Genomic DNA, 249,783 nt, shown 5'->3' with positions numbered 1-249,783 from the left:
CAGTTATCTTACCCTAATTTACTTTTCTTCACCAGCCACCTTTGCTCCTCTACCAAATTACAGTACACGCCCTATCCAGGAGTTCCCCTGACAGAAGTTCATTGTACTTCTTACCCTTTATCCTTACTGATTCTCCATCTGCCTTCACAGGTAGACTTCAATGATTCATGGACTGGGAGAGTCTGAACCATATTCCTCTTGCTCCTCCTTGCCTCTTCAGTAGCTAGTATTGCTTCTCATGGAAGGAAACTGGAATATGTCACCCCAAAATATGCCTCTTTGACATAATAACTGCTTTTGAGCTGAACGAAATTAAGATGCAGCAAACAGAGGAAATGCTCCCCTTGTCTTCCTGCTTTTCTGCCTGAAGACAGGATGCAAATTCTCCTTTCTTGGAGAACATTCTAGACTCTAACAGTCCAGAGATGGCAGGAGAGGATCCTATAAGCAAATGTTTCTCCAAATATTCATTTTCTTCCCATCTGTTAGCCTCCCCACAGTTTTCTACCTTTGGAAGCCTAAAACTGCTTTCTTTTCATTTGTCCTGTCATTTTTCTATAAATTTATTGTCCTGGGTTAAAGATGTTATATAAGCCAGAGTTCTAAGCCACTGCTCAGAGTTAGTTACTTTTCATTGAGTTTCTCCTCTGTAAGGTATGCTCCGCACATTAATAAATTTGTTTGCTTTCCTCTTGTTAATCTGGCTTTTATGACAGGGGTCCCACACGGTGAATCCTTAATAAATATGTATTGAATTAACAAGATGTTGCCTTTCTCTATGTTGGATATAGAAAACATGGATGCTGGAAATAGTTAAGAATAGTCAAGACAATAGTTAAGAATAATAAAAGTTAAGAATGCTAGGCACCAGTGGCTCACACCTGTAATCCTAGCTACTCAGGAGGTAGAGATCAGGAGGATCTTTTGAAGCCAGCATGGGCAAATAATTCATGAGACCATATTTTAAAAACCCATCACAAAAAAGGGCTGGTGGAGTGACTCAAGATATAGGCCCTGAGTTCAAACCCTAGTACTGCTCAAAAAAATAGTTACAAATAATAATAATGGGACCAGAGAAACTTGCATACCTCTGAATTGCATTCCTCTGAATATTTCTGCGAATCTGATATCTTCACTACAAGTTTCTTTATTGCTGACAATGATACTTGTTTTTACATAACAATGGACTAAATAGTAGTGTTTACTTTGTTTACTTAATGTCATTCTCTTTCATAAAAACAGGTGTAGTAGATTAAGTTGATTGGGAAATTCCATGCTGTTTTCCCAATGGAGAGGTGGAGTGTAAGTCCTTTCTCTTTGAATCTAGGTTTGTTTCAACAACAATCTGTGGGAATTACATTCTGGGTTCTTTGGGGCTACAGTCACAAGCCTTATAGCTTCTGCCTTGTTTCCTAGAATGCTTGTTTCCAGAGCTTTTGGAATGCTGAGCTTCCATCTAAGAAGTTGGACTTCCCTAAGACCGCCGTGATGAAGAGGCACATGGGAAGTTCTGGTTGAGTGGAGCCCTGCCAAGATACCAGTCATACATTCTATGGTCTAAGTGTTTACATTCCCCTCAGATTCACATGCAGAACCTTAATCACCAATGTGATGGTACTAGGTAGGAGGTAGGTCTTTGGGGAGGTGATTCCATCATGAAGGTGGTGGCTTCTGCCATGTAAGGACATAGCAAGAAGTCACCATCTATGAACCAGGAAATAGGTACTTACCAGGCCTGATCTTGGACTTCCAGCCTCTAGAACTGTGAGAAACAAGTATCTGTTGTTTATAAGTCTCCTAAATCTGTGGAATATTGTTAGAGGAGCCTAAAGGGACCAAGATATTGGTAAAGCCTTCAGGCCAGGCCATTCACCTTTACAAGCTAAATTCCTCTGAGGGACCCCACTTTTCTTTTTTTTTTTTTGGCAGTATTGGGGCTTGAACTCAGGGCCTTTTCCTTGAGCCACTCTGCCAGCCCTTTTTGTGATGGGTATTTTCAAGATAGGGTCTAGTGAACTATTTGCCCCTGCTGGCTTTGAACCGTGATCCTCCTGATCTCTGTCTCCTGAGTAGCTAGGATTACAGGCATGAACCACTGGTGCCCAGCTTGAGTGATCCCACTTAATGCCAACACGGGACTGAAAAATCACTCACCCCATGGTCCTAACTGTGCAGAGTGGAGTATGAGAAGCCTATGAGCACAGCTATGTCAAATAATCTGCAGGCTGAGATTGGCACAGCCCCTCCAACTGCAGAAGGGGGTGAGGGCAAAATGCAGCACAGCTGCTTTTCCTAAGATGTCCAGAGAGTAGCCATCACAGGATCCTCCTCTTCCCAATAACTACAATGTCATGATGCCCCTCACAGAACTGCTGCTCTAGTTCCTGGTTTGCCACTGTAAATAATAAACTCGCTGGAGGTGGTGGAGGCTGTTGTGTGTTTCCACCAGAGCACCTAGCTCACCTGACCCCAGCTTTCTGCATGTTTGTCTTCTGTCTTTTGTCCTTTCTCAATCTCCCGCTGCTCTCAGTTAGGTTTGTAGGATGAGCTCACGCAGGCTGCGAGACCTAACCTGCAAAATTAGGAGATATAATGGTCACTATTTCAAGTCACTAAATTTTGAGGCAGATTGTTGCAAATAACTTCATATTTCTTTATCTGTCCACTAACACTTGCATTGAGAGTTTTAATTTTGACAATTTTGGTTGATCATTTTCTGGGTGCCAAGTAAATTTCAGTTTTTCTCCTGTCTGTATCTAAACCATACAATTGAATGAGAGATGGCTGGGACACTAAGGAACAGACTTACTTCTGGAACATATTTAATCCTTGATAAAGCTTTTTATTTTAAAATGGTAATTAGTACATTGGCAATACAGTCTATTTTAAAAAGCACTTTTGGGATTTAGGGAGGTAAATCAAATCAGTTTAAAAAAATATATATCAATGTATGCCAAATTTTAATTTATGTTAGTAACTATGTTCCTCTGGGAAACAGTCAATATGGTAAGAGGCAAAATTATGCAAAGGTGAAATTCTTTAGTCTTAATTTAAAGGCAACTTTAATTAAAAAGTACTTGATAAAGGAAAGGAAACTAACTTTTATGGACTCCTATTATGTGTTTTGGATACTTTATACAAGCTCATGACAATACTATAACTATTTTTTATTTTATTAATTTCATTTTACTTTTGAATTAGCTATAAATGATTTTTTTTTGGTGGTGGTGGTAGTGATGGTGGTACTGGGGTTTGAACTCAGGATCTTATGCTTGCTAAGCAGGTGCTCTACCACTTGAGCCATGCCACCACTCTCTATAACTTAATTTTTAAATGGGAAGTCATACAATTTGCTTTAGATCACTTAACTGGTAAGTGGTAGGCTGTATTCTACCCAAATCTGACTCATCCAAATCCTGTGATTTGTTGTCCTGTAGAGGTATTCATGGGAAAGAGTCCAGGTCTCCACACATCTTTGAGGAACTAGAAAGTCATTATGGCAGTCACATAGAGCTAGTTTGTTTATGTACTGTTCTGTGGAATATATCCCATTAGTGAGTTTCATTGATTGTCTGCTCTTCTTTTCCTATCATTTCCTCAGTGAGAATCTGGGGGAGCTGGGGATAGAGTAAGTAATACCCAACACATCCTAGATGTACTTCAGAGCTTCTACAACTTGAAATGTACATTTGCTTTTGAAAAGCAAATACTTGCCATCGTTAATGATCACCCAATTTATCTCCTACAAAATCCATACTCTATTTTCTTAGGGGAAACCTACCTATAGTGGATTGAGAAAATTGGGGTTTTTGATGTTTTGTTTTTATTCACTTTTTCTTTCTAGTTGAAACTCTAAGTTCCCATTTTGCATTAGTCCATCTGAAATCTTTGAATACTCTATTTAATAATAAGTACAACTATAATTTAAAAATTAAAGTTTGACTGTGCCAGAATTTTCCATATTCCCCCACTCTTTGGACAGGGAGAGTAGCTGGGCACACCCCTTCCCTCCCTCCCGACACACAGGGCAGGTCAAACACTGTTTAGTGGAGTGGCCCTACTGTGCTTCCTACATTCTTTTCTGGAGTCTTTACCCTATGGTGGGTGATGCCATAGGTCATCATTTGGTGACACCATTCATATGGTGCTGAATGACTTGGATTAAAATCTTGGCTGGCTCTTCCCAGCTGAGTTAAACTTCCAAGTTTGTTCTTTTTTTTTTTTGTGGTACTGGGGCTTTAACTCAGGGCCTTCACCTTGAGCCACTCCACCAGCCCTTTTTTGTGAAGGGATTTTCGAGATAGGGTCTCGGGGAACTATGTGCCTGAGCTGGCTTTGAATCACGATCCTCCTGATCTCTGCCTCCTGAGTAGCTATGATCACAGGCATAAGCCACAAGTGCCCGGTTTCCCCGTTTGTTCTTCAGTGCCCTCATTTAACTTGAACTCCCAATTGGTTGTGAGGATTAAATGTAATGTACTCAGAACCATGTTTGATGACAGTACAGAGAAAGTGTTCCATAGATACTAGCTGCTATCTGCCTTAGAGATTTGACTAAAAGGCACTGGACAGGACAGAAAGAGTGAAAGAATTTGATGCCACTGATTAACCATTGCACCAATTACAAGTGGCAATACCTAGATCGAGGCCTGGAGCCTGCACAAAGATATTCTTAAGGTTTATGCCAACAGCCAGGAGGCAATAATCTCTGATAACAATTGAGTCATAACTTGTCTTGGGCAGCTAGGATAGAATTCCTGAGATTAAGTAACTTCAAAAAAAAAAAAAAGGAACAGAGATTTATTTCTTACAGTTCTGGAGGCTGAGAAATCCAAGGTCAAGCCATGTTGGGGAAGATCTTGCTGAATCAACCATAACAAAAGTTGAAAGGAGAGAAAGAGGAGGAGGAGGAGCGGGGTGGGAGAGAGGTGCCAAACTCATCCTTTTATCAAGAACCAATTTCCCTGATAAACCACTCCCTTGATAGCAGCCTTGATCCATTCTAAAACTCCTCTTAAAGGTCTCACCTCTCAACCCTGTTGCATGGAGCAGTAAATTTAGAGCTCATGGGGCTTGGGGGACACATTTAAACCATAGATGGCGTCACTGCACGATTTTATCAATCCGGAGAATTAATAACATAGATGAAAATTTTTTTGACCAAGTTTGTTTAGTGATTTTCCTTTCTTTCAAGTTCTAATTACATTGGCAAGGCAGGGAACCCAAAGGGACCCCAATTGTGGACCATTTCTGTTAACTCATTCATTCAACAAACATTAATTTTGCATCTACCTTGTGCCAGGCACTGCAAAGATGCGCATGACCCCGCAGTCTAGTTGGGGAAACAAACAAAAGCATTCATTCTTTAATTCAATAATAATTTAGTGAGTATTTGCCATGCTAGAAGTTCTAAGTTTGGAGCTGGGTATAGTGAACAGAGTAGTCACTGTTCTCATGGAGCTGACATTTTAGGGAAGAGCAGAATAATTCATGAAATTAATATGACACACAACATTCAGCAGATGGTGGTTAAGTACAAAGGAGAAACACAATCCAACGGAGGAACTAAGGAGTGTTGCTGTGGGTGGGTGAGTAATTTAATGTGCAAGACCGGGAAGGCCTTACCCGGAGGAAACTTCAATCTTGAGACAGGTGCAAATCACAGCTCTGCCAAGCCTCTTTATGGGTCCAGCCTAGTCCTTTATCCCCCTTGAAGGCAGCCACTAAACTCCACACTGTTTGAGTGTAAGCTCTCAGAGGGCACAGACTTTATTATCTCTTGTTCATTGCACAGAAGATTACCTATACATACTGACTCAAAAAAATAGCAATAGTAGAGTCAGTTAAGCAGCAAACAATTGTTGAGCACCAGTTCAGCTCCAATCCCCATCTTCAGTATTTACTGAGCACCTCGTATGTGACAGAAGTCTGGTTCTGCCATCGAGGATTATGGATTTCCCATTTCCGTGGGCAATCACATCACACCACACAAATCCCGACGCTCCCAGGGCATACATTAGGGCTCCCGTACGTAGGTCAGGGAGGACTGGGACTTTCCTGGTTGCACTGTAAAGCCATAGTGCAAGTTCACACCCCACTGTTGGTGGGACTGGCTTCACCAGGAGGCTCAGCCCTCAAAGCCTAGAATGTTTGGCCAGCAGGTCACCGAGCTCACTCCCCTTCCCCACTCCCCTCGTGCGACCACGCCTGGACCAAAGCCGAGCCCTGGCTTTAGTAGGCGACCCGGTCCGGGGTGTCACACAAAGTAGGTTCCGTTCCTTCGTCTGGGCATCCAGGACTGTCCGGGCCGTTGCCGCCACCGCCCAGCCCCGCCGCCACCGCCCAGCCCCGCCACCGCCCAGCCCCGCCTCCGGCGCGCCTCTCCCGCAGCCTACGGTCCGTCCGCGGCTCCAGAGGGTGGAACCGAACAAAGGTCCCAGCGATCCCTCCCTCTTCGCTCCCGGCTGCCCAAGCGCCAGCCCAGGCCCAGCGTGCGCGGGGTTCCTCCGACCCGGCGGGCGCCGGCGGGAGCGCGCGGCTTTGGGGACCGAGCGGCGCGCGCGGGTAAGTGCGCGGCAGGCGCCAGCAGCTGGCTCCGCTTCCGCACCCCTCCTCCGCCCGCGGGCCCCCGGCCCAGGGGAGCCCAGTCTCCGGGGACGCCGTCCCCTCTCCTTCTCCAGCCCGACTGCCTCCAGTGCCCCGCAGCTGGAGCAGCTGCAGCGTCGCGTCCATTGTCCCCGATTCCCGGGCCGGGCTCCATCCCATCACCCCGTCTTGTCCCCTACTCGCACCCTCTTCCCCCCTGCCGGCTGCCACTTCCTTCCGTGGATGTTGCAAGCGCAACTGGTACCTCTGTCTCCCCACCCCTGCACCACCTCGTCCCCGCTCCTTCGTTCTTTGTCTTCCGCTTTCTTCCCAGGGTGTCGCGAAAGCTGTCCCCGCACGGGGAGCCGATATGGGTGTGGGGGAAAGAGGCCAGCAGCAGGGTAGCATTCAGCCTCTGTGGCAGGGGACGAGTCCCCATCGCCTTGGGCGGGGACGTAGGGAGGAGGCTCCGTATTCCCTGCCTAGGCTGAACAGCTGTCCTGGGGCTTCCTATGGCTCTAACTGGGGGACCCCGATCGTTTCGGGAGCCGCTTTCCCTATGCACCTGAGGGCACCCTGTGAGACCAGAGGGGCAGCTCCTAGAAAGGCGGTCGCTGCGGACTGGGAAAACCAACCAACCAGGCAGCCCGCCTTTCTGAGCCGGGATGGGTGTCTTGGGAGAGCTGCCTCCAGAGGTCGGCGGGCAGACAGACAGAGGCCCAGTTAGACTGGAATGAAAGAAGGGCTGTGAGGTTGGAGAAGCAGCTGAACAAACGCAGAGTAAAATTAGTCGTCTTCAAAATCTTTCCTTCATAACCCACAGGAAATTGTTATGAAGGAAAACTGCCAGAAGGTGAGTGTAGACAATTAGATCTGAGAGAGATGGCTCAGGAGAGGTCTCTGGTCCCTAGGCTCCTGTGCTTGAAGGGGACATTTTTCACAAGTGCACCCCACCTCTCTTCTTTTAGAACTCCCCAGGTGCTCAGAGGGTTCCCCTGTATTCTTAATCAGGCTCCATCTTCTGTTATCCACAAAAGACTGCTGCCTGGCTCTGCCTCATCTTTCAACTTAATGCCTGCCTTGTGACCATCCTTTTTCTTTATTTCACATACTGATTTTTTTTTTTAAGGAAGAGATGATAGAAGATCTTTAATTTGTCTTCTCATTAAAAATAAGCTCAGGTACTGGACTGTACACAAAGAAGAGATAAAGGATGACACCTGTGTTGAATTTAAAAGGCTAAGTTGCACTTTGTCACTTAGAAAACTAAAAATAATTCAGAACGTGCTGACGTTGTTAAGAAAGAGACAATACATGGGTATAACAAATGCTTCATTTCACCAGATAGTGGGGAAATGAAGTTTTCCATGGCAGTGAGTTTTTATTTCCACTCTAATTGAAATTTTACCCTTTCAGCTTTTCTTTGGAGGTACTGGTGCTTGAACTGAGGGCTCCAGCTTGTTAGACAGATGGTCTTACCACTTGAACCACTCCATCACCACTAAAATTTTCTTTTCTTTTTCTTTTTTTGATGGCACTGGGATTTGAACTCAGGGCCTCATTGCTGCCTATGCAGGGTCTTGACCACTCCATCAGCCCTGAAGTTTGAACCTTTCAAATCCACTTTCTTACTTAACAAACTGAATCATAGGTAGCCCAATTTTTTTTTCTTTAAATAAAAAAAATGGAATAGGGACCAGCAGAGCAGGTTAGTCCAGGGCATTGGCTCTGGATTAGCTGGACCTGGGGCAGAACCTTGCCTCAGCACAATTTCTCTGGGTGACATTCAGGACCCTCCAGTCAAAGACCACCAGGAGTGGACAAATAGGGTTTGTTGCAGTGGGGGAGAACTTTGGCTTGCAGGCTTGCAGGGGGCTTTGGAGGGAGGCTTTAAGGAAACAGGGCTTTGTTCTGGGGTAGATGCTGTCAGGAAGTAGAGGGAATTCTATGGTTTTGTATATTCACAAATCTTGTCTAAAAGGAGAGCAGGTCAGAGTGAGGCTGGGTGGTCAAGAAGCAGCAGTTGGGAGACGCGAAGCTGGGAAAAGGGAGGCAGAGGAGGCGGAGGCAGAGCCCGAGCCAGGCGCCGAGAGCCAGCGGCGGACCGGCGGCGTGAGCCCTCCTGCAACCCGCGCCGGGGCCCAGAGGCAGTGGCTCCTCGCCCGCACCCCGGCCTGGCCTGGTAGTCAGGGGCCCGAGAGCAGATCCCGAGGCCGCCTCCGACGAGGGCTAGCCCTTTGGAAGGCGCCTTCAGCAGCAGGACCAGGCAGGCCACCATGACCGAGAACTCCATGTCCACTCCTGCGGCCAAGCCCAAGCGGGCCAAGGCCTCCAAGAAGTCCACAGACCACCCCAAGTATTCAGACATGATCGTGGCGGCCATCCAGGCGGAGAAGAACCGCGCGGGCTCCTCGCGCCAGTCCATCCAGAAGTACATCAAAAGCCACTACAAGGTGGGTGAGAACGCCGACTCCCAGATCAAGTTGTCCATCAAGCGCCTGGTGACCACCGGTGTCCTCAAGCAAACCAAAGGGGTGGGGGTCTCGGGCTCCTTCCGGCTGGCCAAGAGCGACGAACCCAAGAGGTCAGTGGCCTTCAAGAAGACCAAGAAGGAAGTCAAGAAGGTGGCCACTCCAAAGAAGGCAGCCAAACCCAAGAAGGCTGCCTCCAAAGCTCCAAGCAAGAAACCCAAAGCCACCCCAGTCAAGAAGGCTAAGAAGAAGACGGCTGCCACGCCCAAGAAAGCCAAAAAACCCAAGGTTGTTAAAGCCAAGCCCGTCAAGGCATCTAAACCCAAGAAGGCCAAACCAGTGAAGCCCAAAGCCAAGTCCAGTGCCAAAAGGGCGGGCAAGAAGAAGTGACAATGAAACCTTTCCCCCCTCTTCTATTTTCTGTAAATACTTTTCTCCTTTCTTCTCTCTTGATCCTCATCTGCAGCCCTTTGCCCATCCTGGTCTGACTTTATAAGGGACAGATTTGGATTCCTCGGAAATCATGGAATAATTCCTTTTTCCCTAACCAGTTGTGCAAGGACAGCAGCCACCAATCTCATCTGCACAAGGATGAGGATGCACTTGGACTTCGTCTTCTTGATTTGCCATTCATCTTAGGGATTGGGATCTGGGTGGGCTCTGTTTTGTTGGGTGGCTTGTTTGTTGTGAAGGTAGATGGGGAGGAAATTGGGCAAGGCTGTACTTTCTGCTGACTGAGGGGCCCAGGAGCTAAGGATGGGAGGATCTTTAGGGCTTTCTTTAAGTTGGGCACCCGTGGAATTTCAGAGCCCTTCTTGGTGGGTGAGCAGTGGGGATCTAGGCCTTCCTTCTCACTCTGTTGTTTGCCCTTTGGCCCACTGTTGTTTTAGGGAGGGTTGGGGTTCTGAGTGACAGCTGGATGGAGAAGCTGTAGCTTCTCCCAGTCAGTGGGAACTAGCCATTGGGGGGTGAGGAGGATCTTTGTGGTTTGGGCAGTCTCTTTATTAAATGGGAGTGGAAATTTTAGGGGAAGGGTGAGGAGTCAGCGAAGTGCCTCAGTGTACCCTTTTAAACTTGGGTTTTTCCACACAATTGACAGATTGCCTCCAGGAGGACTTTTTCTTTCTCCTTGTTTTTTTTGTGCCTCCTGTTTTAAGATGCGGCTTTGCTTGGTTTGATCTGGTGCAGCTTCAGTCCCACACCAGCCTCTTAAAAGCCTCTCACCTCTTTACTTGTGAGTCTTTCTAGGGGGTGTTGCAGTAAGACTCGCTGCAGTTGCTCTGGGTTTGCTAAGTAGCGTAGAGAGCTAGGTCTGATGCATGTGTGTGTATATGTATATATGCCTATCTAGGGCTAGTCCTTATGCCTCGCCAGGAGCTGGGAGAAAAAAAAATGTACAGTTGTCTTTCTCTTATTTTTAATAGGAAAATCGCGCACTTGCGCCCCCTCCCCCTTTTAAACAAGTGTTATTTGTGCCGGGAAAATTTTGCTGTCTTTGTAATTTTAAAACTTTAAAATAAAATTGAAAATGGAAAAAAAAAAAAAAAAAAGAAGCAGCAGTTGGTTACTACCCAAGGCTGGGAGGGAGGTGGCATTTGTCATTTCTGTGGTTGGGACAGCATTCATGTTTGGTTTGTGGTCAGACATGATTACACAGTGGTCTTGTTTTGTCTTGGTTCATAATCAGAGTGGCCTTGCCTCATGTTGATACCCTGTGACAGTGTTCACATTCAGCAAGAGAATACCAGGCCAACTCCTAGCAACCCCAGGGTCTGCCTAATAATGCCAGGCTGATACCTGCTTCTCTATTTCTTTTGATCTTGGGCTTATGATCTCTGAACTTGTTTTCACATCTGCAAAGTGTGGAGAATGTCTACTTCACAAGTTGTGAAGATTAAGTGAGGAAAGGTGTACAAAACATTAGGCTCGATGCCTGGCACATAGGAGAATCTCAACATTCAGTTTTCCCGCTCTTTATCTTGCATATTTATGTGAGAACTGTACTAGCAGACCAAAGCTGCTCTGAAGAAAACCCTATCCTAGCACTGGGGAGGCTGAGGCAGGAGGATCTCAACTTCAAGGGCAGCCGGGACTGTTTAGCCTGTCTCATAAAAAAAACCACCCTGACTCAAAAAAGAAGAGGAAGAGAAAGAAAAGAAGAAAAATCATGAATGGATGGCTGACTTAACAGGGCGAGAGGTCATTGCAGCTTCTCATGCAACCATTACCTTGTAAGGTTCCTTGTTCCCACAAGCCAATGACCCCAAGCTACTGCATGCTTTGTCATCTTTTTTTTTTTTTTTTTTTTGCTGCACTGGGGCTTGAACTCAGGGCTTTCACCTTGAGCCACTCCACCAGCCCTTTTTTGTGATGGTTTTTTTCAAAATAGTCTCACAAACTATTTCCCTGAGCTGGCTTTGAACCTCGATCCTCCTGATCTCTGCCTCCTGAGTAGCTGAGTAGCTAGGATTACAAGAATGAGCCACCCTTGAGCCACATGCTTTTTCATCTTTGAGTGTCATCTTGCTTTCTTGGGTTCTTATCCGGGAGTCTGACTCAATCCTTATCAGATTCACTTTGGCTCTCTGAGTTCTAATCTGCTTTGAGCTGGGAGGCCAGACAGGGCAGGCGAATAACACTGTGAGAGCCCAGGATCTGCATAAGGATTGTGAAGTGCAAGTTATTTTTAGCCATGAGCTACTGCTCAAGCTGTCTCCCCGAGACTAGCTTCATGTACTCCCAAGTTGAAGTGCTGTGGAAACTTGGTCATAAGTCCGAATTCTGCTTAGCCTGAGGTATTGCTGTGCTTGTCTGTGTCGGGCAGTCCCTCTATCCATTTGGCCCTGCACCTGTTATTTGATTTTTTTTGGCTACACTAGTTTCTTTAGATGTTGAGATAAGGACGACTGCAGTGTATTGCCTCCTAGTGACACTGCATAAACTCTGTGTATTAAATTTGTAGCCTACATTTTGGCTGATTTCTCTAATATATCAAACGTTCCTAGGTCAAATGTGGTGCTGTGCACCTGTAATCTGAGCAATTAGAAAGCTGAGGCGGGAGGATTGTGTGTTTGACATGGAGAGACCCTGTCTCAAAAACGAAATGAAAGTTCCCAGGGAAAAAAAGCAACAATAGAAAGTAGGCCAAGAACACCAACAGTTAAAATTATAAAAATGCTTAGCTGGGTGTGGGAGCTGGGACAAGACCATCTGTAGTTTGAGGCCATCCTGGGCTACATAGCAAGTTCCAGCACAGTCTGGGCCACATAGCAAGACCCTGTCTCCAGGGGAAAAAGGGGGGTCTGGGGAAGGAGATGCTTTTTTTTTAATTTTTATTGTTTTATTATTCATATGTGCATACAAGGCTTGGGTCATTTCTCCCCCCTTCTCCCACCCCTTCCCTTACCACCCACTCCGCCCCCTCCCTCTACCCCCCACCCCCTCGCTACCCCGCAGAAACTATTTTGCCCTTATCTCTAATTTTGTTGAAGAGAGAGTATAAGCAATAATAGGAAGGACCAAGGGTTTTTGCTGGTTGAGATAAGGATAGCTATACAGGGAGTTGACTCACATTGATTTCCTGTGCATGTGTGTTACCTTCTAGGTTAATTCTTTTTGATCTACCCTTTTCTCTAGTTCCTGGTCCCCTTCTCCTATTGGCCTCAGTTGCTTTTAAGGTATCTGCTTTAGTTTCTCTGCGTTAAGGGCAACAAATGCTATCTAGTTTTTTAGGTGTCTTACCTATCCTCACCCCTCCCTTGTGTGCTCTCGCTTTTATCATGTGCTCAAAGTCCAATCCCTAGAAGGAGATGCTTTAAACCAAATAACATATGCTTGCTTTCATTTGTATTAAAATAACAAAACTTAAATTTACACAGTAATCCCATTTCAAACCTAAAGACTGGCAAATATCCTAACATTTGACAGCATACCATTGCTAAGGCTGATAATTTCACACGTTATTCGTAAGACTGCAGATAGGTACAACCCTTGAAATTACCTATATATCTACCTGTTCATCTAGCAAGCCCTCTTCTTGGACACCCGCCCATATATAAAGACATACATATAGTAGTATGTAGTGATATTTTTAAAATAACAAAAATTTGAAAATAATTCAAGTGATAAACTATACAGGTCAGGTTAAATAAACAGAACTCCATCCATCCCTGGGAAGGAGTACCATGCATCTGTAAAGAAGAATGTACTAGCATATTGTTACATGACAAAAAGCAAGATGCAAAACAGCATAAAGCCTCTTTTTAATTTGTATTTGTGTAATTGATTAATTAAACGAGAGTAATGAAGGAAGGGATGAAGAGGAAAAGGATAGATAGGATAAAGGCATGGGTACGAATGGGACTTTTCGATGTACATCCTTTCACAAAGTTTAAACTTTTGCACCATGTAAATATATTATGTATTTAAACATAATGGCAAAAAGAGACCTCTAACTTTAACTTCACCAGGAGAATATTTTCAGAGTCCAAAGATTGGATAGACCTGATTCTAATAAAACCTACAAAGCAATAGCTACCTCCAGTACCTCTCCCTAAAACAACTTATCCTGTCAAGAAGGCAAATTGGCCAGCTTGATGTTAGATGAAACAAAAAAAAAAAACCCATTAAATATTAATTTAGGGATTCTCTTTTTTCACTGTTTGATCCCTCTGGGGGGAACTGCCACATTACTGAGTCTTTGTCCTCCACAACAGATGGGTTTTGCTTCGTTTTTTTAACAGCAAGCCTGACTTCACTTCTACTGTTGCGGGAATCTCAAGCTGAGATATGGAACACTGAGGCAGTTTAGCAGGAAGCAATGTTTAATTGTGCCTACACAGACCCAGCAGACTCGTGTCCAACAGCTGAGCCCTGAGAACAAAGAGGTCTCACCTTATATACCCTTGCAAGCAGGTAACAGAAGCAAAAAGCAAAGCTCAACTTACATATGGCTGCATGTGACTTTATTGGCTATTTCATTTCCCCAGTGCTATGTGACCTTCATGTTTCAATTCTTGAAGTTATCTCTCTGCTTTGCCATCCCCTCCCCATCTCATCATCAGAACACAGCCTGTCTGTTTCTTTTCTGGCCCTTCTCCCTGCTTGCACTACAGAAACCCATCTGGTCTGAAGGTTAGTTAGTAAACTCCTTTCAGCTTGTCCCAGAGAAGAAACTAAAAACTATAAGAAAAGTGATCCCAACCCCAGGGGTAAGCTGAGGTGGGCCATGCAGTGACTCTTCCCTTGGATTAGCAGGAGAATTCTAGCAGGTCACTGGAGAGATCCTGTTTTGGTAAAAGTTCTTTCCTGTTTTAGACAAAATAAGTCCTGCACCTTATCCTTGAGACAATCGCAGCAGTTACAGTCCTATAGTCTCCCCATAGGACTTCTTCCCCAGTCCACCCTGGTGACTGGCTATCCCATCTCATCACCCACCTTGCCCCTGAGATACCTGAAGGACTTCCTAGAGGATCTCTTGTCTTTCATCAGCTCCCCCTCATACTGCCAGAATTCTGGTGAAAACACTAAGCCAGTATCTTTCCTATCCTTAGACTACAGACAGTTCAGAGCATCACCATTTCTTGTCCGTTTTTAATCAGTTTTCCTCCTATCCCTTCCCCATTTTGCTTCTAGAAGATTTTTTAAAGTGACCCATTCTGACTACATTGCTTTCTAGTAATAGCTTCCAATGGCTCCTGCTTCCCTGGCTCCCTTCAGGGGAGGTGCAGACCTTCAGGCCCTGGTCCAGTGGTCTTCCCAGCCTTGTCCTTGACCCTTCTCCACTCCCCAAAAGCTTTACAAGCTATTCCAGGTCTGTCAGGGAAGTGGTGGATGAGCATTGCAGCATGGCCCAGTTCCCCCTGGGTCATCACAAGCTTGCTGATAGCTCATCTTACTATCTTCCCCATCCCTCCACCACCTCCGGCAGACTACGTGCTCTGCTGCAGTGTTCTCTTGCCTTCTTCTACTCAGCCTACAAGGTGCAGCTTGGGTGCCATTGGCCTCACCATGACCACTGTGACTGTTTGCTTCTCTTCAGTTGAATTGATTCGTCCTTTTCTCAGTTCACTCCTACGGCAATCTTCCCAAAGTTAGCATCATTATCAGCTATTTATTTCTGTTTCTGGCCACCAAACTAGTGGCTCATTAAGGAGTTTATTATTATTAGTTATTAAACTAATAATAGTTTAATAATAAACTATTATTAGTTTATTATTTTGGATATAGAGTTTTGCTATTGCCCAGGCTGGTCTCCTTTTTCTTCTTCTTCTTCCTCTTCTTCTTTTTCTTCTTCCTCTTCTCCTTCTCCTCCCTCTTTCCTCCATCCTCTTCCCTCTTTCCTTCTTTCTCCTCCTCTTCCTTTTTCTCCTTCTCCTGCTCCTCCTCCTCCTGCTCCTCCTCCTCCTCCTCCTTCTTCTTCTTTTCTCTCTGTTTTTTGTAGTGAAAGTGATAGTACAGTTTATTAGGAAAGGAATATATTTTCAATAGAGTGAAAGTAGGTCATCTTTAGAGGGAAAATGAGAACGATATTGCCTTGAACTTTTGATCTTCCTATCTCAGCCTCCTAAGAGCAAGGATTATAGGCAAGAGCTATCACATCAGGCTGAGATTATTATTATTTTTTAAATCTCTGTGTCCTAAGCTTAAACACAGTGCCTGGGTATAATGTGTACTTAAGAGTAACTAATGAACCCCAGTTCCATTTGGTAAATGAACAAATGAGCAGCATTTCAATAACTGCAAAGTCCTTAGGCTTAGTATTTGCCATTTACTATTTCAGAAAGGAACTTTTTTGCCAGGTGCCAGTGGCTCACACCTGTAATCCTGGCTACTCAGGAGGCAGAGATCAGGAGGATCACGGTTCAAAGCCAACCTGGGCAAATAGTTCCTCCAGACCCTATCTTGAAAAACCATTCACAAAAATAAGGCTGGTGGAGTAGCTCAAGGTGAAAGCTCCAAGTTCAAGCCCCAATATTGCAAAAAAAAAAAAAAAAAAGAAAAGAAAAGAAAGGAACTTTCTTGACTGTTTTAGAATCCTTCCTTAAAGGTTAGTTTTTACTGTGAGTATATAAGAACATAGTCAGGTAGCTACTGCTTCATAATAATCTAAGAAAAGGTATTTCAGAGAAGAGCTAGGTAAAGCAAATGTTTTCTCATGCCCTAGAGAAGATTCATGCTGAAGAAAGTGAGTAGAACAAGTTAAGGTCCAATGTTACTCCCAGCTGGTAAGTTTCGTGAGAGCTGTGTGACTAGGTGACCATTCCAAGAGCAAGGTATGTACGAATGCAGAAAAACCCCAGCTCTTGTCCATTAGACATTTTAACTTCACCATGAATAGTTTTTTAAAATATTTAAATTTTTTTGTGTGATAATTTTTATAATTAGATGTGTGGGTGTGCGTATATATGTGTGTATTTCGTTATGTTTAATTTGTGAATTATAGTTGTTTTTAACTTTTGCCCATGTTTTTTTAAAAAGCAAGCATTTTTGTTCTTTGTCATAAATATTATTCTCCCTTTCCCCCCTCTTTTTGGCTCTTCCAGGGTGTGAATTCAAGGCCTCCTGCTTACTAGGCAGGTGCTCTACCACTTGAGCCATGATGTCCCCAGCCTGCCATTTCTAAAGGCAGTTCTCTTCCTACAATTATACAAGTATTTCTCTGTATTTTTTTCTTTTCTTTTTTTTTCCTTTTTCTTTTATCATTCATATGTGCATACAAGGCTTGATTCATTTCTCCCCCCTGCCCCCACCCCCTCACTTACCACCCACTCCGCCACCACCCCCCGCCCCCCGCCAATACTCAGCAAAAACTATTTTGCCCTTATTTCTGATTTTGTTGTAGAGAGAGTATAAGCAATAACAGGAAGGGACAAGGGTTTTTGCTGGTTGAGATAAGGATAGCTATACAGGGCATTGACTCACATTGATTTCCTGTGCGTGGGTGTTACCTTCTAGGTTAATTCTTTTTGATCTAACTTTTTCTCTAGTTCCTGGTCCCCTTTTCCTATTGGCCTCAGTTGCTTTAAGGTATCTGCTTTAGTTTCTCTGCGTTAAGGGCAACAAATGCTAGCTAATTTTTTAGGTGTCTTACCTATCCTCACCCCTCCCTTGTGTGCTCTCGCTTTTATCATGTGCTCATAGTCCAATCCCCTTGTTGTGTTTGCCCTTGATCTAATGTCCACATATGAGGGAGAACATACGATTTTTGGTCTTTTGGGCCAGGCTAACCTCACTCAGAATGATGTTCTCCAATTTCATCCATTTACCAGCGATTGATAACATTTCGTTCTTCCTCATGGCTGCATAAAATTCCATTGTGTATAGATACCACATTTTCTTAATCCATTCGTCAGTGGTGGGGCATCTTGGCTGTTTCCGTAACTTGGCTATTGTGAATAGTGCCGCAATAAACATGGGTGTGCAGGTGCCTCTGGAGTAACCTGTGTCACAGTCTTTTGGGTATATCCCCAAGAGTGGTATTGCTGGATCAAATGGTAGATCGATGTCTAGCTTTTTAAGTAGCCTCCAAATTTTTTTCCAGAGTGGTTGTACTAGTTTACATTCCCACCAGCAGTGTAAGAGGGTTCCTTTTTCCCCGCATCCTAGCCAACACCTGTTCTTGGTGGTGTTGCTAATGATGGCTATTCTAACAGGGGTGAGGTGGAATCTTAGTGTGGTTTTAATTTGCATTTCCTTTATTGCTAGAGATGATGAGCATTTTTTCATGTGTTTTTTGGCCATTTGAATTTCTTCTTTAGAGAAAGTTCTGTTTAGTTCACTTGCCTATTTCTTTATTGGTTCATTAGTTTTGGGAGAATTTAGTTTTTTAAGTTCCCTATGTATTCTGGTTATCAGTTCTTTGTCTGATGTATAGTTGGCAAATATTTTCTCCCACTCTGTGGGTGTTCTCTTCAGTTTAGAGACCATTTCTTTTGATGAACAGAAGCTTTTTAGTTTTATGAGGTCCCATTTATCTATGCTATCTCTTAGTTGCTGTGCTGCTGGGGTTTCATTGAGAAAGTTCTTACCTATACCTACTAACTCCAGAATATTTCCTACTCTTTCCTGTATCAACTTTAGAGTTTGGGGTCTGATATTAAGATCCTTGATCCATTTTGAGTTAATCTTGGTATATGGTGATATACATGGATCTAGTTTCAGTTTTTTGCAGACCGCTAACCAGTTTTCCCAGCAGTTTTTGTTGAAGAGGCTGCTTTTTCTCCATCGTATATTTTTAGCTCATTTGTCAAACATAAGTTGCTTATAGTTGTGTGGCTTCGTATCTGGGTCCTCTGTTCTGTTCCACTGGTCTTCATGTCTGTTTTTGTGCCAGTACCATGCTGTTTTTATTGTTATTGCTTTGTAATATAGTTTGAAGTCAGGTATTGTGATACCTCCTGCATTGTTCTTTTGACTGAGTATTGACTTGGCTATTCGTGGCCTCTTGTGTTTCCATATAAATTTCACAGTAGATTTTTCAATCTCTTTAATGAATGTCATTGGAATTTTGATGGGAATTGCATTAAACATGTAGATTACTTTTGGGAGTATTGACATTTTTACTATGTTGATTCTACCAATCCATGAGCATGGGAGATCTCTCCACTTTCTATGGTCTTCCTCAATCTCTTTCTTCAGAAGTGTATAGTTTTCCTTGTAGAGGTCTTTCACATCTTTTGTTAGGTTTACACCTAGGTATTTGATTTTTTTTTGAGGCTATTGTAAATGGAATTGTTTTCATACATTCTTTTTCCATTTGCTCATTGTTAGTGTATAGAAATGCTAATGATTTTTCTATGTTGATTTTATATCCTGCTACCTTGCTGTAGCTATTGATGATGGCTAGAAGCTTCTGAGTAGAGTTTTTTGGGTCTTTAAGGTATAGGATCATGTTGTCTGCAAATAGGGACATTTTGACAGTTTCTTTACCTATTTGTATTCCTTTTATTCCTTCTTGCCTAATTGCTCTGGCTAGGAATTCCAGTACTATGTTGAATAGGAGTGGAGATAGTGGGCATCCTTGTCTGGTTCCTGATTTTAGAGGGAATGGTTTCAGTTTTTGAATGCTGGCTGTAGGTTTGTCATATATAGCTTTTATAATGTTGAGGAACTTTCCTTCTATTCCTAGTTTTCTTAGAGCTTTTATCATGAAATGATGTTGGTTCTTATCAAAGGCTTTTTCTACATCTATTGAGATGATCAAGTGGTTTTTGTCTTTGCTTCTGTTAATGTGGTTTATTATGTTTATTGATTTTCGTATGTTGAACCACCCCTGCATCCCTGGGATGAAGCCTACTTGGTCATGGTGAATAATCTTTTTGATGTGTTGTTGAATTCGGTTTGCCATTATTTTGTTGAGGATTTTTGCATCAGTGTTCATTAAGGAGATTGGCCTATAGTTCTCCTTTTTGGAGGTGTCTTTGCCTGGTTTTGGGATAAGTGTAATACTGGCTTCATAAAATGTGTGTGGCAGTTTTCCTTCCCTTTCTATTTTGTGGAACAGTTTAAGGAGGGTTGGTATTAGTTCTTCTTTAAAGGTCTGATAGAATTCAGCAGAGAATCCATCAGGTCCTGGACTTTTCTTTTTGGGGAGACTCTTGATTGCTGCTTCAATTTCATTTTGTGTTATAGGTCTATTCAGGTGATTAATTTCCTCTTGGTTCAGTTTTGGATGATCATATGTATCTAGAAATTTGTCCATTTCTTTTAGATTTTCAAATTTATTTGAATATAAGTTCTTGAAGTAGTCTCTGATGATTTCCTGGACTTCCATGGTGTTTGTTGTTATCTCCCCTTTTACATTCCTGATTCTACTAATTTGGGTTTTTTCTCTCCTCATTTTAGTCAGGTTTGCCAGGGGTCTATTGACCTTGTTTATTTTTTCAAAGAACCAACTTTTTGTTTCATTAATTCTTTGTATGGTTTTTTTGGTTTCTATTTTGTTGATTTCAGCTCTTATTTTTATTATTTCTCTCCTTCTGTTTTTTTTGGATTTGCTTGTTCTTGTTTTTCTAGGAGTTTGAGATGTATCATTAGGTCATTGATTTGGGATCTTTCAATCTTTTTAATATGTGCACTCATGGCTATAAACTTTCCTCTCAGGACTGCCTTAGCTGTGTCCCATAGGTTCCAGTAGGTTGTGTTTTCATTTTCATTGACTTCCAGGAACTTTTAAATTTCCTCTTTTATTTCATCGATGATCCATTCTTCATTAAGTAATGAGTTATTTAGTTTCCAGCTGTTTGCATGTTTTTTTTCTTTACTTCTGTTGTTGAGTTCTACTTTTACTTCATTGTGATCAGATAGTATGCATGGTATTATTTCTATTTTCTTATATTTGCTGAGGCTTGCTTTGTGCCCTAGGATATGATCTATTTTGGAGAAGGTTCCATGGGCTGCTGAGAAGAATGTATATTGTGTAGAGGTTGGATGAAATGTTCTGTAGACATCTACTAGGTCCATTTGATCTATTGCATATTTTAGATCTTGGATTTCTTTATTGAGTTTTTGTTTGGATGACCTATCTATTGATGATAATGGAGTGTTAAAGTCTCCCACAACCACTGTGTTGGCGTTTATATATGCTTTTAGGTCTTTCAGGGTATGTTTGATGAAATTGGGTGCGTTGACATTGGGTGCATACAGATTGATGATTATTATTTCCTTTTGGTCTATTTCCCCTTTTATTAGTATGGAATGTCCTTCTTTATCTCATTTGATCAATGTAAGTTTGAAGTCTACTTTGTCAGAGATAAGTATTGCTACTCCTGCCTGTTTTTTGGGGGCCATTGGCTTGGTAAATCTTCTTCCAGCCTTTCATCCTAAGCCTATGCTTATTTCTGCCGGTGAGATGGGTCTCCTGTAAGCAACAAATTGTTGGATCTTCCTTTTTAATCCATTTCGTCAAGCTGTGCCTTTTGATGGGTGAATTAGGTCCGTTAACATTAAGCGTTAGTACTGATAGGTATGTGGTGATTCCTGTCATTTAGTTGTCTTAGTTGTTTGAAGGTTTGATTGTGTGTACCTAAGTTGAGGTTACTCTTTACTTTCTTGCTTTTTCTTTTCCTGTGATTTGGTGCTGCCTACCTTTTCATGGTTAAGTTGAGTGTCACTTTCTGTGTGCAGAATCCCTTGCAGAATCTTTTGTAATGGTGGCTTTGTGGTCACATATTGTTTTAGTTTCTGCTTATCATGGAAGACTTTTATTGCTCCATCTATTTTGAATGATAGCTTTGCTGGGTAGAGTATCCTGGGGTTGAAGTTATGTTCATTCAGTGCCCGGAAGATCTCACCCCACGCTCTTCTTGCTTTTAATGTTTCTGTTGAGAAGTCTGCTGTGATTTTGATGGGTTTACCTTTGTATGTTACTTGTTTTTTCTCTCTTACAGCCTTCAATATTCTTTCCTTAGTTTCTGAACTTGTTGTTTTAATGATGATATGTCGTGGAGTAGTCCTATTTTGATCTGGTCTGTTTGGTGTCCTGGAGGTCTCTTGCATCTGTGTGGGAATATCTTTCTCTAGATTTGGGAAATTTTCCATTATTATTTTGTTGAATATATTACGCATTCCCTTCGCTTGCACCTCTTCTCCTTCTTCGATGCCCATGATTCTCAAGTTTGGTCTTTTGATGGAGTCAGTGAGTTCTTGCATTTTCTTTTCACAGGTCTTGAGTTGTTTAATTAATAGTTCTTCGGTTTTTTCCTTTAATTACCATTTCATCTTCAAGTTCTGAGATTCTGTCTTCTGTTTGTTCTATTCTGCTGGATTGGCCTTCCGTTTTGTTTTGCAGTTCTGTTTCATTCTTTTTTCTGAGGTTTTCCATATCCTGGGTGGTTTCCTATTTAATGTTGTCTATTTTTGTCCTGAGTTCATTTATCCGTTTATTCATTGTGTTCTCTCTTTCACTTTGGTGTTTATACAGTGCTTCTATGGTTTCCTTTATTTCTTCTTTTGCTTTTTCAAATTCTCTATTTTTATTGTCTTGGAATTTCTTGAGTGTCTCCTGTACATTTTGGTTGACCCTATCCAGTATCATCTCTATAAAATTCTCATTGAGTACTTGTAGTATGTCTTCTTTTAAATTATTCTTGTGGGCTTCATTGGGTCCTTTGGCATAGTTTATCTTCATTTTGTTGGAGTCTGGATCTGAGTATCTGTTCTCTTCATTCCCCTCTGGTTCTTGTACTAATTTTTTGCTGTGGGGAAACTGGTTTCCCTGTTTTTTCTGTCTTCCCGTCATTGTCCTTGGTGTTGTTACTGTCCCTGTACTGTGTGCAATTAAGTATTTTCTAGCTTGTAATAATAACAATGGTAATATTTAGAATGGAAGGGTGAGCTGAGATGGAAAGCAAGAAGTTAAAGAAATGGAGAAAACAAATATACAGACAAGAGGGAGAAAGCAGAACAAGGTATCAGACAAGAGAGTTTCAAAGGTATAAACAGGGAGTGTTAGTGTACTAATCGACAGTAAGCTGAACAGACATTAGAGAGACAGAGAGAGGATTGAAAATCAAAGATAAAAAAATAAAAAATAAGTAAATGAAAGAAATATCTATATATAAAAATGAATTAAAATAAAATGGAAAATAAAAAAAAAAAAACCCAAAAAACTTCCAAGTTTATATGCAATGCAGTTTCAGTCTTAATAATTTGGGTGTCCATCTCAATTTCAATCTCCAGTCCTGGAGTTGGTGCCTCAGATGTTGTTCTGTAGTTGTCTCATCAAAGGGGAGGCATAAAGTAGAACAAAACTACACACTCACACACACACACACACACACACACACACACGCACACACACACACACACACATACAAAAAGCCCCAACAAGTGTCCCAAGTTCAAATGCAATACAGTTTCAGTAAGTTTTTCGGCTTGCAGGTGTAATTCGGTTGTTCTCTCATCAAAGGTAGGGAGAAAAAGAAAAAAAAGCGTCTGGAGACAGTTCTGAGAGTGGTGTCTGCAACTGTGGCTTGCCTGCCTGCTGCTCTCAGCCTGTAGCTGGTGGCATTATTTATGCAGATCTCTGGGGTGAGCTTAGCACTCACCTGGTCCCACAGGCTTTGTTTGTTCAGATTTCTCCTGTGCAGGAGCCTCTGCTACAAGCTTTCCCCTTTCCAAGCACTGGGAAAGGTGACACTGACCCCACGTTGTCAGGCCTGCGTGTTTATTTACAGTTCATGTGGGAGGTGGGTCTTCCCCCCTCTCCTGTGCAGTTTTCCTCCCACTGCCACTTTTACAAGCTTTCCTGCTCCTGCTTACTGGGCAGTGCTGCTGCTCCTGCCAGCCGACATGTTTGTTTACAGTTCATGTGGGAAGTGGGTCTTCCCTCCTCCCCTGTGGAGTTTTCCTCCCTCTGCCACTCTCACAAGCTTCCCCGCTCCTGGTTGCTGGGCATGTGCCCCCGCTCCCGTAGAGGCTCTCCGGCCTGCCCGGCTTGTTTATTTACAGTCCCGGGAAGGGTTCCCTTCCCCCAATCTTCAGCACTCAGGGCACCCCACCCTCTTTCCAGCATGTCTTAATTGTTCTTATTGCTTATTACTCAGTTTCTCTTTTTTCCCTGGGTGGAGGTCAGTCTGTCCAGGGGGCTATGCTGCTCTGGCCCAGGCTTGTCTGTGGGAGAACTGTGGTACCGCGAAGCTCACCTGGTCCACGTCTTCCCAGTGGGTGCCGGCCACTGGCGGCCCAGGGGCCCTCCTCGTTTCTCCGTTTAACGTGAAGTGGAGATTCTCTGTGCCGGCTGGAGATGTGGAGGGGTCAAAGTTATGCCTTTTCTCGGTGATTATGCCTGCAAAGTGTGTCTCCAGTGTCTCTCCAAGATTTCACTATAGGAGGGTCGCTTTCTGCTTCCTCCCTCTAGCCGCCATCTTGGAATCCCTCTCTGTATTTTTTTCTACTTTATGCTTTCATTTTCCTTAAAGAAACCTCTAATCCTCTGAGAACTTGCTCTTACATGTGGCATGAGAGAGGAGTCACTTTACTTCTTCCAGATGGTTAGCCCATTTTTTTTAACACCATTTATTAAATAGTCTATGCTTCTGCTGAATCTAGTACTTCTCTTTTATATCTTCCAGTGTGTTTCTTCTTTTTCCCCACTGCTGAAGTGTTTCTCTGCCTTTATTTCTGAGCTAAAAAGTAATAGTTAATTACTTTTCATTTCTAAACAGGAAAGATCACAGAGTGTAGAGGAAAGGCGCCTTTGACGTTTGGAAGAAGTACAGTTGAGTGACTAGGTATTGGCTGAGGAATTTGTTCCAGGACCTCTTCCCCTGACTCCTCATTCCAATATCCAGGATGCTCAAGTCTTGTGTACAATGTTATATTTGCATATAGACTACACACATCCTCTAGCATGCTTTAAATCCTCTGTAGTTTATTGACAATACCTAATACAATGGAAATGGTATGTAAATGTTTGTTACTCTGTATTGTATAAGGAATAATGACAGGGAAAAAGCTTTTATGTTCATTACAAATGCAATTTTAAAAAAGCTTCTCCAACCTGCAGTTGGTTGAATTTGTAGAAATCATTATAACAAATATTCCTAGTCCTCCACCTTCCAGACTGTTGGTAGGATTGTATTTCCCAACCCCTATGGTTGGCTGAAGACATGTGACTAGGTCTAACAAGTTGTAAATGAACATAGTCTCAGTCCAGGCATTTAATTGCTGGTGTGAGGCCTTCCAGAACTCTCTTTTCTGTTGGATAATGACTGACAATAAGAGTGTCTTTCCTTTGGTCTGGATCCCTAATTAACTACAATACACAAAGCTCTCCTGTCCTGTGTTGACAAGTAGTATGAGAAATAAACACACTTTATTGTGTTTAAGATTTGGGGTTTGTTGTTTCTGAAGCATAACCTGGCTATCCTAACTGTTACAAATATTTGCTTTCAACAATTTGATGTCTTTGTAATCACCTGAACTCAGATTAGAGGATTTTGTAGAGAGTAAATAGGCTTTCACATGAACTGCTGAGACGAGAGAGAAATACAACTTTAGAAAAAATGCGTAAAATAACAACTTCTTATTTGATTTTAGTGTAATTATATTTTATTTTTTTCAGGTAATCTGGAGCCCTCAAAATGTTTGCAAAAGCAACAAGGAATTTTCTGAAAGAAGTTGATGCTGGTGGTAACCTGATTTCAGTATCAAACTTGAATGACTCAGATAAGTTACAACTTCTAAGTCTGGTGACCAAGAAGAAGAGATACTGGTGCTGGCAGAGGCCCAAGTACCAGTTTTTGTCTGTCACCCTGGGAGATGTACTTGTAGAAGACCAATCAGTGAGCCCAGGTATGTACTTTTGGGTATGTTTTGTAATTAGTCTCAGAATAGTGGGTTGTTTTGTCTGGAATTGAAGTGGTACCTTATAGTGAATTCTTCATTTTCTTTTGCCTAATGTCTTAAAAACATTCTTTCTTAAAATGGAAAAATTCTGCAGCCTGACAAAAAAAAGTTACAGTTTAACATTTTAAAAATAATTTTTCAGTTTTGTTCTAGAAGTAAGTCATACCCATGGTAGATATTCTGGCCAGTCAGCACAAGTGGGATGGGTACTCTACCCAACATTTATGCCTGTTGTTAAGCAATTCATTACTGTGTTTATAAAATATAAAATGGGATGGAGAAAATTTAGAAATCAACAAAAATTGTACCATAATGTATCATATGTTAATTTCTATCTATACTTACATTGCAGTTTTATTTATCTGCAGTTATTTTGGGGGGGGGCGAGAGTAGTGCTGGGGTTTGAACTCAGGGCCTCACATTTGATGAGCAGGTGCTCTACCACTTGAACCACTCCACCAACCCTTTTTGATGATGAATATTTTCAATATAGGATTTCTTGAACTATTTGCTCGGATTGGCTTTGAACTGAGATCTTCCTTTTTTTTTTTTTTTTTAAATGTAGAGAGGGTTTAATTTATTAGAAAAAACATTCCACTATTTCCATAAGCTATAATATTTTTGAGGGAAAAAAAAGCCAATTGATAAATTATTAATCTTAAAACTTGGTTTTCTCACTTGTTAAATGAGTTCAATGATAACTACTTCAGCAGACTGTGAAAGATTAAGCAATGCTTGATACACAATAGTCATTCTCTGTCCTCTAGCAAAGTTGAGCACATCTTCATAGAGGCCACTGTATTTGTTCTTCCATAAATGGCTATATTTCTCTATTTTTCTCCTAGTTTCTTTGGGTTGTCTTCTTGTTCATTTACAATTGTTTTTATGCTTAGTTTCTGTTATACATCTTGAAAATTTTTCCATCTATTGTCTTTTAACTTTGCATCTTGTCACACAAAATGAGTATGTATGTTTTAAATTACTGGATTTTTAAAATTATTGTTTTATTATTCATTTGTGCATAAAAGGCTTGGGTCATTTCTCCCCCCTGCCCCCACCCCCTCCCTTACCACCCACTCTGCCCCCTCCCCCTCCTCCCCACCCCCTCAATACCCAGCAGAAACTATTTTGCCCTTATCTCTAATTTTGTTGAAGAGAGAGTATAAGCCATAATAGGAAGGAACAAGGGTTTTTGCTAGTTGAAATAAGGATAGCTATACAGGGAGTTGACTCACATTAATTTCCTGTGCATGTGTGTTACCTTCTAGGTTAATTCTTTTTGATCTAACCTTTTCTCTAGTTCCTGGTCCCCTTTTCCTATTGGACTCAGTTGCTTTTAAGGTATCTGCTTTAGTTTCTCTGCGTTAAGGGCAACAAATGCTAGCTAATTTTTTAGGTGTCTTACCTATCCTCACCCCTTCCTTGTGTGCTCTTGCCTGCTTTTATCATGTGATCAAAGTCCAATCCCCTTGTTGTGTTTGTCCGTGATCTAATGTCCGCATATGAGGGAGAACATATGATTTTTGGTCTTTTGGGCCAGGCTAACCTCACTCAGAATGATGTTCTCCAATTCCATCCATTTACCAGCAAATGATAACATTTCTGAACTGAGATCTTCCTGATCTCTGTCTTCTGAGTAGCAAGGATTGTAAGTGTGATCTACCAGCACCCAGCTCTGCATCTAATTTTTTTTAAAACAGAGTTAGAAACATACCATATACATTGTTTATATGCTCCTTTTTATTATCTTATTTAGCCATATATGATTTTTTATGTAAGTTTTTAAAAGTGTTTTAATACTACTTTTAACAAGTAATATTCTTTTGTGTGTATGTACCTTAGTTTGCTAAACCATTCCAACTTAGTGCTTAATGAATAAAACTGCAATGAACATTTTTGTTTGTAATATTTTTAAGCTATAGCAAGGATTCTTAGGAATAGAATTACTGGACCAGTGGTTGGAAACTTTTTGAAGACTTGGTACTCATTGCTGTCTTACTTTTTAAAACAAAGTAATATGTAGAAATACTTAATTTCTGACTTTCTCAGCTCCAAACAGCTCTAATTTTGTGATTGCATTTCTATTAAAGGAGAAAAAGATAGAGGGGATTGTTTGAGTTTATAAATAGTTTCCCAACTTTCTTTCAGACAAGCCTTCAGCCAGGGCTTCCTTATGGTTATTTTTTGCCATTCACAACAACACTGTTGTGTGTTGCCCAAAGGTGTGAAGGTAGCAGGGGTAATGGTTGGATTGTTGGTGATCCTGTGATGGCCTGTTGGTTCCCTCATTTCTTCCCTTCCATCAGCAGCAGGTGATGACTTGATGTACCAAGTGTGCACAAATGACATCTTTTCTGGAGTTGTGCTGAAGGTGTACACAGTCTTGACTGCCCTTTTCTGCTGTGTGACTAGTTTTGGAGAGTTTCCAAAAGCGATAGCAAGCCTAAGATCAGAACTGTGTCCTGAAGATAGAATTTCTGTCTGTTTAGTGCTTTGTAGAATCTGGGACTGTCCTGTTTATCAGAAAAGAATGTTGCTCTGGCTTAAACCTAGTGGATAGATTGAGCCTTGTCTGCCAGGTCCTATATTTCACCCTTTTTATACATCAGCTGGCAACATACTCCCTCAGGTAGGTATCATTGATTATCTCCAAATTATATTTGAAAATCTGAGGTTTGGGAGATGGATGTTACCCAAGCTGTCCCAGGATTGGGGTTGTGACTCAGAGATAGAGCACTTGCCTAGCATTCATGAGACTCTGGTTTCAATCCCCAGCACCAACTCCCACCCCCCCAAAAAAAACAAAAACCACCTCACCCCTCTAGGCCAATTACAGTGGAAGTATAATTTTCAACTCTTAATATCTATTCCATTTTGTTTCCTGAAGCAGTTCCCAAAGTGTTTTTATCCCACAAGATGTTACTTAGGAAAAGTTTTTGAAGCTTTCTTATTTTTGGTGATAGTGGGGGAATTGGTTCTCCCTTTTGTAAATTACAATAATGAGGTGGTCGCTTATTGGCCCTGGTGGAGGGGTGGGCTTTCTCCATTGGACTGAAAGAAATACAGGTGCTGAGGGTGGCCTGTGAATGAAGAAGATTTTCAGACTCCAGGTGGTTTTGAGTTCCTTGTGGAGGGCAGCCAGGAGCCCAGGTGAGCCTCAGGTCAGAGAGATGGAAAAGTGTGATGTTCCTAGCAGGCTTTTATGTATCCGTACTGGGTGGTGATGATTGAGACTTTTTATGGTTGTATTGGTTTGGTTAAAAACGGGAACAGTGGGCTGATGGTTCAGCTCAGTGATACAGCATGTAATTAGCATGCGGGGGCCCTGGGCTCAATGAACAGCACCAAAACCAGATAAACATACAAAAAAAACCTTGTAGGAACCTGGAGACAAAAGGCTGGCAGTTCAAGTGTGACATCATCAGATATTCATCTTGAGGGTTCAGATATAAAGGGCTGACCTTGAAGGCACTCTCATGGCAAACACCTGGATATGACTAGAAGGTGACAATTTCCAGGTGACTTGATGGAAGCTGGAATGCCAGATGGGGATGGCGTACTCCTTGGTGTCTGGGAAGCCAGGAAGGAGGCAGGGAGTGTGTATGGAGGAAGAGAAGGAAAGGATGCTCTAGGATGGTAACTGAGGGGGCCAGCTTGTCTGCTGACTTTATCAGGAAAGCAGATAAAGAACTGCATAATAAGGAATTGAATGACTAGCTAGAGGCCAGGTAGAAAAATAAAAATAGGAGGAGAAAATTATTGGGGTGGAGATAACCAGGGCCAGGGGACTGTTCTCCAAGACTGGTGGGTAGGAAGGAAAGATGCCCAGGGACAGTGCAGGTGGCTGGCTGGCCAGATGCTAAGGCACTCCTTTGGGTGTGCCACTGGAGGGACGTGAGTCTTCATACTTGCAAAGCACACATTCTTTTTTTGTTTTTGTTTTTGTTTTTTATACTGGGGTTTGAATTCAGGGTCTCACACTTGCTAGGCAGGCACTCTAGCACTTGAGCCACTCCATCAGCCCTGTTTTGTGTTGAGCATTTTCCAGATAGGGTCTCCAGAACTATTTGCCTGGGCTGGCTTGGAGCCAGGATCGTCCTAATCTCTGCCTGGTTGAGTAGCTAGGGTTACAGGCGCGAGCTGTGGCGCCCCGCCAAAGCACACATTTAAAAGTCTATTTCTTCAAAGGATCGTGGTTAAAGGAATGTTCACTTTGAAATGATTTTCTAAACTATACAGTCGCTTTTTACGCTCTGTTCTCTGTATTGGAATTGGAAAACGACAAAGCAAAAAAGCCCGTGAGGACCCTGGCCAGTTCCGGGTGCCAGTCGGTTTCCTTTCACCATCACGCACAGCCAGCGTGTTTCCCACGGTCTGCGCAGGGCTGGGAAGCGAGGCTGCCTGAGGCACACGGCTTTAAGTCTTCAGATTCCTCTGCTCCGTTCTTTCCAGTGGTCGTGGAGTCGGACTTCGTGAAATACGAGGGCAAGTTTGCAAACCACGTGAGTGGAGCCATTGAGACGGTCCTGGGCAAGGTCAAGCTGAACATTGGAGGCAAAGGCGTGATGGAGAGCCAGTCTTCCTTTGGAACCCTGAGGAAGCAGGAGGTGGACCTGCAGCAGCTCATCAGGGACTCCATAGAGAGGTAACGGAGAAGTCTGTGTGGCATTTTGGGTTTTGATGCGTCTCACGGGTCAAGGTCATTTGGTCGGATCTTTGTAATGCCCGTTGTGCGGAAATTTCATGGGAGCACATTCTTTATTCTAGAATTTCTTGACTGTCCTTAGCCTGCATTTTAAAAGGATGTTTTCTCAGGTATTTTCTTCAATCTTAAAATTTATGAAATGCTAATAGTGAAAGGGCTGTGCCCAGCATTTTTTTTTGAGCTGATCTCACTCTGTAGCCTAGACTACCCTTAAATTCATGATCTCTTTCCTTGGCCTTCCAATTGCTGGGATTACAGACTTGTGCTACCTTATCCTGTTCAGCGATTCAGCAATACAGCATATATACATATGCACATATATTATTTTTCCCCCAGTGCTGGGGATCTAACCCATGCTTCACACATGCTAGGCATGTGCTTTTCCACTGACTGACAACTCCCAACCCCTCCATTTTAAAATATTAACATCAGAAGCAGAGAACTCATAGCCCCTCTGGCTCATTATACATTTCCAGTGAGGAAGAGAATATGTGGGGTAACTTCAGAGGAGGAGCTGGTTTTCAACTTTGATATCTTGAAGAAAATCCCACATTTATTCATTTGACTTTCAGGCACTACCTTTCACCCTAGGATGGCTTATTTCATTATTTCAACCTTACAATAATTTGCCATTCAACAAATAAATTTCTTGAATGCAGACTTCGTGCTGTTCTTCATGCTGACAACTCTACATAAAATGGAATATCGTAATTTGTGCCCTCCATTCTAGTGGGTGAGGCACAGAATATATAACTAAATACAGCATGCAGTAAGTTGATGGTATGGGTGACATGGAGAAAAATATAGCAGAGAGAGAGGTAGGATATCCTAGGAAAGGGAAGCTATGATTTTACACAGCATTGCCAGGGAAGGCATTTGGAGAAGTTGGTGTTAGAACAAAGCCCTGAGGGGGGGGAGAGAACAAGCATTAGAAGTTGAACATCCTGGGCTCTGGCTAGAACGGCTGGCGCCAGGTGAGCCTGGAAAGGGCAGGGGAGGCCTGTGGGGAGTCCATTGGCTCGAAGGCCATTGGAAAGACTTTAACTTTCACTTGGAGTGAGAAGGGAAGCCCCTGGAGGATTCTGAGCAGGAGAGTTTTATGATCTGGCTAATTTTTTAGAAGGATCATTCTGGCAACTGTTGTGAAGAGACTGGATGGACAGAAGCCAGGAATCCAACTGAGAAGTTACTGCAATAGTCCAACTGAGATGACATTTCAGTTTATACAGTACCATATGTGCATTTTCATGTGTAATTTTCTTGTAAGACAGAAAATTCCAATGCAAATGAGGTAAGGGAGAAGTCACTTGGGTGACTTATCTCTTCTATATGAGATATAAAATATGTGCTCATTAAACAAAATTTTGTTTAAAATTAATAAATGAAATATACCATAGAGCAGACACAAGTATTTGGTGAGGAGATTTTTGTGTAGACTGGATAAACTATGTGCCTCCCCTGTTGAATGGAGTTGAAAAATCAAGGCCAATGTGCCATCTCTTGGCTCTTGCTAGGACTCCACCCGAGTTCCCTGATGGTCAGAGAACTTTCAGCTGTCATTGGTGACACCATCACCTCTATCTCTAATAGTCATGACGCTTAGTTTCCTTTCTCTATTGCTTTTCTTTGCTAGAGAACACGGCAAGTATTCTTGACCACATACCTGGAAGTATTTGTTTAGCTGAAATTAAGATATAACTGGGCACTCTACATTTTCTTGGGCTAAATGTGAAGACAGATTTTACTGGAGAAGGAGCACAGAGAAGCTGGGGGAGTACAGGACCTCTTCTTCACTCCGGCAGTCCTTATACAGCCTGCTTTTAGCTATATTTTGCAATCTTGCTATTTCTATTTCAAGAACCACAGTTGGGCAATGCTCAAAATCACATTTCCTGATATAGGTCTTCAAAATGCTCTCCGTTGATTCAGGTGTAGAAGCTATTGCCAGCAGGAAGCATATGGGGCGGGTGTGTCGTCTGTGAGTACAGTGGGAGAAAACATTTTGGAGAGAAAGAAGCTATGGCCAACAGTTGTAAGTGGGGGTCAGGCAGGGGTAGGAAAGGAGTGCCCATGGAGCACCTACCTACTATGCACCAAGCAATTTATATTCACTGTCTTATTTCATTTGCACGTGTGTCTCCTTTTACACGTGTGGGAGCTGAGGCCCAGGAAGGCGCCAGGTGAAATAACTTATTCTCAATCACAGGGCTCAATTTGGGTGCAGGAGCTGGGATTCGACCCAGGATTTTCTGGCTCCAATCCTCCTGTTCTTTCCTCTAAATCATACTTGAAGTGACTGTGAAGAAAAGAAGTTGGTGAAGATAAAAGTAGTTAAAATGATAGCACAGAATGCAAAGGCAGAGGGGTGAATCTGAGTCCCTGTGAGGATGCTTGGTGGGTGAAGGGTGGAGGCCCATGGGAATATGTAGGCTTGTGGGGAAGACTCCAGTAATCCTATAAAACGCGGAGGTGATGGGGGAAGGGATAGCCTGTGGAGCAGGAGCAGCAAGAGTAGGAGCTCAGTGATAGAGGCATGTTTGAGGCCCGAGTTCGAGTCCCAGCACTGCCTAAAGAAGAAGAAGAAGAAAAACAAGTAACGTCTTGAAACCTGACAGGTGCCTTATCACAGAGTCATCTCTTCCTTGTTATGTTGCTAAGAGCTAAAGGGAGCTCCAGGGAAAGGGAAAGAAGGTGCCACTCTCCTGATCTTGGGATGGACATCAATAAAGCTACCATTCTTATTACTTCACGCTGGAGTAATAAATTCTTATCCTGTGATCTGCTTGTCTTTGGACTCTTATAACATCATCCAGATTGATAAGGTACTGTTGATATGGATATGGCCTTGGGAGTGGTGATTAGTGATGGTTAAGTACTGGATGTTCTCTGGGGCTTATATGCAGTCAGTCATTTTTATTTCAGGTTATTTAGATAAGTTGTCATCTGTATACAAGCTATTTAAGCTCTCAAAAACCAGTGTTAGTGCTGGGGGTGGAGCTCAGTAGTAGAGTGCTTGTTTTAGCATTGCATGAGGCCCCAGGTTTGATCCCCAGCACTGTAAAAAAGAAAAAAATAATGTATTAATTTTATTGTCTGTGAAATGTGTGCATGTCTCAAACAAATAAATTTCATTCTATCCTTGGAAAAACATGCATGTGTGTATGTAACATTCTTCAGCGTTGTTGGGCATGAAGGCATTCCATGGAATAACTTTCTGGATAGCCTTTGAATTGTTCTCTAGGTTTATCTTAAACACTCTTGATGGCAACCATCTAAGAGATACTATGTATGTCCCCCTCCCTTTTTTAAAATGGAGAATAACAAATTTACTGAGAATTCTCATAACTCCGATTCTTGGTTTAGTCTTCATAGCCAGTATTATTTTGTAAGAAACTCCTTAGTTTTCCTGCCTTGTCTTCCATTGTCAGCTGCCTTTTGTCACTGTCATACCTCACCCCACCTCTGATACCTGTTTCTTCCTTCTAATCTCCAAGGGTCTGGGATTTTTATTCCTGGTAAATAATTTATGAAGACTTGGCAAGTCATGTCAGCCTTTGGCCTCAGTTTCCCCAGTTCTAGGGAAGATAGTTGGACTGGATGGTCTTTGGCAGTTTCCTCCTGGCTAAAAGTGAGTGGATCCTGGAGTCCACATACCAGCTCCTTCCCCTTGAGTTCTGGATCTTGGTTCCAGCTATTTTCCAGCGATGGTGCCATTTCGGATTTTACTGGCTACTTGGGGATTGAAGTGGTTGTTACTACAAAGGCACATCCAACTTGTATTATTTATCATATTGTAAAGCATATTTTGGTAAAGCAGATTACAGTTTGCCATGTGTATACATGGTAATTCATCATGAAGGCCATGATGTAGTGATGATAAATCTTCATGAATATTTAAATATTTTAACATTACAAACAAAATCATTTATTTAAATGCTCCCAAATTTTATGCATTTAAAAATGCTATTTTTTATTATGGCTATGGTTATACTTTGTAAGGTGTTGCAGTAGCTCTCATAAGTACTGTTTCAGTATGTCAGTAACTTATTTTATTTGGCTGTTTTCCAAGGGGATGTGTGTGAGGGCTCATGTCTGTTTTGAAAAACAATATGCATCAAAGTTTGATCTGTTCTTAATCAATTTCCCTGTGGCCAGCAGAGGGTTTGAAAACCATCCCGTTTGTCTATGTGCTTTCCTCAGTACTGGCATCATTATTTTTAATCATTTGTGCTCCTTCCTATTATTCTCTTTTTTGCTTGGTTTCTCCTTCAGGGGCAGCCTTAAGTACTGAGAATAATCCAGAATCCTGAGGTCTGGGGATAGGTGAGGTTGGTACTGCCCCTTCATGCTCTTCTCTTGGTGTTAGGGAGTGGAGTGAGGGTATTTTTAAGCTGATTGCAGGGTAGTGAACATCAGTCTTTTTTTTTTTTTTCTTTTTTTTTAGACAAAGTCTTACCATGTACTCTGACTGGTCTTGAACTCTAGATTCTTCTGCCTCCATCTCCTAAGTGCCAGGATTATAGGTGTACACCACCATGCCCAGGTCAGGTTCATTTTTGAATTAAAAAATTGATTGTGGAAACAAAGATTTAAGACTAATATAAGAAATTCTAATATAATACCACTCCACGTACCCAGCTTAACAAAAAATCATTTTCTTGGTAGAATTTTTATTTATTATTTTGGAGGAATAAGGGTCTGAACTCCGGGCCTCATGCTTGGTAGACAGGCACTCTGCCACTTGAGCCACTCCACCAGAAAAGATCCTTTTTTGGAAACCAATACCTAAAAGCCATCTTCTGCCATCATTGCCCAGGATTTCATCAGCAAAACGGACTTCAAGTTTCTGTGAGAATTGGATGAGAGAATATAACAGAGCCTGTGGAGTAGTGTCTGGCACACAGCAAGGTCTCAGTCATTGTGACTGCTCTCATTTCCAGCCTGGTTAACAAACCTGGGGAAGGTCAGTGCTCCTGAAGGGAAGGCGTGATTAACAAACTGAGACTGCAGGAACTGAGAGCTAATAAGTGAGGTGGTGCGGGGTCCTCACAGTTCGTGATGTGGCATCTCCGATGCACCCCTCTGCAGCTCTTGTTTCCTTTCCATGTGGATGACAGGCAACTGGTGGCCTCCATTCTGACTTTATGTCAAATAACTGATGATTTTCAGTCAAAATGGAGAGGCTCTGGCCTTATAGCATGAACCTGTTTTCTTCCAAGATAAGGGCCATGTAGCTATGCCATGGAACAGTCTGGAAAGCATCTGGGCTGTTCTTTGGGCATGTTTTTGGTATACTAGGAGATGCTTATTTGATTCTTAAGTCAAGGTGCAGGGGGGCTGGGGCAGTATCAGTGAAACCTTAATGGGTCTTGTCTTGGTCTCTATCAGGAAACGAGGCTCTGAACTTCTCAAGGTGTCACCAAATCTTTTTGTACTTATTTAAATTTATTAATATTATTTTTATTATTGGTGCTTATGAATGGTAGGCAAGCATTCTACCACTCAGCCACATTTGCAGCCTAGCTGAAATCTACTATTTTTTCCAGTAGTACTGGGATTTGAACTCAGAACTTCATGCTTGCAAGGCAGTGCTCTACCGCTTGAGCCATCGTCCTCCAGCACTTTTTTCTCTGGTTGTTTTGCACATAAGGCTTTTTGCCCAGGCTGGCCTGAGCTATAATCTTGCTATGTTATGGCTTTCCCACCATAACTGGAATGACAGGTGTGTGCCACCAGGCCCAGGTATTGGTTGAGATGGGGTTTGCAAGCTTTTTGCCCAGGTTGACCTTGACCCATTTCAGTCTCCCAAGTAGCTAGAACTGCAGGTGTGAGCCACTGGTGCCCAGCTCCAAATCTACTCTTTTTTTAAAAGATGTGTTTCCTGAGACCTCTGGGCCAGAGCTTCTGTGTGCTGTCAGAAAACCAGTCAGGTTATTGCCATTTTTCCTAAATTGTTTTGTCTCTTGCTCTGGGTATTAGTTGTTGGGTCTGTGAGCCCCTGTAAGCTTGTCTGACCTTGTTTGACCTCTGCTGTTTCCTTCTGCAGAATAAACATAGTGGATTTGTAATCCTATGCTGGAGGGAAGGGCATGCTAGGGAGGCTTTCAAAACTTGTCCTTATGTCTTTTTACAGAAATCATATTGACCAACAAGCTTTATTTATTTATTTATTTATTTATTTATTTATTTATTGAGATGTGGTCTTACTGTGTAGCCCAGGCCAGCCTGGAACTCAAGGTCCTCCTGCCTCAGCCTCCTGAATGCTGGGATTATAGATGCGTACCACCATGCCTGGCAGCGCTTTGATTTTAATTATGACTTTAGGTCTTTTTGGATGGGCCTAAAGTTCTAAAATGACACTATTTTCTTTTAAGACTGATAGACATTATCATTCATTATCAATCCAAGATGGCACCCATTGCAAGAGGCACTTATTTTATGTGCCATAAAGAACACTGCATAGGAAACCATGCCACCGTCAATTTTAAACCATCCTGATTTCAGAGCAAAGAGAGAGAAGAGCTTTTCTCACTACAGCAGTCCTCTCTTAACTGGGGTGTAGGGAGGAGATGTGTTCCAGGACCCAGAGTGGAGGCTTGAAGCTGAGTATAAACTATAACAAAGTTTAATTTATGAACTATCACAGTAAGGGATTTTTAATAATTAATAAAATAAGACGATTATAACAGTACACTATGTGTGAATGTGGTCTCTCTCTCTCTCTCTCTCTCTCTCTCTCTCTCTCTCACAGAATCTTCTAGTGCACTGTGCTCCTCCTTCTTATGATGACGTCAGATACAATGCCTATGTGATGAGTGGAAGGAAGTGAGGTGAACACTCAGAACTTATATATACTGTGGCCGTAACTTCTGCAGTTTGAGATTTGACAACAAAATTAGCATGGGTTTTTTTTTCCTTCTTCACAGATTGTGAATTTGTCTTACTGTAGGTCTTAGCAACCTTGGCGTATACTCTCTTTCTTTCCTTATTAAGTCAAGAACTTTAAAGGAGGCACATTAGGGGTTATTTTTGGCATACCCAAATTACCCATCATTCCTCCTTTGGGGGCCATTATTAAGTAAAAGAAGGGTTAGGTAAACCAGTATTTGATTGATAACTGAGTCCTATGTGACTCATGGCGGGGTAGAATATGCATGGTGGATAAAATACACAATAATGGTTCATATCCCAGTTTTGTCAGCATGAGAGTTCATCACCCTATTCAAAGCAGTGTGCAAATTAAAACTCAGGAGTTGTTTATTTCTGGAATTTTCTATTTTCTGACTGCAGTTGATTTCAGGTAACTGAAATGTGAAAAGCAGAGCAGCAGGTAAAGGAGACTACTGTATGTTGGAAATGGAGACCCCAGTGTATAGTAGTTGAGGTCTCTAGGATTTCCTGCCCCTGGCTGCAGTTAGAGTATCTCAGTGCTATGGTTTGGATCTGAAGTGTTCCCCCAAAGGCCATGTATTAAAGGTTTGGTCACCAGCGTGGTACTATTTTGAGGTAGCGGAACCTTTGGGAGGTGATACCTAGTAGAAGGAAGGCAGCTTGTGGGGGGGCATGTCCTTGGAGGGGATATTGGGACCCTGTCCCTTCCTGTCTGTCTTTCCCTTCCTGGCCTCTGTGAAGTGAGCAGCCTCCCTGCCACATACTCCTGCCGTGATGTACTATGTCGCCACAGGCCCAAAGAACCAGGGCCAACTGACCATAGGCTGGAACCTCTGTAACTGTGAGCCAAAATAAACCTTGTTTTAAATTGACTTATTTCAGGTGGTGTTTGTCTCAGTGATGGAAATGTGCCTAAAGCAGCAGGCAAGTTTCGTAAGGGTTGAAATGGAGACTGTTGGTTGGTACTGAGGAGCCATGGCCAGTCTTTGCAAGGCTCTCACAGGGGAATTGAGCAGAAAGCTTATTCATTAACAAACAAGCATACATTAAGTTCCTTCTGTATACAGGACCTGGGGAGACTAGGAGGGAGAGGGATGTTAGGTGCAGCTTCAGGATGGTGGTGCTGAGCTGCGTTCTCACTATGCCCCTTGCTAGTTGTGTCCTTTGGGTCATTGACTTGGGAGTTCTCGGTGCTTCTCATCCCTCTGTGAAATAAAGGTGACGATAACTTCATGGACAAATTACGGTTTCTAGATGCAAAGGACATTTTTTGGCTCACATAAGGAAGCATCCTGAGGTAGGGGGGTCCTGGTTAACCAAATGGTTAGTGCAGTGGCTGCATTGACCCTGTGGCAGTCCCAACAGCCCTACTTCTCTTGGTCTGCAATTGGCAGCCACATTGCAGACAACAAGATCAAGAGGCAGACAAGTGGCCTGTTCCTTGCAACTCTTTTTAAGAGGGAAAAAAATCCTCCAGGAACCCCCCAAAAGACTATTCCTCAGATCTCAATGGCGAGAATCACTCCCCAATCCCTGATAAGAAAAATGGAGTGACCAGAATTGGCCTAGAGATGAATGAAGACTCAGCAGGACCCCCTCCCATCCAGAGCATGGCCCAGCAGTGCCCACGCTCCTGGCCTAGAAGGTGTGCAAGCCTGCTGGGCACTGGGCTCACAAGGCAGTGCCTGTGCCCATGCAGACAGCCAGGTCGAGTGCTGCTTCCTTCCTCTTGGTGTGGAGGAGCTCACAGGTTTTAAAGAGCAAAAGCAGCATCCCCTTAGGGGAAAATGGGCAGATGAAAGAGGCAGCATGTGCATTCCAAGATTTTAGGAGGCAATTGTTGACATTAAACCCTGGTCACGGTGGGTGCAGCAAGCCTGCAGGAGGCTGGTTATCAAGAGAGAAGCAGACTTGCCCACTTCATGAAATGTCAGGAGGGCAACGCCAGGGGTTTAGAGGTAATGTCTGTGAACTTAATTTTCCTTATCTACAGTGGTCTGTGAACACATATTTTGTTATTTTATAACTGTAGCTACAGCCAATAAATCAAAACCCTTTGGGAGAAATACCACAAGCACTGAAGCTTTAATTACCAATAGATATTATAAGGAGAGCAATGACAGAGGTGACTCCATTTTGGATGAGAGAGGCAATTTAGAAACAGATACAAAAAAATAACAAGCCTCTAAGCAAAATAAAATACAGCTGCAAGATGTGGGCCCCAAGGCCAGGGCGAGCTAACCAGACCTTCTTGAAATGCTCAGTTTGATAAGGGGAGGGACGGACAGGTTGCCAAGGTCAGCGAGAAGCTGACTCGTATCCAGCCAATCACAAATGTAGTTTTAAGGTAGACGTTGTCAATCCATCTCAGCTGTCGTGCCCCCAGGCCAGACTCAGTCTTAGAATCGTTTTCCCAGTGGCTGGGCAGTCTCACTGCTGGGTTGATCAGAAGTGGTACTTACAAGGAAACTTGTTCTCTGTCCAGCTAGTTCCTGAGTCTCTGTGAGTTGTGTAAGTTCTCTGCAACAGACACTACAAAAGTGCATTCCTCCTGTGTACTGATCAACTCTAGATTTTAGAGAGTCTGGTCAGAACTCCATGGACAGCTGTCTCTAGGACAAGTTATTGTCAGGGTTATTAGGTGGAGCAGTATGACAACAGGACTGTCTTGATTGTCTTCATCAGGCCCTGTGTCTGTAAGATACAGGACTCAGTTGTTCGTGGAGGCTGGTGGGTGAGAGTTGGGGGTGGGGTCTGCACAGAAAGCATGCCCTCCCGCACCTGCAGAAGGCGTCCAGGGAAGGGTCTATTCTTTGGGAAAGAAGGCTGTTTCTCTCCTTTTCTATTGGTGGAGTTCTAAAAGTCTTTAGCCCTGGCCCTCCTTTTTGCTCTGCTGCTCTGGCCCAGGGCACCGTCCCAGCAGCCACCTGTAGAAAGGCACATAGCTAAACCGGAGTTGAAAGAGAAGAAGGTAGAGCTCCTAATTCAACCAGAGGGTGCCCTCGCCCACCTTGCAAAAGATCAACTTGGGTTTCTCAGCTGCGTGACTTTGGCTAATGTCTTCAACCTTTCTGAGTCTGTTGTCCTCATTTTGGAAACCTCTAAACCAAGATTTTAAGTGTTTTTGTTTCTTGAACTCTGTTAGCAGTGCATGCAAGATACATAAGATTATAAAGTATACAATTTCATGGAAACATGGCTAGCTTGCCCTCCTGTTGGGCCTAGGGGAACCCTGTTGCATGGTGATTCCTGCTCTGGGGAAGATCGGGCCAGGAACCAGCTTCCTTGAGCTGTTCTAGGCTGTATCCAAGAGTGCCCTGTCTCCAGGGTAGCACCTGTATCTCTCTTGAGGCTGCTTGGGGCCTGACAGCGTTGAGGATGGGAGGGGAATTCTTCCAGAGATTGTTTTGCATAGTCAAATGAACAATCCATTTTCCCTGAAAATTATTTCTCCCCTGGCTCCGTGGGATCTCCTAACTGAAGATGATTACATTTGTCCGGCATTTAGCTTCCAAAAGGTGGCAGCACTGTCCTGGGAGACAATCCCAGCAATGTGGGTGCTCTATAGGGGAGATACCTGCCTGTCCTGGCCCTGTCCTGCTTTTGTAGCGCAGTCAAGGACTTCCAGGGTAGCTGCATGAGCTGGGGTGGTGTCCTTCGGTGATCTGCTTCTGTTCTCTGTCCCACAGTGTGTCTGCCCATCAGGGGCCTCACAGGTGCTTTTCTAGGCCTCCTGCAAGCCTTGAGGACTGTCCTGTCATCAGATGTAGAAGGAGGCTCCAATCCAGCCAGAGGTGCTGCCTTCTTGGGTTGGAGGTTCTGGAGAGACATAGGAATTTTAAGCAATGGAGATGGTCTAGGTTGGTTTTCATTTTCCACCAATTTGACACTGGCTTAAAGCACCATCAGCGTTTTAGTGGATTCTGTTAGGCCATGCTTCAGGGCAGTGATTTCCAATCTGACAGTCACATGGCTCCCAGTAGCCCCCCTCTTCCTAGTTCCTCTTCCCTAGTTGTGGGGTTATAGTGGCCATGTTGCTTCTAATGTGTGTTCGAGTGGTATAAGCCAATATCAACTGTATTTTACCGAATGGATTTCCAGTGATGTGCAGGAAGATGCAATTTTGTACAATAGCTGGAAGAGCGCACTAGAAATGGCGGGTTCAAGCGCACATTCTAATTGATGCACACGCTGGCTGTTAGCTTTAAGGACTCCGCCTGTCGGACCAGAGCATTGTCTCTTGGGCATTTATGTCTACATACCATTATTGTTTTCATCTTTGCAGTTTTTCTTACTGAGACGTGACATTTGTATATCTACCCGGGGTTATAATTATAATAATCCAATAAATAAATATACCACATAAGAACCAAATCAAGGGAACAAGCATTTCCATTTCTTCATTGTGTGTTAGGAATTTCATACTCTTGTCATCATTTTGAAATATATTATAGACTGTTTTAGCCAATAGTTATTCTACTGTGCTAAAGAACCATAAGTAATTCTTCCATGCTATAGTCTGGTGCCCCATATTGATCTTCATTCCATCTTCCCTCCCCTTTAGCCTTTGCAGTCTCTAGTCACCATTATTCCATTTTGTTCTTCTAGTGAGATTGATTTAATATTTTCCACAAATGAAAGAGAACATGAACCATTTGTCTCTCTGTGTCTGGCTTATTTCATTTAAAATAATGACCACCAGTTCCATCTAGATTGCTACAAATGACAAGACTTCATTTTTTATGACTGAATAATACTCTATTGTGTATACATACCACATGTTGTTTATCCATTCATCCAATAAAGGGCATCTGGGTTGATTTCATATTTTAGCTATTTCAAATAGTGCTGAAATAAACATGGGAGTGCAAGTATCTTCTTGGTATAATTGTTGTTGGAGTCTTTAGGGACAGTTAGTATAGGATCATATCATCTACAAATCTACAATAGGGATACTTTGGCTTCTTTACTCTTTGTATCCCTTTTATTTCTTTCTTTTGCCTTTTTGCTGTGGCTAATTGTAGCACTACATTGAATGAGTGGAGAGAGTGGACAGATTTGTTTTGAAGTCCTTTTTTTTTTTTTTTTTTGTGGTACTGGGATTTGACTTCAGGGCCTTCACCTTGAGCCACTCCACCAGCCCTTTTTTTGTGAAGGGTTTTTCGAGATAGGGTCTTGTGAACTATTTGTGCTGGCTAGCCTTGAACTACAATCCTCCTGATCTCTGCCTCCTGAGTTGCTAGGATTGCAGGTGTGAGCCACTGGTGCCTGGCTTCCTATTTTTTTTTTTGGTGGAGATGCCGGGGATCGAACCTGGGGCTTCATACATGCTTCCTATTTTCTTAAGGTCCTCTCCCCTTTTTTTTGAGTTCAAACACCTCAGCAGCTCTGGGGTTTGAACTCAGGGCTTCATGCTTCTCATGCTTGCTAGGCAGGCATTTTTACTGCTTGAGCCATTCCACTAGTCCTCAGAGCTTTTATCATGAGGGATTGTCAAAAGGTTTTTTCTGCATTTATTGAGAAGATCATATAGTTTTTGTTCTTGGTTCTGTTCATGTGCTGTATTACATTTATTGATTTCTAGAGTGAAACCAACTTGATCATGGTGTATGATCATTTAATGTGTTGTTGAGTTTGATTTACAAGTATTTTATAGAGAATGTGTCTGTGTTCATCAAAGAAATTGTATTCTTACCTGGTTTTGGTGTCAGGGTAATACTGGCTTCATAGATGAGTTTGGTAGTGTTCCTTCCCCTTTTCTTTCATGGAATAGTGTGGGGAGTTGGTGTTAGCTCTTCTTTAAAGGTCTGCAGCAATTCAACAGGGCTTATCTTTGTTGGGAGACTATTACTGCTTCAGTCTCATTGCTTATAGATCTGTTTACATGATTAGTATCTTCTTGGATCAATTTTTGTAGATTATGCATCTAGAAATTTGCTGATTTCTTCTAGATTTTTAGACTATTAGACTATTAGAATATAGATTTTTGAAGTATTCTAATGATTTCCTGACCTTCATTGATAATAGTTGTAATATCCCCTTTCTCATCTCTAATTCTATTAATTTGTGTATTCTCCCCCTTTTTTTTTTTTGGTTAGTTTGGCTAAGGGTTTGTCAATATTGTTCATCTTTTCAAAGAACCAACTTTTTGTTTCATTGATTCTTTGTATTGTTCTTTTTGGCTCTATTTTGTTAGTTTCTATCTTGATCTTTATTATTTCTTTCCACCTATTGCTTTTGAGTTTGGCTTGTTCTTGATACACCTTGAGGTATATCCTTATTTATTTGTATTCTTTCTGATTTTTTAATGAAGGCTCTCATAGTTATAAAATTTCCTCTTAGCAGTGCCTTTGCTGTGTCCCAAAGACTCTGGTAAGTTGTGTTTTCATTTTCATTTGATTATAAGAATTTTTTTAATTCTCTCCCTTATTTCTTCAATGATCCAGTGATCATTCAACAGTGAATTGTTCAGTCTGTATGTATCTAATTATTTTCTGTAGTTTATGTTGTTACAGATTTCTAGTTTTATTCCTGTGGTCTGATAAAATACAGGAAGTTATTTCAATTTTCTTGTATTTGTTAAGATTTGCCTTATATCCTAAAATATAATCTATTTTGGAGAAAATTCCATGGTTTGTTGAGAAGAATGTATACTCTATGGGTTTTAGGTTGAAAATTCAGTAAATGTCTGTTTTATCTGTAGTATTGTTTAATTATGAAGTTTTCTTGTTGATTTTTTTTGTTTGTTTGTTTGGTTGACCTATTTTTAGTCAGAGTGGGATATTAAAGTCACCCACTATTATTGTCTCAATATCTATCTGTGCTTTTCTGTCTGGTAGTGTTTCCTTTATGAAATTGTATGTGCTGATGTTTATAATTATAATTTCATAATTATAATTATGAAATTATGTGTGCTGATGTTTATAAACATATATGTGTGCATATATGTTTATAATTGTTATGTCCTCCTAATGAATTATTCCCTTTATCAATATGAAGTGACCTTCTTTGCCTCTTTTGACTAATTTTGTGTTGAAGTCTGCTTTGTTAGATATGAGTATAGTTACTGTTGCTTGTTTTCAGGTGCATTTACATGGAAAATCTTTTTTTATTCTTTCACTTTAAGCTTGTGTTTTTCTTTGTCAGTGAGGTATATTCCTTGTAGGCAATACATTTTTTTTTTTGGTGGCACTAGGGTTTGAACTCAGGGCCTTTTGCTTGCTAGGCAGGTGCTCTGCCACTCAAGTCAAGTGCCCAGCTCTTTTTGCTTTAATTATTTTTCAGTTAGGGTCTTGTGTTTTTGCCTGGGCTATCCTGGACTGGGATCCTCCTACTTACACCTCCAATGTAGCTGGGATGACAGGCACATACCATCACACCTGCTTATTGGTTGTGATAGAATCTTGCTAACTTTTATCCCTAACTGGCCTCGATTCTTGATCCTGCTGCTTGCCACCTCTGAGTAGCCAGAACCACAGGAGTGAGCCACCATGCCGGCCCTGGGTCTTGTTTTCTAATCCAACCTCCAATATATGCCTTTTGATTGGATAATTGAGACCATTAACATTCAGAATTATTGAAAGTATATAGTGATTCCTGCCATTTTTTTTTAATAGTGTTTGATTCTTCCCTTCCCTCATTTGGTCATCCACTCCTCTAGTGATATTTAACCTTTCTCAACTTTTCATGATTGTGTTTATCTTCCTCTTCTTGGTATAGGATTACTTTAAGTATCTTCGTAGTGCTGGTTTAGTGGTCATGAATTGCTTTAATTTTTTTTTTAATCACAGAGGTTTTTATTTTTCCTTGAATTATGAAAGATAGCTTTGCTGGGTACAGTAATCTATGTTGGCAATTATTTTTTCTCAGGGATTGAAATAGATCTTCCATGCCCTCCTTGCTTTTAAAGTTTCTTTTGAGAAATCTGTTATTCTGATGGGTTTGTCTTTATAGGTGACTTGGCACTTCTTTCTTGCATCTTTCAATATTCTCTCCTTCTTCTGTATGCAAAATATTTTAACTATAATATGATGTGTGTGGGGGTGGGTGGGGCTGTATTATGTCCTTGCCTGTTTGAAGTACTGAAAGCCTCTTCTACCTGGATGACCATCTCTTCCTCAAGATTTGGGAAATTTTCTGCTATTTATTTAATATGTTTTCTATGCCTTTAGCTTGTATCTCTTTTCATCCTCTCTTTTAATTTGATTTTTTTTCAGAATTTCTAGATCTTTATTGAATTCCTCTTTCATATCTTGCATTGCCTTCCTTATTTTCTTCAACTGTTCATGTATAGACTCTTTGAATTCATTACTTTGTATTCTGTTTGAATTCATTGAGAAGTTTATACATGTCCTATTTAATTTTGTTTATCATTCTTAATATTCTTTTGAGTTTCATATTTGAGATTTCATCCATTTTATTATCATGCAAATTGTGTGGTTTTTTTCCTTTTTTTTGACTAGTCAAGCTGCCTTGTCTTTTTATATTTCTTGTGTTTCTGTGTTAAGATTTGCTAATCTGAGGTCAGGTTGTTGGAGTTTTTTTTTAAACTTGGTCCTGGGATTTGAACTCAGGACCCCACATTTGGTAGGCAGGCACTCTACTACTGAGCCACTCCTCCAGCCCTGGTTGGAGGTTTTAATCACCTGAAGTCTTCCAGTTGAATTATTCTCTGTGTTCTGGCAGGACTGGGTAGTAGCAAGGTTGATGTACTGTTTATTCCCACTGGCTTGGAGGTGTTACTCAGCAACAGCAAATTCATCAATTTAAAACCAAACCAAATACTTACATGAAGTAAAAAATAATTGGAGACATCATCTACACCCCACTAACATTATATGAAAAGGGATTCTGCTTCTTATATGGTATGTTAGGGGTTTAGAAAAAATCTTATAGGTGTAAGATTTAAAATTTAGGTAGTAAAAAATAAGAGATTTATGAAGGAAGGAAGAAGAAAGATGGGGAAAAAGAGGGTAAAGTATGTGAGGTGATGGTAAATGCAATAATAGTTTGTGGGAATATAGTTTATTGAAGAGAAAGACTTTATAGTCAGGGATTACAAAAGCATAGTACAATTAGGAATAAAAAATATAAAAAGAAAAGGAGATAGAATAAACTACTTAAAAAACTTATAAAAGAGAAGTAAGAAAATAAAAGTCGATATTTCTTCCTCATTGAGGAGGAGAGTGCATGCCAGGTTGGCTCTTCCACTCAGTAGCTGTTACCTCACAGCCTCTGTCCTCAGTGTTCTGTCTGTGGTTCTCCTGTTGTGTTTACTCATGTATCCCCTCTGGGCCAGGGATTGCTTGAGTGCAACCTGGATGCAGTGTTCCATGGTGGGTTAGCACTCTATACAAGAGTCAGTGGTTGGGGTGAGGTGGGACAGGTCCTATGAAGTAGCAGCAATTCTCAGGGGCTGGGCTGCTGTAGGATGGGGCAGCTATGTCCCACTGCTGGGTTCTGGTGGGGTGGGGCAGTTCCAGCTGTGTGAAGTATCAGGGGTGGGTGGGGGGACTCTGAGCATGGTTGGTGGGTCAGCAAGCACTCTGTTAAATGTGTCAAGTTTTGTATCCCACACCTTGCTATGTATAGGGGATTCAGTGGCAACTCTGGCTTGTCCACAGCCAGCTTTTTTGTTTTCCACCTAGGCCTCTGATTTGATGTTTCATCTGCAGAGTGACAGATGAATTGCTTTTGTCACTTGTGTACATTCTGGGCTGTGTGGCGGGTTTAGGGATGTAGCCAGTTCACTCCTGTGCCTTTTGCCCTTGGCAAGTGACCCAGGAGCTTGCTGGCTTCTAGTTGATTGAGAAAAGGCTTGACAGCCTCTAATCAGCCTGTCTTGCAGAGAGACTCATGTGCAGTTGTATACTCATATATTCACTGTACTGGGCAGTGGGTTTAAGGATGTAGGCAGTATTCCTGCACCCTTTGTCTTAGGTGGTAGACCCAGGTGTCTTCCACTAGATTGCAGCAAAGCTTGGTGGCCTCTGGTTAGGCCATCTTGCAGAGAGAGTCATGGGCAGTTGTGTGTAGTATATATGCTGGGTTGAGTGTTGGGTCTAAGGATGCAACTGGTTGGGGGCGGTTCTCCACTGGTCTTGCTTTTTCCTGTGACTGCCTTTTGCCCTGGGCAGGGGGACTCAGTGGCTAGTTGGCTTCTTTCTGGCCAGCTTGCACTTAGGTGGCTCTTGCCACAAGTGAAGTATGAAAGGGATAGAGCAGATCAGGCCCCACTTCCGAGGAGCCACTCTGGGTTTGCTTGAGTAAAGTGTTTTCTTTGTTTGTTTTATAGATCTACAGTTCAACATTTTTTGAGTTTTCCTGTCTACCACTTTTATTTGGTGCCTTTCCTGGGCTTACTAACTTGTACACCTTTCCTTATTAGCCATGTACCTGAGGTTTTATTTCTGGTTTATGGAGACACAGGAATGTGGTAGGTGTCTGTAATCTGCCATCTTGGAATCAATCACTTGTAGTATGTTTGGAAGTCAGGTTTTTGTTTTTCAAGATCATTTTGACTATTTTGGAACTTACGTGGTTCTATATGAACTTAGGGTATTTTGTTTGTTTCTGTTTAGAAAGACATTGGTATTTTGGTGGAAGTTATACTGTTTATAGACTACTTGGGTAGTATGATAATTTTAACAATATTGATTCTTCTGACCCATGAGTGAGGAATACCATTCCACTTTTTTTGTGCGTCCTCTATAATGTTTTTCATTAGGATTTTTTTTTCTTAAATTTGGCTTTGTCACTTATTTACTGCATCTCAGTTATGTCATTTTGGTGTGCACAGTGACCGTCCCCTGGAAGCTGGGGTCAGTCCCACCCATCCATTGTGACCGTCAACCACAGGGCATGTAGTAGGGTCACAGACCTGCCTGGATGGCTGCAGAAGCAGGCAGGGCTACAGGGCTCCTCTGGACCTGGCACTCTCTAGCTCATAGCCCACAAGCTGGGGAACAACTGGCATCTGCCAGAGGCCATAGAGTCCTGAGGGGTGAGCTAAAAGGTCCTGCTAATCTGTGGCCGTGGCAGAGGAGAGGGACAGTGGGAAGACCCTGTGGGATGAGAGGGTGTCAAGCCGTGCTCAGAACAGGTCTAGGCAAGGCCACGTGCCATCAGTGTTTTGTAACTTTGATTATAGAGCTCTTCCACTCCCTTAGTTATTCTTAAAATATTTTTGTAGCAATTGAGAATGTGGTTGCTTTCTAAATTTCAGTACTACTGTTGTTTTTATGATTTTATGTTCTGCAAATTTACTGAATTTGTTTATAAGTTCTAACAGCTTTTTGATAGAGTAGTGAGGTTTTTCTATGTGTAAAATTTTGTCATCTGCAAATATAGAGAATTTAACTTGCTCCCTTTTTGGTTTGGATGCTCTTCATTTCTTTCTCTTGCCTTATTGCTCTCACTTAGACTTCCAGTATTACATGACAAGTGGTGAAAGTGGGCATCCTTGTGTTGTTCCCCACTGTAGAGGTAGTGCTTTTAACTTTTCCCCATTCAGTGTGGTTTTACTTGTGGATTTTCCAGTTATATCCTTTAGTAGCTTGAGGTAAGTTCTTTCTATACTTAATCTGTAGAGCGTTTTTAACATGAAGGGATGTTGAATCTTATTAAATGCTCTGTCTGCATCTGTTGAAATGATCGCATGGCTTTTGTCCTTTGTTCTGTTGATGAGTTGTATAGTGTTTATTAACTCAGATGTTTAACCATTCTTGCCTCCCTTTGATGATTCCCACTTGGTCATGGTATATGATCTTTTTGATCTGCTGTTGAATTCAGTTGGCTAGTATTTACTTGAGAGTTTTTGCATCTATATTTGTCAGGGACAAAGCTCTGTAGTTTACTTTTTTCTTGTAACTGAATGATATTGGTATCACTGTAACACTGGCTCTGGAAAGAGTGTGGTAGAGTTCCTTCCATTTCAATTTTTCAGAATGTTTTAAGAAGCATTGCAAATAATTCTTTAACTGTTTTGTAGAATTTAGCAGTGAAGCCATCAGGTCCTGGACTTTTTTTTTTTCAGTGCTGGAGTTTGAACTCGGCTTCATGCTTGCTAAGGAGGAGCTCTACCACTTGAGCAACTCTGCCAACCTTTGCCACCCCTTTTGTAGGGGCGTTTGTGATACAGGGTTTTGTGATCTATTTGGCCAGGCTGGCTTCGAACCATGATCCTTCTGATCTCTGCCTCCTCAGTAGCTAGGGTTACAGGCGTGAGCCACCAGTGCCTGGCTCCTGGACTTTTTTTAAATTGTAGATTCTAAATTAGTGCCTCTGTATCATTACTCATTTATCTGTTTAGATTTTCTATTTCTTGTTCATTCAATTGTGAGAGATTGTGTGTGTTCAGGATTTTGTCCATTTCTTCTAGATTTTCCAGTTTTGTAGCATATAATGTGCATAGCAGTTTGTTACGACCCTTTGTGTTTCTGTGGTATGAGTTGTAATAAGTTCATTTCCATCTCTGATTAATTTATTTGGGTTTTTATTTTTTCTTGGCTTGTCTAACTAAATGTCAGTTTTGTTTTTTTTTTTTTTTTCGTTTCTCATGGATCATTTGTTTTTTTTTTTTTTTCATCCTAAATAAGTTTATTGAAAAAGTGGGGAAAATATTTCTGACAATAACTGTAATAACTGTAGTTATTTTACAAAGAGACCATTAAAATAGATCAGGAAAAAAATTACAACAACCTCCATAAATTAACTTGAAGAAATAATTCACAAAAGCTGAAATCTTAATGTCAAATTCATATATGGAGAAATATTCAGTCTTTTTTTTTTTTTTTTTTTCATTTTTCTTTTATTATTCATATGTGCATACAAGGCTTGGTTTGTTTATCCTTTTAAAACACCAACTCTTTTTTTCATTGATCTTTTATTTTTGTTCTGATCCTTATTATTTCTTTCCTTCTACTAGTTTTGGGTTTCGTTTGTCCTTCCTTTGTAAGTCCTTAGGTATATCGTTAGGTTGTATGAAATCTTATTTTTTTTTTGATGCATGCATTTATTACTATAAACTTCCCTTTCAGAACTGCTTTTGCTCTGTTCCACAGATTTTTATGTATTCTGTTATCATTTCATTTATTTCTGGAATTTTTTTTATCTTACTTTTTGGTTTCTTCAATTTCTTACTCATTTGTCATTTAGGAATATCTTATTCAATTTCCTTATATCTATATGTCTTCCATTCTTCTTGTTTTTGGTTTGTGGTTTTATTCCTTTGTTGTTTAAAAAAACATTTTTTCAAATGTATTGAGACTTGATTTGTAGCCTAATGTAACATATGCTTATCTGGAGAAAGACCATTTTTTCTTCAGTGTGCTTCCCTCCTCCCTCCCCCACCCCTAGTACTGGAGGGTGAACTTAGGACCTTGTGCTTGCTAAGCAAGTGCTCTACCGCTTGAGCTTCAGTCTTGAAGGATAATTTTGTTGGGTATAATGTTCTTGATTGGCAATTTTTTTCTTTTAATGTATGTTTCTTTCAACATGTCCCATTTTTTTCTCTTTTGGCCTTTAAGATTTCTGCTGAGAAATGTTCTGTAAGGGCATTCCCTCCTGTATGACTTGACACCTTTTTCTTGGTGTTTCCAGGATCCTCTTTGACGTTTTGAAGGTCTGTTTTGATTGAGTCTAGTTGAGTCTAGTTTAAGCTCCTTGTATCTGGTTGTCCATATCTCTGAAGTTTTAGGAAGGCTTTGGTACTTATTTAGTGAAATGGGTATCCAGAGCCTTTTCCTTTTCTTCACCTTCTGTATTTCCTATAATGTGAAAATTTGATTGCTTGCTTAATGGTGTCCCACAAGTCTGTAAGTTTGCTTCATTCTTTTTTTTTTTTTCTTGAAGGCACTGGGGCTTAAACTCAGGGCTTCACACTTGCTAGGCAGGCGCTGTACCACTTGAGCCACTCTAACAGCAGTTTTCCTCATTCTTTAAAATTCCTTTTTAGTCTGTTGTGGAAGCTCTCTAGTGTGTGTGTATGTGTGTGTGTGTGTGTGTGTGTGTGTGTGTGTGTGTGTGTGTATTCATTGGTTGAAGTTTTGGCTCCAGGATCTGATTTTTTTTTCTTATTTCTTTGTTTTGTTTATCTGCAGTCTCTTTCATTTCCTTTGGATCATTATTTAAAAATTTATTTTAGGCATTTAATAGAGTTTCTTTAATCTGAGATCTATTTCTGGAGAATTGTTCTTCTTTGGAGGTGTCATGTTTCCTTTTGTTTTCTTGTGTTCTTATGTTGTCTGCACATCATCATAGACAATATTTTCTTCTTCTAATTTTATGAAATAAATAGCTTTTTATTGTTGTTTTGATGGGATAGAAGACCTCAGTTGGATACATGTTTTGGGTTTAGTTATAGGGATTGTGTGATTTCTTCATCTTTATGTCAGCAGTGTCTGAGTGCAATAGTCTAGATCACAGTAGTTTATGAAGGTAGTTCTATGACTTTGTAGCGGATATGGGCTTCGAAAGGTATGTGATGCCACCAAGTCAAGCCCTAATGGCACTGGGGCTATAGTGGTGGCTGCCACAGTCTTAGTGGTGGGTGATGTAGCTAGGACTGTCCCCAGGTCCCTCATGGCAAGCTCAAGTGATACCAAGGGTAGTGGTCATGATCTCTGAGTCACAGAATGTGACTCAGGATGAATATAAATGATATCTGGGTTTGGTGCACCAGCAGCCACAGTCTGTAGGCACACACTGGGATGAGAACTTTCCCAAGACCCTTGGGATGAGCACAGGTAGTGCTGAGTTCTGTTGCTCTGGTAAATTCAGACGAGGTTTTGGAACACAAAGGGGATCTTTCCTAGGTACTGTGGGGGAGATTGCAGTTAGTGTTGGAGTTTGTATTGCTCTTAGCTATTTTCATGGAGCTGTGGGACACAGATGGTGCCTTCTCCAGGTCCCAGGGGACAAGAGCTTCTGCCCCCAGTACTTATTGTCAGGTATCCATGGATTACAGTGGAGATGTTTTCTAGGTCTGCTGGGACATGTGCAAGGAACACTTGTGCTGGTGATATTGGTACCAGTGCCCCATTCAATTTGGGGGAGACCTTCCTAGGTCTCTTGAGTTGAGCAGGAGTGATGCTGGGGCTTGTGCCTTTCATATCTGCAGTCATGTAGGTGTCCCTAGGTGTGCAGCTAGCTCAGATAGAGATAAAGCCTATTGGCCTGGAGCTGCAGAACATGGAGGTAATCTTCTTCTGGTCCCCAAGGACAAGTGTGGCTGATGCTGAGGCTTTTGCACAATTAAGTGCAGACTCAGAAGTGTGGGCAGGGAAGAAGACCTTCCCTAGTTCCTACTGGCAAATGTAGGTGTTGATGGGCATTGGGACCACTTACTCTCCTTGAAATACATGTTCCTTTACATTTTTATCATTTTTAATGAAGGTTGTATAATATTACTTTTTCCTACATCTTCTCTATTTCTTCCTTAAATTTTCTTTTCTTACTTGGCAAAATTTCGCTTTCTGTTTAAGGATGTTTTTAGCCTCCGTCCAGTTTTATTCCAGTGATACCCACCCTGCCACTGAATGCCCTGTACCTGTTCAGAGGATGTATTTCTGCTGGTACATCCAGGCTACTTTGCCAGCTTGTCCTCATACAACCTGAACTTCATGATCCTTTTGGATGGGCATGGATGAAGTATTGAACATCTGTCTTAGCCTTTTGGAAAGAAGGGGAGATGTGATGTTCCTGCAAATGTGGGAAGGAACCATAAAATGTCTTTTATAGCTCCTGCTGTGATCAAAAATCACAAAGGGACTGAATGTCATATTGGCCATAGGTACTTCAGCAATGGCTGAAAAAGGGAAGAGATCTACCTACCTACTATTTGCTAAGGTAACCTGGGGATCCATTCTCCTTTTTCTTCATCTTCCATGTGCTGTCTGTCTTTCACACATGGATGCACACACATACTACACATTCATTAAAACAAATAGAAAAAGAGGGTAGAGACAGGATTTTATTTGTTCTAAAAATAATTACTTAGCTCTTCCTGTGCACTGGCTACTGATCCATCCCGGAGATAGCAGTACACAAGAGGGCACAATGGTCACATCTGTGGAGTTTACTCTAGACTGAGGAGGCAAGCAATGAGTCAGAAACATAAGGGGTGCTGCTTTATGCAGGGTGCATGGGGAACACCTCCCCAAGGAGGTGAGGGATGTGTTGGTGAGGTGTGGCAGTCAGGGAAATGTGCCAAGGCCTTGGCTGGGCACGCATCTGGCATATTTGAGGCAGGATAAGTCTGAAGCCAAGGTTGGCAGGGGCTAGATTGCAGAGGCCATGTAGCCTGGGTGAGTAATTGTGACAGGTGTAGCCATGGAAGGCTCTTAAGCAAAGGAGTGATGTGAATGTGTATCTCTCACCCAGTTAACTGGTCCACAATCCCCCATGAAGTGCAAACACGGTGGCTTTGTTCCGTGGGCCTCATGGGGAATGTGGGAACCTGGCTGGAGCACTTATGTGGCACTTCTGCTGGACATTTTCTAGCTTTTCATCTACAGCCTGAGACAACCCTGCAAGGCAGGCAGCTTACCACTGGTAATCCATGAGAAACCAAGCTGCAGAGGTGATGTGATTCAGTGTAGGAGTGTGAGGGCCACTCCCAGCTATCTGTGCTATATTCCTTCCTGGAAATAGAGCCCTTGGGCAGCAATTTTGTTGTTAGGATCATTTTTTTTTTTTGAGACAAGTTCTCCTTAAGCCCAGGGTAGCCTCAAGATTCTCCTACTTTAGCCTCCAGAGTGTTGGGATTACAGGTGTGCCCCTGACCAATACACATTTATATTGTGATATACATATATATATTTCATATATTTTATGAAAATAATTCAATAATTTTATGAAAAAATATATATGAAGGGAAGGAAAGGTTGTTAAATGTGCCTTTCTTTGACTACTACTAAAATTGACCACATTTTTGGTATGGCTTTCGTTTTTTATTGTGGTAAGATAAACATAGCATAAAATTTGCCATGGTAAGCATTACTAAGCATGTAAGTCAATGGCATTAGGCACGTTCACACGACTGTGCACCACAATCCAGCCCTAGCGCTTTTTCACTACCTCAAACAAGAACTCTAGCCATTAAGCAATTTGTTACTCCCCATCCTCCCTCTCCCTGGCCCCTGCTAATCTCCAGTCTTCTATCACTGTGCATTTGCCTGTTCCAGCTATCTCATATACATGATACCACACAGTACTTGTCCTTTTATACATGGCTTAAGTCACTTAGCATATTGTCCATGTGGTAGCATATGTGGGAACTGCATGCCCTCTTACGTGGGTATGTCACTGTTTGTATGTTTGTTCACCTGTGGGTCATGTTTCCACCTTGGGAAGGTTATTTATTATGTCAAGATGGGTCCTTTCTAGTTACTTCTTCCAGCTAGGGGTCCTTTCTGAGGACTGGAAAGGCCGAGTGTGCTTAATCCCTGCCCAGTGTGGAATTAGGACGGGGTTCTGAGCTTTGCATGTGACTAACTTGAACTGCTTCAGAAGCCCAGAATGAGCCTATAATTCTTCTTCTGTTGACACCAGCTCTGATTCTGTTCTCCTGCTTACTTTATAGACATAGGTCTCCAGGGAGCTTATTTCCTCATTTTCTCCTAAGCATGATATCATTTCCTGTAGATGCAACTGTAACCGCTACAGAATTTTAAGTGGCTGGGTGTGTGTGTGTGTGTGTGTGTGTGTGTGTGTGTGTGTGTGTGTGTGTAGGGGGAGATCCCCAAGGTCTCTGCTTGTTTGCCATAGCCATCCATACCAGGCTGGCCTCCGTGTCTCCATCTGTACAATGTTGGAAAACCTCTGAGAGGTTTTATTTGTCTCACAGTCAGGCTGGAAGCTCCCTTTTAGTTCAAATCTAATTCCTCCTCACTAGTTGTATTACAGCCTGTACCTCTCTCTGTGAGAGGTTGCAGGTCACCAGTGTCCTCCCTTCCCCAATGATGCTGTATTTCCTAGGCCACCTGTGATGAATTTTGCCTCCGCTCCCCAGGGTCCAAGGCAGATGGACTGCGGTTGCCTGTGGGGTGGTTTTCTTGTCTTCCTCCTTGAACCTAGCACTGCTATTTGACTGTGAGTGTCCCTTTGGTGTCCAGCCTGTCCTCTTAGAGCTGATCTGAAGAGGCCTCAGGAGAGTTTAGTGATGCCTTTCTGGGTAACCTGCCCCCTCTTTTCACCAGGAAATCAACTAAGTCACTTGTCATCTGTCTTCAGCCACCAGCTGTGTGACAGGAGAGCATTTGCCCTGTGTTGACCTCCCTTGAGGCACTAGGCCGCTCATGGCCATTTTTCTTTTTCAGGAGGATAAATCTGAAGGGCCCCTTGCTGCAGCAGGTGCTGGAGAGGAGGAATGAGGTCTTGTGTGTGCTGACGCAGAAGATCGTGACCACACAGAAGTGTGTGATATCTGAGCACGTTCAGATCGAGGAGAAGTGTGGTGGCATGGTGGGGATTCAAACCAAGATCGTGCAGGTGTGTCCATCCGGGCCCGGTGGGGTCAGGGCCATAGTAGCTGGGCTGGGCCTGGCCAGGGAGTCCTTGGTCAGGGGCTTCTATGGGTGGTATTTTCACTAGAAAGAATTCTTTCTGTAGTAAGCAAACACACACACAACTCAGACTGGCTTATGTGAGCACAAGAATTTACTGGCTTATGTAACTGAAACGTTTGAGGCAACCTGGTTTCAGTCACTGATGGATCCAGGGCTCTCGGATGTTGTGGTCCCTGTCTCTCAAAAGGGCCTGACTCCTTGTGGTGCTGCCAGCTTCAGGCTTTCTTTAGATCTGCTGTAATTCTAGGGCTGAATTTCACCAGACCATTGAGTCACGTCTAAACCTAAAGCAGACCCAGGACCTGGCAACAGGACACTCTGACTGGCCAGGCAGGCCTGGGTCATGTGCTTTCCCTCAGGACAGTGTGATGCACCCTCAATGGGAAGTAGATTAAATGGGCACGAGTAGGACCAGATAGCAGGGAATCTGTAGAGCACCTTGGAGCCAGAGTTCTCAAAATGATTACTTTGGTGTTAGGTGCCCCAAATCCTTTGTTGTTTGAGTTAGGGCAAATAAAGATCAAGCTGTCTTTCTGTCTGTCAGTCTATCTATCTATCAATCACCTATCTTTCTTCTTGCAGACCAGACTACAGTCTTACAAAGCTGAGCTGGTACTAGAGTAGGAAGAAAGCTCCATCAACCCCAAACTGCTTCCCATCCAGCTTGCTGTGTTTTCTGGTGTTTTCTTAGAGATGTACTTTTTCGGTTCCTTTTAGCTTTTGTAGAGGACCCTTCATGACTGTGTTGGGAAGGAGGTACAGATATCAGTCTGGAGCTGGGACTCTTTGGGAATGGGATGGATGGATGGCTGAACAGCGATGGGGAGAGAGGTGTCCAATGGGAGATGGCTTAGGCTGGCCCTGCTGACACTTTTGCTTATGGTCACCACCTATCCAAGTCCAGGGGCCCTAGGGAGTCAGGAGCCCAGCTGCCATTTCTTGACCTACAGCAATACACTCTGACTAGAATCAAGTTGCTCAAAAAAGTTATCTGGTATCCAGTGTCTGGCCAACAAATAGACTGTGGCAAAGCTCATATTTGCAAGTCTTTGAAGGCCAGAGCTTTTCTGCCTGATTTCCCAGCCTTTCCTGCCCAGCTTTTTATAGGCCCTGCTTCTTCTCCAGCCTCTCCCTACTGCCTCTCCCTGTTTTTAGCAGCATGGAGTCTCATCCACAGGAGTGTGAGCAACTCAGTCTGGTTCTCCCAGCCAAGCTTTGCCCCGTTTGGATTTTCATTAGGATATCAAAGTTATTTTCATAACCCTCGATGAAAAGAATTGGGAACTGTTCTTATTTGTCATATTTAAGCAGGTATTGCTTAATTACATTCTGAGAAAGACATCGTAGGTGATTTCATTGGTAGGAAAATGTCACAGAGTGCCTAACCTTACACAGACCTAAGTGATGGATCACTCAACGTGGCTTTCTTGATGCAATCAAGAGACGAGGTAAACCTGAGATGTATGAGGCTGCTGCTGCCCTAACACAGCATATGGTTTTGCAGTGCTTCTTTGTCTTAAGGAAGAAGGAGTACAGCCAGTGTAGTAACTCATACCTGATAATCCCAGAACTCGGGAGGATGAGGCAGGAGGATCACAAAAAAAGAAGACATTTAAAAAAAAGTGTACTCTAAAATATCGATAAAAAGTATAGTAAACCTGTAAACCAGTAACACAGTCAGTATACTTATCATTATCAAGCATTCTGTGCATAATTATACACACTATACTTTTATACTTCTGCCAGTGCGGTGTGCATTTGCACCAGCATCACCACAAACGTGTGAGCAATGCACTGTGCTACGATGTTACAATAGCGCTGATGTCACCAGGTGATAGGAGTTCTCTGGTTCCACTGATACAATGTGACATATAGTCTATTGCTGACTGAAATGTAGTTATGTGGTGCCTGAATTACCAAAGATCTAGCCTTGCTGTACTGTGGAGTCTTACTCTTCTGACACCAGTCTGGCCTCTGCCTGAGGAGTATGTGTAATGCATCGTGACGCCATCAAGGTTTAAAATCCTTGCCGCTGCTGGTTTCTCTTTCCCACTCAACTCCATGGACATTTTCCCAGCATCCTTAGGTACAAGGCAGGAGGCTGGATATAGTGGGAAGGGGAAAAGGAGCCAGGGAGAGTCTGAGTGCAGGGTGCAGGGTGCTTTTCCCACAGGTGTCAGCGATGGAGAATGGGAATGTCATCCAGGACTCTAGCGTGGTGTTGGAGATCCCAGCTGCCACTACCATCGCCTACGGCATCATCGAGTTATACGTGAAACAGGATGGGCAGTTTGGTGAGTGCTCCTTGCTGAGAGACCCCACATTCTCCTAAGGCACACACAAGCAGAAGACCCTTCTGCTTAGCGGCCATAGGGTGAGAGGGATGAGACAGCAGATAGCAGAAGAATTTAGGAGTGGCCCATGACCTGGGCCATGGAGAGTGGGCAGCCCTTGGGGTGGGAGGTGGAGAGTGTTGGGGAGGGACACCCAGGAGCAGTGCCTGCCTCTTCCCAAGACGTCAGTGTGGAGATGTCAGCAGGGCAGGGGTGAGCACATGGGCTCTGCAATCAGACAGCTGGGTGTCACCCCCAGCACCATGACCTTCTGTGGGGCTGCTGAACCTGGTAGAGCTTTCGCGCCCCACCTTGGAAAGGGAAAGACATTCCCTGACAGGCTCGGGTAGGGATTAAGCTAGACAAGGCCTGGGAAGTGCCCAGCACAGTGGTCACTTATTAATTGTCCCATCTTAGCTATTAATAATACCATCCTCACTGCTGTTATCCTACCTTCCTTCCCCATTAGGAAGCCAAAGGGAACCTGACCTTCCTCTGCCTGTCATGAGCATGTCATTGTCATTCCAAGCAAATAAGGGCTTCTGTTTTGCTAATGTCTGCTCACCTGAACAGGCTCAAGTCTGCTTGCCTCTTGTTCCCAATGAGAAGAGGTTGTGTTGAGCCCAAGAAAAGTCTCCCAACTGTTTCTTGGACTTTTTTTTTTTTTTAGCAGTACTGGGATTTGAACTCAGGGCCTCATGCTTGCTAGGCAGGTATGCTACCACTTGAGCCACTCTGCCAGCCCCTCCAATTGTTTCTTGGGAACCCGAATGAGTAAATGTATAATAAATTGTTGACCTTTTTAGGTATGATTATCATATTATGTTTATAAAGTTATATTTTAGAAGTTTATACTGAAATTTCATAGGTGAAATGGTGTGAGTGGAGTGTGTGTGGCCTGGAGTGGACATATGCACAGAAGGGTGGTATGGCTGGGAGTGACAGTTGCTTCAGCTGGTCAGCAGGAACATTTATTATACTTCTCTCTCTTTTCTGTGCACGTTGGCATTCTCTATAGTAGAAGAGTTGTGACGTGTGCCCTGATGGACCACGCACATGTCTCTTGCTGTCTCCTGCTCTTCCCTCCTTGTTCCAGTGAAGCAGGTTACAGATGAGTGAGTCTTCCACAAGGTGGCTTTCACATGCACATGGCCCCCATGCTATGAAGACAGGGACACAGAGCAAAGTACCCAATGTGACACGGGACACTCATGGGCATTTGAGCATCTGTAGGACATAGAAGGAAACCATCCAGCCTCCCTCACTGATTTTCAGCACAAGCAGCCACGTTTTGGGAAGTGGAAGTGATTGCCTGAAGTGACATAAACAGAAGATGTCAGTTTTAAGAAACTGGTCTAGAGAGGTAGGGGGTTAGGAACAGCTGCAGTTCAAGAACCCCAGGAAGTACCACCTACATCCTCTGGGTAGATTGTTGCTGATGTGTGGCATTATTAATTATTATCATTAATACTATTATTATTATTATGTAATTCTTTCTTTGAAAGACTCGCTTCCAAACAAAATGCCTTGTGATCATGGGTAGATCGTTCCTGCATCTACATGTGATCAGCAGTGTCGCACACGCACCTGTGTGGTTCAGCCCAACACAGGTGCCTTGGGGTCCTGTTCAGCTGGATTGGTGGCTGGCAGGCCACCACATCACTGTCTTCCTGCTCTCTTAAGGTATAATTGACAAATAAAAATTGTAAATATGCAAGGTGGACAGTGTGCTGATTTGAGATCACATATACATTATGAAGCGATTATCACAATCAAGCTTATTAACTCATAGGTCACTTCACATAATTAAGATGTGTGTGTGTGTGAACACTGAAGACCCAAGCTTTCAGCAAACTTCAAGTAAACTATTTTTTTAGTTGTACTTATTTCTGGTATGCAATTTGATGTTTCAATATACGTACACATGGTATATGGCCCAAATCAACATGGGTACATACCTATTTATCATTTCTTTATGGTGAGAACATTCAAAACTCCCTCTAGCTTTTTGAAATACACACCTTATTGCTAAGTGTAGCCTCCATCTGTGCCGAGGCCACGCCCCCAGTCCTACTGTCCTGTTCTTTGGTGATAACAGCACTTTTTAGATTTCCCACCGAAGCGAGGTAATGTGGCATTTGCCTTTCTGTGTCTGGCTTATTTCACTCAGCTTGTCCTCTAGGTTCATTCTTGTCTCAAATGATAGGTGACAGGATTTCATTCTTTTTTAATGGCCGAATAGTATTTCTTTATGGAGATGTGCCACATTTTCTTCATCCATTGGGCAATTAGGTTGATTCCAAGTCTTGCTAACAGCAGTATCACTACCTGTCATCATCTTTTTCCATATGTTTGAAATTTTAGTCTATACCAAAGGAAACCCGTGAGCACTCTGAGGACAGGCAGAGAGCTCCTTCCTGTCCTGCCTACAGCTCTCTTGGGGTGGTTTGTCACTCCCAGAAGGACTTCTTTCTTCTTAGAAGAGTGTTTGAAGGACACACAGCCTTGTGTGGCCTGGCTCTCCTGCTTGCATTTCAGTTTCAAATCTTTTATCTTTGGTGGCTTCAGTATCTGTGAAAATAAACTCATTGTGTGCTGAGAAGAGGTTCCCTGGGGATAGCCTGCCACCCTTTGGCTCATTTCCTACAGGCCTTTTCCCTCAGCGTCATGCCTTGCTTAGTGTGACTCATTGGGTTCCCGATTGCAAACAAGCTCCGTGGGGTTTTTTTGTTGTTATTTTTTCCATTTCTTGCCCATCTGTGCATAGAATTTTGCCACAGAATCTTCCAATTCAGCCTTGGAAACAAACCTGCAGGGGCCAGAGGACCCTTGAGAAGCCTCAAGGGGGTGCTTGCTGCTCAGCCCCGTGGACAGTGACCCTGCTGTCCTTTGAAACGTGAAATCCGAGCCTTGCCCCAGCCACACCGCGGCAGTGCGACCCGGTCCTCCCAGCGCAGCTCCCCTTGGCGCGATTTAGGCTAACCAGAAACGCCCTTAGCGTGAGCTTCCGCCCTGCGCTTTTGCACAGTGGCATTCGCGCGCCCTTCCAGTGCGAGCCTTCAATCCCGTGTCCCGTGTGCACGTCTCTCCAGACCACTGGTGACTCCGGCCCTTCCTGCTTCCCACCAGCACTCCCGGCAGCTCCCCTGCTCCATCCCAGCACTGTCGCTAATGTGACTGTTTGAAAGTCTGGTCATTTCACTCCCCTCCTCCTCTGTTCCAAGGACCAAGTCTGCCTCAAAATGTGTCCCCAGCCTTCCCTCTCATCATCCAAAGTTAGCCCACCACCTGGAAACACGTGCCCTCCCCTTGTCTTTGCGCTGGTTGCTCCTCCTGCCCAGGGCTGTCTGTACTCTGCCTGGTTTAGGCCACGCCCATGAAATCTGCTCACTGTGATGGGGTTTAGCACAAGAGACCCCCAAGGATTCTAAAGTGAAGGAATTTGAAGAATTGCCAGAAGCAGGAAGGTCACTCGGACTTTTCCCTGTGAAGCAGGAGACAAAACTTAGGAAGGATTTTCTGACCTCCCCTGATGCAGGTTGCAGACCTTACAGGGGAGGTGCCCTGTTTCTGCTGGAAGAAGTTCCGCATCCCCAAGAACACAGACACAGAGAGAAATATGAACACACGTCTTGCTGCAGCGCTGTCAGCCATATTCTTTGTCCTATCCTATTTCTCCATGACTCCATTCATAATCAAACCTAGAATAAAATAACTCAGGTGAGCCAGGCATATGTTCGCACACCTGTAATCCCAGTACTCTGGAGGCTAAGGCAGGAAGATTGTGAATTGGAGGCCAGCCTGGACTATATAGCCAGAGCCTGTCCCAAAAAAACCCTAAATGTCAAACAAACAAGCAAAGCAAAACTACTCAGGTATAACATTCTTCAGGTCTTTGTTTCCTTATGAAGGTTTCCTGTGAAATGTAAAACTTGTAGGAAATGAATACTTCTCCATGTCAATCTGACTTTGGTTATGGAGGCATCAGCCAAGAACCAAATGTGATTTCAGGCTCTGTCACATTTTTATTCTCTAGTCTCTGCTTAGGTGCCCAAATTTATGACACAGAGGCACAGGGAGAACCTGGATTTGTGAGCTCACCATTTTTCTTAGCAAAAAACATCTTAATAGCCACTTTTTACCCACAGCTCAGGTGTCTTACTGAGTTCTCAACATTGGAAGTGTCCCAAGAAACATGTCTTTTTCTTATTAAAAAAACCATTTTGTTATGGGAAATTCACACATATTCAAAAGTGGAGCTAATAACATAGTGAACAAGCATGTACCCTCCGCACAGCTTCAGTAGTCAGGACACTTCATGACTCCATGTCTCCACCTCCCTCCTTTCCCACGTGATAGTTTGAAGCAAGTCCTGGACTTCACTGATTCATCTGTAAATGTCTCCATACCTCTAAGCATTAAGGCATTTCAAAAAAGAGTGGTTTTGCCTTTATGTAAATATATTCACCCTGTATGTAAATAGAGAGTGCACCCCAGAAGGATGTATTCTTCTGTGTCTGGCTTTTTTTACTCTACATGTTTGTGACGTGTTCATATCATTGCAGAAATCAATAGATCCTTTTTAAATTGCATGTATCATTCTCTTTACTCATAAAGAAAAATTTAAGTTAGAACCCCTGAAAAAAGTAATAACTGCTGGGCACCCAAATGTACTGTTTTTCTTTTTTAAGAAAAACATTTTTATTAGCATGTATTAGTTGTACCAGGGGTTTCATTGTGACATTTCCATATATACTTACAATGTACCTGGTTACGTTCATCCCCACCAATATTCAAGCTTTTTGGTGGTACTGGGGTTTGAACTCAGGGCCTTGCTCTTGCCCCAAACAATTCTTTAAAATTATGAGTGTTTGTATTTCTCCAGTTGTTTGACTTGGACATGGTAGGTTTTACTTGTCTGTTTAGAGCTGTTTGTTGACATCAGGATGGGAAAATATGCCCAGCATGTGAAAGATGGCTTCCTGTCTCTTAGAGAGTGTGCCCCAGAGAGCTTTGGTGTGCAGAACAGCCATTGCTTTTGCACAGGTAGAGAGGGGCCAGGTTTTGGGTCAAGCAGTATGAAGTTAGGAAGTTGTATGGGAAGAAGGTGGTGTGTCTTCTTCCCTAACAGGGTTAGGTTGAAGGCAGGTAGAAAATGTGCCCAGGCCAGGGTGACCCTGTGCCTGGCTTGTCTTTTCCCCCAACACTGCAGAGTTCTGCCTCCTCCAAGAGAAGCATGGTGGCTTTGAGCATGAAAGCAGAGTCAATTTTGTCTTCCCGGACCCCCTGGCCTATCGAGACTTTGCGTTCATGGATGTGCCGGATGGTGGTGAGCACAAGACATCTTCCAAGGATGGGCTGCTACATATTTTAAAACAAGGTACTGCCAGCAAAGGGGTGGGGGGAGGTGTTGGATGGGCCAGTTGGTGGCCAAATGAAACCTGTACTCCAAGAGGTGATGTGGCCTACAGGATCAGGCCGCAGTCCTTAATGACTCATGATAGACATTTGAAAAGAGAGTCACTCAACTCTAACCCTGGTCCACTCAGCAGGATTCCCCTTGGTTGGATCTTGGGGAAGGCCGGATCTCCATTCTGAGCTTTGAGGAAAGGGTTGGGGAGAGGACCCTGGGTGGGTAGGGGTGGTAGACTGGGGATGAAGCAGTCAGGGGCCTGGCAGTTTCCTTCGTTGTAGCCATGGCAGCTGCTGACTGCTAAGAATAGCCAGTCAGCAGGCGGAATAGAGATCCCAAATTTTGCCTCTGTTTCACTGTATCCCAGGCTTCACTGCCAAGGCAAGAAATGCTTTGTTGGCATTGCAAAATGGAAGCTCTTGGAAGCTTTTTGTCAGTGGCCCAAGTCACATGGTGCTGAGGAAGAGGGGTCGGACTCCTAAGTGCCTGCAGACCTTTTCTTTGCTCCCTATGGTGTGTTGTGTTTTAAAAATTAGTTTCTTTTTGGTGGGGTGTGGGAGCGGAAAGAGATGGGTGGGGATAAATAATTAGGCAAGAGCTTATGACAGAGAGTGAGGGATGGCTCAGAATATGCTCTGGCTTGGGAAGTAAGGAGACTCCTTGATGGACTTTAAAGATGATGTTGTTTCTGTCACAAAATGTCAGCATTGGAACACTTGGGAATGGAGGCACAGTCTTGTCTCTCCCCTTGAGTTAGTTGAATGGGACTGTTAGCTGCCGTTTGAAGGACATCCTTGTGGTACCACAACTTGGAGCTGCACTGCAGTGAAGTCCACAGGCCACAGCCATCACTGTGTCCTTTCCACATGATCACCCTGTGAGTTGGCCATTCCCACTGACTAGGGATGTGCCCGGGAAGAGGAGGGTGGGGACTGGCCTGGTCTTTGTGTCCTCGGATCCTAGACTAACCAGGACAGCTCTTCTCTTTATGCCAGGGCTGGCAAAGCTCTAGCTGTGTTTCTGGATGTGTCACATTATAGAAGTTAAGTCCCTTTCTCTCTGGGGCTTTCTGTTGCAGACAGAAAAAAATCCCCCCCCCCTCCCGCCAAATTTCCACTGGGCTTAATTTGCTAGAAGCTTTTGCCTGTGTTTAAAATAGAAAAGAAAAGAGTCTAAGGGTGGGGTGGCCAGGCATACTGCAGATAGACTCTGTGCTCATCTTGAGCAGGAGGGAGGGAGAGAGGGAGGGAGGGAGGGAGGGAGGGAGAGAGGGAGGAAGGAAGATGGATGGTTGTGAGTGTCAGCCCCTTTGGAATATGCATTAAACATGATGGATACAGAATCTGCAGTGTATTTCAAGAAAGGACATGAAAAAGAATGTGTTTTGGAATTTGTATGGCTCTGATGCATCACAAAAGTACTGACTTACATTTGGTAATTCAGCCGTGAGAACTGATTCAACAGAATCGTGCTGAAAAGGAGGCTAAATGACTTTTCCAGGATATAATTGATCAGACTTAATACTTAGTGAGCCATCAAAGAAAAATGAGGCCTGAAATACAAACCTGGGCTTCCGTCTTTCTCCTCCTTCCCTCTTTGTAGGACTTTGCAGGCTAGTGTTTAACTTGATGGACTATATTTCTGAGTTGCATGGCTGACTCTGCAGCTGGACACATCTGTAAAGGGACAGATGAGGTATAAGCAAGTGTTTGCTTTGCTGCATCGCCAGCCACGCACAGCAGCCACAACACTGGGTCTGCTCTGTTTTCACAGTGACCCTGCTGGAGAGGAATTTCCATCCCTTCACGGAACTGTCTGAGCAGCAGCAGGTGGCTTTGCACCACCTCCTGCAGGTGGTCCTGTTCGATGAGGAATTCCTTGTGGCCCTGGAGCAAGTGGTGAGACGGGGACATCTCCAGACAGGATTTTCATCTGGAACTGTGCTTGGGCTAGACCACTTATCAAAGGCTTTGGGTTAGAATGAAATTGGGTTAAATTTTCCTACCTCGTAACACTAAACCTTGTCTGTTTTCTTAGTTCTAAATCTTTAGTTTCCTAGCTGCAGAAAGGTAGCAGATTGTCAGGCAGAGAGGGATGCATGAGTTTTCCAGGGCTGCTGCAACAAATGACTGAAAAGTTGGAGCTTAAAACAACAGAAATTTATTCTTTTACAGTTCTGGAAGCCAGAAGTCAGAAATCCAAGAGTTGGCAGGGTCCCATTCCCTCTGGAAGATCTAGGGAAGACTTCTTCCTGCTGTCTGGCAGTTTCTGGTGGCTGTTGGCTGCATCACTTCAATCTCAGCCTCTATCTTAACATGTTCTTTCTCTCTGGGGTCTCTCTTTTTTTTTTTTTTTGAGGTACTGAGGTTTGAACTCAGGGCCTACACCTTGAGCCACTCCACCAGCCTTTTGGTAAAGGGTTTTTTTTTCGAGGTATGGTCTCGCAAACTATTTGCCTATGCTGGCTTCAAACTGTGATCCTCCTGAGTTCCGCCTCCTGAGTAGCTAGGATTTCAGGCGTGAGCTACCAGGACTTGGCTCTGTGTCCTCTCCTTTATGGTGTCTTTTAAGGACATCCACCACTGGGTCTAGGGCCCACCCTAATCTAGGGTGATCTCATCTTGTCCTCACCTTACTTACCTCTATACTTATTCCAGACAAAGTCCCAATGTGAGAATGCAGGTGAACATATATTTTTGGGGGTCCCTATTCACAAGGCGGTTACACATTGGAACCCAAGTCAACCCATTCTATTTGGCACAGAGAAAGTGGGTGTTTCTGTTTTACAGTAGGATTCCTGGGAAGAACAAGCTCCTTAAGTTTAGTTGTACAGATAGTGAGGGGTCCAGAAGTTGCCCACCCCTATCCGCTTGAAATGTTTGTGCGAAAGAAGGCTCTGTATTGTAGTTTTGCTTTTTGTCTTTTTGCTTTTCACATTCTGTAGGGATCTGGAATAACCTCATGAATGCTGTGTGGTTTCCAGGAAAGCATTCAGAATAATTTGAAATTAGATTGTGCTAAAAGAGCTTAGTTACCAGTAACAGTGCCTGCAGTTGTTTGAATAGTCCAACAGCCTGGACACCTTTGCATCCAGAGGATGCAGAACCCAGCCCAGGGAACACACAAATGTTTCAAAAACCCTGTGACTTTTACCTCCTAAAATAGCTCTTACCAAGAGGAAAATGTCAGGCCAGTCCCCTGTGGAGAAAGCATCAGCAGCCCTGTTGGAGCAGGCTGTCTAAATGGTGGGTGGGGAGTGGACCTGGATGCAGGAGCTACTACTGGAGCAGGATGACCAGAACCTGTTCACCCAGCAGGGCCACCCACCCCACAGCTAGCCCTGCAGGGATGGATGAAGCTGCCCAGGGCCCAGCTGGGAACATGCTAAGTTTAGAGGGCTAATTTTTGAGGACCATGAGGAGTGATGCTTTTATATTCCTTCATCAGTTCTGCATCTGTTCCTGGTCTCTGGTACAACCTAACAGACATTGCCCTGGTCTGGAAGGTTCTACCCAACAATTCTTGCATGCTCTTCCCCTCTGTAGAGCCATGCTGTACTTGATCAATGCTTAGCTTACCGTCTCTTTATGAGGAAATTTAACCCTGTGGATGAGTAACTTCAGAACATAGAAAAGGGTGCAGTGCCTTGCTTTACCTGGGAGAAGATGGAGAGCATAGTGTGTGTGTAGGATCAGAGGCCTCACCATAGCCTTCATTTTTCTCTTCTCCCCTTGCCCTACAGTGTGACGACATGCTTGGTGGCCTCTGGTCCCCACAGGCCACACTGGTGATGGGTGAGCTGAAGCCCCCTCAGCTTCAGGACCTGACTGCCTTTCTGCAGCTAGTGGGGTGCATGGTGCAGGGTGAGCATCCTGGCCCTCAGGATGAGGTCAGCAACCAGAAGCTCTTTGCAACAGCCTACTTCCTGGTCAGTGCCCTATCAGGTATGGAGACAAAGGCAAAAGAGAGAGATGACTGCTGGCCTTTTGAAATTGTGCTTTCTATATATGCTTCTGGGACACAAATGATAATAAGTGTGGAAGATTTGGTAATGTGGTTCCCTCCTGTTAGTCCAGAGAGGCTAAGAGGTAGAGGCAGATGGAGAGTCCTAGACCTGAGAGAAGCAGGCCTTTTTGTCTGACTTGGGCCTCTTTTGTTCTTGGAGGCAGATCTCCTTCCCCAGGGAGGGGTGGCCCTTGGTCTCCTCTCACCAACACACACTGGAGCCTGGGCAGTGCTGAGTGACTGGGACTTTCATTTGGCAATTCTCTCTCCAGCTCTTCTGGTCCTTCTGACCCTTCCCTTCTTCTTTGCAAACTTGTTGCCTCAGTTCATGGCAGCCCCTGTTGCAGAGGGTCCATGTCCCAATGCGCAAGGCATGGAGACAGGGCTGTGACTGGCCCCAGCAGCTCCACGGCTTCTGCACACATTCTAAAGTGGCCTCTGAAGAAAGCAGTTACCAGTTCCTGTTGAACAGCAGACCCTGCCTGCTACCTCTCTCCCTCACCCATCCAGACTTGGCATGCCAGAGGGACTGGTGGTGGCCGTATGAGGAAGCTGGGCTTCCTGCTCCCTCTTTGGAAGACATGAGTGCCCAGCCCAGCCTGCTAGGCCCAGCTTCCCTTCAAGGGATGCAAGTGAGGGCTTGGTGATCCTCCCCAGTACTGCAGAGACAGAGGCCTGGGAATCTTCACCTTTTTAAAAACAGAGGTCTGGAGGTGTGGTTGAAGTGGTAGAACACCTGCCTTGCAAGTGCAAAGCCCTGAGCTCAAACTCCAGTACTGCCAAAAAATTCATCAGAATGTGTCCTTCAGGTCTGTGTATTGGTGAATATGTGCCCTATGTCTTGCTCTAAATCACCTGATTGACTGGGACAGGATATCAGAGAGCTCTATGGAACTCCACTAGAGACTCTGCCCAATATTAACATCAGTGAATTAGTCTTGGAGGACAGGCATTCTGCCAGGAGCTAATCCACAGGCCAGAGTTCTTTCCTTACGTGAGAGCCTTTCCTTACCACCCCTATTACTTCTTAAAACCCTTCTAGCTATAGATTGCCAAATACTACCACAGCCTCCTCCCCGAGCCTGGCAGTTTCAGTTCACAAGACTTGCTCTTTCTGAAGTGGAGGTCAGAGGTGGTAAAGTCTAGGTACACCCAATCTTTGCAGCCAGTGTCTAAGCCTCAGCTGCCCTTTTCTCCCAACTGTGATGTCATCTACACGTCAGTCACAGCAGAGGTTGGGCTGGTTTCTTAATTCTGGCCTTTTTCCCCATGGTACTAGGGACCAAACCCAGGGTCTCGTGCATGCTTTGAAACTTCCCTACCACTGAGCTGTCCCCCCAACCTCTTCACCTTTCCTCTAGGACACGATATTTCTGTTATCTTCCTGTGTGGGGTAAAGGGCCTCTCAGTGACAGATGTACACACTGCATTTGAAGGCAGGATGAGGGGCTCTTTGGCAGGGACATTCCCCTGGCTCCCCCTTCCTCCAAGTGCCCTTTGCCCTCTCATGGGACTGAACCATGTTCTTCTGTCCTCCGGGTTACGGGTTACAGGCTCAGGGACATGCACTTTTTTTTTTTTTTCCCAAGTAAAGCTGCTAAGGGATGCAGGTGTGAAGCAGTTCATGAACAGTGCCCTTTCCCCTGTCCCCAGGTGGTTTAACGGGTGACTTTTTGCCTTTTCAGCTCTGAGGTTGTGCCCCAGGGATTGGGGTCATTATAGGAATTGTACCTCTTTTATTCTGGAAGTACTTAATATTCATTTTGAGTGACACTGACGTGGACTTCCTTTCCTTGGGGGTTGGCAGGGCCCTTTTGGTGCACCCCCAGCCTTGCACAGCCTGGTCCCAACTCCTGCCGTTGGTGCCTCTGCTGCCTGATTAGCTCATACTGAAGTTTCCTCCTGAAAATGATGGCGGACTTGGGTGGAGTCCTTTGTAGTTTATGCAATGTTCTGACATATGCCCCTCCCCTAAGATAATCCCCATAGATTTATGGAGTCAAATGAGGAAACCGAGATGCTTTCCTACTGCCAGAGCCTGGTTACGTGGAGGGCTCAAACCCTCTACCACAGATCACAAGGTCTTTCTGCTTTTTCATGCTGATTCTCTTTTGCCACAGTTTGTGCTGTTCTCCCTGATTGGCAAACAGAATGTCAAGGCATATTGGATTCCTACACCTGTTTTCAAAAAGGATTTTGTTGTGCATTTAACACTGTTCATTTATTCAGAAATTAATGAGCACTTCCTCCACCCTGCTGGTGGAAAGGTACTAAAATATAAACTAGGTATCATTCAGGGGCTGGCTGTGTTCCCATGAACTTTTTTTTTTTTGAGACAGGATTTCACTATGCAGCTTATGCTGATTTTAAACTAGTGATCCTCCTTGTCTCAATCTCCTGAGTGCTGGGTTTACAGGAGTTCATCATTGCACCCCGTTCCCATGTTTTTTTTTTTTTTTTTGTACTGGAGCTTGAACTCATGACCTTCATCTTGAGCCACTCCACCAGTCCTTTTTTGTGGTGGTATTTTCAAGATAGGGTCTCATGAACTATTTGCCTGGGCTGTCTTTGAACCACGATCCTCCTGATCTCAGCCTCCTGAATAGCCATGATTACAGGTGTGAGCCACTGGCACCTGGCCTAATGAATTTTTGACAGACTGTGAGTTTTGTCTCTTGCAGAAATGCCAGATAATGCCACAGCTCTTCTGGGCACTTGCTGCAAACTCCAGATTATTCCCACCCTGTGCTACTTGGTAAGAAGGCTCCTGGGTAGAACCTTGGGAGGGATAGGAGGGGAACTGATGGGGAAGGGTAGACTCTTATCAGCTGATAAAACACCTCCAGCTTTTTCATCCATGACAGCTTAACCCCACTTTTTATACACTGCACAAGTCCATCCCATGGGAAGACTGAGGTTCAGAGGGAAAGAATTTGTTAAAGAACTGACCAGCAGAACTAGAAATCCAACCCTATCTCCAGACTCCAAATAATGTGCTTTCCACAGTTTGGAAAGAATTATGGCCAAGGTTTGGAGCTACATGACACGAATGGGGTCCAATACCTCGTCATTTGCCATGGCAAATAACAAGTCCATGCTTGTGTCAGGTTCACCAGGACTGCTTTGTCTTGGGGAGACATTGCTTCTTTCATCCTCTTTTAGGACTGTCATGAGTTTGATGCCCCCTGGAAATGTCATTATAAGAATAAGTGCTAGGTAATTATGAGTGTAACCCCACAGTCAAGATTAAGCTTTTCCTTTCAGTTACAGATTGGGCCATTAATGGAAACCAGCAACAGGCTTCTCTGAAAGCACTGCTGGGCAGCTCCTGTATGACTATAGCCACTACGGCAAAGCCATTGGGAGTTGAGAAAATTCCCAGCTGAGCTCCATAACCTTAGGACTGTTGCCAAGCCCTGACTATACCCATTTCTGTCCATTGGAAGTTGGGAAAGCTCACAGCAAAATCCTGCAGCTCCAGGAATCCACTCCCGCTGATACCTGTACCTACTTGAAAGAAACTAGGGAAAGTCTGCTGTCTAGGGACTGCAACTTCTGGTGCACAAAGCTTCAGTACCACCCAAGCTTGTCCCTGGGTGGTGGCGGGGGAGTAGTTCACATCCACATTCTTTAGCTCCAGGACAATGGCTAACAATGCAACAAGCTTCATTCCACCAGGGCTTGCCTGACTGGACCAAGGGAAGATCTTCCCCATGTCCCACATGTCCAGGAGCATGATACCAGCACCAGCAGCTCTAATGTTGCCTGCACATACCCTGCAAGACTTAGGGAACATCTCCATATCACAGTCTTTGAATCACGAAAGTCTGGGTAACACTTGTGCTTACCCCTTGGGACCTGGAGAAGGTACCACCTGAATCTCACTGCACTACAAAAGTGGCCAACAGTACTTTAAACCCCAGCAACTGTAATTACCCCAATGGAATCTAGATAAGGTCCCTTTTATATTCCCCTTTAACCCATGAGAGCTGGTCCACAGGCCCAGGCACCTCCCACAAACTTTGGCATCAACTGTGCTTGTCCTGAGGGATAGTCCCCTCCACATACTACACCACCAGGACTGGTGCTCTCAGGAGTTAACTGTGGAGTCTGAAGACACACCCTTGGAAGTCTATGTCCACTGCAAAGACATACAATTACTTCTGCAGTCTAGACTATTGAGGCATTCAGACACTGCTGATATGAGTCAAAGAAGAAATCACACAATGGCTACCCTTTTGAGCTCATGTATAACTAAAGACAAAGCACCTATCCAACTGACATCCTAAACAACAGACTTTTTCTACAAATGTTGCTTCATAAAATTGGAAGAATAAAAGTTACACCAGATGCACAGACATCAATGTAAAGACAGAGGAAACATGACATCTTGAAGAACATCTGTGAAAGGCTTGAAAAGCATTTCAAATAATCCTGAGGAAAGACAATGAGATTCAAGAGAACACAGATTAAAAAAATTCAAAGAGAATTAAAAAGAGCCCATCAGAAATCTTGGAGCTAAAAACTACTATCAATGAAATAACACAAGAGCTTCCACAACAGACTAGAATAAGAAGAATTTCTGAAATTGAGGACCATTCTTTTGACCAAAGGGGGGGAAAAAAAGGTTATGAGACATTAAATTAAAAAAAAAAGAGTATCATGGGAATTCCAGATGGGGGAAAAAGAGGAAAGGCATTAAAAAGCAATTTCATGAAATGATAGCCAAAGATATCCCAAATATTCAGAGATATATGAAGCTCAAAACACTCCCATTATACTCAATTAAAAAAGACCTTTCTCAAGGCATATTATAACAGACAAATTGTCAAAAATACAAGGCAATGACAAAATCTTACAAACAGCAAGAGAAAAGTGTCAAGTTAAACGGAAAGGAATACCCTGTTGAAATTAACAGATGTCTCAGCAGAAACCTTAACAACCAGAAGGAAAAGAGAATGATATGAAAGAACTAGCCAACCAAAAATACTATATTCAGCAAAATTATCTTTCAAAACTGAGAGATAGTGTCTCTCAGATAACCAGAAACTGATTGAATATCTCACCACCGAAGCAGCCCTACAAGAAATATCTAAGGGAACCCTACACTAGAAATGAAAGAATAATTACCATCATGAAAATATATGAATATGAACACTCACTAGAAGAAGGGACACTTGAAAGAGAAAGAAGAGAGTTGAACCTTGGCATGACAGAAAACAACAAAATCACAGAAATAAAAACGAGGTGGAAAGAACAAAAAATATACAAAACGAGCAGAGTCCACTTAACCAAATTAACAGGAGAAAGTTTACACCTATTATCAATAACTGTGAATATATATATGTATGTGTGTATATATATATAGATTTAAATTCACAACCAAGAGGCAAACACTGGCTGAGTGGATAAAAATCAAGACCCAACTATGTACTGACTACTAGAAATTCACATCACAGGTTAAGACACATATAAGAATAAAAGTGAAAGACTGGAAAACAGAGTATCATCAAAATGGATGCCAGAAGTCAGCCAGAGAAACCATACTCAGATAAAGACATTAAATTAAAAATGCAAAGAAGGCCAATATATATACTCAAAGGATCAATTCAGTGAGAAGATGTAATGATTGCAAATATAAATGCACCCAACATGACCAGAAAAATATATAAACCAAATATGACTAGGAGAGATAGATTTTAATCAGTAATAGTGGGGAACTTCACTTTTTTTCCAATGGGCAGTTCATCTAGACACAAGATTAAAGAAACATCAGAGCTGAACCATGTTATACAGCAATTGGACCTGACAGTAACAGAAATATTTCACCCCACAGCAACAGAAAGCACATTCTTCTCATTAACATGGAACACTCTCCAGAATGGCTTATAGACTGACACAAATCAGTCTCAATGCATTTTCAAAACTGAAATTATATAATGTATCTTAACAGACCATAAGGGAATAAAACTACAAATCAAAATCAAGAAGAGTGAGAAGTATACAATATATGAAAAATGAAAAACATGTTTCCAAATGGCCAATGGGTAACTGAAGAAGTTATAAGGCAAATAAAAAATTTCTAGAAACAAATGAAATGACAACATATATCAATCTGTGGGCTACAGTAAAAGCAGCACTGGGAGGGAAGTTTATAGCAATAAATGCTTGCATAAATAAAAAAAAATAGATCTCAAACAACCTAACAATGAGACTTAGAAAAGCAAGGACAAACCAAACCCAAAATTAACAGAATCAAGTAAAATGAAAACTAAAAATAAAACATAACAACAACAAAAAAGACCAATGAAACAAGATTTCTGTTTTTCACTTGTTCCTTCCTATTATTGCTTATACTCTCTCTTCAACAAAATTAGAGATAAGGGCAAAATAGTTTCTGCTGGGTATTGAGGGGGTGGGGGGGAAAGGGAGGGGGCGGGGTGGGGGGGAAAGGGAGGGGGCAGAGTGGGTGGTAAGGGAGGGGGTGGGGGCAGGGGGGAGAAATGATCCAAGCCTTGTATGCACATATGAATAATAAAATAAAAGGAAAATAAAATTTCTTTGTTTTTGAAAGAAAACAACCAGTAAACCATTAGCTGGACTACCCAAGACAAGACAAGACCCAAATGAGTAAAATTCTAGATGGAAAAAAGAGACATTGCAAATGACACCATAGAAATCAAAGGATCACAGGCCGGAGGCATGGTGAGTGGTAGAGCTCCTGCCTAGCAAGTGCAAGGCTCTGAATTCAAACCCCAGTATCAAGAAAAAAAAAAAAAAAGAAAAGGATCCAAGAAATCACTACAAACAATTATATGTTTCAAAACTGGAAAACCTAGAATGGATAAATTCCTGAATATACACAACATACCAAAATCAAATGTATAAGAAATAAAAAAATTAAAAAGACTTATAATGAATAGTGAGAAAGCAGCAGTAATTAAAAATCATCTAGAAGAAAAAAAAAAAAAGCCCAGGACCTGATGGCTTTACTGAATTCTACAAAACCTTTACAGAAGAACTAATGCTGATCCTTCTTAAACTACTCCAAAAAAACTGACATGGAAGGAACTCTACCAAATATTTTTCACAAGGAGCTACCCTAAAACCAAAACTAGACAAAGATACAACAAAAAACTAGACTCACATGCAAAAGTTCTCAATAAAATAGTACCCAAATTCAATACATCAAAACGATCCTTTGCCACAAGGAAATATTTGCAAACTATTCATCTAATGGAGGATTCATCCAGAATACAAAAGGGACTCAAAGTATTGAATACCATAAAACAAAAGAATCCCACTAAAAATGGGCCAAAGAACTGCTGAGCATGGTGGTGCACACTTGTAATCCCTGTACCTGGGAGTCTGAGGCAGGAGGATCACGAGTTCGAAGCCAGACTGGGCTGCATAGTGAGACCCTGTCTCAAAAACAAACAAAAACCCCCACAAAGTAAAAGAACTAAACAGACACTTCTCAGAAGACGACATATAAATAACAAACACATGGAAAAATGTTCATCACTAATCAGAAATATATGAATCAAAACCATGATGAGATTCTCTCACCCCAGTTAAATGGCTATCATCAAAAAATAAGTAATGCTGGTGAGGATGTGAAAAAGGGAACTCTTACATACTGTTAGCACTTACGTGAAACAGTACAGAGATTTCTCAAAAAACTAAATACAGAGCTACCAAATACGATTTGACAATTTCATACTATGTGTGTGTGTGTATCCAAAGGAGATTAATCTCCCCATAGACACAGCACATCTCCCCACTCATTTGTGGACACATGCCAGCCAGTCTCACAGAACAGGATAAATAACGGTCACCAGAGGCTACACAAGGCAGTGGGGAGGAAGAACAGAATAATGAAGTTCAACAAAGGGCACCAAATCACAGAGAGAGGAATAACTTCTGATCCTTCTTTAACACACTGGGGTAACTATTGGTTAAAACAATCTGATGTGTTCCAAAGTAATCAGAAGAGTTTGACATTCTAAAATGAAACAATTCCTGTTGAACGAAGATGATTATCCTGATTTGATTATATTGTATACAGGCATTAAATTATACTAATGTCTCTATAAAACAACAGGTGAGCCCTGATACTGGCGTATGAGGATGTCACATCCTGACCTTTCTCATCTCTTGGAGTTAGTGGGTATAGAAAGTAAAAATTGAGAGTGGGGATTCAGAGGACCGCAGGTGGGTTGGATTAAATCAGGCCTGAAGATGTATCTTGTTACATCTTCATGGTTTTCCTCCTCATTTGGTGAATTTAAAAACAATTATTCAGCTAGTTTTTACCAGTTACTGAAAAGTGCATTACCGTCTAAGTACATGGATTTTTCCATGGCATTTTAAAATTTAAATTTGTCATTTCAGCTCCACACTCTGTCTGACAACGGGGTCTCTGACCTGGAAGACCCAGTCTTGGCTCCCCTGAAAGACACTGAGAAGTTTGGGATTGTGCAGTGTTTGTTTGCCTCTTGTGATATCAGCTTGGAGAGACTGCAGTCATCTGTGAAAGCTGTCATATTGTCGGATTCTCACATCTTCCCACTGATTCTTTCTATTACTCTGAGTGGACTCCATGCACTAGGCAGAGAACATCAGTAATGTCATTTGTCAGTCAGAAGTACGTTATTGGCTAAGGCTGGGCGTTTTTCAAAACTGTTAAGATACTACTTTGGGATTTAGTCCAATGCACATAAAAGTTGATTAATGAAATTAATTACAAAAGAAGCCATGGCAGTATGAATGTCCCCAGGTACTTTTTAAACAGGTTTTTTTTTTTTTTTAAAATCAGAAGCCTCCTATGCTAGTAAATGGTGAACAAGGGCTTCCAAGGTAGATCTTAGCACCTAAGGAACTGAGGGAGAGTGGAAACTCTTAAGCTGGTGTACACTCAGACCTTTTTTCCTGCAGAGCAATGAGTCATCTATCACACTAAAATATTCTAATAGCCCCCTTCCTGTTTGGGATCTGGCTATCTGTGTTTGACCTTGCCATACTTTGGTGAATATACTAATTTTATATCTAGAACAATGTAGTGTTCTTATGCATCCTGGGAACTTAATTTGTCAAGAACTGTATTTTCTATCAAAGGAAATTCAGAATTGTATATATTTTGCTCTTCTGTTGTGAGGTCCTTCTGCTACAAATGGCTTAGGGCTCCTGATTCTACCAATAGTAGAATCAGTTCCTCTGGGACTTACAGGCCCTGGGAACGAGGAACAGCAGTGGCTGGAGGGAAGCACACTAGTGCATGCTCATTTTCTCCTCCATGTCACCCACTTAATCCCTTTCACCGCTTCAGATTTGAAGGAACATGAACAATGATGAAATAAAGCATCACCTCTGTTAAAAACAAGACTTGGCTTTAAGCAATTTACTATATGTGGAGGAAAAAAGATACAAAGGTATGCACTGTGGTGGCAAATGTTAATTAACTTATTAACAGAGAAAGTGAAAGTAGTTGTGGTAAATTGGTGGCACTGTGCCTTTTTGGGTTTTTTTTTTAAGTCAGTATAAAGAACTGTAAATAGAATATTTAATAACAATCTTTTATATAAAAATATACATGTATTGACATGGAGAAATCTTGCTTAAAGAGCTCACAGAAGCCAGGTGCCATGGCTTGTGCCTGTAATTCCAGTCTGGGATAAGAGGTAAAGATGTTTTCACCCCTGTATTCCTGTTAGAAATTTATGTTATCCTCTAAAGACCCAAAAGTAGACAGGTAGCATAAGAACAATGAACAGTACTAACTCTCCTGGAGACCTAATACGCTAGAATAGCAGTTTCTTGTGAGGTATCTTGGGAGTGAGCTTCAAAGGGCTCTTGGAAAGACTTCCTCCATCACCCACAGCCTCCATCTCTTGCCAGCCAAGGGTCCACTGCCCCTTATGGCAGGCCCACAACTGAGCTGTGTGCTGCTGCAGGCTCTCTCTCCTGGCCAGCTGGGAAATGGCCATTGTACACATGCCATTGAAGCAAAGAAGGCTGTTTTCTCAATCCTGTATTTTAATCTTCCCCAGTTCTAAAATTCTTTGATTGTGTTGTCTTTGAAAGCCACCAAATTGCTTAGGCCAGGATAAACAAACAATAGTTAGGGTTTCCTTGTAGAGAAATAGAGGCAAGTGAAAAATTCATTCAGGTGGGAAAAACTAAAATGATGCTGTACAAAGACCACTGCCTTAAAGGGAATCACCAAAGCTAAGATCATACCCTGCTGTCTCCAAACTTTAGTTCCACCTTTAAGTGAAACACTATGTTACTCTAAGAGTAAATATTTATTTGTATGTACAAAAATATTTTACCCGGATGTAATCTCACAAACTGAACATTTTGATTTTTGTTTTGAATAATACATGGAAATAAGTGAAATTATTTATAGAGACAGTTTCTGAAAAATCAATAATAAACTGTGCTGCAGGAAAATTTTTTATTAATACTAGGACAGCAGTAATGCTTCTTTTATACAGGAAGTAGTAATACAATTACTAGGAAGGTAGTAGTGCTTAATTTTTATTTTTAAACCTTTTCATCAGAAATTTAAGCAGCTTGTTGACCTCTGATTTTTGATCACTAGTGAGCATTTTGACCTCCACTGGGGGAGAAAAATGTTTTTGTCTACAATCACTTCAAAGGCTGGAGGTTAGAGAGACAATGCATTTATGTTCAAAGGAAAGATAAACCAAAATGAACTTTGGGGGGGGAGATAAAAAACTCCCACAGCAAAGTTTTCATATTAGATGCTTTTTATGGGCTCTGCCAGAGCACAAAATACCATGCAGAAAATTTCACTTTTTTTTTTTTTTTTGCTGAACCCTACCACTCCTTCTTCTGTAATAGGATCCAAGATGCTAGTTAAAAAAAATCATACACACACACGAAAATATCATAATGAAATCCACTAAAACTGTTAAAGGCAAGAGGGAAGGTAACAGTAATAGTAATACATCATATGCACGTACTGAAGTATTACAATGAAACCCCACTGTACAATTTATGCTAGTTAACAAAAAAGAGAAAAAAAATTGTTAAGGAAGAAACAGGAACCCATCAGCAGTTCTTTTTAAGACAATATACAGCTAAATGAAATGCTCACCTTGTATTTCAAGTACGGGTGTACACACGCTATGACGTCCAATCTGGTTTTTCTTGAAAAGGCTAAGGTATTTCCCATTTGGACAATAAGCTTTACATATTCGATGTAATGTTATTACAGCCCACCTCTCAAATGGAGATGAAAACCATACATTTTGACTAGTAATTGCTTCTGGTTTAAAGTTAGTAATTGATAGCTGATGAGGTTTTTGTTGAAGATGGAACCTGGAGCCCTGTGTATGCTAAGAATACATACTCTACCATGGAGCTATACCCCCCAGCCCTAGCCCTCAACTGATATGTTTTTTTAATTCTTACTAAGGTGTCTTAAAATTTATTAATATATAATAGTTGTACAGGAAAGAGTCATTTGACACTTACATATGTACTTACAATGTATCTTAATTAGATTCATCTCCATCATTCTCACTCATCCCTTCCCTTCTTAGAACAATTCTATTAGGTTTCATTGTTCTATTTTCATACACATATACAAAGCACATCACCAGTTTTGGCCTCCTCCATTTACTCTCCCACTGGTACCCACCACTGGACAGGACCTGTTTTTACCTTCCTGTCCTTCATTTTTTAAAGTGTATATTGACTGCTCAAGAGGCTTCACCTTGATATTTCATACATGTATATATGTACTTCAGTCAGATTAACACTGCTATTACTTTCTCTATCATCTGGCTCCCCTATTACTCAACAGCTTTTAGTGTATTTCGTTATACTGTCTTCATACACAGATGCACTGTGTTTCAATATTATTCACTATTACTCTCTCTTCCTCTCCTGCCTCCTTGTAGGCCTCTCAGACAACGTTTTCCTTCATATGTGAAAGCTAGAACTGTAAGATACAGGGGTGTGTATATACACATGCACATACACACACACAGAGAACAGGATTGTTTAACAATGGGTCTTCTGACCCACTGTACTCTTAAGTTATCAGGCCACCTTGAATGATAGGACCACCACCAAATTTTAGGTATGGCCCATTATATTTACATATTGCTGCCCCTGGCTTGCTGTTGGCTGAAGTGCAATAAAGACAACTATTTCCAACTTTTGAAATACGGAGTTGGGAATACTGGTCAGTTGTAGTATGTGTGCTTTGTATTTGCGAGGCCCTAGATTAAACCCTAGTACCAAAAACCAAAAACCAAAAACCAAAAAAAAAAAGATTTTTTGGCTTCTGTTCTGTGGTAACAATAATTCCTACATTTCATGGGACTCAAAGACAATAGTTTATAAGCAATTTATTGTTTAACTTCCAAGTTATAAATGGCCTCTACCTTAACTACAGATCTGTTCATTCACTTTATGCTGGAGATTAGAAAACAGTAAAGGCTAGTAGAAAAAGAAAAGAAAGAATCGTTGCTTCTGACCTTCTATGTATGGAGGGAAAAGTCAAATTTATCACATCACTGCATAATCAGCCAATACCTGAGAAGCAATTAGAAAGAAAAAGAGCTTTTATCTGGAGTTTGAGGCTAACTGGACTGAACTGTGAATGTTTCTTCCTATAAAGAAATAATATGCCTATTAAACTTAACACTGTGAGTAAAACAACAGGTCCGAGGTGGTAACTGTCAGGCATCAGGATAAAGTGGGGTGGCTTTAGGGGGCAAAGATCAGAGTCTATTCCACATTTGGATTTGGGATGGGATTCTAAACCAGAAGAAGCCTTGGGATTAGGGTGACTGAAAGGGCAAACAGACCCTCTTATAGACTGGAACTATATCCTTGGGCTATTTTAACCTGGAGGTGGGAATCCTGAATGGTGTTCACCATCCTCTGCATCACCTCAAGATGATGTGCACTTTAAAGAAACTAAGAGATAAGCGACCTTAGTATGAATGAACACATTTAATAGTCTAATAAAGATTTACCAGTTACAAATTACTCCTTATAATTTAAGATGAAGTCAAATATTAACTTAGTCCTATTTAACAAGTGGGATGGTAAAGATCAAAGCTATAAATCTTATAAAAAAGCATATGGTTAGAAGTCAGAATTAGGATCTTAGGCAGAAGCACACTGTTTTTACTTTTACCATGAGAGTACATCAGACAGTGCTGCAGTGCTCTGCCAACGTAGTGCAAACCATGCTTCTTACCTTAGAAATGAGGTACCATCATTTTCTTACTTTCAATCCATTAAGGACTCCTGTTTTTAGGAGTTTAGAAACTCTGTGCAGTTTTTAAAAATTCATTCCAGGAACACAGAAGGTAACATGATGAAATACAACAAATATTAAAAAAAAAAAAAGACTTGAAAAAAACCAAAACAAAAATGCAATTTAAAAACCTTACCTTAAAGAACTATAGAATTGTCATCTTCTTCAGGTACGTCACATATATTTACATAAAACAGATATGATGCTGAATTATTAGTGAAATGTATTCTTAAAAGTATGTAATATTCAGTTGCACTATAAACAATAATCTCATTATTTAAAATTTCTCCACAGAACTCCAAATATATTACAGATGTTATTGTAAGAATTCTCACAGAAAATCCCTTGCAACAAAAAGGTATTAAAATCCTTAAGCCTCAATCACAGCACAAACTCATTTGAAGTTTTAAGTTAGTACTTCCCAAGAGGCTTCCATCCAGAACTTTTATGTTTTCCTGAAGGAAACTAAATTACAATAATGAAAAATAACTTTCTGAGCTTAATTTCTCTTATTTTTCAGAAAGAAGATAAGCATTAGCTTCAAGGTAAAACCAGAATCTTTTAAAACAATCTAAAACAGCTTCAGAAAGTCTAGGAATTTGAGAGTAATTAAAAATTTTAGAACACTAGTTATAATACATGGGTGGATTTTATTATTTATGTATTTTTGGAGAATGTTACACATTATAGGCATAGCTGTATATATATACACACACACATATATATGGCAACTCAAGACATTTTTTAAAAAATGAACTACTTATGTACATAAAGCCTCAGGATTGCCTTTTTCATACTTAGTATAAAGACTTATTACTACAAAATTATTGGCTCTCTAGCCTGCAATTCTGAATAATGGAAGAGTCATGAAAGTAAAATACATGCAGTTGTTTTGATCAATTTTCAAAATTTCATGTTTTCAATTTGTCAATTCAAAATAATAATTATACCTAGTTTTATGGCTATCCATTTTGAAAATCAACTCCAATCACTGGATCAAAATACTTGTTATGCATAAGAATAAGTACCATTTCAATGAAATTTTAGGGATGGTCTTTTATTGTCACTGGGATATTATGGCCAGAGCAGTTAGTATCTGGCCATAATCTACAATGTCATGCTATTGAACTCTACTGCTAATTTGGGTTATTTTATAAATATGTCTTAACTACCAATTTGTTGTTTTAAAGAAAACTTCTCCTTATAGGCTATTATAAATAAGTGTGCTAGATTCTAGAATCTAGAATTCTGGCTCCTATTGCTGTAGCCACACTGAGTTTTTGATAATTTCTATTTCAGAAAGGTATGGTCAGCAATTGTATAGAGTTGGCAAAAAAAAAGAAAAGTAAACTCCTGATGTATTTGACATTTAAAATTCTCTAAACTAGAAATAGAGACTGCATAATAAAAGAATGGCTATACTGAAGGTGAAAATTCTACTTGTAGGACATCAAATATATCCCACCAGTTACAGCTTAATGACTTATTCAGGGACATCATCTCTATGGAAACTCATACGTTTGGAAATGAAAAATATACACATAACCACTTGTTGTATATGAATAGTCAAGCCCTGAATGCTGAATGTGGATGCTCATCTGTGCACAGTAACCCTCAGGTACTCTTATGTATCAACATATCATGTTTACTTACCAAAAGCACAGGCATACGTGTGTTTTTTACCTATTATCAACTGTTCAAAATCACTGTAAACCATTTTATCTTCAGTCAGGCTATTATAAATAAGTCTATTATCTTATTTTCCTATAAGAGAAATATACTTTTCTTTGATCACAATACCGAGGAAAAACCCTGGGGTGGGCCTCTGAGCCTCCTAGCCTCAGCAGAGCATGGCTGGTTCCTGCAGACTCAGATGAGACTTGGGTGTCAAGTTTGGTGATTCTTCATTGAGGTTCAATGAACTTTTCTAGATTTATTTTCTTTGACATTGACATCTACATTGAAATGAACTAAACTGCATCATTTCAGTAGGAAGAATCTAATGTGAACGACATAGCAAATAATGAATACCATTCATAGCAGAAATAATTCTTTTAAGTATAAACTATATTCCAAAATTCTCTTTTGATGTCACATGATAAGGCTATAAATACATATGTGAAAGTCATTGCTGTTGCATCAAGATAGTAGAAATATTTTGTGGGTAAACTTCTGTGCTGCTACAATTATTCATGGAGTAGCATGAAGGTACGCTGGGAAATACAGCACATTTCATTGGAGTACAGAGCTGAAATTTCTCTTAAAACCTACAGGGTGTTGAGACCTAAGTTCTAAGACATCACCTCAATACTGTGCTTTGATTCATGTTGCTTGAGAAGCTATGAATGTAGGGCAGATAAGTGTGGTTTAAAATTTTCCAAAGTTATTTAAACAGTATGATCCATTTTATTACCAGTTTCCAGTTCCAGGGCAAGGCAAAAGAATTTATGCTCTGGCTATAAAACTCTAGAATTAAAAAAAAAAAAAAGCTTAAGAGATTTCTATTTTTAATCATACAACAATTTAGACATTTTATTGTGAAAATAATTTAAAACAGCATGTGGATATTTATCTTCAAAGCCCTCCCAGTTGGCATTCTATTTGACAGCATTAATGAAGGGGAAATTCAGCTGATTTAGCAGCCAGATACCTGTTGCCTAACAAACACCAAAGATGCTAATTAATATTTAAGTACCTAACCGTTTAAGGTATGAATATTGTGTATATGAAAAGCTAGACGTGAAATAAAATATGGTTAACTTGTGGTAGTGATGAGCTTATCTCTGAATGTTTTAGGAAGAATTTTTATCATATAAGAGTTCTAAAGGAAAATACTGGGGAGAATATGTAATTTGTATATTATGTCAATGCATCTAAAGGAGGACTTTTGTCATAATCATCAAACAATAAAGTATATTTCCTAAAAGAAGTGTAAAAAATACAAAACACTTTAATATATAATACATTATATAATATCCATTATATAATGTATATATTATGTGTATGTATATATATATAAAATAGCTGATAATTATTTCTGAATTTTGTAAGTTGTTCAACGAATGATTTTCAATAAAACAAACAGAACAAGTACCCTACAATCACATCACATTTCAAAGAGCACATTGATCACTCACAAAAAAAAACCCTCCACCTGCAAACTTAGAGGCATCTTTAAACATCACAGAAATTTGCAGAAGCATGATATTTTGCTGACCCATATCCTTAAAAACAAGACAAAACAAAACAAAACCCCCTATCATGTGGTAGGTTCAAAAATTTATGTGTGAAAATGAGTAAACTTTTTAAGTGTCATTTTGGGCTTTAAAGGATAAGGCACTCTCTGAGTCTGCATGACTTAGCTTCCAGCCTGAGCTTCTGTGCTAAATTATTAACCTCAGCATGTTGCTGCAATGACTGAAAAGAATGAGCCCATAAAGAGAGTGCAAGGTATTGCTCTTCATTTTTTCACTGAAGATAGAAATGAAGAAGAAAGTAACCCATTCTGAATAAATTAGAATGGTTAGCTTAGCCACATGCCACTGAAATAGTATAAAGTATGAGACTCTGAAGACTTCTGATGTCAGACTGAGATGGCAGATCAGCCACAGCATCGACCCTAAAACTCTCCTTTTGTAAGAAAGTTGATTAAGAAGGAGTCAGTAACTACTGTTTTCTTCTATAAGACTATCTGACCCTTCACTAGTGAAATATTGAACTAAATGGCATCTTTACAAAACTACTTCAAGTATTCATTATCACAGTGAAAATGTAAGACCAATGTTAAGAGTGAATGATCTGAAAATTCCTGTGATAGAAGGGCAAGGGTACTAAATCAAAAACATATACAAAATGCTTCAACGCATTTCTTTATGTGATATGAATAGAAAGATTATCCATAAAAAGTTAGAAAAATTAAGATAAATTATATATTAGTACACCGTCCCAACCACGTTTTATATAAAAATTCAGAGGTGTACTGATTTCAATCTAGAAGATAAAAATGCCTGAACTTGGCAGATATCTTCTATCTGTGCACAAATTTTCTCAGTAGGTTTATTTGTTGAGTCACTTTTTTAAGAGTTTTATTTTAATTGTTAACCTTATTGAATCATCAGTAAACCCAGCTGATTGGGACCCACTGTGGTTCCATTCTCAGTTTCTCTATGGCAGTTTGTAGTTTCTCAAAGGCTTTGTCTAGATTGTCATTTACGATGATCAAATCAAAATAGTGGTTGTAAGCTCTCTGAATCCGCGCACTTTCATCCACTGTTTTCTTCAAGTCGGAGTCCTGTGAAAGTTTTAAAAGGAAGTGTTTGTACTGTAATATGCATTTACTTGCTTAAACTCTAAAAGTGAGTAAGAAGCTGGCTGAATATTTGTTTATTGCAATTCCAATATTAATCCTCAAAATTTAATCTATACACACCATGTTAAAAAATACCATCTGTTCTTATTTTTGTTTTTCCATGTATATTCATGTTTGCATTTCTGAGTATTTCTGGACCTTCTGTTGTGCTGATATTAGAATAAAATTCCTAATTAAAAGAATGCCGATTGTAATCTTAGGGTGAATATAAGGTAATAATAGAATTATTGAGGGTGCATGAGTTCTAGGTGGTTTGCAAATAATCCTTTCCCAAGATTTTTATCATATGGCCAATCTAAGTCATGGAGGCCAAATTATAGTACCTTTTCAGTTCAAAGCCAATTTGCTATTCAGCTGTAAGAAAGTCAGAGAATCTTAAAAATGTGCTTTGAAGACTAACTACATGCTGCCTGCCCATTTACCATCAAAACACACACTCACACTTTTATTTAGTTGTAGTTTTGTCCTAGTATGGTCATATAAGTAGTTCTAGTCATTTTGGGATGATTTGGGGAATGCCTAATTAATGGGTTCTGTACGAAAAAGTAGAGCTTTTCATAACTATTCTACAAATATTTATTGAGTGCCTATTAAAGTCTCCGCTATGGTTCTGAATCAGTAGATATAACAATAAATAAGATAGAGATGGCTCCTGCCTTTTAGCAGAAAAGAAAGATAAAGGACAAATAAAAAATTCCAAGTTGTAATAGGTACTATAAAAGAAACAACAAAGACACAAAGAATTTAAAGATATCTACCTTAGAGAGTGTGACTGGTAAGACACTTAGCTAATGATAGCTAAGCTAAGAAATAAAGGAAAGGAGAAAGAACATTCCACGGAGAAGAAACAGCACTGCAAAATCTAGACAGGGAAATGGCCCTGGTGCCATTAAGAGTCTGAAAGAAGACCAGCTTGGACAGAGGGTTGGGGCTTGGGGCCAGGTCAGAGGAACGAGATGTGAGGAAAAGACACCTGTGGGTCTCAATAAGGAATGTGACATGACACCAGCAGATGCAGGAAGACTGTGATCCAGGTCAGAGCAGAGCAGCAGATGCAGGAAGACTGTGATCCAGGTCAGAGCAGAGCAGTAGATGCAGGAAGACTGTGATTCGGGTCAGAGCAGAGGGCTGCCTGGAGGATGACACTGGCAGAGGAGAATGGAAAAAACACCAACCTGGAAATTTACTGTGGTGGCTAGAATAAATCAAGACTAGCTATTAGGTTTCTAACTTGAGTAAATGAGTAGCTTAGATGATGCAAAGCTGAAGGATGAAAGCAGGATTATTTTTTGGGGGGTAGGAAGGAAAATGTTCTTTGTATATGGCAAGTTTAAGATATCTGAGATGTAAAGTAGGTGACAAGTCAGAGCTCTGAGGTCTAGGCTAGCTAAGAAAATCATCAGCATACCAATGAATGTATGTAAATGGCTTTGGTGAAATAACCTAAGGGAAATTGTGTAGAGAGAAGTGGATTCACCACCAGGTCCAAGAAACCAGAATACTTCCAACTAGACTCCTAAATAAATTTGAAATAACTATAATACCTTTGGTCATAGGGATATAAATAGGCCATAATTCAACCTGAAAGCAATTATTACCTATTATAAGTCATTACCTTATAAGTTAACATGAAATAAAACAAGAAAACCAAAAACAAGCTACTGTGTATGTGTGTGTGCGTGTGTTGTTGTTGTTGACAGTGGAACTTGGGCTTGCACAGCTGGTAAGCTCTACCTCTGTGCTGCACTTCCAGCCCAATGATCTACCTTTTATATAGTAATGTAAAGAAAGATAATACATATACACACTTGCTAGCAGTAAAAATGGTTACCCAAAACAGCAACTAATGGTGGTGAAAGGAAACAAGAGTGGAAAGGACACAGAAATGCTGTATTTGTTTTTATGATTCGCACTGCAACTCTGAAAATGTTGTGTAGAATTATACAACAAAATTAAATTCAAATGGTAAAAAAAGGTAAATAATATCTAAAAGCCAAAATCAAAATGAAACAGTGTTTTAAGTTGATGGCTTAATCACACAGTAAGGAATTATTTCAATGACTTTAAAACAAAATAACTTGATATCTAGTGGGATATATCTTAAGAACAATTAAAAGCCTGGAACTTAAAACTTCTTAACAATCATAGTATTAATATCGATACTGTTACCTCAGAAATTATGTGTGTGTCAGCTTCATTTATATTTATATACATGTAAAATAAGAAATCATGCTACCTTCACCAAGAACAAAGATTTTTGGCATAAGAGGAAAAAGGCAAATATAAAGACAGGAAGAAAAAAAATAATGTGAAATTTGCATTGGAACTATCAAGTTAAACTACTGATATGTTTTCTAAAAAAAAGAAAAAAAAATGTATCCTCTGAAAGGCCTAGGAACGATGTCTAACTAAGTTGAATACAAACCCTTAGTGTGCCTGAATTATTGCTTAAATATCACTCCCCAATAAAAGGAATCAGGGCTTTTAGATGGCTGGTTCTAGGTATGGGCCAAGAAATGTACAAGAAAAACCTGGAAGAACTTGTCATACTAGGAAGCAAAGTATCATCAAACACTACTAGGGTTATGACAAAACTCTGACTTAAAGCCAGGCTGAACGGGCTCTTGCTAGCTGAAGAAAGAGTAACTTAAACATCAAAAAGAGTAACAACTGACTTAAGCACAGGAGAGGCAGTACTGCAAATGACACTGTTGAAGCAGAATGATTAAATTGTATATACTTAGTGAGATATACTCTGAAGATAAAAAGAACTCTGTGTGTGCCTGTGTTTGTGAGGGGGAAAGGGGTCTTCATAGTAATCATACCAGTGGTGTAGTGTTGTTATGCTTGTTTTCAGACTGTTTGTACTAGGGGATAAAGCAAATGAGTCACGTGATAGTCTAACCTTCCAATGCTTTTGAAAACTAGGATATCCAGCATAAGAGAAAGGGATTAGACATACAAAAGACACTTGGGAAATATCAGTGTGGATTGATGACATGTTGTTCTTTAAATATACAAAGAAGAAAGATGTATCCAAGCTCTGGCTACATAAAAAAGGTCAGATAAAAACAGGGCACACCCCTTTGTATTTTGGTCTTAAAATGTGCCTGAACAGGAACCCGAGCATCTTTGGAAAATGCGTGATTCCTGGCCTGGAAAGGAAATATACAAGATGAACACGAACATCTTCACACCAGGTAGCAAGGAAGCGTTCCAAGACTATTAGGCTCATGAAAAAAGGTCTCAAGCACCAACTAAGTTATGTTCCTATTGGTCAGAAATAGGGTGATCTGAATATGAACAAGCATAATAACTGCAATACAGTAAAGCATGTCAAACAAGTTTGAACTCATGCATTCATTAAACAAAAAACAAAGAAAACTAGCTTCATTTGATCACCTAGAGGCTCTGAGGGAACAAATCTATTATTCTGAAAGGTGATCTATAAAAGGACAGTATCAGGCCTTTCCTATATGAACTGTAGCTCAGAGTAAACAACAAGTTAGTGAGGAAAAGTTCTTTTCTAAAAGTGCTCCAGTTTTTAAATTCAGAAGGAACAACAAATTTAGAATATAATTCCTTGCCACACTTAAATACTTAATACAAGCAAAGATCAAAACCTTGCTAAAATCATTACGTGAAAAGTGAACTGAGGGAGCTTTATAGATCAGGATGACAATGTCTGAACCTATTGTTTAACTATATCACAAGAAAGAGAGACAACCTGACATATGCCTCATGATGTAGTAAAACAACAAATAACTACTTACGAATTGTTCTTGCATGAACCAACCAACCAACTTGAATACGCACCTGATCAGGCCTCTCAATCTACCTGTCAGTTTACAGGAAATGTGGAGATAGAGGACAATGACACAGGATGGACAGAATGGAAAAAATACAGACTGAGGAACACTCTATAGGATAAATCATCCAATTTTTTTTAAACAAATAAATTACAATGTTGAAAGAGAGGACGGGGGCAGGCAGTGAAAAGTTATACATTAAGAGAGACTGAAAAGGGACATCGACTTTCAGCCAAGGTGGAGTAACAAGAACTAGACTAACACTGCACCTGACAACTAAAATACAGACAAAACATGTGAAACAATAGTTTGAAAGACTGTACACCGGGCAGTGAAAGACACAGATCACAAAAGATCCAAAACAAATGAAGCAAGCCCCGTGGCTCCTCCAGTTTGCTGCCTTGAAAGACTTTCCAGGGAAGGGAGAGCCCAGGAGGAACCTAAGGTGGCCAAGTTTGCAAGAGAGAAACCAGAGGTGAAAAACAGCACACAGAGATCTTCAGAGGTTTGCTGAGCACCAGTTGGTGCATGTGTTAACTACCCAAGCCCTATCTCCTGGAAAAACAAAAAGCAAACAAAATAACCCCAAAAGGTCTAGCAATATTAACATGGAGCCAGTAATACAGTACTTGCTCCCCCCAGAACAGAAAGCCTCATGATTTCCAGGCCATGTGAAAGAGTACCAAATGGGTCTTCCCCAATAGTGAGGAATAATGGACCCTGAAATGAGAACTGCTCAGGTCTTACACATCATAAATTTAAAAAGCAAGATCTGAAAAAGCAAACAATTTCCAAATAACCCAAACTCAGAATAAAACTCATAATGCCTGGCATCAAAAAAAAAAAAAAATTACCAGAACTGCAAAGAAGCAGGAAAGTGCGACCCATTAGAAAAATCATTCAATCAGAATTGACTCAAATGTTTGAATTAGTAGAGGATGGTATTAAATGCTTATAATAACTATATTTCATATATTTAGAAAGTTGCAAGTTGACAGAGAACTAAAAGGACTAATATTCCCTGAATTCAGGGCATATTATCAGCTATGTGAGAAGAGGTGGGCGTGGTTACAAAGGAGCAAGGGACAAGTATGAAGGTGGCAGACACATTATTTTGGTTAGGATGGTTTCATGAGTATAACTATATGTCCAAACTTATCAAACTGGACACTTTTAGACATGTACAGATAATTGTATGTCAATTATACCTCCATTAAACTGAAAAAACAAACAGATTTAGGAGACACTAAATAAATGCCGTGAGTTGTTCTTGTTCGGATACTGATTTGATCAAATCAACTACAAAAACTTGAAGTCAGGAGAAATCCAAATGCAGATCGAATATATAAGATACTGTTTAATCTGTGTATTAATTTAGTGTTATGATCATGTGTTTCAAAGTCCTTATCTTTTAGAGACAAACATAAAAGTATTATGGATGAGATCATATCAAAGGTGTGCTTCAAAATAATTCGAGGTGAGGAAGCAGGGATAGGTCTAACTGAAACAAGAACGGCCAGGTATTATTAAAGCTGAGAGGTTGGCACTTGAGGGTTCATTTTCCCCTTTTAAATATATCTTAAATTTTCCATATTATGAAAAAGAAGGGAGGGAGAAAGAGAAAACATGTAACAGAAACTAAACAACAGAATACCTAACTCTACCAGTAAAAAGTCATATGATTAACATGTTTGTTAACAGTTGTGGGGCTAAACTTCTTCAATAGCAAAATGAGAGGGATGGACTAATATTCATGTTTCTAGGACAAGAGAACTTTTGTTTTAGAATAAAAAATGATTTTCAAATAAAACCAATACTGTCCCAAATTCTCACTAGGTTCGAGTAAATTTTTATTCTGTAATACCTTGAAATATGATTAGCTAGAATTAAACATACTCAAGAGAAAAGGAAGAGGGAAAAAATGAGGGAAAAAATTAGGGAAAATAGAATCATTAACCTGAAGAGAAGTGCTTACTGTCAAAAGCTTGGTGGTGATCCCTGCGTCCACCACGGCCTTGTGCATGGCGCGTAATGTCTCCAGCTCCGGAGCAGCAATAAATACCACATAGGGCATGAACTCTGAGGTCCTCAACACCTTCAGTGCCTGTGCAGAAGCATAATTACTCACCAACTTATAGAATACTAGAACTTAAGGTATGCTTCCCTTTAGTGTAAATCAAAGTCTATCTGCTCTCTTCCCAAGGATTAAGGATATAATTTACTACCTGTCCCTATCCTTTTATTCCATATAGTACTTTCCTAAAACAGTGATTCATTTATTTCGTCATGAACTAAGTCTTCTGCCTCTTTGTTCTTCTTGAACAATGGAAAGTATAAAAGTGATCATTAAGAATAATATCAGTGCTGTTAATTATCGAATTCTGTTAATATTGAAAAAGTAAAAATAACTTCAGTGCAGATTAAGGAAACTATTATATATCCATACTACAAAATACTATGCGCCAACTATAAAGAACAAAAATAGCTCTATAGAAACTGACATGGGGACTGGTGGCACATGACCTCAAGTGGTAGGATGCCTACCTAGCAAGTGCAAGGCCCTGACTTCAACTCTCAGTAACGCGTGCGCACACACATACACACACAAAGAACCCCCCCCCAAAAAAAAAGCCTGACATGAAAAGATCTTCATGAACATTGTTTAATAAAAAAGATAATCTGTATGTAACTTCCCATTTATGTAAAAAGCAACAGACACACACACACACACACATGTATTTGTATTTAAGCTATACTAAAATGACTAGAAAGATACATACTACACTATTAATATTATCTCTGAGTAGGGAAGTGAGGTGATGCTGACTGTAGGAAGCAGGAAGGGGTAAGACAGACAGGGAACAACAACAATGAAATGCATGCTGTCTGTGTGTGTGTGTGTGTGTGTGTGCGCGCGCAGTCTTATTTGCATTTTAATTTTACATTTCCTAATCCATACATTCATGTGTTATGTGAGCAGGTGAACAAACACTAAACTTACACAGATGTAATCCCATGGTTTCTACTGCTTCCCAAGGCCTTGCTGGCTAATTGATGGGAAGCTTACTTAACTAGCTATGGATGCATAATGAGGCTCTCTGAGCACCCAAAGTTAAAAGGAACAGTGCTACCTTCCCTCCCTGTCAGAACAAACACTCCTACCTCCTACCTATCTATACAAACACAAGTAAAAACACCCTAGGGAATAAAACTTTAAAAATGGCTTTGGAACCCATGCAGCTCACTCACTTGTGGATTGACGTCTAAGATGCATGTCCTCCCAGTTTGGACGACCTCCAGAATAGAGTCCATCTTGGTTCCATATAGGTTCCCTTCATACTCTCCATGCTCCAAGTACTTTCCAGCTTTAATATCTGCTTCCATCTCTGACCGCGACACAAATTTATATGCCTGGCCATCTTTTTCATCTTCCCTTGGTTTCCGTGAAGTAACTAAATAGAATAACATTCAGAATTTGTATAAAAAGATTGCAGGGCATAAAAATAAGACTAAAATACACAGGGAAGCTTCATATTTTTCTATGCAGTGCAGAGGTTGGCAAACCAAGCCCTACAGCTAAATCTGACCTGCTTCCTATTTTTGTATAACACTTAATCTGGCCACAGCCATGGTCATTCATTTGTGCATTGTCCATGACCACTTTCCCATCAAACCACAGAGTAGTTGTGACAAAGACTCTATATCCTGAAAAGACTGAAATGTTTACTATGTGGCCCTTCGACAGCAAATGTATGCTGAACCCTGACTCAGAAAAAAATGTTTTAAGATTTATTCCCAAGCAAAATTTGTACAAAAAATGTGAGTTTTTAAAAGTCATTTTGAAACTCAAAGATGCATTTACCTAGAAGCACAGCCCTGAATTAAGTTCTTAAGTATGGTGAGTATTAGTAACTTTGAGGCCTCTTGCAAGGGAACATCTTTTCCAACTGACCATCAAAGAAAGTATTACGTTCTTTTTCCCACTTTAACATTTTCTAAATGACTACCTAAAAGATGAGCAAAGTCCACCTATTCTTAGTTGGCAATAACAATTTTCTGAAGTGAAGTTCCATCCATAAATTATTCTTTACCTTGCCTCAAGACCTAACCTTTCTTTTAGCTTCCTGCTTGCTGATACTCCCAAACGTTAAAATGTTCCATTTTGTACATCAGGTGTGGAGTTAGTCATGTCATTATTTAATAAAAATATGGCCTATTTGCCTCCTCTACCCTGCTCTGACATGTGCTTTCTGAATGAGAGTGAGTAGCCCAAGTCCAAATCCAGAAGGAGGGGATCCTTTTGTATATTTTACAGCTTTGAACACTTTCAGACATATAACTCCATTGTAATTTGGTCTGTGCTAGGAATGGACTATTTTCATCTTTCGAGCTGCTGCACAAGTGTATCTTCTGTCAACTTTGTTAACATTAGTTTTGAGGGAGATAATTTTTTTGTATGCTATTTTTCAAGTTTAGCCTTAAGATCTGAATCTTGGCTGGATCAGTTATTTTAAAAAGTGTCTTATTTCTATTAAGTAATTATAAGTACAGAATGTCTCACCAAATTATTAAGTACATGAAATTAAAATTAGAAAGTAGTCTAAATAAAAGGCCGACAGAGTTTTGACTATTGGTAATAAAAATAAGACACCATGAAAACTTTTGTTAAAGAAAAAAAGAACTTCAAACACAAGTTCAAAACTAGAGGTCTAATTCCTAATGAGACCATTATGTACAACAGGACTCCTTTTGTTACCTGTTATTTTCTGGCATAACTAACTTTAGGAATCTTCAAGATGTTATGATGGCTTTTCATATTCAAAATCATGTGACCTCTGTTCTAGAATTATTCACCAAAGGTAATATGATAAAATATCTAAAACAACTTTAAATTCCTCATACATTTTAGGGCTTGGCTCAATATCTGTGAACATGATTTTAAGAGTATTTTTTTTTTTTTTGGCAAAGCCCTACAATGAAACCATATATGGGAATGTGATGCTTAAAATAAATACAGATATTTTGTGTCACCTCCCAACATGCTGGAAAAAAACCTTATAAGATTCTTGGCAAGATGGTTACAAGTGATTTTTAACTACAGCTCCATTTTCTACTGAATATGCCAAAAAATCTACATTGTTTCATGCTTAAATTTCCTCCCATCTCTAGAACAGAGCAATTAGAACTGATTACAATTGACTTCTGATTCCTTAGAAGTGAATTTCTGTGATTGATTGGCAAAACCCCAAGTTTCAGGAGGAAAGAATAAGGAAACAATTTGTTAGCTAAGTTTAAGGTATCAATGTTAAAGAGAAAACAGGATTTATAAGGTAGCTTGCCCTCCTGGAATAACAATGCTCTTCTATTTTATTTTAAGATCATTTTATATTTTAAATATAAAACAAAGTCATTACACCACCATCAACATCACCTGACAGTGTGACAGCACAATAATATGTATCACAATATTTTGTATCAAAAACTAGGCAAGATCCAGGAATTCCACTCTTAAGCTTATACCCAATCAGTATGCCAAACAGACATCTGCACTCCCATGTTCATTACAGCTTTGTTAACAATAGCCAGGATATGGAAATAACTTGTGCCCACTAAAGGACAACTGAGCTGTTAAAAATGTGGTATATAAGAAGAATACCCTAAAAGAAACCAGGATATTCTTTCATTTGCAAAAGAATAGATGAAACTAGAGGGTATTTTTTAATGTTAATCCAGGCCCAAAGAGACAAATAGTATATAAACTGACTTTTAAGTGGAAGCTCAAGAAAGTCAGGCTCACGGCAGTGGAGAGCAAAACAGTGGTTACCAGAGGCTGGACTGGGCGAGGGCTGGCACTGAGTTACAGTGAGACAGGAGGAATAAGGTTCTAGTGTTTCATTATATTACGAGATAACTACAGTTAAAAATATTTATTTTAGAATAGCTTCAAGAGAGTATTTTAAATGTTCTCAACACATGAAATGATAAATATCTGAGGTGATGGATATGTTACCCTAAGTGAGCATGATATAATATATATACGTGTCTAAATTTACTGTAACCTATAAATACGTGTACGTATACGTATAATTATTAAAAGAACAATTAGGCAAACTTGTCCTACTTAATCGTATTTTTCTGTGCTGATTCTAAAACTCTAACAAAAAAGTGAGGTGAATGCCCTAAAGAAATACAGTAAATCACACCTATATTATGTAAAGAAGTGAGAATTAATGTATGGGTGAGTATACATTTTTCCTACATAAAATTTCAGATTCAGAATGATGGAAGGGATGAATTCAATTATGATATATTGTAAGAACTTTTGTAAATGACACAGTGTATCCCCAGTACAACAGTAATAATAAAAAAATTTCAGGTTGAAGCTTTACTCAAAATAAAAGGTCTAGGGCAGCCAGAAATGGAACATACCTATAATCCCAGCACTTGGGAGGCTAAGACAAAAAGACTGCTGTGTTCACAGCCAGTCCAGACTAAGTAGCAAGACCTTGTCTCTCAATACATACATACGTAAGGACTGTTCAAAGGTAAAATAACACATCTTTCTGGACATTAATTTGGCACAAGGAAACCAAGAAACTACAACATCTATATATACCCTATGATCTAACAATTTTACATATGACATTAATATATTTGCAGTTTATCATCACTTTATTTCCAACAAAAATGTACCCCTCTCCACCCATCAAGCCCACAGAAAAAGATGACAGCAGAAATGATTTTTAAAAGTTTAGTGCACTTACATGTTGGATATTAAGAAGCTATTAATTTTTTTCAGCTTTTTATGATAGCAAGCTATACATGTTACCATTTTAACCATTTTCAAGTGCGATCCAGTGGCATTTAGTACATTTTACACTGTTGTGCAATCATCATCACTATTCACCTCCAGAACTTTTAAAAATAGTTTTATTATAATTTTGAATTAGCATACATTAATACTAAGGGGACACTGATTGTGATAATTCCTTATATATGTACAGTATACTCTGAACAAGCTCACCCCCATCTCTAGAACCCCAAACTCTGTCTCCATGAAATAATTAACTCCCCATTATGCCTTGACCCAGCTACAGGTAAGGACTACTCCACTTTTTCTCTAGTTGACATCTTATAGGGGCCTCCTGCAAGTAGAATCACACAATATTTGTCTTTCTGTATCTGGCTTACTTCACTCAGAATATTTTCAAGGTTAATTTACACCAAGCATCAAAATTTTATCCTTTTTTTTAAGGTTGAATAATAATCTACTGTAGATATAGAACACATTCTGTCTATTTACTTATCCATCAGTGGTCATTTTTATTGTTTCTACTTTTGACAAACTCAATAATACTGCTATGAACACTAGTGTACAAATACTTATTTGGTCTCTAGTTTCCCATTCTTTTGGGTATATCCCTAGAAGCTAAATTGTTGGATTAGATGGAAAATCTGTGTTTAATTTTTTAAGGAATAGCTATGCGGTTCCTAGGTACACCAGTTTACATTTTACCAGTAATGCACAAAGGTTCCAATATTTCACCATCTTCATTAACACTGGCTATATTTTTAAATATAATTACATCACTGTGGTTTTGATTTGCACTTTCTTAATGATTAATGATGCTGAACAGCTTTTAATGTTCTTATTTGCCATTTATAGCTTTTGAAGAAATGTCTATTCAAGCCCTTTGCCCATTTCTGAATTGGGACTGTTGTTGTTGAGTTTTAAGATTAATGTTTACACAGACAGTTCGATGATGTAGGACAAAGCCCATGGTGCTTATTCATTCATTAAATATTTGCTGGTAGATAGCATGTCACTATAGACCCTAGTCTAGGGGCTGGGTCTACAGATGTGCAAGAGGCAAGTAAGTTCTCCGTTCTCATGGACATATTCTGCAACACAGACACAGGTAAGCAGTCAAACAACAAATAAGAATTTAAGTGTTGTGCTAGCCATACTAGAGAGGCTACTTTAAGTTGAATGGTCATGGAGGGCCTCTGAGGACATAACGACTTGAATAAAAAGCAACATCCGAGTATGCAAAAATCTGGGAGGCACAGTGTTCCAGGGAGCGGGCTTAACGAGAACAAAAAGGCATGAGTGATACGCTTAAGAGTCTGAAGAAAGACGAGTGAGCTGAAGTATGCAAATTTGATCGAACAATGTGATTTTAATTCTGCAATTACAAATTCCATAATTAGAAGATGTGAATGTTTTCTTCATGCATATAAACAGACTGCTCAATGGGACTTTAATTGCAGTCTCAGAATTTTATTTGATTCCCAAGTAGTTGCTAGACAACATCAACGATTTGTAGTCTCATTTTTCAGTTTATCAAAAACGGGTAAACTGGTCTGAGGGTCATCTACCTAACCGTCTCTATATTATGTATTTTTAAAAGAGTTTAAAGTAGTAAGTTGTAGGTTAAGGGGGAAATAAGTTATCTTCTTCTCCCCCTACAGTAAAAGTATCCTCCCAAAAGAATCCTGAAAGTCACCGGGCACAAGTGGCTCATGCCTGTAATCCTAACTACTCAAGAGGAGAGATCAGGAGGATTGCGTTTTGAAGCCAGCCCAGGCAAATAGTTCACAAGACCCTATTTCAAAAAACCCATCACAAAAAAGGGCTGGCTCAAGGTGAAGGCCCTGAGTTCAAACCCCAGTACTGGGGAAGAAAAAAAAAAAGAATTCTGAAGGTCCACGATGACATATCTTGGCAGTGGCGTGGCTTGTACTCCCACTATTTGGCAAAGACAATGATTTTCCTATAGGCTAATAAATGCATAATAGCAGACGTGAATTGTTCTGAAGGTACTCTGCACAGAAAGAGTAAAACTGAGGGGTGGGGAGAATACAGAGGGATACAGTCAGCCCTCTGCATCCATAGGTTCTGCATCTGTAGATTCAACTGATCAGGGATGGGAAATATGTAAGAGAAAAGAAAAAAACAAATGAAACAAAAAACCCACATCTATACTAATCATGTACAGACTTTTGTTTCTTGTTATTATTCCCAAAACAATTCAGTATGACAACTATTTATGTGGCAGTTACACTGTAGTTAAGAATTATAAATAATCAAGAGATGATTTAATGTATAGAGGTGGATGTACATGGATTACATGTAAATACTATAGGGCGTGAGCATGGTAGATTTTGGTATCTGCTCAGGGTGGTGTTCTGGAACCAGTAATGACTGTAGGAGGTATGGTTAGAAGCCTGGGGACAGTTGAAGATTAATAATACCATTGTCAGGGAAATACACACTGTGGAGGTCTCCATGGACTCTCCTAACAACATGCAAATTGGCCATACGAAAGAGACATTCAACACATGGAGAATGTCAGCAGGTGAGACTCCTTAGGACAGCACCTCTTCTCTTTCCCTGTTGGTACTGAGAAACCAAAAGCAGCAGAGCAGGATGTGAAGGGAGAATAACAAAATAAACTATCCTCTTCTAATGCAGGTCCTGCTGAGCTGCAGATCTGGAATGAGCTGTGAAGAAGGGATAAACTATGAACTGGATTCAAGACTAAAGTTTTGAACTAGCCTTTTTAAAAAAAAAAAAAAACCTAAAAGTGAATTTTATTTAACAAAATGATGCAATTATAACTGAAGGTGACTAGAAAGTTGTAGACTCTTCTAGGGAACAGAAGGGAAAGAAAGGCGGAAAGAAGATCTGATAGAACATTACTGGTTTGATAAAAATTGAGCTCTTTCCTGTTTGAGTTCAAAAATTCAACAAACCAGTTAGTTATAATACTGGCAGAAATAACTTAAAGTTTAAGAAGAGAAGAAGTTCTGGTAGACTGATAGTTGTTTCCCCAAATTTAGGGAAAAATTTTTTATTATTGACAGATGCTAAAACATCACTGAGTGAAAGTTTGTTGAGAACAGTTACATAGATTCACAGTATCTTTGAACAGATTATCAATGACAAATGGAAGAAAAGTGACCTTTTACATTGGAGAAACCTACCAGATACCATAATTAATAGTCAACATTAATATTATCACTAATGGGACAAACTGACAAGATGTAGCTCCTGATGCAATGTTTGGAGAAGGATAAGACATAGTTTGTCTTTTCAATAATGTATCACCTAAATACATTCCTAATTATGAAGAAACAATCAAGTAAATTCATACTGAGGGACAATTACCTTACCAGTAACTATATTAAATGGACAAAGACTAATTAAAAGGTACAGACTGGCATAAGGGATTGAAAAATAACACCACTATCCAACTATACACTGTTTACAAAAGACACTTTTTGGGGGATGGTAGTGGAATTTGAACTCAGGGCCTCATTCCTTCTAGGCAAGCACTCTACCACTTGGAACCAGGCCCCCAGCCAAAAGACACTTTTTATTTAAAGACACAAATAATAGGTTGAAAGATATGCCATACAAACGGTAATCCAAAGACAGCTGTATATTCACATCAGACAAAACAGCCTTTAAGACAAAAAAAAAAGTTATTGGAAACAAAGAACATTTTATAATGATAAAAAGCCAACTCCTCAAGAAGATAAAACATTTACAAACAAGTATGCACCTAACAACAGAATCTCAAAATACATGTAGAAAACCTGACAGAATTGAAAGGCAAAATGACAGCTGAAGCTCTTAATAACACACATTTAATGATAGAGAGAACTAGTCAGAAGATCATAAAGAAAAAAAGAAGACTTGAACAACATTATAAACCAACCAGACACAGCAGAGGAACATCACTGAACAAAGGAAAATACAGGACTGATTCACCCCACTCAAGAACCTTGAAGAGACTTGGGCCTTTGAGCAAGAAACTAAAATTGAGGGGGATTTACTATGCATATGGAGTAAATCAATCTATATTTCTTCCCCTACTTTATCTTAAATAGAAATATCTCAGCAGGAGTATTATCTGGAAATTCTTCAATTCTTCTCTGGGGAAATCTGACAGCTCCAAAATAAAGTATCTTCTAGGAACATTTTGGGCTTTTCCAGTTAAACAACTGGCTCCTTGCTCATCTCCTAAAACAAAGCCATTTGTTAAGTCTCATACACAGGCTTCTTTTTTTTTGTCTTTTTGGATTGAAGTATTTCACTTGTTAATTTCCAGTTCTATCCATTTTCCAGCAAAATAATTTCACTCTTCTTATTGGCTGAGTAGATCCACATATACCACATTTTCTTTATTCATTAACATTTTACTTTTACGTCAGATGTACAACCTAGGATCAGTACATATAAGAGAAAAATTCTCCAGAAAAATATGCCATGAACAGAAAAGAAATAACCCAGAGAAAATAGAGAAGTTAGTCTATACAAATATCTTAAGAGTAAGTACTGTATTTAGTACTCTTAAAGATACAGAAGAGATAGTGTTTACAACAACAGAAGAAGGAAAAAAAAGAGTGCTCACTTCGGCAGCACATATACTAAAATTGGAATGACACAGAGAAGATTAGCATGGCCCCTGCGCAAGAATGACATGCAAATTTGTGAAGAGTTCCATATTTAAAAAAAAAAGAAAGGAAAAAAAAAAGAGATAATGCAGGGGTGGGAGGAGATAAAAAAACAGAAAATAACTATAAAATGAAAAGTATGATTACTATAACAAATCCACTGCTAGAGATAAAGAAGTCATGATAATCTTTCAAAGAATAAACTAAGAAAAAATAAAAGTATAAACAATGTGATGAGAGAGAAAGAGAGAGGGAGAGGAGAGATCGGGAGAGAGACACTGACAAGAGAATCCAGGATGTTCAACATCCTAGCTGATGGGTTGGTTAGAAAAGTGAACAGGGAAAACAGGGCGAAATTATCCATAAACAATGAGAAAATTGCCCAGAACTAAAGGACACAAATCTTGAAATTGATGTGCCCACTAACCATTACCATGATATATGAAAAGAAAGACCACCCAGGTATGTTATTAAACTGTAGAGTACTTTAAAAATAGTAAAATAAGCTGGGTGTTGGTGGCTCACATCTGTAATCCTAGCTACTTAGGAGGCAGAGATCAGAAGGACTGTAGTTTGAAGCCAGCCCCAGGGGAACTAGCTTGTGAGACCCCATCTTGAAAATACCCATCACAAAAAAAGGGCTGGTAGAGTGGCTCAAGTGATAAGAGTGCCTTCCTAGCAAGTGTGAGGCCCTGAGTTCAAACCCCAGTGCTGCCAAAAAAATAAATAAATTTTAAAAAGTAAAATAAGAGAAAGGAATCTGGATATCAGTGAAAGAGAAATCTGGTCTGACATGTAAGAATTAGAAGGGCATTGAACTTTCAACAGAATTATATTCGAAAGTAACATAATTGAGTTTTACAATCCAGCATTTCTGTTCTCAGCTAAGTAGTCAACCAAGTCAAGAGGGCAGAAGATATACTCTTAAAAGACAAAGATGCAGAAATTACATCCCATACACCATTTCTTGTGAAGTTACAAGAGTATGAGCCCCAGCAAAACAAGGAAATAAACCAAGTAAGAAAAAAAGAGAATCATACATGTCTACGCGGGCTGGGCTTGGTGGTTCAGGTAATCACAGTTATTTGGGAGGTGGAGATCAAGAGGATCTCAGTTCAAGGCCAGCTCAGGCAAAAAAAGTTAGTGAGACCCCCATCTCAATAAACAAGTGGTGGTTTGTGCCTGTAATCCGAGCTTCATGGGAAGTATAGGTAGGAGGATCAAGGTTGGTCTCAGGCAAAAATGAGAAATCCTACCTGAAAAATAACTGAAGCAATAAAAGGGCTAGGAGCATGGCTCAAGTGGTACTGTACCTACCTAGCAAATGCAAAGCCAATGAACAAAAAAGTTTTCACCTAAAACAACAACAAAGAGAAATACAGCTTGGCACAAAGCACGGGGTCCTCATTGGGACAGGAAGACTGAAGGTTCTGAGACAGACACAACTCATTGGGTAAGGAAGTCTGGCTGAAAAAACAGCAACAACAAAGAATAACAACATCCGTGCACAAAAAATCAGGTGAAGAGTGGAAGAAAAAAATGAATGCTAGTGATTGCTGGGTAGTGGGAGGGAGAAAACTGCTCAAGAAAATAAAATTGAATCAACTGAAAACAGAGCTGTCTTTGTACTGGAAGGATAGGAAGTCAATGGATAAAGCAGGACATAGTAGAATACACACACACTATTAAAAATATGGAAAATTACCAAAAGAAATAGTAAAAGGAATGAAAAGTAAATTTATCTGGTAAGTGGGCCAGAGGTGGGGTAGAGGACAGGTTACTTTTTCCATTCCATGTCTCAAAGAACTACTGGTTAATATATTATATACATATTAATTTGATAAAAATAAAAATGTTATTTTACAATTGAAGCTTTAAAATATTCTGGTCACAGTGAAACTTTGTTCTGTTAACTATTTAAACTAGGATTTGTCTAAATTTAGAGAATTCAAAACCTTGTCCTAAAGGGGCTATGACGAGGTTACTCCCATAACTTCTATGAGGTTTAGGAATGATTACCTACTGACAATTCAATCTCAAAACATACTGGACAAAAAACTGAAATTTATTTAGAAGAGATAAGGTGGCCTTCAGCTAAATCGACACAAAACAGCCTAAAGGTATTAATATCCTAAAGGGATACTGCAGTACGAAGCTGGTCAACGGTTAGAGCATAGAAAAGGGACCTATGAAAGCAGCATTGGCTTGTCCCCTGCTTAGGCGTGGGGGGGGGAGGGGTAGTGCTTCTAAGTTCCCACAGCAAAGGTTCGTGCATCTCCAAAATGGAGACAAATACACAGTACTCATTATGATGCTAGTAATACCATCCAACTCTCCTTCTAATTCTATTCTCATCAAGTATATTTCTGGCATATTACTTAACTTTCTACATAAATATGCAAAAATAAGGAAAAATGCAAAGATCACAAAGGGAGTGCTTGATTACTTTACTGATATTTCTCATCCGTATTATTTCATTTTATACATCAATCTGTGATCTTAATGAATGCTATCTGATGTGGAGGACAAATTGCTCTTGATGTGCTATCAACCCTGCAGGATTGAAAGCTACAAGCCAGACAACATCAATGCACAAAGTTCTTCCACACTGAGTGTATGTCTGAGTAGGCTTTCCTCTTTTCTTTACACTATAATGAGTCAACACAGAACTTTCCAGGCAGATATTAGCTGTATAAGAAAACATTAAATGAATGCAATTTGCCACGGCTCTTAAAACACTTGCATTTAACTGTAAAGGTCTTAGATCAAATAGTCTGGAGAGGCAATTGCTACTAGGCAGCAGCACTGCAGCAGTATTTCAAGACTGCTGTAGAATTACTGAGTTGTTCAGTATTGTCTACTTGTTCACCTTCACTAGCATAATCAAAATCTATCTACTTATAATAAAAATTTAATAAATTTATTTAAAATAATAATTAAGAATAGTAGTAATTCCTCCTTCCATGTGCTCATCCTCTTTCCTGCCAACAAATAGAAGACACAAAAAACTTACATGGCACTGTAGTCCCAAATCTAGTGGGATTCAACACTATGAACCTGTTTTTCAAACTTCTTCTGCCCACACCTTGAGCTCCTATTAATACTAATGTTTTTCTCTGGAAAGGGGGCATCTTGGCTACTTCCTCATATATCTGGATTTCATGCCGATCAAATTCTAAATGTGAAAGGAAATAGGAAAGCATTACACTCAGTTATCTCTCATATATATGAAAAAAATCTGCTCTTCTGTCCAATAGTTTTGTTGTCTTAATAAATAAACATCACTTGAATTATATACATGGAACACTATCCAGTTTATTTGGTAAGGCACAACAAATTATTTTATATCTTGATTTAAGCATCCATTCTCATGTATTTGCCTTTAAATTTTTATCTAAGGAAGAAAAATTCCCGCTTTATCCTTATTTATCAAATAGTCCACATTTTAAAGGTCTTATTATCAATTTGTCAGTAGAAGTAATTGTTTTAAAATAAGTAAATTACAGATAAGATTATACAGTTTACACCAAATAGCACACATTGGGTATGGAGGACAGGAATGTACCCAACGCAGCTGCTAAAGTGGCATAGGCTGACCATGCCCTTCCAATGACACGAATGAGAACGTGCTGCATAAAATGTGTACAGACAAAACATACTGACATTTAAATATCACAATTTTGAAATTTACCTATAAAATGTTAGATCCGACTAAACACATCCCTAAATTATAAATCATAGTCAGTGGGAAAATTACAAATTTTTTGTTTTTCGAAAAAGTCTTATATGAGTAACAAAGCCAAAGTGAATCTGAAATATTGTTTTATCTATTATTGCCAGAATTCTCAATCTATAATAACAATTTTCTCTTAGATTATGATTTCAACAACAACTCTTTCTTCGCACAGTTTCTCCATAGTAGATTACACCATCCTATTCTTTTCTATATGATTTCCTTTAACAGGTGCATATATTATCATGAATATGGTAGTTTCTACATTTATTTTCTTTTAAAAAATCTTTTATTAGGATATATTCATTATATGGGGGGGATTCATAGTGACAATTCTGATTAGATTTATATTATATATATTAATTACATTGCCCCCATCGTCTCTCCCCCTCCCCACCCCACTTAAAGCAACTGCAAGAGGTTTCCTAGTTCTGTTTCATATAGGTATATGAAGTCCATCTACCATATACCCTCACCTTAATCTCCTTCATTCACTAGACCATACCCCCCTACACACTGCACCTATTTTACAGTCCTGATTTTCGTTATTAATATTTAAGTTGATGTTCAAAGGGGTGTCTCAATGTGTGCCCACTGTGGGTGTGCTTTACTTTGGTCTGTTCAACCCCTTCCATTACTCTCCCTTAACCCTTTACCTCCCACCCCCAACTCCCCATTTTTCAATAGCTTTCAGTACACATCCTTATATCCTCTACCTTCACATCTTATGTTATATGATATTACTAATGCTCTATCATTCTCTTTTCCTGTCCCTCTTTCCCCAAATTCCATAGAGTAGTTCTACTGTTACAAACATGTTCTACATCCGAGTTTGTATATGACCATGCTTGTTTTTGTGTATGTTTATCTTTGGATCTATCTTCCACATATGAGAGAAAACATGCAGCTGTTGTGTTTCTGGTCCTGGCTTACTTCACTTAACATGATGTCCTCCAGTTGCATCCATTTACCTTCAAACCACATGTCATTTTTCTTCATGGTTGAGTAATACTCTATTGTGTATATATACAATTGCTTGATCCATTCATCAGTTGTAGGGCATCTGGGTTGTTTCCAAAGCTTGGTTATTGTGAATAGTACTATGATGAACATCAGTGTACAGGTGTCTCTGCTGTATTCTGTCTTACGTTCCTTTGGGCAGATGTTCAGGAGCGGTATCACTGGATCATACGCCAGTTCTATCTCTCTTTTTTTTGCAGTCTCTATACTGCCTTCCATAGTGGTTGTACTAGTCTGCATTCTCACAAGCAGTATATAAGGGCTCCTGTATTGCCACATACTCACCAGCGTTTATTGCTGTTATTACCCTTGACTATGGCCTCTCTAACTGGGGTGAGATGAAATCTAAGTGTTGTTTTGAACTGCATCTCTTTTATAACCAGGGAAGTTGAACACTTCTTCAGGTATTTACTAACCATTTGTACCTCTTCCTTTGAGAATTCCCTGTTTAATTCATGTGCCCATTTCTTCATTGGTGTGTTGATTCTTTGGGGGCTGAGTTTTTTGAGTTCCCTGTAGATTCTGGATATTAGTTCCTTATTGGATGAATAGCTGGAAAAGATTTTCTCCCATTCTGTGCCTTGTCTCTTGAGTCTGGTGACTGTTTCCTTTACTGTGCAGAGGCTCTTTAGTGTGATGCAGTCCTATCTACATTTATTTTCCTCCTCCTCCCTTTTTTTTTTGAGACAGGGTTGCCTCCAACTCTGATCCTTAGCCTCCCAAATGGTGAGATTACAAGTGTACACTACCATATATGGCTTTCTTCCTTTGTAAATAAGAAAGATATACCCAAGCTGGAGTGTGTGTGTATTTTTGTTTGTTTTAGTGCTAGGGATAGAACTCAGGGCCTTGTACATGCTAGATAAGTATTCTACCAATGAGCTACATCCTGGATCCTTGGTCTGGGGATTTTTAATTTTTTTAAAAACCCTTTTCTAGCTTTATTATATAACTGACAAATATGAAAGGTTTGTTTGGTCCAGTGCTATTTCCCAAAAGTCTCACGGACAATGATATGGGAGAATAGTCACCCTTCATTATAACTCTTTTAAATATCTTCATAAAGGCACTCTGTCCTTTAGAAATGGCACATAAAGTACTATTTCAAAATTCCCTCAACGAACAGGTTCAATACCTACTGCATCTGCATTAATATAAGTTATAATCATGTCATTTTTGTTGTAAACGGTACTTACATAATAAAGCACACTCTTAAAGCTAGTTAAACTTCTTTAAAAAAGTATTAAAAACTTACCCGCATTTCTGGTTGTGAGATACATCATCTTTTTCTTCTTTTTGCTACTTATGGTCCCACAGAATGGTCCTGAAGGATGACAAGACAAATACAACTTAAATGGTATGTCACAATATGATAAAGCTGCCATGTTTTATGAGGGCAGGACAATTATCTTTCCAGGGACCAGAGGTGAGTTAGGCCACTGTGTTTTGATACTCTACCAGTAGGTGGCAGAAAGGGATCAAAAAGATGACTTTTGAGAAAACAATAAAGCAGATAGGAGGGACTAATTCTAGATATATTTTAAAGAAATTCATTTGCATATTTATACAAAAGAGGCAGAGAAAGGTGAGTACTGGGTTTGCTTGTTACTTATTGTGTGGAGTTCGTCACCTGAACTGTCCCAGTCTCTTCTAACAAACGCCTTTCTCTTCTCTTCCAGGAACTGGCTTGGAATGAGACCAGCGCTTCCTCCCTCTTTCACATGGCTAGCCTAGAATCAAATTAATGAGTTGTATATCTCAGTAACCAAAATTAGGAGACCATAGTCTAGTAAGTAGAACAAGCAGTGATTACTTAAAAAGAAAATCACATTTGCTTTTACAAACAATCTTTAGATTTACATCAATGGCACTGTCAGTTAAGGTACTTAAAACACTTCCATAGTGAGAAACCAGTTGGTACCTAAAGTTCTTTATCCATGTCATCTGGTAGGGAAGTTTTGAAACCAAAATACAAAGGTATAAGGGCTCCTTAAATCAGTGCAATTTTTTAATTTATAATACCAAGTTAGTCAAAGAAGGGAAAGAAATGCATGAAATTCTATAGTAAGATGTGTTAAGAGGACATTTCATCTAGTACCTTTTAATGAGCTATTTAACTATCAACCTTAATCCTACTATGTTGACTTTCTTAAGGTCAAATCAATGAAAAGGAGACAATATTTTGGGAATATACAATGTAGAATTTTCTCTCTCATGCACTCTTTTTTGTTTGCTTGAGACAATATCTTGCTATATAGCACAAATTGCTCTTGAATTTGAGATTCTCCTGCCTCCACTTTTCAAGTGCTAGGATTACAGATGTGCTACTCCGCCTGGTTTAGAGTGTAGACTTTAATTCATGCTAAGAGGAATCTGTTCATCCTGAGAGGTAGTAAATTTAAAGTAGATAAAATTTCATCTAATGTCAAAAAAACTTTTTAAGTTAAAATAAGTGATACTTTTAAATAGCAGTTGGAGAAATAGATTGCTAGTGGCTTATCTCACAAAGTTAGTGTCTTTATTCCTCTAACTGGCATAGAAAATGGTATTGGTTTTAGCAATTCTGAACATTAAAATTAAAGTAATAGACTCAAAATGAAGGAAGAGACTGAGATAATGCTGACAGGATAAGAACAGAAAACTGAGAGATGACATTTGTAGAAAATGAAAGAAAGAGGGGAAAGTGGGAAAAAAAATAAAGGAAACAGCCACAGAACATATATTTTTAAAATGAACATTCTAAGAAACCTCTAAAATCATGGATTCTTTTTAATTTTCTTAGCTTTCTGCCCATTTATGCATAATACTGTCTTATACAAAATACTGCACTTACACATAATACGGTCTTCAATTCAGGGCACACTAGTGAGACGGTTCTCATTCTGTAAATCATTCAAATCCCTTAGAAGTCAGTTTAACTCATTAGAGCTGACGTGAGCTACCAGCACCTCAGTGAATTTCAGAGTTCGGTGCTGGGTCCTAGGCCCATCCTTCCCTCTTAACCTTGCTCTCTAATGAGACTACTCGTCGCGCTGATAATTTAAAAGATTCCCGACTTCCTTATTTATCAGTTTCTCCAATTCTAAATAGTGTGGTTTTTAGCTCATATAAGCAATTACAAAAACAGACTTATTACTGCTTTCAGTAATAAGTGGTATTAGGGGAAAGGAAAAAGAACAGTATCACACAGATGATAATATACATTTCTTCCCACATATACAGATTTTAATCCAAGACCAAACAAAACTGACAGAGTTAACCTTCATTTATCAATACCTGGGAAGAAGAGGGCAAACAGATTTAAGACCTTAAGAAATTATGTTTTACTTGCCATGAATGTACACAGAGACAGAAAAGACAAAGACTACTGTATCCATGGTAACAGACGCTTAGTTGAAACAAACCAAAACCAAATACAAGGGATGATTCCAAGTGACTTCTTCTTGCCCAACAGCATATTTGAATGGGATCAACCATGTGTAGGAACCAATTAGTCTAATCACTAAACCAATGGGACAGTACCATAGGTGGGTTATTTCTGCATTTATTAACAGCTACTCACAAATTCCCTCTCAATTTGGTCTTCTGTCCACAAAATTAGTAGCCATGAAGCAGAAGCTGTTCATGCAGGAAAAATCATTGGAACAAATGCTACTACCTTCGTCCTGCATATTCAGATACTGGCCAGATCTAAGATTAAAAATAGAAAAGCAGTTCACTTTTGAGAAGCATACTAACCTGCCACCAATTTGGATCTTCTCTGTTTACAATCTGAAGAATTTCTCCTTTGGAAAACTTCAGTCCTGCTTCTTTGCAGGGAATCAGGTTATCATTGTATGGATTATAATCAAAATGACACTTCACAAATACCTAAAACACACAGCACAATGAAAAATACTACAGATGTGTCATATGCCACTGGATTTTTTTTTTTTGGTGGTACTTGGGGTTGAACTCAGGGCCTCATGCTTGCTAGGCAGGCACTCTTAACACTTGAAAAATGGCCAGTGCAGCCATTTTTGCATGGTTATTTTTTGAGATAGGGTCTTGCTTTATGCCAGGCCAGCCTGGACCACAACCTTCCTATTTGTGCTTCTGGCATAGGTTGCATGCCACTGTGCCTAGTCATTGGTTGAGATGGGTGGGGGTGGGGGGGCCCAGATCATTTTTCCCAGGCTGGTCTGGAACCTCCATCCTCCCAATCTCTGCCTCTCAAGAAGCTGAGATTATAGGTGAGAGCCACTGAACCCTGCATACTGAATTTTAAAAATCTCTTTCAAATCACTATTTCATACTTTCAGATAATGAACTGTCTCTCACAAATAACAATCAAGTTATTAGGATATTAATAGAATGTCATCAGAAAAAAATATAAACCTTAATGCTAAATTAAAATTTCATTTGTATAACTTCTAATCTTAAATCATAGAGTCTAACAATAATTTCACTCCATCAATTCTTCTACTTCCCCCCAATCTTTTCACTTAACTTTCCAACCAACTGCATAATTTTTAATGTAAGTAAATGCTACTTTCCAGTTAGCATCCTGAGATAACATATGCAGGTAATATAAACTATGTATTTCAGATGCCTTAGGACTGACTTTGTGAAGATGCCATGAAAGTTCATGCTGAAGTCAGACTTGAAATGTATTTGGTAACCTTAAAAAAATTTAAAAACTCAACTTTTACCCCTAGCAGTATTTTTTAATCAGACAGACTTACACTGGGCAAAACAAGCAAAAAATATATTGAAATCATTGTACTCTCATTTATATGATCACTTAAATTTAAATAATCAGCATTAAATTAGTTAAGACAAATATTAAAAAGCCTTTCAAATATTTTTCAATTTAACATCAACTTTTTCTTTTTTTTGGTAGTACAGGGTTTGAATTCAGGGCTTTGGTTTGCTAGGCAGGCACTCTACCACTGAGTCACACCTCAATCCCCATAAAGTCATTTAAATATACACATGTCTCTTAAATTTGTTTTACTAATAAAAGTATATCAGTTACCAATGCTACTTAGGATCTCTAGTATTTGCAATGTTTTGCTTATTCACTTTAATTTGAATTCTAATTAAATTAAGCACTATCAATATTTAATGGCAAATTTAGATCAACTACTCTCTTAAAATTTACTTGTTTCACCTTCATAGAAATTATAATTTTATCTTTTAAAGCATAGCCTTAGCATAAATCAGCATCAGCAGGTAAAACTTAATAAGCAGGAAAAGCACACAATTAAGTCAAAATAACTTTGTTATTTTTCTGTTTGTTTATCATACTCCTATAACTACAACCAAACCAGATATCTAAATAGTACAAGTAAATACATTATATTATTAGTGCATTAAAAAAAAGCAAAACTGATAGGTACACACTAAAATCATTTAAAAGTAACAATCTGGGGGCATGTGAAAATATTTTAGTTATTTAGATAGAAATCATTGAGAATATTTCTCAATAACTTCAAAAAGGCTAAAAAACAATGCTTAAAAGTCAGTAAGCCAGTAAGTTTTTTTGTAGATATATAATTTAGAAGCATCTGAACAGCAAGCATACAAACTATATTAAGACTGCTAAAATGTGACAGTGGCTAATGTGGCAATGCATGCAGCTCACATGTTTTGGCAACGAGAAAAACCCAAAACAACTGCATTCAATCAAGGTAAATTTAGTTGACTGGCAACACAAAAACAAGTAAGAGAGTACTCTGGAATCGGGACATCATACCTGATGGATGCGTGCTGGATGCCGCTCCATATTGGCCCAACTCTAAAAATATATTTTCCAATTGCATAAATAAAGCCAGACTTTTAATGTATACTAAACTAGTAACATACAAACTACTCGTCCATTTCATTACTTCACTCATTTTGTAAAGCAACCACCTCCCTGATTAACTGTCCATAGGTTACAACATCTTACAAATTATAAATGAGAGAAGCAAAACTTAGAGCCATTTAGGATGAGCTAGGAAAAGAGATTAATATGAAAAGTTTAGAAAAATACCTGAATACTCCGACTTCTGAAGAAAGGGGCCTGACTGAAGAACCATGTCTGCCACCTACCCATGATGTTTTTATCATTCTTATGTGTGGAACAGAATATATTTTGTAACCATAAAGTTCCAAATTTCATCCAAATTTCAAATACTAATTCCCAGGCTCCCAGTAAGTTGTTCTGGAAATGCCATTATTTATGGCATACAATCTATAGCTCTCAAATGTAAGAGTTCTAGAAGGAAAAAATTAGTTTTTCATTTACAAAATAACTTTTGGCAGTCATTACCCTCATGCTCAAAAACTTAAGAATTTACTTGGTTTTACTTTGGCAAAATTTGTCTGGAAAATCAATTGACCTAATCTTTGACCTAGGAATTTTGTAACTAACTTTAAAATCATTAAAGCATTGACTAGATTTAGTATCATTATATTCTTAAAGTGTTCCACTAATAGGCTATATATGTTAACTGGGAATTATTAAGGGGTTACTAAACACTACCTACTAAAATAGGTATTTCAATTTCATAGTCTTCTTATTAAAAGTAAAAACTGACAAACAAAGTAGATAGGACAGAAAAAAAGAAGTAGATGTTCAACCTCGCTCAGTAGAAATAAAAATTAAAACTTATTGGGAAAACATTTTCTTCTTATTTGATTAGCAGAAAGCCAGATATTTGATATATTCTGTAGATAGGACTGTGGGCTAATAGCATTTTCCTAACAGGCCTGTGGAGAATGTTTCAACCTCTTGGGAGGATAATTTGGCAACTGCTACCAAGATTACAAATACATAAACCCCCTGACCTAGCAATCCTCTTCTGGGAATGGAATCAACAGTTTTATTACTGAGATACATGTAAAGTAAAATGTACAAAACTATTAACTACTGAATTATTTGCAATAGAAAGATTAGAAGCAACCTGTTGAACAGTGAATTGCTCATATAACTAATGCTAAGGTCTATAAAATTCTATATAGCTATATACTGTAAAACACCGTGAAAAATACAAGTGTGTATATATAGCAGCAGCACTAAGTATCAATAAGGAAATTTTTTTTTTCTTTCCCTTGTTTTTGGAGTACTTGGTACTGGGGTTTGAACACAAGGTTTTCATGCTTGCTAGAAAGGTGCTCTACCACTTGATACATTCTGCCAGTCCAGTAAGGAAAAAATTTTAAAATAATTGGCTTAAAGAGAAAGAAAAAAAAATACATGGCTAAATGGGGAAAAAAAGGTTCAAAATCACATGTATACTATGCAAACTTTTCATAAAAATGGAGCTGGAAAGGGACTAAGAAGATGTAATTTTATGTGCTTGCATATGAATAAAAAAAACACTGGAAAGGTAAACTAATAGCATAATTTCTACAGGGCAGTGAGGACCAGGTCGGCAGGAAATATCTAAAAACCTGGACAAAAGATATAAAACAATGCATCAAAGACCAGGCAAGGAAGACAGTGATCCCTAAGAGATGGGAACAAAAAAGACAAACTGCACAACTGCCCTGGCTGACTGCACACAGAAAGTCCCGGGTTGCAACTGAGGAAAGGAAGAACTTGAAGGAACCTGGTGGTCTCCAAGCAGAGGAGAGGAACTGGGAGACCTGGGAGATCAAGGTAGCAGCAGAGTATCAGGAGGAAAGCTGCAGAGAGGGCTTGAGAACCACTGGGACTCCCTCTGGTCTTCAGCGGCACAGGATCAGTGATACGAGGAAATTACCGGCAGCTCTTTCCCCAGGATGGAAAAGAATCACTGTTGACAGCATTACTGTCAACAGTGTCGCGAGGTCATACAGGGACAAGAACAATTTCTCCTCTCACCAGTCTGAATGGAAAAGACCTCATAACTCCTGGGAAGAGTCCTTAGAAGGATTATGTCCCAGGCTTCTCCTGCTCTGGTTGTACCTATCAAAGATTAAGGAGCAAGATCTCAAAGGATTAAACTACCAAGTAAACTAACTGCATCCTAGGGAAATGCTTAAGGGTATTTCTTTCTTTCTTTTTCTTTTTTTTTTTTTGTATACAAAGTAGGATTTATTAGAGAGAAAGAAAGGGCTACAGCTACAGTAGTACAGCAAAACCTGGAAAATGGTAGCTCCTAGGATATTTCTAATAAAAAAAAAAATCTAACACCCAACCAGGCATGGCGGTATACAATTGCAATCCCAGCATTTATGAAGCTGAGGTAGGAGAAGCTTGAGTTTGAGGCCAGCATGGGCTACATAGTGAAACCTATCTCCAAAAATAGAAAAAAAACAAAAACAAACTCAAATTGACATTAAAGAAACAAAACCAAAATGTCTGAGATGAAAACAAACCAGCAAAGAAAAAAAAAAAATCAGGTGTGATTAACAGGAGATTGCAGAAGAAAGATCAGTAAACTTTTTATTGTTTACTTTTGGGGTTTTATTTATTTATTTTCTGAGACAGGATCTTATCATGTAGCCTGGGCTGACTTCAAACTCACTATGTAGTCCGACACTGGTCTTGAACTTGAAAGCCTCCTGAGTGCTGGGATTATAGACAGGGATGTAAAACCATACCTGGCTAAAGATTAGTAAACTTAAAGATCCACTATAGTGATAGAAACTATCCAACATGGAAAACAGAGAAAAAAACCTAAGAAACATACAGAGTATCAGTGAACTATAGGGCAAGTTCAAGGAGCCTAATATATATGTAAATAGTTACCAAAGGTTAGAAAGTAGAGAGAGGAAAAAATCTCTAAAGAAACTAGTCAAAAATTTTCCAAACCTGAGGAAAGAAAGTCTTTTTAAAGAAACAGAGATACAAAGAAGGAAAAATGGGATATTTACGCAAAAAAAAGGAAACAGAAAAACCAAAACATCAATTTTGATCCTTTCCACACATCTCTTACAAAAATTAACAAAGTGGATCACAGATCTAGATGTACCATAAAACTTCTTGAAAATATAGAAAATCCTTATCATATAAAGATTTCTTAACAAAAAACAAAAGTATGATTTATAAAAGAAAAAACCGATAAATCAGACTTCACCAAAATTAACAACTTCTGCTTTTTGAGTGACTAACACTGATAAGAAAAGGAAAATGGACAAGTCAGAAAGTGGAGGAAAATCTCTGCAGATCACAGTGCTGATGATACATCCAGAATATGTAAAGCATGCTTAAAACTAAGAAGACAACTCAATGTAAAAATGGACAAGAGATCTGAAGATAGTTAATCAAAGCAGACATAAGCATAACAAGCACATGGAAATATACTCAGTATTATTATCCACCACCAGGAAATGAACATCCCAAAGAGATACTACTGCACACCTATTTTCATGGCTAAAAGTAAAAAGACCGGTGATGACCAATACAGCGACCACGTGCAGTAACTGAAACTCTTATGCAATGCAAACTAGCATGATCACTTTTGAAAAAAGTTTGGTCATTTCTTTAAAATTTCAACATATACCCACCACACCTGGCCCAATCATTCAACTCCTAGGTTGAACTTACCCAACAGACTTACATGTAAATGTTCACAGATACTTTATTTGTAATAGCTGCAAACTGGTCACAACAAAAATGTTCACTAGCAGTTAACAGATAAACTATGAAACAGGCAATGCAATGACAACAAATCAATAAAAAGGCATGGATTATCAATGCACATAACGACATGATGAAACCTGGAAAATTTATGCTGACTGAAAGAAGCTAAATCAAAAAACAATTTTTTAAGTACATGTATAATTCACTTACATAAAAATATGGAAAATGTACCTGACAAAAAGCAGAGTAGTAGTGGCTTGGAGTCTCAGAGGAGAGGCAGAGAGAATAGGGCAGAAGGTGACAAATGGACACAAAGAACCTTCTGGGGTGACATTATCCCGATTATGTTAATGGCTTCACAGTTCCATATGAACATCCACATGTATCAAACTGTACACTACTCATATAAACTTTTAGATCAAGAATTTCTTTTTTTGGCAGCACTGGGGCTTGAACTCAGGGCCTTAAGGCATGCTTGCTAGACAGGCACTCTACCACCTGAGCCAAACCCCAACCCCAGCAGGAAATTCTTTATCTGAAGATTTTAGTGTATGCACTTGGCCTACTTGTTAAACAGAGATTATGTAGTCATACACACATTGTGAGATCAGCAAAGAGACCAGAATATATGTTTGGCTAAAAAAAGCTGTTATGAACACTCCTATTCGGTTAATATCTATCTGGGACCACAAATTTAAGTTTCAGTTGGTGAAATAACATTTTTTTTAAGAGAAATCCATTATTAGCCTGTGCTGCTAAAATGATACTAATCATTAATTCTTAAATTATAGCACACTTAAACCACTACTCTATAGCAGGGCTTTATTTATTTATTTATTTAATATTAAAAACAACCGTGGGCTTGCCACTCAAAACAAAGGCTAGAAATTTGTGTGGTCTTCCCGCCCTCACACCATTCCATACCATCATCCTAGCTTCCTCAACCAAGGTAACCCTTATCCTGAATCTTGTGTTCACAAATTCCTTACTTTTCATTCTGGATATATATTTAAGTGCATCTGTGTCTACTCTTTAAAAGTATGTATTAACTTATTTTAAATTAGAAAACAGTATCATACCAATATGCATGTACTCTCTTAGGATTTGCATGCTTGCTGATATGTTTAGAGTTAGAATTAACTCAAGGAATTTACCACATCTTAGAATACACAAACACTCAACTCTAAGAGTCTCACTAAACTTTTTTTCTCCCTAATGTAGTTATGCCAATTTACACTCCATCAGCAATCAGATTCACATCTATAAATTTTGCAAATGGTATAGAAAGGCATCTCACAGTATGGTTTTTTTAAAACAATATCTTTATATAGTCACTGCCCAAGTGTCTGTTTTTACTTGCTTTTGTATATAAAGCAAAACAGGAACACAATTTCAAATATTATCCCTTTGAATAACCATTTTCCCTCTATTCTTGGGATAGTTCCCACTTTTCTCACCGAAGGACATGCCTTTGTCATATACCAAAGTCTCTTTCTGACTCTAATTCATTGATCATGCTAACAATTTATATGTTAATACCACAATAACTGAATTCCTACACAGTAATAAGCCCCTGCTTCTCTGCCTCACAAGCAGAAAAAAATTAAATAAAACTAATAATTAAAAAGTAGCAGTGTCCAAGGAAATCAGAATTTTAAATACTAAAGATCTTTATTTCATAATATCCCAAATAAAAAATTAAAAGCAACTAAAATTTGGAAATTTTGTTGTTTTTTTAAAGTTGCATCAATTCACTTTGCTTCATTGTTTTGAAGCCTCATCAAAATTCTGAACAAGTTCATTCTCCACTCTAGTGGTTCTTTCTGGAACATCCACCTTCTGCCAGTGTCCTTATACTTGTCAGAGCCAAGCTGGTTAAGATCCTGGGTGACATTTCTGTCAGCTGCTTTGTCTCAGCATGCCTGGGGATGGTGAAAGTTGTTTGCTGCCAGAGCTGTCTGAATGCTGGGATTATTATAGTGGATCTCTACTCTGTGGTTTGCAAGCATACCTTACTTTAACATCAGAGATATTTCTCATTCCTAGTATCCTTAAGAACTTTTAGAAACGGTATAACAGATGTGTAGGTCATACCATTTGAGGGCAGTTCCTTTTGCCAGTGCACAACTGTGTCTGATACTTGGCAACTTTCTCTTCATTAATGATGGGCTCTTCTACTTTGTTATAAATGGGGCTTCATTGGGGACTGGAACTGGCTCTGACGAGGCAGCAGTAGAACAACTGAGAGTCCAGTTTCTAATTTTAAAGGGAGAATTGCTAGCATTCAGCTAGCTTCAACTTTAAAAAAAATAATAATTAAGGAGGTTCCCTCCTCTTCCTAATTTACTAATCTTAAAAAGAAATATGAATAGTTAATAATTTTTTACCAAATTCTCAATTGAGGCTACTGTCTTTTAATCTGTCAATATTTTCTAATATGAAACTATGCTAGCATACCTGCCATAAATCCAACTTGGAGACATATTGTATTATTTATATACAATTTTATTTGATTTGCTAACATTTTGCTGAGAATTTTTACATGTATATCCTTGAATGAAAGGGACATGTAATTTCCTTTCCTTATGCTTTTGGTGTCCGGGTTATACTGGTCTTAAAGAATGAGTAAAATAATTCCTATCAGTTTGGCCTTATTATGGTTTGTGTATGAAGAGTATCTCCAAAGGCTCAGGCATTAAAAGTTCAGTCCCCAGCTGGTGGATCCAGTCATGGAGAGGTGACTGAATCATGGAGGCACTAACTTCATTTCATTAATGGGTTAATGCACTGATGAATTCAAACTGAATGGGCTACAGAGGATCTAGTATTAAAAAATTTATTTTTCCTATAGAGTACATGATAGCCATGGTGAACTTTGACCTCTGGTTTGGCCTACAAGTGGAAAAAATATCTTTCAATCATGACTAACAAATAAAAAAATGATAAATCTTAGATTTTATTATTCCAAGATCCAAATTAAGTCTGTGTTATCACAAATGGAAATGTGCCACTTTAGGAATAAAGGCAGCCTGAGAGGCACTAGTGACATGAAAAGTTTAGGCTCTAATGTCATTTTTTTCATGATTGTTTTCCTTGAAAGTAAAGTTTGCACATTCATTTCCACCAAAGTTCATTATAAACCTAGGTATTTTCACAGGTTCAATTTATGTACTATAGTAGTTCATAACCCATCTTCTAAAGAATAGTTTAAAATAGAAATCCAATAATCCAATGAATATTACTTGTCTTTCTTTCTTTCTTTCCTTTCTTTTTTTTGAGACAGCATCTTACCATAGAGCCCATCCTGGCCTTTAACTGGTGATCCTCCTACCTCAGCCTCCTGAGATTACAGGCAGGCATCACTCGATGTATGTTATTTCAAATAATTGTATGGAAATATAAATGAGGCTTTTAAACTCTCATATTAACAACATGAAAATGAGATATACTGGGGATTCCAAGATGGCGGCTAGAGGGAGGAAGCAGAAAGCGAGCCTCCTATAGTGAAATCTTGGAGAGATGCTGGAGACACACTTTGCAGGCATAATCACCGAGAAAAGGCATAACTTTGACTCCTCCACACCTCCAGCCCGCGCAGAGAATCTCCACTTCACGTTAAACGGAGAACCGAGGAGGCCCCCCGGGCGCCAGTGGCCGGCGCCCATACGGCTTGGGAAGACGCGGACCAGGTGAGCTTCGCGGTACCGCGGTTCCCCCACAGACAAGCCTGGGCCAGAGCAGCATAGCCCCCTGGACAGACTGACCTCCACCCGGGAAAAAAAGAGAAACTGAGTACTAAGCAATAAGAACAGTTAAGACACGCTGGAAAGAGGGTGGGGCGCCCTGAGCGCTGAAGATTGGGGGAAGGGAATCCTTCCCGGGACTGTAAATAAACGAGCCGGGCGGGCCGGAGAGGCTCTGGCGGGAGCGGGGCGCGCCAGCAACCAGGAGCGGGGACGCTTGTGAGAGGAGGGAAGACCCACTTCCCACGTGAACTGTAAACAAACATGGCAGCCGGCAGGAGCAGCAGCACCGCCCAGTAAGCAGGAGCAGGAATGCTGCTGAAAGTGGCGGAGGGAGAATTACACCTGCAAGCCGAAAAACTTACTGAAAGAAGAGAGGAGAGAGGAGAGAGGGGAGAGGGGGGAGGGGGAGGGAGAGGGAGGGGGAGAGAGAGAGAGAGAGAGAGAGAAAGAGAGAAAGAGTGTGTGTGTGAGTGTAGTTTTGTTCTACTTTATGCATCCCCTTTGATGAGACAACTACAGAACAACATCTGAGGCACCAACTCCAGGACTGGAGATTGAGACGCACACCCAAATTATTAAGATGGAAACTGCATTGCATATAAACTTGGAAGTTTTTTTTTGTTGTTGTTGTTTTTTAATTTTCTATTTTATTTAAATTCATTTTTATATATAGATATTCCTTTCATTTACTTACTTTTTATTTTTTTTATCTTTGATTTTCAAACCTCTGTCTCTCTAATGTCTGTTCAGCTTACTGTCAATTAGTACACTAACACTCCCTGTTTATACCTTTGAAACTCTCTTGTCTGATACCTTGTTCTGTTTTCTCCCTCTTATCTGTATATTTGTTTTCCCCTTTTCTTTAACTTCTTGCTTTCCATCTCAGCTCACCCTTCCATTCTAAATATTACCATTGTTATTATTACAAGCTAGAAAAGACTTAATTGCACAGAGTACAGGGACAGTAACAACACCAAGGACAATGACGGGAAGACAGAAAAAACAGGGAAACCAGTTTCCCCACAGCAAAAAATTAGTACAGGAACTAGAGGGGAAGGAAGAGAACAGATACTCAGATCCAGACTCCCACAAAATGAAGATAAACTATGCCAAAGGACCCAATGAAGCCCACAAGAATAATTTAAAAGAAGACATACTACAAGTACTCAATGAGAATTTTATAGAGATGATACTGGATAGGGTCAACCAAAATGTACAGGAGACACTCAAGAAATTCCAAGACAATAAAAATAGAGAATTTGAAAAAGCAAAAGAAGAAATAAAGGAAACCATAGAAGCACTGTACAAACACCAAAGTGAAAGAGAGAACACAATGAATAAACGGACAAATGAACTCAGGACAAAAATAGACAACATTAAAGAAGAAAACTGCCAGGATATGGAAAACCTCAGAAAAAAGAACGAAACAGAACTGCAAAACAAAACGGAAGGCCAATCCAGCAGAATAGAACAAACAGAAGACAGAATCTCAGAACTTGAAGATGAAATGGTAATTAAAGGAAAAACCGAAGAACTATTAATTAAACAACTCAAGACCTGTGAAAAGAAAATGCAAGAACTCACTGACTCCATCAAAAGACCAAACTTGAGAATCATGGGCATCGAAGGAGGAGAAGAAGTGCAAGTGAAGGGAATGCGTAATATATTCAACAAAATAATAATGGAAAATTTCCCAAATCTAGAGAAAGATATTCCCATACAAATGCAAGAGGCCTCCAGGACACCAAACAGACCAGATCAAAATAGAACTACTCCATGACATATCATCATTAAAACAACAGGTTCAGAAACTAAGGAAAGATTATTGAAGGCTGTAAGAGAGAAAAAACAAGTAACATACAAAGGTAAACCCATCAAAATCACAGCAGACTTCTCAACAGAAACATTAAAAGCAAGAAGAGCATGGGGTGAGATCTTCCCGGCACTGAATGAAAATAACTTCAACCCCAGGATACTCTACCCAGCAAAGCTATCATTCAAAATAGATGGAGCAATAAAAGTCTTTCTTGATAAGCAGAAACTAAAACAATATGTGATCACAAAGCCACCATTACAGAAGATTCTGCAAGGGATCCTGCACACAGAAAGTGACACCCAACTTAACCATGAAAAGGCAGGCAGCACCAAACCACAGGATAAGAAAAAGCAAGACAGTAGAGAGTAACATCAAGTTAGGTACACACAATCAAACCTTCAAACAACTAAGACAACTAAATGGCAGGAATCACCCCTCCTATCAGTACTAACGCTTAATGTTAACGGACTTAATTCACCCATCAAAAGACATCATTTGACAAAATGGATTAAAAAAGAAGATCCAACAATTTGTTGCTTACAGGAGACTCATCTCACTGACAGAACTAAGCATATGCTTAGGATGAAAGGCTGGAAGAAGATTTACCAAGCCAATGGCCCCCGAAAACAGGCAGGAGTAGCAATACTTATCTCTGACAAAGTAGACTTCAAACCTACATTGATCAAACAAGATAAAGAAGGACATTCCATACTAATAAAAGGGGAAATAGACCAAAAGGAAATAATAATCATCAATCTGTACGCACCCAATGTCAACGCACCCAATTTCATCAAACATACCCTGAAAGACCTAAAAGCATATATAAACGCCAACACAGTGGTTGTGGGAGACTTTAACACCCCATTATTATCAATAGATAGGTCATCCAAACAAAAACTCAATAAAGAAATCCAAGATCTAAAATATGCAATAGATCAAATGGACCTAGTAGATGTCTACAGAACATTTCATCCAACCTCTACACAATATACATTCTTCTCAGCAGCCCACGGAACCTTCTCCAAAATAGATCATATCCTAGGGCACAAAGCAAGCCTCAGCAAATATAAGGAAATAGAAATAATACTGTGCATACTATCTGACCACAATGCAGTTTTAAAAGTAGAACTCAACAACAAAAGTAAAGACAAAAAACATGCAAACAGCTGGAAACTAAATAACTCATTACTTAATGAAGAATGGATCATCGATGAAATAAAAGAGGAAATTAAAAAGTTCCTGGAAGTCAATGAAAATGAAAACACAACCTACCGGAACCTATGGGACACAGCTAAGGCAGTCTTGAGAGGAAAGTTTATAGCCATGAGTGCATATATTAAAAAGATTGAAAGATCCCAAATCAATGACCTAATGATACATCTCAAACTCCTAGAAAAACAAGAACAAGCAAATCCCAAAACAAATAGAAGGAGAGAAATAATAAAAATAAGAGCTGAAATCAACAAAATAGAAACCAAAAAAACCATACAAAGAATTAATGAAACAAAAAGTTGGTTCTTTGAAAAAATAAACAAGATCGATAGACCCCTGGCAAACCTGACTAAAATGAGGAGAGAAAAAACCCAAATTAGTAGAATTAGGAATGCAAAAGGAGAGATAACAACAAGCACCATGGAAGTCCAGGAAATCATCAGAGACTACTTTGAGAACCTATGTTCAAATAAACTTGAAAATCTAAAAGAAATGGACAGATTTCTAGATACATATGATCATCCAAAACTGAACCAAGAGGAAATTAATCACCTGAATAGACCTATAACACAAAATGAAATTGAAGCAGCAATCAAGAGTCTCCCCAAAAAGAAAAGTCCAGGACCTGATGGATTCTCTGCTGAATTCTATCAGACCTTTAAAGAAGAACTGATACCAACCCTCCTGAAACTGTTCCATGAAATAGAAAGGGAAGGAAAACTGCCACACACATTTTATGAAGCCAGTATTACACTTATCCCAAAACCAGGCAAAGACACCTCCAAAAAAGGAGAACTATAGGCCAATCTCCTTAATGAACATTGATGCAAAAATCCTCAACAAAATAATGGCAAACCGAATTCAGCAACACATCAAAAAGATTATTCACCACAACCAAGTAGGCTTCATCCCAGGGATGCAGGGGTGGTTCAACATACGAAAATCAATAAACATAATAAACCACATTAACAGAAGCAAAGACAAAAAACACTTGATCATCTCAATAGATGCAGAAAAAGCCTTTCATAAGATCCAACATCATTTCATGATAAAAGCTCTAAGAAAACTAGGAATAGAAGGAAAGTTCCTCAACATTATAAAAGCTATATATGACAAACCTACAGCCAGCATTATACTTAATGGAGAAAAATTAAAACCATTCCCTCTAAAATCAGGAACCAGACAAGGATGCCCACTATCTCCACTCCTATTCAACATAGTACTGGAATTCCTAGCCAGAGCAATTAGGCAAGAAGAAGGAATAAAAGGAATACAAATAGGTAAAGAGACTGTCAAAATATCCCTATTTGTAGATGACATGATCCTATACCTTAAAGACCCAAAAAACTCTACTCTTAAGCTTCTAGACATCATCAATAGCTATAGCAAGGTAGCAGGATATAAAATCAACATAGAAAAATCATTAGCATTTCTATACACTAACAATGAGCGAACTGAAATAGAATGTATGGAAACAATTCCATTTACAATAGCCTCAAACAAAATCAAATACCTAGGCGTAAACCTAACAAAAGATGTGAAAGACCTCTACGAGGAAAACTATACACTTCTGAAGAAAGAGACTGAGGATTCTATGAAAGTGGAGAGATCTTCCATGCTCATGGATTGGTAAAATCAACATACTAAAAATGTCGATACTCCCCAAAGTAATCTACATGTTTAATGCAATTCCCATCAAAATTCCAATGACATTCATTAAAGAGATTGAAAACTCTACTGTTAAATTTATATGGAAACACAAGAGGCCACGAATAGCCAAGGCAATACTCAGTCAAAAGAACAATGCAGGAGGTATCACAATACCTGACTTCAAACTATATTACAAAGCAATAACAATAAAAACAGCATGGTACTGGCACAAAAACAGACATGAAGACCAGTGGAACAGAATAGAGGACCCAGATATGAAGCCACACAACTATAAGCAACTTATCTTTGACAAAGGAGCTAAAAATATACGATGGAGAAATAGCAGCCTCTTCAACAAAAACTGCTGGGAAAACTGGTTAGCAGTCTGCAAAAAACTGAAACTAGATCCATGTATATCACCCTATACCAAGATTAACTCAAAATGGATCAAGGATCTTAATATCAGACCCCAAACTCTTAAGCTGATACAAGAAAGAGTAGGAAATACTCTGGAGTTAGTAGGTATAGGTAAGAACTTTCTCAATGAAACCCCAGCAGCACAGCAACTAAGAGATAGCATAGATAAATGGGACCTCATAAAACTAAAAAGCTTCTGTTCATCAAAAGAAATGGTCTCTAAACTGAAGAGAACACCCACAGAGTGGGAGAAAATATTTGCCAACTATACATCAGACAAAGGACTGATAACCAGAATATACAGGGAACTTAAAAAACTAAATTCTCCCAAAACTAATGAACCAATAAAGAAATGGGCAAGTGAACTAAACAGAACTTTCTCAAAAGAAGAAATTCAAATGGCCAGAAAACACATGAAAAAATGCTCACCATCTCTAGCGATAAAGGAAATGCAAATTAAAACCACACTAAGATTCCACCTCATCCCTGTTAGAATAGCCATCATCAGCAACACCACCAACCACAGGTGTTGATGAGGATGCGGGGAAAAAGGAACCCTCTTACACTGCTGGTGGGAATGTAGACTAGTACAACCACTCTGGTAAAAAATTTGGAGGCTACTTAAAAAGCTGGACATCAATCTACCATTTGATCCAGCAATACCACTCTTGGGGATCTACCCAAAAGACTGTTACTCCAGAGGCACCTGCACATCCATGTTTATTGTGGCACTATTCACAATAGCCAAGTTATGGAAACAGCCAAGATGCCCCACCACTGACGAATGGATTAAGAAAATGTGGTATCTATACACAATGGAATTTTATGCAGCCATGAGGAAGAACGAAATGTTATCAATCGCTGGTAAATGGATGGAATTGGAGGACATCATTCTGAGTGAGGTTGGCCTGGCCCAAAAGACCAAAAATCGTATGTTCTCCCTCATATGTGGACATTAGATCAAAGGCAAACACAACAAGGGGATTGGACTTTGAGCACATGATAAAAGCGAGAGCACACAAGGAAGGGGTGAGGATAGGTAAGACACCTAAAAAACTAGCTAGCATTTGTTGCCCTTAACGCAGAGAAACTAAAGCAGATACCTTAAAGCAACTGAGGTCAATAGGAAAAGGGGAACAGGTACTAGAGAAAAGGTTAGATCAAAAAGAATTAACCTAGAAGGTAACACCCATGCACAGGAAATCAATGTGAGTCAATGCCCTGTATAGCTATCCTTATCTCAACCAGCAAAAACCCTTGTTCCTTCCTATTATTGCTTATACTCTCTCTACAACAAAATTAGAAATAAGGGCAAAATAGTTTCTGCTGGGTATTGAGCGGGGGAGGGGGGGAGGGAGGGGCGGAGTGGGTGGTAAGGGAGGGGGTGGGGGCAGGGGGGAGAAATGACCCAAGCCTTGTATGCACATATGAATAATAAAAGAAAAATTAAAATAAATAAATAAAGAAAGAAAGAAAATGAGATATACTAGCAGTATCTTATGAAACAAAATTTACAATTTTACTCTTACATGAAACACTAAATTTCTGCAGCAAACCTGGATAGATATTTCCTATTTGTATGTTTTCTAGGCTTAAAAACCCTTTTCAGTCTCAATCCATCTACTGTAATTTTCTATTCTTCCTTTCTTTATAATTCCATTATACCACAGCTGCCTCATCATCACCATCACAACAGCAGTCACTTGTTGACTCAGATGGTCTCCATTATTAGAACAGTCCCTCGTTCAATTATCTATTCTACCTGAAATACAGATCAAATGTATGAAAAGAAGTGTCCAAGATTGTCTTTTATCCATTGCCCTTTCTGCCTTCATTCTTCATTTGGCCTATCACATAAACACTAACTTGGAGGCCCCAACACAGAGCCTGGAGCATAACATGTTAAAGGTGTTTGTGTGATTAATGATTAAAGGCCTGGTGACTTTTCTGATACCCAGATGTCGTTCACCCATGACAAAATAAACCAATTCAGAACAATTAACGCACACAGTTGTTTCTCTGTTTTCTTTAGAAAAACAATAGCAACTAGGGTTAACTCCAAACAGAATGGTTAAAGAATTAAAAGTATTCTTAATATTACCAAAACTCTATTACTAACCTGTTGAGGAGTAATGGTATCTCTGTAACTTGGTAAAATTTTTAGGGTGACACTTCCACTAATGTTCCTCAGTAATTCTTGTAATTCCTTCGGATTATTTCCAACCTCATGGCCGTTGACCTCTTTGATGATATCTCCCACATGAAGAAGTCCTTGCCGATCTATCATTCCTCCATGAAGGATTCGGGCAATTACCAGATCATTATTTTCAACCCTAAATGTAACACCCTATAGGAAATAATAGAATTATCATTTATTATGAAGAAATATGTAAATATTCATGCATATATATATATATATATATATGTTTATTTATTTATTTATTTATTTAAAACTAGGTAAGTGAGTTGTTCTTAGTGTTCCCATGTTTCTGTCTTAACATTTCAGTCCCATTAAATTAGGTGCACTGTGACAATGCATTGTACTACTCCATCAAAAGGACCTCCATGGTAAGGTTAACCCTAATAATGAAGCTATACCAGTAGTCAGGATGTAGTCACAGGATCTTTACTTGAGGGAGCAAGTAAAGATATGTGTGGATTTCGATGGACTTATTCCTGGCATTTCATTTTTTTCACATCACTGTTTTTGTCAGGTTATACAAATAACAATGTTAGTAGATAAACTTCACTACTTATAGGGCCCTACTATGGCTTCAAGTTTCAATAACAACTTTCTTCCATATTTTGATACTCTCATTAATAAGCAACCTGAGTTCATTTCTTCAAAGAGTAGAAAGGAATAAGTATAGTTATCTTCTGAATTTTTACTACCCATTGGCATACTTCTAGCTTCTTATCCAGTTTAATTTTTCATTTTGGTTTGGTTTCATACGGTTAAATCAAGTTAAGAGAACACCAGCTGTGTATTTATACACAGGTCAAAAAGATTGATAAAATAAACATGGATACAGTTCTCACAATAATACATTCTAAAAAAAGGATAGTGACTGAGCCAGAGATTCTCTTTCAGGCTGAAGATGGCACTACTCACCAATGGCTCCCCAGCTCTTTTGTGAATACCAAGAATACGAATGGCATCTACTGGCAGTAACTGATTATTGACAGAAGAGTTATTCATTTCTGGGCTTGACGGAGGTGAATCGTAACACTTTGATGCCACAATATCATGGGCTTCCAAGAGCGACTATAAGGAGTCAAAACAGCTTGTAGTTATTAGCTACTGATGGAACGAGTTACTAAAAATAATTTGTTAGTTCATTATCCCACTGGAGTACTAAAAAGTTCCAAGACACACATTATTAAATCCCCACAAATGACTCAATCAAATATGTACAAGATCTTTTTAGAGAAACAGAAATATATCATTTTATTTGTTATCAAACAATTTAAGGTTCTTATTTTAGTTTTGAAGAAACAAAATTTAGTCACACATTTTTAAAGTGGCACGCTCACTGGAAACCAAACCTAGCTTTCCAAGTTTGGTTGCAAGGATGGCACTGAATTTCTCTGCCATCAGTGCCATCACCCTCATTCAGTATTTATCATCACTTCCTTCTAATCAAGTACCATAAAATCTCAAGTGTCAAGGACTATAACTTTTGCCCTTACATTGCTATATAAGTAATAGTATATACATTTTAAATGTACAAAATGTCTATTAAAAAGATGCTCAATAGAAAATAAGTATCAGCAACTTATATCAGTATAGGAAATTTCACATGACCAATAAAGATTTGTCTATAAAAGACATTTTTTAAGAAAAAACAGTGAGTCAGTAATGGTTCTGGATATAATATACATTTTACTTTCTCTAGTTACTACAAATACACACACACACACACACACACACACACCATATATACTAGTATATATGTACAAACTACTATCACAGATGATTTACATCCAGCTTTCTAGGAATTTCTTACATTTTTTGGAATATTTAAGATTTTTTTTTCATTCCCTATCCTAAAGGAAGAAGTTTTACTGCAACTATGCCTGCACATCATAAAGCTAAATTTAAGATGGCATGGTGGTACATATGTGCAATTCCAGCACTGGGAGGGTGAGGTAAGAGGATCCCAAGTTCGAGGACAGCCTGGGCTACATAGTGAGACTGCTGTCTACACACATACATACATACACACACACACACATACACACATACACACACACACACACACATACACACACACACAAAAAAGCTAAGTTGAAAAAAATTTTTTTTTGTAGTGGACAGAATATAAAGTCAAAAACAATAAATCAAAATAGAAAAAGAAAACAACAGACACCATCTGGATATTGGCTTAATTAGTAATTCCTAGTCTTTTCATGAAGTCATCTGTATGAGACTGAATTTAAAAAGACAGAACTCAAAAATCTATATGGAACAATTCTTCCTATAAATGCTGAAAGTTATTCAAAACTCTGACTTGGCAGTATTTTTTTCACTCCTGTAACCTGAAACACTACTTACACATTGATAACTCCCAGTTTCCTATCTGTGGTCTGAAATTCTCATGTGCTAGATTCATACACTAAAACTCTGCCACAACTGGCCAAAGTCACAACAATTTGAAAATGAGAAAGTAATTACAGAAGATTGAAACACTGAATTAATGAAAAACCCATAGATCCACAATGCTATTTAAAGAACACAAGGTCAGAGAAAACTCATTTGTCATCATTTTAAACTATTTCTTTACTTTAAAAATTGGTAAAAGGGGGATTAAGCACATGCCTTTTCAGTAGCAAACACACTCTAGGGTAACAGCCCAGCTGATGGGCAACTCTACATTTGTAGAACAACATGATAAATGTAGAAAGAGAAAATTTGAAAAATGCCATTGTGCAACCCCTAATGAAAATACTGATTTAGGCAAGGATTTTTAATTTGTGTTCATCACAAGGTAAATGGTTGATAGAAAGCATGTCAGAATAACAACACACTAGATTACTTCCTAGTAGAGAAGACTTCAAAGAAAGGATTAGACTGTCATCAAGCCTTAATCAAGGGAAACAATCTCAGAATCGCTAGTGGTGAGGCAGCCAGGTGTTCTACATCTGATGTAGTCTACTCATTTCGCATCATATCATTTAAGATGCAGTGTAGGTCTAAATAGTGAACTTGAATCATCAACCTTTTAACTAGAACTTTTATATACAGGAAATAGAAGGGATAACTCAACAACACAGCAGGGAAGCAACCAACAAATCTGGGAAGTGGGGCATTAGACAATTGCCTGGTCTCTTTAATAGGTCAACACCATAACCAAGAGGGAAAGGGGTAGTCCAGCCAAATGCCACATATAGATCTGGGTTGAAAACTCACATGTACATCTGCAACCTTCCCCTACCATCCTGTCAAGATTTCCTACTGTCTTCAGGATAACGTCCAATTATCTTACTACTAGTCCCTGTAATGACTCAATCAATTGGTCCCTGCATAAAGAATGTCTGTGACATGTGTCCATGTTTTATGTACTTAAGACCCTGGTTTATGTGGAAATATCTCACTAGTAATCTTCATAGTTGGCAGTAACATTACTGGAGAGTCACGTAAAGTCTCTGGCTGAGAAAAAGCAAAGGGGTGTTACCATTTGATTTTCTGAGCTAAAATCTGCAGTGGGAAACACTTTATTCTTCCATTTTACCAACATCTTTTCTCCACTAAAGTGCAAAGACTATCATAAAATGAGCTGTCATACATGGCTGGATGTATTTCTAGGGTTTCTATTCTCCTCCATCAGTCTATTTTCCCAACACTCCTCAATACCACACTCTCTTATTTAACAGGTTTAAAAGAAATTTTTCTTGACTTTCTCAAGTGGATTTTTCTTTGTAAAACTGATTAACTCATAGGCAAATCCTTAAGTTGCACTTGTTTTTTGTATGTGTGGAAGAGTATGTTATGTAACAGTTTCTATCTTTAGCTCTTTTGTCCCACAGTCATCAAATGCACCCTAATCCTGAGAAGCAATATTGAAGAATTCATTATCCAGCCAAAAGAGGAATGGAAAACAGAGTGGTAGGAAAAAAAATTCTCTCTCACAGCAAGGAAAATCTTGCTACTGTGTGGTCTGATTGTGAATCAGGGTTGTTATTTTCTTTAAATGCACAAAGGAAAATCCAAGGTGATGTATTCCTGTAACAGATACTATACACTTATATAGTGTGTATAGTTACGTGCGTCTGTTTATGTGCCCTCAGCATATCAGGATATTAAAATACCTAAGTTGGAATTTACATCCTTACAAAATATGGCCTTAAATAACCTTAAAAAGAAAAATGACCTTTAGCTGGAACTCAACTACTGAAGGAGAATACTGTGGGAACACGGGAGCTGTGAGAAGCATGACAGGCAAGGTTACCTGGAAGTGAGGCTCCTTGAGTATTCCAACCAGTTCTGCTGCATTCTCATCCACATTCACTAGAGGAGTGATATCTTCAAGAATTTCATTGACTAACTCCAAGTTATTGTCACTGACAGCTTCTAGTTTTGAATCTTCAAGCCTCTCATGAGCCTGAAATGGTAAGAGTGAATTAAAGTAATAGCACTTCTTTATTTACTTGTCTCCAGGTCATAACTTATTGATAGTTCTTGATTTCTTTCTTTTTTCTTAGTTTTTAAAAAGTATTAACTTAGAGGTTTGGTTCACTGAAGACAAATTTGTTATTTTAATCAGAGGCAAGATGTGGATTTTACAGCAAATTAATCATATAATATGATAAGCCTTGGTTTCTATTCCTACCCTATAAGTCATGAAGCACTCAGTTTCATAACCACCCTTGAAAAGACTCCAGTAGGCCAGATGACTATGTAAAACACATGGCACAACCGTTACTCACCAAAAGGATTTCCTAACAGAATTTTGAAAGATCTGACAATTGAATTAGGGGATGAGCACCCCCCCACATCCCGCCCCACTCTTGTTTCTGTGTCTTCCTTTAAATACCACACTCTCTTCCATAGAAATGTACTGTGAATCACAATGTTGCAGAAGGTAAGTGATCTTTTTTGGGGGGTGGCACTGGGGTTTGAACTCAGGGCTTCACACTTCCTAGGCAGGCGCTTTTACCACTTGAGCCACTCTGCCAGCCCCTGAAAGTAAGTAATCTTCATTATCCTTTAATAAGGGTAGTAAGGCAGAGTTCAAAATTCAAACTGAGAATCAACACTGGGCAGGTGCTGTCTTTTAAGTGCTTTTCTGATAAAAGGTTACTCTCAAATTTTGAAGACAGAGAAGGATAATGATTGAGATTTCTTAAAATATGTAAGATGATAAAACACATCTTAAGATTCATTTCTATAAATGCTAATGAAAAATTCATTTTCCTGCAATACTTTACATGTTATATTTACTGCCATAGAGTGGGTCCTTTTAGAGTCAAAATACAACATTCTGACTCATAAAAAGAAATTTCTATTTAAATGTATTTTTTCTAGATGATGCATGAGAATAAAATAAGTTCTTTTTTATTTTTTCTTTTGAGAGACAAAGTCTCATTATGTGCCAAGGCTGACAAGCTCCTGGGTTCAAGTGATCCTCCTGCCTCAGCCTCCTGTGTAGCTGAGATGAAGGCAAGCACTACACCCAGCAAAGTAAGTTCTCAATTGGAAGAGATGACTATACATTTAAAACAACATTTTAAAGAAAGATCTCAGAAGAGGAAATTTAAGTCATATGAAATAAACCGATGAAGAAAAAACTGTGACTAAACAAAAAGGAAAAATGTCAAAAGACCAAATGCAATTTAAGTGGAGGAAGAAGTTTCTATTAGATTTAGATTTAAAAATTACAAAGATGAGAAAAAGCCACAAAGAATGAGAATGGTCAAATTTGCAGCTTTCTGAAAGTGTAGTACAAGCAGTAGAATGATTATTACCCCTGGAAAAAAACCTAAAATAATCTACGCAATTAGTTATCTCTTACAAGCTACAATTGCCAATTGTTTGCAAATATTCGCTAGTTAAAAAAACAAAACCAAACCCAGAAACTTAATTTGGTACCTTGTAATAAATATTCCAATACTCTTTAATATAAGAAGGCTGGGAATGGTTCAAGTGGTACAGCACCTACCTAGCAGGTGTGAGGCCCTGAGTTCAAACTCCAGTACCACTAAAACAACGACAGAAAAATTAAGAAAGCTTGTTTAAAAAATAAAGAAACTTGTTTCTTTCTTAAACAAGAAAGTTAAGAACATTAATGTTCTCTTGAAGTCTTTGTGTGTGTGTGAGGTACTATATACTTGCTGTACCTATGTGTGCACGTGTATATGTTTATCAAAAGTAGGAATATTATTATCATCTTTACAAAGCACTAATGCAAAAACAAGTGAATTGATGTGCTTGAATTCACACTGCTGGCAAATAGCAAAGATAGGTAGTTAATACCAAGACTTGATTGAGCTCTTGCCAATTAAAGCTTATCTGACTTTATCTCTATACAGAGAACCACTCCAATTTCTCTTACAGTTAATGATTCAATCCAGTGTAGGATGCATTATTCCCACTCCAACGCATGAGATATGAGCTCACAGACTGCTAATTTAGTTGCTGTTTCTTAGCATGGCACTTTCAGTGGAGGCATGTTTTGTTCCATCATACCTCTCCTGATACTTACTCGGTGCTCTTAAAATTTTAGAACACCACCACCTCAGTCCTCTCACGTTCATTCCTTTGCTCTAAGGAAGAGCTGTAAAGACCCACTGTTTCTCCAGCAAACAGAACATGACTAGCTTACTGCTTTGAGGCACTATGTTAACAGATTTTTCTGTGTTACCCTGTGTTACATGTCAGCACACAGTAACACTACTTAGATACCGGTAGACTTCAGAACAGAAATGATCACCGACTTGAAAGCTCTAAAATAAATCCTCCTTTCCTTGTATGTACACCTACCTATTAGTCACAACTGGGTGACACTAAGTGGGAATGGGGAAAAAAGTAATGCCAAAAGAAAAAGAAGGAGTATCAAGTGGGAGGGCAGAACTATGCTGTAAGATAACCCAAATACATCTGAAAGTGTTTTTCACATCAACTTCAGAGACTGGTGCTTTTGGACAGAATCTTATTAGAAAATACAGAAAGTCTCAGGAAAAACAAAGTTTTTTGTGAAATTGCAGCTATAATCATATTAATATGGAAAACCAATTCCGGAAATATATTTGTGTCCAACCAAGATCAACTTCACTTTTCCCAAGAAAGGACATACACACCCATAGTTATCATGTAGTTTTAATGGACCTTAATTCACTTTAAAGTCAGAATTGCTGAGCCTCCTGAATTTAACTAAGTACACTAGGAGAAAAAGGAAACACTAAAAACTGACTAGAAGGGCAGGTGAGCCTTATACTGTTTGAATAAATGAAGTCTTGTTTCCTTTACAAAAAAGCATTATTAGAAAGCTAGCATAACTCAATAAAAATAATATTTCGCCTGTCACAAGTGGTTGGAAGAACACACCGTGACTGACATTGCAGAATTCTTGGACCTGATACAGATATGGCCTGGCTCCTCATATGTCCAGTTCTGAGAATCTGCTCACAACTGCATCTTAGAAAAATGAACTATAGAGAAGAGCAAGTTCCTTCTGAACTTCTGGGTATTTCACTGAAGCAAGGTTTCAAAGAAAAAAAAATTACAAACAAAAATCTTGGGCTATATCTAAAGGAATACATTTATTTTCTGATAATACTATTAATAATAATGGCATTATTAATGTGTGACCTTGTCTTTTCCCCTAAAAAGACAAGGGCCATAAGATAAATTTTGTTTCTATCTTCTTCGAATATAGCTAGGTATCGAGCTTTACTAAATATTTCTTAAAAAATGTAAGTAAATGAGAAATAAATCTGGCTGCAGTCAAAAGTCATTGTCTTCTTTTATGTAGAGATCTAAAACACAAAATATCAGACAAGTCCACAAGGACCCAAAACTAAGTAAGAACTTGAACAGAAAGTAGAGATGAGGGAGACAGAGGGGAAAACTCAGTTTCTACTTTGCTTCTGCATACATGGTACCAAATGGAAGGAACTTTGCTCCGAAAAAGATAAAACGGGTGAGATACACTAGAATGGATTCTGTAAAATAAGTAAAGAACTTTTCAAAAATTGTCTAGTTATCCAAATGAAGTTCAAATTTTGCATGGATAAATTATATACAGAGATACCCTCAGGGAACTTTAAAGTTCTGAGATACTCTTAGAGATATCTGTAGAATTAGAACCACACAGATGCCAAGAAAACTAGAAAAGGAAATCTGTCGTGTTTTTTTAAAAGGAAAGAGAACATTTTTATAACATTTGAGTTGGAAAGACCTTTGTAAATATGATGCAAAATCTAGAAGCTATAAATTATACCTCCCAAAAAGCCCAATAAAATACACTCTGCAAACACTGAAAATTCTTCTCATGAAAAATCAGCCAAGTCAAAATACAAATGAAAAAAACAGGCTCAAAACATATTATGGGCAAAAGACGAATTTCTTTTTATAGAAAGAACTTTTATAAACTAGAAAGAAAAAAGACCAACAACTCATTAAGAGTATGAAACAAAAAACTGACAAAGAGAAACTGAAATATCTTTTAAACATATGAAAAGATAAACAACCTTGCTTATAAACAGAAGTACAAATTAAAACTACAATGAAATACCCTTTTCCTTCTTATCAAATTGGCAAGGATTAAAACTCTGATAACAACATGTCAGTGAGAATATGGGAGAAAGGAGTTCTTACACTTTTTTCTCTAGTGAAAACATGTAGTGGTGAGCAATTTGCCCACACCCACCAAATTAACAGTGATTCTTCTAGAATTTGTTCTAAAGATATATGGATATATGTGCAAAGTTAGATATAGCAAGATTACACATTACAACACAATTTATTAAAGAAAAGGAATATTATGTCAACTTTACAAAGGATGAAGGTGTTTGATAGGTACTAATATGGAACTGTATGTAAAATACCAATGTTTAGGATAGGCAACATATTAATGTGCATTATTTAAAATGTTCTGAGTGAAGCTAATTATCAACTTATTAAAGACTGCTTTGTGCCCCTTACCTCATATAAAATAGAATAAAAAACAGGCAATATAAACCTATGACCTCCATTACAGGTCACCTTTCACCTCCATAAGTGAAAGACTAAATGCTTCCCACTAAGAGCAGGAACAAGATGAGAATATCCACTCTCATTTCAATTAAGTATTTGTACTGGAGGTTCTAGCCAGGGCAGTTAGAAAAGAAATGAAAAAAAAAAAAAAAAAAAAGAGGAAAAACTATCTTTATTCAAAGATAAATAGATATTCTTTAGAAAATCCTAAAGAGTCCACTAAAAAAATGTTAGAACCAATAAGCAAGTTGAGCAAGACTGCAAGATAAAAGATTAATGTAAGAAAATCAACTGTATTTCCATATGCTAGCAATGAAAAAAATCTGAAAATGAAATAAGAAAAAAATGTACTTAGAGCATCAAAAATAATAAACCTTTGTGTAAGCAAACAACAAACAAACAAAAAAAAACCCAAGCACAAAACTTATACTCTCAAACCACAAAACATTGGTAAAAGAAAATGAAGAGTTAAATAAATGGAAAATCATTCCATGTTTATGGACTAGAAGACTTAGCACTGTTAAGATATCAATGCTCCCCAGGTGATCTTCAGATTCAGTGTAATACCTGTTGGAATCACAGGGCTCTTCTTTTTTCTCTTTTAACATTTTATTAGCATATGATAGTTATACAGGGGGGTTCACTGTGACATTTCCATACATACATAAGTTAGACCCCAGTTTGGTTCAACCCTCCACTATTCTCACTACTACCCCATTCCCCTTCTTTAAAAAAAACCTCAGCATGTTTTAGTGTTCCATGTTCATACATGTAGAGAAAACACATCAACCATATTCACCCTCCTTCACCCTCTCCATTTACCCTCTTTCCCCATTAAAACTCTCCACTTAACATAACAGGGGATTTCTTTGTAGAAACTGACAAACTGATTCTAAAGTTCTTATGTAATTACAAGGGACCCAGAATAGCTAAAATAATCCTGGAGAAAAGAACAAAGAAGGGAGGTTCACACTTCCTGATTTCAAAACTTACTAGAAGCAACAGTTATCAAAACAGTATAGGTCTGCCACAAGAATAAACAGAAGATCAATGGAACAGAGATGAAACCACCAAAATAAATTCATACATCAACTGTCAAAACTGTTAGATGTTAGGCAAGGGTGCCAAGACTATCCAACGGGGAAAAGAATAGTCTCTTCAACAAATAGACTGGACTGGCACACATAAAAGAGAAAAGATGGGACCATACCTCGTATCATATACAAAAAATTAACTCAAAATGGATTCAAGAGTGAAATGTAAGAGCTAATACCATAAAACGCTTAGGAAACAAAAGGGAAATTTTGTTGCTTTGGATTTGGGAAAGGATTCTCATACATGACATCAAAATCATATTCATGTATGAAAATAGAGCAAAAAAACCTGTTGAAATCGTTCGAAAGAAGGGGATGATAAAGGAAAAAGCAGGGGGTGAATCTAATTAAGACATATTGTATGCACTTATGTAAATGTCACAATGTATCCCATACACAACAATACTATGCTAATAATTCAAAAACACAAGCAATAGATGAAATAAAATAGGTAATTTAGACTTCAAATTTAAAACTTTTATACTTCAAAAGACACCATGAAAAAAGTGGAAAGAAGACCAACAAGAATGGGAGAAAATATTTGTAAATCATGCATCTCATAAGGAACTTTTATTTAGAATATGTTAAAAAAAAAACTCTTACAACTTTATAATAAAAAGAAAATAACCTAATTCAAAAATGGGCAAAGGATCTGCATATATATTTCTCCAAAAGAAAGTAAAATGATACTAGCCCTCTGGAAAATAGCACAGAGTATTTTAAACAATCAAATAGTTAACTATGACCTAGCAAGTCTACTTTTAGGTAGATGCACTATTCCTAATAGTCAAAAGGTGGAAGCAACCCAAAATGTCCATCAGTGGATGGACAATATCATATATGATGTTTGCTTACGTAGATCATGTATAAGCAAACATGATATATCCACACAAAGGAAGGAATAGTGGCCTAGCACATTAGGACTTTTAAAATCATCACTTTTGTCTTCGTGGCAATGAAAAAGTTGAACAAATTGAAAATCAACAACTCTTTTTAGATTTACCAGAGAATTAAGGTCACAGAGATAACAGCTGCTCAAACTGGAGATAGGTGAATACAAACAATCATAGTTTATGAGAACAGAAATCCAGAAGCAAAAATTTCCACTAGAATCAGTACTGGATAGGAAAACTTTAAAAACTGATGAGCTGATAAGAGATTTAGTGTGAGAAGGTAGAGCTTACAACAAAAAAATCAAAGGGGTGGGGGAGGATATGGCTCTGTCACAGGTGGAGCTCCTGCTCTAATGAGTTACCTTCAGGAGACCTACCACATTCTTACAGTGAAAACTGGAGGGAAAAATAATTTGTCCTTCCAGGAGGAGGAAGAGACTAGCCATTCTGAAGTGTACTCTGAGCATCTGGTCCTTCTAGAAAGGCTGACCTCAAGTGAAGCTATTTTATCAGCCTGGCAGCGGGGAGAAGGGCAGCACCCAAAGCCAGCACCAGCTAGCCTTTAGACTGGGAACACTCAGACCTAATCCTGAGTCTCCCCTTCACGCTTCCCCACATCAGACTACACTTCCCTGGTAATGCCAGGGAAATGTTACTGAAATAACTGCACATCTCAGACCTTATTTAATGAGAAATCTCTACGAAGAAATAAAATACCTCCCAAAACAGAAAGCACCAGGCCTATATGGGCCCATTGGTAAACTCTACCAAACACTGAAGGAAGGAATGTATTGATTCTCTACAATGTCTTCCACAAGACAGGAGAGAGAATACTTTTTAGCTTATATAAGGCCACTATTACTGTAACAGCAAAATCAGACACTGATGCTTATTAATACACAACACAGAGAGTGAACCCTAATGTGAACTATGAGCTTCAGCTGATCAACTTTCAGGTTTACAGAAAATTTAGAACAAAGTACAGAATTCCCACAGATTTGCTCCTCTCTACCCAAAACACAGCTTACCCTATTATTCACAGTTGCACTAATGTGATAAATTTGTTACAATTTATGAACCAAGATTTTACACATTATTAGCTAAAGTCCATAGTTTACACTAACATTCACTTATTATGGGGTTCAGTTCCCTAGGTTTTGACATAAGCATGCCATCTATCCTCCTTAGCAATACAGAATAATTTCACTGCCCTAAAAATCTACCCTGTTATATCTATCCATCCTTTCTCACTGTTGTCCCCTTTAAAACACTGGCAACTACGGATTTCTTTCACTGTTTTTGCTTTTTCCAAAATGTCATGTTGGAATCATACAACATGACGTCTTTTCAGACTGGCTTCTTTCACTTAACAATGTGAGTTTAAGGTTCTTTCATGCTCCCCCCTACCCCATGGCCTGCTAGCGCATTTTTTATGACTGTGTAATATTCCATCATATAGATGTGTCACATTTGGTTTATCCATTCATCTACTTGGATGTGGCCAAGTTTGAGCAATTATGAGTAACGTTGCTATAAACATTTGTGTGTAGGTTTCTGCGTTGGTGTAAATCATCAGCTCAGCTGTGTAAATACTGAAGAACACAAGTTCTTCTGGACTGTATGGTAAGACTACATTTAGCTTTTCAAGAAACTGGCAAAGTCACTGGCCAGTGACTCAGGGGCAGAGACAGGAGGTCCTGGTTTGAGGCCAACCCAGGCAAAAGTTAGTATGGCTCTATCTCAAAAATAAGCCAGGTGTAGTGGTACATACCTGTGGTCCCAGCAACTCAAAAAGCAGAGGTAGGATGATCACAAGGTTCAAAGCAAGCTTAGGCAAAAGTTAGCTCGAGACCCTATTTGAACAACCACCACAAAAAACTGGGCTAGTGGCACAGGCCTGTAATTCCAGCTACTTGAGAGGTGGCGATTCAGAGGATCACAATTAGAGGCCAGCTCAGGCAAAAACTTAGGAAGACTCCATCTCAACCAACAAGCTGGGTATGCCAGCACATGCCTGTGATCCCAACTACAGGGAGGCGTAGGTAGGAGGACTGTGGTCCAAGGCTGGTCCCAGGATAAAAACATGGGACTCAGTGAAAAATAACTAGAAGCAAAAAAGGGCTGGGAGTGTGGCTAAAGGGGCAAAGCAACTGCCTAGCAAGCACCAGTCCTGAGTTCATACCCTGGTACCACAAAACCTGCTAGATTGCCTTCTAAAGTAGTTAACCACTCTGCATTTACTATCAGCAATGAATGAGCAGCTTCCTTTTTAGGATGTATGTTTTTCAAATATTTCCCCCATCTGTAGCTTGGTTTTTGGTTAATGGCATCTTTTGAAATGGAAGATTCTAATTTTGATAAAATCTAAGTTGTCAAATGTTTCATTGCACTTCATGTTTTTTTTATGTCTTACCTAAGAAGTTGGATGTAAGGTAACGCATGTTTGGTAGCTGGATTCAGTCATTCCATAATGTATCATGTAATCTTGATAAATATAATTTCTTTGAAAATTTGTTTTAAAAAGGTTTTGTTTAATTAGCTCTATTTTTCCTGAATGTGTTCTTTTAGGAGCTTTGATAGTTTTACTTCTTCCTTTTAGATCTTTTCTGAGTTAATTATTCATAGTTTGAGGAAAGGAACAATATTCCTTTTTACATGAGTACTTCCGCTCTGACAACATTTATTGGAAAGACTATCACTTCTTCATTGAATTACTGAGGCAATATTAAAAGTATCGGCTGATTGTATGCTTTGGTTTCTTTGTGGTTCACTGATGTGTAATACTGGATTGCCTTCATTGCACTAGGGGCATAATCATTGACATCAGGCAGTGGAAAATGTCAAATTTTGTTCTTTTCCAAAACTTTTTGGTCTAGGTCTTTCATGAATTTTAGTAATATCTTATCGATTTCCTGAAACTGTGAGCAGGATTGTGCTGAGTCAATAGAGTGGAATGGGAAGAAGTGACATCTTAGGAGCAGTGCCCATCCAACCCCTTCCTTTATAGAGTGATGTCTGCACGCTCTCATGCCTTCCTCAGTTTCAGCAATGCTTTAGTGATCAATACACAGGGCTTCCACACATTCTGGTACATTCATCCCTAGTTAAAATAATTCCCATTTTTTTCACTGCTAACATACAGAAATATAATTGACTTATGTAGATGATCTTATATCCTTAACCCTTATAAACTCAACCATTAGCTCTAATTTACTTAGTTCTAGAAGGTTTTTGGAGGACAGAGTCATAGGATTTCCAACACAGGCCATGTCATCCTTTAATAAAGATGGCTTTAAAAAAAATTTTTTTTAAAGTTTAAGAAAAAAAAAAAAAAGCTGTGTCTTCTATTGTTTTTTCCTTGCCCTTGTGCACCTACTAGGACCCCCTACATCGTGTTAACAGAAATGATGAGCACATACCCCTCATCTTGCTTTTGATCCCCCAGGACAGCATTTGATCTTCTACCATGAATTATGATGTGAGCTGTGGGGATTTTAAATAGATGCCTTCAGTTTGAGGGAGTTTCCTCCCATTCCGAATTTGCTTTTTTTTTTTTTTTTTCCAGATCAGGAATGGATGTTCAATTTTATAAGGTTACTTTTCTAAAACTATTAACATGATCAACTGGTTTTTCTTACTATATCTGTCAAAATGGTGACATATAGTGATGGATTTTGAAATGTTATAGCAATCTTGTAAAAATACCAAAAAAAAAATTTTGGTAACAAAACACACTTGGGTAGTGGGGTATTATCTTTTTTGTATGCTGTTATACTTGATTTGCTAGTATTTTCTTAACTTCAAGTATATGTTCATCAAAGACACTACTCTGCAGTTTTCTCAAAATAGCTTTAGTTGTTTTTCATATTCTGTGTAATACTAGCTTCACAAGACATCACAGGAACCTTCCTTTTATTCTAGAAGAAATCATGTAAAATTAGTATTATTTCTTCCTTAACTGTTTGATAGAATTTACTGATGAAGACATCTCGGACTGGAGCTCCTTTTGCACAATGGTTTTAAACTTCAAACACTCAATTTTGAAAAACAGGCATAGAACTATTGCTGTTATCTCCTAGTGTGGGACTTTGTCATATTTATTGTCTTACATTTGTTAACATTTTTTATTTTTTTTGATGGTTCTGGGGTCTGAACTCAGGACTTCACGTTTGATAGGCAGGCGGTCTACCACTTGAGCCACTCCACCAGCTGCACTATTTCTTACTATCCTTGAAGTGCTTGATCTATAGTGATGTTCTGTCTTTCACCCTGAAATGATAATCAAACTCATACTGACTTCTTTCTGCATATTTTGGGTTATATTCGCTCTTTCTATTTTCTAAGGATGACACTCAGATCACTGATTTGGATATTGCTCTTTTCTAATACAGGAATTTTCCTCTAAGTATTGCTTTGTTGTACCTCACAAGTTTTTGACATGCATTCTCATTTTCATTCAGTTCAAAATATTTTGTTAGTGAGTTCTTCTCTGACTAATGGTTATTTGGAAACATGTTATTTAATTTCCAAATATTTGGGGATTTTTCCACATGACTGTTAACTGATTTTCAGTTTATTTCTGCTAAGGTCTGTATCAGTTTACAGATCAGTCTGCTATAATATGCTGGGTATGAAATCTGCCCAATATCCTGTGTATCATGGAGACTCTCCACTCAGGCTAATGGGAATTCAAATTCTTACTGTGCTTTGTGAGCTGCGGGAATTTATGGCACACCAATTTCCAATGGCTCTTTCCTTGGGCTATAGAAGTTCACTTTCTGTATATGTAGGTGAGTATTCACCAAAGTTCTTACTGTGTTCAACTTCTTTCTCTGGTATCCTGCCCCACAAATTCCAATTACACTAAACTTCCAGAATGCCAAGTTCCAGTAAGACATCTGGGCTATGCTTCTGTTTTCTCTTCTGCATTCCAGGCTAAAAATTATCCTCAGATATTTTTGTAATGCCCACCACCTCATTTCTTCCCGGATTACAGTCCTATGCTGCCTGCTATCCAATGTTTGAAGACAAGTTTCTCTTTATTTTGGTAAATCTTCTAGCTGTTTCTGGAGTGAAGGTATGTCCAAACCATATTTACTCTCTTATAGCTTGAGTGAAATATATTCATTCTTTATCATTTTACTTTTGGTGGTTTAAAGATTTTAATATGCACCTGACATTCCACTTAGACCATTACTTTTACCATTTCTGAATGAAGTGATTTTTAAAATTCCCTTATTAAGGCTACCTCTTTCCTTTTGCTATCATCACATATTTCATAGGTAGGTAGGTAGGTAGGTAGATAGATGATAGACAGATATATTTATAGATATCCATATATACATATTATTTCACTTTAAAACCAGTATTTTATATTTATCCATTAATAATTCCCTTTGTCATTCTTGTAAGAAGAAGCTCCTCTTGCAAATGCAAATGAAGATAATTATTCTCAGACTTTGGAAAGGAAAAAATATTTTGTTTAATATTTGAGAATTACTTTTTCTGGTAAGGAATGCAAGGCTGGCAAGTGTTTTCTTTTTGGCACTTTAAAAATCTCAATTCACTGTGTTATGACTTTCATAGTTCCTGCTTTATTGCTACCCATTATTTGTATTTTCTTTCTCCTTAAAGATAATGTGTCTTTTTTCCGTCTAGTTGCCTTACAAATTTTCATTTTGCCTTTGATTTTGAAGAATTTAGCTAGGGTGTTCCTGGGTATATTTTCCTTTCTATTTCTACTGCTAGAAGGCTCACTTTGCTTCTTGAATCTGTCAGTTCATGTTACTTTGTTTTGAAAATTCTTGGCTATTACATTTTCAACTATTTCTTCTTCCCACTCCCTCCCTTTCTGGGAAACATGTAAATTAGATTTTTTGAGGGTATCTCACATAGTCTCTGCTCTGCTTTTTGGTATTGTTTAGTTTTTATTCTGTCTTCTGTGTTTCAGTTTGGGTTTTCCTGTTAACCTCTTCTGCTGTGCCATCAAATGAGCTCATTTCAGATACTGTATTTTTGAGTCCTAAAATGTCTTATTTTTTATTCAATTTTCTAGTAATGTTTTCATTTTTCTATTAAAATATACTAATAAACTATTAATAATATACATCAACTATTTAAATATATAAAAAAATTATTCAACTAATGATAATTACCAAAGCATACTAATAAATTATTGATAAATAAATCAAGCAATAAGCTTATATTAATAAATCAAATATATTAATATATTAATAAATGCACCAACAGGTTAATATATTAACAACTATTAAAATATGCTAAAATGTTTAGATTTGAATGCCAATAAGACATTAATAAAATATTAATAAATTGAGGTGCATTAATAAATTATACTTATATTATGAAATATTTCAATTAATAATTGACAGATTAATGAAATATATTAATAGAAATTATGTTCTATTATAAATTAAATATTTTGATAAAATATTTTATTGTATTTATTTTGTGGTACTGGGATCTGAAGTCAAGCCTTGCACTCACTAGGCAGGTATTCTACCACTACAGCCAAACCCCAGACCAATAAATTATTTTAAAACCCTTGTTTACAAATTCCAATAAAAGGACTACTATGGCACCTCTTGTATCGCTTTTCTCCTGATTTTGGTCACGTGATCCTGCCTCTTGGCAGGTACAGCAATGAGGCTTCTCTTGTGTGTTTCCTACTTGTTGCACTGATAGCACTGACTGGCTGAGACTTCCTCTTTCTTGCAAGCACAAGTCTTCCCTTACTCCTGTGACTTCTTTACCTACAGTGTTTGCAGTATTTACTGAGAATCTACTTAATGTTGGATATTTTTGGGTGAATTTGTTCTTTATTTCATTTTTAATCACCAAAAGAGTACAGATGCATCTTATTGCTCAAAAGTCATCCAAGCATTTCAACTATTAAGAATAATGAACTGATGATCCTGTGAAAGGCCATCATACACACAAAAGCCATAAAAGTTTACTCACAGAATAAATACACGTAGCATACCCACCCTGAACTGCAGTAGACAGAGCACAGAATTTAAAGACAGGTGGCCTGACTTTAAGCTTAGAACACTGGTCCTAAGTCTGCTCTCTGCCAATTACTAGCAAAGTGATATGTTAAGCAAACCATTTATCTTCTTTGAGAGTTTTAGTTGCCATAAATGAAAGATGAACAGGAATGGGGGTAAAAACTGATTCATGCACAGTAAAAATGAACAACAGTATGACATCAAGAAAAGAGTGAAAAGTGTTTTTAAAGTACCAATATGAAAGCAGGATAAGCCATTTAATATAGGCTTAAATAGCTCCTACATATTTCAACACGCCCTGAAGTTATTACTTTATCTTCACACAGTTAAGATGGTTAATGTTTATGACTAGAAGCTGGAATGTGGAAGTAAATAATATGCTGTTTATTATTACTGAAATACAGGATTATCTAATAAACTTGGGAAGACTGCAATAAAATATGATTAAAAGAAAAATCCTAGTTGGGTGAGCTGCAAGTGGATTTATTTCTACTCATAATCCTTTATACCACATGACCTTAACAAGAGTAACTGTGAATAAAAGGAAGAATCTGTATCATTAGCTTATTCTCACTAATGGAAAACTTTGTAAAAGATACGATTTTTCCAGAAGTCTTAGAAGAAAACAAGGGACAAAAAAGGATCACAGGAAAGAAAAAGAAAAAAACAAAAGATGACAGAAGACTGTGATATCAACATTCTAGGAGTGAAAAGCAAAAAAGAATGATGGGACGGCTACCTAAAGGAAGGGTTGTACTAAGCACATGACACATGTTTTTGAAGGCAAGAATCATTTGGTGAACTCTAAAGGAAGGTCTACCAGTGTTGTGAAGCAGTTAATACACGAAGCATTAATGATGTTTATAAACATTATTACGGGGAAGCAGTGTAAATGAAATGAAATACAACCAAAATATAGTTTAAAAATATACTTGTGAATGAGTTAAGGAGGTTGCTCCCGATTGACCATGCAAACAGAATTAAAATATTAGGGTTATGCAAGAAAAAAATTTTTTTCAAACAAGTGCTACATAAAGGAAGTGAAGAACTTAAATGAGAAGTGGTTGCCCATCATAATGTAAAAGAAGAAAATCAATACCATGCTATTGTTGAAAATGAAGATAGGACCAGGATCTTTTTTAAATAAGCCCCATTATAACATGTTTGTGCCGCTATGATTTCTCTAAACCCTAAAGGTGTTATACCAAAAGCTAAGTCACTTTATTCTGTATTTAAAGACATACTAGAAAAGGCAAAAGTGGCCTTGCTTTTTGAGTACATTAAGATTTCATTATGTGATAAGTGGTATTATTTACTAACTATGCTTGAGGTATATTAACCAAGTTCTAAGGTAGTAATATCAAAAAGACTTCTGTAAAAACAATTTGCAAAACCAGTTTAGTAATCGTGTGAATAAGCCAGTATACCTTAGCAAGTGATTTTACAATAGGATTCTCCATAATCCCCTTGAGGAAAATGAGGTCTATTTCTTCTGCTCCTGTAGATGAAGGCAGCTCTGTAAGATTTTCCAAGACTTGCTGCATTGCTGCTGAGATAAAAGCCACATTAAAAAAAATTAGAAGCCATTATGAAGATTATATAATGTAAACATGTAACAACACTTTTGAAAAATCACATCTTTAAAAACTGAATTGCTAAAAAAAATAAATAAATAAAAATAAAAACTGAATTGTTAAACAGTACAAGTTTCAAATTGACTTCCCACGAATTAGTAAGTAGCAGCATAGATTTTTATATGCAATCTGGGTTTTACTAGATTACATCTTACACATTCACAAACTGTACTTACTTTGTATTTTCCAAACTTGAAAACACTACTCAGGGGTGGTTCAACATACGAAAATCAATAAACGTAATATAATAAACCACATTAACAGAAGCAAAGACAAAAACCACTTGATCATCTCAATAGACGCAGAAAAAGCCTTTGATAAGATCCAACATCATTTCATGATAAAAGCTCTAAGAAAACTAGGAATAGAAGAAAAGTACCTCAACATTATAAAACCTATATATGACAAACCTGCAGCCAGCATTATACTTAACGGAGAAAAATTAAAACCATTCCCTCTAAAATCAGAAACCAGATAAGGATGCCCACTATCTCCACTCCTATTCAACATAGTACTGGAATTCCTAGCCAAAGCAATTAGGCAAGAAGAAGGAATAAAAGGAATACAAATAGGTAAAGAAACTGTCAAAATATCCCTATTTGCAGACAAAATGATCCTATACCTTAAAAACCCAAAAAACTCTACTCAGAAGCTTCTAGACTTCATCAATAGCTACAGCAAGGTAGCAGGATATAAAATCAACATAGGAAAATCATTAGCATTTCTAACACTAATAATGAACAAACTGAAAAAGAGTGTATGAAAACAATTCCATTTACAATAGCCTCAAAAAAAATCAAATACCTAGGTCTAAACCTAACAAAGGATGTGAATGACCTCTACAAGGAAAACTATAAACTTCTGAAGAGATTGAGGAAGACTATAGAAAGAGAGATTTCCCATGCTCATGGATTGGTAAAATCAACATACTAAAAATGTCGATACTCCCAAAAGTAATCTACATGTTTAATGCAATTCCCATCAAAATTCCAATGACATTCATTAAAGAGATTGAAAAATCTACCGTTAAATCTATATGGAAACACTAGAGACCACGAATAGCCAAGGCAATACTCAGTCAAAAGAACAATGCTGGAGGTATCACGATACCTGACTTCAAACTATATTACAAAGCAATAACAATAAAAACAGCATGGTACTAGCACAAAAACAGACATGAAGACCAGAACAGAATAGAGGATCCAGATATGAAGCCACACAACTATAACCAACTTGTCTTTGACAAAGGAGCTAAAAATATACGATGGAGAAATAGCAGCCTCTTCAACCAAAACTGCTGGGAAAACTGGTTAGCAGTCTGCAAAAAACTGAAACTAGATCCATGTATATCACCCTATACCAAGATTAACTCAAAATGGATCAAGGATCTTAATATCAGACCCCAAACTCTAAAGTTGATACAGGAAAGAGTAGGAAATACTCTGGAGTTAGTAGGTATAGGTAAGAACTTTCTCAATGGAACCCCAGCAGCACAGCAACTAAGAGATAGCATAGATAAATGGGACTTCATAAAACTAAAAAGCTTCTGTTCATCAAAAGAAATGGTCTCTAAACTGAAAAGAACACCCACAGAGTGGGAGAAAATATTTGCCAATTATACATCAGACAAAGGACTGATAACCAGAATATATAGGGAACTTAAAAAACTAAATTCTCCCAAAACTAATGAACCCAAAAAGAAATGGGCAAGTGAACTAAACAGAACTTTCTCAAAAGAAGAAATTCAAATGGCCAAAAAACACATGAAAAAATGCTCACCATCTCTAGCAATAAAGGAAATGCAAATTAAAACCACACTAAGATTCCACCTCACCCCATTAGAATAGCCATCATCAGCAACACCACCAACAACAGGTGTTGGCGAGGATGCGGGGAAAGAGGAACCCTCTTACACTGTTGGTGGGAATGTAAACTAGTACAACCACTCTGGAAAAAAATTTGGAGGCTACTTAAAAAGCTAAACATTGATCTACCATTTGATCCAGCAATACCACTCTTGGGGATATACCCAAAAGACTGTGACACAGGTTACTCCAGAGGCACCTGCACACCCATGTTTATTGCGGCACTATTCACAATAGCCAAGTGATGGAAACAGCCAAGATGCCCCACCACTGACGAATGGATTAAGAAAATGGGTATCTATACACAATGGAATTTTATGCAGCCATGAAGAAGAACGAAATGTTATCATTCGCTGGTAAATGGATGGAATTGGAGAACATCATTCTGAGTGAGGTTAGCCTGGCCCAAAAGAGCAAAAATCGTATGTTCTCCCTCATATGTGGACATTAGATCAAGGGCAAACACAACAAGGGGATTGGACTTTGAGCACATGATAAAAGCAAGAGTACACAAGGGAGTGGTGAGGATAGGTAAGACACCTAAAAAATTAGCTAGCATTTTTTGCCCTTAACGCAGAGAAACTAAAGCAGATACCTTAAAAGCAACTGAGGCCAATAGGAAAAGGGGACCAGGAACTAGAGAAATGGTTAGATCAAAAAGAATTAATCTAGAAGGTAACACACACACATAGGAAATTAATGTGAGTCAACTCCCTGTATAGCTATTCTTATCTTAACCAGCAAAAACCCTTGTTCCTTCCTATTATTGCTTCTACTCTCTCTTCAACAAAATTAGAGATAAGGGCAAAATAGTTTCTGCTGGGTATTGAGGGGGTAGGGGCAGATAGAGGGGGCAGAGTGGGTGGTAAGGGAGGGGGTGGGGGCAGGGGGGAGAAATGACCCAAGCCTTGTATGTACATATGAATAATAAAAAATAATAAAAAAAAGAAAACACTACTCAAAAGAGAAAACATAAAACCTGAACAGACTTTAAAAAGTATTAGTAAGAATTAGTAATAATAATAATAAAACTTCCCACAAGCCCAGAATCAGGCTTCACTAGTAAATTCCACCAAACATTTAAAAAGGAATGAAAACTAATACTTCAAAAGCTATTGCAAAGCAAACAAACAAAAAATAATAGGTGTGAACCTGGAACACTTCTATGAAACCAGTTACCCTGATACTAAACCCTGAAAAAGGATCATGAGGATCATGATAAAATTATAGCTGGCCAGGCACCAGTGGCTCACACCTGTAAATCCCAAGCTACTTGGGAAGCTGAGATCAGAAGGATCATGATTTGAGGCCAGCCAGGATTCAAATTATGAATAAACCAGCTCACAAGACACCCCAACTCCAAAAATGGCCAGAGCAAAATGAACTGGAGGTGTGGCTCAAGTGGTAGATCACCTGATTTGCGAGCGTGAAATCCTGAGTTCAAATCCCAGTCCCACCAAAAAGAAAAAAGGAAATTCTAGCCAATATTGTTTATGAATAAAGATGCAAAAATCTTTAACAAAATGCTAACAAATTGAATCCAGCAACATATAAAAAGGATTATATGCAAATGCCAAATAAACTATCCTAGGAATGTAAGAGCGGCTCAGTATGAGCTCAGTTGGTATACTATACCAAATTAATAGAAAAAGAACAAAAACCGGACATCTCAAGATTCACAAATAAACATTTGACCAAATCTCAGTGAGAAGATTCAAAACTCTTTCATGATAAAAAGAAAGGAAATTCCTTGGCCCGATAGAGGGCATCTACAAAAACATCTGAAGCTAGCATCATACTTAATGGCAAAAGACTAGACGCTTTCCCTTGGGGGTAAGATATGATAGGATATATGCTCTCATTTCTATTCAACTTTGTAATGGAGGGTCTAGCCAGGACAATCAGGCAAAAAATAAAAGGCATCCAGACTGAAAAGGAGTAAGTAAAACTATCTCTACTTAAAAATGGTAAGATTTTACATAAGGAAAACCCTAATACACAACAATTTGCACTGGAGCCTTGTTATCAGCAGGTGTATGGTTCCAAGGAGACCACCACTGATGAAAACACTAAAATCAGAACCATACTGCGGATGCTTCATTCACTTTTCTCATAATGACACCCAACTTCTGTTAAAGACATGCCGCCTTTCAACAAGTCTAAAACTTCACTGTATCATTTAAGCACTTCCATTTTTCTCTCACTTTGGGGGCACCAAATTAAGGGTGGGGAAAAGCTCAGGAGATTGCATGCCTGATGATAACACACTGGGTGAGAATGTCTCATCGCCTGAGCTGCATAACACATGCACAGTAATTAAAGTTTTTGGTTTTGAATTTTTTGTGATTTTTAAAAACTCATGTTTTTTGACCATGTTTGGTCAAAATCATGTGTAATAAACCTGCAAATAAGGCACACTTATCTGTATTAGAATTAATAAATGAATTTACCAAGGTTCAGGATTCAAGTTTGATACCAAAAAAAATCAAATATAGTTCCATACACTAGCAACACCCAAAAATGAAATTAAAAAAAATTCTTTCAGAGTAGCAAAACAATAAAATGCTGATGAATAAGTGTAACAAAAAAGTATGAAATTTGTACATTGAAACAATAAAATATCATTGAAAGAATGAAGACCTCCTTAAAGAAACAGAAAAACATCCCATGTTCACGGACTGAAGACTTAGTATTGTTGTAAAGGCAAAATTCTCCAAATTGTTCTACAGATTTGATGCCAATGACCAAACTTCAGGAGAAAGACAGAAAATGGAAATACACAGTGGCAGAGAAAGAAATTGAAAGGTTTTCAAAGATCCACTCTTTTTAAAAAGCCTGAGGGCTTGGATTGATTTAAGAATAAATTCTAGCAAATCTCTTGAGAAAGAAATAATTCATGTTTTAAAAACAGAACAAATTCAAATAATTGTGATAGAAAATCTGACCTTAGTAATAAGAATGGAAGGAAACCAGGGTCCTTTCATAGGGCACCTGCACAGGGCATCATATTCATTCAACAAAGAAATGTCAGAAGCTTTACTGTTAAAGTCCAGGACCAGGCGAGAATGCCCAGTAAAATGACCACTCTTCAAACTTGCTATTTAAATTTCAGCAATGTAATAAGGTCTGACATTTCAAAAAATGCAGATGATAAGAAACTACCAACTTAGAAGAGTCTGAAGCAGTCAGTTGAAAAAATATTAAATGTTCATTATGAAAGTTTGGCTAAGTGACTACACATAAGAAGAGAGAGAAATCAATAGCTTTCCTAAATGATAGTAACTTTTAAGGCTAAAATAAAAATGTTTAGAGGTGGGGACAGGGCTCAAGTGGTAGCGCTCCAATCTAGCAAGCACAGGCCCTGAGTTCAAACCCCTCCTACCCTAACAAAAAAAATTTTAGACAGATGAGGACATTATAAAATTATACTATAAGATATTTAAGATACATTAATAAAAAAGAGGCTGGATTCTGAGATAAGAAGATTCATTATAATAAAAATGCCAATTCCCCCCAAATTATTGTTTTTTTTTTTAAAAAGCAATAAATTCTAACAGGATTTTGGGGTAAAATTATAAAATTTACCTGAAAGAGAAAATACATAAAACTAGCCAATACATTTTTTAAAGTCATAAATATCAAGGTGGTACCTGTATTGCCAGTTATAAAAAAAGTTACAAATTAAAATGATGCAGCACTATCACAGCATGAAGCAAATCATGAAACTGAACTGAATGAAATTGAATATATGATAACAGTGATGTTTCAAATCAGTTGGGAAGGGTTCAGTAAAACATGGCAGGTTGATGACCTGAGTTAATTATTTTTCCCCTTCAAGATCTCTATTAAAACAGCAGGAAAGTATTATTAAAAGTAAAAAAAAAAAAAATCACATGAACAAAAAAAGAGAGAAGCATGTATAGTCAAATGTCTTGGTATTTAATGTTTAACTTCCTCCTTACATTGTAAGTCTGTTAAGTGCAGAAATCGTATGTCTTGCTCTAACCTGTGTCCCCAAAAACTAGACCACAGTCTGGTATGCCATAGTTCTTTGTTTGTTTTTGCATTACTGAGGTTTGAACTTGCTAGGCCTGCACTCTACCACTGGTGTCACACCCTCAGCTCCATCATAAGTTTGATAATATAGTTTCATTCAAAAAGGTAACATTTTTCTGTTACCAACATCAATAATAGTTTTTGAATTATATATTCTTATTTATAAATAAAACCATATAATACTTGGAATTGTCAAAATGTGGTATAGTTTATAAAAGCAGCAATCTTAAAGCTGTCAGCCTCCCATGAATTATATAACATTACAAAAAGAAAGAAGTGTTATTTTCAAATGCTTAGACCTAAAATGGCAAGATTTTAAAGTAGTACTTCCTACTGACAAATATTTCTAACTTTCTATAATATAGTTCATTATGTAAAGCAAATTTAATAAATGAATGGTATGTACCCACCTATATTCTTTTCTAAAAGTTTCACATAAGGACTGCTTTACAAAAGCATTCTTATTTAGTATTAGATTCTTAGTTAGGACTAAAACCTACTTTAATATTAAAATCCTTTTATAACACTTGGTGGTACGTTCACACTGATTTTAATTCAACAAACTGAATTCCCCAGTGGGCAGCTAAATTAAATGCTTATAAGATACTGAAAATTTATATCTGCTTTTTGGGCTGGGGATGTAGCTCACTGGTGGAGCACTTGCCTAACATACCCAAGGCCCTGAGTTCAATCCCAAGCTCTGCAAAAGATACATACAAAAAATGAAATATTTCTGTTCTTGTATTTTAAAGATAAAACAATTATTTCACCAAATCCTTGCTGCGTAATTTATAGAACCCATGAAATGAAATAAAAAATCTCACTCTAGAAAGATTTAAAAATAATTTAAAAGGAAGTACCTAAAAGTCATCTGGATTATTTTTATGTGCCTAATATAGAATGGCAAATCGTTTCTCAAAATACATTTCCAAGAAATGATGTAGAAAAAAGAACCTACTAAAATTTGAATGTTTCCTTAAGATTAAATTTTGAGATAATACTGACATAACCATGACAGCTGAGTTCATTCAAAATGTTAAGTCAATAAAAAGAAACACAATTTTCTATAAAATGACAATATGCCATCAATAACCTAGCTCTCAAGCTAGTATTGTGAAATTCTAGTTTGGTTAGACTGAGTCAAAGAAAAAACTTTGAACATTCAAAGCTAATTCAGTCAATATTTACTCAGAGCTTAGCAGATGCTAAGCACATGGTCAGAAGTTGAAAAAAAAATACATGGACACTACCTGTCCTCCAAAAACTCAACTGAGAGGAGCAGACAAACGTGCAAATACACGTAGGAAGAAAGGTGGTAAGAATGCTGTAAAGTAATCAGAGAAATCAACACTGCAGAGTGGTTTAGAACCTGGACGCTACCACTTAACTAGTCCTAAAAACTCAGGTAAAACAGCCTCCCAAGCCACTCTTGTTAAGTGGGGAATGACAACAGCATATCTCACAGCTTGGTTATAGCTAAGCAATACATGGAAAATTCTAGGCCAGTGCATTATTAACACTGAGGGAACATGGGAAAGGAGTTCCAGGTGATGGGAAACCAGGGGAAGATACTAGTGTTAAGGAATCCTGGAAGATATAACTAAGTTCACCCCATTAATTTATGATCAACATTTAAAGCCTTAGAATATGGCTGGGAATTTGGCTCAAGTGGGAAAGCACCTGCCTAGCAAGCATGAGGATACAAACCTCAGTGCTGCCAAAAATAAAAAAAACCAAAGCAAAAAATAAATAAAATAAAACAAACAAAAGAAAAAAAGAAAGCCTTAAAACAAAACGTGGAGCTGAATTCCAACAGGAGGAGGGAGGGAGGCAGTCATTCAGGGAAATTAAGGAAATTCCATACAAAAACCCACTTTGGGGCAGACTAAGTATTACAAACTTCCTTCCAGAGACAGACAGTATGTGCTCATTCTGCTTGGGAAGAGTCCCTAATGGAGATGTTGGAGCCTAAAGACAGGAGAGAGCAGAGGCCAAGGTAAATCTAGTTCTCTGTGAGCCCCTAGAGGAGGAGGGATGGAAAGGAGGCTGCCCATACCAGTCACATTTCTCAATCAGAAAGCTACTGGCAATTTTGGGGAGCAAGAGTTCCTTTTTGCATAGGATTATTCTCCATCAAATGCCTATAGTGCTCCACAATTGTGTTAGCTAAAGTTCCTCATTACTGTACTGTCTAACACTTTTAGGAGCAGTACCACTTTCTCCCCTTCTGTTCTTCCAACTTAAAGCCTTACACTAATATGTTCTATCTCCAGAATAATACTTCCTTCTTAATTTAGCTAATTTAAGAGTTCCCACCTGCTCTTTGCCTACTAATCTGAAGGAGGACAAACTCCCACCACTTGGTGTCTGCCTTGTTTTTCCGCTAGGATGGGGAAGAGGAGAAGGACAGCTTACATGATTACAGAGGAAATACTTATTGGAGTCCTTAGGCACCAGCAATTCCAGATCAGCCGTCTGCAGAAACATCAGCAAAGGAGACAAAGCTAGACAGCCTAAACAACAGTGGTAGGAATGTGGTAGAGAATTTCACTTTTGTTACCATTGTTACCATCCTCAGGCTATTGTATTCATAAAAGAACAAGTCATAAAGAGGGAGAAAATGGAGTAACCCAAGAGCAATCACAGACATTATTGGCAACACTGATTTAAGTCTGTCCTCTACTGAACAAACAACATGCATGCTGCTTTTATTTTTTTTGCAGCTATAATCAGCACACAAACCAAAGTCCAAAAGCATATACATGAGCATTCTACACATTTATTTCCTTACCTGTAAAATATGACACTGATAAGTTCTTAGTTACACAATAAAATTAAATGACGAATCTACTAAAAATGTAAACGCTAACTATTCTATTTTCTCCCCACTCAATTTTCTCAACCATTGCTCATTGTAACTATATTACTAATTATTCTAAGTGCTACTGAAAAACTAATCTCAACCAAAAAGCAATATTTACTTACAATGTTTCCCCAACTCAAAAATAATGACTTTTTTTTTTTTAAATTCAAACTGTGGGGTGGCTTTTGTTTGTTTTATTCATTTTTACTCAGTACTTTGCACCATCTGGTGACAAGTTCTATTTAGAAAGGAAAGCAAACTACCATTTGTTAATGAATGTTACTAATATTCATGTGATAAACCAGTGCCTTATAAAAGTGGCTAGTCTAACTTTCTGGCAATCTTCTTAAGATAAATTTTCTGTTTTTGTGCAATGCTTTCAGAAGGAAGTCTCAAAAAGAAAGAAAAGCAGATTCTGGTTAAAAAAAAAAAAGAATTCTGCACTCTAGACTATTAAAAATACTGAAATGTAACAATTAGGAAGTCCAAAATATAAACATGGAACTTAAACTCACTTCTAAGTAATGTATTTAAGCCTTCTCCTATCATCCATAAAATCATTTTGTTCTTGAAGAAAAATTCATGTTTTTTTCTAAAAATAAGGAGGTGAGACCAAAATACAAAGTCTTCTACGATACAAGACTTTTCAAGGTAAACATATATTCTCTTGTTCTACACGCGATCAAGTAACTACACTACTGCCATTAATTTCTCTCACACAGATGGTAGATTTGTGTGTAAAAGTCTTGACATCTTTTCATAATTTTCAAATGTCTTGTGTTACTGTAAAAGACCTTTCTTACTATTTTATTTTTGTTGGCTTTATATCCAGCAATCTTAATTTATTTACTGATATTAACAGTAAATATAGACATCTATATACACCTACAGACATCTTTGGATTTTCTATACACACAAGAACGTCATCCTTATCTTCCTGTACCAGTGTGGCCAACTGCTGAGCAATTTTCTTTGGAAAAAGTTTTGAATTACAGATTTAATCTCTCTTAATGACACAGAGTAATTTTCTCTTTCCTCTTGTATCAGTTAAAAAAGTTTGTGTTCATTAAGGAATCTGTCACATTTATTGGCATTAAACAGTCTGTATTGTCCGTAAATAAAATCCTGCAGACCGAGGGTGGAAACATCTAGATATCACCAATTATAACCTTTCATCAGCTAACTACTTTAGTTAAGATTTACCAATACTCTTTAGCCTTCTAGACTTTTTGTTAGATATGGTCAATCATTATTTAAGCTTCATATGATAAAACATTACAGCACATTAAATTATCTGCAGCAAAACAGTATGAATATTCATGGTTAAGTGGGATAAAGATTATATGGGGCCTCATGTCATTTCAAGTCAATTTTACTGTTATGAAAAACTGCTTTTGGGGGGCTGTTTGGAACTGTAAACTCATTCCTTTTCATGTATTTTCTGCAAACACAGAAGTAAATTTATCTATCACCATATATGTGCAATACAGCTTATCATTATATACTTTTTTAACCACCACAAATCTTAGAGGTCTTTTTATAGTCTTCATTACAGTTACTTGACATTTTAAACTGTAAATATGAGGAAATATATGGAACTTAGATGTGTGGGATTTCCTTTCTATTCATCACATTATTTTACTTGTCCACATGAAACATTTATGTTGTTTCCTGTTATTTTTGTTATTAGGAATGGTGTGTCATCTGGGCATTTCTACACGATAAATTTCTAGAAACTGAATTTCTGTGCCAAAGTATGGTGCGGTGTGAATTTTTATAGACATGGCCAAATTGGCATTTCAAGAAGTAAAGCAACTTATGATACATACTTCTACAATCACTCATTTTTAAAAGTATTCTTTAAAATATAAGTATAAATGACACAAGACTATACAATTTGATGATTTCGACATGTGAAACCATAAGCACAATTAAGAGAGTGAAGATATTCATCACTCTCACATTTACCTGTGCCCCTTACACTTGTCCTCCCACTGCACATAGGCAACCACTCATCTGTCTCTATGGAGAGTTGGCATTTTCCAGAATTTGGATGTACCACGGCACTCAAGAAGAATGAGCAGTCTCCATTTCAAGGATGGAAAGTTCACTATGTATCCAATAAGATCTACCCTATTGGTTATGTCATCTAGATCTTCTATCTTCTCACTTGTTTTTGTCTAGTGGATCTGTCTGGTATTTAGGTAGTATATTAAAGTCCTTATGATTAGTGTGCTTCTATCTACACTTCCTCACATCTGCTATAGTTGCCTCTCCTGTAACAAGGTAGTTGCTACGTTATTTGGTAAATAGATATTTATAAGTGTTACCTTGTATGAAATAAATTGTCCTCCTTTTTCATTTTTAATGCTCAGGGACTAGAATGTTACTTTGTCTAATAACAGGACACTATCTTTACTCTTTGTTCCATTTGCCTGACAGATTTTGTTATCCCTTTATCTTTAACCTTTTGAATAATCTTGGATTAGATATATCTCCAGTATATGCAACGTATTTGGATGAAGTCTATAGCTGGATTTTGTTTGGAGAGCTTGTTTGGAGGTTCTAGCAGAGGAGCACAGCTACTCGTATATCCTTGACCAAAGAACGGTCCTCCTTTATGGGGGATGGTCATTTTCTTTGACCAAGCACATGCAGCTTCAGGAGGGATGCACATGGAGCAGTGAGGAAGAAGGGGTCACCCACCTAGCCAGCCAGTGGAATTAACCCTGGCAATCAGTGGGGTGACATGTCATAGCAAGATTGCCCTCACATTTAACTGTTGTTTTATTGACCAACTGAAAATCTTTTTCTTCAAAAGGTAAGTTAATTCCATTCACATTTATAATTATCACTGCTATGTTTAATTTCAACACCTTATAAGATTTTAGAGTTTTGCTTATTTTGTGATATCTGCTATGAGTATATTCTTGCTTTTAAAAAGGTTTTTTGTTTGCATTTAGAAAAGTTTGTGGTTCTGTTCTAATGTTTACCTTTGTTCATATATACTTTCCAAATAATGCCCTTAGTCTTCTGCTTTTTTTTAAACTTAATTGTGTGATTTAACAGAGCCTCTCTAAACTGGGCTACTGTGTATACAACAATAAGCTTTTTTTATTTCCCTCTTCCTTCTCTCATTTTCCTTTAGTTGCATTATATCTAATCTGTCACATGTTTATTTTCATCCTTGTTTGTGAACTTAAATTTTAATTTCTCTCGGGTAAGTTTAGGAGTAACATTGCTGGATCACATGGTAAGTGTATGCTTAACTGTATAAGAAATCAATAAACGCTACAAAATTTTCACTATGCTATTCATATCTGTATTGTAAATGTGCCACCTCCTGGCCACTATGGGATTTGGTAGTGGTTTAGCAGTATTTCATTACATATCTTATAAAATCCATTCCTCGGGGTCAAGCCCAGACATACACAACTTTAAAGGATCTATTTCCATGCCTCCTCCTTCTGCATAGCCATCTAATACTTCTGGTATTCCAGGATGCCCTTTTCCAATCCTCCGGCCACATCTGGAACTACATTCATATCACTCTGCCTGCCACACACTTCCTACAACCACACTTACACCCACAGTCAAGCAGTGGACTACTGCTTGAACAAAAAATGTAACAGGGCTTTGCCTATTTTTCTTGGGACCACAGTTTCTTCTCCGAATAAAGTCCTCTTTCCCTTGGAAAAAGTATGGGGGGACAGGGAGGGAGAGAAAAGGAGGGCAGGAGACATTGAGAGAGATTTTTGCACTCTTGATGAGCATTAGGAAAACTCTTTTCTGCTTTTGAAGCCAGAACCTGAGTTTTTGGAATTTTCTCTGTGCTTTCTGATACCTACATTCTGGGTTTTGAGGTATGCTGAGTTCAGGACAAGGGATGGTAAAGCAGGCCTGGCAAAATGTGAAAGGCAAAGGGAGACTTGAGAACTCACCACTGAGTTACTGCCACTTCCTTTCTAGTTGTGTTCTCAATTTGCCTGCTATTTACAGAGTTTGTGAATGACTACCCATGAATTCTGCCCGGGGTTTTATTTATAGCTGCATTCAGTGGGATGGACAAGGTATAACATACTTCTACCAACTTACTGGGACTCTTTGTAAGCGTTTGGTTTTTGTTTTTTACAAAATGTGAAAATTTGAAATGGTTTGGTGCCACTATTTCTTCAAATATTTTTCTGTCTCTCCCTGTCTGGAAATCTTCTTACAAGCATGTTGCAAAGTTTAACATTATCCCATAGGACTCTGAGGCTCTGTCCGAGTGAACAGAGTCTCTTATAAACCGTTTTTTTCTCTCTTTTTTGATCTTTTTTTATTGATCTTCACATTTTGTCTACCATCTCACATCTGCTGTTGGACCTACCCAATGAATTTCTCATTTTAAATACAGTACTTTCAAAATCTAAAATTTCCATTTGGTTCTTCTTTTCTAGTTTTTCTCTCTACTGAGATTCTCTATTTGTTGAGTCTTGTTAGCATGTTCTTAATTCTTTCAGCATATTTATACAGCCAATATGAAGACTGTTAAACCCAAGACCAAGTCCAGTATCTATTGACCTTTTTTTTCCCTCTGGTTATATCTCACATTTTCCGTTTTCCTCTCTCTCTCTCTCTCTCTCTCTGCATGTTAGCAGTTTTGGTTGAATGCTGAAACATTAACAACTGGGGTTCTTTTTGTTTTTCCGAGTTAGTGGATTTTTCAGTAACTGATAGGGACTTTTTAAGATGCAGAATCTGTTTCCCTCAATGCTGTGCAGTCAGGATGTCTCCGTCCAGTTTAGCCTGACTTCCCTGTGGCTGTGCCCACGTCTGTATCGCTTAATGATCACTCAATGACTCAGATAAAGGCTGAGGCTCATACACGTTGTGACTACAAGATTTCCACCTTCAGAGGTCTGTGTGTGCATGTGGACTGGGCAACCCAATCAAAGTTGCAGCCAGTTCTCAAGTCTCCCTTTGCCTTTCACATTTTGCCAGGCCCTCTTCACCTCTTCCCCCAAGGGGACAGCTATTTCAGCCCTTCTATGGTTCTCGCTTTTCTAGGATTTCCCTATGAAATTTCTGGAGGTCCACTGTTCACACAAAACCAGGTCCACAACCTCAAGCAAGCAAAGCAACAAGTTTTCTCCAGCTGTTTCCAACCAAATCCACTACTTTTCACCATTAAAGTCATAGGTTTTTGTGCCCCTTCTCACTCCATGCTTGCCTGCACCAAGGTGATGCAACTCTTACACAGCAGATCTGAAGTTAATTCAGGCTACTGTTCATTCATCATAAGGGCATTATTGCCACTCGAATGATCTCCCACAGACCCTACCTCCAAATACTACCCTTCTGGGGAAAAGGGTTGCAACATATGACCTAGGACTATATACCATTTGAATAGTCAATATCATGAGGAATCCTTATGGTGTCTATACAGATTTAAAAGGATTAAAGGAAACCACTTTACTTAATAAAACTAAATGCTGCTTTACAGAAGATTTTATTAGGCAACGAAACGCTTGGCATGCTTTCTTAAGTCATGGACTTGTTTCTCTGAAGATGATCTCCTTATTCATTCCTTAAATATCCGATGCCTCGTGTATTATTTTGTACTTTTCATCTTAAGTTCCTTTCCCAGTAAGCCATTTCAGTCATTAAATAATGTCTTTTAATAGTTTGAACAGGTGCACTTTAAGTTATAAGACTTCTTTACAGCCTACAGTTAAGAATTACAATGACTGAAAAGCATCAACAATTACTCTTATTCTTTAAATTTTCATTCTATAAATCTGAGACTTTTTTTTTGCCAAAAACTATTTTACCTTAACCACAACCTTTTTAGAGTCCAAAGAGAAACAGAGACCTCAGGACACTAAGAATAAATGCAAACAACTTGTCTTTCACTTTTAGCCATATACACACAGAATGAAAACTGTCATTCCTACATGTAGCTCCAGGGTATCTGATCTGAGATTATTAAGAATTGAGTTCTACATTGATTCTTGATAAACTTTATCAAGTCAGAGGACTTTTTTCACTCTCCTGAAACACTCTACTACTTCCTCACAATTGTAAAATGATAACTTTCCAATTTATATTGAGGAAGAATTTCTTACTACTGCTGCTGTAAGGAGCCCCTTAAGTGAGTTTTCCTTTCGACTTCTCTAATATAAACACACCTACCCACACAAATTTAATCAGAGTCATCAAGTGATTATCGGTGGTAGAAGCCTTCACAATGCCCTATTCTTTCCAACTCCTCCATCACTGAGTCATGTGTGTACACTACTGTCAATATTCAGACTACCTTATTTTAATTTCATTTTTGGTAAGTTGTCCATTGCTTCCTACCTTAGACCAGCTATTTCAAGATTCATCATGGCAAATCCTAAAGCACTGCTCTAAGTCACTAAAATTCAAGTGACCATCTCATGTGTGGTTTATTTCCTTTTCCAACGTTATCTATTTCATTTTAGACTTGAGGAAAAAAAAAAAAGGTTCCTGTAAGCTAGATGAAACAGGTATTGTCTTAATTTTTTTAATGAGACTAATGAGGTGTAAAGAAGTTAAGAGGTCAGTTTAATTGAGTGGCCCCAAACCAGGCCCATCTTTTGCAGCTGTAATCATAGATTACAAGCAGCATTTCCCATGTATAATACTTCACAAAGCAATCTCAAATAGTTTTTCTAAACAGAAAGAAAGAAAATGCACAAGAAGTTGGAAGGATAACAGACATTTTGCAAGGGACTGGCTCAGAGCTTAGGAATATTATTAGCTAGCTTCTGTCACTAAGGGTTCTTGTGTACAAGTGACGAATATGCAGAAAACATGAAATAATCTATTTTAGTTAGTCAAAACAGTAATAGGCATGAGAAAATGTAGTTTCAGTCCTAGATTTGCCACTATGCAGCATGGCTTTATTGTAATCTTAGTCCTGAAGGAGTCAAGACACAAATTTCAATGGGTCAACACCAACCATCTTTCATCATTCCCAATGTCAGGTCAACTACTCAGACATAGTAATAGAAGAATCAGAAATGTCCTTGTGGAATTTGGAAGTGGTTACAAAGTTCAGGAAGATGGAAAAAAATGAGTAGTCAGCAATAGCTTGCTCAGGAATCACAAATGACTGAAATAAATACTTGCAAGAACAGTAGATAACTGAAATCCAAGTAGGGTTAATGTTTAAAATAAAAGGCCATTAGAAACTATTTTCAGTCAGGAAAGTGCAAAGATGTTGGATGATTACACATTAAGTGTTAAGATAACTTTCACCAGACTATTTTATTATCTCAGTATCCCTGACTGTGAAAGGTAAGCAGAGATGAGTATTGCTAGCTGATATTTCCTGTCCATTAGACTATAAACTGGAATCTGAATGAAAAAGAAGTATCATTATTATGTTTTTTGAGTTGGGACTGGGGTTTGAACTCAGTGCTTTGCTCTTGCAAAGCAGGCACTCTACTGCTTGAGTTGCACCTCCAGTCCAAAAAGTATTGAGTATAAAATTTTTCCATTCTTTCAATTTTCCTATCTTCTTTTTTCCCTCATGGTCTTTCTTTAAGGTAATCATTTAGGGTAAAAAGCATTTGTCAAGAATGGCTTTAGTATACAGATGAAAATCCTGTACTTGCGAACACCCCTCCCCCGCAAAAAAGAAGAATGGCAAGAAATGTTGAAGGGTAATAACAATTTTAATTATGTCACTAGACATTATGCAATTCAAAAAACCTATTATGATGGTTGTTTTACTCAGTTGGAGCCGCTATAACAAAATACAGTAGTCCCTCCCTTTGTCCGTGGGGTATACATTCCAAGATCCCCGGTAGATGCTCAGAACTGATAGTACCGAGTCCTACAAATACCATTTTCTTTCTATACCTATGATAAAGTTTAACTTATAAATGAGGCACAGAAAGAGATTGACAATAACTAATAACATAAAACAATTACAATGATCGACTGTAATAAAAACTATGTGAATGTGACCTTTCAAAATATCTTAATTCCTCACTGCACTACAGTATTATTTTCAGACTGCAGTTGCCTGCAGGTAACTGAAATCACAGAAAGCAAACCACTGATAAAGAGGGATGCTATGCCGTAGAGCGGGAGGCTTATAAACAACAGAAATTTCTTTCACATAGTTATGGAGGCTGGAAGCCTGTGATCTGGTGCCAACACAGTCAGTTCTAGTGAAGGCACTTCTTCATGATGCAAATGCTGATTTCTCATGGTATCCTTTCAGGGCAGGCAGCGAGCTAGAGCGCTGCCTGAGGTCATTTTTATAAGGGCACTAATCCCACTCATTGAGTACTCCACCCCCATGAACACTTCCCAAAGATCCCACCTCTTATTACCATCATATTGGAGGTTAGGATTTCAACATACGAATTTTAGGGAAACACAGTCCATAATAATGGTTAAATGAAGCCAAGATTAAAAAAGAATCCATATATTCCTATTTTCCCATTTCCACAACTCTCTTAGGTAAAATATATAGTAAAACAAGGGCAAAGAATAGTTTTCCAGCATTCATTGCAGTAGATCCCTTTTCCTATGGTTCAGTTATTGATGATCAACTGTGGTCTGAAAATATTAAACCAAAATTTCCAGAAAAAAACCCTTATGTTTTAAGTTGTGCGCCATTTGCATTGAGTAATGAAATTTTGCACCTTTCGCTCAGTTCTGCAAAGACACAAATCATCTCTGTCCAGTGAACCCACACTGTATATACTGCCTGCCTGCTAGTCATTTGGTAGTTGTCTCACTTATTAAACTGACTTGCATACTGCAGTGCTGTATTCAAGTAATCCTTACGTTACTAATAACAGCCTAAAAAGCACAAGAGGAGTGATACTGGCAATCCAGATATGCCAAAGAGAAGCCATAAGTGCTTTACATGAAAAGATCAAAGTTCTGGATGTAACAAGGAAAACAATAACATACTGTGCTAAGGATGCTATGATCTAGGGTAAGAACAAATCTCTATTCATAAAGTTGTGAGGAAGGAAAAAGAAATTTGTGCTTGTTTTGCAAAAGTTGCTACAAAAGTAACAGCCATAATGCATGATAAGTGCTTAGTTAAAATGGAAAGGAATTAAATGTGTATGTTATATATAGGAAAAAACAATGCACATAGAGTCCAGTACTATCCGCAGTGTCAGGCATCCACTCTGGGCCTTGCAATTATCCCTCTTATTTCATATATGCTCCCTCTTTCTCTTCGTTTAATTACAGCTTCTCAAAGAAGAGGTTACTCTCTTATTAGAGCTCTCACTATAGTGTCTTGGATACCAGATACTCAACAAATGCTTAGCAAATAAATTCACAATGGTATGAAGGATTATTAATGCTATGATTTTTTTTCCTTTTTATTACTAGTTTTTAGCTCTAGTTGGAGACAAAATTTTGTATAACCAGTAACTGACTCATAGCAATATAGAATACAAAGTCTCTTTGGGATTAGCTTAGGTTTTCAATATCATCAATATCCCCAAGAAGCCATTTCTTTTGTTTCTGTTGTTCGTTTCCCCTTTTTTTTTTTATTGTTGTGTTGGGTCGGGGTACATTGTCATAGTTACAAAAGTTCTTAGAATATATCAAATATATCATACTTGAATTCACCCCCTCCTCCATTCTCCTTTGTCCCTCCTCCCCCAAGGAGTTATTTCTTGACATTATATTCTAGAGATCTAAAGAAAAATTCAGGTTGAATCAAAGGTGGATAGTTACAGGGGCTCTTGAAGGTAAAGCTCAAGGGCGCTTTTTATCACAGCTCCCGTTATCCCAGGAATCAATTAACTAGTTTAAATAATTAAAATTAAGAATAGTGTTTTAGCAGAACCTCCTTCGGTAGCAGGATCCAAAATTTTGTTGTGCTTAGATTTGACCGTGTAAACATTTCCAAGGTAAAATGAACTCACCTAATTTTGCTCTTGCCTAAAACACCCTCTAAAATGCAATGAAATGTGTGGCTGTCATTTTATTTTATAAAGCATAGATTTACAAAAGTGGGTATAAGCTATCCCAAAAGTAATTTTGGAAGCTATATGGGCAAAGGAGTAAGTGATTTATTTACCAGACCCAAAGAGGCCAAACTCTAAACCAAGCACCTAGAAACAGAAAACCACTTCACTTATAGGAGAGAATCTCCCAAGGTTCAGGAACTAGCAGTACAAGGTATGAGAGACGAGAACAACAATAAGGAGAATAGTATTAAAAACTATCTCAAAAGGACTGTGCTCTCTAGCTCCCCACTTCTGCCCTCACCCTCCTCCATACAGATCTATTTTTTGCAAAGGGTCAGACAACAGGCGTCTCTGGACCAAGGACAGTGAAAGTATATGGAAAATGGGATTATAAATGCCAAGACAAACTTCTTCATCATTTGTCCCTCTCGATTCTCTGAAACCTTCAGCTTAATCTTTACCTTCCAGGCAGTTATAAAGTCTCTACAGAATTTGGTCTGTTAACAGGAAAGACAGAGTGAAGCTCAAAAATGCAATCAGAGCCTCGGGATTTTACCGCACCACTCTTACCAATGAGCTAATTATCTGGGGGTGTTAGATGGCTGAGAAAAGCCATGAAAGCCATGGAAGAAACTAAAACAAACAGGTAGAATGTGCTGGAATAGTGAAACTATTCCCCATGCAGATTAAAACTCTCAAAGAAAGAATGCCATATTCATGAAAGTGGAAAAGGACTGCATGGGAAATGAACATTCCAGGGGAAGCAAGCGCTCTTAGAAAACATAAATGTGAAATCCAATACAAAAAGTCAACAGAAATTACTAAAGATAGATTTGGGGTAATAGCAAAAAAGTAGAAAGCACAGGGGTTGAAAAATAGAAAATCAGGGGACCTAGTAGCAGGCATCTAAAGAAAAGGAGTACTGGAGAGAGAGGACAAGATGGAGAGGAAAGTATTAGTGAAATACTTAACATTTTCCAGAACTGAAAGCTGTAAGTTGGTGCTCTAAGTGGGGCTCTGAGCACCCAGAAAAACAGATGAAAACAGACACAAATTTCAAGAATCGGAAGTCACAGTGGTTTTGAACTGCTCAATGAGGACATCTAAAGACAGAAGATGATGCCTTCAGAAACATTTATAGCCTACATCTTACTGTTTTTTTTTTTTATTGTTTTTTGAGACAGGGTCTCACTGTGTAATCTAAGCTAGTGTTGAATTTAAAATCCCCCTGCCTCAGTTTCCCAAGGGCTGGGATTACAACCAAAAACTCTGCCTTACTAAACTACAATCAAGCGAAGATAGTTAAACACAATTTTCTGGCTAGGGTAGTGGCCCAAGTGGTACAGTTCTTACCTAGCAAGTGTGAGGTCTTAAGTTCAGCTCCTAGTACTATAAAAATAAATAGCAGTAATAATAATTTTCTGACTTGCCTGTGAAGTTTTACAAAATTACCTACCACAATTTTCTCAGAAACACTTAAAAACAAAAAATAACAAGAATAAAAATGGTAGCCCCCAAGCAGAAAACAAAGGGGCAAAAAAAGGTGGGAGGAGAAGATGCAGAACACAGGAGCTAGAAGGCCCAACTCAGAAGAAAGACAAAGGCAATTCCCAAGGAAATAGTAATAGGTGTGCACCTGGTACGCAGAATAGCAAAAGAATACTGGACAGGTAGGAAGGCTCCAGGAATGATATTCTCAGGAAAATGAGGTGATGAATTTGAATAAACACATCTGATTTAGAAAATTAGCAGGGGTTTCGAGGTTAAATTATGAATAAATAGTACATATGAAAAATTAAGCAAATAAATAATTCCAAGAAAATTAAAATATAGGAATGAACTCTGGTAACCACAATTTACTAATGGGTCAGCTAACAAATACTGACCTAACCCAAATTACTACTAAAGCTATCCTGAGGATTGAGGAATTGGAAGTGTATACTATAAGTATATGTTGTGGGGGTAGAAAAAGAGCTAAATTTTCATCTTCTGTAAAGGCTAACCCCAAACCCCCCAAAATAAATCAGGAATCATCAACATAAGCAAGCCATTTACTGACATGGATATAAAAACCTAAAGAATCATCTAAAAATGTTCAAGACAGTATCAGCAAAAAACAAAAATAGAGTTGAGAAGCACCTTGGTTTAAACAATAAAAACCTAAGGAAAAAAACTACAACTGTCATGTGTCAGTAGTAACAAGTGTGAATGTAGAAAAAGCATAGAGTTATAACCAACCTCTGGAGTTAAAAAACAAGTAGGTCTTGGGTTGGGGATGTTCAGTGGTAGACATTTGCCTAGCTCATGGAAGGTCCTGAGTTCCATTCCTACCATTGTCAAAAAAAGAAAAAGGAAAAACAAGTGGGTCTTTTCCTTTTAAGATAAAAACCTGGAGAAGACAAAGTTATCCTTAGATGATAATGCTTCATTAAATTCTTCCTTATGTCTACATATCATGGCGTGAAATATGTTTTAGTTAAATATTTGACTAAAATGTTAACACATAAAAGAACAGGTTTTTAGATACTAAAAATTAGTATCTAAAAACCATCAATATGGTCTGGGAATGCAGCTCAGGGGTACAGCACTTGAACATACACAAGGGGTCCTGAGTTCAATCCCACACACACAGAAAAAACTGCCTTCTTAAAACAATTTTTAAAAGGGATGATCGTTCTCTACATTTAGAAATATGAAGATTTAACTAACACAAAAGGAAACTTTTTAGGCAATCTTATTTAACTAATCATAAAACCATCTCTATTTACTGCATGTATACCTAGTGTCAACCCAAATCATTTTCCTTACCTGGCACGTTACCAATTCCATTCTAAAACCCACTGATCTGTAATCAAACACAATTTTGATTATTTAGTATTATGTTATAAAGTGATACATCTTGCTACATAAAGTATTTTATAAGCTAGCAGAATAAATTCATAAATTTGGAACATTTTACTTTTATCTCACACAACCACAGGCTATTGCTTACTTTTGCTTATACTACCCTCTAAAATGCTAGGCAAACCAATGCAAAAAAGTATAATTACTGCATTAATAGGCTACCAAGGGCTGGGGGCATGGCTCAAATGGTAGAGCACCTGCCTAGCAAGCATGAGGCCCTAAGTTCAAACTGAGTTCTGGGGCACAGGGGTGGGAGCAATGAGTACCAAAAATATTTTTGATGGTAAAAAAAAAGTGGGAAACAAATTCTCTTTTCTAAAGGTTCAATGCCACTCAGTCACCCTTTCTGGGAAAAACGCTCAGGTAAAAAGAACACAGCACACAGAGAATCCTCACATGGAACATTCAAACATAGTTAAAGTATTAGGAAACTCTGATTCTGTATGCCCAGGTAGAAATCTTGCACATTAAAAATAGCTTTACTAATTAACAAAGTTTTAGAAATTTAGGAAGTCAAAGAGGTTCTACCTTGGTGAAAGCCCAGATCATGTCCTATTCAAAATGAACAAATTATTTTAAGTTTTAACCATGTTTCTTATCTGTCTTTCTAATGATAAGAAACTTAAGCAACATGTACTTTTTTTTTAAGCAGTAAAAGAGCACTCTAAACAGATGAGCTTACAATTGAACACGTGTGTTATTTTAGTATCTTTTTTTCTCATTGCAAATTTGCCTGTGGCAAGTGTAAACACTAGAAGACAACTGGGTGTCCCTGCCAGCCCTCATTTCTAGCAGTTAAAGTTTCAGCTGGGTCCCATGTTTTGAGAAATATTGGGAACAACATGAACTAAAAATGTAATAATTTATGCCTCTCATAAATTTTAAAGGCCACATACAAATATTGTTTCAAATATTGAGGAATGCTTCACAAGTTTGTTTCTATAATGTCGACTTTCTGCATTAACGACTACCTCTGTAAACTGTTGGTCTGACACAACAGCATCCATGATGTAGTTTACATGTAAACTCAGAGAAGGTCCAGTGGCCTGGCCGATGGCCTGCCACAGACATCTGATACAGGTACCCTTGTCCAAATACTGAGGCAATCAATCACCTCCCTTCTTATTTCCCCAGCTCTTTCTTCCATTCATTGCCTTCTTTCTTATTTTTATCTCTAAGTTTTTCAAGATTCTCAAATTTCCCTGGTCCTACAAAAGCCAACAAGGCTCTAGATGCTGCCGCACTTGCCCTCTTGGGTTCTCTTACGTTCTCCCTTTTAAACACTTTATGCACTAATTTTGTTAAGAGCTGAAAGGAAAAAGATTCTCTCATCTATGTTTTATTGACATTTCCCTCCACTTGCACTATTACTTCTTTTTCTCGAATCTCAGGAGAAAATATGCCTTTTCTTCTGTATGAGGCAGCCACCTGTGCAATAAATCATGTCCCTCCCACCCACTGTAGGACAATGATTTAGCCCTCTTTTGTAAATTCAGTATTTTTCTTCTTTGATACTTTCATATTTGTAAATGCTAAAATGTTCCTCATCTTTAAATAAATCTCTATTTGAACCCCATTCCCTTTTAAGTCAATCTCTTCTCCCTCCTTTTCCTCACCACACCAAGCTTCTCTAGAATAGTTCACAATCTGCATCATCTACTCAGTTTTCTTACTCAGCTGTTGCTCTCCTCAAACTTTTTTTGTGTGAGTGTGTGTGTGTGTGGGGGGGTGTTAGGAAATGAACCCAGGTCCTTGCTCATGCTAGGCAAGTGTTCTACCTCTGAGCTATATCCCCAGCCCCCCTGATGTTCTTGAATAAGATTAGCAATGACCTAGGTGACAAACCAGTCACATATGTGGACCTCATCACTGCTGTTGGCATTCCTCAGGTCTTCTCTTGGAAGACCTCATTTAGTTCTGGGGCTTCAATCAACTTATATCGGATGACTTCCAAATCTTAGTTAAATCACTCATCTTTCTCCAACTGGTTCCTTAATGTATTTCTCTCAGAGATGATGCCTTTAATATACACTTTCAACATGACTCACCCTCCCACTACAGATACTACATGTACAGTATGACAACACTACCTATCTGCCCATTCTCTCCAATGCTTAGAATCTCAGAATCATCCCATTTTTTCTTTTAATTCTGAAGCAGATCATTTTGCTCTGCTTCACAAAAACCTCAGTCATCCTCATCACAATTCCCATTCTCTATCCTTTGGTTTAGAGTTTTTATCTTCTCTATTTAAAGAGCCTCTTGCCTGGTTTACTAGATCCTACTGCTTCCCCACTGTAGTCCAACCTTCAGTCATACTATGGCTGTAAGTATCATTGATGCTGCACTGTGTAAAATGCACTGTTCAGACAGAAAAACAGCTAGTGGTACAATTCTTTTTTTTTTTTTTTTAAATAAACAGTTCAGCTAAACAGTGCTGTTCCTAATGTGCTCTCACAATGTAGTAGTCCTGCTTTGAGGAAACTTTTATTGAACTAACCTCTAACAAAGCAGCTCAACACTTCCTTAACTTTTTTATAATAAAATGTGTGGTATTATAATTAACTCAGAACTGTCTGAACATGTTCTTTTCCACACTTAAGCACTAATAAACATCAGATATGACTACAAGATCACTGGCACACTTCACTAACCACACAGATTTCAATCTTTAAAAATGACTGTTTTAAAACTAGGAGAAAGCCCACCTTATTCACATTTATTACATGCAATTTTGACCAAGTATGGTCAGGTCAATGAATAAATAAAATCAAAAGCTATTTCAAAAACAAAAATTTTTAATTTCCACACATGCATTACACAGTTCAGGGGATGCAGGGAAGCTCTCAGTTAGTCCTGTGCTGTCACCAGTTGTGTTTAAATTGTATGATCCCTGGCCTGAATTGTGTGAAGGCATAGTAGGTGTTCCCAAAAGCAAATGGTGCTCAAAAAGCAAGGTAAAAATGAATGTGCTTACTTTAAGTGACAAAGTGAAAATGTGATTTGCTCAAAGGCAATGTGTCTTTAGCAGAAGTGGGCAGTGTTACAGGAAAATGAATCAAGCATCCACAGTATAGCACTGAACTCTGCACGCTGAGCATCAGGTTTTTCCTCAATGGTGAGCAGCCTCCTTGGAACCATGTACCCATGGAAGTCAAGAGTTTATTGTACCTAATTTTATAATGATGAATTTCACTGACAGATTCTGTTTTCAAGGTTGCACTTCTTTTATATACACACTTAACAAAAATATCTAGAATTCATAACAGAACTAGGGATAAACTGGTATTTAGGGGGGGATGGGTATTTATTTATTTATTTAGGCAAAAATGGGAATTCAAGGCCTGTGCATGCTGGACAAGCTGCTACTCTCTTGCTAAAACTGTCCAAAGACCACCCACCACACTTACAGGAACACCCACACTCTTACCCATGGCTTGCAGGAGACTTCTCAATTTGGTATCCCATCTGTGTATCTCTCTGAGTTCATTTCTACAATTCCATGCCCCTTCTTCACTCACATTCAGTCATACTGGCCTCTTTTCTCTTCTTCAAAGGCCCCAGGTCATTCCCTGTCTTTCATTTCCCATCCTTACCACTTCCTGTTCTCACTGACTAAAATGACCTTCCCAGAGATCCATAGTTATATTTCTATGCTCTTCATTTTCTCTGTAAATGTCACCTCCCAGAAAATAAACCAAAATCTATACTGAATCTGTACCAAATCCCCACCCTTAGTCACTCTCCATCGTATTAGTTTCATTTTCTTCACTGTACTCCTCTTGTTCTTCCTTTGTTCGCTTCTTGTCCGTGTCCCCTCATTATAGACTCACTCATGGGTTTGTCTTGTCTGGCACTAGGACACACTTAGGCCTTCTGACAGTTATCACTATCTAATGTCTCTCAAAGCTGTATCTCCTAAGCTTCAGGCTCCTATTTCCCCACCTGCATCTCCATAAAAACGTCCCAGGGGCACTGTAAATCTGACATTTCCAAAACCTATTATCACGTCATGGTCTAAATGTGGCCTTCCTCCTGCATTCCCTCTTAATTAATGGGATCACATATAGCTGTTCAGTCTCCCTTACTTCCTCTATCTCATCTGGCACTAAGACATGCCAATTTGATATCTTGCACATTTCTCAAACAACATCCCTTTTTATCTCCACTGTCACTGTCTTAGTTCATACCTTCATCATCTCTCACATCAAAATCTAAAACCTATTGATTTTCCATACTTCATCTATTCCTGCTATGATCTGAACATAGGTTGTCACATCCAAAACTCATGTTAAAGAGATATTATGAATATGGAAACTTAATCTAATGGTAGTATTAAAAGACAGGGCCTTTATGGAAGTGATGAGGATTAGTTAATGTCATCAAGGAGGAGCCTCAATGACTGAATACTGGTGGCTTTGTAAGAAGAGGGAGGAGGCCAGGATATACATGTGTGCTCCATCTCCTGTCATGTTATGCCCTGCCATCATGTCAGGACTCTGCCAACAAGAAGGCTGTCAGCAAATGTGGCTCCTCAACCTTGGACATCCAAAACTGTGAGACAAAATAAATTTCTTTAAATGTTACCCAGTCTGTGGTATTATGTTACAGCAATACCACTATTGGAGTGAGTTTTCCTAAATACAAATACAAACATGCTCTATTATCTATAAATATGTCAAATTATTTAATATGGCATAGGGGCCCTTACACCTTCCCCTGTTAACTGTCCAGTCCAAGCATTCCCTCATACTCTTCCTTACAGGGGTCCTTTTAATTCCAGCCACACTGCGCCATTTGCTAACCCCTAAATCCATTGCTTCATACTGCTGGGACTTCAGCTAACTGTCACAATTGAAGACTTCCCTGACCCATTCTAGCAATTTAGGATATACAGCACTTACTGTCTGGTCATAATTATGGATAATTATTCATGGATTCTATATTTTACTAATTAACCTACTTGCTAAAATTTCTTTGTAAACCAAAAGCCAATCCACACAGAACTTCTGTGATCATTTGTGGACATGCACAAAGCTGTGAATTTTTAATTTTTAATTTTTTTTTTTGTGGTACTGGGGTTTGAACTCCAGGCCTCATGCTTGCTAGGCAGGTACTTTACCACATGAGCCATTTGGCCAGCGTTCAAAGCTGTGAAAAATTTGAGTGAACCAACATTTCACAGTCCCAGCTAAGGTTGAACAAGGCTATATGATGTTTTGTTTCAGCTCTCATTGTAAAAACAAAACAAAACAAAAAGAAGTGTCCTTTTTTCATAGTTTATTGAGTGCCACTTTTTGTGGGTGGATTTTTTTATGGGTTTTTTTTTTTTTCCCTGCAATTTTGTGCTTTTTGTTTGTGAGTTTGTTGTCTACTACGGTCCCAGTCACGGTACTGAATTAGTGGTTGGTGTTTCTAACACAGAAGGCTTAGTGCCTTATGGAAAAAATATATGTGTTATTTAAGGCTCACTCAGGCATGAGTTATAGTGAGGTTGGCTATCAGTTTAATTTCATTGAATACTGCATTAAATATGGTATCTTTGAACAGAAACACACACGAAATGAGGTTATATGTATTGGTCAGTTGATGAAAATCATTAAGGCCTGTGACCAAAGGCCTACAGAAACCTAACCCTGTATTGCTCCTAGAACAGTTCAGCATATGATAATTCAGTGTTTGCAGAGCCTTAACAGACCATCACTACAACGAATAATGACAACTGGCTGTAATTTACACATCTGTCTCTGATACAAAATCAGCTGGCTTTCTGAGGAGAGACATCTCCTCATTACTTTTTACTCTATTCATGTTATGCTAGACACAGCATAGTTAAGAATTTATTGAATTCTGGTTCCAAATCACTGTAATGTCATTTGTCCTATATATTTAGATTTTCTGGTAAAATCTCCATGTAGGTCAACAGCTCCATAATGTCCCCACCTCCATGAGGCCTTCCTCAATTACAAAGTTAATGGTCTGAGCACATCTACCACTCCTGCCTATGCTCTTCACAGTCAATCAATGGGCAAATATCCCACCTAGTTAATGAGCAATGTTTTCTGTATGAATTCACTACCGTAAGTGTTTATTTATGACTCCAAGTGTTTATGTTGCCCTGATTTAATTTATCATGTATAAAGCAATTCTTTTTAAGTACCCTTTTCAAATAAATCCTTTATTGTGTAAATATTTTTAAAATATGTATTTATAAATTTACTAAATACTAAAACTAAATTAAAAAAAAAGAGGGCTCCAGGGTTCAACTATACCTACCTGGTTTAGAAAACCCCAATACAGAAAAGTTACAGTGATCCTGGCAGGGAGTAGGGTGTGTGGTAAGCTTCCCCAGGTGCCAAAGAAAAGCCTTAGCCAATCTCTGGAAGAATGTATCCCCTAATGAAGCTGCACAGAATTCCCTTGAACAAAAACCCAGCCAAGCAAGAACACATGGTTCAAAAATCACAGAACACTCAAGAAAAAAGAGGTAACTGGAAACACAGGAAAGTAATACTACCATGGAGGAAAGGAGATAAGACCGAATAACCTTGTAATGTAAGACTTAAGAGGTAAGCGTAGCTCTTCCTCAGTAGATTTCCTCTAGGCCTCCCTTGAGAAGTACAAGTGTGCTCAAGTACTCTATATAGAGTACAGTCAATAGTTCTGTGTATAGTCGAAAACATCAACACGTTTTCTAAGACATATGGTACATATTTTTTTTTAATTACAGTATTACCCCTCTGCCAAGGGATTCTGATCGTCAGTGACTATGGTAGAAAACAAGGGCACTAAACACTAAGAAGTGTTCAGGACAATGCTGCACTGCAAAAGCAAAGGTGCCAGTCGCAGACTACTAAGAAACACTTTAGTAATATAACTCAATCTGGAACTCAGCAACAATTTACTCCATGAAGACTAGGGATAGCAACTTTTAGCTTACATTGTACATTCTTTTTTCACATTAGTTTTGTCATGAAACATTAACACTTCTAAAGTTTAATTTAAAATAAATTTATTGCAAGTAAGTAATGGGAAGTAAGGGAGAGCAATGTACTTGATTACCCTAGAATTCTTAGGCTCACAAGGGCAGTTTCTCCAAATACGCAAATATTTTTTGACTAACCTATCTCAAGCATTCAAACAGGTTGACTAATGCTGGGTGTTCTTATGCCGGGGGGCGGGGGGCACTTGGTGCCTCTTTTGTGCAGCAGCAGCTGAAACATTAACACTTCCCTCCCACTGCAGTCAAAAAGCCTAACGAAGTAGTGAAGATGCAAAACAATAACCGTGTAAATTTTCAGTATAGGGTAGGAAGCTCTGTGTTGTAGTTTAAGGGCATATCACTTAGTAAATCAATAAAAGCATACCATTAGTTAACTGATCCATCAAGAAAGCAGTTTGGATTTGGAAGGCCAATACATGCAATACTTGCATATATGAGAATTGAAGATGAAGATATAATTGATGCAAAAGAGCACACAGGAAGTGACCACTAAAAGAAAATCTGACTTATTCCAGAACTTTGCCTCACACAGATGACAAACTCTACACACACTTACAGCTGGGTCCACCACATCCTGACTACACTACAGAGATACTTTTCTTTCCCTCCCTTTCTTACTGTACAGAGTAGCTTAGTATACATGGGCAGATTGCACTTAAATGCTATTAAATAGCCAGTATGTTCGGAACAACATTAAATGACGGTGGGATAAGAAAAAAAAAAAAACAGCTCCTTTAAAATATCTCCCCCTCTCCATTATGGATACATTCATTCAACTTTTATCTTTATATTACAATGATTTATTTTGTCCTGTTTAATAAAAACAAAAAAGGCAAACAAAAATCCTTACATGCACTGTTTCATTCTTGAATTTCAATGTTTTTCATTTACTACTACACACTCATTATAAAACCTTTCTATATGCAGCTGTTATATGTAGAGCAATCTTCAAATATAAGCAAGAGTGAAATTATTCTAACAGAACTCCTAGGTAGTTTTTCCTTTAAGTATCTTGTTGTATGTTAGAATAGCCATCATCAGCAACACCACCAACAACAGGTGTTGGCGAGGATGCGGGGAAAAAGGAACCCTCTTACACTGTTGGTGGGAATGTAGACTAGTACAACCACTCTGGAAAAAAATTTGGAGGCTACTTAAAAAGCTGGACATCGATCTACCATTTGATCCAGCAATACCACTCTTGGGGATATACCCAAAAGACTGTTACTCCAGAGGCACCTGCACATCCATGTTTATTGCGGCACTATTCACAATAGCCAAGTTATGGAAACAGCCAAGATGCCCCACCACTGACGAATGGATTAAGAAAATGTGGTATCTATACACAATGGAATTTTATGCAGCCATGAAGAAGAACGAAATGTTATCATTCGCTGGTAAATGGATGGAATTGGAGAACATCATTCTGAGTGAGGTTAGCCTGGCTCAAAAAACCAAAAATCGTATGTTCTCCCTCATATGTGGACATTAGATCAAGGGCAAACACAACAAGGGGACTGGACTATGAGCACATGATAAAAGCGAGAGCACACAAGGGAGGGGTAAGGATAGGTAAGACACCTACAAAACTAGCTAGCATTTTTTGCCCTTAACGCAGAGAAACTAAAGCAGATACCTTAAAGCAACTGAGGCCAATAGGAAAAGGGGACCAGGAACTAGAGAAAAGGTTAGATCAAAAAGAATTAACCTAGAAGGTAACACCCACGCACAGGAAATCAATGTGAGTCAATGCCCTGTATAGCTATCCTTATCTCAACCAGCAAAACCCCTTGTTCCTTTCTATTATTGCTTATACTCTCTCTACAACAAAATTAGAGATAAGGGCAAAATAGTTTCTGCTGGGTATTGGGGGGGGGAGAGGGAGGGGGCGGAGTGGGTGGTAAGGGAGGGGGTGGGGGCAGGGGGGAGAAATGAACCAAGCCTTGTATGCACATATGAATAATAAAAGAAAAAAAAAAGTATCTTGTTGTAACAAGGAAACCCTGGACTCAAGACCTAGTTAAATGAAATACCTGAAAGTCCATGAAAAGCACTGTTTATTGCAAAACAGAGTATTAAAGAAATCACTCTAAGAGGCCCTCAGAATTTGAATATGAAAGGATCCTTTAAGAGTTAAATTAGTAAAAGTGAACACAAGATAAATTAACCAGCAAGAAAAAGCCACTCTCAGTAAAGATGGTTAAAAATATTCGGAAATATTTACCTTATCAAAGAATCTAACACATATGCTATGGATAACAACACAATACAGAAAAAACAAAAATCTATTTTATTGTAAGATGTTAGAAGGACAGTATTCTGGTCAAATGTAAAAAGAAGGAAAGTATCTCCAAAAATGCCCAGGGAAGAACCTGCCTACTCCATATGCCAGAGTTTTTCAGCTTTGGCAGTACTGACATTTGGGGCCAGGTAACTGTTGGGGCAAAGAGGCTGCCCTATGAATTATTTATAACATACCTGGCTTCTACCCACTAGATGTCAGTAGCACTTCCACCTCAAGTTATAAAAATAAAACATTTCTTCAGATATTATCAAATCGTGCCTGGGGGGCAATCACTACTGTATTCCAAATACCGCAAACGATGCATCAAGCTAACAGTTTGATGTTTCTTTCATCCAGATCATTCCACTTTTCTTGCTCACCTAGTAATTGTCTCATAAAAATTTTACTTTCTAGAGACAACATGGTTATGACCCGTATTTTCTATACTTTTATGAAGTTAGAAAAAATATCGAGAGGAAAACCCATGACTGGTAACAGAAATCAAGCCACATACTTGTCACATTTTCCCACAACACCAAACTTTGTAATATGTGTATGTCAGGCATTTGAACTGCTTTTAACACTCTTTGATTAATATTCTTATCATATTCTCAAATTTTTACAGTTCTCTATTTTTTCTACTCCCTTACATGATAAAACCCACACAGCTCATCCATCCTCATTACTGTCAATGTCCTTCCACTAAAGGTTAACAGAACCTCCTGCAGGATAAATGGAATTTAATGTAGTAATTAATACTCAAGTATGTGGTCTCAAAAGAACCTTTCCATCCTTTAATAATAAAGGGGTCAAATGTGGTTGAGAAAACCTGTTAAAATCTAGGGAATACTAACAACTTATTAAAAAAGAAAATAAGAGTTAAGGGTGTTGCTTGGTGGTAGTGAGCCTACAGCTCATGTGAAGCCATGCATTCCTCTCTAGCCATACAAAAAGCCTGAAGGAACCTTTAAAACAAGACCAAGGGCTTATCTTGGGAAAAAGACTAGCACCTTAGGGAGATTCCAAACCTGAAGATCCTAAGACCGTCTTGGAAAGTTCAAAATATGTATCTCTCTGCCACCATTTGATTTGTCATAGTGAATTTATAATGTCCTTGTATTTACTTCTTACTCTCCACTCTCTGCCACAGCTGTCCTTCAGGTTCTCATCTGTTCAGCTTTAATAAGCCCCTTCCTACTATTCTCTTCTTCATAATCCATTTGTCTTAAGGCTATCATGCAGCCTATATATATTGGGTAGTACTGGGGTTTGAACACAGGGTCTCATGCTTGCTAGGTGGCATGTTAAAATATTTTAATTACCATCATGCATTTAAAAAATTCCTGGTTTTCTGTTATATGAGAATGCTTAAATTTCCCTTCTTAAAATCTAGCTTTCCAACTATTCAACATGATTCATTCTTTTCCTTAATATAAACTCTTTTCTCACCACATTGATCTTCTTACCTGCACAACCACATCATCTCCTTCCTACCTACCTAAATGCCTTCACTCATGTTGCTCATCCTATTTAAAAACACTGTGCTTCCCTCTTGGCTATTCAATACCTAACCCATTTATGACCCATCTTTTGTTTCTGTAGAATCAGTTTTAGAGCTAAATGAGCCTTCAAACTCATGTCAGAATTCAACCAAATAAGTAGCAAATCAGGTAGATGATTTCTTTTTCTGAATTCTTTTAAAATTTAGTCTGTTATTCATGATAAATGCAGTATTTGTATGCTACATTGGATTCTTTCCTAACATGTTTAATAAAAAAAATTATAAATACAGCTTATATTCCTGGAGTGAGGCTTGGTTGGGAGGAAACAAAATACAAAGTTTCTTTCCTCAAATAAAATATATAAAGGAATCATTTTATTGTATACATTTGAAATTTCCAGAATATATATATGCAGATTTACTTTTAGTAAGAAATTCTACTTGAGAGTAACAAATTATAAGTTGCTCTTTTTTGGTGACTTTGGGAAATCCAGGTTTGGAGGATAAAAGAAGGGAAATAAAGAAATGGCAAAATAGGAGTAGAAGACATTTGCAACGCACAAGAAAACAGAAGCAGAGACAAAACAAATTTCCAGCTTCAGTCTAGAATTCAGTCAGTTGGGAAGGAGAGAATGAGGACAGACAGCCAAGTAAATCTTCCATCCATCACCGTGTCCTGACAAATACTGGCATGAAATTATAATGCGTGCAAATGAACTATAAATATCTACTTGGGTATAGCAAGCTGAAAGAGACAAAGGTTTCTATAAGCTTTTTTAAAAAATAAACATCCAAGGTATGCTATGTCTAGGATAGTTGTTAGAATCAGAAGTTGCAATCTAACTTTTAAGGGGAAATAAAAACTCTGAATAAACCATCCTCAAAACTGCCTCTAAGATTTATGAGGGCTTTTTGTTGTTTTGGGGTTTTCGCTTTGTTTTTGTCCAAACTGAAAAATCCTTCAAAGTTGTTTTCCAGAAAATAGTGATAAATAGAAAGTAGTTATATATTATCTGGTATTTCCAAAATGAATAACATAAAATGTTGATAGTCTGATATATTCTATTAATATTTTAACATTAAATTTTAAATTTATAAGGATTTTTATGGGTTCTTTCACAATCTCAGTCTCCTTAATCCTTATTTATACTATAACATGTATTTGTATACTGCAAAATTTTCCTTCATGGAAAATTTGTCTACTTTGAGGTTTTCAACAACTTAATTCTAAGGGCATACTGTGACTACTTTGTTTTCCAAGATATTCCAACCTTCTTTGAAATACTGTTTAAATATTCTTTGTTTACTCTTCTTCCAAAAGATTGGTAGTTTAAAAAAAGAAAATGAAAATCATTTGAAGATGAACACAGAATAATATTAAAAGATGAAAAAGGTAGATAATTTTATTTATGTAACTAATTTTCACAGAACATTATGTGTGTATAGACATACATAATCTAGCAAAATAAAAGGGAAGACACATTTACTTGAAGACAGCTGCATTCATATGAAATGCTGAAGAATTTCCATTATGTGATAATGGACCATTTATGAACATGTAAGTAATTTTCTTTGTTCAAAATAAAATGCTACATTATCAAACTCATAAATTATAATGTAGTTATTACATAACTTTTGTATTCTTTTAGGGAAAAAGCAAGAGAAATACACCAAGACTGTGTCAATCTTATAAAATCTTCAAGTTGGAAGAAACCTTTGGGGAGGTCACCCAGTCCATTTTGCCACCCAACTATTAATTCGTCTTTGTAAACACAGTGAAAGGTCATGTAAAAATAAGACACTAACTTTAGTTAACAGTACATAACTACCACTTAAATATCAAAACTCCTTCAAAAACATTTACTTAAATGAGATCTATCTCTTGTAATAAAGGGGGGGGGGGAGACTATGAATCAAGGTAACTAAAAAATTGTGTGTTTAACCAATATTAGCCACTATACATATAAGAACACTGTACCAGTCTGTGAGAAAGAGAGATAAGGACATTAAGTGAGTACCTAAAATATACCAGACTCTGTGCTACAGTTTATTTATACTCCCCAATTAAAATCATAGCCAGGCATGGTGGTCATGTCTGTAACCTCAACAATTGGGAGGCTAAGGCAGGAGGATTGCTAGCATGAGGCCAGCATGAGCTAAATAGTGAAATCTTCTCTTTCTCAAAAAATAAACCAAAACCCTATCAAGTAGCTATCATTGTCCACATTTTAGAGACAAGACACATTGAGCAGCAACTCCAGCAAACTCACTGTTTGTTCTGAATAGAGTTATGTTCTAATCAACATGAAAGAGTTGGAAGTCAGAAAAACAGAGGCTACAAGTCAGGTCTCTTAACTCCTTTGACAAAAATAAAATAAAATATGGTACCTAATCTTAAGGAATTGTATGGTTTAACTTTATAAGAATCTGTGAGAAATTATTTTGCCAGTAAGATTTTAAATAATATTTATTATAGTTAATGAAAAAAATCAATGTTTTGACATGAAAGTAACTCAAACATTAAGCTGGTAGTATTAAGTATTTATAGTAATATTCTATAATTTATAAATTCTCATTATAGTACTAAACAAAATTTTCAGAAACATTCAAGAATTTATAGATGGCTGTGGCATTAGCTGTTTCCATATCACCAGATTAGAAATACAAAAATGAATGCAATTGAAAGTGACACTCCAGAGTTCCTTAGAGAGCCATGTTTTTGGTACAAAATAGAAAATTTTCTATATATATGTATATCATATATTGTATTTAATATAAAACTGTGGTATTTATACTTTATATAAAACCAAGTTCAATGACACGCAAAGTCCTAAAGAAAGCAAATGACAAAACTAAAGAAAACAAGATAAACTTCTATATAATTAAGGGTGGGCAGGACAAGTGTAAACAATTGAGGTGTCATAAAATACTAGAAGTCTAGGCAGTACATTCAGATTGCTTCATACTCCAAAGCTGGTTGGTTATCAGCGATAATGGACTATTAAGAATGATGATCCAGAAAACATTCTCAAGAAAAAACTGACACATGAATGTGTATTTATATTTTTAAGTAATACATTATTTAACCTACTTGTGAATTTTTTGTAACTCTTCAGTTAAACCAATTTTCCATTAGCCAAAAATTACCACCAGTCCTGATCAAATCAGATTAGGTTTTTTACTCATCATACATGTTGATACCGGAATTTTTTTTTTCCTAGAATGCTTCGCATAGGAAAAAAAGACTTATCAGCCCCTCCCCTTTTCTGAGCCACATGAATCATCACTGTGGGAGGCTGAATAATGCCCCACCCCCCCCCCAAAGAAATCTATGTCTGAATCACTGAACCTGTGAACACAACCTCATTAGGAAAAAGGGTTTATAGATGTGATAAAGTTACAACTCCTGTGACAAGAGAGATGATGAGAGGCGGAAAGGGGATTGAGGGGAGAGCTGAGAGATTTGAAATGCTGGCCTTGAAGAATGAAGAAATGCAACTACAAGCTAAGGAATGCAAAGAGCCACCAGACACTATAGAAGCAGCAACAAACGGACTCACCACTAGATCCTTCAGAGGTGTAAAGTCCTGCTGATATCTTCATTTTGGCCCAGTGATACGGATTTCAGATATCTGAATTGTGAGGGAATAAGTTTGTTTTTCTTTATTAGCCACTTAGTGTGCCAAGTTGTTACATCAGCCATAGGAAAGTAATAGAATCTTATAAGGATTTTTAAAATCTGACTTTAAACCCACAATGAACAAATGAGATAATGTGTGGAGAGCATTTGGCATAGTTCCTGAACTCTACTAAGAGGAAAAAAGTGAGATTCAAATAGTAAAAATGGGTGTATATGTTCAAGGCTCCTAAGAATGAAAGCATGTAAGTCATCCACTCATATCATGAATGCACTTGCAAGTTACATTAAGTGCTGTGCTAAAATTTGTCCTGTTCAAAAAGGTAAAATTCTGGATCAGTTCAGCCAATGATGGGTTCTTGGAAGATGAAAGCCTGAGTATTAGTGGAGAAAAAACAAGAAGGCAAAGGAAGGAAGAGTAAGAGCATGAGCAAAGCAAAGGGAACCAATGAGACGCTTGTAGAAGTGTTGAACACCTTCTAGGGTTATGGTTATCTGAATGACACAGGAACCTAAAAGCAGTATTGAATGATTTGACTGTAAAAGAGACTATTCCATAGGAATATTCAAATAGAGACTCTTGAGGACTTTTAACAATATAAACCTGCTCCTGCCCCATGCCAGACACACTAAGTTAGAACCCTTCAGGGTAGGGTACCTCCAACAGATTCTGATGCCCACTTTCAGAAAGAACTCCTGCACCGGAGTTACCTTGTGGTAAAAATGACCTACAGAATAAAACATCATAAACTATTATTCTTCAGGCATGCATTTAACTAAAGCAGGGTAGCATTTTCCTACGTTAATAAGCTTTATCTCCCAAGATGTGGCACCTCTGAGTTCCACCATTTCCCTAAATTAATCTCCCACCCTTTACTTTTCCTTTCTTTTCTAAGCCTAATCAGTCATTTTCCTCTCAAATTTTCTTTAAAAGTTCTACACATCTCCAGCTGTCCATTACACCTTTTAATATCTATCCTACTTAAGAGCTTTACCCTACACAACAATTAATATACTATATGATAAACCAAAATCTAAAAAAAAAAAAAAAAACCAATCAAACTTTCTTTGTTGCCCATTTGTTCTAATATTCTAAATAAAATTATCAAGTGAAATTCTAAATTGCTGTCACAAAAAATTTCTTCAAAAGCATTAAATTATGAACTGGATCCATAAAAAGGTAATCTCCCTCAATTCAATCTTACTTAGCACTACACTAAGTAGCTAAAAAAAAAAAGTGCTTGGCTCTTTTGAAGGATACAAAGTTTATGGAAATCTCAGTGATTTAGAAACACCTTTAAAAAGACTGGAGGTCTGGCTCAGTGGCAGAACAAGCTTACCATGAACCCAACACCAAAACCAAAACAAGATATCTGAAACAACTTGGCAGGTACTACAACAGCAGAAAGGAGGATCTAAGAAGGTGGGAAGGTGAGCATGGTCACTAACTATAACCTTAAAAGGAATCTCTCACTCTCTCTCTCTCTCTCTCTTTTTTTTTTTTTAAGAGGGGCGGGGCGGGGGGTGGGGGAGAAATGATAGAAGGCCTGCTTGCTTGGTTTCATGAGTAAAACCCAAAACACAGCAATACAAGAGTTAAGTATTCAGATAAATAAGTTGCATATTAGCTCTTTTACCTCCCACAAACACCTATATCAATTTATGCATATTTTCAGTCTTTTCTATTTACCTTAATGCTCTTAAGAAAATTTCAACCACATAAAAATCTGATTTCTTTCCATCAATAATGTGAAAACACTTGTTAACCTCTATCCTCTTTGAAAGTATTAGCAAATTTTATGTGTCAAATGGATGAAAGTGGTATCTCATAGTATAAATTTATTATTTGTAATACATGTGAGGTTGAATGTCTTAATATAAATGTCTTCAGAACAATTTGGATTTCCTCTTTTATTTTATTTATTTATTTTTTGGTAGCCCGGGTGGTCTTCAGTTTGAGATCTTCCTGTCTCAGCCTCCTGAGTGCTGGGTTTATAAGCATGAGCCACCACATCCAGCTGGGATTTCCTTTTCTGAGAAGGATCTCGTCATCATCTTCGCCCAGCTGGACAGCTAGTCTTTCTCTTATTGGTTTGTATTCTTTATATATTAAGGAAGTTAGTCTTCTGTCTATAATGCAAATTGCAAATCATTTTCTCAGTTCCTCAATTATCACCAAGCTATTTTTTATTGTTTCCTTCCTTTATGTATGTATCTTAACCAAACAGTAAATTCCTTCCTGGAAGGATAATTTGTTTTGTATATCCCTGGGACAATGCTTTGCAGGTCTTTAGTCTCGAAGATCTTTAAAAACTGGGAGACGTGTGTTTTCGGGCATGATCAGGTTTGAACATTAATCACGAGAGCACCTACTTGGATTGTCTGCTCAATCCCATTACACATGGTTATACTAAAAGCACCTAAGTTGTAATAATGTAGTATATTTTGTCGAAAAGGAAGAAATGAGTATTAGATGGTATCTTTTTCCAGATATCTGGGCAAATACTGTGAAATGCAAAAGCTACTTGCAGCAATATTTTGCATCAAGAGGAAGAGGAAATAGTCCTTTGTAGACAGAGAAGGAAGGAATGAAGGAAATGCACAGTGAGGAATAAAGAGAAAAGATATACTGTGTCCTGTTGGCATTGAAGTCCCCAAGTCCCACCAGATTCCATGAGACATTCCTACTCTTATTCAAGCCAGTTAGCATGGGTTACTATTACTTATGGTGAGAAACAGTCTACTAAGTACAACTACCATCTACTCACTTTTCAAAGCAGCATTTTAATACCAAATCCTCAAAAAGGTCAGAACCCCAGATTTTTCAAAAGGATTACACGTCTGATTATAGCTATGTGCCAGGAATTGGTCTAAATCCTTGAAACACAATGTTAAGAGACAAGGTCAGTAATAATGTAGGGCTTGCCTTCTAATGAGAGCATGTAGATAATATAAAAATATAATTTAAAATAGTGAAAAGTGATTTTCAGAAAAATTTAAACAAAAAAGGGAGGGATGAGGGCAGTGTCATTCTGGTTAGACAGTAATGTTCTTCTGAAAAGATGATATTTGAACCGAAATGTAAAATGATGAAAGCAAGCCAGTCCTGCAATGATTTAGGAAGACTCCCAGAGTGAAAAGGGAGTGCAAAAGTCCAAGTCAGGAGCAAGCCAAAATGTAACAAGGAACAAAAAAGAAGTGCAGTGTAGATAGAATATAAGAAAAGGGAGAGATGGTGAAGAAGCTGTCACAGAGCAACATCTAAAACGAAAAGGTAAGCAGGTACCAGATCATGTGTATGAGTTACCTAAAGGATTTGAAATGAGTTTTAAAAAATTCATGTATGGTTGTTCTTATTTTTGCCTTTAATTGATAATTCTGATAGGCCTTTAGAAATTACCATCCCTAATTATTTAAAACAATTCAGACATTAGTCAGGAAAGAACATTTTCCTAAGCAGAAAACATCTCTTCTGGTATGCTATATTAAATTAAAAAAAAAAAAAAAGGAAAAAGAAAAGGAATTTCAGGACAAAAGCAAAATCATCTTAAAGGGAAAAAAGAACAATATGGAATAATGGAAACTACTCTGATTTTGTCTATTTTTCTGTGAAAGAATTTACTATGATAAAGAATATAGAAATCTGAATTATTCTGTCATAATTAAGGAAGGTCATAAAACAATATTCTGTTTACTGAGTTCACTGTTATTGAATTGGGCATTAGCCAGGTTGGATACTGTCAAAAAAGAAAAAGTAGAAACCAGACTTCTGATTTAACTGAACCTGTAAGAATATCCCTAGGACACATCCCAGGTAACCACAGTTTTTAACAGTCAAAAGCTATGGATTTTAACCTTCACCTCTATGACTGGAAAAGGACCACCTTCTCCTCTACAGTGAAATAAACATTAAAATTAGTTACAAGGGATGTTTCAATATGTCTTCCACTAAAATCTTTTAAAAAGATACCAATCTGCTTAGAGAAGTCTGGATATACTATAGCTCAGAGAAGAGTGATATTAAGCGATCTCTTAATATCTGTGTACACAAAGCGAGTAATTAAATATACACTGCTCTGAAGATTAATGTCAGTGAAGTCAGACCCTTGAAAGCTATAATGTATTCATGAATCTTATCTTCACTATCAGATATTTAGTTAGCCCTCTTATCAGTAGTCTAAAAGCTACAGTATTAACAACAGTCCACAAACAGAGGTAACTTTCTGAGTGGGGTGTGAGTTAGAGAAAAGTCATTAAACACCTTGATCAAGACTGGATTCTGAGTGCATCCACCTTAGCACAAGTTTCAGCAGTTTGGCAAAGTGCCCAGGGTGATTAGCAGTCAATGTATTCAGAGGGATCTGGCCAAGCTAAGCTGTAAAGTCTCCCCCCAGTGGTCACACACAAGTAACAGGAAAGTGTGGGGAAATCATTGCAGCTTTTTTGAGGCTGACGAAAAAACTCTAAGCAAAACAGATCCCTGCAACAATTCAATATTAGCATCATATCAGGAGAGAGATCTATGGTGCTATCCACCCTTATGACGCAGTATTTATAAGTGTGGAGACCACTTTGGCAAGAAAGGACCCTACAGCTAGAACGAAACTATGATAATTTTTCTCAGTATAATATTTTAGGAATAGCTGACAATATTCCAAAGCAGCCAAGGACTTATCAAATGGGCAGGAATTTAAATATCAAAACATCCCTGTAATCTATATGATTGTAAGTGATGTAAAAATTCAAATGGCCCCTCTTACCTCTTAATATTTATTTTCTTGGTGTTTTTGTAATCAGCTAGCCTTTGATTAGCAGGAATCCATCTTATCTGTAACTCTCTCAGCAATAATTTTCTGATGCTACCCACTTTCAGTAAAGTTTGGATGTTCAAAATGTGAAAGGCACTTCATAAAAACGTCTGTTGTCTTCTAATCATCTATTATTCAATGGTGACAAATAAAAGGGGATGGTAAATATTCAAACAAGCAATTTAATTGTAAAACAGCTTTTTTAAAAGCTATAGAGTCTCATGATTCTTTTTTTTTAAAATCAGAAGCTATAAGGAGGGAGGGAAGGAGAACAGAGAAGCAGGCTGGGTAGTCTGCTGTAACAATTTCAGCCTGAAATGAGACTCAGAAAAAAAGCAAACAGTTTCTTCAAATGTTTGAGAAAAATATCCAAACTGTTGGAAAAATCCAACAGTTGCCCTAAAAGAGCGTGGAGATTTTGTCTTACGTAGAGCTCCTAGGTTTACTTAAGCGTCTTAATTTTTCCAGTGTTGATTTTAACCTGAACTGTAAAATAATTCAGCTTGATATTCTAAGTGGAAAAAGGATGAGGTGGCATCATTACTAAAAGGACAAATACTCCTTCCATAGGGTGTAGTCCGTCCGTACAGGGCAAATTAGAGCAATTAAAAGTATTTCTATATTATGTAACCTAGTCTAGAATAAAAGAACATGGGCCTTAAAGAGCAACACAGCCTGCAAACATGCATTTAAACAAGTAAATAAATAAGTATATGGCAGATTTAAGATACAAATAACTTCAAAATGACAGAACCCACAAAAGTTCTTTGTTTACAGCAGTAAGGCCTCTGAAGACAAAACGATAATCATGCCTGGTTGTTTATCATACTTGCACAGTAGACGCCTAAAAATAAGCAGTACATAAGCTGAGGCCCCTTATTGAACCTGTGTACCAAAACTATCTTTGCACTGATAACAGCGTATCACACCCATACATTCGACATACATGTTTCCGAACGATCATCTGAAAAATTTCACGGGAAGAAAGGCTGTTAAATCACACTCCAGTCAAAGAACGTTTCAACGCATCCCAAATATCCTCAGCCGTATTACAGGAAGGCCAGTTCAGAAGGCATAAAGCAAAATTCCGACAATCCCCAAAGGCATAGAAAAAGAGTAAACCGTGGCCAGCCTGACCATAACCAGCTGTTTGTAAGTAATGCGGAGAATTTTCTGAGTCTTCAATTCTCTTCCTTGCCTGTCCACCTCCCTCCACCCCCACCCCCACACGCCCCTACACACATGCACGCCCCAGCTGATGGAAGTTTAATGGCTGTAATCTTGAGCAGCACTCCCAGGAACTGGTAGAATTGAGAAGAAACTCCCAATAAAGTGTTAAAAAGTCCTTCTGCAAAAAACACCCACCAACCAATCCACATGCTGTCATCGCACTGTCGAATCCCTCAATCTACTCCCTCCTGGCCCTCCGCCCAGCCAAAAAGAAAAAAAAAAAAAAAAAAGCCCGGCACCTTTCTGGTTCCAGATCCACTTACCTAAGCTGAGAGCCCCGTCTCCGCAGCGAACGCCCCCGCAGCAACGTGTGCGCGGCCCACACCACCACTTTGGCCAAACAACTGGAATCTCGTGCCTCGGAAGTAGCAGCAGTAGTTGCAGAAAGCCTCCTCCCCCAAGAACTCCGAGCTGGAGAGCGAGCCAGAGCCGGCGCAATCACCCCCTCTTGGGACCGACCCCAAAGATGTCAGTCCCAGCAACACCGCCCCCGGCGCGGCTCTCCATTCATGCTTCACGCCACTCCCGCCGCAGAGGGTGTCGGCGTCTGAACCCCGCGCCCGGAACCCAGCCTTGGCCACGCCGGGGAGCGCGTGGGGAGCGCAGGGCGCGGCGCGGCGGCCGGCAGCATGGGCCGGACACGTTGTCGTGCTTCGGCCCGGCTGCACGCAGTCCCCGAGCTAGCAGCCCGGCCGAGAGCGCCCCTTCCGCGCGGGTCGGGCCGAGCTGGGCTCTGGGAGACAAGCAGCCTCCCCGCCCGTGCTGCCTGTACCCGCCCCCCGAACCCCCTCCCCCAAATCCCAGCCAGGGAAAGCCCAGGTGACGAGGGGCGGGGCGGGCCAGGGTCCCCGCGTGGCGCGCAGCGACGAGCAACAGGGCGCCCCCCCACCCCGGCCGGCCGGCTGGCTGGCGCGCGGCGAGACCGTTACCCGAGCGGCGTGGGGCCCCCACAACTCACCGGCTCGCACCTCGGCCGCCTCCGCGCCGCCGCCGCTCCTATGCGCCCGCCGCCGCTGCTCTCGTTCAGCCGCAGGCGCCGCCGCCGAGCAGCCCCATCTACAAACTCGGGGCTCGTACTTGGGAATTGGAAATGCGTCTCTCACTGTCCCCCGCCTTCCTCTCCCTCCGTCCCCTTCCTCGCTCCCCGCTCCGCCCCGGCTCCGGTCGCTGCCGCTGGTGCTGTTGCTGCTGCTGCCGCCGCCGCCGCCGCCACCGCGCGCGCGGGCAGCCTCCCCTCGGCCGCCCTCCTCCTCGTCCTCCTCCTCCTCCTCCTCCTCCTCCCGCCGCCGCCGCCGCCGCCGCCGGGGCGCGCTCCCTCCAGGCCTCGCGCGTGCGCCGGACGCCGGGACGCGCGCGCTCGGGCGCAAGGAGGCGCCACCGCCTCCGGGAAGCCGGGCCCCGCCCCTCCAACCGTGGCGGGGCAGCCAGGTGGAGCCCCCTGCGCAGTCTGCCCTCCGCCGCTCGCTGCCCTGGGCCACCACCGCGCTGCGCAGCTCCAGCGAGGGAGCTTGGTGGAACCCAGTCCACGCCGGGTGTTCCAGGCGAAATCGCCACTGTCATTCAGCATTTACTTATAGGCAAGATACTCCACCCGGCATAAAAGAGGAGCCTCCCTGCCCTTTCTGAGAGTTTACAAAGACCCCAATCAGGGGGCACAAAGGAGAAACAGACCTCAAAGACAAGCCTCCGGAAAAATGTGCCTCCTCGCCCTTCGCTTGCACACCTCTGGATCTGGTGTGTTTCTGGCCGGTCCTGCAGCACTGACTGTGTCCTTCATGAATTTTCTCCCAAAGGCCAAACCCGGGAGTGTGATTCACACCGGAGGAAATGGACGGACACTAGCTCTTTTCATAGCACCCTGTGGAACTCCCAGAGCCGGCCTTGCCAGACACTCCCAGGACACAGTTATTCGGCTCCTCCCCAAACATCTGGCCTTCCAAGACCTCGAATGGGGAGGGGGAGGGGGGAACATGCCAGACTTTCAGCCTTGACCCTGCGTGGAGTGTGATGAATGAGAGTCCGCGTGTACAGACGACACATTTTGACAGGAGTGCCGATTTAATTTTTCACTTGAAAGGAACTGAGCAATGCAGTGCAGCAGAAGCTTCTTGCTAGAAAAACACAGCAAGGCACACGGAGAACTTCCGATCCCCTTAAAGATCTCTGCAAGCCCTTAGTCCTGTGATGGGGGCATTTGAAGAAGCTGCCGTGCTCTTAAAATTGAAGGAACTATTAAAACGTTATTTGAATGGAACAACATGTTCACTGCAGTCTTTTCAAACGATGAATGTAGAAAGTGCAAGTAAAACTTCTCATGTGACACATACATCAGGTGGCTTCCTCTACTCGGCCTTTCCTGGCTTCCCCTAAGCACCTTGCACAGCCTCTGCACAAAACCAGGCTTTAGATAAACGTTTGCAGAATGAATGAAAGCACCGTGGCCCTTTGAATTCAGAGTTATGAGATGTATTGTCTCCTTTCTGTGAATGTAGCAAGCATGAAAGGGAGAGAGAGAAACACTACGAATGTGGTGTATTAAGAGGGCCCAGTTCCCAAAACGGTGAGTTTGTCATTAGCTTCAACCAAGCATCAAAGATTAATTTGCTTTGCCAGGAGGATCATTAATTTTGCAAAACAAGATGTAGAGGGACTTTGTAGAGTGTTAATTTAGAACTTTCTTTCCTGGAACAACTAACCTGTGGAAGGGAAATTAGAGGCAATTAAGACAAGCTGAAAGTGCCAAGGGGCATAGAGTAACTTTGGACAGGTGCTGTGAACACCCCACCCCCACATACACACACACACACACACACACACACACGCACACGCACACGCACACGCACACTGTACTTAGACCTGCTGGATGAAATGAGATGGAGTGGGCTGGAGCCCAATAGCATGGAAGGGCAAAGGCAGAAGGGAATCATGTGGTTTCTCAGCAAATCCCCAATGTCTTTTTTGGGGGACAGGAGGGGTTTGAACTCAGGGCCTTCACCTTGAGCCACTCCATTAGCTCTTTTTTGTGATGGGTTTTTTCGAGATAGGGTCTTGAGAACTATTTGCCCAGGTTGGCCTCCAACATCTATACTCTTGATCTCTTGTCTCCTGAGTAGCTAGGATTACAGGTTTTTCTTTCTACCCCAGGATACCCAATGACTCCTCCCTGCAGCACCCTCTCCCAGGCCTGTGCATTTTTATATTCTCCCTTCTGACTACCATTTCATCATACCCCCTCCTAGCAACGAGTGCACTCCCCTGAGCTACTCTGGAGGAGGGGTGGGGTGTGAATGTCACTTCTGGGTGTGTTGCTGATCCCTTTAGTGCACTTTTATTTTCTCAACAATTTTCTGGAAATAATGTTCTAATCTCCTATACTCCACACCTACTCCCTGCAAGTAGGATAAAGTTAACTGAGGCAGTTTGGGGAAGAAAAGGGAGTCTCTGTCCCTCAAATCACAACCTGTAGACCTACCTGACTTACAGGTAGGACCAGGCCTAGCCAACATCCTTATCTCTGCGTGTACCAGGGACCCTGCATGGTAGAGCAGGAACACAGGAGTAAGCATCTCTCATTAACTGTTCAAAATCTATTCCCTAAATAATAACAACAGCTTTTAGAGGATTATCATGGTTGAAAGACTCAGCCTCATCTTCAAATCAGAAAAATTATTTTGTTCCACTAACATATCTTCAATCACTTTCTTCCAGGAATCTCTGGCCTGTGAAGTTTCTCTTTCAGTGTCTATATTTTATCAAATACTTCTATACTGGTTATATTATGAAGCCTTACTTCTTTGGATAAATAATATACCCACCTTATGACATTCTGCCCTTCCTCTAAACTCTAAAGGTGGGGCATGCCAGAGTTAATTAAAAATGATCTGATTTGAACACTGAAACTCTCATCCTTGCTTGCTAGATCACCTTCCTGAGAAATCATCATTTTTGAGACAACTCCCGTCCATTTCCCATTCCTGTTACAAAAGGCTTCATTCTAGGAAAGGAGAATGTAATGACTGAAAATTACAGTGAATCTTTCTCTTCAGTGTCTTTAGTGGTCTGACTTTTCATTTCCTTCAAGGTTACTCTAAAGGGATCATATCTTTACCATAGATCAGTATTCCCTAACTGTAACTCAATTTAAAATCTGAATTTTGATTCTTAATTCAAGAGTATCCATGCTTAGCTTTTATTCTCTCTCTCAAATATAAACAAAAGTTTAGTTGATGGGGGTCTTCTCATCTGAACTAATTCGCCACCAGAGAAATGGAAAATTTTGCTCATAGTAAGAGCCCCCAAATTTGAACAAATACAAGTCCTATCTGCTCATTTCCCAACTAACCCATCATGGAGTAGCAGTGCTTCTGCAGGATAACTTTATAAAAAATTGCATCTGACATGCATCACAAAGTGCAACCAAGTTATCCTCTGGAACACTTTATGTAGCTTCACTCTTTTATCTCTGTACACAAAGCTAGGTCAGACTCCCATTTCCAACCTCCTTTGCTAACCTTTCTAATTCTGGCCTCTCTCTTGTTTGCTTGCAGTTTGCCCTGTACTAAATTTTGGCTGCTTGTTGGAATCACCCAAAGAACTTTTAAAAAACCCACTGATGTCTGGGTCCCAACCCTAGATTTAATTGTTCTGGAGTACAGCCTGGACGCCAGGGTCTTCCAAAGTTCTCTGGGTGATTCTACTAGACAGGGTAAAAACTGTGGAAATGACTTGTCCTCCAGGCAACATTTATAGTAAGTCTTTTCAGAACACAGGTAGCTCCAAATTATCTGGAGTAATCAAATTAAAGTACCTAATCCTGTACTTTAAAACTCTTTGCCAATTGACTAGAATAGTCCCTTTTCAAAACAGCTTAAATTTATCTCCTTCTTAAAGCTCCCCCAGATTAGTCTCACCTGGCTGCCTGAAGCTCACTGTTCCCAAATGTCTGAGCATTCCTGACGGCACTGGGTTACAAACACTTGGACCACAGCTGACTATGTATGATATTGTTTTAATCTTGCTTTCATAGGTATCTGTCAGAGGCTTTTCTTACAATCTAAATCTCTCTGAAGTCTCACTGGCCAACAGACAATCCAAAACAAACAGAAATGTTATTCTTAGCAGAATTTTCTCCTCTAAACTAGTTATCTGAAAGAACATCCCTTGACACAATAGCAGGGATTTATAATCAATACAATTAAAACCAACAATTGTAAGAATTTAAGTGTTTAGGATTGTTTCTTTCTTTCTTACAAAAGAAAACTACATATACATACACATACATATATATATTCATACATATACACACATATATTTACCCTTATTCATTTACTTTAGGCAGAATGTGGTTTTTGCACCCACACTTTACTAAAATTATTCTTTATGTTGTCACAATTGACATTTGCATTTTTGTGCCTATTTGCCCATTTATTGGTGGTAAATGCTGGGAAAAAATAATTTAAAATATCAAATAGCCTCTATCTAATGGTGGTGAATACTAAACAATTAAAATATCACTTAAGTGTTGTCGTGTGGGCATCTTATCAGGACACAATGAAATTATGGAGGACCCCTGAGAGTCTTTGCTTAGTAATTCCTGAAATCTGACCTGTCTGCAGTATTTGAGGAGGTTAACTCTCAACTTTTCTGAACCTGTCCTTTTTCCTTCAACATGCCTAATACTATACAACCTGGCAACTTCTACTTCCCTTCTCTGGTTGTGCTCACTCCTCCCACTTCTTAAAGAAACATGTTCCACTAAGAATGGAAGAGGTTTCTGAGGGGAAAGTGTAGAAAGAGGAAATAGCAAGAATCTCATAGATCTCCCACATCTGCATCTACTCTCCTTTGGGGCATGTTTTCAACTGGCTGTAGAGTATCTCCATCTGGATAAGTCAATCACAGCTACCGTAACCAATCCCTCTTGCTGGTTTCCCTGGCTTCTTCCTTTTTTCTACCTCCTCTTACCCTCTCCCTAACAAGCACATGCTTAGTGTACACCCACTTCTTTTGCTGCTATCTTCCGAGAGTTACAGGAATTCACTTGTCCATTTTCTCTGGCTTCTACCTCTGCTTCCTCAGGCCTTCTTGCCCTAATCTAATCTGTGCCTGACTGCTGGAGATCAGTCATTTTATCCCTGATTCCTTATTGCCTATGGGACTCCCTTGTCAAAGTCATGCACAATGCCATTTGAGGTGCCCCTGTTTGAGTATAGTCACTCATATTTTGCACCATTATGCAAACCTTGGTGTTTGCAGGAATTCCTTCCACCATCTCTGCTGGCCAAAACCCAAGCTTTTTTAAAATTTTTATTAGGATATATTTGTTGTACAGGGGAATTCATTGTGACAATTCCAAATAGGCTTATATTGTACTTTGGTTAGATTACCCCCATCTCTTTTTCTCTACCCACCTCCCCGCCCCACTTAAAGTATTTGCAAGAGGTTTCTTTGCTCTACTTCATATAAGTATGTGAAGTCCATTTATCATATACCCTCACCTTAATCTCTTTCATTCACCCTCCTCCCCAACAAGTACCTCCCCACACGGTACCTATTTTACAGCCCTGTCTTTTGCTAAAAACCCAAGATTTTATGTCTATCTCACGTCCTCCTTTTCCATGAAATCTTTCCTGCCCCACCCCAAACAGAGGTAGTTGCTCTCCTTTGAGTTTCTGCAGATCACTTCCTATTGCCCTTTTTCTATTATACTTAATAACAGCATCAGTTACTTTTTCAAGTATTTATTGTCATATTTTTCCACCATGATCCAGACTTCAAAACTCTCTTGCTTGCAGGTAACAGCCCAGAGTGCTTTATATAAGAAAACCTGCAGCATTTGGCATAGTACAATACGTACTAGATACTCGTTAAAACAAATCTATTGGTAGACTTCAGAAATTAAAGAAAATTAAGTGAAAAAATGTTGCTAATTATACTTGAATGCTTTGTCCTGACTGTGCACGTTACAGCTGAGAAGCCCTTCCTAGGACAGTCAGGTTTAAGGCATGGACTCTCAAAACACTGCCTGAATTTGCTTGCCAACAGCCATCATAGAGATCTAACTCTTTGGGATTCTCATTGAAAATTGGCTTTTAAGCTTCACCTCTCCTGTTTATATATGAGCTCAAAAAAAGAAAAAAAAAACCCTCTACTCAGGTATTAAAAGGGATTTTTTAGATAATATGAAAATGGAAATTTTAAAAACCTGTAAACATCAATGATATCAGTATAGAGTTCTGACCTCATTGTTGAAGCAGAGAGGCATGAAATCCTACAGGGCAGAAGAAGTCTTTTTGAGGAATCTTATAACATGGTGTCGATGACGCACCAAGGCACAGTTAAACTATGGGGCTGATGTTCCTCCAGAGGCTTGGGAAAGGTCATGAGGGTAAAACCTACCTCCTGGAAAGGCACAGTAGGCACTTAAGACATTTGTTTAAATAAATGCCTGAAAGATAGTCAGGATTAGGGGACCAGAAACAAAATGGAAATAGATTTGTGTGTGTGTGTGTGTTTGTGTGTGTGTGTGTGCGTGTGTGTAGAGTGTGGCCAAGGTAAGCTCTTTTTGGCTGTTCAAAATCCATTTTAAAGTGGTGCCATCTTTATGGTAGGAAAAAAGGGTAATTAGTTCCTCAAAATATTAACTGTTTATAAATAAAAAAACCAGATCTTTTAAAAATCCTGCTTTAGTAATAATAGTGAATAAGAATTGTCTGTGGAGCTCACACCTACATAGCAGACACTGTGATATGCCTTTGGGATAGAACGTCCCATTGAGGACATTTATTGTCTTTATCTTACAAAGAAGGAAGCAAGTGAAGAGGGGTTAAGTTCACCTGTGCAGGCTCCAGTGCTAAGAGGTGTTGTTGAAGGCAGCACTGGGGCGAAGCGTCTGCTTATTCCCTCACTTCATACAGAGTGCTTTTGTACTACTCAGGTCAATTCAACCGGAATGAATTATAGTGCAAGTCACCGCAATGAAGCGTTCTCCATAACATGTTATTTAACTCAGTTTCATCACCACAATCTGCAAACTTACAGAGTGTTTTAGTAATGTAGAATTTGTGTTGTATTTTTGTTGCTGCTATAGAACTCAATGGCATAAAAGGGCAAATTTTTGCACACTGTTCTTTACAAGAAATAAAAGAGTAATAAAGTGTTAAATTGTTAACAATAATAAGTAAATAATACATTAAAAGGAGAATTTTTTTCTTTCTTTTTTTTTTTTTTACGATGCTGGATTGAACCCATGCCTGTGTGCATGCTAGGTAAGTGTTCTACCCAGCTACATCCCCGGTCCATAAAAGAGTGTTTTAAAATAAATTTATTGTATTCATTTAATATGAGGTAGTCATTGTTTGAGTGTCAAAACATTGCATTGGAGATGGTTTTTATTGTAACCAAATAATAAAGTAATGGAGAGCATCAATTCAGCATTGTGAGGTGTAAATCCACTTCTCTACCAGAAACAAACAGCACTATGATTAAACAAAATACTTTTAAACACAACTTGTATATGTAGTGGAGTATTGCCAAAACTATTATCTAGTTGTTTTTTTTTTTCTTCAGTGTCCATTTGCTTCAGTTACTTGGAGAATGTTGAATGCAGAGATGCCCGAATGAGGCCCCCATTCAAGTTTTCAAGACAAGACTTGCTGCCCCAGCTTTGGGGGAGCTCTCAGGAGAAAGTCTTCAGTTGCCAGCCCTCTAAGGATCATCTCAGCTTCAGAAAGCCACTGTGCTAAAAGATATGACCCCTTTCCCAGGATAGTTCACATTGAATGACTGATAGTGACGGGGATATAAAAACTCATGCTAGCCCAGCCCAGTGCCCAACCCGAGGGGCCATTTTAGCTTCAGAGTTACTGTGGGGGGCAGCTGAGTTTGTCATTCAAGCCTGTGTTATACATTGATTTCACACTCTGCCCAATCCTGCTACTGTCACCGTCACCATCCTTCTAGAGGTATCCATTCAAAGGCATCTACTAATCTGAACACTAAAGTGACTTAGAACTGGTTTCTCAGAGAACCTAGCAGGTAAGAAGAAAAAGGACTCCTTTTGATTCATGCATCACACACTTCCTTACGTTAGGGAGAAAACATAATTAAGTCATATATACTAATTCGGTTGTTTTAAGAGAGGTTCATGGTTGACTGGCTGTAATTATTTGTAACATAATTTGTATGTTTGTGTTTATCCATTGTGTGAACATCTTCTATCTGCATAGATATTCGCTTTGCTGGTCACTCTGAGGGATGCAACTAAATGATAGAAATTGTTGACTTAAAGGAGAAAAAGCGTTTTAGTCTGTCTGGGCTGCTTTAAGAAAATACTTTGGATTGAGAATTTTGTACATGATGGGAATACATTTTCTCACAATTCTGGAGTTTGGGAAGTCCAGTATGAAGACACTGGCTATTTCAATATCTGCGAGGACTCTCTGCTTCATGGATGGCAAACTCCCTTAGGCCTGTTTACTAGGGCACTGATCCCATTTTTAAAGGCCCCGTGCTTATGCCTGATTTCTTTGTAAGGGCCACACTTCTTAATACTATCGCATTGGGGGTGGGGGAACACATACATTTAGACCATAGAAAACAGCCTATAACTTACAATACACATCCATTATTTTATCCAGCCAGTATTCTTCCCTTCACAACGACTGCAGGCCCTTCTTCCTTTGAGGGAAATAGTTTTCTTACTACTCATTGCATTACATTCTGCTGGGGCTAATCACTGTATTCTTTCCATACCTTTAAATCACAGGAGGGCCGTGTGATGCAGGCTTGACCAATCATAGCACCCCTATCCCCTTAGTCACAGCTCCAAGAAGAAGGCGTGTTACCTAAATCAAGAGAATCTTGGACTTTTAGATGCAGCAGAGAAAAAAATCATGTTTGTGTGAATGTGTGTGTGTGTACATGTGTTCTTAAATGAACACTTGGAGAAATTCAAAAAAGGAAATATTTAGTTATGCTGAGGCCTGCCTTACTTCTGGACTTTCTGGTTACATGCATTCATGAGACACTTTTTAACTTAAACTACTTTGAGTTGGATTTCTATTACTTGCCACCAGCAGAGTTCTGGCTTAGAAGCAATTGATTTGGAGGAAAATTTATGCATTTATGAAATGTTAAGCCACAATATATAATTACATAGCATAGCTAGGTAAACAGCTATGAAGACACTGACATACGATGAGTACTTAACATTTATTTGATTCATTGCAGTATCTTCAATTAAGAAATAATGATTATAATTCACCTAATTCAAAGTCAATGTATAATTCTCACAAGTTGATACTTATTCAAAGAATCTTAAAGTCTGTCATTTCAACCCTACACCAATTGTTGATCAGATATATCCACAAACATCCGTCAGCATTCAGTCATTACGGTATGTATATAATGATGTAATAAATGTAGAAAAGAAGAGCTTAAAATCAACTCCAGGTTCCCTTTCTGAATTTACTACTTATGATCTGAGTACTGTTAGGTATGTTATTCAACAGACATGAACCTTTATTTCTGTATCTCCAAAATGGATATCCTACCTCATACAATGTTTTAAGGATTAAAAATTAAACCTATAAAATGCCCAATACAGTTCAGTTGCTTTCTCAGAATGTATTGATGGTTATTGATTTCACAATAGTTGTAGAAGAGCAAATGGTCATTTGCTAACTATCTTTGTGCATAATTGTAAGCTAAGAATGCTTTTAATTAGAGTATCTGCCTCCCCCAAAAGATAAAATTTTCATTTTGTCATTTCTTGCTAAACATTGATCTGGACGTTCTAGTTAGTGCAATAAGACAAGAAAGAAAGGAGTTACACAGAGATATGGTATTAATATTGGAGAAGAGAGACAAAGTTATCATTACTTACTGTCAATTAAATTGTCTCTCTAGATTACCCAAGATAATTAGTTAGAAGAGCTAATAGAACTAAAAAGATTTGAAAGATAGATCTGATAAAAATTTATAAAAATGCAATGTGTTTTCCACATAAAATTTTCATACAGAAAATCAAGCTGAAAAAGAAATATTCCATTCATAATTGCAACAAAAGTGTGTCTTACTAGAAATTGAAATATAAGGTCAAAGTAAGTTAATTACATAGCATCAGGAAAAAGCTAGATAACAGAACAAGATAATTGAGAAGTAGATTCATGTATATGTGAAGATTTAGGAATGCAAATGTTTCTAATTGGTAGAGAAAGTTTGGTGTGAAGGTAACTTGAAAAACATTTTCAAGAAAAACATTCTCTAGAAAAACATTTCTAGAGAAACTGAAGACTTATATCTAAAGATAAAACCATAAATTCTTATCAAGAAAGATAGCACAACATTGCACCAAGAAACTATATTCAAAAGACAAAGTTGTGACTATATGAAATTTGCTGGAAAAAAGATACCATAAACAAAATTTAAAATCAAACAATAACTTTACAAATAATATTGAAAGCCATGGCAAAACATTAAGAGTCACATAAAGAATACCTTAAAAATCAGTATAAATACAAATAATCAAATCTAGTTTAAATTAAAAAATAATAAGTGTAAGCTTGGTTGAATCAATTTTCTCTAAGATTCACCTTTTATACTTGATTTATGAAAGTTAGTGAAATTATTAGTACAATAGGATCTGGCTGCTTAAATTTGTCTTTAAATTCCAAGCTTAAAGTATTGGGGAACTTTTTACTTGAGCAGGGAGGATTATTTGAGTGAACTTGATTTCCAAAGCATGGAGATTGAACTTTTTTTAATGACAAACTTTTTTATGGTACCTATCAGGGTGCCTGACACAGATGGGTATTTAATGATGATGATGTACACTATGGTAACATGAACACAATATGTGAAATATTTTATAATTATATGGACTTCTTTGTGACGGCAAACATGACTGATTAGATCAATATCATTTGCATATCACTATGGCTTGATGTTTTTCATTCTCTTCTTACATCTTAATCATATCTTAGTATGCTAAAAGAGTATTAGAAGAATTATGGCAATTTTTTCATATTGTAATCTTCATGTGATTCTACAGATAGGAAAAAGTGGTAAGGTCTTGTGAGATATTACTGCAGAACTAATCTGATAACATGCTACTTTAGAAATATTGTCCTAACATCTTTAATCCTAACTAGAGTGTAGGTTATTAAAAGACTTGATGTCTATACCTTTCCTTATAAAATAGTTTGTACCAGGTAGGGGCTTAACTGGGCCAATCAGTTTAACTAATATTTATTTCAAGCACCTAATACCTGTGTCAGATAGTATGCTTTGAAAAAGGATATGAAGGGGTAACCAAGACAGACATATAATCCTGTCCTCACAGAGCTCAGAGTCTAGATGGGGAGAGAATGAAATAAGCAAATGTATTAGATTCTATGCAGAGAAAGTTCAGGGGTTATAGTTTGGTACATAATAGAAATGCCAAGTTTACCTATTATTACCCAAGCACAAGGAATTATTTTCAACCCCTAATAAACTATTCAAGCTATTTTGAGTACTGTGTTCCAAGTTAGAAAAAAGTATATATAGATATTAGAAATACATAATTATCTCATTTATGAGTAAGGAAGTTATAAGTCAGTTTGCTTAATGGACTAACTAGATATTACATAGTATGGTGACTAAGACATGAGCTTAGAATTGGACAGCCTGGTGAATCTTGGTTCTGCTGTCAACTTACTGGGTGAACAAATTCCTTAATATCCTGAGCATCAGGTGTTTCATCTACAAGAGGAGAAATAGTGGTTAGCATTAATTAATATAGATCAATAAATTAACTCATTGCCAAGCACCTGACAAAGGCTAAATGGTAGCAAAAAATTTAAATGGACCACATAGGTATTTATTTATTTATTTATTTATTTATTTATTGCAATACTGGAGCTTGAACTTGGGGTCTTCACCTTGAGCCACCCCTATTTTTGTGAGATAGGGATTTTTTTGAGGTAGGGTATCTCGAACTATTTGCCCATGCCAACTTCGAACTGCGATCCTCCTGATCTCTGCTTCCTGAGTAGCTAGGGTTACAGGTGTGAGCCTCCGGTGCCCAGAAATATTTATTAATTCATCAAAGCACTCATTATTTATTTAGTACTGGGTATGCATCAGTAGAACCACTGTTTGTTGACTTATGGTCAATGATATACCGTAAGAACCATCTTTATGGCCCATGAGCTTTTCAGGAGTATAAAATATTTGAGTCTTAAAAAAACATCATTATTAGTTTTCCCTAAATTGAAAAAGAAAAATGGGGGAAACTTAAATTAAGAGTTGCTTTATTAAATATCTGCAGAATGTTATTGTTAATTTAAGATATCATTAAATTTAAAATTTATTCTTGCTCAAGTTTTCAACTTGGGGATAATTTTGAGTATTTAATAATTGCCTAGAAATCACAGCCATTTGAGAACTAAATGAGTTACTTATAACTACATAACTTTAAATGCATAGTTGCAAAAATCCTTTCCAAATATGGCAAAAAAAGTTATGTTAATTGTGGGATGTGAATTCGTTTTGTTCTATTCAGTATAACCTGTAATGCAGTTTTGATGGCTCCATTTGTTAGGCACTGCCTACATAGGGCTATTAACCACTGAAATTAATCCTCAATGAACTCAAGAGTCTGGTGGGAAATGGGCATACAAATAATTATCATACTATAGCATAATAAGGAATGTCATATGTCTTATAAATAAAATATGAAAGTGTAAAGGTATCATTCAGAGATAATGTCTTAGAGTTGGAGATGTCTAAGTTGGGACTTAAGGAGTGAATGACAAGGAGTGTCAGTTAGACAAGTTTGGGGAAAGGGAAGAATATCTGAAGTAGGGATGGGAACCAGGAAGTCAGGAAAGCATAATACAATTTAGTGCATACAGTTCAGAAAGGATCTAGAAGGGGAGGCACAGAAGATGGTGCAGATGGAGAACAGTGGATGAAGGGGGCCTTGTGGAGTGGCTTTGTCCTATCAGTGATGGTAGGTACAATGATAGGTAAGGTATAATTACGTTTTTTAAAAAAATCACGTTTCTTGGCTATTGTGAATAGTGCTGCTATTAACCTGGCTGTGCAGGTATCTCTATTGTATGATGACTTACATTCCTTCAGGTATGTGCCCACAAGTAGTCTAGCTGGGTCATATGGTGATTCTACTTTCAGTTTCTTGAGGAACCTCCATAGTACTTCATCACAGCCAAATTAGGAAGCCAGTCTAGGTCCCATCAAGAGACGAATGGATAAAAAAATGTGGTATATACACACAATGAAGCATTATTCAGCCATAAAGAAGAAAGAAATTAGGTCATTTCCAGGAAAATGGATGGAACTGGAGAACATCATGTTAAATGAAATAAGCCAGACTCAGAATGACAAATATCATATCTTTTCTCTAATATGTGGGATCCAGATCTTAAGGGGGAAAAAAGACATGAATGTAAAAGGGGGAATATTTACAGAGAGGGAAACACTGAATGGGATTAGGGAGAAAAGAGAGAGTGATGAGGTCTGAATATGATCAAAATACATTGTATGCTGATCCTACACCTTAAAGACCCAAAAAACTTCTAGACACCATAAACAGCTTCAGCAATGTAGCAGTATACAAAATTAACTTACAAAAATCAGTAGCCTTTCTATATACCAACCAAGAACAAATTGAGAAAGAATACAGGAAAACAATTACATTTACAATAGCCTCAAAAAAAATTAAATACCTAGAAGCAAACTTAATGAAGGATGTAAATGACCTCTTCAAGGAGAACTACAAACCACTGAAGAAAGAGATCGAGGACAATTACAGAAGATAAAAAGATCTCCCATGCTCATGGATTGGTAGAATCAACAAAGTAAAAATGGTTATACCACCAAAAGAAATCTACATGTTCAATACAATACCCATCAAAATTCTAATGACATTCATCACAGAGATTGAAAAATCTACCCTAAAGTTTATTTGAAAACACAAAAGTCTGAGAATAGCCAAGGCAATACTGAGCAAAAAGAGCAATGTTGGAGGTATTACAATACCCAACTTCAAACTACACTACAGAGCCATAGCAATAAAAGCAGCATGGTACTGGCACAAAAACTGATATGAAGACCAGTGGAACAGAGTAGAGGACCCAGATATGAATCCACGCAGCTATGCCCACCTTATTTTTGACAAAGGCGCCAAAAACATAATAGAGAAAAGACAGCCTCTTCAACAAATGGTGCTGGGAAAAGAGGCTATCTGCCTGCAGAAAACTGAAACTAGATCCATGCCTGTCACCCTGTACTAGTTTCAACTCCAGGTGGATTAAGGACCATAATATCAGACCCAAGACCTGTACTAGTTTCAACTCCAGGTGGGTTAAGGACCATAATATCAGACCCAAGACCTTGCAGTTAGTACAGGAAAGAATAGTATAGGTAAGGACTTCCTCAGTAGAACTCCATCAGCCCAGCAACTAAGAGAAAGGATGGACAAATGAAATTTAAAAGCTTCTGTACAACAAAAGAAATGATCTCTAAATTGAAAAGACCACCCACAGAGTGGGAGAAAATATTTGCTAGCTATACATCAGACAACGGACTGATAACCAGAATATACAGGGAGGTCAAAACACTAAACTCCCCCAAAATCAATGACCCAGTAAAGGAGTGGGCAACTGAACTAAACAGAACTTTCTCTAAGAAATCCAAATAGCCAAAAAACACATGAAAAAATGTTCGCCACCCTGGCCACTATGGAAATGTAAATCAAAGCCACACTAAGATTCCACCTCACCCCTGTTAGAATGGCTATCACCAAGAACATCACCAACAAATGCTGGCAAGGATGCAGGGGTGGGGGGAAAGGAACCCTCATACACTGCTGGTGGGAATGTAAACTATACAACCACTTTGGAAAACAATAAGGAGGCTTCTTAAAAAACTAAACATAGATCTGCCATATGATCCAGCAATCCCACTCCTAAGGATATACCTGAAGGAATGCAATCAAGTTATTCCAAAAGCACCTGTACACCCATGTTTACTGCAGCACAATTTCCAATAGCCAAGCTATGGAAACAGTCAAGATGTCCCATAACCAACAAAGGGATCAAGAAAATGTGGAATTTATACACAATGGAATTTTACTCAGTCACAAAGAAGAATGAAATTTTGTCATTCGCAAGTAAATGGATGGAATGAGAGCGCATTACCTTAAGTGAAATTAGCCAGACTCAGAAGGCCAAAAATCGCATGTTCTCCCTAATATTCAGATTATAGACCCCAAACAAATGCAGTAATATTACTGGACATGGGTCACACACTAAGGGGAGAATGCACATGGGAGGAATAAGGAAAAGAAAGAAAACCTGAAACTTGAATGTGGTTGATGTGCTCCCTGTTGTGGAGCAAATAAACTAATTTTAAATTGGCAGAAGCCACTATGGGAAGGGGACCAAGAAGTAGTGAAGAGATCAGGTAGAAATGAACCAACGTGGGCTGCAATACACAAGTGCATGGAAGCAATGCTAGCAATCTCTCTGTATAGCTATCCTTATCTCAACTGGCAAAAATGCCATGTCTTTCTTATCTCTTATGTTTTCTCTTCAACAAAATCGGAGAAGAGGGAGGAACAGGTTCTGCCTGGAAGTGGGGTGGGGGGAGGGGTTGGGGGATTGGAGAGTGGAGGGGGGGAGGTGGCACAATGTATACACATGTAAGTAAATGTAAAAACAATAAAATAAAAGGGGAAAAATACATTGTATGTACATTTGAAAATATCATTATAATATCATTATAAAACCCATTTAAACTGTAAAAAGGGGGGGAGGAGAGGAGTAAGTACAAGTAGTAGAGGGAGTGAATGTGATCAAAGTATATTATGCATATATGGAAATATCATAACCAAACCCCTTATTTTGTATAATAAAGGTATACAAATGAAAAAGATTTAAAAACCAGATTTCTGACTTTAAAAGGATGCTCTGGTGATCGTGGAGATGTTCATTTGGAGACCAGAGGACCTGTTACAGGACATTTATCAAAACCAAAAACCAAAAAAAAAAGGATGGGGGAAGGCAACCACTATTTGTTGAAGCCCAGTTTGGTGTGGGCAGGATGCAGAGGGCTGTCACTCATGTGCTATCACTGACCCCCTCGGCATGCTGTGAGACAGATAGGACTCTGAGTTTAAAAGTGACTCAGTCTCAGAAATGTCACATTATTGTTCCCAATGGCAGTTAGTTAAGCAGTAGATGTGAAAGTCAAGCACAGGTCTTTCTAATACCAAATCATCAGTGTATTTCTTTCTGACCATATGACCTTTCCAGGAGACAGACATGAGTACTATGAAGGGTACCGCCATGATGATTACAAACACAGACAAGTTTGAGACCTACTGAGATGGCAATGGTCTCCCAGACTTGATGTCTGAATGTGGGGAATAGAGAAAGGGTCTGGCAATCCCTGAATGTTCATGCCTTCCCCAAACCCTAAAATAAATGAGCAACTGCTGTATGTGGAGCAGCTGTGCCTGGCTAGCTTTGACTTTCCTTAGAGCGAGCAATGCATGCAGACTTGTCTTTTTGTTATACAACTGTACATATTTTTTCCCTTCAAAAATTTAAATGATGTGGATATGTTACCTGTTCAATGTATGAGTTAAAACTTAAACTAAATAAAATTTCACCTCATAAAGAAGGGGAAAGGGTCTGGGATGATTCCTGGATGGGGGAAAACATGGAAGGTTGAGGGGAGCTTATTTGGAGTAGAACAAGGGATTTCAAAGTGTAGTGTTTTTTTAAAAAAACAAAAATGACAAAGTGGTCTTTGGAAGGGACACAGAGCAGTGTGCGTTGAAAATTAAGTACTAAGAGGCTTGTCTTAGCAATGGATGATGGGGTTCAAGGGCAAGATGTTTGGCTTTGAAGTCCAATTTGCCATTTTTCCTTATTTTTAAAACAAATATAAATCTCACAAGTGGAAACTCACTTTGCTACTTAAAAAGAAAAGAACTGCTTTCTAGTACATAGCAGGGTTTGAATCAACCTTCATCCCAGAGGTTACCTTATAATATGATTACTGATGCCTGAAAGTCTGGGCACTCTCCCTGTGCTCAATCACGACCAGACCTAAACACTGGCTTCAGGAACATCTCATGAGTTCAGGGAACCATGGAGACCTTCTAGAAGCTCAGTGTCCAGACAAAAACTTCCTTGTTTGGCTAAGTGTTGAGAGGTCACTGATGAGACAGGATATGAACACCAGAGAGTATTCGTGTAGACTACTTGAGCTTGTTTTAATGTATCCAATCAGAGAAAGTGATTAGGTTAGAAAAGGATGGAATGAATAAATGCAGCTTGGTTGTTACATTAGGAATTCCAGCATTGTCACTCACTGTGAAAACAAAATGTAAACTAGAGTAGCCTCAAGCCTCACCTTGGAACTTGTTAGAAAGACAAACTCTTGGGCCCTACTTGTAAGATCACTGGTTAGAATCTTGCCCCTTTCTGAGAAGAAAAGCCAGTAATATGCATTCCTCAAAAAGCTACTTACGTCTGGTCCTGGCCTCTCTCTGTCTCTCTCTGTCCTTACACATCACCATTGTCATCATCTGAATTCCTTCTGAAAATTGAAAGATCACATTGCTTCTCTCAAGCCTGGGAATGTGTCTGACACATTTTGTGATGTTATTCTTCAGGGTTAGAAAGAATTAAAGGTAATGGATGCTGAGATGGTAGAGGACTTTCTAAGCTAAAACACAGAACAGAAGTTATAAAATGAAATTATTGACAAATGTGACCAGATAAAATTTAAAAACCTTCAAGGTCAAAAAATTCAGTAAATAAAATAAAAAGTATTTTATAAGCTGTGAAAAATAGTTGTACCATATATGGCAGACAAAAGGTCATTACATGTGTTATTTTTTAAAACCCTTACAAGTAGGAGAGAAAAAGATAATCACACCAATATAAAAAATGGCCAAGGAAGAGATATAAAAAGATGACTCACAAAGATAACCTTAGAAGTCAGTGGATGTTTGACCTCATAAGAGACCAGAAAAACATGCTAAACCACGAAACCAATTTTCACCTAAAAATTGGTTTAAAGTTTTTAATAGTAAATACTCAATGTTTTTAAGGAAATAGACATTATCAAAAACTGATGTTGAAAATATAAGGTGGTATAAATATTCCTGGGGTACAATTCAGCAATGCTTCAAAAGTCTTAAATATTTGCATATTCTTTGACCAGAAAGAGGATTGTATTGATTTGGAAGCAATTCATCTGAAGGAAATAACCAGACATTGGCATAAAACTTTACCTATAAAAATATTCATCTAACAGGAGGGCAGTACAGGTCCTATCTGGGCGGGGGGGGTGGGGCGCTGATACCAATGGGAGGAAGGGAGGATTCGGGGAAAAGGTATAGGAGGTGAATGTGGTGTAAATACTGGGTACACATGTATGTAAATAGAAAAAGGAGACTTGTTGAAACTATTCTAGGAACATGGGAGAGGGATACAGGAGAACGATGGAGGGGGTGATTCAACTATGACATATTTGATATATTATAAGAGCTTTTGTAAATGTCACAGTGTACCCCCAGCACAATAATAAAAAAGTAGAAAAAATAAAAATATTCATCTTATTACACTTATTAGAATGACACTGAAAACAACCTAAATCTCCAAGTTTATTAGATAACATATATATTTTGTCCCTAAAATATTGGGCAAATTAACAACTGTAGTGCAGATGAAAATGCAATAACATGTTTAGAACATACAATTATATTCAAAGTAACCTAATGAAAAGCAGGCACAGTAGTATTCCAGTCTTACAAAAATGCATGTGTGCATTTATAAGCCTATGTCAATAACTACAAGAATGACAAGTAGAAGGTCTTTGAGGATTTTGACTGTCTTGTTCAGTGCAGCCCCAGAACTGAGAACTGTTGCCAAGCACGCAGCAGGTTAATTATGTTATATCTGATTAAAGAGTCAAAGGCATTCCAAGTTTTTGTTTGGCTGTTTTTTTGTGTGTGTGATACTGGGGTTTGAACTCAGAGCCTACACCTGGAGTGACTCCACCAGCCCTTTTTTGTAAAGGGTTTTTTCAACATAGAGTCTTTCAAACTATTTGCCTGGGCTGGTTTCCACCTTTGATCCTCCTGATCTCTGCCTCTGGAGTAGCTAGGATTACAGGAGTGAGTGACTGGTGCCCGGTCACACTCAGTTTTTCTTTAAGTTTTTCTTAGACTTTCAAAACTTTCTACATAAATTTGTATTGTGTTTCTAATCAGAAGATGAGAATAAATTCTAATTTTAAAAAATGTTAATGGAGAAAATGAAATTACTATAAACAAAATTTAAAAGCCAATTGTCAATGTGGGGCTAAGGACATTTAAATACTCATTAAATCAGACACTGTTATAGTGTATAGGAAGGCTAAAATATGTAATTAGTACAAAAGGTCAATTTATACATGAAAAAATGTTCAACATCCCTAGTCATCAGGGAACTGTAAATCAAAACTACTGTGAGATTCCATCACATGCCAATCAGAATGCAAATCATTAAGAAAACAAATAACAACAAATGCTGGTGAGGATGTGGGGAAAAAGAACCTCTTACCCACTGCTAGTATGGAAGTCAGGATATAGAGATTCCTCAAAAAAATTAAAAATGGAACTTTCATATGATTCAACATACCACTTCTGGGTATATACCTGAACGAATCAAAGTTACCTTACTACCTAGATCCCTGTACACCCATGTTTATCACAACTTTTTTCACAATAGCCATACTCAGCTTAGGTGTCCATCAACAGATGAATGGATAAAGAAAATGTGGAATTTTACTCAGTCATAAAGTCACAAAATACATTATATGTATGTGTGGAAGTACCACAATGAAACTCCAACTTTGTATAATAATATACCTCAATTAAAAATATGGTTATAATTCACTTAGACCTCTTCGGCTGTTTTGTGTTCCTTGTGTGGATTGTACTATGATTTAAAATTTTTTCTACTAAGTGCCTTAAAAGAGAGTGCTCAAGATTTTCAAGTGTGAATTTCTTTTAAAGTTTAGCCTAACATTTTAAAAATTTTGCATTGTACTCCATAATACATACAGTTAATTCCATACAAAAACATTTAAAATTGTTTACCTTCAAGTCAGATTGGTTCTTGGAAAAATTTCCATGTTATGTGTACTCACTCATTGAGTACCTTTTGGAGGATGCTTCGCAAGGATTGAACACCATGGGTACGAGGAGGATTTGTGCAGCCTGGGATAATAAAGTCAGAATGAGAATTTGCTGGAATGAGTTCAGAAAATGGTAAGTTAACTAATAGAAATCAATATGCTATCTGCTTGGCAGGTTAGCTCTTCATTGAAAAAAATCTTATAGGGTAAGGATTAAATTATATGTAAAGAGTTGAGTACATTACCTGACATGCAGTAAGTTCTCAATAAATGTTGGCTGTTATTAGTTATTATTACCAACCTGATGTCACCACTACTTATGTTACCAAATAATTCTTGTTACTCTGATTCAATGTGTATCAAGCCACATTCTTATGTAAATTCTCAGGCATATTTTTCTCATAGAAAGTTAACGACCATAGGAGCTATACGCAACCACATTCCTCTTTGAAAAGTAATGAATGAGTCTGTTCTAAAATACTGGCCATCTCTTCATGGGCTGCCCACTCAAATTTCTTTACTGATGGAGTTGTGAAATAGACCTTGGGACATGTTATTTTTATCAAAGTATTAATGCCCTGTGAGGTGTATCTGGACCATGATTCTTCCTAATTAATAACTGTAGCTCATTTCCCTAACTACAATTGACAAGGGCATAATTTTCTAGTAGGTTTCATGGTCCCTGAAGCAGAAGATTTCACAATACTTTGGTCATGTCCCATAATAAAAAAAAAATACAATACCATGGGGTCCAAAACACACATTGAAGTTTCATGAAATATTACTTACCCTTACTGTATTAGCTATCTAAAACCAGAAGAATAGGCAAACACCACTGTCCTAGGGTTCACAGATGAAAACTGACTGGGACCTAGCTGCTTAGTCCATATTTTCTTCCTTCTCTATTTATTCTCCTCACCAGCCTGAACTGCATTAGTCCAGGCCTTACACACAAATTTTTCTCCACCTATAATCTCTGGCCATCATTGAGCTCTGAACATTGGTGACCCTGTTGTATATATCTCCATAAACCATTTGTTTTTCCTAGATTTTCAGAACAATTTTAATATTTTGTTCTATGATGGCTGGCTTTGGTTTAGAGGACCTAAGGCCTCTTGTTTATCCCTGTCCCCTAAATTCTGACCTCAACTTCATCCAGGGACTTCCAGTGATGAGGACCCTTTTTTCTATATTAAATGCCCTCATTCAACAGACACTTATAGGCCAGACACTGTTCTCCAGGCCTTCAGTGCCAGTTCTCCCACACTTTGACCGTTCTCTATTCTAACCCGCCTCCATCTTGCAGATAGAACTTTCTCTGTCCATTCCAAGTGGGAGTAAGTCCTTTGGATTGGCTTGGTGTGTGTGTGTGTGTGTGTGTGTGTGTGTGTGTGTGTGTGTGTATGAGAGAGAGAGAGAGAGAGAGAGAGAGAGAGAGAGAGAGAGAGAGAGAGAAATGCCTTCTTGGAAATCACAGGTTAATATCCTAATAAACTTCTTTCTTCATGATTGTTTTCTTTAGACAGGGAAAGTAAGTTTTTGAAGTCAGAGAGATCTAGGTTCAAATTCTGATTCTGCCACTTATTTGTTGTGCAGTAATGGGCATCATTTCTTCATTTGTAACCTTATAAGGGTTTTGTAAAGACTGAATAGAATAAATGAAATTGTATTGCTAGTTTATGAGGGACCTAACACCTGGTAGATGGGGAATAAATGCCTAGCCCTTCTGTTCATTTTATTTTTTTTCTGGCTAGTAATGAACAAAAGTAACATATAATATGATAGCATTATAATGTTAGCACGTTTAAAACGGATTGTATTAAGAACATCAAGTGCTTTACCAGATCTTCTTCAGATAAGAAGAACCCAACAGGATTCCTTACCATCTTACAGATGAGGAAAACTGAGGCCCCAAAGAGATTATGGAACATGACCAAAGTCACAAAATTAGTAACTTGCAGAGTTAGATTTGAACCTCAGATTAGGAGATTAGAAGTCTTTAAACTTCTGACCATATTTGTGGCATGGGATCTATTGAGGGTCCGGATTCTCCACAGCTGAGACACAGATTGTTTCTTTTATTTATCTGTAATGTGACACGTCTTACCTCTCCTGGAGATGAAGTTTCTAAGCCTCTTCTCATTGTTCTCCATCCTCTACTAGGTTAGGACCATTTGGGAAACTCTTGGGCTAGTAGTTAGGAGAAGCTAAAGTTTACAAGAAGAAAGCATTCATGAACCATTTGACTCTTTTTCACTTACATGCTCACAATTCTGCGTATTGAATATCTGATTCAGCCCAAGGTTAAGCTGGCAGGGGCTCTTTCTGGCTTACTGCTTGGCTCACCAAGCTGCCTGCCTTGATGTTACAGTTTCTCAGACACAGTTTTTGCCAATTCCAAAGGCTCTTAGGTTTGTATGTGCCTGACCACAGAACATCTGTTTGTTTTGGATAATAATGAGTGCTTTTCCAGCTGTTCATTTTTCTACCTTCCTTCTTTGTTTCCCTAGGGCTTGAGCTTTTAGCATTTGTGATTTTTTCCAAGCTGTTAGACTAAATCCAGAATTATCATTGTAGCATTTCAGAGGACCTGGCCTTGTCCATTTTCAGACTTAGGTTAAACCCTAAGATACACATATATACACACACTTCCCTTGAAATTTAACACCTGTCAAAATAGTTTCAATTACTTCCATTTAATGCATGCATCTGTGTTTTTTTTCTTTTTATTGAATTTATATTTTGAACATGCAAAACGTGTATGTGATTCCAAAGTCAAACCTATGTAACAATATAGATTCAGAGAAGTGTTGCTTTCCATCCCTTTTTCTCCATCCTGCTTCCTCCCTTGCTTTAGATGTAATTGTGTTTTTAAACATTAAAAAGTGTAATGTACATGCGGTGAAGGCCTTGTGTTCAAACCCCAGTACACCCGCACCCCCTGCCCCCCCAAAAAAAGAGTTGAAGTTCTGGGTCATATTCATATGCTATGTGTATATTCACGATTGAGTGGGTAGAGCAGTGAATTTCTAGAACTAGATGTTCTGATTTATCTTTCAGTATTGCATCAGAATTCCATTTGCTCCATATATTTGCCAACACGTGGTAATTATCTGTCTTCTTAATTCTATTCATTTTTGTAGGTATTTCCCTGTGCTTTTGTTTTGCATTTCCCTGTGTTATACTAGTTTGGTGTTTATTTTTTCACTATTTACTTTTCCAAAACTAAATATACAGATACATATTCTTTTTATCATACAAGAGGCATATATGCTGTTTTCTGTTTTGCACATTGCTCTTTTCTTTTATTTCTCTTGTTTCTTTTTATACCTGCATAATATTCAATTATGTGAAAGTATGTTGGTTTCATCAACCATTCCCCTAGTGGACATTTAGGTTGTTTTCAAACAATTCCTATTACAAACAGGCTGCAATTGGTAGGTTTATGCATACATCTTCCCATATTTTGCTATTGTATATTTGAAATACATTCTTATAACGGTTATTTCTGGGTCAAAGATAATTGCATATGTAATCTTGCTATGTATTACCAAATTTCTCTTCATCATTTTACATTCCCACAAGTGATCTGTGAAATGTGCACCTACGTATTTTATGCAATAAACATTTTCTCTTAGAATATTCAATGACCAGAGAATTTAAGACACTGGTAAGTTTTTTTAGTGAAGGATTTTCAAAAGTAAAATTAAACCTTTTAATATTCCTTAAAATATATGTATTTAAGTTATTGATGTAATACGTATTCTTACATATTCAAGTGGAATATGGTTCTATGATAGCATATATAGTGGGACCCATGGACTCAAACAGTATTGGCTTTTTTGTGAGTGTGTTATTGGGAATTGAGCCCAGGGTCTCACCCATGCTAGACAAGTGCTCTACCACTGAGCTATATCCTTGGTCTCGGTGCCGAGGACCTGGCTTTTTCATTGTCAGGTCCAATACCAGTTTTCTATTGCCCTTATAGTGAGATTACAAAACCTCACAAGGCAAGAGGTCATCTTTTGTCAAGTATCCACATGTGTTTCCACAAAAGGACTCTGGCCAGGACAGAGTTCCCCAGAGAAAAGGTTGTGGGGCAGCCTGAGGCTAACATGTATCTTCTAAACTGCAAATCGAGTTGTATGAATACAATGAAATTAATGTAGTTCCTTGCTGGTCTCTACCTTCACATTTAAGATATTTCTAGGTTTTATGAGGATATATTATGTTGTCATAAATATTATATTCTACATATTAATTTCTTTACTATATATCCGAATGTGAGATTACTAGGTGAAAGGATATGGGTATTTCATATACTCAAACCTTTCCAGCCTGCTTAGAGTTGTGTACTCTCTCCTAGCAATTGTCAAGACTGCTGTTCTACCACACCTCAGGGAGTACCATGAATTTTAATTTGATAAGGGTTATCACATTGCTTCATGCTTAATTTGCATGAGACAGTAAATATCTATTCTATTTTCAGTAAGTGTTCAGTATATAGCTCTTCACTTAATTAAATTTCATATTTTCCTTATGCTTTTAAAAAATGCCTCCATATTCTCCTTTCAAATTAAAAAGAAACACTGTGAACTAAAAGAAAGGGGACTGTACCTGTTAAATGCAACAATGTTAAGACCTTATATTTTCCCCTTTATACTTAGGATTTATAAGGTACCCTGAGCAACTAGCAAGGTATCAAGAGGTGTCCTTGGTGTGTACCACCAGTCATCGTTTTGGTCATTAAGGCTTCTTCAAATATACATGTATCCTAAGCACAGTGTGCTTGCTATGCTGACTGGCAAGGCAAATCCCCTGTGCTTCATCCAACCGGATTGTCACTCTGAAACCCCTTTTATATGGAAGATCTGGAGCTGTCAGTAACTTTGTTCATCATAGTGGTTCTTAGAGTTTTAACCTAGGATCAGCAGCATCAGAACAACCTAGGAACTGATGAGAGATGCAGATTCTCAAGCCTCACCCCAGACCTGCAAAGGGATATGTAATTCTGGTACAGATCTGGCAATTTTTGTATGTGTGTCTGTTTCATTATGATAAAATTCACAGAGTAAGTTTTATAATTCCCCATCTTAACCATTTTTAAGTGTGCAGTTCAGTACATAATATTAAGTACATTCACTTTTTTGTAAGACAAGTCTCCAGAATTCGTTTCATCTTGCAAAACTGAAATTTACTACACAACTCCCTATTCTCTATTCCTCTAGCTCCTGGAAACCTGGAATCATTTTATTTCTGTTTCTATGAATTGACTAACCCAAGTATCTCATAGAAATGGAATCGAGAGTATTTTTCTTTTTGTGACTGGCTTATTTTCTTCAACATAATATCCTCAAGGTTCATCCATGTTGTAGCACATGTTGGGATTTCCTTTCTTTTTAAGGCTGAATAATATTCCCTTATATAAATATACTACATTCATCCTATGGATGATGGATCTGGGCTACTTGCACCTGGAAACCTGTGTTTTAACAAGCCTATCAGGTGATTCTCATGCCTACATAAGTTTGAGGCCTCCTAAGCAATAGAGAATGAACTGTGGTGATTGTCATCTGGACAGATCTAGAGTTGTTTTCAGAATCTTTTAAGCTATCCTTGATGCAGCAAGTTAGTCTGTATGAGTCGGGGAAACATGTAAAACCTTGTTGGTTCCAGTAATCTCACAAGGATGTAGTACTGAATGTCGCCATGCCAGTGTTTAGTCACGTTTGTAATAAACCATGACTGTTCAACTAAGCAAGAATATGTAAGATAAAAGTGCTAAAGAGGCTAATATGATCTTTGAAACTGGACTAGGATGAAAAGTTACCAAGTTACAATGATAAAGTGGAGAAAAGAAAAAGTATTGAAGTCAAAGGGCGCTTGCAAAAAATAGCAAAGTGAAGCAGCAGCGCTCTGCCTTCTGTTCACCACAGATTCCGCGAGCTGTTCGTGCAGTTGACAGGTATAGCTATTTTGAATGAGCTGAATTCATTTGCAGTTACCAGGGAACATTCATGGTTATGTAAACTACCATAACAAGGGCAGTCAAATCTCATGGAACAGAACATGAACTGACAGCCCGAAGTAGTCAGTTAAGACCCTTGGGTGATGCACACGCTTGTGAAATAGACCTTAGGAAAGGGAGATTCAATTTTCCTAAGAAATCCCAGATATATGATTCTATTGGTGGAAGAATATAGTATTAGACAGACTAATGATATGATTTACTGTAAGAATATTAATTCTTGCTCAAGAAATGAATACGTGTGTTTGACTTTAATGCATTTTATCTGGAGAGAGCAAATTACCCAAATGCTGATATACTGGAGGCCTAACATGGGTAGATATTCAGATACAGAACATCTGAATGAGTGAGTGGGTAAATAAGTGACATACCAAATGAACAATTTCAGACTTATTCATGAGTACCTGTAATGTTCATGCTCAAGGGAGGTTGTATAATGGCATTGCAATCAAAGATGTACCACATACATTATGGTGGTTCTAAAAGAATACAGTGAAGTTGAAAATTTCCCATTGCCTGGTGACATCACAGCCGTCATAATGTCCTAGTGCAATGCATGACTCACACATTTGTGGTGATGCTGTTATACACAACACTACTGCACTGTCAGTTGTATAAATGAATAGCACAAACATACAGTGCATAATGCATAGTAATGTTAACAAATGATTGTTACTGGTTTGCTATATTTACTATACTAGACTTTTCAATTATTATTTAAGAGGGTTCTACTTAACAAGAAAACAGAATGCTTGAGCTGCTGGTAGCAGCCTCCTACATCTCATGATTACCATGTCTCTTGATTGCATCATTTGCTTTTGTGTTTGATTTAATCTCTGTTATTTTGCTCATCATTGCTTAAGGAGCAATAGGCTACACCACATAACCTATACCACATAAGTATCTAGGTGTGTGGTAGGCTATACCATCTAGGTTTGTGTAAGTATACTCTATGATTTTTACACAATGATGAAGTCGTTTCACAGACCATGCATTTCTGAGAGCATGCTCCCATTGCTAAGTGACCCAAGACATCACATCAGCAGAATCTTCAGTGAGTAAATAAATGAATAACATCCTTTCATTTGTGTTGCATTTCTAGTTCTTACTACTAATAGCCTAGAACAAATTATTTAACCTCCTTAGGTCTCAGCTTACCCATCTCTACAGTTGAGTGTCATTAGATGCCAAGATCTTAAAGTTTTCTAATTCCATTTCTTATGCTTTATGTTATAGGGAGGGGTGTTCATTGATTAATTCATTCAGCAATATTTGAGAGTGTGTGTAAGGTATGTGCTATAATTTCTCCATAACTTACTAATCACTTTCCTTTCTCATCACTATAAAATAGCCCTGCTAAATGTGACCCTAATGGACCACTATAAATCTCATACCAAAATAGCAAGCACTCTCTGGTTCCTGGTGCAACTCTGACCAGGACTTATATTTGTAGGGTCTCTTACCTTTGCAGGGTTTTCAAGTGCCAAGAAGCGCTAATTGAACACCTGTGCTGAGAGCCCCCTGGTCTTGATATCTTCCTATAACATCTCCTGGCAATAGCTCTGTAAGCATCTCCAGTCCTGTCTACTGATCAGCAATACTGTGCAAAAGTCAAAAAATCATTTTGGAGGCATTTAGTTATTTAAAGATTTGAGTCTTTATAAACACATATATCCCATGTGACAAGAAAATGGGACTAGCAGATGTCTGATTTTTCTTTATACCTAGGGATTTCATGGTATCTGTTTTCCAATTTCCAACTAAGTATTAAGTGCTTGTTTAATTTAAGTGTTTCATTTAATTAAGCTTAAAAATGTATTTAAACTTTAGGTCAGCCTAGATAATTTGAAAATAGAACAATTGGAGCAGGTCTGTGGGTCAAGAGCACAATCCATTTTTCAATGATTTAGGCAATGATAAGTATAGTTCTAGTGTTTTCTGGGCAAACCAACTCCAAATTCTTGACTTTTTCAAGGCTATATTTATGTAAGTAAGGCTATCACATTCTATCTCTGCTTCCTATCATTTTAAAATTAGCCCATTTGTTGGGTCTGAATTGGGTGAGGAATGTCTGCTTAAAATTACAAACAGGTGTCAGGTCAGCAGCACCACATACCCAAGCAACATTTTCATTACAGCAGAAGAGCACCTTGACTTCCACAATAAACATAAGCCCGAAAAGATGCCTTTAAGTTCCAAGCTTGAGTAGTAGTTCTTGCTACTTTCCGTGTTTATGGATTATTGCTTTGCTACTTGAGACATAATTGAATCTAGCAGTTTTCACTCAGCACCAATGAATAAAATAGATTACATATTGTTTGTGATACTGAGTGATAGCTACATACTAGAATTAAAGGAGAAAAATGAAGTGTGAAGTAGGTGTGGTGGCACACATCTGAAATCCCACCCCTCACAGGAGGGTCTCGAGTTCAGGTAATTCCTCTGTAATGAATATGTGTTCTAAACAACATCTTTTCTTATGGGGGTAATAAATGTATACTCTGTAAAGTAAAATTAATTATATAAAATATTTAGGAAAGTGTTCTGGAAGTGTATTTGCCTCCCTGTAGGCAAATTCTTTCTGCCTTTCTTCCTCTTTCAAGAGAGGCAGGCACTGTGAAGGACAGGGGCCTGCCCATTTCTGGATTCTTTATGTGAGTATAGAGTCCTGCTTGTCCCCACCATCTGAGCACTTATCCTACTCTGTCCTTTTCAAGAAAAGAAAGGTCTTGCTAAAAAGGTACCCACTTCCTGTATTGCTTCTTCAGCCCCAGACCCAAGGAGGTTTTGCTTTTTGTTCTCTCCCCTCCAACTTTAGCCTCTGAGAGAATTTCCTGCCCCAGGGTTTGTTCATGTTCCATGTGGATGTCAGTTCTTTTGGAAGAGCAAATTCAATCAAGTCACAGCCCTTCGTGAAATCCAGAGTGATTTCTGCTACCTTCAGTTTGTAGTCCAATTTTTTGACGGTGCCCTAAAAGATATCACCATTGCCATCTGGCCCTTCCTGCTCACTCAGCCTCATTTTACTACCAATCGGAGACACCTGTTCTCTTCTTCAGCCTTTCCCAATTCACGGTTCCATCCTTTCTGCTTGTAGCATACTCCTCTGTCTTCTTCACTTGACTGATGCAAATGAATCCTTCACTTTCAATGGGAAGCTCCACTGATCGCCAGAGTGAGTTAGGCTCCTGCTCTCCCATTTCCCCACGATGTCCTGGGCCTAACATTGTCATATCATCCACCACACCTGTTTATCCACATATTCTTCTTTATTTTCCATTCGACCATGAGCTTGGCCCCTCTGTAACCCAAGATATGAAATCTTTCCCTTTGCCTATTTTGTCCCTGGCAACCACAGTAGTGCTTGATGTGGAATAATTTCTTGGTAAAGACTAGTCACAAAAACAACTTCATTCACTTACTTACTCTTATTCTGCTCAACTTTATTTATAAAGAGGCCTCCTATCAAAGGACTGGTTATGCTAGTAACACTCTTATTTACTGCATCTGTTTCACAATGACTCTGTGCCTAATTGGTGCCACTAATAGGGTTTTAATTATCATTAATATCCCATCACACTGCTTGTGCCACAATACTTTATGTAGTATAGCCGCTCAAGCCAAAATATAATGATGAGAACAGATTCTGGAAGTCTCAGGAAATATCTCAGAAGGATGTTCTGTGTGCTTAGTTGTTGATACAGATGCTCCCAAGATGCTCCCAAGATCTGTCTTTTCATGGGTTCTCTCACAGAATGGGAGCTATTTGAGCAGGACTTATATCTATCTATACTGTGTTATTTAACAGTTAAGTCAAATGCTTCTATGTGCATTGTTAAAAATATAGCTTCCTTTCCCAAAAAGTTGTACCTACATTATGTTCACATAAGCACTTTCTCCATTATCAGCTGGCGGGCAATGTGAAAAAGCCATCACCCCTCAGGCTGCGAACCCTCAGCATTGAATTTGGGGGCTCTGCAGTTGGAAAACAGATTTTCTAGTATGCAAATTAACTATGCCCAAAGCTTATCTTTCTCATTGAAAAACTGTTCCTTTGGCTACATAGAACTTAGTGCTGCAATTGCTATTATAGTAGAGTAGTGGTTCTTAACCAGAACATTTGTATTCCTCAGCATATATGTGGCAATGTCTAGAGACATCTTTGGTGCTCATAATTGGTAAAGATTGGTTAGAGTGATCATAGCATTTCGTAGGAAGAGGCCAGAGATGCTGCCAAACCTCCTATAACATAAGCCCCCCCCCCTAAAAATTATTTGGTCCCAAATAATTTTGGATGAAACAAGAAATGGTATAATTAGGAACTGGAAGTAAGAATTTGTGATGCCCACAATTGGGAAATTCTTTTGAGATGTACTCCTTTACAGACCACTCCCAGAACAGTGACCCTTTCTAGACAGTTCATAACAGGGCTATTTGCTTATTCAAGCTAGTGGGTGGGTCATGCTTGTCCACTCCGTTGAGTGTTTATAGTGTAACACAGTGTTGGGAATGATGTCCTTCACCTTTCATGCATCCTAATGATTCTCTTTTTTTTTGAGGTACTGGGGCTTGAACTCAAGGCCTTCACCTTTAGTCACTCTACCAGTCCTATTTCTGAGAAGGGTTTTTTGAGATAAAGTCTCCCAGAACTATTTGCCCAGGCTGGCTTTGAACTGTGATCCTCCTGATCTCTGCCTCCTGCATAGCTAAGATTACAGGCGTGAGCCACCGGCTCCCAGCCTAATGATTCTCTTGCTCAACTGCAAGTCATAGGTCTTGTCTGCATTTGGGTGGAGGATATTTTTCAAAGGTATGGATGCCAGGAAGCAGGAATTATGGGAACAAGTAGGGTCAGTCTGTACAACATATTATTGTCTTGATGGTAGGTGTGTCTTGTATTGTGTCAGTCTGGTTCATCTGGAGACATGTTATCCCTATAGAACATGCATAAGATTGGAAAACAGATGGTGTAGCCATTACTCTGATGGACATCATATCAACAGTGGAAAGATGCAGAAATGCCTAGCCAGTTGCAGATGTCCTCTCTTCTCTGCTCTGTGTCCAGCTCCTCTTCTCAAATGCTGACTAACAGCTGCCCTAATCCTCCCCGAGAGGCTGACTAAAAATCTTCAGTGACCATAGCTACCAAAGGCAATGACTTGTATGCACATATGAATAATACAAGAAAAAAAATAAAATAAAATTAGGAAGAAAAAATTAAAAACAAAAACAAAAACAAAGGCAATGACTTCCCATCACCCTTTAATGACCTTCCCTTCTGCAGGTGGGCATCTTGGTTTCTTGGATTGACCACTAGACTTCCATGCTCCCAGATCCTCCCACAGCTGCATGAGGTCAGTTCCTATAAGAAGTCCCTTTGTCCATAACTCTCAGTGCTTCACTGACCAAACAAACCCTAAGTGACTCAGATAATGTTCTCCATGGTAATCAGAAGACTTACATGAATCCTGGGTGTATCTAATTGTGTGTGCTGGGTACAGGGCTAATAATAACTAATCTAACACAATACACCTCAGAATTGTCTATTTTGTCTACTGTTATACTCCCAGAGGTGCATATAGTGTTTTCATGAATAATGAAATGATATTTAATAATAGTTAATGATATCAATTTTCATTTTTTTGGTGGGACTGGGATTTGAGATCATGGCTTTGTGCTTTGTAAAGCAGGCTGTCTACCGCTTAAGCCTTACCTCCAGTCCATTTTTCTCTGGTTATTTTTGGAGATGAGGGTCTCATGAACTATTTGCCTGGTCTGGCCTTGAACTGCAGTCCTCCCAATCTCAGACTCCCAAGTAGTTAGGATTACAGGCATGAGCCACCAGTGCTTGGCTAATGAATGATATTTATATATGCTAGGTGCTACATACATGTATACATATGCATATGATGCACATATTATATCCATAGTAGACACATTTTTATAATATACATACCACATATATATGATGTTTTTCTTATTTCTTATTTTAGCGTTTAAATGCCTTTGGTTTCTAACTTCATACCTCAATTTTTTTTCCTACTCAGAATGCCCTTTAGGGAAGGCAGGGAGGACAACTACCTAGGTATTACAGTATAATTTCTAATGCCAAAAGAAAGTCTCTACAGTTTAAACTGTCATCCCAATTACATTACTATATACGCAATATATGTATTTGTCAATTTGCCTATGAGATTTATTCTCTCTTTCTCTCATTCTTTGCCCACCCACCAAGGCAAATGGGTTACTTAGTCAAACATTATTTTCAGAGCCTCAGAGCATATGCACCAAACGCAGGTACGTGTGAAGGACACACAGCCTTTCTGTATATGGAGAATTTATACATCTCCTCCAAACCTGTCACCCAAGTGCCTGTTCTGTCTCCTCAGCTATTTGTTTTCACCACTTCCCATGTCAGATGCTCAGTGCTTCTGTCTTAATGGTTAATAAACAACTAAATTTATTAGACTTTACAGTTTTAAAGGATTTCATATAAATACAGTTTTTAAATATCTGATTTATTGCAAATTTAAAGTCAAACATTTCCTGTTTATATTCGATGTTATCTCAGTTCTTCCTAAAGAACCTTCTGCAATTGGTAAGCAACTGAGCTGCAGCAGGGACTAGGGGAGCTGTCTGCAGGCACTAGAACTTATAGTGTACTACTTAGGTAGCTCTCCACCCTGCCTTTCCCAAAGGATGTATTGAATAGGAAAATAGCCAAGAGCCAAGCTGGACACCAAGGGTACTTAAGTGCTAAATTGAGCAATAAAGAAGAAACTCTAACATTTGCACTCAAAATAAATATATAACGTTTATAGAAAATGTAGAGAAAATTAAGAAAGAAGGCCTTGGGAAGTAGCTCTGTTGTGGAGCACTTGCCTAATTATGCTTTAAGCAATGAGTTGATGGCAGTAGAAAAAAATTATTAGTGCTTTCCCACCATTTAGATCAAGATTATAAAACAGATATATTGCATTAAAACCCTTATAATTTCTGCTATTTCATGTGCAATAATTGGAACCATCATTCTTATGGTCCTATGTGTTATACGCTATGCTTGAGTTGCAGGTACACTTGTGTCAAGGTTAGAGCAATTCCCATTCACAGAGAACACCCAATTCAGTAAGGAAGACAGCAAAATAACTGTGGATGGAAAATGCTAAATGCTATGGTAACTCTTAACCTGTGGAAACCAAAGTGTCTATGTGAAGTGAGTTCTATGTAAATCCTGAGGTTGAGTTAGCTGCTAGTTATGTGGTCCAAGTGGCAGTGGCTAGAGAGAAGGGTGTTGCAGGCATGTGAGACGTTCCTAGCAGAGGAAAGGCTAACAGAGAGCAACACATATGGCTGGGGTGAGTAGTGAGGTATGAGATGAGACCAGTGGATTAGACAGGGAAGGGACAGGCAAGGCTTACAGGTTGCAATGAGAAGTTCAGACTTTGTTGAGGGTCATTGGAAAACCACTAAATGTTTTATGCAATGGAGATTTGTGATCAGATTTTTATTTTTTATTTTTGGTTGTACTGGGGTTTGAACTCAGGGCCTCATGCTTGGTAGGCAGGCACTATACCACTTGAGCCACTCCACCAGCCCTTGTGATGAGATTTTTGAAGAGATCCCCATGGCTGCTGTGTGAAAAACTTCAATCTGTGTATCATATTTTTAAAAGAAATTCGGCTACATGTCTTTATTCCCAAATTTTCATGATTTCCAAAACTCAGATGAAACCTAAGATTTTTTAAAAATAAAAACTGAGAAGTAAAATGCCACATTCTACTAATCCTATTTTATTACTGGGTTTTCAAGGACAAAGAATAGAAAGTTTATTTTTTAGCAGTATTTCTTTGCATTCCAGATATTTGCATTTTGAAATCAAATAAAAACATGAACAAAGACACTTTTAAACTTCTAGGACAAGTGCCACAAGAGAAAACAAATAGAGCACCAAAGAAATTATTTGAAGACCAATGAATGGGGTGGACAGGGGGTGGTAGAGTTTGTGGGTGCTGGTATGCTGAAAATGCAAGACTTCTCTGTTGACTTTGAAAGAAGGTAAGCAGGACTTAATTCCAGTCCTAGAGATGTGGGACAATGCTCTGATATTCACCAATTCTAGGCAAATGCAAAATTAGATTAGTATTAGAAAAAAAAGATTATTTTCTAAGTGTTCCAATATGTTGATCTTAATTTTAGTCTTTAATTCAACAAGTACTTGTTGACATTCTGTTTTGTGTAAGAAGTGGTACTAGATTTGGACACAGACAGATAGATACATAGATAGATACACACAGATAGAATGAGGAGCAAAAGTTATATGTAGATAGTCCATTTTTTTCTATACAACTCCTTTTTTTGAGACATTTTTATTTTTTGGACTATGTAGCCCAGGTTGGCCTCAAACTCTTAATCCTCCTACCTCCACCTCCTGAGTGCTGGTATTACATGTCATTGTGTCTGGCACAAGTCACTTTTTTTTTTTTTGGCTGTACTGGGGTTTGAACTCAGAGCCTCATGCTTGTTAGGCAGGCACTCTACCATTTCACAAGCCCACAAGTTACTTTTAATTACAGATGAATTCCAGTTTATTTCGAGAACTTAACAGAACAGATCTAATCTCATCCCCCTAAACAAGCAATATTCTTCACAAATTATTTATGTGATAATTTGTCTGTAACTTCAAAGGTTGGGGCATATGACAGGAAAGTATATTCATAGAACAACAGAGCAAAACTTTTAAATCGCAACTGTCCATGGAAATTTTAGGATGCATTCTCATTTAGCTGTACTATGGTATTCACCAGACAGTATACATTATTGACTCCAAGTGAATTTGTGAAAGAAGAGGTGACTCTAATACATACCACTTTGATACAGGTAATGCAATATCCATCAATCATCCAAATGCTTCCCGCACTCATGAAATCGCACAGCACATGCCATATGTAGAAAGTGAAATAGAAATCACTTTCTATTATGATTTATATCCTTATTCACACTCTGCTAGAGTATCTTTGGGGAGGATTGGTTACCATTAGTGTTTGCTGCCAATCAAATTTGGCTCCTTTTCCTACCCTTTTTTATGTCTGAATTGCAGTAGAAGAACAGATAAGAATAGAAATTTCAATACTAAAAAAAAAATCAGAGCATAATGACCTTTAGCCGACATTATGAGCATGTGCCTCTTTTTAAAATAAGATCTATAATTAGAACTGACAAATGCCAATAAAATCTAGTCATCTGAATCTTTTTTCTCATCAAAGAAAAGCAGGGAAGCTAGTTGAAATGAAAGTGAATCTTAAGTTTTAATGCAGCATACTTTGTTTAAAGTAATGATTAAAAATGAATATTTACTGAAGATATATACTTATTTCAAAGCACCCATTTACATTACAATCTTATTTTAATAATATAGAACCTCAATATCTTTTCTGCATATAAGGTTTTCTTGTTTGGTTTTCATCCCTAGCAGGCATTTCTTTCAAAAGAAATTCTGGATATATAAATAGATTAGGGTACTGATGCTAATTCCTTTTTTCTAGGAGGTTAGACTTTCATATTACAAAGATCATTTATTTTTTCCTATGGCAAACATTTAGCAAGAATTTATCAAATGCCATGTGTGGCTTTAGGTTCTGAAATAAGAAGACATCAAAACATATAGTGCTTCTTCCTATTTGGAGAAGCACACATTTCAGTGATGGTTTGCACACACACACACACACACACACACACACACACACACACACACTACAATAAAATTTGCTAATAGGTAATGAGAGAAGACAGCATCACTAAGCAGACAACTCTGAGCTAGAACACTGACTGGATAAGTGTAACCTGTGAGATGAAGAAGGGGAGGGGAGACAGAAGAAATAGCATATGCCAGAGTTATGAAAGGGACCAGTGTCTTGTGGCAGTTAGAGCTTCCACATATGAATTTTAGGGGGACACAGACATTCAGATAATAGCAAATACCACTGGTGAGAGGATGGAAGCAGTGAAATTTTTTTGAAAATGAAGACTCAAACAAAGAAAAGATGCTTATCAAAGCCTTACCTGTGTTACTGAAAAGGTCAGAAACAACCTAAATACCGAATGATAGGGAGGAATGAAATAATTACGGTACATACACACACTAGAACATTTCTAGGGCCAATAAAAGTCAGGTATTTAAAAAATATTTAGAAGCAAGAAAAATTGCTTCTGAAAGAATGCTGAATGAAAAAAAAAAATAAAGAAATCCATGCAATCCATGAAGGAAAATAACAAGTAAATGTGCCTTTGTTGGTGTCAAAGCTGAAAACAGTCCTATAGACCTCATCCTTAGGCTTCCTGAGCACAGATTGCCTTTGTCGTTTAACTTCTCTAATATGACTCTTTAGAAGCAAAGAAATTTGATGGGGAGAGAATCAAGAGCAGCCCTTTTCTTATACAGACCTGGGAAGTGATTATTTTCTGTTATAACTTATATTTTCTTTTTCTTGCTTTCAAAGTCATGCCACAAACAACTCAACTCTCATTCTTTTCTCAGATGCTGGGCTCTAAATCTTGTTGCCAGAAAAAATTTCTACAGCATTGTACTGTTATGCTTTATAAAAGCATCTCATAAGCAGCATGAAGCATCTCACATTTCTAAAATATCTAAGTTACATAACATGGTCAAACTCTTTTAATTTGTGGGAACACATGTTTTATGTTAATTCTTTGTGGTAAAAGCACATAGCAAAAATTTATTATTGTAACCATTTTTAAGTATATATTTCAGAGGAATTTAGTCCACTATCTAGTTCCAGAAATTTTTCATCACTCAAAGCAGAAACCCTGTGTGTTACATTTTGAAGTTAAAAGATGCATGGCTGATCATGGTAGAGAGGGTTTTATTTTTTTTTTTATTTATTTTTTTATTATTCATATGTGCATACAAGGCTTGGGTCATTTCTCCCCCCTGCCCCCACCCCCTCCCTTACCACCCACTCTGCCCCCTCCCTCTCCCCACCACCCCCTCAATACCCGGCAGAAACTATTTTGCCCTTATCTCTAATTTTGTTGTAGAGAGAGTATAAGCAATAATAGGAAGGAACAAGGGTTTTTGCTGGTTGAGATAAGGATAGCTATACAGGGAGTTGACTCACATTGATTTCCTGTGCGTGTGTGTTACCTTCTATGTTAATTCTTTTTGATCTAACCTTTTCTCTAGTTCCTGGTCCCCTTCTCCTATTGGCCTCAGTTGCTTTTAGGGTATCTGCTTTAGTTTCTCTTCGTTAAGGACAACAAATGCTAGCTAATTTTTTAGGTGTCTTACCTATCCTCACCCCTCCCTTGTGTGCTCTCGCTTTTATCATGTGCTCAAAGTCCAATCCCATTGTTGTGTTTGCCCTTGATCTAATGTCCACATATGAGGGAGAACATACAATTTTTGGTCTTTTGGGCCAGGCTAACCTCACTAGAATGATGTTCTCCAATTCCATCCATTTACCAGCGAATGATAACATTTCGTTCTTCTTCATGGCTGCATAAAATTCCATTGTGTATAGATACCACATTTTCTTAAGGTAGAGAGGGTTTTAAAGAATTTCTGCAATTATTTCCTTCTAAGAGAAGGAGGAAAGTTTTTGCAATTGAAAGCTATGTCTTTCAGAATCTACTCACCCAAAATTGAGTCTGATCAGTCTTTACCAGAAATTGAAGTCAATTAGATGAAATTATTCTAAAATAAAATATGCAAATGTCTGTTTAAACTTAAAGTATTAAAATACCATTTAAAATACTATTTAAAATATTAATATACAAAATATTGAATATAACCCAGTAATACTTCACATGCTTATACCTTGTTTTCCCTTCTGTTGACAGAATGTCATTTGAATATTGCTATTGTGTCTTTGAAATCAATTAGCTGAGCAGTTGAAGCCCTGTCTGTAAAAGAAATTGTACTTGTGTTCTTGTCCCTCAGGGACTAGAGCCTCCCATTAACTCATGCCAGAAACCTGGGTGACAGCTTCTGCACATTTAACATCATTCATTTGACATCAATACTTATTGAATGCTCTACCATGTCCCACGTACTACTTAAGGTTCATGCAATACTGTTAGGAACCAGATATAAAAGGACCTATCCTTTCCTCCCAATTATTTTAACCATCCACAATTAATGTTCAAGTCACTGTGATGACTCAAAACCCAAGTCTATCCTTTCTCTTACCCTTCAGTTCAGGAAATACTTCCTGACTCTCTCCTTGTCTTCATCAATTCAATATATATATGCATATATAATGTATAATGGTCACATTATATATCTCTATTGGTCATATGATACCTTGAGCCAATATTTTTCTAGGTAGTGGGGGTACTGTGACTAGCAAGACAGGTAGGAAGGTGAAGCTCAGTGTAGTGGGAAAGACTGGTATTCAACAAACATATTTAATAAACTGTAATGAGAGGAAAGGCCTAGGGGTGTGTGTGTGTGTGTGTGTAAGTGTGAAAGGGCCTCATTTAGTCAGGGAGATAAAGATCCACATCTCTGAAAAAGTGAAAGTTAGGCTGAGGTGTAAATGAGAGGCATAGATTAGTTGGCAATGAGTAAGTCCATTGTTTTAGGTATAGAAGAGATGGTGTTAAAACTGGATGGGGGAGGTTCAAAGATGGCAGTTAGGGCAGGGAATCAGAATTCCTGAGCTCAATGACTCCAGAAACCACCTCAATATGTGGTAGCTACACTTGGGTAATTCTGATTGCTTCTAGCCAAAATAATAACCACCAACACATTAGGTGCACATAAAATTAAAGGACTGACCCTTAAAAGCAGCCTTTAATTGTACCTAACAGCTGGAAAAATCCTGGTGCAGCACAGCCAATAAGGCATGTCTGAACTGGGAAAAAAGCCCTGGGCTGTTTCTCCCTTTTTTTTCCCCTTTCAATAAACAGAAGATAGAGCATCAACCAGACTCAAACAGAAGATAGAGAATCAGAATCAAACTCTGCAACATCCTGGACCCCTAACCCGTGGAAAGCCTCCCTATGCCCCACTGCACTGAACCAAGTCCCAGGAAGTATCTGCCTTGAGAAAAGCAGCACACCATTTCTCCCTGTTGGCTGGTTTCAAAGCTGCCTGCATAAACATGTAGACCCAACAGGTGAGCAACACGCACCACACATGACTCCCCTACCCCCCCCAGAACATAATCCAGTGCAGCCTCTGACAGATTGAATTCCACTCCCCAACAAAACTGAAAAGCATAATAGCAAATTGTAATCTAACACCAATAGTAGGGGTGGGGTAGAACGCTGAACCTGCCCCAGAGAACAAGGGTGGGACAAGGAGCTGAACTCTTGGTGAATGAAAGTAGGAAAAGCAACAAAGGCTGAGAACAGGGGTGGGGCAACAAGCCAATCTCCCAAAGTGGGGCTGTGGTGGATCACTGAACTAGTCCCACAGGACTGCGGGCTGTACTCAAAACTGAATCGCCCTGCCTTGCTTGGGAAGGAGCTGATCAGACAGAGTTGTAGTTGTAGGGCAACAAAGCTGACACCTGGTGAAAACAACAACATACCTGACCACCCCATATACTAACTGGCAGTGGGTTACCTCAGGTCCCAATTGCAACCTGCCCTGTGAACAGAAGGAACCAAATACTGCTCACAAATCAGTCATTTGGAGAGACCACTTCAGGGCACCAGCTTGCAACAGATGGCCCATAAAACCAAGGGAAGTGGGGAAAAAAAAGAAACAAACTCTCCAGCTGTCTCCACCCTAAGTTGTCTGACAAGAGGGGCAGCTTCTTCTTCCTTCCCCACAAAGCCTGAAGACCAAGCGCCAATACCAGGATTGGATGCCAAAGGAATAAGTCCAGAACTTTTACCAAGCAGACTGAACTTTTTGCTGTTGCTATACCTGTTTTTTTCCTTGTATTATTAACTTTGCCATCATTATTTTATTATCCCTATTCTTATCCCCTTCACGTTCTCTCCTTTTCTTGTGCTACAATCCATTTTTCTCCATCCCAACTACTCCTTTTGCCTCCTCTCATCCACTTAATCCCCCTATCTTCGCCTCTCCCTCCTATTCTTCCCCAACCTGTCACCACACCACCCCTCCCTCCTACACACTCATCACTCACTGACTAGCCTACTGTACTAACTGTACACACCCTCAGCCCCCTGCAATCTCTGATACAAGCATCCTCCACTACAGTAACAGAAATACGCCAAACACACACAAAGGCAACAAAACCCAGCAGCTCCCATACCTCTCCCCCGCTTTGTGCACTCCCTTCTAGTCCCAACTTTACCAATTACCCAAGTTTCTATCTTTAACCAAACAACAATTACTACCCCCCACCTCTATATGAAGTAAAGAAGACAACACAAAATATAAAAGATGAGTTGAACAAAGACATGGCAAATCTCAGAAAAAAAAATCAAACAGAAATCCTGGAAATAAAAAGTCCCTAGAGTCAAACAAACAAACAAAAAAATGCAGTGGAAGGTCACTCCAGCAGACTAGAACAAGTGGAAGACAGAATCTCAGAGTTTGAAGATAAAATAGAAATTAAAGAAAAAAAAGGAAGGACTCTTAGTCAAACAACTCAAGAGCTGTGTGAAAGCAATATGTAAGAACTCAGCAACTCCATCGAAAGACCAAATCTGAGAATCATGGGCATTGAAGAAGGAGAAGAGGTGCAAGCCAAAGGTATATGTAATATATTCAATAAAATAATAATAGAAAATTTCCCAGACCTCAAGAAAGATTTGCCTATTCAGGGATAGGAAGCTTCTAGGACACCAGACAGACTGGACCAAAATAGAGCTTCCCCATGGCATATTATCATCAAAACAACTAGCACAGAGAACAGAGAAAGAACACTGAAAGCTGTAAGAGAGAAAAAAAACCCCAAATAACACATAAAAGTAAACCCATCAAAAAAAAATGGCAGATTTCTCACAGAAACCTTAAAAGCAAGATGGGCACGGAGTGAGGTGTTCTGGGCACTGAGTGAGAATAATTTCAGCCCTAGGATACTCTACCCAGCAAAACTATCATTCAAAATTGACAGAACAGTCAAAGTCTTCCATGATAAACAGAAACTGAAACAGTATGTGACCACTAATCCACCACTACGGAAGATTCTACAAGGAATTCTGCACACGGAAGATGAAAGCAAATAAAAGCATGAGAGGATGCGGAGTTTTAAACCCCAGGAGAAGAAAAGACAAGCAATCAGAGAGCAGCATTGATTCAGCTGTACACACTCAAATCCTCAAACAACAAAAACATAAATGGCAGGATTCACCACATACCTGTCATTATTAACACTGAATGTCAATGTACTCAACTCCCCCATCAAAAGACACCATTTGGCAAAGTGGATTAAAAAGGAAGAGCTAACAATTTGTTGTTTACAAGAGACAGGCCTTATTGGCAGAAATAAACAGTGGCTTAGGGTAAAAGACTGGAAGAAGATTTACCAAGTTAATGGTCCCCCAAAACAGGCAGGAGTAGCAATACTTATATCAGACAAAGTAGACTTCAAACTAACATTGGTCAAAGGAGACAAAGAAGGTTGCTTCATACTAATAAAAAGCGAAATACATCAAAAGGAAGTAACAATTATCAACCTATATGCACGCAATGTGAGTGCACCCAACTTCGTCAAATATACACTAAGGGACTTAAAATCACATATAGACCCCAACATGGTAGTAGAGGGAGATTTTAATACCCATCTATCACCAATAGATGGGTCATCCAGACAAAAAGTCAACAAAGAAATCCTAGACCTAAATGACACCATAGATCAAATGGACCTAACTGATGTCTATAGAACATTTTATCCAGCAACAGCACAGTATACATTCTTCTTGGTAGCCCATGGAACTTTCTCTAAAATAGATCATATCTTATTGCACAAAACAAGCCTTAGCAAATATAAGAAAATAGAAATAATCCCATGCATTCTATCTGATCACAATATAATAAAACAAGAACTCAACAACAAAAGCAGCAGCAGAAATTATGCAAATAATTGAGGACTGAACAACACATTGCTCAATGATCAGTGGATCATAGACGAAATAAGAGAGGAAATAAAAAAGTTCCTGGAATTTAATGAAAATTCAAATACAACCTATCAGAACCTATGGGACAAAACAAAGGCAGTCCTAAGGGGAAAGTTTATAGGCATGAGTGCATATATTAAAAACACAGAGAGATCTCAAATAAATGACCTAATGCTGCATCTCAAACTCCTAGAAAAACAAGAATAAGCAAAACCCAAAACAAGCAGAAGGAGATAAATGATAAAAATAAGGGCCAAAATTAATGAAATAGAGACCCCTCCCCAAAAAAAAGAATCAAATAAGCAAAAAGCTGGTTCTTTGAAAAGTTTGACAAGCCCTTGGCAAATCTGACTACAACAGGGAGTGAAAAGATAACAACAGACACAAAGGAAATCCAGGGAATCATCAGGAACTACTTTGAGAACCTATATTTAAATAAATTGGAAAATCTTGAAGGAATGAATGAATTTCTAGATAATTATGACCATCCAAAACTGAACCGAGAGGATATTAACCACCTAAACAGACCTATAACACATAATGAAATTGAAGAAGAAATAAAGACTCTCCCAAAAAAGATTCTTTGCATCTCCTGGACCTAATGCAATCTCCTCTGAATTCCACCAGACCTTTCAAGAATAACTAACACCAACACTGCTTAAACTTTTCCACAAAATAGAAAGGGATGGAACACTGCCTAACTTATTCTACGAAGCCAGTATTACACTCATCCCAAAACCAGACAAGGGCATATCCAAAGAGTAAAACTACAAGCCAATTTCCTTAATGAACATTGATGCAAAAATCCTCAATAAAATAATGGCAAACTGAATCCAACAATGTATCAGAAAAATTACTCACCATGACCAAGTTGGCTTCATCCCAGGGATGAAGGGATAGTTTGACATATGCACATCATTAAATGTAATACAGCACATTAATTGAAGTAAAACCAAAAACCACTTGATCATCATCTCAATAGACACAGAAAAAGCCTTTGATAAGATTCAACACCATTTCATGATAAAAACTGTAAGGAAACTAAGGATAGAAGAAATGTACCTCAACATTATAAAGGCTATATATGACAGACCTATAGCCAACATCATACTTACTGGGGAAAAACTGAAACCATTTCCTCTAAAGTCAGGAACAAGACAAGGGTGCTCACTCTCCCCACTCCTATTCAACATAGTCCCGGAATTCCTAGCCAGAGTGATAAGGCAAGAAGAAAAAATAAAAGGAATACAAATAGGTAAAGAAGTAGTCTAACTATCCCATTCCCAGATGACATGGTCTTATACCTTAAAGACCCTAAAAACTCTATCCCAAAACTTCTAGACATTATAAATAGCTTCATCAATGTATCAGGATACAAAATCAACTTACAAAAATCAGTATCCTTTCTATACATCAACCATGAACAGATTGAGAAAGAATATAGGAAAATAATACCATTTACAATAGTCTCAAAAAAAAATACCTAGGAATAAATTTAACAAAGGATGTAAAGGACTGTTACAAGGAAAGCTAAAAACTGCTGAAGAAAGAGATCAAAGAGACTACAGAAGATGGAAAGATCTTCCATGCTCATGGATTGGCAGAATCAACATAGTAAAAATGGCTATACTACCATTTTTAACTGGGAAAGAGCAGGGAATACACTGGAAGCAATAAGTATAGGCAAGGACTTCCTCAGTAGAACTCAAGTGGCTCAGCAACTAAGAGAAAGGATGGACAAATAGGATTACATGAAATTAAACAAAAGAAATGGTCTCTAAATTGAAAAGACCACCCCAGAATGGGAGAAAATCTTTGCTAGGTATGCATTAGACAAGGGACTGATGACAAGAATATACAGGGTGCTCAAAAAACTAAACTCCCCCCAAATCAATGAACCAATAAAAAACTGGGCAACTGAACTAAACAGAACCTTTTCAAAGGAAGAAGTCCAAATGGCAACAAAAAAACAAACAAAAAAAACCATGAAAAAATGTTGACCATCCCTGGCCATAAAGGAAATCAAAACCACACTAAGATTCCACCTCACTCCTGCTAGAATAGCTACCATCAAGAACACCACCAACAAGAAATGTTGGTGAGGATGCGCGGGAAAAGGAACCCTCAAACATTGCTGGTGGGAATGTAAGCTAGTACAACCTCTATGGAAAACAATATGGAGGCTTCTTAAAAAAAAAACAAAAACATATATCTGCCATGCGATCCAGCAATACCACTCCTAGGGATATACCCAAAGGAATGTGACTCAGGTTACCACAAATATACCTGCACACCCATGTTTATTGTAGCACTATTCATAATAACCAAGCTATAGAAACAGCCAAGATGCCCCACTACTGACAAATGGATTAAGAAAATGTGGTGTTTATACACAATGGAATTTTATTCAGCCACAAAGAAGAATGAAATTTTGTTATTTGCAGAAAAATGGATGGATCTTAAGTGAAGTTAGTCAGGCTCAAAAGGCCAAAAATCGTATGTTCTCCCTCATATGCAGATTATAGACCCAAAACAAATGCAGTAATATTATTGGACATGGGTCACACACTAAGGGGAGAATGCATACAGGAAGAATAGGTCAAGGGAAGGAAACCAAAAACTAGAATGTGGTTGAAGTGCTCACCGTATAGGAACGAATATAGTAATCTTAAACTGGCAGAGGCCACTCCACTATGGGAAGAGGACTAGGAAATAGTAAAGAAGTCTGGTAGAGATGAACCAATTTAAGTTGTAACACACATATGCATGGAAACAACACAAGGAATCTCCCTGTATAGTTATCTTCATCTTAAATTAGCAAAAATGCTATTTTTTAAAAAATCTTAAATGGTTTTTCTTCAACAAAATAGAGAACAAGAGGGCAGAACAGTTTCTGCCCGGAGGTTGGGGAGAAGGATGGCCCAAATAATGTATACACATGTAAGTAAATGTAAAGACAATAAAATAAAATTAAAAAACACTGGATGGGTTCTTTGGAGGGGATTGAGCAAGGACTTAGGAACCTATTAAGGGTTTTGACTTCTTTGTAAGGGCCAGGAGATGCTGAAACATTGTGTAAGCAGGGAAATGACCAGATCTGATTTGCATTTTTAGTTGACTGGATAGAGTGAATTGGAGAATGCACTGGTTTCAAAGAGAGATGATGGTGACCTGAATGTGGTGGTAAGATGAGGGGATTGAAGAAATGCTTCATTCCATTCCATTCCTCGAATCCATACTCTGAACTACAGCCAGAGTAATCTTTCCCAAACACCATCTTATCCTAGTGGCAGCGTACTTAAAACTGTGCAGTGATTCTTCATTCCTTTTAGATAAACTCTAAGTTCCTTTAAGTCTGAAGCATTTTCTGGGCTGGTACCAACTTATTTCTCTCAATGTTTTTCACTCCCCACCATTTACCTCATTTTTACACATTATTGAGTTGACTTGCTGCTCATTGAATGCTCTTTACACTCTCCTGTGCCAGGCTCCCTCTCTCTTAGAGTGCCCTTGCACCCACTCTTGTGCTTCAGCTCTTAGTGTGTTAATAACCTCATTCTCCTGACTGTTCAAGACAAGGCCAGTGGCCCTTCTAAGGTGTTTCCACAGTGCCCTGTCCTTACTCTATAGCAGCACCTTTTCAGTTTTTTCGTTCTTCTTTCCCAATACAGTGTAAGACCCTTGAGGTCAAGGATTTGTCTATATTTGAATTACCAGCACTGAGCACAAGACTTGAATGTTACTACGGGACCAATATTAGACAATTGAGTAAATAAATGAGGAAATAGCAACACTTTCAAGATTTAGTCTAGCAACAGGAATATTAGAAGATTTAAGTAAGATTGTTTTCCAATTTGTAAGAACCCCAAGACTCAATGTTTACAGTAAGACAAACTTAGTTTACAACAGATTAGTACTTGGGCAATTAAGTTACAAAAAATGATCCACAAACCCAATGTTGTTCTACAAAGTGCTGATCTGTGCAGTGATTTAGAATACCCAGCATAAAGTTTCTGATATTGGATCAGATACGCCTGTGTGTATGCATGTTGCGTTTGCGTGTGAGTGTGTGTGTGTGTGCGTGTGTGTGTGTGTGTGTGTGTGTGTGGTGTGTGTAGCCCAGGCTGGCCTTGATCTTCCTGCCTCAGCCTCTTGAGTGCTGGAAAGTAATCAATTTTTTAATGCTTGGAAAAGTTTAACATTTTAAATAACTATGACTTTTATTATAAAACAAAGAAAGTTTATTTAAAATCATGTAGTGGTTGAACACATTCTACTGCTGATAGATTCCAGGAATCTTTCCGTTAATGTGGAATTAAAACAAAAAATGAAGAGTAATATTTTGTCATTTAAAAGCTTCAAGGGGGGGAGAATTGGGCTAGAGAGATTACCATTAGCCTAGCCATAGTTTTGGCAACACTAATATGTTCTTTAAAGTTGATGATTTATAACTATTTTAGTTTCTATATTTCATTTGCAATGACACTTGGTTCCTTTTATGCAAAATGCCAGGGTGTTGAATCAGTGCCATTTAGACAGACTTTGGGTAATAGTCTGTCAATACCCTGGGAGCTCCTCTCCTACTTCCATGGGTTTCCATGGTGAGGGATTTGGCTGGTGCCAGGATATTATGAAGGGCAATGGCCACTCATCAGGTCAAGAGCCTTGCAGACATTTTTCACTCTTCTTTTTTCACAGCCCATGTTTAATGTGTCAGGCATTCTGCTGGCTTTAATTTCAAAGTATATCTAGAGGAAACTGATCACTTCTTGCTACTTTTATCTCTACCATAAGCACCTAACCTACCATAATGTCTCTTGAATTATGAAGTTTGCTTCCTAACTGTTCTCCTTGCTTCCACCCTTGTTACTCATCTCTCCATTGTCTATTCTCAATTCAGTACTTCAAAAAATTCTTCTAAAGCAAGGCAAATCGTATGACTCTTCTGCCTCAAACTTCTAATTGCTCACCATCTCACTCAGAGAAAAAGCTAAAGACCTTATACTGATGTGGTAGCTGCCTCCAAGATGGCTTCCAGTGATCCTCCCATCCTGATAGTCATGCCTTTAGAATTCCCTCCCACGCAGAGTCAGGAACCAGTCTGTGACTTCCACAGTTAGTTCATAAAAGACATTACAGCTCTGCTTCAGTCGCTTGGATTGCTTTCTCTGACAGAATCTAGTCATCATGCATAACTCTCAAAGTGCTCCACAGAGAGAGCTCCCTCTCAGAAGAACTGAGTCTCCCATGCAAAAGCCAACATCAAGTCACCACCTGTGTGACAAATCTCCAATGTCATCCATTCTTCAGATGGCTTTCATCCCAGATGACACCTGACTGAACCTCATGAGGAACTCCAAACCAGCCCTGTCCACTGTCACCCCCAAATTCCTCATACACAGAAACCGTGGGAAGAGAAAAGGAGCGATTATTGTTGTTTTAGGTACCAAATTCAGAGTGATTTACTCTGCATGGAAAGACAGCTACTATTGTTTTCACTTGTGTGGACCCCTCTCCAACTTCTCCTTCCCTCCCTTGTCCACTTGGTTTGCACCACCCAGGCACACCTATGCTTTAAAATATTTTTCTGTGCTCACTCCTCTCTTCTGAGCTGGTTTCCTCCTTTGGTGTCCTGGAAACTTGCTCCCTCACTCACTTCCTCTGTATTTCTGCTTAAATAGCCCAGGGCCTTGCATGTTTCTTCTTTACCCCTTTGCCACACCCCATTTTTACGAATACTTATTATCTGCTGACATATTATATGTTTGTTTATTTGTGTATTAACTGTCTTCTAGAAGATAAACTGTGAAGATGGGAAGTTTTTATGCTCGATTAAGTGTAGAGTGCCTAGTACCTGCAGTGCCTATTATTTAGAGGCTCTCAACACTTAATTATTGGAAATATTGAATATGGGCAAGAATAAAGGAATAAATGAGAGAAATGTCATCACTTTGGAAGGGTACTGGAGGGCACATTGGCCAGTGGCATGAATGGAGGAGTGTGTATTGGCTAGATTGTATGCATTTCCTTGGAATGATTTTAAATGATGCCCCCATACTTGAATGTTTGTATTTTCATACAAGAATTCTGTAGAAAATTCTTATGTGTGACAAGGATTTTAAACTTCACTCCAATGCTGTCTGTATAGCTCAGTATAGCTCAGTCAAACTTAGGTCACATGCAAATTCTTTCATATAAACACACATATATATATATATATATATATATATATATATATATAAATACCAGTCTATTACCGTAATTGTAACAATATTCTAAAAATTATCCTCAAAATAGTACTTGTAAAAATCCAGTTCTGCGGCTGAATAGCCCTTGGAACCATTATGTTTTATATCCTCCTCTGGAAGATTCTCGATGTGCATGGCAGAGAAAAAGCAAAGAAACTTAGGTATTTCATTTAATTCATTATTCCCCAAGTTTATTTACCTAAAGAGTGTTTTCCTCTTAATGTAGGACTGGAGTTCTAACTGATAATACAAACATTCATTGAGTGCTTCCCATATAGCAGGCTCTGTACTTATCATTAGCCCTAGGAGATAACTATTACTGTTAAGAAGATCATATTCTCAGTTACGCAGGTGCAGCCTTGGGAGTGCAGCCTTGAGCCATGGGACCTAGCTGGATGCCAAGTACACTTATGCAACAGTATGTTATGATGAGCCCAAGCTGCTTTGTAACTGGCTTTGGGCCACTTTTGTTCTTCTCCTATAAGAGGCAAGGATGACTGGTTCCACCTGTCTCTCCTTCCCTTCTGCACTTTCCTGTAGTGTTGCTTGCAACAAAGCCACCTATATGTAATTACTCCCAGCTCCATGTGCCTTCTCTCAGTTTTCCACTGGATCCACTCCGAACTGTTGGTCAAAATGGTGGACATTACAAGCTGGTGCAGTCATCAGGATCTTTTGGTAAGTATGGCAGCAGAGCCATCTGTTCCTCTGGCAGATTTGGACAAAGTATATGGGATATGACTCCCAACTAATTTGTGGTATCTGGTGGCAGCTTTGTTTGCAATAGGCTCCTGGGGAGACTTGGGAGGACCCAGTGGCAACTCCAACTTGCTCCCTGATAAGCATCATAAATCAGCCTGCTGGGTAGCATGGCTCCAACATGTAGGGGAACTAGCCTTGCAAGCTCAGTCATGCCACATGAGGACATCACAGACTGCATTGGAAGCCAAGGTAACCAAGCTAGAGGAACAAGTCCTTGAAGTCAATGGCCTCTAGCTTGGATGGCTCACCCCCTCCTACCCTAGTAATTCTGAAAACCCTGCCTATTGTTAAATACCAATTAGAGCATGATTGGCTATTGGACCAACATGGTTGGCCAGTGGGAGCTCCAGAAGTTAAGGAGCATACTACTTGGGTGCAGTATACTGTGGAGGATTTAAGAGAATTGGCTAAATAGTCTCAGCAAAAGCCTGGGTTATCTATTGTGGCATGGATGCTGCACTTATGGGATGATGGAGCTGATACTTTGGTATTATCATCTGAAGAGATGCAACAACTGAGTTTCATTGCCAGCAACCCTTCCCTTCAACAGTGTATACAAAGTGCTGTACAATGGGCCCCAGATGATGTGGGAACCCCATCTATGTTAAACTGGTTAATGGTTATTGCCTGTGATGTATGAGCAAATGAGTGGGAAATGTCAGTTGCTCCCATAAAGTGGACATCATATGCTGAACTGGTGCAGTTGTTGTAGGAAATGGGGATGCAGCATATGCTATTCCAGATAGAATACACCAGCCTTGATGACTGATGTTTCACTACAAAAATAAAAGGTATTTTGATAGCCTTGGCCCCAGCAGGCTCTTTGGGGATGTTGGCTGCTCTCCTTACACCATATGTGGACTGCAGTATTTATGATGTCACTTAGGCTATGGCTAGCTTGGATAACATGGAGATAAAACAAAAAGATAATGGTATACATAGTGTTCAGTTTGCTGGAACAAAGTTGGGGAAAGGAGGCAAGGAAAAGCCAGGAGCTAACAAAAAAATATGTCATGATGGGTCCAGTAATGGTGTCCCATCACATTATATGGACGTACTTAATTGCAGTTGGGATAGATCCTGCAAATATAGATAGGCAATCTACAGCTATGCTGTTTACCCTATGGAAAGAGTTTCTACTGAACAGAAGTACACCAAACACAAGGAAGGGCAAGCAAGTAAGCAAGCAGGAAGGTAAAGGCCCAGGCTTTGACTTTGCAAGACCTGTTAAACAAGGATTGATGGGATGGCCAGGGTATATAGGTAGCAGTGGACCCACATGACCTATGGCCTCATATTAAACTGCATATGTATTGGTCCCTCCCCCAACACAATGTACAAAATGTGCTTGCACTAATGGTTACAGTTGCCATATGGACTTTGTTACTCGGCAACTCTACAAAATTCCAAGGGCCTATGGCAGAAATGGATGGTTCTGGCAGGCACTCCATCCATGTTATGGAGACACAAATGACATTGGGAATTGGACAATTGGTACCTCGGCTATATAGGGTGTATATATCCTCTGAACCAAAATACATCCTGGGAGTGGATATCCTCCAAGGACTATGTGTAAACACTACTGTGGGAGAATTTTGGCTATGCATATATGTAGTAAAAATGGTGGTGCAGGGTCATCCACACCACCCTCCAGTTTGCATGCCAGAGCCTACATGGATAGTGCATATGAAATAGTATAAATTGCTGGGAGGCCATAAAGAGATAACAGGCACTATCGCAGAACTGGAAGAGGCAAAAATTATGTATCTGGCACATAGCCCTTATAATTCTGCCTTATGACCCATGTCAGACAGAACATGGTGCATGACAATGGAATATTGGGAGCTTAATAAAGTTACTGCACTCTTACGTGCTACCGTGCCCTTGGCTAAAGACATTTTGGACCCATTGACTTTGTACCTAAGGCAATACCCTATGTGGTGGATTTGCCTAATGCTTTCTTCTCTTTAGACTTGGCACCAGAAAGTCAAGATCAATTTGCCTTTACCTGGCAAGGTCACCAATGGACATTTTGATGTTACCTCAAGGATATTCTTATAGTCCAACACAATGCCATAATTTACTTGCCAAGGATTTGGCTTCTTGGACGCATCCTGATATATCCGTGGCTCATTACATTGATGACGTTTTATTAACCTCTCGTTCTCTTGCAGAACTAGAAGCAACAGCAGTATCCCTTCAATCAGCCTATCGTGATGGGGTGGGTGGTCAACACCACCAAAATGCTAAGACCTGGCTATTCTGTCAGATTCTTGGGTGTTGTATGGTTGGGTAAGACTCTGGTGATTCCCAATGCTGTTATTGACAGAATACGGGCATTCCCAACAGCTCAGGATAAATTACAGTTACAAGTCCTCTTAGGTCTTTTGGGAAACTGAAGAGCGTTTATCCCACATATGGCTTTAACTATAACTGCCTGAATGCCCTAACTCGAAAGGGCATGACATGGGATTAGACTGATTTAGAACAGACTGCGTTTCTTAAGGTGAAACAGGAGCTCAAGTACAAGCTCTTACTGCTATTAGGCAAGGTGAACCATTCAAACGGATGTAACCATGGAGCCAAAAGGATATGGTTGGGGTCTATGGCAACAACAAGATAGTACACGAATGCCTATTAGTTTTTGGTCTCAATTATTAAAAGGAGCTGAAATCCACTAATGCTTTAATTGAGAAACAGCTAGCAGCAGTGCATGCTGCTCTAGTAGTCATAGAACCCCTAACTGGGAAACAAAGGGTTAAGGTCTGGATTAAGTATCCCAAAGCAGGATGGATACAATCTTGGCCTACTACTCCCAGGACAGGAGTGGCTCAAATTCCCACAGTGGCCAAATGGGGGGCCACTTGGAACAATGTATCAATCTACAGTCTAGTCCAGTAGGTGAACAGCTGGCAGCTATCTTGGGACCTTTGGAATTTACTTCTGATAAAGTTGATGTCCCAAATATAGGAATAGACCCAGTCCATATCCAGTAGGGATGATGCCCCTACCCTTCACTATTTGGTATACCGATGGCAGTTGCTGGGGAATGCCTGCCTTATGGGTAGCTATGGGATACTGGGTAGATGTGAGGAACGCTGGTATGAACTAGACTATGGAAAACGTGCTCAATGGGCTGAGTTATGAGCTGTATGGTGTATTGTGAAAGAGGAAGACTCCCCCATATATACTGCTATGGACAGTTGGGCTATATATATAAGGGATTGACTGCATGGCTGCCACAATGGAAAAGCCAAGACTGGCAAATGGGATGAGGCACCCTATGAGGTATGCAATATGGCAAGACTTATGGGACTGGGGACATCATAAACAAGTGTTTATTACATGTGCCTGCCCATCAGCCCACCAGTGTTTCTGGACACTGGTGCATTGTCCAAGATCAGGGCTGGGAGTCACCTGACTCCATAAGACACTTGGTCATGTGAGAGCACAGGCTACAACAACTATAGGACCTCAGTTAGAAATAACTGCTACCATTGTGGAAGTGCAGGAAGCATGGAATACTTGCTCCAAGTGTGCTGCGGAGGTTCCCCCTGACATTGTTCCTTTAGAAATATCAATTGGGGGCAAAAACCCCTGCAAAATTAGCAAGCAGACTATATTGGGCCTCTACTAAGATCACTAGGCAAGCATTACCTTTTGACTGTGGTAGATATAGCCACTGGCCTCTTGTTTGCATCTGCTGCTACACATGCCTCCCAGGATATGACCATACGAGGCCTAGAACAGTTTATGTCGGTCTATGGCACTCCCCTGACAATACACAGTGACCAGGGCACTCATTTTGCTGGGCACAAGGTACACACATGGGCCCCAGGAAAAGGGTATTCAATGGAAATTGCATGTGCCATATTGGCCACAGGCTGCTGGAATGACTGAATGATATAATGGGATGATAAAGCGCTGTTGGCTCATAAAAGCACCCAACTCCCCGCCTTGGAATAGATGGGCTGAGCAACTTCCTAATATCGTATGCTTCTTAAATGAGAAGCCCAGGAGAGATTGTTATTCCTTCCAGATAGGCTGTTAGCATCAGGCCAGGTGCATTTAAAGGGGTCTGGTAAGATGCTTCTCTACCAGCCCCGCAGGGAAATCAAAGATTACTAATGTTAACTGCTCCAACTACAATTTCAAAAGGGCAAACACAAGAGTGGTCTTGGCCATGGGTGATATATGGTCCTTCTTCACCATGGATGTTGATGGTATGGCCTACTGCTTTGGAACAAGAACATCAATGATAATTGAGACCTCTGTGGGTCGGTGGCGTTGACCATTGTTGGCTCCATTTCACAGACTGGTACTGCTATTTTAAAAGGTTCTTATGCTGTATATTGGAGCCCTCTTTTGGTATTGCCCACAACCGTGCAATCTGGACTCCTCCGGAGAGTTTCCGGAGCACAAGTATGGTACTGAGGACCAGGTCGTCTGCATGTATTGGTTATAATATTGCTTTGAACACTCCAATAGTTCTTTCTATTTTTGTGGTACTGGGGATCGAACCCAGGGCCTCATGCATGAGAGGCAAACACATAACCACTGAACTACATCCCCAGCCCTGAACACTCCATACAGCATGTATTTTGCCTGATAGATGACACTTACTATTAGTAATATCTTTTGCTTTGTTATCATCTTTCCAGTAATTCTCTGCTGTCCTGAGTGCACATATATGCTCATGTGCTCATGTGCACAATGTCTCCCACTGCTGGGTATACATGGACTTAATGATGGACACAGCAGAAGGATTGCCATGGCCTATACACCCAGCTAGCCAAGAAGACTGGAACCATCTGTACCAATACAACCATACAGGATGGGAATGGGATCAGCAAAGACAACTTTATTAAGACAGATCATGGCAACATACCATCCCTATTGACTATGCTATACAGAATGGGTGGGGGTGGATATCAGCAGAACATGTAGAGTTACAAGTACAGGAACTTGTATGTATAGAACAAATCATAGGAGACCCTAAACAGGTAGCTGGTTGGCTACCCAGGGAATTCTGTAATATTATTTATCCTTCATCTGGTTATTGGTGTGATAATCATTCTTGTACCAGCACTAAACCAGCCAATTGGACTCTCTTTGGATATATATGGGTATATGGACATCATAGATGGCCCTATCTTCCCAGACAATTTGTAGGGTGTTGTACCTGGGGACATTTGCATATATGAGGGACCATTATAACTACTTGCAACAGGCCCCTGTCAAGTGGGATGCTGTATACCATGGACGGCATAGGTGGTTTTATCCTTTGGTGTTACTTTCCCTGGTGCTGCAGACATCTATATTGAAAAGGAAATTAAGGCCCTTGTGGAACACATACTAGCCACTCTTAATAGCACTAGACAACCCCTTACCCTGTTCATGGATGAGACAACCAAAATAGGAAAAGTAATCCTCCAAAACTGTATGGCGCTAGATTTGCTAACTGCTTCCCAAGGGAGGACCTATGCATTACTGCATATCAAATGTTGTGTATCTATCCCTGACACCCAAGAAGATGTAGCTAAGGCTTTAAAAGAAGTGGATAAAGAAACAATACAAATAGATGCCCTTCTTAGTGACCCTTTACAAAAATGGTGAAGTAACCTAGGATCCACCTGGTGATGGGTAGTTTTAGGGTGTGCCAATACAGCAGTACTCTTAATAGTTCCTTGTTGCTCACTATGTGGTTGTTATGGCCTCTGGATTCAGGGAGCTTCCTTACAGGCCTGAATACCTCACAAGCATGCATCTGCAGAGGGGATGGAGTATGAAGAGACAACATTCTCAGTCATGCAGGCGCAGTCTTGGGAATGCAGCCTTGAGCTATTGGGCCCCAGCAGGATGCCAAGTACACTTATGTGACAGTGTGTTATGATGAGCCCAAGTTGCTGACTTTGGGTCACTTTTGTTCTTCTCCTAGAAGAGGCAGGGATGGCTGGTTCCTCCTGTCTCTCCTTCCCTTCTGCACTCTCCTGTAGTTTTGCTTGCAGTAAAGCCACCTATATGCAATTACCCCTGGCTCCACGTGCCTTTCAGTTTTCCACTGGACCCATTCTGCAACTGTTGACCAAAATGGTGGGCATGGCACTGTTATCACCCCTGTTTCACAAATGAAGAAACTGAGGCACACAAAGATCAAATAAATTGCTTAAGGGTATACATTTAGTTAAGTAGCAAGGACAATATTTACAGCTAGACATTGTTCTTGTAACAACTTCTATCATGAGAAGTTTGAATTCTTCAACTGTTGATTGGACTTTGAAAATTTACCTTCTTATTAGAACTAACAGCAATAACAGGCCAGGCCCTTTATTTTAAGAAAACATGTCATGTCTCAGTATACTTTATTCTATAACAATGAATTTTTTTAAATTTTTATTTTTTTGTTATTCATATGTGCATACAATGCTTGTGTCATTTCTCCCCCCTGCCCCCACCCCCTCCCTTACCACCCCCCCACCCCCACCCCCTCCCTCTCCCCCCACCCCCTCAATACCCGGCAGAAACTATTTTGCCCTTATTTCTAATTTTGTTGAAGAGAGAGTATAAACAATAATAGGAAGGAACAAGGGTTTTTGCTAGTTGAGATAAGGGTAGTTATACAGGGAGTTGACTCACATTAATTTCCTGTGCGTATGTGTTACCTTCTAGGTTAATTCTTTTTGATCTAACCTTTTCTCTAGTTCCTGGTCCCCTTCTCCTATTGGCCTCAGTTGCTTTTAAGGTATCTGCTTTAGTTTCTCTGCATTGAGGACAACAAATGCTAGCTAATTTTTTAGGTGTCTTACCTATCCTCACCCCTCCTTTGTGTGCTCTCGCTTTATAACAATGAATTTGAGCGACTCTGTTCAACCAGTTTTCAAATGCTTTGATTATTTACTGATCAGAATTTAAATGACTTTATTTCTAAATTTATCGGTGAGTTAACAGGAAGAAAGTCACTAGCTGGAAGAACCTGATCTACTGGTAGAAATTCACACAGTAGCAGAATATGGAAGATTCTGGGCTTTTGACTTCAGAGTTCACATACTGTTGGTGGTTCTCCAACCAACTGCGGGTCAGCAGCAGCAGCAATATTTCCTAGGAACTTGACCCAAATGCAAATTCTTGACCAAAACCCCTGACCTATAGAATCAGAAACCATGTGATTGGTGTTCAACCATAGTGATTTAGCAAGGCCTATGGGGAGTTACTATGCACCCTCGAGTCTGAGGTGACTCTTTTATGCACCGGTGTGTAATTTAGTCCTGCTCATATGAGTCTCTCAAGGAGTAGAGAAATCAGCATGCTCTCATCAAGTGTGCGTTTGTGTCTGAATACTGATCACCCATCAGCAATGGTGAATTCACTTCTATTGAATCTTTAAAACATATTTTAGTCATCCATCGAGTCTGCTTTCCTTAATAATTTTTTCACAACAGGTGCTGGTGGCTCACACCTGTAACTCTAGCTACTCAGGAGGCAGAGATCAGGAGGATCATGGTTCAAAGCCAGTCTGGGCAAATAGTTTGGAGATCTTATCTCAAAAATACCCATCACAACAAAGGGCTGGTGGAATGGCTCAAGGTGAAGGCCCTGAGTTCAATCTCCAGTACCACAAAAAAAATTTTTTTCTCAGGTGGCAAAATGAAAAGCTTTGAACCTTCTCTGGTGTTTAATCAGAGTCTATTTAAGGTAGCAGAGGACATTCTTTAGAATCCAAAAGAAATGCATTTAATTCATGGTTCAGTTTTATTATAGCTAATAAGCTAGTTATGTTTCCCCTGTCTGGCAAGTGATAATTGCTTTTTAATATTTTGCTTTCTTATGTTGTAAAACATACAGAAGAATATGTGCAGTGAAGTCTGCAGCAGTAACTGCAACAGACTTGACTGGCCAGCATGAGTTGACACACATCTCTTCCCACCTCTACTTTCCTTGGTGTCATGGCAGTCTCTTGAAATCCCTGAGAGTAGGGTATTTACACCATGGAAGTTGGAAAATGTTACAAACCAGGCCTGCCTTTGCCTTTGTTTTTTTAAAGCTCAGAGAGCCAACTATTAAACATTTACTAGAACACCACTGAAAATGTGTGAAAGATGCTCACTGAAGCATTATTTGTGAAAGAGGAAAATAGGAGAGAAAAACGATTATCTCTAGGGGGAATATTGAATTCAAAAGATTGTACAGCCACTAAGAAAAGAATCAGGCATATCACTGAAGGACATTATTGTCCAGTGAAAAAAATTGCAGGTTAATATGAATGGTATGGTTCTATATTTTTTATAACAAATAAATCAACATATAGGTTCACATATGTAGAATATATGTAAATTTATATTGAAATGCCAGAGAAAATGTAAAAAAGATATCACACATTCTACTAATATATTTACTCCTACTATCTTGGAATTAGGAAGGCAGGAACAGCAAAGGCCTTTCACCATTTATTTTATATATTTCTGTGTTATTTGGATTTTTAGAAAATGTGCATATAAACCTTTGTGTGGAGGAATTTTTGTTTTTGTGTGATTAGTTTGTAAAAACTACTGTTTTTGATGGAGCACTTATTTATAAATATTCATCTTTTCTCTCTCCCTAAGGGTGAATTGCTCAAGGACAGGACTTTGTTGTCTACTGTTTCCTGCTTCCCACAGCATCCTAGTATACTGAAGGAATTTAATAGATGCAAGTTGTTAAGTGGAAAAAATAAATAAATCTTTCACATTTGCAATAAAGTTGTTTAGTCATTCCTGAAGAGCTCACTGAAGAATGAGCGGACGGTATGTAGCATGGTGACAGCTGGATTGTGTGATTCAGAAGGACACATCCCTCTGAAGAAAGCAGACAGAGGGAACCCTGATCAGCTCTGGACTTGTACAGTAGGCAAGGGGAAACCGTACTATGCTCTTGAATAGCAGCAATAGAGGACGTTGTTAGGTAACGAATGACAAGAGATAGGGAAACCGAGGCAGAAAAATGGGTTGAGACAGAACACTTGTAGCAATGTGTACATGATATGGTGAGCACATAGGTTGGCATGGTATCTGCCCCTCTTCATAATTATAGGAAAAAAGGTAAGATTTTTGAGAACATTTGGAGGAAAGAAATAAAAGACTAGGACTGAATCAGCATGGAAGAAAGAGTAAACGAAAAAGAAAATACATAGATGACTAAGGTTTTTGACACAGGCTTTCAAACATTGCCCAGAAATGCTGCAGTTGGGGGAGACAAAACAGCAAATGATGCTTGGATACATTGAGTTGCTGGAAGACAAAACAGCAAATGATGCTTGGATACATTGAGTTGCACATGAGTTGAAGATCATTGAAAATCAAGGTTGGAGATGCAATTTTAGAGACAGAGACAGGTGTGAGACTCTGAACTAATAACAGTCTCTTCTCTGTGGAGGGAGTGGCAGGGCATGGAGCTACATTGGGAGAGGGAGAGGAAGGTAAATGGGCCTGGCAAGACAGGAGGCCCAAGAGTAATAAGATAGATGGATGAAAAATCAGAAAGCAGCACTGTCAGAAAAATCAATTGGATGCCAAATTTCAAAGAGAGGGTGGACTGTAGGGGTAGACGCTGGGAATTGGTTGAGGAAGATGAAGTGCTAGGAAAGACACTTTGGTCTGGGAAGAAGGATATCAGTTTCAACTTCCTTGAGAACGGTTTCTTTGTGTGTGGGCATGTCTGTGGTGAAGTGGAAGGTTTAAAGCAAATCAGTTATCAAGGGATAAATATAAGAATGGGTAGCTAGAGTTTTGCAGGAAGTCAGAGGAGGGAACTGATGAGAACTAGAAGGGTGCAGGAGACTTCTTTAATACCTGTTAGCTTTTGTAGATGGGGAGAACTGAAAATATTTAAAGATGTAATGGAAAGGACTAAATGAAAGACTATTAAAACTGGCAGATAAAGGGGATAATTGCAAGAAGGAGGAAGGGGTGGGGTCCAAAGAACAGGTAAGACAGCATTCCAGGGAAAATGGATCTCCTCCTTTGAGGCTGAAGCTATGTTAGGAGGAATGCTAGTGTTTAGGTAAAGATGTTGCTCAGGTTAGAGGAGCTCAGGTCTATCTGTAAGCAGTCACCTCCCAATTCTATAGTTGGAGAAATGGCATCTAGGGGAATGAGGAATGAGGGAAGGTCAGGAAGACAGATGGTATGATATGAAGTCGATCAAAGTTGCACTAGGACTGTGGAGCCCCAACAAGGACCAAACTCCAACTGGGCCCAGAGTCTATTCAGATTAGGCCAATGTGATTTCCATGGTGCATTGGGAGGTTTGAATTTCTTCCTAGCAGCATGGTTGGTCAATTTATTTAATCTGGCTGGTCATCTGTGAAATACAGATTCTGATCCCATGCCTAAGGTGATTAGGAGCCATATTATCTGGTGCTAAGTAAGGTAATGGATAAGTGGGGTTTTTTTTCCTCTTGGATCCCAGTAATTTCAAGGGAAGCATTCAATGGGTAACATCCTGACTGATGAATTGTGCATGGACATGACAGAATGTCAAGGGTCAGGGGTCAAGGAGAATGAATACAGGGTGCTGAGAAAGTAAGAATGGATAATTAAGAGCTTGGAAGAATTTTAGGGCTAGGGTGAGCAAAGACAGTCTACAGGTAATACAGCCTCATGGACTAGGGAAGCAGGGCCTTACAGGGTGACAGCCCTGTAAGGAACTCATTATGATTTAAGGTGTGGTCTTTAACCCTAAGGCTTAGGAACTTGATTTTGTCAAGGTACTCAGAGGCCATCAGATCTTGATGATGGGTTCACTGGCTGCTATAAGAGTTAGGGTAACTTTGGTCATAAATCACTAAGCATCCAATTTAGAATTATTTGAATAAGCAATTTGTCAGTGCATATGCACGAAAACATAGTAGTTGGCTCTGCAGGGGACATCATTTTATCTGCCTACTACCCATTCCACTCCTCACCGTGTAGCAGCAGTACAAGTAGAAGGGGTGGCCAGGTTCTGAGTGTTGGTTTTGACTAATTTAAACTAATCATGAAGTCTGTCTGTCTGTCCCCTTGACAATGATGGCTCAAGGATAGAGAAACCTATGTCAGTCTGTACTAATATATAAAGAAAGAATCACTCTTACTTTTGAGAGACAAAGCCATTGGAATCCAGTTTCTTCCACTGGATATGAAAGAGGAAGGAAGTAGCCCTGATTGTTTTCTGTGTCAGCCAGTAAGTATGACGCTTTGGATTTGGAATTAGGCTTTATGGGCAGTGAAGTAGAAAAGGAAAGAACCTGCCTCCTGATGACATCACAGAGCTGTTGCACCAACTGACCCTGGAGTATGATCTACCACTGAAATTTGTTATGTGTAAGGCACACATTTCCACATTGTTTAAGGCAGTTGAGTTTTCTGTTGCTTGCTACTGAAATCGTCTGGATATATATGGGTGTCACACTGGGTTTGATCTAAGCTCTGGCTATGTCCCCCTATGATTGTCTTGGCTCTGGTCTTATTGTGTGTCTGTTTGGTCTCAGAATGATTTCCCTGATGGTAGCTGTATTAGTCAGAGGAACTGAATCAAAAACAGAGAGGGAAAAGAGGATGGCGGGGTTGGGGGGAGAGGATTGATTTTAAGAAATTGACCTATGCAATCATAGTAGCTGGCAAATTCAAGACCTGCAAGGTAGGCCAGCAAGCTGAAGACTCAGGGAAGCATTAATGTTGGGTGGAGGCAGTCCACAGGCAAAATTTCCTCTTCTTCAGAGAACTTCAATCTTTTCTTTTAAGGCCTTCATCTGATTGGTTTAAGCCCACCCATATTATGGAAGATGATCTGTTTTATTTAAAGTCTACAGATTCAAATGTCAATCACATACTAAAAAAAACCCTTCACAGCAACAGTTGGTGTAGACAGCCAACTGAGCATGATAGTCTAGTCAAATCAGCACAGAAAATTACCCACCACAGCAGCAAACTGATTTCCTGTGGTGTCCAGGGGCCGTGCGTTTCCTCCTTCACCATCAGGAATAGAGATTGTCTCAGTCCAAGTTTTCTAAATGAGATTCTTGAGTTTCACTCAAATTAGACTTGGTTAGGTCATGTGCCACCATTTGAACCAATCACAGTTGTCCTGGTGAACTGTGATGATTGGCTTAAGACACCGGGGGC

The 249,783-nt window shown here is 38.9% G+C and overlaps 3 protein-coding genes and 1 non-coding gene across 11 annotated transcripts; 3 read left to right on the top strand and 1 right to left on the bottom strand.

The window, feature by feature from the left end:
• Positions 1-6,380: 6,380 nt before the first annotated feature.
• Gsdme (gasdermin E) lies at positions 6,381-76,701 on the top strand. 2 transcript variants are annotated; one of them, XM_074065165.1, is made up of 11 exons: positions 6,381-6,564; positions 13,799-13,970; positions 25,123-25,352; positions 29,859-30,051; positions 55,320-55,491; positions 57,742-57,862; positions 63,114-63,281; positions 65,088-65,212; positions 67,057-67,258; positions 70,001-70,074; positions 75,714-76,701. In XM_074065165.1, exons 3-11 carry the CDS (start codon positions 25,142-25,144, stop codon positions 75,945-75,947), a joined length of 1,500 nt encoding a protein of 499 aa, XP_073921266.1. In that variant the 5' UTR covers positions 6,381-6,564; positions 13,799-13,970; positions 25,123-25,141; the 3' UTR covers positions 75,948-76,701. The 2 variants fall into 2 exon arrangements, with proteins under 2 accessions (XP_073921266.1, XP_020034992.2); XM_020179403.2 differs by lacking the exon at positions 13,799-13,970.
• Positions 8,629-10,604, top strand: LOC109696376 (histone H1.0-like). Its single transcript, XM_020179404.2, has one exon. The coding sequence runs from the start codon at positions 8,862-8,864 to the stop codon at positions 9,444-9,446; it is 585 nt and encodes a 194-aa protein (XP_020034993.2). The 5' UTR covers positions 8,629-8,861; the 3' UTR covers positions 9,447-10,604.
• Positions 76,702-80,623: 3,922 nt separating the features above from the next.
• Pals2 (protein associated with LIN7 2, MAGUK p55 family member) lies at positions 80,624-189,217 on the bottom strand. Of its 7 annotated transcripts, none has more exons than XM_074065159.1 (12): positions 189,017-189,217; positions 145,026-145,147; positions 129,842-129,994; positions 126,505-126,657; positions 125,512-125,739; positions 108,755-108,886; positions 106,647-106,746; positions 106,272-106,340; positions 103,277-103,438; positions 92,050-92,252; positions 90,776-90,904; positions 80,624-84,913 (listed from the first exon to the last, which is right to left on the bottom strand). In XM_074065159.1, exons 2-12 carry the CDS (start codon positions 145,140-145,142, stop codon positions 84,737-84,739), a joined length of 1,623 nt encoding a protein of 540 aa, XP_073921260.1. In that variant the 5' UTR covers positions 145,143-145,147; positions 189,017-189,217; the 3' UTR covers positions 80,624-84,736. The 7 variants fall into 7 exon arrangements, with proteins under 7 accessions (XP_073921260.1, XP_073921259.1, XP_073921263.1 ...); XM_074065158.1 differs by having other exon boundaries at positions 145,026-145,144; XM_074065162.1 differs by lacking the exon at positions 189,017-189,217 and adding an exon at positions 188,304-188,472.
• LOC141420978 (U6 spliceosomal RNA) lies at positions 100,213-100,319 on the top strand. The gene has a single exon (XR_012445687.1). It is a non-coding gene; the product is annotated as a U6 spliceosomal RNA (small nuclear RNA).
• Positions 189,218-249,783: the final 60,566 nt, after the last annotated feature.

Source organism: Castor canadensis, chromosome 2 (assembly GCF_047511655.1).
Source record: "Castor canadensis chromosome 2, mCasCan1.hap1v2, whole genome shotgun sequence".
Lineage (NCBI taxonomy): Eukaryota > Metazoa > Chordata > Mammalia > Rodentia > Castoridae > Castor > Castor canadensis.
The sequence above is the reverse complement of the archived record's forward strand: the minus strand, read 5'-3'. Positions and strand labels throughout refer to the sequence as shown.

Coding starts and splice junctions, on each gene's coding strand:
- Gsdme (XM_020179403.2), top strand. CDS start 25,142: ATGTTTGCAAAAGCAACAAGGAATTTTCTGAAAGAAGTTGATGCTGGT. Junction 25,353..29,858: donor AGACCAATCAGTGAGCCCAG/GTATGTACTTTT, acceptor CGTTCTTTCCAG/TGGTCGTGGAGTCGGACTTC. Junction 67,259..70,000: donor CCTGGTCAGTGCCCTATCAG/GTATGGAGACAA, acceptor TGTCTCTTGCAG/AAATGCCAGATAATGCCACA.
- LOC109696376 (XM_020179404.2), top strand. CDS start 8,862: ATGACCGAGAACTCCATGTCCACTCCTGCGGCCAAGCCCAAGCGGGCC.
- Pals2 (XM_074065159.1), bottom strand. CDS start 145,142: ATGCAGCAAGTCTTGGAAAATCTTACAGAGCTGCCTTCATCTACAGGA. Junction 125,740..126,504: donor AAAGAGCTGGGGAGCCATTG/GTGAGTAGTGCC, acceptor TATTTCCTATAG/GGTGTTACATTTAGGGTTGA. Junction 90,905..92,049: donor TCTTAGACGTCAATCCACAA/GTGAGTGAGCTG, acceptor GCTTCTGCACAG/GCACTGAAGGTGTTGAGGAC.